Source organism: Arvicola amphibius, chromosome 4 (genome assembly GCF_903992535.2).
Source record: "Arvicola amphibius chromosome 4, mArvAmp1.2, whole genome shotgun sequence".
In the NCBI taxonomy this organism is placed as follows: Eukaryota; Metazoa; Chordata; class Mammalia; order Rodentia; family Cricetidae; genus Arvicola; species Arvicola amphibius.
The window spans coordinates 34804118-35047330 of NC_052050.1; the positions used below are offsets into that span (position 1 = coordinate 34804118).

The 243213-nt window shown below is 40.7% G+C and overlaps 2 protein-coding genes and 2 pseudogenes across 2 annotated transcripts; all 4 read left to right on the forward strand.

Annotated features, from left to right (window-relative positions):
* Positions 1 to 4147: 4147 nt before the first annotated feature.
* Positions 4148 to 4248, forward strand: LOC119813785 (annotated as a pseudogene).
* A 78484-nt stretch (positions 4249 to 82732) lies between these two features.
* Positions 82733 to 176200, forward strand: Med13 (mediator complex subunit 13). Its single transcript, XM_038325940.1, has 30 exons — positions 82733 to 82900; positions 84702 to 84936; positions 94186 to 94354; positions 110554 to 110699; positions 111382 to 111579; positions 113388 to 113582; positions 114439 to 114601; positions 115119 to 115229; positions 120900 to 121583; positions 132309 to 132522; positions 133996 to 134074; positions 136553 to 136674; positions 138269 to 138359; positions 138486 to 138700; positions 138949 to 139145; positions 140384 to 141300; positions 150256 to 150417; positions 152899 to 153122; positions 153787 to 153976; positions 155300 to 155756; positions 157072 to 157291; positions 158987 to 159178; positions 159309 to 159532; positions 162530 to 162672; positions 163212 to 163370; positions 163484 to 163669; positions 166158 to 166306; positions 167366 to 167539; positions 170459 to 170559; positions 172210 to 176200. Exons 1-30 carry the CDS (start codon positions 82835 to 82837, stop codon positions 172340 to 172342), a joined length of 6516 nt encoding a protein of 2171 aa, XP_038181868.1. The 5' UTR covers positions 82733 to 82834; the 3' UTR covers positions 172343 to 176200.
* LOC119811427 lies at positions 174820 to 183973 on the forward strand (annotated as a pseudogene).
* Positions 183974 to 188254: 4281 nt separating this feature from the next.
* On the forward strand, positions 188255 to 241094 carry Ints2 (integrator complex subunit 2). Its single transcript, XM_038328385.1, has 25 exons — positions 188255 to 188566; positions 189462 to 189767; positions 190465 to 190603; positions 192092 to 192194; positions 193576 to 193689; positions 195416 to 195546; positions 195781 to 195954; positions 199794 to 200020; positions 201995 to 202120; positions 205752 to 205823; positions 205912 to 206026; positions 207879 to 207947; positions 209821 to 209955; positions 210965 to 211141; positions 212159 to 212267; positions 218572 to 218676; positions 220871 to 221035; positions 223793 to 223994; positions 228065 to 228190; positions 233980 to 234178; positions 235753 to 236004; positions 236300 to 236407; positions 236509 to 236614; positions 238694 to 238870; positions 238980 to 241094. The coding sequence occupies exons 2-25, from the start codon at positions 189472 to 189474 to the stop codon at positions 239147 to 239149; spliced, it is 3597 nt and encodes a 1198-aa protein (XP_038184313.1). The 5' UTR covers positions 188255 to 188566; positions 189462 to 189471; the 3' UTR covers positions 239150 to 241094.
* The last annotated feature ends 2119 nt before the right edge of the window (positions 241095 to 243213 follow it).

Sequence of the window (243213 nt, forward strand, 5' to 3'; positions counted from 1 at the left end):
GACCTGGTCACTAATAATAAACGTTGCTTCTAAGAGGTTGTGGTGTAATCGCTAAGATTTCTGACAGCAGAAGGCAGAGGAGGTAGCTCAGGTGTTAAGAGTGCTTGCCCAGCAGCACGCGCTGGGTTTGATTCTGAGTGCTTAGATGAACCCAGAATAGATGAACTGGAGAGGCACCTAGAGTTTCAAGGGAAATTATATTTCTATAACAATTTGAGAATTGAATGGCTGCTTCCTCTGGCTTTCTTTTAATTTAATTTTTTAATTTAATTTATTATTATTATTATTATTATTTTTTTTTTTTTTTTGGTTTTTCGAGACAGGGTTTCTCTGCAGCTTTAGAGCCTGCCTAGAACTAGCTCTTGTAGACCAGGCTGGCCTCGAACTCACAGAGATCCGCCTGCCTCTGCCTCCCGAGTGCTGGGATTAAAGGCGTGTGCCACCACAGCCCGGCCCTTAATTTAATTTTTAATTGTGTTCATGTGTGGTGTCCACAGGAGTGCCAGTGCCTGCAGAGGCCAGAGGTGTTGAAATCCCTGGAGCAGAAGTCACAGGCAGTTGTGAGATGCATGAGGTAGATGCTGGGAACTGAGCCGGGCCTTCCAGAAGAGCAGGAAGTGCTCTTAAACACTGAGCCTGCTGCAGCCTCTCCCCCTGGCTTTTGATGCAATTGAAAAAGGGAGAACTAACGATCATTAGTCACCCAAACAAGGTGAAGCGTGTGGACTCCTTGGCAGCAAATACAGACACTCCCTCGCCTGCAGCGGGTCAGAAGGCCTAGGAGCAGGAGGACCTCATTCTCACACAGCGGATTTCCAAAGAAGGCTGCCCTCTAGCCTGTCAGCTCTGCTACACCAAGTTAGGACTCTGACCAGGAAAGAAAGGAGCCCTGAGACCTGGGCTAGGGACATCTGGATCACTGAACTCACGGTCCCCTGGGTCAATGCCCGGAGAAGAAAGCCATCTGTCTTTTCCCGAGGAGGGCTCTGCCTTGCTGGACAGCTCATACTGTCTATAAGACCATCTCTTCTTGGGCTGGAAGATCAATACCCAGGGTCAAGGCACACGCTCTCCCAGGTGGATCCACTGGACCTACTAAGGGAGAGAGGAGCTAGAACCAAAGAGGCTGGTGGACTTTCCTAGAGTGTTCCAGAACGAGCCAGTTTGAACAAACCGGGACTTCATTCCACAGTAAATGAGAGGGTGGGGCCTCACAAAACAAGTTTCACAGCTGTTTGGAGGAGTAAGAGAAGATGGAATTGAGGGTAAGAGAAGATGGGTAGGCGAAGGTTTAGGGAAGAAGGGATTCCATTTGGAAATTGTCATAGCATCCTAGAGATAGAAGAGCAAACTGATAAAATGTTTATAGTGGCAGATCTGTTCGTCTTCATATGTTTTTTTCTTCACTTTGTGTGTGTGTGTGTGTGTGTGTGTGTAGGGGTGGTGCTGGTACATAGCATGTGTGGGTATGTGTGCACAGGAGCCTATGGAAGCCAGAGGGGAACATCAACCACTCACCCTTGAGAACAAGTCTGTTTCTCATTGAACGTGAAGCTAGGCTGGCAACCAGTAAGCCAGAGGCCGGTGGACCTCTCTCTTCCCGACAGTGTTGAGTCAAAGATACACAAGCGGCTACAGTGCACTTCCCTCCCAGTGTGGAATCTGAACTCAGGCCCTCATGCTTGTACAGAAAGTGCTCTCACCCACTGAGCCCTCTCACCAAGACCTAACTTTAAAAAAGAAGAAAAAAAAAGCCAGATGATGGTGGTGCATGCTTTTAATGCCAGCACTTGGGAGGCAGAGGCAGGAGGCTCTCTGAGTTCCTTGCCAGCCTGATCTATGGAGCTAGTTCCAGGACAGCCTGGGCTACACAGAGAAACCCTGTCTCGAAAACCAAAACCAAAACAAACAAACAAAACCAAAAGAACAACAACAAAGAAGTTGTGAAGAGAGACACAAAACAAATTAGAAGCTGGCTAGGTGGCTCCATGGATAAAGCCCTTTAACTCTGAGCCCGATGAGCTCAGCTCAGTCCTCAGGACCCCTGTGATAAGAGGGGAACATTGACAGATTGTCCTCTGACCTGCACATACGAGCACAAAATGAGTAACAATAAATAAATGTAATAAAAATTGCTAGCAACACTGTAAATTTAAAAAATAAAATACTTTGCCAAAATAGTATGTTCTTTTACCTAATTTTGCCATGATTTGGTTGGACTGCAACACCCAGTGATCGATCCTCCATAGAGCCTTTATGTGTCCAAGAACAGGAAGTTGCTCACTCCCGCCGTCTGCCCCTCCCAGGGCCAACCATCCCAGACCGACCCTCTGCGAGCAGGATGGTCCTCCTCTCAGAGCCCATCCGCATAGTGGGTGAGTAGCGAGCACAATGCTGCCATAATCCTCATGCTTACTCTGCCATATACAAAGAGAATCTGCTTTGATATTACACGTGTAATTTAAAGTATCACTGGCAAAACTAAGCCCTGATGGTCACTTTACACTAACCTTTACCCTTTATCGCTTAAGCATCTTTCTGGCTGTCTTATCAGCCTATAATGGAGTGTTCGTCTCTAACTCATCTTGCATACTGTCTCAAATGTGCGTCTGAGATTACCGTGGAGACTATAGGATATTCTTCATAATATCTTTTCTTATTTTTGGTTTTTTGAGACAGGGTTTCTCTGTATAGCTTTGGAGCCTGTCCTGGAACTTCCTTTGTAGATCAGGCTGGTCTTGAACTCAGAGCTTCACCTGCCTCTGTTTCTAGAGTGCTGGGATTAAAGGCATGTGCCACCACCGCCCGGCTCTTCATCATACTTTGTTTCTGTTCTGACCTGCGTGGGGCGTTCTGCCTCAGGTGGTAGCTGCTCTCCTCCTCATGTTATTTTAAGACAGAGATTATTTTGTAGTCCAGGCTGGCCTTGAACTCACCAGCTTCCTGTCAGCCTCCCAAGTGTTGGGACTGTAAATGTCCATCACACAGAGCTTAATTTCTGCTTCCTATTCCTTCTTCCCTTCCTCACAGCTGATGGGGTAGCTAGCTTCTTCTGGTTTCACCACATAGACAGCTTCCGAGTACAGACAGACACTTGGAGCAGCGTCTGCTTACCCCAAACTCCGGTCAAGTCAACACACTGGTGATCAGTATCTGCCTTTCAGACTCAAGCCACAAAGCCCCATTTTACCAGAGACATCTCAAAACAGCCTAGCGTCTCTGGCAGAATAAATGCTATCTATAAACCAAAAGCCAATGTTTAAGCTCCAAATAGGATTTCAAAATGAAATTGTATGTTATAGCTTTAAAAATCACAATTCACTGAAAAGGGAGCAAAGGGGACAAGTTGAGGTTTAGATTTGATAAAAGGAAGAACATTAAAAAATATAGATCATGTGCTGGACAGGTTATTGGAGATTGCCTTCCTCGAAAAATCTTTAAAAATAGAATCCACAGGGCTGGGGCTGCAGCTCAGCTGCGGGAAGTGCCTGTGCAAGGACCTGGTTTGATCCCTAGTGCCGGGGGAAGAGAACGGAACACAGTCATTCATCTTGAGTGATTTTGATACAGACCAGCGTGGAAGCAATAGGAGAAGCCAGTACACTTCTGAAGCCCCTCCACTGTCCCTTGCCTCTCCCACTGCCTGCATCCCAAGGCATCAGGGCACAGCAGGGCTGTCGGAGCTGGCAGGGAGCCATGGCAGTGACATGTGGGGTTATTTTGCCCCAGGAATGGAGAGAAATGACTGCCGCGCTCTGTCAGACCAACTGAGCAGTTCATGAGAGCAGGTGGCATAAGACAACCCTTTGGTTTTTTTCTAGAATCTTGATGAATCAGTCAGCTTGTTGTTGAAAAAAACTAAGATAGTTACCCCACCCCCAAAGAGACTGTGATTCCGATCTGAGGATGATTCTGATCAGAGACAGCAAAGATGTGTCTTTCTTTTCCATCCTACGGCGTGTCCAACTCATAGTCAAAGTCTGAAACACACAGCAGTTTCCAAAAGTCAACCATGAGCCACCATTGGGGATCTATGGGAAGCACATCCTGACACAAATGTCATGGTGTATACAGTATTGCAGAAACGGACCTGGCTCCACTCCTCCCCAGTTTGATTTCTTCATAAAAAAAGTATTTATTTTAGCGCTTGCTTTGGCAGCATGTATCCTAAAATTGGAGTGGTACAGAGAAGATTAGCATGGCCCCGCACAAGGATGACATGCAAATCCTGAAACGTTCTATATTTTCATGGATGTAAGCAGCAACAATTAATGTAAGAAGAGGCTATGAGTTTGATAGAGAGCAAGGAGGGGGTATATGGGAGGGTTTGGAGGGAGGAAAGGGAGTGGGAAATGATGTAAGCAGATTTCAGTCTCAAAAAATTGAAAGACTAAAATAGACTTTTTTCTGTGTGTGTGTGTGTGTGTGTCTGTGTAGTACATGTGGGTGCAGTCACCCACTGAAGCCACAAGGGGGCACTGGATCTCTTGGAGTTGGAGTTAACAGGCATTGTGATCCTCCTAATGTAGGTGCCAGCACCTGAACTCTGGTTCTCTGATGGAGCAGTGAACACTCTTGACTGCTGAGACATCTTTACAGCCTCTCAACTTCTTTTTTAAAAATATATTTAGGGGGCTGGAGAGATGGCTCAGAGGTTAAGAGCACTGACTGCTCTTCCAGAGGTCCTGAGTTCAATTCCCAGCAACCACATGGTGGCTCACAACCATCTGTAATGAGATCTGGTGCCCTCTTCTGGCATGCAAGCATACATGGAAGGAATGTTGTTGTATACATAATAAATAAATAAATCTTTTTTTAAAAAAAAAATATTTAAAAAAGTTCCGTGTGTGTGTGTGTGTGTGTGTGTGTGTGTGTGTGTGTGTGAGTGTGTGTGTGTGCGCGTGTGTGTGCGCGCGCGCACGCGCGCGCGCGCATGTGTACTCACTTGTGTGAGTGTGGGCACATGTGTGCCACAGCACATTTCTGGAGACCAGAGACAACTCTGGGTGCTAGTTCACCATTTCCACCTTGTCTGAGACGGGATCTCTTTGCTTTCCTTCCTTCCTTCCTTCCTTCCTTCCTTCTTTCCTTCCTTTCTTCCTTTCTTTCCTTCTTCCTTCCTTCCTTCCTTCCTTCCTTCCTTCCCTTCCTTCTTTCTTTTCTTTTTTGAGACAGGGTCTCACTATGTAGCTCTGGCTGTCCTGGAACTCACTAGGAAAACAAGCTGAACTTTATTTTTTTTTAATAAGTAACTTTTATTTTTCTAAAGAATTTGAAATTAAGGCAATGAAGCAAATGGTGCCACTTGGGACAAATGTACATCTTGCACACTTAGGTCAGACTTAGTTCACATAGATTAAAGCCTCTAAACTGTATTTAGCACAGTTCATATGTTTTATGTTAAAAATAGTGAATTCTTAGCTGGGCATGGTGGCACAGGCTTTCAATTCCAGCAATCGTGAGGCAGAGGCCAGCCTGGACTAGAGAGTGAGTTCCAGGATAGCCGGGCTATATAGAGAGATCCTGTCTCCTCACCCAACCCTCATTGCCACAAAAAAAAAAAAAAAAAAAAAAAAAAAAAAAAAAAAAAGGTGAATTCTAACTCATTCTAATTCCACTTTCTATTTCTACAAATGTAACTGGCCTCCGGTTTCCACTATAGCTAAATGGGAGACCTTATTTACAGGTTATTCTGAGCGAGTTAGACTTTTTTCAAAGCATCAAAACCATCAAGAGATCTAACCCATATACCAGTTTAAAATTATAACCTCAAACAATTGCTATGTCTGAAGCCTCATGGTTCTCCCGCTGGATTTTATTTTAATTTTTTTGTGACATATTGGGACCTTTTTCTTTCCAGTTTCACATCTTCCAGTGGACGGGTGTCTTCCTCAGGGTCAGTCAGCTGTGGTTCTGTCCCTGCAAACCCTTCAGGGGGATCGGCAGAGCCACTCCTCGGCTCCTTTGCCGTTTGAGTCAAGGTCTGTTTCCTAAGTCTGGGGTGGAGGCTTTCAGTGGGAGAGCCATGGCTTCCCACTTAGCCTTAGATTGGAAAACTGGGAAGAAAACGCAGAAATAAATGAATCTCCCCTACCTTGGAAAGTAGTTCTTTCAACAGATTGTGTTAGCGCTTGGAGTCACTGCTTTAACTACTAAAATTGATTAAATTAGCAGTTCTGTGTTTTGCCAAGATTTTTTTATAGGCTCTTGCCTTCGTTCTCAACAAATTAAAACCTGGCTCACAGGGGCGTGCAGTAGACTGCAGACGTCTCCTCCTGTCGCTGGATGCTGATGGAGCAAGCTTTTGACAGTTTTTGAAAAGAGAGATTTAATTCTTGATTACCACTCCTCGTGTGTCTTGTACCAGGACTGCAGTATGGGTGTGTGGGAGGAAAACTGATATAACATGGAAGAGTTTAATAAATATTTGTAATATGGAATCTCTACATCATTGCCTCAGGGAAGCTGAGCAGAGTAAACGGAGTGCTAGATGCCTATAATGTGCTAATGAATTAAATAAACATATTTTATAAGTAGCAAACCTAGTGCAAACGGGTTTGCATTTTGCAAGAAAGAAAATGCAACTCTAAAATTAGTTTATCTATCTTGTGTGTGCGTGTGCACGCAGTTCACAGCACATGCGTGGAGGTAGATGATCACATCTCTTCTATGGAGGGTCCTGGGCATTGAACCTGAGTCGTCAGTCTTGGTGGCGAGCACCTTCATTGACTGAGCCATCTCACCAACCGCAAGGCATTATTTTCTTTGAGATAAAATCTCATTGTGCAGCCCTACTGGCCTTGAATTTAAAGCAATCCTCCTGCCTCCACATCCCGAGTGCTGGGGGTAAAGGTGTGTATACTACCACACCTGGCTCCCAAAATGTCTCAAATTCACGTTTATTTTGTCATAAAGTCTAACTGCAAGCAATCATACTCACTGCTCAAAATCTAAAATCAAAATCTCACTCTAAAATCTAGGGGAAAATGTAATATTCAACTTACTGAGGCGAAAGGAACTGGCAGAATGATGAGGCTCGGTGGAATAGCACAGCTCCAAATTGCAGCTCCGATGAGAGGCGTATTTTCACTAAACCCCGAACTCACATCAGCTCCCAAAGTATGCGCTTCTTCCTCGTGTTATAATTAGAAGTGAAAATAGGGCACAACCATATATATACTCACTATATGTATATTTTTAGAATGATCCCAGTGCTGTTAAAAATTTATAAATAAAGCCCCCACAGGAGATGCGGTGAGATATCTTTTTGGATGATGTCTGTAAACGTGATCTTTAAGATTTCTTATTTTTGACAGTTTAAAGCTTTTCTGTCACGAATGCTTATGTCTTTTTCTTAATGAGACGAATTGGAAACTCTGCCCTGAAGAGGAGGTCTGTACTGGGCCCCGCGTTTGCTAAGCATTGTCTCGAGGCTATGCTGATCGGAAGGTGGTGTGAGCAAGAACGAAGCACTCGCCACTCAATGCGCTCCACGTGGTGCGATCAGGAAGCCGGTATCAGAGCGAGGATCAAACACGCTTTGGTCTTCAAAGTAGTCCAGACCCCGAAAAGTCATAATTTCTGTTAACCTTCCTCCCTCTGTGACTAGATTGCTTTGCCTTTGAAGTGCCCACTGCAAAGGCCCAGGTGTGGGACTGCTCAGATCTTCTGAGGCTGACAAGCGCTTCCCTTCACGGAGTGACTTTACAGACTGATTTCAATACGGGACTGTCAGGGCGGATGGTGCCAGGAAAATGTAAGGTGCTAAAATAAGAGAGAACAATGGTTAAAAGGCCGTGGAGCCGCTCCTTGATTGCTGAGGTCTCCGCAAGATTTTTCTCTGTGGACAGGGTGAATCCCGCTGATGAGGAAGGAGATGGAAATCAGGGCAGAGGATGAAGAGGATCAGCGTTTGTCTGAACACAACAGTCACAGTTTCCTCGAGTACTTTGTAGGTACATCCCCAATCAGTCCTCATCTTCTGCTTTTGATGCAGCTGTTGGTGTTGGTTTCGTCAAAACTTTTTGTCCAAGAGTCTTTTTAAAAAGGCTGTGAATTTGCCTGACTTACCTTCGTATTGGAGTAAAAGAGAAAACTGTCAGGCGCAAAATCATAAATCCTGGAGGCCACTGCCAAGGCTAGCAGATTCTGGGATTAGCAACTTTAAAGTGGGTCTTTCTTGGTGTGTTTATTAACACTTTGAGCCTCCTTCTGGCTCAGCTCTGTACCGTTAGACGTACTCCAGCCAGGAGTGATGTGTGCAATTCCAGTTCAAGCTTAAGCAGGAGGGCTGGGTGTTTAAGGCCAGTCCGGCAATAGAATAAGACCCTCATCCCCAAAGAGGGAGAAGAAAGAGGAAAAAGAGAGGGTTAGGAAGATGAGGGGGAGGGGGAAGAAAAGGAGAGTGTTAGAAAGAGGAGGGGAAGAATGGGGAGGGGGAAAAGGAGGAAGGGGAGGGGGAGGAAGAGGGAACAGAGCACCCCTTTAATCAACTCACACTGGGAGCCTGAAGCTATGCTCAGTGCCTTAGCTCTAAGACTTTTAAGTTTTTTATAAACGAGTGGTTATATAAGCGAATATCCAAACATCATTTCCGTGTTTCTCTGTCAGAGAAGAGACCTTAAATAATCATTCACAATATTAAGTGAAAGAAAGCTCCGGGATCTACAGGAGGTTTAGAGCCGATCTTGAGTGCTCAGGACGAAATGAGCCTTGATGGTCACCTGTTGCACCGGACTGTCCTCTGGCACAAACAAAATGCCATCTTGGGGCCTCACATGAACATCCAGCTGCTCACTACAGCCTGTCATGCGCTACTCTGCTCTAACTGCACATGGCCTTGGGTAGGGACCAGAATATACAGGCTAGGGAGGACTAGGGGTATGTGTGGGTCCATCTGTGGGCCTGAGACAGACGCCACCCTGCTGGGTAAAGACTTTCTGGTGTGACCTTTGGCGGGGAGTACCTATACTCCTGTAGGAAACCCCTTTCCTATACTCTCTTATTAAGCCCCCAAAACTCAATGGTTCCCCAGAGCCGATTTAGGTGAAATTGTGCGTCAGTTTGTCTCAGAGGAGGGGGAGATATTGTCTCTCCCTGGGCAGGTGCTGGATAAACAACACAGCCCTACCTAAAATGGGTGAGGCAGCCCTACAACCCTCGCAAAAAGTCTCCCGAATGTGCCAGCGTTTTTGTATTGTCAGATTCTCCATGTCAAAACAAGGTGATCAGGGCAGCAAGAAGAGAGAGGCTGGATTAAATACTGGCTGAAGTAAAAACTTCCTGGGAAACATGGGACAAGGCAACAGCAGGAATGGCCTGCCCATCTGACAGGGCAGGGCTGGGCAAAGCCTACCCTGTAAACAAACACAGATAAGTCAACAGGCCCAGGCAGCAGCAGGTATGACAGGAAGCAGTAGGGGGAGAGATGGGTGAGCAAGTGAAGAATTGATGCCCCCACCCCCACCTAGAAAATGGAACATACCAATGTTTACTTGCAGGGGTTGTCGAGAGGACTAATTAACTTCTGGAGGAAGAAGTCAGGAGCAAGCGAGCAGCCATGACTACAGGGAAAGAAAGGTCACAAGTGCAGGCAGCAAGCAGGGCAGAGGCCCAGGAGCCTCAGGGTGGCTTTTCCTGTGCCCAGACGCTCCAACCAGTGTTTCTTCTCATCCTTGAACTGCAGGACCTCGGGGACTGGAGCACTGCCAGCCATCCAGGTCCATTCTGCAGAGATCAGACCTCATTGCTGCCGTGGAGGTAAGGATCCACAGGGCAAAGCCCATCCACGGTGATTGGCTCCCCGCTGTTGAACACTAACTGCCTTTGGAGAACAACCTTGCAGACAAATGGTCATCTCACACTGATCATAGACTCCCAAAGTCAAGGGAACCGTAAGAACGTAAGTTTGGGGTCCCTCTTGTTTTCATTGTGTGCTTGTGTGCACACTTCCCTCTTCAAGCATGTGATATGGGCAGATGTAGTTAGCACATTCCTGGACAGGAGGCAGAGAAGATGGCTTCGAACTCAGAGATCCTCCTGCCTCTGACTCCTGAGCGCTGGGAGTATAGGTGTGCACCACCACACCCAGCCAGAGATGAGTCTGAATTTGCATTGGGACCTCTTCCTATTGATAACTTTGGCCTAGTGCTACCACATGATTTTATTTTTTGATACAGAGTCTGACTATAGCCCAGACTCAGCTATGTCTACTGGAGGATATTCTTGCACTTCTGATCCTCCTGTCTCTACTGGGATTACAGGTGTGCAATCCATGCCATGCTCCGTTCATGCAATGCTGCACAGAACCAGGGCCTTAGGCATGGCAGACAAGAACTCTACCAACTGACTGCAAATCCATTCCAGAGCGCTGATTTGTTCCTGTATAGCCCAAGCTTCTCCTGCCTCACCCTCCTAAATGCTGCGATTACAGGAGTGTATCACCATGTCTGGCTACATCAATGATTTTACCAACCTTGCACATCCTCGAAACTCCTGGATTTCTTGCCTTCATGCTGCCATTGAACCGTGAATTCCTTATCCTGAACCCATGCGGGTGATCTTTGGATCTGTGAGGCTCTTCTCTTTATCCTTGTCAGACTCTGTCTTCTACATGACCAACATTTCAAATGATTCACACGAATGCCTCCTGCATCTTCTGAGATCACAGAACTTTTACAGCAAGCTATTGACAAGCCAGTTCCCTTGGCTCTGGAATGGCAATGATCACCATTGATATAATAACAGTTTTTCAGAAAAAAAAGAAAAAACATTACATTACCTAGATAAAGCACCCATAAGAGGCACTGTGATTTCAGAAGTACTATTATATTAAAAATATAATCAGAGTTAAGGAAATATAAATGCTGGTTGGTGACATTAGCATTCAGAAAGATTTTTACCAACCTAGAATAATTATATATATCTGAACCAGGGCCAGGAACATATCTCTACTAAAAGTAATTTTATTTATTTAGTCATTCCTTTCTTTATTCATGTGTCTATGAACATCTGCTATGCCAGAGGTGCATAAAGCAATGATGGCTGAGACACGGGCTCTGTCTTCTGGAACTTATATTTTTCATAAACCACCATGTTGACTTCACACATTATAATTTCAACATCCTGTTTAAATGCTTTCTTAAGGGTTTCTCATTTATCCTTGGTCACCTTAAATCCTGACAGAAATTCTTATCTTCTGGTGTAGGAAGTCCTTCTGTCTATGTGTTGTTTTCATTAATGAAATAAAGAAACTGCCTTGGCCTGTTGATAGGGCAGAACTTAGGTAGGAGGGGAAGACAGAGCTGAATTCTGGGAGGAAGAAAGCAGAGTCAGGAAGATGCCATGGAGCCAACAGAAACAGACACTGGGAATTTTACCTGGTAAGCCACTGCCATGTGGTGATACACAGATGAATAGAAATGGGTTAAATTAATATAAGAGTTAGCCAATAAGAATCTAGAGCTAATGGGCCAAGCAGTGTGTTAATGAATATGGTTTCTGTATGATTATTTTGGGGCTGGGCACCTGGGAACAAATGATTGGCCCCCTCCTACAATTTTCCATGCTGGTTAGGTTTGTTGTTGTTTTTTTTTTTTTTTTTTTTTTTTTTTTTTTTGGTCAGCAGATTGGCCTGTGGGCAAGTCTGTGGGAGCATTTCCTTGAGTAATGGTTGATGTGGGAGGGGCTCAGCCCACTGTGAGTGGTGCCACCCTGGGCAGGTGGTCCTGGTGTGTGTGGGCAGTTGGGGGAGGGTATATAAAAACTAACTGGACATGAGCTGGAAAGCAAGGTAGCAAGCAGAGCTCCCCCAGGGCCTCTGTTTCAGTTCCTGTCTTGAGTTCCTGCCCTGGCTTCCCTCAATGACAGACTGTAACCTGTAAGCTAAAAATAAACCCTTTCTTTTTTCTAGTTAGTTTTGGTTAGGGTTTATCACAGCAATAGAGATATCTAGGTAGGACACCTTCTATTTGATGTCCTGATTGTCAGGCGTGATTTTGAGAATATGGGCTTAACAAACTCAGTTTTCAGCCCATCTCCTTGCCAGGACTTGGCTTTCTAAATAAACCACAAAACAGAACAAAAAAAATTTACAATTGTAATACCCAAACTTCCTTCTGGTGTAAAAAGACTTAGATGGATGAATGGGTGGTTTAGTGGGTGGATGAATAGATAGATGACAGATACTATCGGTCTGAGATAAAAGAGAAATTAGTTACACATTTTCCAGAAAAAATAAAGCTATATATTGGTGCAGGACAGTAGTGGTGCATGCTTTTAATCCTAACACTTGGGAGGCAGAGGCAGGCAGATCTCTGTGAGTTCGAGGCCAACCTGGTCTACAGAGCAAGTTCCAGGACAGGCTCCAAAGCTATAGAGAAACCCTGTTTCAGAAAAAAAAGGAAAACTATATATTGGTAAGCAAAGAAAAATGCATGCTTAGGGAGGAGCCAGCATGGAGCAACAGAGAGTCTCCACAGTTTCTTAGATTGTTAAGCAGAAGGGTTGAAGTCTAATATTCCTCAATTTTCTAAACACAGGGTTTTCCTAAATTCCTGGACTTACTTATATATTTCTGTTACTGAAATATCATCCACAAACCATACAATCCTCTCATTGACAGTGTCTGACTCATGGGTGTTTAGTGTGTGTGTGTGTTTCTACACCTGGCTGTGTTAGTGTGTGTGTGTGTTTCTACACGTAGCTGTGTTAGTGTGTCTGTGTGTTTCTACACCTGGCTGTGTTAGTGTGTCTGTGTGTTTCTACACGTAGCTGTGTTAGTGTGTGTGTGTGTGTGTGTGTGTGTGTGTGCCTGTGTGTTTCTACACCTGGCTGTGTTAGTGTGTCTGTGTGTTTCTACACCTGGCTGTGTTAGTGTGTCTGTGTGTTTCTACACGTAGCTGTGTTAGTGTGTGTCTGTGTGTTTCTACACGTAGCTGTGTTAGTGTATGTCTGTGTGTTTCTACACCTGGCTGTGTTAGTGTGTGTCTGTGTGTTTCTACACCTGGCTGTGTTAGTGTGTGTCTGTGTGTTTCTACACGTAGCTGTGTTAGTGTGTGTGTGTGTGCCTGTGTGTTTCTACACCTGGCTGTGTTAGTGTGTGTGTGTGTTTCTACATGTAGCTGTGTTAGTGTGTGTGTGTGTGTGTGTGTTTCTACACCTGGCTGGGTTTCGGCCTCCATGTCACCCGAGAGAAGCAGCTCACGGGAGGATAGGAGAGGATGTCTTTCCTAGTTATTCTGCCATGAGTTAGGCGCCAGCTCCCGATAGCCCATTCAGATGAACCCATTGACAAGTTAGTGCCCTCGTGAGCCAGTTATCTCTCAATAGCGCCTCCAGCCAAGGGCCAAAGCTTCAAGATGTAAACATCTCAGGGGTGGGGGCACCCACCCTTACACTCAATTTTAGAATGCATTTACCAGTCTGAAAGGAAAATCTATGTCCATTTACCTCAGTAAGTATTCCCCCACTCCTTACCTCAGCCTCCCCGCTCCAAACAGCCCTGGGTAACCACTAATCTACTTTCTGTTTCTGCTTTGGACAGCTCATTTAACTGGAATGAAAAGCCGTTTTTAAACTATTTATTTATTTAATGAGTGGGGGAGGTCAAAGTGTGGGTACGGGTGTGCATGTGGTATGGTCCCTGTGTGGTCAGGGGACAGCTCTTGGAAATCAGTTCTCTTCGCATGTGGTATGGTCCCTGTGTGGTCAGGGGACAGCTCTTGGAAATCAGTTCTCTTCTGCTGTCTAAGTTCTGGGGGCCAAACTCAGATGGTTGGGCTGGATGGCAAACGCCTCTACCCACCCAGCCATCGCGCCGGCCCAAAAATGTGGTCTTCTCTGACTGGCTTCTCTCAGTATGAGACTTTCAAGTTTGTCCATCTCGTCGAAGATTACCATAGTACTTCATTTCTTTGGATGACTGAATTACCCCACTTACATTTCCATCAGTGATGGGCACTGGCTATTGTGAACATCCATGTGCACATTTTTGTGTGGACATGGGATTTTCATTTCCATTGGGGACACCACCAGGCTCTGTGGTAGCTTTTTTTTCGGAAGCTGCCAGACTGTTTCAAAGAGGACTCATCTTTTTACATTCCGGCCTGCAGTACAGAAGGCCTTCAGCTTCCCCATGGACCAGTGGCTGGCATTTTAACTCCGTCCTAGTGGGCATTTGATATGCACTTTTCTTAGGACTAGTGAAGATGAGGATGTTTTCATTTGCTCATTGGCCATTCTTGTGTCTCTTTCTTAGCAAATGTCTGTTTAGAGCCTTTGTTCATTTTGTTTGTTTGATTTATTCATTTGTGTATTTGTGTGTCTGTGACTTAGTGAGTATATGTGCACATGTGTGTTTGGGTGTGCACCCTTGTGTGTCTGAGGAGGCCAGAAGGGGGCATCAGAGCCATTAGAGCTGGAGTTACCTGTGTTTGCCTGGCTTGTTACTTGGTGCTGGGGCTGGAGCTCAGTCCTCACTCTTAACGGCTGAGCCATCTCCCCAGGCCTGTTTGTTTTTTAAATTGAGCTGTAAGAGTTTCTCAGTGACTCAAGAACCTAGAAGGTATGGTAGCCAAGGCTGTCCTGGTTAATAGCAAGACCCTTTCTGATGAAAATCAAACCAAACCAAAAACCTGGAATAATATCACTCCAACTCTCCCCTTGTTCGCATTTATCTGTCTGTCTGTCTATTAGTTTTTTTTTGAGACAGAGTTTCTCTATGTAGCCTTGATGGTCCTAGAACTCCCATCATAGACCAGGCTGACTTCGTACTTGGAGATCTGCCTGCCTCTACCTCCCAAGTGCTGGAATCAAAGGCATACATCAATCATGCCTGGCTCATTCTTACTTTTAATCATGATTTTTTTTTTTTTAATGCTGCCGGGGCATGCAGCTGGGCCATATGTATCTTAGGCAAGCAGTCTTGCACTGAGTAACAACCCTAGCCCCTTTCCTTGTTTCTAGTGACAATGACAGCAACTGGACTCCAGACTAGATGACAGATGTCAAAGGAAAAGCAAGAGTTGAGGGCTGTACTCAAATCCTGTGTTGCTGCTTTGAAACAGATTGGTACTTCTGGAGCAGGAGAGATGGCTCATCAGGTAGGCACCTAGAGCCAGAGTCTGATGCCCGGAACCTACAAGGCTGAAGGAGAAAACTGAGTCTAACAAGTTGTCCTCTGACCTCTACATACATGCTATGAAATGCCCCCCCCCAAATACAATGTAAAAATTAAAGAGTGACTGGCTCAGTGATTAAGAACGCTGGTTATTCTTACAGAGGAGCAGGGTTTGGTCCCAACAACCATCTGTCCCTTCATAACTGTCTATAACTCCAGTTCCAGGGGCTCAAAAGTCCTTTCTTCATCAGGCATGAACATGGCGCACACACCTGCCTACAGGCAAAGCACTCATAGACATAAACACTTTTTTAAAAAAATAGTATTTCTGGGGGCTGGAGAGATGGCTCAGTGGTTAAGAGCACTGACTGCTCTTCCAGAGGACCCAGGTTCAATTCTCAGCACCCACATGGTAGCTCACAACTGTGACATACATGCAGGCAAAACACCAGTGCATGTAAAATAAAAATTAAAACTTAAGAAAGTAGTATTTCTGACCAGAAGAGGCACCGTGGAGACAGTGCTTCGAGCGCAGACTCTGTCTTGACTGTGAAGCCCCGGACACAGGGAGCCAAGCCAAGAGTGGAAGGTCTCACCGACTTGACTCATTCACGGCTATTGCTTTCACTCAGCTGGGCACAGCAGAGGATCCGTGCCCGAGGACTGGGTTTTCAGAATGTACAAGGCGCTCCATTCTGTAAACACCGCAACTGAGCTTGGGGCCACCGTGGGCAACATCCAAGAAGGGTTTTGAAAGTGGGTGATTTGTGATTATTGCGGAACAGAGAGCTGTCTGTTAGGGGCCGTGTCGGTCATTATTCAAACTGACATCTTTTTATTAGTAATTCAGTCTTATTTGGGGCTAACAATTTCTAGTACCCACTCACCATAAATCACATTTTTAGGTTGAATAACAATATTTAAAGGGATAGAATTGTCATGCTAATTTGGAAAATTACTAATTCTTTCCCAACAATTCCTTGGTTCTTTAAATTTAGCTAAGGATTGGAAAGAGGTTTTATTGCTGTGTGTGTCCGCGGTCTCTTGCTGAACTGATTGATTTGACTTGTGTTTATGAGTATAAATATTTTAGAGCAAAACCCAATTTAATAAATGAACAAACTTATTAGATGGTAATTACTTCTCTAAGAGTCACAATCCAAGGTGGATTCCACACTGCTCTACCCCGAGTCTTCCGGAGGTCGGGTTCCTTCTGTAGTGCTATTGGGGTAAAGCTAAGCATGCGCTAACGTGAGCCATTTCATTTTGATAACGCAAAGCCCACGAAAACAGATGTAGGATGACAATGAGAAAATGAGGAAGGAAAACATTCCCAAAGGATGGGACTTCTGACTGGGGGTGGCCGTTCCCTTACAGGACCGGGGTACGACTCAGTGGTGGGTCTGGCCTCCCACGCACAGAGCCTCAGGTTCTGTCCTCAGCGCCATGAACAAAATGCCATAAAACTAAACAAAACCACATAGGCAGTAGAGATTTTTCCTACTACATAACAATGATTGTATTATTTATGAACATAAAGTCCTATGCATATAAAGTGGGAAGTGTGTGTGTGTGTGTATGTGTGTGTGTGTGTGTGTGTGTGTGTGTGAGAGAGAGAGAGAGAGAGAGAGAGAGAGAGAGAGAGAGAGAGAGAGAGACAGAAGCCAGCTTGAGGGCCAGTGGCTGTCTCCAGGAAGAGAGGGGACAGGAGAGGAGAGGCTTTCCAAGTCGTAATGTTTTCCTTCTAAGCCGAGTGAGAAAGTAGGTGGATTTCTCTTGTTATCGTCCGTGGATTTAAAATACAACATTAGCCGAAAGTTTAAAACCAAAACAGCTTAATTCTTGAATTTCTTTTTCTAACGGATCTAAACGTTTGCCTCATGTTGATGTGGAAACATGTTTAAATAAGGCTTCAAGGGCACCAAGGGAGTTTATTCTTAGATGCTTACCATATACTAGTAATACTGAAAGCCACAGTTCATTAAGAGAAAAGCACCCCCACTCCCTCAAGCTTCTGGCTGCCTTGACAGACAGCACCAATTCAGGAAAGTTGTTTCCCGTATTCCCATTTAACAGCCAGGTGAGCTGCAATTCCAGCCTGTGCCTAGTGCTAAAATATGCTAAATGAAAACTCAGACTTTCAAATGTCAGATTTAATATCTCAAAGATCATTTCTCATGTGATAGTTTTTCTTTCTCCCAAGAACCATCTCTACATTTTAATATGTTTACTTGAGGGAATCTGAAAATATGGACAGAGAAAAAGAAGATTAAAAAAAAACTACTGTAGTTCTCCTGGCGCCCAGAGCTGATTGAATGTAGCATTTTGATGGTCGCCCTTCATATGTTTCCATGCATAAATTTGTATGAACTTTCAAATGCTTTGGGAAGATTCTGTGTTAAGAATTTCTCTATTAGTGTTGCTCATGACACATGCTACAGAATAAATTACAAGCTTGTCTTCTATTTCATATTTGACTATATGTATTGTTTAAATTAAAATCTCAACTGGGAAAAAATGTCAAACCTTCAATGTAAGATGAAGAAGATAGGTTAATTTTTTTTTTTCGCTTCTGGATTTGTTTCTTTGAGACAGAGTCTCATAATATAAACCAAGTTAGGCTCAAGCACACTATCCTCCTGCCTCAGCCTCCTTTTTGTTCTGGAATTACAGTTATGCATCACCATGCTTAGCCTTAGATAGACAGTTTTAAAGTTATTTTTATTTTACTTTATGTGTAGGTGTTTGCCTGCATGCATGTCTGTGCACCATGTGTGGGCCTGGAAGCATGTACCCCCTACAGAAGCCAGAAGAGGGCATTGGGTGCCCTAGGACTGGAGTCATAAGTGATTTTGACACACACATATGGGTGCTGGGAATCGAACCCAGGTCCTCTGAACCATTTCAAACCACTGCATGTTTATTGCATTGACACTTAACATGAAGGCTAGCTGAACAGTTACTACATTCTCAAAGGAGGCTTGAGCATGGAACGTACACACATTCACAGAGGCGCTGCTAAGAATCGGACATGTCTATCAGGAGATGAGTGGACCACCATAACATGGCAAATATATACAAGTGAAGTACTAAAGGAAAAACAGCCTGACGAATGGTCCAGCCTGGAGCACTTGTTACGTTATCCACCTGATAACACCGTGTTAAGTGAAAGAAGTCAGTCACAGAGACAGCAGGCGATCCCAGAGAGATGAGTGACGGCGGGAGATCCCAGAGAGATGAGTGACTGCCAGAGTTAGTGCACAGAATCAGAAAGGAGAGTGGGTGCCAGGGCTGGGTGCAGGAGGGAGGAGTGTCAGGGTTTCCACTGGGGAAAATGAACACCGCGTCTTCTAGAGATGGACGGTGTCACTGGCTGCAGGGCAATGTGGAAAAAATGTGCATTTCACATTCACTGAAGTGGAAAGTGAACGTGGTGTTCATCAACACGCTTTTCAGTGATGAAAATATTTAGTTCTTAAAAACATAGTATTTGGTGGGGTGTGGGGGTGCAGTGCTCAGGAGGTAAAGACAGGGACCAGAAATCATCCCTGGCTACATAGGGAGTTTGAGGCCACCCTGGGCTATATGAGATCCTGTCTCAAAAAAATCAAAGCCAAAAATATTGTTTGGCTAGAACGGTCAGGATGGAGTGAGAGGACCATTTGAAAGAAGTGCCCAAGTTCCTGGCATGGTTAACTGAGTGAGTGTGGTTAATGTGTTAATGTGCTATGTGACACTAGAAGAGGAAATGGTGAGTGTGTGTGTGTGTGTGTGTGTGTGTGTGTGTGTGTGTGTGTGCAGGCTAGGTCAAACTCTCGGGCTTGAACACTCTTCTCGCCTCAGCTCCCAGGTGCTGGGCCGTAGGTGTGTACCTCCATACTTGGCTTCAGGAGAAGACTTCGTGATAGAATAATGTGGTCCATCTTGGAGCTTGGGTTGCCTATAGGCCATGCAGAAGCTAAATGGATACAGGATTTGGATCCCAGGTGAGGAGTCACTTGTCTCGATGTGGGAGATGCCCACATGCTCGGCTGATGCCTTCAACTTGGGGTCGGGGTAAGGGCATCCACAAGACACTTGGAGAAAGACAGAAGAATCGAGAAAGTGGCCAAAAGAGCATCCTGAAGACAGGAGAATTTGACGCCAAGAAACATGGGGAAGAAGGCACCTCTGGAAAGTGAAATTCTTAGAGAACAGAAAAACCTGTGAGGTAAGGACTTCAAAATTGCCCACTGCACTTATCAACTTAAATCCATGCTTGCAGAACAGAGCCCTTTGAACGGTGTGGTGTTTGTAGAATCCCGACTGTGGTCAACTGAAGCGAGAGACAAGGGAAAGGACACGCCTGCTGCAGACAGCTCCCTTAAGGAGATAGGAAAGAGGAGGAAGAGAAAATAGACTCACCTCAGCAGGACTCTCCCTGAGTGCCTTCTCTCATCTGCCATTTCACCACCTGCGAACCCAGTCTGGTCCAGAGAGAGCCACAGCTCACCTTCTCTCTGCTGCCTTCCCCAGGGAAAGGTGGAAGCGTGAGCGTAGACAGTCCTGAGTTCCCTCTGTTGCCAAGATAAAGTAGGCTGACCAAAAGCAACTTTGGGAAGAAGGAGTTTGTTTAGCATATGCCTCCAGGTCACAATCCGCCATTGAGAGGAGTCAGGGCGGGAACCACAAAGGAACACTGCTGCCTGGCTAGCTCACTCACAGACTCACGCTTAGCTAGCTTTCTCATACTACCCGGGAAAAGCTACCTAGGGATGGTGCCACCCACAGTGGGCTGGGCCCTCTGGTGTGGATTAGAAAATGAGGACAATTCCCCCAGAGCTATGCCCACAGGCCGATCTGATCTGGCCTGTCCGTCAACAGAGACTCCCTTCTCAGGTGACTCTAGGGTGCATCAAGTCCACGAGTCTAACTAGGACATGGGTAACAACTGAACGCCTGCTGGAACACAGTGTATTTAAAGTGTTTATTTGCTTGGGTGGCAGAGAAAGCAATATTTTTGTGATAGACATAAAGAGAAGGAGCCGAGGGTTGTAGCTCAGTGCTGGAGCTTGCTTAGCTTGGGTGAGACGCTGGGTTCCACTCTGGTACTGCAAAGAGAAAACAAAAGCAAAAACAAAAACAGAACAAAACTAATATATAAAGGAAGCTGACCACTCCCAGTGGCTGATGCAGGGTCCAGGTTGTTTCAAAAAGAATCTCATCTTTCTGTAATTTTTCTTCTCATTTCTATTTTCTTTGCAATTTCCTGAATCAGAGTCTTTGGGGGATATACTGAAGGATTTAAAATTTAGACTTTGCCACAGTTTAAAATTCATCCCAGGGAGAAGAACCAGCTTGGTGCCGTGCATGATTGGATTGTAGAATTTCAGTTGACTTCATCTACAGCTGCTTGTGGCAAAACCAGTCAGCACATATAGGTCAGTGCTGGAGGCTTCGTGTTGTTCAGGGTGGGAACAGCTGTGCACGTCTCCTTTCTGTCTGAGAGCATTGTCTTCTTGGCTACAAGCCAAACCAAGTAATCTTTCACTAGGAAGGTAAGGCGTTTGGTACAATGGAGCGATCTGCACATTTTTGGATTTTGTGACATCACTGATTATGTGTCCAGATTTCTTCTGTCACCTGGGTCTCACTATGGAGCTTGGCTATCCTTGAACCCACAGAGATCCTTTGGCCTGTGCCTCCAGAGTGCTTAAAGGCAGATTAAAGGCGAGCACCATCACTCCTGTTTATCAAGGTCTTACGTAGTTCTGTATGGCCTCAGACTCACTGAGGATGGCCTTATGTTCTCAATTTCTTGCTTCTACTCGGGGATACTGGGGTTATGGGTGTGCACTACCACACCTGGCTTCTTATTTCTTAACGTGCTTCTGTCCTTACCTGAACAGAACTGCAAGTTCCCTCGAGTTTTTATAACACTTACTATGATATTGTAATTGTTTTTGTCATCTATGGAATTCAACTAATCGAATTAGAGACCACCCATGGACTCTCAATAAATGAATGGTAGCCACGCATGGAGGTGCACACCTGCAGCACTCAGGAGGCCAAGACAGGAAGATGGAGAGTTGGAATCAACCTGGAATAATGTCATAGGCAAATAGGAAAGACCAATCAACATTCATGTTGCATATGGAATATCACTGAAGGAGCTGGATCTCACTGGGCAGAGTCTTCTATGTGATGGGCAGAAACTCTCAGCAGCCTTGACAAAAGTTCAAAGACAGATTAGCCGTTACATTAGACCACACTGAGTATCATTTAAAGTGGATTAAGGACAGTCCAAACATTGACCTAGTCTCTTCAGAGCTCTCTGTTTGTCTGTCTGTGTTATGTGCGTGTGTGTATGTGTGTGTGTGTGTGTGTGTGTGTGTGTGTGTGTGTACACTGTACTGGATGGTTTTATATCAACTTGAAACAAGCTAAAGTCATCTGAGAGAAGGACCCTCAATTGAGAGCACACCTCCATAAGCTCTGACTGTAAGACATTTTCTTACTTAGTGATTGCTGGGGGAAGATCAGCCCATTGTGGGTGGTGCCATTCTTGGGCTGGTGGTCCTGGGTTCTATAAGAAAGCAGACTGAGCAAGCCAGTAAGCAGCACCCCTCCATGGCCTCTGTCTGCATCAGCTTCTGCCTTTAGGGTCCCGCCCTGCTTGAGTTCCTCTCCTGGTCACCTAGTGATGTGCAGTGATGGGGAAGTGGGACTCAGACCACCTTTTGGCTCCCCAACTTGCTTTTGGTCATGGTGTTTCATTGCAGCAATGGTGACCCTAATTAAAACATACACACACCTCTCATCTAATTATCACAAGGTCCTATGAGATGGGGCTATCCCTCCCAACTTTCATAGGTTAAATAACTAAATTCAGGGAGGCCAAGTAAACGTGTGGTTCTTGAGCCAGGCAGAGACAGAACTGGACTCGGGATTCACACCTGCCCTCCTCCACCATGTCTCCTATTTTAGCCACACAGTTTGTGCTTCAGCGTGGGACCCTGCGGAACAAGGGGTGCTGGAGTGTCACCCAAATTAGATTTCAGATGCTAGCCCAGAAATCAGAGACGAATGCTCCCCAGCTTCAGAAACTGAAATACCGTGATGTTAGACATGAAAACGGACTTGATTTCCCCCCAAGGATTTCCCTCTTTTATCCACACAGTGAGCATTAACAATTAATGGAGAATGCTTTGCAAGTAGCATAGCATCACTCTTAATATTTATGACGCCCACGAAACACACAACATCTGTTCTGCAGAGTGATAGCTATTAAAGCATACTTGAGTGCCAAGCGCTCTCGCTCATGAAGAGGAGTCGATGCTTAAAGCACTCACCTCTCTGGAACCTCGAGACAGCAAGGAGTCCAAGAAGACGGGAGGAAGACAGCTCTAGACTCCGTTAAAAGAATGTTAGTTCATCTTATCATGGCTGAAAGCACATGGTAATTTTTAAAAATTTGTACTACTATTATTTTATGTGTATAGGTGGTTTTTGTTTTGTTTTGTTTTTGTTTCTCTGTAGTTTTGGAGCCTGTCCTGGAACTAGCTCTTATAGACCAGCCTGGCCTCCAACTCACAGAGATCCATCTGACTCTGCCTCCCGAGTGCTAGGGTTAAAGGCGTGCGCCACCACCTTCCGGCCTGCAGATATGTCCATGCACCGCATGCCTGCCTGTGCTCAGGGAGGCCAGGAGAGGGCACTGGATCCTCTGGAACTGAAATAACGGATGCTGTGCACTGCCATGTGTGTGCTTGGAATGGAACCCATGTCCTTTGCAAAGAGCAACAAGAGCTCTTAACCACTGAGCCGTCGCTCCAGCCCTGATAGGAATTTTAAGTTGGACAGGGCCATTTTTCAATAGTAGGCATGATTTTTTTCATAGAAGGAATGACTATACCTTAGACCTGAAGTTAAGGTTTCTGTCTGAGAAATATAATTAGAAAAGACCCAAAAGGTGATGGATGAGATAATCTACCAGCAAGAATGACAAGCCTGGGGCTGGAGACATGGCTCAGTGGTTAAGATTGCTGGCTGCTATTCCAGAGGACCTGGGTTTGAGTCCCAGCACCCACATGGCAGCTCACAACTGTCTGTAACTCTAGTTCCAGGTGATCTGAAAACTTCACACCAATGAACATAAGATAAAGTTAAATAAATTATTATTATTATTTTTTAAAAAAGAATGACAGGTCTAAGAAACCTACCACTAAAATAAGACCAATGATTTGGGTGTACCGAGAAACCATGGTGTATGTGTGTACTTTCTTTTTTGTTTGTTTTGCTTTTTTTTTTTTTTTTTTTTTTTTTTTTTTTTTTTGAGACAGGGTTTCTCTGTGATTAGTCCTGGCTCTCCTGGAACTCGCTTTGTAGACTAGGCTGACTTCGGACTCACAGAGAACCGCCTGCCTCCGCCTCCTCCCAAGTCCTGGGATTAAAGGCGTGCACCACCACTGCCCAGCAATGAAATTATTTCTAAGGAAAGAATATGTTTGATTCACTTGTGTTGACTGTGTTAATGGTCTGCTTGGGTCTGATAGCAGAGCTGACTCTCCAGACCGTCCTAGTGGACAATAAGTGTACTGTGATAAGTAACAGGTCTATAAAGGCCAGCACACCCAGTGTCAGCTGCTTCCCATGGATAGCAACAGAACTGAAGACCAGACCTGAAACGTGGCAAGCATATCAGCACTGCTACTCAGACTTCCCCAGCTGACATTTATTCAAATTGCAACAAAAATAGATTAACGACAGCCACAACAACAATAATAAAAATGGTAGCAATTGCGGAGCACTTACTAAATGTCAGATATACTCTGTATGTAAATTACCCATTGATCCTCAGGGCAATCCTTTGAGATAAGTGGAAAAATGGATACAAGTGAAGGTTATGTAATTTGCATCAGGCCATACACAGATGGGTGGTGGAGCCTAAACTCTAACCTAGAGAAGGTATCTGTGTTTTGATTTGGTTTTTATTGTTTTAGTTTTTGAGACAGAGCCTCATATGGCCAGGGCTAGTCTCAGGCTCTCTATGTAGCTGAGGCTATCCTTGAACTCCTGCTTTTCCTGCCTCTCCCTCCGAGGGCTGGGATTATAGGCTACCCTAGGGAAGCTCTCTGAATTTATTTATTTATAGTTTTAAGCATGTGTGTACAGTTGCATGTGTGTATGCATGTGCCAGTGTATATGTAGTCCAGGGCATAAATTAAAGTGACACCTTCAAAAATTCCAGCTGTCTCCTTTGAGACAGGATTTCTTACTAGCTTGAAGTGTACCAATTGGGTCAGGGTGGCTAGTCTATGGGCCCTAGGGATTTTCGTGTCTCTGTCTTCTCAGCTCTGAAATTACAAGCATGTGCACCACATCTGGCCTTTTTACGTGGGTCCTAGAGACTTGAACACAGGCTGTCGTGCTTGCTAGGTAAGCTCTTTGCTAACTGAGCCACGGCTCCAGGCCCCGCTATTTGCTTTCTTAACTACTCCCGGAGAGGAGAGAGAAAAAGAGCGAGCAATATGTACATGTAGTTTTCTTTTTCATGTGTGTGACATTCATACATGTGTCTTTGTATGTTTGCCTGTGGGTGAGCACACGCACATGTGTGGATTGAGACGAACATGTGTGTACGAATGTGTGGAGGCCCAAGATCGATACCAGGAATCACTGTTGACGGCTCTTCTGCCCTGTTTACTGAGGCAGGGTCTCTCACTCACACCCAGAGCTCACCTATACCACTTTGTCTTTTTTTTGAGACCAGGTTTCTCTGTCTAACAGTCCTGGCTGTCCTAAAACTCGCTCTGTAGATCAGGTTGGCCTGGAACTCAGTGAGATCCACCTGCCTCTGCCTTCCAAGTGCTGGGATTACAGGTGTGCACCGCCACCACCACCTGACTAATCTTTATTTTTGAACCACTAGCCTTGCTAGCCAGCTCACTCTGGGGAGCCAGTCTCCACCTTCTGAGGTTAGAATTCCAGGCGAGACGCCACACACAGCTGACATTATGTGGGTCCTCGGGATCCAAAGCCTAGCTAGCCCTCGCGTTTTCCCAGTACATGCTACGCACTGAGCCCTCTCCTCAGCCAGTGGCTATGCATTTAAACACAAAGATGCTCAAGGACAGGTTCTTCTGGTTACAAGGTACAAAACCTCACTTAAACCCCTTCAAATGATGTCGGGTGAGGTTCTCCATGAGATTCTCCTCTCCCACAACACCCTGCCCTTTGCTCTACTGGTGCACTTTTTACACTGGGTTATAATTCTCTGTCTGTCTACACATTGTAATCATCATATTTGACCCCAATAAATTCATGGCTTTTTCCCCTCTCATATTTATTATTGTATCTTCAGTGCAAAGAACAGTGTCTGACAAACAATAGATGCTGACGAATTATTCACTGAAGTCAAAAGCAGGAGGCTGGGGATGTGACTCAGTTGGCTGAGGGCTTGCTTATCATGCAGGAAGCCCTGGATTTGATCCCCAGAACTACCTAGAGCCATTAACCAGAAGAAGGGGTTTGTGCCTGTAATTCTGGTGCTTGGAGCATCAGAGTTTTAAGGTTATTGATGTGGGAGGGTCTTCTGTTTGAGTTGATTTCATTGGTTAATAAAGAAACTGCCTGGCCCATTTGATTGGCCAGCCCTTAGGTGGGCGGAGTAGACAGAACAGAATGCTGGGAAGGGAAGTTAATAAATTGTCATGCCTCTCCTCTCTGAGCCAGACGTGATGAAGCTCCAGCCCAAAATGGACGTACGCTAGAATCTTCCCGGTAAGGCACCACTTCGTGGTGCTACACAGATTATTAGATATGGGTTAATCAAGATGTGAGTAAGAGGCTGAAACTAATGGGCTAGGCAGTGTTTAAGTGAATACAGTTTGTGTGTTATTATTTTGGGGCATAAGCTAGCCAGGCGGCCGAGAGTCGGGTGGCGGAAAGCGGGCCCCGCAGTTCTCACTACAGGTTATCCCTTCCTACATAGTGAGTTCAAGATCAGCCAGGGACACATGAAACCCTGTCTATAGATAGATATATAGATGGATAGATAGATAGATAGATAGATAGATAGATAGATAGATAGATAGATAGAGATACATTCATGCAGACAGACAGATAGATGTGCAGATATACATACATATGAGGGGGTTACAGAGATGCCTTAGCAGTTAGGAGTTCTTGCTGTTCTTGCAGAGGATTGAAGTTTGGGTTCTAGGACCCACTTCAGAAGGCTCACAATCTATAACTCCAGTTCTAGGGGATTGATATGTATGTATGTATATGTTTGTGCATGCACACACACACATTACAAGCACAGGTATATAAATAAACATAAATAAATTTATTATTTTACATAAATAAAAATAAATCTTTAAGATAATCAAGTGAATAATAAAGTTGAGTTCTGGCCATGGTCAGGAGTGTTAGGTAATTAAATAATTAGTTAATTTTTGGTGCAGGATCAAACCCAGGCAAATGCTCCGCCACTGAACTAAATCCTCAGTTCTAAGATGATTAATAACTTAGAAAACTAGAAACAAAGTCAGCTAGAGTTCCCAGGGACAAAAATTCAGAGACAGAACTCGTTGCCCTAAGCTGCCCTCCAGCCTAGCCTCTTGCCTCTGCCCTTCTCTCTTTTGAGGGCGTCCTCTGCCCATTTGCACGTCTCTGCTCCCCCAAATGTTTTGCTTTTGTGAAACTTAGTCATTGATGCCAGCTTTAGCTTCACCTGGACTTGCCCTTCTGGAACCCCAGTCCCTACCTGTTCAGTGCACACCGATTCATGCTCTGTAGACAACACTCAGTGGGAGGACTGAGGTGAGAGCACTCCACTTGTCCAGTTAGCCTAGACTGAAGTGTTCAGCAAAAATGGCTGTCTGGACTTACTCTTTTGTCAGGAGAACATTTCAACAGAAGGGACTGTGTCCTGAGTATGCACCCCCAAACTGGCTTCCTACAAATGTCAGACCGATATTGCTTTTCTTTTGAATCTAGATAAGTTTTGAAAACTGTGGCGGAGTATTTTTTAAATTACATGGGAAACAGCGTCGGCCTGTATTTTAACAGAGCGCTTCTATGCACTGCCATTTTCCAGTTGCTTGCGTTTTCAATTTCGCTCTTTGATTGCTTAAGACACAGACATCTTTTCTTTTTTGCCATGCAATGAAAATGTTCTATTTTCATATGGTCTGTGTTAGTCATAGTGTTTGCATTTTCATTACAATATCAAGAAGTTGCTCTGTTCCACTCTTTTTATCCAAGATAGATAGCTAAGGGTTCTGATAGTTTCTCGTGATAATTGCATTATGATTTTCACCCTCTTACGTTTTAGACTTACATAATTTTTTGAAGCTGGAAGAGAATTGCCTGAAATTTTCCTTGCAGCTCATGATTGATGCCAATGCTGAAGAGCCCCCCATTGCCCCTAATTTACAAGTGAATTCCAGAAGCTCACTTGTAAGTCAGATGTTTGGGGCTTGAAATACATTTTCCTAGTGGTCCATGAGAGGTTATTTAACCTGTAATACATTCACTCCATTATTCCATAAAGAACCACTCTTTGCCCGACACCGCGGGAAGCAACTGTGTGTGTATATATGGAATTACTGGTTAGCAATTCAACTCAAAACACGAACAAGAGGCCAGAGAGATGGCTCAGCAGGTAAGGGCATTTGCCACCATGCCTGCTGAATTGAGTTCAATCCCTAGAAACCACGTGGTGGAAGGAGAGAACCAACTCTCTCAGTTGTCTTCTGACCTCCACATGCATACCTTAGCACATATGCATCCACATAGCACACACGCACACACACACACGCACACGCTTGTGCAATAATAATAAAAGCTGGGTACACCACTTTTATATGATATATATTTTTATATTAGATATATTATACACTTACAATATATTTTCTATAATATATTGAGGAGGTAGAATCAAGTGGATTTCTAGACTTCATTGGCCAGCCCTCCCGCCTGAATTGGTAAACACCGTGTTCAGTTTGGGACCCTGTCTCAAAGCAAGGTAGAATGATTAGGAAAGATAACAATTATTAGGCTGGGTGGTGGTGTCACACACCTTTAATCTCAGCACTCAGGAGGCAGAGGTAAGCAGATCTCTGTGAGTTTCAGGCCAGCCTGGTCTACAAAGAGATACTCAACATTGACCTCTGTCCCCTACACATATGCAGGTACAAACATGTACACACACTGCATACACATCATACACATAACATAAAATGGATAAAACAGATTAGCTGCTATCTCTACAAGGCTGAGAGTGTGGTTGAGTCATCACAAACAAAGGCATGATAGCCCGTGCCTGTGATCCTAGGAGGCTGGGGCAGGAGGATGGTGAGTCTGAGGGCAGTCTGGGCAATGACTGCATGAGCCCTGGGGGCAGTGGTGGCCCGGGTGCCTGTCGCGGTGCCTGTCGCAGCCATGTGTCCTCTAAAAGTACTCAGGAAATGCATAACTTACATTTATGATTTCAGTTTTTGTTCATTATTGAATCTTCACAATTCTTTGAGGAATTTACCTTTCGAAAGCCTATATATTTTGCCAGGCAGTGGTGGCGCACGCCTTTAATCTCAGCACTTGGGAGGCAAAGGCAGGTGGATCTCTGTGAGTTCGAAGCCAGTCTGGTCTACAGAGCGAATTCCAAGACAGTCAGGGCTGTTACACAGAGAAACCCTGTCTCAAAAAAAAAAAAAAAAAAGAAAGAAAGAAAAAGAAAAAAAAAGAAAAGAAAAGAAAAACAAAACTTATATTTTTATTTTTGTGTGTGAGTATTTTGCCTGCATGTATGTATTTGTGCCATATAATGTCTGGTGCTTCTGGTGCCCACAGAGGCTAGAGGAGAGCTGAGATCCTTCTGGAACTGGAGTTACAGATGTAGCAAGTTGCAGGGTGGGAGCTGGAAATCAAACCCTGATCTTTTGTACAGAGCTCTAAACTACTGAGCCAACTAGCCAACTCCCAGTCTCCAGGAAATCCTTTTAAAAGCTTTTATCTAGTTAGTACTTCCACATTTATAAAGATATTTAAAGCTTTTTATTGATAAACAATATATTTTCCAAAAAAGGTGTCTGCCTGAAGTGAATTGTGACTGGACTCAAGGAACTAACAAGGAGCAGACAATACGAACATTCCGGAAGCTTCCCCGGTGTCTATACAGTCAATATAGCCCCAAAGGAAAATATTTTAAAATTAAATGGAAAGGATTGTAGTCAGTGGAGGGTGTATTTGAGAGGAAGAAGGACGTTTAAATCCTAATTTGTCGATCTGGAACCCAGTAAATGTGTTACCGGCCTTGTTCATGGGTTAGGATCAGACGCAGATGTGCATAACTGAACACCAGAGACAGCAATGGTGTACATAGGTAGCTTGTTAATCTTCCACCTGAAGATTTTGCTTAGGACCGGTTTGTCCTTCAAGTCGTCCCAAATCCAGACTTCATTTACATGACAGATCAACCACTTAGTGCACAGCTGGTGACCGTCCCTCGCCTCCGAATTCCAGAGAGAAAGCAAAACAAACAAACCCAGAACGGAGAAGCCTTGCATCTCCCGGAAGCTTTAAGTTCATTTCTTAGGAATCTGCCCTCAAGTCCTTCAAAAACCCTGTTTGTTCAGGGCTATTCATCAAGGCTGTGGTTTCTAAGGGAAGCTGGTCTCTCAGCTGCTATATTGATGTCCTAATAATATGAGGGTTCTTTTTTTATTGAGGGGAGGAGGTCAGCTCTGGTTGGCATGGAATTCATTGGCATGGAGCTCGGACTGGTTTTGAACTTTCTGTAATGCTCCTGCCTCAGAGTGCTGAGATTACAGCACCGCGCGTCGCATTGTGCCTAGTTAGGGGTTCTGAAAAGCTACCGTCTGGGGAGACAGTATCTACAACAACCACATTAGTTTACATAGCCATTTCTCAGTCTGCATCACACTGCCTAAGGGGAATTTTCTTCCTAAGAAGGGAAATTCAGGAGCCATGTTTGAGAAACCGAAAGAGAAAACTTAGAAAAAAAATTCCTAAAATCACTTGCTATACAAAATGACCTTCTAGCTAGATTCCTTTATTTGCTGTAGAGCCTGGATCCAGACAGCAAAATTCTCTAAACCTGAGTGTCACAAAAGGAACGTCATAGATACATCTCCTGTGTATTTAATTGTAGAGGAGTCAAGGTTAGAAAAAGTTTCCCTAGAAAGTGTGTGTGAGTGTGTATGTGTGTGAGTGCATTTATGTGAATGAGTGTGTTTGAGTGGGAGTGGGTATGTCGTGTGTGTGTGTGCGTGCGTGTGTGTGTGTGCGTGTGTTGTCTGTCAGGCACTGGTTGACTAGAAACAATCACCGTATTTAGGTCCTCAAAGGCATAGTTTCTTTCAAGTTTTGTATTTCTGAGGTCAGCAAAAAGGTAAATATAAGTTAGAGAAGAGCCCAGCTTATCATTACATGGATTTCTATCTAGAACAAGTTAAGTCTTGCATCCGCCAAGAAAGACGACTCGCATAAAAAGGCCAGCGCGCCGTGATTACAAGGCAGGTGCCATTCTCGTCTCCCCTCTCCACCGTGTTATTAATGTTGGGCTCGGTTCCAAGATGAGCCCTCTAGGGCGGGATGAGATGCAGAAGAAGCTGAACTCCGAGGCCTTTCTGCCTGTCAGTTTTGAACAGGTGAAATCTGGTTAGTGTGAGCCTCCGGGGCAGGCTCCTGTCAGTAGAGCTAAGGACGTAAACACCCGGAAGAGCAGGAGGCGGAGGGGTCCACCAGCAGCTGCCAAAAGACGGGGTAGGAGCATTGTTTGGGCTTAATTAGGAGACCTGGTAGGGAGCAGGGCTGGCAGACAGGAACTGTAGAGGGAAAGCAAGGAGAGGGACCGAGGGAGGTTCCCAAATTAGGCAAGGGAGTTGAAATAAACACCTATAGAGCCCCGGGCTTCAGGGAACTGCTTCAGAATAAGGGCCAGGTGTTTGATTCTCGGGCGTCCCGAAGCACCTGATCTGCGCCAAGGGAACGCAGGCATCAACAGATGTGGGCCCTACCCCAGAGTACGGAAGCTCTCTAGCCTCTTCCGAGAACCATGGATGAAAGTTCAGTGTGGCCAGTGATGTCAAAGCAAGGCAAACGAAAACCCTCGCAATCCAGGGCGACAGCAGTAAACCCGCAGAATGGCCGCGGGAGGTGAAGGGGCGGGGGACTGAGGAAGGTCTGAAAACCGTGTGCCCGGTGGTTAGGGTTTGGAGGCCAAGTGAGAGGGAAAGAGGCTTTGAGGTAAGAAAACAAAGGGGTGGTCTTGAGACCCACAAACGATAGCAGGTGATACAATTCCATTGTTCTGAAAAACTAAGACCTTGTAACCCAGACTCTGCCCTGGGCCAGAATTTCCTAAGGAGCAGCCAAGGAGCAGCTGCTCTCGTCCTTGCTCTGGAGTTTTGACTTCTGCCCCGATTTTCCTGCCGCACCTGAACTCTGCCCCAGCCGCAGCCTCCACCACAGGCTCCACAGAGGCGCTCTCCGTAGAGCTTCCAGCTGAGGAGGTCACGGGCTGGAGAAGCTCCAGTGACTTAAAGCGTGGTAGAAATGGAAGGCAGGGAGAGCAGCCGGAGCTCTTTCTTAACAAACTGCTGACTTTGTTTCTTGGTTTGTACTTAATGTGCAGTTTCTTTCACGAAGCCATGGCCAGGGGTGCCTAGGCGGTGGTGGCAATGGCTAGGAGGGACAGGACGGGGATGGGTAACACAGGTGCAGGAGAACAGGCAGAGCCATGCTCCAGAACGGATCCCATCTGGTAATGTGCAGGAGGCAAAGGGACAGGGAACAAAGGAAGAAAAGGAGGTCAGTGTGGTAACACGCTTATCTCCATTACTTCTTTGTGTTTGTGGTGCTGGGAATCGAGCCTAGGAACTCACCTGTGCTACATACACACACACACACACACACACACACACACACACGTTTCTCAAGACAGGGTTTCTCTGTGTAACCACTGTGACTGTCCTGGAACTCGCTCATGAAGACCAGGCTGTCCTCGAACTCACGGAGATCCACCTGCCTCTGCCTCTGGGATTAAAGGCGTGTGCCACTACCACCCTGTCCAACATTTATCTTTAAACTTTTTTTCTTCTAAGATGTGTTCTTCTAAGATGAGCCCACCCAGCCTAGGCTCAAGGGATTCTCCCTCCACAGCCTCCACAATATCTACAACTTCCAGGAATGGCCACCAGGCCAGAGTCATCGACGCAGTCTTAATTTTTCTTTTCTTTTCTTTTCTTTTCTTTTCTCTTCTTTCCTTTCCTTTCCTTTTCTTTTTTTTAGAAATGACTTCCTCTTAGTTTTTTCTTCCCTTCCTTTAGCCTCTCCTCCATTGGATAGCTAGATGTTCTGACATTTGTTGCCTCGGGAGACAATTTAAGAGGCAAACTCAGGCCTTGATTCAGAAAAGCTGGGAAGCATAGTAGAGAGACTTCTTCCCCCACAGAGAAAAAGCACGCGGAGCCGAGAGCACAAAGCGAGGTGGCCAGTGCATGGACAGGTTGGCTACCACAGGTACTTACACACCTGGTCAAACTCCAAGGAAACGAGGGGGGTCTCAGGGACACCAGAGATGACTAGAGAATGCAGAAGGACGTGGCCTAAATGTCAGCTGTAAGACAGGGCCTGTGGGAGGACAGAACTCCAGCCCAACCCTGCACAGAGCAGCCCGGCGTGATGCTTGCTGTGGTCAGTTTCATGGACTCTAGACTCGCTTGGGGATGAGCCTCTGGGGAACACTTGTGTCAGTTGGGGAGCCAAGCCCAGTGTGGATGGTGCCATTCCCTGGGCTCCTGGGCTGTATAAACAGAGAAGGGACCTAGGCAGCAGCATGCATTCGTTTTTCTCTGCTTGCAGACTTAATGTTTCCAGCCACTCCAAGCTCCAGCTGCCAGGACAGACCGTGCCTTGAACTGTGAGCAAACCTTCCTCCAGTTGCTGTCAGAGAATTTCATCATAGCAACGGAAAGGAAACTAAGACAGCATGTGGAAGTGTGTGTCACCTCTGTGGTACCACCTACTGTGTGCCACCTCTCAGTGGTCGGTTGGAGGATAACTGGGTGCCCAAGAGTGGACAGAATGAATGTCAACTAAGTAGTAACCTTAAGGGGACCACACAGCATGGCAGGCAGATAGAAGACATACATGTCCCAGGTCAGCCAGGACTACATCGTGAAACCCTGTTTCAAAACACAATCCCACCCCCAAACATTCCCCACCCCCACCCATGCCCCACCCCTGCAACTTACTTGAATCTTGAAGAAATAGTAAGAGATGTGTTTGCTTGTTTTTCGAGATGAGTCTCATGTAGCCCAGGCTGGTCTTGAACTTATATGCAGAACATCTGATCTTCCTGACTCTGCCATTACTTCTGGGATTTCAGGCTTGTGCCACCATTGTGAGCATGCTCATTCGTTTCCCGGCTGCTCAGACCCGAATAATCACACAGAAACTGTATTAATTACAACACTGTTTGGCCAATAGCTCTTGCATATTTCTAGCTAACTCTTACATCTTAAATTAACCCATTTCTATTAATCTGTGACTCACCACAAGGCTGTGGCCTTCCAGTAAGGTTCTGGTTGGTGGCTGGCATCTTTCTCCTTTGGCAACTGCATGGCATCTCCCTGACTCTGCCTACTTTCTCTCTATATCTCTGTTCAGATTTCCAGCTTGGCTTTACTAAGCCATTGGCAAAAATAGCTTCTTTAATAACGAATGGTAATAAAACATATTCATAGCATATCCCACATCACATGCTATATCAGGAATTTAGACACATTGCTGTCTTTTTTCAGTCTCAGAGTTTATTCAATAACAATACATCCACAAACTCTGTTACTTACCTGGGCAGAAATTTGTCAAGTTGTCTTAACTTCTCGACCTCCAGCCAAGAAAAATGCAGGTGTGTGTGTGTATGAATGTACACCTGTGTGTATGCATGCACATGTGTGTATGTCTGTCTGTGTAGATAAGCATACCTGTGTGTATTTGTGTCAGAGGTCAGTAAGTTTCAGGTGTTGCCCTCAGGGGCGCCTTCTTTTGTTTTTGTTTTGGCCTGGATCTCCTTCCTTATTCAGAATGGTGCCAGTCTTTTGAAATCTCAAAGCCCGCCTCCCGTGATACACTTCCTCCTGCAAGACAACACCTCCTAATCTTTTACTCAAACAACTCCACCAATTGGGAACCAAGCATTTAAACATCTGGGTCTAGGGAGATCATTCTCATTCAAACCACTGCAGGTGTCTAGGGGAAAGAATGGGTTTTCTTTTTCTCTTTTCTTTTCTTTTCTTTCCTTTCCTTTCCTTTCCTTTCCTTCCCTTTTCTTTCTTTTCTTTTTCTTTTTCTTTCTTTTTTTTGGTTTTTGGTTTTTCAAGACAGGGTTTCTCTGTAGCTTTGGAGCCTGTCTTGAAACTCAGGTTGGCCTAGAGAGATCCTTCTGTCTCTGCCTCCCACATGCTGGGCTTAAAGGCATATGCTACCACCACCCAGAAAAAAATGGGTTTTCAATGGAAGAGAGAGTCTAGTTTGGTGGCAGAGGATACACTTAGTATATATGAAGCACCAAGCTGGATCCCCAGCAGCCACAAAATAGATGCAAAAGAAAAACTGTGAAGGGGGCTGGAGAGATGGCTCAGTGGTTAAGAGCATTGCCTGCTCTTCCGAAGGTCCTGAGTTCGATTCCCAGCAACCACATGGTGGCTCACAACCATCTGTAATGAGATCTGGTGCCTTCTTCTGGCCTGCAGACATACACACAGAATATTGTATACATAATAAATAAATAAATATTTAAAAAAAAAAGAAAAACTGTGAAGAATATGTATGATAGAGTTTTTTTTTTTTTTTTTTTTTTTAAATATTTATTTATTTAGTATACAACATTCTGTCTACATGTATGCCTGCAGGCCAGAAGAGGGCATCAGACCTCATTACAGATGGTTGTGAGCCACCATGTGGTTGCTGGGAATTGAACTCAGGACCTTTGGAAGAACATGCAATGCTCTTAACCACTGAGCCATCTCTCCAGCCCCTGTATGATAGAGTTTTAAGTATTTCTGCTAGCCTGGGGCAAGAAAAATTTACGTAGAACTGTTTTGAATATTTATTCGTTATAGGAATGGTTAAATTCGTACTTTCATTTAAAGCTCCCAAGGCATCGTGTTTTCAGAAAAGCTAACGATCACTTCCTGATAACACCAACTGACTGTGTATACTTTTCTTCTTATCTTGGTGCTGGAGAGAAGGAAGTCAGAAAGCTAAGCGTGTGGTTTCGGTATTAGTCTTCAAAGGTGCAGATTCTCCCACCGCGCACCGTGGTGGAGAGCTGGGCTCTGAAACCCTTTCACTCTCCATTCATCCCCAGTGCTCCTGCCCGGCATCCGGGGACCACCCAGTGATGAGGCTGTAGCGTTCTGTAAAGAATGCTCCTTATCTGGTGTGTTTGTTCAGCTGCAGGAGCCACGTCACATTGGTTTAGGTACCTTTCTTTAGTCAAAGGATTCCTTTCCTCCCTCCCTCCCTCCTCCCATCCCTCTTATCCTTTCTCCCCTCCCTCCCTCCCTCCCTCCCTCCCTCCCTCCCTCCCTCCCTCCCTCCCTCCCTCCCTCTGTCCTTTCTTCTGTTTGTTCTCTTATTGTGGAGATTTGGCTGGCTTAGAATTTTCTTTGTAGACCAGGCTGGTTTTGAACTCACAGAGATCCACCTGTCTGCCTCTCAAATGCACACCACCATCATCTGGTCTAACCAAAGGATTCTTCTATCCAAGTACTATCCAGGCCTGACCCTGCATGGCTTCTGAGATCAAACAGGATTGGTACATGTTCTGGGCGGTATGGCTAACTAAAGAACTGACGTCCTGACCTCAGTAAGAGGGCAACACGATGAGCTGAGAATCTCTTGGGCAAACACAATGAGTGAATGCTTATGCATCGTTAGTAGACATTTTAGGGTTCTTGATGCAGGTGGCAGAAACCAGCCTGAAGGAAATGAAAACTAATCAGGGAATTTTAAATTTATGATGAAGGGGTCTCAGAGAAGGCAGCAGCCAGGTTCAGGAAGTGACACTGAATTGAGGGGAGCGACCAAGGTGTTGGCCTTCTCCCTTCTCTCTGCATAAGTTGATCCTCCTGTCTATGTTATGGACACACACAGAGAGCACACATCTGTGTCATGGAGGACTTTTTGTTTTTGTTAAGTTTGTTAAGGGTGCCTGGACAAATGCATTGTCAATGGCACTCACCCATAAATCCACAAGCACATTTAAACTGTTAACTTACTATTTTATTTACACGCATTTATTTGTTCTATATGTACTTGCACATATATACACATGTGGGTGAACTGGCATAAATGTAGAGGTTAGGGGACAACTTGTGGGAATCAGTTCTCTTCCCACCATTTAGGTCCCAGGGATCACACTCAGCAGGCTTGGCAATGAGTACCCTCCTCACTGAGCTGTCTCGCTGGCCCCTAACGACTCTAATTTTAAAAGAAAATTGTGAAAACCAACTGGCCTGAGTTTCATCAACATTCTATAGGGAACTGGCCTCATTAGGAAGCGTATAGTCAACAGAGAAACAGTATTGAGAGTTTATCTTAATCATCTCTGGGAAAATCCTTTCCATTTTTCTAGGAATTCGTAATTTCAAATTGTATTAATCAATAAAATGAAAAACTATATGCAACTAAAAAATGATTTCTTCCAACTCATAATCAATAATACCGAATACATTCCTGATATGGCTTATTCCTATGAAAACAAATTAATTTTAATTTACAGGGCTAGACACACACACACACACACACACACACACACTAATATGAGATGCTGAGGAAGTGGTTTTTGGACAGAGTTTTCATGGGGATAAAGTTTATGGACTTGACAAGGTGAAGTGATACAAGCTTCTGTTAGGACACACCCAAGTGAACTCACTGCTATTTCCAGTTAACGCATTCATCTCAAGGACATTTAGTGGTAACCATATGCTTAACGTGTAAAAGAAATTTAAAGAATAGGAACAAGCATTTAAAATTGATCAAGTAAGCTGGGCGGTGGTGGTGCATGCCTTTAATCCCAGCACTTGGGAGGCAGAGGCAGGCGGATCTCTGTGAGTTCTAAGCTAGTCTGGTCTACAGAGCAAGCTGCACAAAGAAGCCTTGTCCTGAAACAGCAACAACAACAAAGAACCGTGTGAGTACTTGTTTCCTTTGGGAAGGAGCAGAAGAAACCTGGAGCTGAAGACCCCATGCCACTGATCAGGTTGTATTTAATATTTAGTCATATATAACATACCAATTAAAGAAAAAGAGGCCATGATTTTTCCAAGGTAGCTAGGAGGGGAAGATGGGAGGTGTTGGAGGGAAGAAAAGGAAGGAAAAAATGATGCAATTGTATTTTAACTTTAAATAATTCAGAATATTTTTAATTAAAACATTATATAGTCTTATTTATCTTATTATTTGATTTAAACAGTACAGAAGAGGACATCAGATCTCCTGGGACTAGAATTACAGATGACTGTGAGCTACCGCATGGGTGCTGGGAAGCAAGGTCCCTGCAAGAACAACAGGTGTTCTTAACCTTTGAGCCAACTCTCCTACTCTGTTTTTAATTATAAATAAATAATTTATAATTATAAATAAATAAACAAATCGATCAATCAATAAATAAACAAATCAACCAACCCAGGCCAGGGATGGCTTCCACCTCTATCTTGCAGTAGGGAGCCTTCTGAGACCCACCAGGGGACTGGTACCAATCTTTCTGGCTCATGAGTCGCTGAGACTGCCTGGTCAGCTGACAGGCCCACAGGGCAGCATGGATGCTGATAAGGATTTTCCTGAGAGAACGTTTGAAAGGATGGAGCATAGTCGGGCAGTGGTGTTGCAGGCCTTTAATCCCAGCACTTGGGAGGCAGAGGCAGGCGGATCTCTGTGAGTTCGAGACCAGCCTGGTCTATAAGAGCTAGTTCCAGGACAGGCTCTAAAGCTGCAAAGAAACCTACCTCTTACTGCTCCTATCCCTGGTGATCAAGAGCTGGCTTTTGCATCCTCAGCAGGGGTACTGCATGGTGACGAGGCAGCCACAGTCCTGGTGTTTGACCTCCTAGCTGATTCTGATTCCTGCAACCTGAGGTCAGAAGCACATCAAGGAATCTTGCTTCTCTGGTAGAGCTTTGGAGCTCAAGCCCAGTTGGCCAGAACACCCATGGGTGGCCACTGCTGCAAATACCCTTTGGTAGCCCCAGGTCACAGCACCAGCGAGCCCCTCCCTCGGCTGCCAGTGTGCAATCCTGTTCTAGCCTGCTCCTGCTCAGCAGGCCCTGACTCTACACAGGGAAGGGATGGGAAGAAAAAAAAATCAGTTAGAGTTTCTTCTGCCTGAGTGTTCTGTTACAGAACAAAGGGATGAACCAATGGGTATTTATGGAAACTTACTTTCATCTCTTTAAATACCGCTTGGTAAGTGGCCTTCAAGGTCAATGGGAGCTTCTTATACAAAGGTTCCCTTCTAGATCCCAGGGCTGCTCTGTCTGCTGTCCTCCCCTCTCCTCAGCAGAACACAGAGACTTCTGTCCCAAGAAAAGCAGAAGCCCAGCACCCAAAACTGAACGGTTTCACGAATCAACCAGAGACTCAAAGGCCTTCTATTGATCTGGGGCCAGGAGCAGCTCGCATGACCGCCTACTTCCCTGCCTGGCGTATTTCCCCATTGTGTGACGTGTTTCCCTGTTGAGACGTAGTGCCTCACCCGTGAATTTCCCATCAGCTTTTCCTTCAAAGCCATGTGCACCTGCACCTCTCTTCCAGAAGGCAAACAGCTTAGACAATGCTAATGCAGAGATGGACCGTTGTGCATTAGGAAAAACCTGGAATCCAGCCTTTGGTGGGAGCCAGGACTCTGACATAGGAGCTCTCAACAAGGAGCCCCTGCCCTTAAGCTGTAGGAGCTCAGTACATTCTCCAGTAGAAACAGGAGGCTTTGCCAGGTCAGGCCAGCTGCATGGGGAAGACCCTCAACCTTAGAAGCCAATGAAGAGGCAGGGCATTGGGGAGACCCATTCCATCGACTCTGAGCAAGCAAGCCCTGAGACATGTAAAGCTGGGAGCACAGCGGTCTGCTGTGGTTTCATACCTAGAGAATCCATGCCACCACAGAGATGGATAGACCTGAAACATTGTTGTGGCCAAGGATAGTGGGATGGCTTGGCCAGTCAAGGTGCTTACGCGAACCCAGTGACCTGGGTTTGATCCCTGGGACCCACATAAAGATGGAAGGTGAGAACTGAGTCCGAGAAGTTGTCCTCTTACCTCTGCATGCATGCTGCGGCGTGTGCAGGCCCACATGCACATACATATAATAATCAAAAAATAAAAATTAAAAAACATCCTTGGGAAACCCCTCAAGTGTGTTCTTTTTATCACCTGGAAATCCCCAACATCACATGGGCCCCTGGATGGCGTCTGTTCTTGAGAAAATTGGTGGGATAGCTGGGTGGCGTGGTCCCAATTATTAGGGGGAAAACTGCAGCCAAGGAACCCAAGAGAGATGCGTTTCCCGGAGAAACTTTAAAGAGGGGTTGTGGGTGAATACACAAACACATTGTGCAGATTCCGGGGCAGTGGAGTGAGGTCTCAAGTCTCTCAGGAATATACCGTGAGCAAAGCCAGGGTGGCCATGTGCCCTTTGCTTGGGGGCCTTGCTGGTTCTCACGTACCTCCTGCTAGGACCCATGGCTGGAGAGCCTTCTTGGAATCACTGGCTTAGCTCTCACAGTGGGTCCCTTCCACCAGCCCATCCCCCCTCAGCCAAAGCAGCTTTCCTTTCTTCTGTGTTCTCTGCCTCTTCCTTTTTGCCAGCCTCCTAGACAAGGACCAAGCCCTGACCTCAGTCAGAAGATGGCAGTGTGCCTTGACCCGTCAATAGTGTTTGCCTCTGTGAAGGTGATTTGATTTAGAATCAAATACAAGGCTTAAGAAATCAGCATGTAGTTTCTGGAGCTAGAGTATAGTCCTTTACCAGGAATCATAAGGATTAGCCAATGACTTTCAGACATGCATTGTAAATATCTAGTAAAAACATCATTCTCTTACTTTTTGAAACTAGTTTAAGGCAGATATAGTGCCTATAATCCTAGCAAGTCCACCCTGGGCTGCATAGCAAGTTCCAGGTCAGCCTGGGCTGCAAAATGAGAGCGTCTTAAAACAAGAATAATGAAAATCTGTAATTGTGTATGCCTGTATTTCTGAGCATTGTATTATTTAGTTTAGTTTGTAAAATTCTATTTATAAAAGTGTTTTCTGCCACTGTTTTTCCTCTTTTCACTTAGACTCATCATGTTTCGAGCAGGGTATGGTAGCTCGCTTACACCAGCAATTTCAGTCCCTGGGCGGTGTGGAGGGGGGGCAGTAGGATCAGGATTTTAGGCCAGCCCAGGTTACATAAGATCCTGTCTCAAAAAAGAAAAAAAAGTTTCTAAGATTCACCTGTGTTGTTATATATACCCGAAGTGGCTCTAGGACCTGCCTTTTCCATTGCGTTTACACTGTGTCCCCGTTGTCACCTATGTGGAGGACCCTGGTCTTTCCCTTCCAACCAATGTCCTTACCATAGAAGAGAAATAATATTAATTAGTACATGGGGTTGGTGGAAGCACGAATACACTATCTGAGATGATTTTTTTAAAAAAGACAGCATGGATTTGCGTGTGTGTGTGTGTGTGTGTGTGTGCATCTGCATGTGATTCATGCGTGTGCATGTTTGAGTCAAATGCACATTGTATGGAGTATTCTACACTTACACTTAGTGTACTGTTCTGTTGTTTTCTTCCCTCTTGTTTCCTTGCACCAGAGTCTTTTACTGAACCTGGAGCTAGGCTGGCAGCCCCCACGTCCCCCAGTCTGTCCACCGTGGTGCTAGAGCTACAGGCCCCAGTGCTGCCACATTCAGCTTTGATGTAGCTCTGTGGATTTGAACTCAGCTCTGCGGAGCAAATGTTCTCCCCAACTGAGCTATCCCTCAGTATCTCCTTTCTAAGAGAAAGAAAAGTCTAGTTGCTTACGGCTGGCTCTTAGGAGAGGCCCCAGTTTCCTTCGATGGGTCTTTTAAATGTCTCTTTGTTGTTTTAAAACACACTCAGAGTTATTCATTTTATTTTTATGTATTTACTATTATTATTGAGTTTTTTGTTTGTTTATTTTTCTAGACAGGGTTTTTCTGTGTAGCTTTGGAGCCTCTTCTGGAACTTGTTCTCTAGACCAGGCTGGCCTCGAACTCACAGAGATCCGCCTGCCTCTGCCTCCCAAGTGCTGGGATTAAAGGTGTGCGCCACTACTGCGAGGTTTATTATTCCTTGTTCTTGTTTGAATTCACTCTTTTTTTCCCCATCAGTTTTCTCCAGACTCCAGAAAAACCTTCACATGCATGTTAGTTGTAATTCAAACTAAGATTTGGTTGTGCTGTATCTAATGGTCCCTTCACCTAGCTTTTCAGGCTGCCAATGCTAGATGCCAAATATTAGATGTCTTCTCAGTATTTCTAGTCAAGTAGAGATTCTTAGATGGTTGTGGAAGACTTTTTTTGGATAGTGTTAAGCCTCTCCTTTCTCTAAAAAGCCTATCATCAAACTTCAGTCAACAGGAAGTCAGAGACTCCCATGCTGACGTAAAGACAACACTCACAGCTGTAGATCAGATGACTTTCAACCCTCCGAATGCAGTGCCCCTTTCAAACAGTTCCTCATGTTGTGGTGACCCCCAACCACAAAATTATTTTCATTACTACGCCATAGCTTTAATTTTGCGACTGTTATGAATGTGCTTATGTAATGTAAATGTTTTTGGAGACAGGTTTGCTGAAGGGATTGTGACCCACAGGTTGCAAACTTCTGTGTCAATGAGTGTCTTTACTATTTGCTGTGCTAAAAGTGGGTAGACAATTATGACCATGCACCCACACTTTGATTTTATGCAAAAAGGGGAACTATGCTGGAAAAAGAGAGAATACCTTGACAAATCGTAAAGTTTTAAATGGAATTTCGTGCCAGGCACAGTGGCACGAACCTGCAGCTCCAGCTACCTGGCAGGCTGAGGTGGGAGAGTTAGAAGTTTGAGTCCAGTCTCTTATGCAAAAATAGAGAGAGCCCATATGTGGTGGATAATCTTCACTATCAATTTGAGTGGTTCGCGATCTTGTGTGGATCTTGGATCAACTAAGAGACACGCCTCGGGGTGTGTCTGTGAGGGTGTTTCCTGGAAGATTTAACTAGGATAGCTGGAGGCCCTCTCTCAGAGACCCAGATAGAAGGAAAAAGCAGTGCTACTTAGGCCTGCCTACCGGGTTCCTGGCAGCTCAGTGTTGTTACCATCATGGCTGCCATCCTTCACTCCCATCGGAATGCCACTCCTGGAACGCGGCTCCTTCCGCCATCCGACCTGCACTGAAGACCAGTGGCTCTCCAGGTACTCTCCAGACTCTTCCTGTCACATGGTGACCCCTGAAGCACCCAGCTGTGTGGAGTAAGCAGCTACCATGTTCTTAGCCCCTCCATTGCTCGGCTCCCCAGCCTATATTGCGGAAGCAGACCCAGGAAACCTCCTTTGTAATATATATCTATGCTATTGGTTCTGCTCCTCTGTCACCCTAAGTAGTGTATTGCCTTGTGGGTGGGGAATGACTAGGCTTAATAGTTTGCCAAGTTTCTTATTTACCAGCACTGGCTCTTCCAGCAACTTCCACAAGATGTGTTATTATTAGTTGCGTTTGTTGTCACTATGACAGGATAAATGACAAAAGCACCCGAGGAGAAGAGGGGGTTATTCTGGCTCACACACCCATAGATAGTCTATCATAGAGACGAGGCACAGCCACAGGACCTTTCTGGGGTGATGGGTGTGTCTGTGGTGATAGGTGTGTGAGGCTGCTCCCCGTATCCCAGAGGACCAGGAAGGTGAGGCCTCCCACTGGATGCCATGGGGGTCTATAACCCCTTGTCCTAAAGCCTTTACAACTCCCCAAGTAGTGCCACCATCTGGACAAGTGTTCAAACACATGAGCCTGTGTATATGGGGGGGTGCATTTCACATTTGAACCCTAACAAGCATTAATATACTGAATGAAGTAAAGCTACAAGAAACTGAAGGGTTCCGATGGCGGTGCTAATATTTAAAGGTGTCTTGTTTTCATTATGGAACAATATCCAGTTCAGTTAGTATTATTAATATTGTTATTATTTTTTGAGACAGGGTTTCCCTGTTATACCCCTGGCTGTTCTGAAACTCACTCTGTGGACCAGGCTGGTCTCAAACTCACAGAGATCCACTTGCCTCTGCCTCTTAAGTGCTGGGATTAAAGGCGTTGTGTTACCACATCCTGGCTCAGTTCAGTGATTATGATGAAGGATGGAAGATTCTTGCAGATGAACTAAATACACCATCTCTCAACTACCTGAATGGCTTTCTTCCTGGTGAACTGAAGTATTTTACAGGGTTGTGCTCTTGCTCCCCAGTGTATCCACTATTCTGAAACCTCCACCCTGAAGAACTGATGCGTTTTAGATAAAAGCATCTTTAGCTCTGAAGACTCCACTGCAATTTGTACAGCTGTGTAATCGAAACCACTAAAAAGCAAGTTAATCTATTATTCCACTCACAGAACAGCAGTTTGATTCCTATGACTTCTTGGCACATCTGTTTGGGATATAAATCCTGAGCAGACTGAGCAGTCACTTTCTAAATCTTCAAAATGCTTTACTAAGCAAAGTCTTTAGTGTGGTTAAGGGGAGAAGGAAATTAATAGACTCCCAAGTGAGTGGAGTCATCTAGCTCACTGCAGAACGTTCAAGGCAGGTGCAGGTGGGCCTGGGGATTTGCAGAAGGCACACGATGCAGTAGAGTATGGATACATACCTCCAAGGACCAGACGTGAATTCTCTTGCCAAGCTGAGATAATCAGAGCGAGCCTTTGGGGAGTGGGTTGCCCATGTTTACAACAGGCCTCATTTTTCTGATTGGCTAGAGCTCAAATTACACTTAACTAGGTTTGGTAAGAGATACCAATTATAACTGGTCATGCCCATATCCCTTTCTGATAAAAATTCTGCCGAGCCACCTGACGAAGTGGGCAGTGAATCACATGACCACGACCACAGTTAATTGGATACTTGCCCAATGTGTGCCTATAAACCATATCCAGCAACCTTTGCCCCGTGTACTTTGGTTTTCAAAGATAAGCAGAAGTCAAGCCTTCTCTCTTGGGAGCCTGCAGTAAGAGACACAAAGGGACGCTTCAATTCAGTTTCGTGCTAAAACCAGAAGGCCATAGAGATGCAGAGGCTAGAGAGGCCAGTTTTTTGCAGTCAGGTGCAAGACTGGGTAGAGAAGGCTGGTGGGGGCGGGGAAGGGAGCCGGCTGACTTACTGGGAGGTCAAAAGGTCCCAAGAGAGAACAATGACGGTTCCCCAGCGCTCTGCGGCGGGCTTCCTGGCTCAGTTGGCCCAGGTTTTGGTATAGATAATTTTCAAGAGCCTTCTTTTTGGCTGGCCTGGAAGTAACGCGTCTCTAGTAATTTGACTATTTCTTGTAACCAACAGTTTGCATCAGATAGCTCATCAACATTCTGTCCCATGCTGCTCTAGTTATTAATGCGTCGACTCTCTTCAAAAGCACGCTGTTTGGTTGCTGTTTCGGTAGGGCCCCTGCACTGCAAGTCAAAGGAAACCACATCAAATAGATGTGAAAGGGGCGGGTACTGCAAGGACTCTCGTCTGATGCCAAAACCCAGGCTGGAAGAGAAGAGGCTCCTGGGTCTGAGGAATAACTGGAACCAAGGACTCAAGTCCTTTTAGGATTCTCTCTCTCTCTCTCTCTCTCTCTCCCCTCCTCCTCCTCCTCCTCCTCCTCCTCCTCCTCCTCCTCCTCCTCCTCCTCCTCCTCCCCTCTTCCTCTTCCATCTTCCCCTTCTCCTCTTCCTCTTACATTTAGTGAGACGGTTTCCAAATGTCATCCAAGCTGACCTCAAACTCACCGTGTAGCCCAGAGTAGCTTCAAATTCAAGATCTTCCTGTCTCTGCCTCCTAAGCCCTGGGGTTACAGTTATGGGCCACCAAACCCAGCTTAATTGACCCCCGGTCCAATGTATGGTTATAAACAAGTTGAAAATTTTAAATTTCTGCAAGCTGTCTTCTGATCTCACTCAAATCATGGCTTGTGCGTCTGCGCACACAAATAAGTAGGTGCCTATTTTGGCAGACAATGCATTTGTGTGAGAAGGAAGACAGGGTCGTCTTTGAATGTCTCTATCAGCAAACAACAGGTGGTGAATGGCTAGGGATATGACAGAAGAGAGGCTCACCCAGATCTGATAGCAGGTCCCTTTTACACTGTCACAGGAGGGCACCTGGGACAGAGCATAGGATCTAAAGCTGAAGTTAACTTGGCGCCAAGGCACACCCACCCACGGCCACCGGAGGGTGCCAGATCATGGGGCCATAGGCCAGGCCTAGGCCTTAACAGCTCTAGGAGACTGTGAGTTGAAAAAGAACTTATCCAGCAGTGCATGCCTTGCTTACTGGGAGTGTTGTCAGGGCTCTAGGGACCTGGGACAAGCCAGGAGAACTGGAACAGGACTGCAAGCAAACTCAGAGCCTCGGGAAATCCCAGCATGGGCTCTGTCTGCACCAAGGTTTCAAATTACCAAGTCTGGAGGAGAACAAGCCATTAAGAAGTCAAGATGAGAGCACTGGGGGAGATGGAGAACCAGATTGGAGTAGAAGAACCTATGCAGGAGTCAGATAAGGTCAAGAGAGCGAGAGAAAGACGTGACCTGTGGCAAATGGAGCTGAAGGCTGTCGCTTTGTGGAGCGTCTGTCCTGCGGGCTGCCCTCGGGAAGTGCCCTGCTGCCATTTATACCCGGCTGTAAAATTATTATTTCAATCTTAAAGCAAACTCTATTGATTAATGCAACCATACACCAAGATAGGAGATATATTAAAGCAGAAAGTTATAATGACATCTATAAAAGTCCCAAGGTTAGTTAATGTATAATTACCTAATATGTGCAGTATTATTTGTCAGCCATTATCTAAACTGTACCTCTCTGTGCACTGCCAGACACATACCATGGTCCGAAGCTGAAGGAAAGGGAGTAGATTCTACCAGCCGGAAGACCAGAAAAGAGTCGAGAAATTTGGGCCATGGGAATGAGGAAAATAGAGACAAGTGATAATAATAGAATCAAACCTTTCATGGTGGCACATCCCTGGAATCTCAGCACTGGGGGATGAGGTGTCAGCTTGAACTACATAGCCAGATCCTGTCTCCAAAACCTAAAGGAGGGCTGGCTGCCAAGACGGCTCAGTAGGATAAAGGCAGCTGACCTGAGTTCAATCCCCAGGACCCATATGAGAGAACGAGAAAACTGACTCCACATGTGTGCTGTCACACATATGTGCCCACTTACACAGAAACACAAACAGAATAAATATATAAAATGTAAAGAAAAACAAGCAAAAACAGTATTTGTATTTCCATCCATCTTAATTGGTCTTTGCGTCTTATTTTGAAAACATGGTTTATGAGCATGTTCAGTTTGATATTCTATCTTTTATATCTACTATCATCTCACAAATGTCTCTATAATAAAATTATTTTTCATGGCTACATATGGAAGCCATGAATTTCTTGTGGGTTTATCACAAATTACTACTTATGCTGTAATTGAATACCAACTTTCTTTTCAGCTATAATTGCACTCTGGTAAATACTTTTATGCATAAAATTTTATTCATATTTTCATCTATATCCTTTGAAGGTTTTCTCATTTTTAATTCATTTACTTATTTTTGTGTGTTTCTGCACATGTGATGTGTCTGTTTATGTCTGCATGTGAGGCTGTGCAATTGCCATGGTGTGTATGTGGAGGTCAGAGGACAACCCTGGATGACATTTTACGTTGTTTAAGGCAGGGTCTGTCTTGTTTGACATCCGGGCTGCTTGGCCCCGAGTTTCTGGGGATTCTTGTCTCTGTCTCCTTTTTCACTGTTAGAGTGTTACTCTAGCTGGCTTTTACATGGGCTCTGAGGACGTGAACCCAGATTATGAGTCTTGCACCTGAGACATCTTTCTTGTTCAGCTCATCTCCCTGGCCTTTTCTGAAGCTTTATCTTTTGTTTGTTTGTTTTGTTTTGTTTTTTGAGACAGGGTTTCTCTGTATAGCTCTGGCTGTCCTGGAACTCGCTCTGTAGACCAGGCTGGGCTTGAACTCACAGACATTCACCTGCTTCTGTTTCCTGAACACTGGGATTAAAAGCAAGTGAGCGCTACCGCCACCAAGTCAGAAGCTACTTTAAAAAAAAGTTTTGTTTTTACTATTATTTTAGTAATATGTATGTGTATTTAAGTACAGGTGCTGGCAGGGGCCAGAAGAGTGTGTCCCTGGAGCTGGAGGTACAGGCAGTTAATGAACCACCTAAGAATCAGACTCCTACACTCAGAGGAGCAGCAAGCTCTCTTAACTGCTGCGCCTTCTCTTCAGCCCCCTTAGAAGCTATCTTGAAAACAACATTATTGGCTCAAAGATCCCGGCCATTTTAAGAGTCTTTATACATTAAGGTCAAATCGCCCTCCACGTTTCTCAGAAATGTTGGATCTTGTCTATTTAAATCAATGATAGCCCCTTGAATAAATAAGACTGGTAAAATTATACCTTTCCATAATTATTGTCATCTGTGCATCATCCATTAATGAATTGTCTTCTCTGATTTTTATCTGCTTTCTGAAACTCAGATCACAGTGGTTTCTTTTTTTTTCTTTTTTTTTTTTTTTTTGGTTTTTCGAGACAGGGTTTCCCTGTAGTTTCTAGAGCCTGTCCTGGAACTAGCTCTTGTAGACCAGGCTGGCCTCGAACTCACAGAGATCCGCCTGCCTCTGCCTCCCGAGTGCTGGGATTAAAGGCGTGCGCCACCACCGCCCGGCTCACAGTGGTTTCTTATACATTTGTTCAAGTTCAGCATGGATTTTTGAATGCGTATTGTTCTGTTATCGATTATTGGCATTTATCTTTATATGACATCTTACTATAGTAAGGATACATCTTTTGTAGTGTTTAGTTATCTATTTTTTTAAAGATAAGCTCTTGATTGGGTAATAGCATACGCCTTTAATCCCAGCACCTGGGAAGCGGAGACAGGTGGATCTCTGTGAGCTTGAGGTCAGACGGGTCTTCAGAGTGATTTCCAGGACAGCCAGAGATACATCTTAAGACTAAGACTCTGTTTTGGGGAGAAAAGAAAGAAAGAAAGAAAGAAAGAAAGAAAGAAAGAAAGAAAGAAAGAAAGAAAGAAGGAAGGAAGGAAGGAAGGAAGGAAGGAAGGAAGGAAGGAAAGAAAGAAAGAAAGAAAGAAAGAAAGAAAGAAAGAAAGAAAGAAAGAAAGAAAGAAAGGACAGGAGAAAAAGATAGCCTCACTCTGAGTTTGAACCGGCCTGAGCTTGATATGTAGACCGAGCTGCCCCAGCTCACAGAGATCCGCCTGCCTTTCCTTCTCAAAAGCAGGTGTGTGCCACCACAATTGGCTTTTTTTGTTTTTCTATTTACTTTTGAGACCGGATCAATCCCAGGCTATCCTGGAACTCTTTGGGTAACTGAAGGTGACCTTGAACTTCAGCTCCTTCCTTAGGACTGGGATTACAGCAAGTACCCCCATATCTTGTTTCTATGCGATGTTGGGGTTCTAAGCCCCAGCTTTGCACAAACTCTCTACCAGCTGAGTTACATTCCCAGGCCCTAGTGTTGCAAGCTTACCTCCACCCCCCCCCCTTTTCTTGTTATTGTTTGTGTGTTTGTTCATTTGTTTGATTTTGGGTTTCTTTTTTTTTTTTTTTTTTTTTTATAGGGTCTCTTTACAATAGCCCTGGCTGTTCTAGACCACTGTGGTAGACCAGGCTGGCTTCGAACTCACTGAGATCCGTTTGCCTCTGCCTCCCAGTGCTGGGATTAAAGGCATGCGCCACCACACATGGTTGTAAATTTGCCTTATTATATTTAAAGCTTTAAGCCAGCAGAGTTTCTTTGGAGGTGTGATAGAAGTTGACAATCAGTGTGCTGTCTCAGAAAGGAAATGTACAGCCATCAGTGCCAGAGAGGGGACTCCCCAACCCCCTCCTAGTGGCTCTGGTTCCATGCTGGGTTCTTTTTCTAGGCACTGTAGACATCAAGCATTGGACTGCTTTTTTAGTTGTGACTACAGAAAGATTCCCCCACACAGATATCTCCTGGACTCCCTGGAACTTTGGAACAGGGAAACCACTTGGTTATTTCCCTGGCCAAGTTAAAGCAGACAGAAAAGATATAAACCTCTGCTGCTCCAAGTTTCAGTGGTCCAAGTATATTCCTACAGGATTCTAGGCAATGGATGTACTGGTTAGTTTTGGTCAGCTTGACAGAAGCTAGTGTTATCTGGGAAGAGGAACCTTAGTTGAGAAAATGTCTCCATCTGATTACCTGTAGCGAAGTCTAAAGGGCATTTTCTCCATTCACGACTGACATGGGAGAACCCAGCTCACTGGGGGCAATGCTATCCCTAGGCAGGTGATCCTGGACAGTATAAGAAAGCTGGCTGAACAACCCATGAGAAACAAACCAGTAGACAGCACTCCTCCACAGCCTCAGCTTCAGTTCCTGCCTCCAGGTTCCTGCCTGGGTTCCTACTCTGACGTCCCTGGATGACGCACTAAGGAGCTATGAACTAAAATAACCCCTTTCCTGCCCAAGCTGCTTTTGGTCATTGTTATTGTCACAGCAATAGAAAGCAAGCTAGGACCCTGGAAGCTCACGCTTCTGCACCTCTAAGGTGGCCGTGTCGGCACAGAGAGTTGACATCCGCAAGGTGGCCGTGTGTGTACAGGCAGCTGACATCCGCTAGGCTAGCTTCCTCCACAGCAAATGCTTGTGGACACAGCCACGACTCTTTCATCCTGGGTCAACACAATATACGGAGCTGTTAAAGGCATTGCTTTCCAGATGGAGGGCTGTTCATGTCTAGGTAAGCGTAGTTCAGAAAGAAACAAGCCTTTCAAGAGCTGGACTGTTTTATCCAGCCCCTTGTTTGAAGGAGATGTTTTTTTCCTCTAATGCTTTTGAGGGGGAGTAAGGTTAATCTTGTAAGGTCTAATTTTTGTGTAAGGTTAAGGTGGAAGTAAAAGACAGCAAGAATCCCGGGAGTAACTCAGCACTGTGAGTGAACCTGCCTGAGTACAAGGTCCAAGGCCACAGTGTAGGTGGCTGCAGGGATCTCTCACACAGTTCTTGGACTTAGCCTGGAGTGCTGCTCGCACCAGTGGCCAATGAACCTAGTTCACAAGCTCATGTCAGACGGGAACATATCCTTAGAGATGGTGTGGCTAGGGCCCGACTGCCTTAAAGTCACCCAGGAAGTTGCTCACTAAATGACGGAGAAACTGTGTGGGCAAAGGGAGTGCAGGCCAGAGCTTAGAAACCTGGAAAGCAAATTTCTCTTTTCTTTCCTTCCCATCCAGATTTGGGTGAAGTTGTAGGTTCCTTTAAAATTTCCATTTGCAAAAGATCAGAGATTAATTGGATCAAATAGTTTTGATGGATGGGAAGACTTACCCTACTGAGGCAGAGTTCCTTTTTAGTTTTTTTTGAACAAATGGCACTGGGAGTAGCATGAAGGAGGCAAAGAGACTAATTAAAAACTACCATGGAAGGTCTGTGACAACCTCTCCTTCCTGATGACCTTGCTAGTTACTGAGGGAGGGGAAGACGTGTTCTTCAGTGGCATAGCTGCTGATCAGGTGCCCATGCTCTGTCCTGTAAATAGCCCCTCACCCACACCCAAGAAAACAACCTTAATTAAACCCAGTAGGTTACCACAAAGACCTGAAAGTACAAGAGAGGCTAGTTGAGAGAAGAAAGAGGATTAGTGGGGAAGGAGACAAGAGAATGTACGTGTGTGTATGTATGTATGTGTGTGCGAATACAACCAAAACACATTGTATGCATGCATAAAGTATCATTAAATCCACCCATTTTATGTATAATTAACATATGCTAATAAAAACTTTTTTGAGACCATTTCTCACTATGCCCTGGCTGTCCTGGAACTCATCTTGTAGCCCAGGCTGGCCTTGAACTCACAGAGAGTTGCCTGCCTCTGCCTCCTGAGTTGCTGAGGTTAATGATGTATGGCACCATGTCTGGTTTAAGAAACACTTTTTTAAAGGTCTCCGACTATGACTCTGAGGCAGGGTGCGGGGAAGACCGTCACTCAGCACCAGACCCGTTGTACGAGCTCACCTGGGAGCAAGCTCTTTCTTATCTGTGTAGAAAAGCTCCTTTCATTAATGTGAGCCTTATGCTCAGATAGAAATCTTGTGGGGGGAGGCAAGATCATAGTTGAGACAGGGTTTGGTTAGGAGGGGGTTGAGGGGAGAGTTACTGTCTCTAACAATGGCGGAAATATGCTAGCAAGGAGAGGGAGTACATTTTCCAGGGCATGGTTGAGAAACAAGAAATCTAGGGGAAACATTCACACTGAATGTATCCAGGCTCTACCCATGCTCCAGCTGCCACGTGTCAAGTGGGAGAGGCCAGTTAGACCAGAGAAAACTGCCTGAGGCCCCAGAGAGCATCAGAACTTCATGTGACGTCGGGAGCCCTCATACCTGAGCTCTACCAGGAAGCAAATCATGGGCTTCTAAGTGGAAGGATGGGCTGGCCCCAGGGCTGAGAACCAGGTCGGCCTGGTGTCTGGGAAGGTGGATTGGAACTCTCTGGGTTGTGCACACCCGTGAATAGAGAAGTCTACCTTCTCAGACAAGCCCAGCCAGTCTGCTCATCACGGAGCAAACAGCAAATGCCAACGGGATGAACTGAAACATACCTCAGTGTATTTGGCCAACTGTTTGGTTTAATTAAGCAGACACACTTCCAGACACATTTGTCTCAGCTATTTTTAAATTGCCATTGAATTCTAATTCAGCCCTCTTTAATGATTACCAAGGAATGGCATTGCAGTTTTTCCATGTTCCTAAAATTCCTTCCATTAATGTAACTGAATATATTTATTTCCCTCAGCAAATGAGGCAAAACCGCTCATTACCAATGCAAAATACCATTGTATTTCTTATGTCACCAGCATAACTAGCACAGGGCAGGGTTAGAACTTGGTACCCGTCTTTCAGGGTACTATTCGTAGTAACCATTCTTCAACCCACCCAACTTTGCCCTCTCAGGCAAAAGCTGAACTTACCGCATTTTAATGAAATGCATTTTTCATTTTTGTAAGTAGGGACGGTAAGCCATAGCTATGCCCTTTGCAGATTTATAACTTGAGTTGCTTCAGGAGCAGCAAAGGGTCATATTTGCCTTGACTTACCAATCTTTTGCCAACGGTGTCTGGATTGGTGAGAGTTTCTCAGCCACACACTACAGACTATGAGTAATTTAAGTAGAAACCACGTGTTGGGCCTGGGGAGGTGGCTCAGTTGATAAAGTGTTTGCTGCATAAGCCCGGTGGCCTGAGTTCAGATGCTCAGTACTCATATAATATAGAAGCCGGGAGTGGTGGCATACACCTGCAACCCTAGTGCTGGCAAAAAAAGATGGATCCTGGGGCTTGCTGGCCAGCCACCTGAGCTGAATGGGAGAACTCCATATCCACCAAGAAACACTATCTCAAAAAGAAATATGGAGAGCAACTGAGGAAGACAATGTTGACCTCTGACATCTTCGTGTGCATACCCACACCCATGCAGATACACAAGAAGTTGCACATATACACGCATACCACAGACACACAAAGAGAAGTCTTAGGAAGGTGACATAGGGCCAACAGGACTAATGGGAAAGCTGGAGAATCTGCTCTGGGAACAGGAAGCTGGGGACAACTTCAGAGGCCTGAGGGCAGGAAGTCCTTAGTGTTCAGGAAGAGAGCGCAGGGATCATAGATGATAAGGTTTTCGGTGTCTAGGTCATAGCATCCAAGATTAAGTTCCCAGGAGAAAGCAAGACAGTTTGACTTAAGTCTCGTCTTGACTACACACTAGGGGGAAGGAATCGTCTGGGTAGGAATGTTGCCACCCCAAACAAGCCCTGGATGGTATCAGAGCTTTAAGTCCCCTCTATCCTAAATTTCTGTAGTCCTGAGCATCCCGGTGACTCATGCTCTCCTGCAGTGACTTCAGTGGCTCTGCCAGAACTGCGTGTTGAATTCTCACTACTTCTCTCCATTGCCAGGACCCACATATGTCATTGTTCCCCACTGAGTCTGGGACTCTGGATATTATAATAACAGTGTTCACAGCTAACAGGGAAGACATTTGGTCTATGGAAAAATGATAGTTCTGGTTTGGGCCCCTTCAAATGCCACAGGGATCTTGGAGCTTTCGTTTCTCCGACTAAGAGCATTTGAGTATCTGTATCCTGTGCAGGGCTATCTCTTGCTGAAGTCACTTGTGCTCTGCCTAGGACATGTTTTAAATGCCATTCCAACCAACATTAGGCTAATTCTATCTCTCCTCATTTACTTATTTCACATATATGTATGTTCCATGGCATATGTCTAGAACTCAGAGTTCAACTTGAGGGAATTTATTCTCTCCTGTCATATGGGTACCAGGGGTAGAACTTAGGACATCAGGGCTGGTGGCAAGTTCCCTTACCCACTGAGTTGTATCATAGATCAAGAAATTCTCGACTTGATCACCCTATCCCCTAGTCAAAAGTTGTCCAAGGCCTATCTCCCATTCCAGTGTTTCAGAGATTATACTAGTCTTCCGTTCCATTTCTTTAATGTTACGAGATCTCCTGGTCCACCCTTTGACATTATGTGTCAACTTGTGACTGGGTGTGCAAGGCATATTGATTATGAGGCTTTCTCCTTGTGTTTGGGGCCAAAGGCTAAACTTAGATACCAGACCAGGGTACACGGTAGGGGTTAGGGTAACCTCAGAGAAGAAGAACTACTTGAAACTCTAGCATGCATCCTGTAGCAACAGAAGCTACCAACCTGCACTCCACTGCAGAGGGAGCCGCTCTGATAAGAATCAGCAGTGTGGGAATAAGGTCAAAAGTCCAGAGGACTTGCAGGGCTGAGGAATGTGTGCTATGGGCATTAAAACTCCAAATGCACTTTCCCACAGAAACGCTGTTATAAACAGTGGTCAGGGTCCTCAGTGTTATTAGTACAGTATTTTAGGTGCATTAGGGAAATGTAATTGTTTGTGGGTTGGCATTAGGGTAGAGCTACCATTTGGAATATTGTTTCTATAGGAACACTTGTTCCTGATTCCAGACAACAGACCCACTAAGAAGCTGGCAATTGCGCATTTTGAGGCTTTCACCGGTAAATACAATAGATTCACTGGCTTAGTCGGTCAAACTCAGCTTAGAACCTTCTGGTCTAAGATGTTGGCTCTGAGCCCAGAAGCCCTCTGCCACCCCTCCGTCCTCTCTTGGCTGAGAATCTTGATTTAGGACCCTCAAACCTCCAGAGTTCATCAGCCAGGGCTGCCCTCCACCTCCAGGCCCGTTTACAGACATCCAAGATAAGTATATTTTATTCTAAACTTTCTCATCTAAACACTTCAGAATTATGACAAGAGACAAGGACACGGTGTATATGTACCTGTTCCCAGAAAGAAAATGTCACACCTAGAGCTAAAGTCCTCCAAGCCTGTCCTTGCTTTTTGTCCCGTCTCCCCTTCTATTCCAGAAGTAATCACATTCCTAAAATTGATGTCACAACTGTGTACATCCCCATCTGGTACATTCACTCTGGGCACCACCTCTGCTAGAGTCATAGATACCGAGGGAAGGACGCAGAGGCGGCTGTTCCTCCAGCCGTGTTGTGAAGATGTCATTTCATAAAAATGGAGAAAACACTCATTATGTGTCAAGCCCAGGTTCTCCGAGGATGCTGGGGAGGCAGCTCAGGAAGAATGAGGACAGGGTGGCTCTCGAGCTGGGTTTGTCTCGCCTGGCAGATGGTCTCTGTCTGGCAAGTGTGGAATTAAGGCCAGGAAATTGGTAATCATGGGAGAGGGTGGGAAAGAGAGAGAAAGTCTTACCACAGGGACCTCTTTTCCCATCTAGGTGATGGGAATGGACGAGAGCCGAGTCCATTCGTTTCCTCTTTAACGTGTTCACTGCCTAAGTTCCAGGCAATGCTCTCAGCATTGGAATGGAGAGCTATATAAATAAGGAAAAGAAATGGTCCCAGGTCTGAAGAAATCCATGGATTAGAATATGTTTGTCATGTCATAATTACAATAGACCATAAGCTTCCTGGGGCTGGATGCTAGCTTATTAAATAAAGAGTCCATAGCCGGGCGGTGGTGGCGCATGCCTTTAATCCTAGCACTCGAGAGGCAGAGGCAGGTGGATCTCTGTGAGTTCGAGACCAGTCTGGTCTACAAGAGCTAGTTCCAGGACAGGCTCCAAAGCCACAGAGAAACCCTGTCTCAAAAAACCAAAAAAAAAAAAAAAAAAAAAAAAAAAGGAGTCCAGGGTACAGCTCCTAGAGAGGTACCCAGTTTGGTGGAACAGTGGAGATGTAAGGAGATGAAAGAATTCAGAGTTCCAAATTCTTCAGGTGAAGATGAGCAGGCAGGTGTCTTCGCTGCGACAGGGATTTCTGCGCACAACAAGCTTGATGCCGCACACTTACAGGGCCTCCAATAGCTACCATTCTAGATACCACTCTCCTGATGCCACCATTTTGAACCCACAAACCGCTCTAATCCCCACGCCACTCTGCACTTCTTCCTCGTTCTACTCCACCAGACCTTCTATTTGTGTCTTTTGGGACACCTGTCCTTTGAGCAAATTCTCCTACTTCCTCAACTTCACTGAACTAGCTATAGCTGATGTCTCTTTTGGAGTATTTGTGCAGCTCGTAGCCTAGCACCCTTCCCACACACAGTGGCGGACTCAGGGCATGTTGTTCAATAAGTGCAAAATAACCCCCCCCCCACCCTGCCACCACAGCCCTCCCCCCGCACTGACCACAGGTGGCTACAATTGGTTTCTGTTAAATGCAACCAGAAACCTAGCTGATCTCCTTCATCTTCTAGCCTGAACTGAAACCCGGCCGTCCCCTGAGGTTGCCACTTCCCCTGTCATCATTTTAAGTAAAAGCTATTTATTCTCCCATGGCTCGTATTCAGGCGGCACGAGCAACGTCCTTCCAGTTCTTCACAACCCTTCTGGGCGATTTCTCCCCATTCCACTGTGAATCTCTGCTCCACCGAGGACCAATACAACCTTTTGCCCTCCTTCATTTTGGCTCTGTCACCTCCCAATCTCGCTATCCCTTCATGTTCTCTGACTATCTGGCTCACTTCTCCATCCTGGGGTACAGCAAGGGAGGGATTTTTCCAACTCTGTGGACCTTCCACTGAAGGACCCAGTTTCTTAATTCCTTCACCCTTCAAGCTCAGAATCTTCCCTTAAGGTTCACTTTACTTCCATAGCCACACCCTGTCCTTTGCCACCTCTGTCAGAGTCCCACCCTGGAAACCTTACATTGTCACTGTGATCATCCAGCTCTCTGTCACACAATCTGATGGACAGAGGCCTCTAATACAGTGCCAGAGTATCCACTGTGTGCCAGGTATTGGCAACGCAAGGGCAAAGTTTTCTCAGCGAGTAGCTCAGAGCCTTGCAAGAAGGCAGATCTAATAATCACACACAAACATAATTATAAACTGGGATAAGACATGTGTGAGAGACTGAGAGGTAAGAATGCATTTCAGGAAGAAGAAAAACTGTGAGCAAAACCCACAGGCGGAATGGAACATGGCTTGAGGAAGTGAAATAACAACAGTAAAAGACGACCGGTACAGTCGGAGACAAAGACCGGTACAGTCGGAGACAAAGCTGGGGAGTGCAGCAGGGTGAGGCCGGCTCAGAAGAGAGACAGGGAAGATACACATTTTGAAAGGGCCACTGTCAAAAGGTAACTAGATGAAACACGGGGAATTTTTCGAAGCAACGAAACTATTCTGTAGTCACTATAATGGCAGATAACGGCATATACATCTGCCAGAACCCAGGGGAGGGATGTGTGCAAGAATGAACCCGACTGTCAACACGGACTTCAGTTAATAATAAAAAAATCAAGCTAGGTATGGCGGGTCACAGTAATAATCCCACCCCTTGGGAGATACGAGGAGCAGCAGGAGGAGTTCATGGTCATCCCTGGCTACATAGCAAGTTCTAGGTCAGCCTGTGCTATATGGAAACTTAGTTCAAAAAACCAAAACAGGCACGGAGGTGCATCCCAGAACTCCAGAGGCAGAAGCAAGCGGAGCTCTGTGAGTTTCAGGACAGCCAAAACTACACAGACTACAAAACCCCCAAAGCAAAATCAGAACAAAAAAGTACCTTGCTACCATGAAATGTTAATAGTGGGGGAGACTGAGTTAAGTAGGGAAGGATACATGTAAGGAACTCTTTGTGCTGTGTTCTCGATTGTCTATAAACCCATAAAACTGCTCGCTCTAAAATAAAGATCTATTAATTGAAGAAAATAAGACAATAGAGGAGAAAAATCTCCTGTTGTTCAAAGAAAAGTGGTTTCAAAGCAGAGGAAGTGTGGGCATCCTATCCGGAGGGGCTGAAATGGCTTCAGCTCCAGAGAGCTTGCCTAGCATGGGTGAAGTCCTAGGTTGGATTCTAAGCCTCACCCCCCCAAAAAAAATAGAGGAAAAAGAGAGACAGATCCAAGCATGGTGGTGTGGCCTGCCGTTCCAGCTACTCTGGAGACAGAGGCAGAAAGATCTCTTAAGCCCAGGTATTCAAGGCCATCCTGGACAATATAGTAAAACTCCATGAGAAACAAAGAAGGAAGGGAGGGAAGGAAGGAGGGAGGGAGGGAGGGAGGGAGGGAGGGAGGGAGGGAGGGAGAAAGGGAGGGAGGGAGGGAGGGAGGGAAGGAGAAAGGGAGGGAGGGAGGGAGGGAGGGAGGGAAGGAGAGAGGGAAGGAGGGAGGGAAGTGTCCCTGAAGTACAGGCAATAAAAGATGATCACTCAGTCCTGGAAGATTATAGAGAAAAAGAAGTGGGCAGAACACAAGGTGACATTGACAAGATTTGGTGACGGACTGATTATGGGCTGGGGTTCAAGAGCCACTGGGACTTCTTGCCTAACGGGATGAAATGATGTCATCTGCCAGTTGTTACAGAGGCTCTAGGGCAGATTTATCAATTCCATTGCTACAAGCTAAGACACCTGAACACATGGATCCTTAGCAGGCATGTGGATGTGATGCTCACAAAAGGCCACTTCATCGCCTGCCTCCCCAGCTCTGGCTGTGATCATTCCCTACGTCAAATCCTAAGTCCTGTTCTTGCTTCACCGATCCTCGAGCTAGACAAAAGTAGTTGTTGTCTCGGGCCTTGGTATTTACACCAGTGTTAGAAGGAAGCTGGGTCAGATGGCCTCTAAAGGGTACCTAAAGCAGAGGTGGAGCAAGCTAGTGGAGGGTGTGTGTGTGTGTGTGTGCGCGCGTGTGAGTGTGTGTGTGTGTGTGAGAGAGAGAGAGAGAGAGAGAGAGAGAGAGAGAGATCTTTAAGAATGCCATCTACCTCCTTTGCGACAGGTCTTTCCCACTATTAGCATAGGCTAGCTGACCTGTGTGCTCAGACATCCCCCTGTCTCCTGCCCAGCACTGGAATTATAAACACATGCTACCACACTGACATTTTGACATGGGTTGTGGAGTTCGTTTGTGGGTCTGCCTGCTTGCCAGGCAATCACGTTATTGGTCGAGCCATCTCCACAGCCCTGGAGGCTGGTCGTTTCTAGAAGTCCCCCAATCCTGGAAGATTTTGTACCTCTCCAACCCCAGGGCTTCCACCATGAGCATCACTATACCCAACTTGTTGCCGGGAGTTCTCCTGTTGCGGCGGATGTAGAGCTCCTGGATTCCTGCGCTCCAGCACTCTGGCTAGGGTCTGTCTAAGCTTCCATGACCTCAAGTAACCCTGGACCACACGGAATACTCCTTTCCAAGTCACACGACCAGATGGTCCCAGGGGAAATTCAGTTCTCTGTGTGTTTTTATCTCCAAATGAAGCCTGTCTTCAGACAACAGAACAAATGTGCCAACATCCTGTTCCAAAAACCAGAAAACACAAACTCCCAGGAACCACCAGCCCTTTAGTCAGTCTGGCTCAAACAGAATGCTATTACTAATTCAAGATGCCACGGCCTTACCTCCTCGCCTGCCGCACTAGTAACACAGCACAGAACATGGAAGCAAGTGAGTCATGGCATTTGCTGTTCGCTTAACGGTTACAAGTGTGAGGGGCTGCCCTTCCGTCTGACCTTCTCTGTGTAGTAAACTATGTCTTTGGCTTCTAGAGGGGGAGGGAGGGTAAGGATGCGGGGGAGTGGCTCAAGATCATAGACCGGAGCTGTGCCATGACCGCTTCGTATGGCTTCTCTAAAATCTTTCATTGAGTACTGCCTAAATAAACATGATGACCCAAAGTCTGGCATGAAGAACCTGGGCTCTGTTGAAATCTATGCACTTGGACCCAGACCAAGGACTATCCTGTAGACTCCCGGAGAAGCAAACCTCTTGGAAGTCATCATCATTTACCCCTATCCAGGGCTAGGATTCTTTTGTACAAGGAACTTGGCACAGTTCCCAAATCCCTACTCTGCTCATCATTTAAGTGATCCACAAGGCCCTGTGATCTGCTTAAAGCCAGGTCTGTTTACTCCCTGCCCTGCACCCTGCTCTGAGTTCCTGAATCAGACAAGCAGTCTCTAGCTTTCTCTTCCATAGTGGATGGAAGGCGTCTTCTCTGAGGCATAAGGTTTATTCCCACCATAGTAAACGTGTCAATTTTATATAATATATGCCATGCACTCTAATCTCCTCCTTGTAAGGGAAGTTTATTAGGACTTAAACTGCTGGTTGCTGGCCAGCCAATGTATCAATTGTGCTTGGGCAAACGCCAATTCTTAGTTTAATCAGCTGTCTTGACTCCAGGAGATGGGGTGGGTCATGTGGTGTTAAAAGGGACAACCTGTTTCTGGTGTTCCTGAAGGCAGATAGTGCACGAAGCACTGAGCAGCTTATCCTGGAACCCCATTTGAACAAATACACTGAGCAAATCAGAATGTGCCTAAGGGACTTTTGTAATTCTTTGGTTGATGTCTTTCTCCCTCTGACTGGAAAAGAAGATGCTCGGGTGCACACAGTAGGTGTTCAACAGTTACTTTTCAATGAAAGAATCCATTCCTGAATAAAACTGGAGAGCTATGGGGGAGAGAGAAGTTGGAAACAGCACGAGAGGAGTGGAATGAATCAAAAGTTTGACTGAGTCAGGTTATGAGTAAGCCAAGTTATGAATAAGCAGGACCTACGGTGCATAAAATACCCACAGAGCAGACACACGAAAGCCAGGCAGTAGTGAGCAGAAAGCAGGGCAGGCACGAAGGAAATGACTGACTCACTCAGGAGCACATTCCTTGAGTCCACGGCATACCTCCCACTCAACCCTCCCTGACTCTCTCTCTCAGGGCTTGTCTTTCCTCAGGGGCTTGTGAATATGCATTCTTACAATAAAGCTTACTAAGGTTAACTCGAGTGCATTGACACATCTCAGCTTTGGGGGATCAATTATTGCTCAGCCCGTGAAGTCATTTGCCCTTCCTCTGAGTAGATGGGCAGTCAGCTTGTGTGGAAACTGAGCCATGTTTTAGTGCAAAGTGGAGACACTACTTAGACTCCAGTTAGAACCCCTATATAAATAAACTATATTTTAAATTTTTTTTTTTTAAGCTGGGTGTAGTGGTGCACACCTTAAATCCCAGCACTTGGGAGGCAGAGACAGGAAGTTCTCTGTGAGTTTGAAGCCAGCCTGGTCTATAGAGTGAGTTCCAGGACACCAGAGCTACATAGTGAGATCCTGTCTTGAAAAAAAAGGAAAACCAGAAAAAAATTGTTTTTGTTTTGCTTTTTGAGACAGCATCTTACTATGCACCCTGACTCGCCTAGAACTTGCTATGTAGACCAGGCTGGCCTCAAACTCACAGAGATCCTCACGTTTCTACCTCCTAAGTGCTGGCATTAAAGGTATGCTTCACTACTTCTGACCCTGACATACTATATTTTTTACTATCTCTTGTTTCAATAAAATTCTTATCTTGTTGGAGCAAGGGCAAGCAAATTTTCTTGACTATACCCTAATCTTTAAATTGAAGATTAGAAAGAAAAATTAAATATTACTTTGAATAATTTGGAGGAATTTTATGAAGATAGATCACTTTTGTTATTACCAATATTTACTACTAGATTTTTATGCATTATTAATTACTTAACTGACCAACAAAGCTGTTAGTTACCCCCACAGTCTTGGGTCCTTTTTGGCATCTAAACCTTTTAATTTACTGTTGCTATTGTAACATGTTAATACACATTGAATCACGTATGGAGTACAAATGCATTAGCTTCTAGTTAGTGGGGGAAGGGTTGGCTACAGAACTGTCGGGGTTCAAATCAAGGTATCAGTGGAGCTGCTTGCTTTTCTGGAAGTCCTAGGGAAGATTTCACACCTTTTTCAGCTTCTACGGGCATCTAGTCCCCTGCTTCATTGCCAAAGCCAGGAGCACTGAGCCTTGCTTACATCTCTGTCGCTTTTCCCTCCAACTGATGTCAGATGGAAAAGGTTCTCTGTGGGGATTCTGAAATAATCTTGCAATGTCCAGTCCCTTAACCTTAATTACATCTGTAAAATCCTCTTTGTAACATAATATATTCACAGATTACCTTGGATTAGGGCACACATCTTTTAGGGAAGCAATTATTCTGCCTGCCACACTATAATTACCAATCCTTCTGTGGTCTGATAAGAACATCTAGGATCATGGCAGCATTCGAGATGTGTCTCAAAAGCACAAATTGCTAGAAAGAAGAAACCTCACAATAAGACATAAAATATAGTCCTTTCCATTAAAGACCAGCAGAACTGGTTTATGTTGGCTCGTGCGGGTATTCTAACTCTTGTTTGGTAGAGGGAGGAGGATTTAGAATTTGAGGGTAGGCTAGCCTGTGAATACATAGTAAGACTGTCTTAAAAGGAAGGAAGGAAGGAAGGAAGGAAGGAAGGAAGGAAGGAAGGAAGGAAGGAAGGAAAAGGAAGGAAGGAAAAAAGGAAAGAAAGAAAAAAACAAAGGGAAGAGAATTGCTATTAGTTTCAGTGTACCAGTACCATGAGATTTATCTGAACTTTTACACGGATTCTTTCTAATAGATATTATCTGCATTTTATAGCCAAGGAAAGTGAAATTCTGAGTAGCTAAATAATGTGTTCAAAGTTACATAGCTGATCATTTGGAATCCCAACTAGATCTCTAAGTTACTCAGCCCCTCACACTTTGCACATGACTGCGTAATTTTCTGTGGAAATTGAGCTCACGTATATGAAACTGGCGATGCCACTGGACAGAGGGTTTCCTCAGGGACTTGAGGTCTTCTTTGACTTCTTAAAAATTTTCTTATTTTCTCTGAGGATCTTGCTGTTTATCAAGTTGGTCTTGAACCCTGGGGCTCCATCCATCCTGCTGCCTCAGCCTCCCAAGTAATAGGGACTACAATGTAAGTGACCACACACAGTTGGACTCTTTAAACCTATGCTTGTTATTAATGCTCCAAAGAAAATACAATCCCAGGACAGAGTGCTCCCTCCCTTTCCCTGCTTGTTATAGAGCCAGGAACACTGTTAGTCTTCCCCCACTTCTGTTGCTTTGTTTTTTGAGGCAGGGTTTCTCTTTGTAGCCCCGGCTGTCCTGGAACTCACAGAGATCCACCTGCCTCTCCCTCTTTTTTTTTTTTTTTTTTTTTTGGTTTTTCGAGACAGGGTTTCCCTGTAGTTTCTAGAGCCTGTCCTGGAGCTAGCTCTTGTAGACCAGGCTGGCCTCGAACTCAGAGATCCGCCTGCCTCTGCCTCCCGAGTGCTGGGATTAAAGGCGTGCACCACCACCGCCTGGCCCTGCCTCTCCCTTTTGAGTGCTGGCATCCCCCCACTTTTATTTTCCCCAGAAAAAGACCATGTATCATTCTACCTATCATTTTCTTCACTAGGAAGGCTGGGGTCTGAAGGCTACCTGGGAGGATTTGCTGATCTAATTCATGCCCTACTCTCCCCCCACTTCTCTCTCTGTGTGTGTGTGGGTGTGTGTGTGTATGCACATGTGTATATGCTCATAATGTGTACATGTGTGTACAGAGGCTAGAGGTCAACCTAGCATCATCCACCTTACTTTTTGAGACAGCTTCTTACTGGGTTCTGAGGCTTGCCAAGGAGACTAGGCTGTTTAGCTAGCAGAGAACCCCAATGATCTACCTGTCTCCACCTTTCCAGCAAGAGCCACCACACTGGGCTTTTTGTTGTCGTTGTCTCTTAGAATCTAACTCAGGTCCTTATACTTATATGGCAAATATTTTATCCACTTCGGGGGGATGGGGAGTGCGTGTCTCACTGTGTAGCCCTGGTTGGCCTGGGATTCACTCTGTAGATCAGGCTGGCCTTGAACTCACAGAGATCAGCCTGCCTCTGTTTCCTAAGTGCTGGGAGTAAAGGTGTATATTGTCAAGCTTCTTCCTCTCCTCACTCCCTATACCCATAGCTTCCTTTTTAAAATCAGTGGCACTTAGATAAACCTGGGTTCGAGAAGTGAGTGGGGAAGTCTCAGTCCTATTGCTACCCATCCAGTTTCTATCACCAACATGATTGTACACCCGGCTCACTAAGGAGCCAAGAGAGGATGTGGCTTCGGTTTGGACAGCCCTCCTCATCAGCTGGGGCTGGCTATCTATCTGTCTGCTCTCCCCTGGTCCTGCCCCTCCTTCTGCATTGCCTGCGAGTCTCTCCAGTTCTGACTATTTGATCAACAGTCCTCCTCTCTGCAGGCTGTTTGTATGTACTTTGGCCATCCCCTCTTGCTCTGCCCTCTGATATTTATTTGCCCTTGATTTCTGTTGATGAAAGGGCCTCTACTTTACCACTGCTCAAGTCCTTACATTTCTTGTTGTGGCCTTGTTCTCTTTTACCTTCAATCTGCTGCTGCCTTCAGCACCACTACCATTTATTTCTAGAATTCTGTATAGTCAGAACCAACATCTACTACTATAATCAAATCCATTTATTGAGATCAACAATAATCTAAGAGAATGACTTTAAGTTCTTATCATATTCTTATTCATGCTCATTTTATCTGTGCAAATGCATGGGGGGGAGCTGTGTGTGTACCATAGCACCTGCTAAGGTCAGAGGACAACTTGGCAAGAATGGGTTCCCCCCTTCCACCGTGTGGATCCCGGGGATCAAATTCAGGTCGTCTGGCTTGGCAGCAAGAGCCTTTATTTACTGAGCCATCTCCCTGCTCCTAGGAATATGGCTTTTTCCTTGGTTCTTTCTATTTCTTAGTATTTGTTCTTTTAGAGCATGGTGTGATATGATTGTGCTGTCTAATTTATATTCTTGAATTGCATTCTTCTGCACCTCAGAATGTGTTCTTTGCAGAGTTTATTTATGCTTCTCTTGGCTGACACTCACAGAGATTCATTTTCAAATGTATGAGCAAATCTGTTTACTTTTTCAGATCAGCTAGCACTATCCAGTAACTAGAAGGGTGGGTATAATGACCAGTCTCACAGCAGCGTTTAACCTTAGCACCCGGCTTTGATTAAATAGCCCATAAAAGTCACATGCCATAACTCACGTATTATTTAATCTTTCTGACAACTCACCACGTTTTCATCTCCGGCTTCTCGATCAGGAAACCAAGGCCTAAAAAGAGTAAGGAAGTTGCTAGCTCTCCTAGCAGTGATAGAGCCAGGGTCTTAACCTCACTGTATCAGTTCAAAACACAGGCTTCCGCCTCCCTTCACTGCTGCCATTGGTTCAGAGCTCAGTTTACAACATGAGGAAACAATATCAAATCACCAGGCAAACAGCGTAGACTGTAGATATGAAGGGAAATTTGATTACTCTCTTCTGATAGAATAAAATCGGACCACAATGGCTAAATAGGGTAGCATCCTAGAGGGAGCAGGCCAGGGCATCTCACTGTCCTGGAGGGCTGCAAAGACATTGAACCAATCCAGATGGACAAACAAGGAAGCTGAGGGCAAAAAGGGCCATGGCTGGAGGTATCCCTAGTGTGGAGAACACTACTCATCTTCCCCATGAGAGTCACAAGCCAACTCATGTGCTTTTGCCAAATCCAACAAGAGCCGAAACAGAGTGGGGTGGGGAGAGAGCATCAGAGAGTGGGTATGGGGGAATCCAGGAGCAAAGCAGTGATCATGAGCTCAGATGTAGTTGTCTTTCTAGTTGCTCTCACTCATCTTATGCAGGATCCCCACACTGGAAGTCTGATATAGAGGCATAAAGTGGATCTGTCAAGGGTTGGGGAGGGATTTTGCAGGCTACAGTGTATGTAGTACATCTCACCAAAGACAATGATGGGTACCCAACCATAGGAGCTGGAAGAACTTCTAGGCACCAAAATCTTAGAAGCTGGAAGGTGAGCTTGGAGTTGGGATGTGAGTGGAGGATACCACCAAAACAATGGATGAGAAAGAGATCATTGAATAGTAGAAAGGGTATATGCTTTTTGTTTGTTTTGTTTTATTTTCCAAGACAAGTTTTCTTTGTGTAGTCCTAGCTGTCCTGGAACCCACTCTATAGATGAGGCTGGCCCCGAATCTGCCTGCCTCTGCCCCTGGAGTTCTGGGACTAAAGGTACGCACCACCAAGCCTGACAAGTATAAGCTTTTCTCCCTTCCTGATGGCTTGGCCCTTTACCAGCTCCCTCCTAACTTACAGAGGCTAAAACATGCTCTACACTATAGAATCTGTAACAAGCAGGTGAGTCCTAATTTCCAAACCTCATTTTCTATCCAATTACTTTTTCTGTTCTGCGGATGTCTGCTTGCATCCTGATGTTTCACACCAAGGCCCCACTGCCCTGCCCGGTCAGTGTGATTAGGCATTTCACTAAGATAATCTTCTTGATTGTTTATTCTAGCTTCAACCCTTGACTTTTTTCTGTTTCTTCTGAACCCTCATCCTGCCAACTGTTTACTCATCCTAGGACATCCTGAATCCTTTTTAAAAGTAGGCCCAAGGTGACATCTTTAATTCTACCTGGAACCAAGAGGCAGAGATGTGTGTTATGTGAGCTGTGAACCATTCACTGGTCAGCGGTGTCCTCCCAACACTGTAATTTCTACTTGCAGAGCAGGGCAGGAAATGATTGGAGCGTAGGACTCAGAACTGGTTGCCTAGGCTTCTCCAAATGACAAACAGGAACACAAGAAAGTTCATTTAGGCCGGGCGGTGGTGGCGCACGCCTTTAATCCCAGCACTCGGGAAGCAGAGGCAGGCGGATCTCTGAGTTCGAGGCCAGCCTGGTCTACAAGAGCTAGTTCCAGGACAGGCTCTAGAAACTACAGGGAAACCCTGTCTCGAAAAACCAAAAAAAAAAAAAAAAAAAAAAAGAAAGTTCATTTAGCCAGCACTAAGCTCGAATGTCCTCTACTACAGTTTGAGGAGAAAGCAGGTAAGTTTCTCTCTCTGTCGTTTGCTTTTTTGTGCTTGCCATATGTAGGAAAGCACACCAACCACAGTGCTACAGCTGGAGGAATTTTCTCCAAAGTCATCACACTTTTCAGCCAGTCCCCGGATCAAGGAAGGGAATGCTGGCCAGGCGGTGGTGGCACACGTCTTTAATCCCCAGCACTTGGGAAGCAGAGGCAGGCAGATCTCTGAGTTCAAGGCCAATCTGGTCTACAAATTCAGTTCCAGGACAGCCACACAGAGAAACTCTATCTTGAGTGGGGGTGGTGTTGCTGGGGTGTGGGGAAGCAAAGAAAGAGAACACCACATGACATGAACCCAATCCTTCCATGGCCCACCTGGCTACTCCTCTTCATGTACTAACCCCTTTTCTGAGAACTAAAAGTTCATTTTTGCCTGGTTTGGAATTTCATTCAGATAACTTATATACTCTGTATTTATTTGTTTATTATTGCATTTGTAAGATTCAACCATGTTGCACATAGCAATAGTTCCCTCAACCTCGTTGTATATTTCATTGTCAGAATATGTTACTCTTTTTCCACTCAATTGTTTTTGGACGTTTGGGCTGTTTCTAGTTTTTAACTAGTTTTATGCTAACTCTTGCTGTGAACATTCTTGTGCATGTCTTTTGATGAACATATGTGTGCATTTTGGTTGGGTCTGAATCTTGGAGTAGAATTCTTGGGTAAAAAGTATATACATATGTTCAGCTTTAGTAGATACTGCCAAATGGTTTTTCAAAGTTGTAACCAAGAATCTTTCTCTTTTTTTGGACAATGCCTCATGTAGCCCAGGTTGGCCTCAAATTTACTGCGTAACTGAGGCTGCCCCTGAAATCCTGATCCTTCCTAAATTCTTCATCTTCCTGACTCTGCCTGCCAAGAGCTAGGATTTACAGGTATGCAGCACCACGCCTGGATTTTTCTTTGTTGTTTGTTTTGTTTTGTTCAGAAGAAGTAGAACAGTGTATGATATAGAACAGGCAAGCGTTGAACTCCTGAACTTGCCTCCTCCCAAGTGCTGGGATTACAGATGTCAATCACTTCAAAGTCTAGAGATTATATATAATCTCCCAGATATCCTGGAGCTAGAAGGAGAGAGTACAAGAGGCAGGCAGGGGGAAATGTGGCTGGTAGTATCTGCCAGTAAGTGGAGTTTAAAAGTAACCCTGGCCTCAGTGGTGACAATCATGGGCTACTCTTCCAGACAGCAGGGATTCGCTTCCCAGCATTCCCATGGTGGCTAACAGTCATCTTTAACTCCAGTTTCAGTGGATCCTATGCTTTCCTCTGGCTTCCATAGGACTAGACACACCTGGTCCACAGACATACATGTAGGCAAAACATCGATCCACATGAAAATATATAAATGATGTTTTTAAAAGAGTAATCCAGCTGTGGGGTGGTGGCGCACGCCTTTAATCCTAGCACTCGGGAGGCAGAGGCAGGCGGATCTCTGTGAGTTTGAGGCCAGCCTGGTCTACAAGAGCTAGTTCCAGGACAGGCTCTAAAACTACAGTGAAACCCTGTCTCAAAAAAAAAAAAAAAAAAAAAAAAAAAAAAAAAAAAGACAGCCTGGTCTACAAGAGCTAGTTCCAGGACAGGCTCTAAAAAAGCTGCAGAGAAACCCTGTCTCGAAAAACCAAAAAAAAAAAAAAAAAAAAAAAAAAAAAAAGGAAAAGAAAAAGAAAAAGAAAAAAGAAGAGAAAAGAAAAACAGAGTAATGGAGTAATTCTAGGAATGTGCCATCGTTTCTGGCTTTGCCACTCTTTTTCTAGATAATTTCTTCCCTACACACAGGGCTCAGACATTCTATGCCTCCCTGGTGGAATTCTGAATTCTGCAGTTAAAGAACTAAGGACTTATTACGACATGTCTTAGTAAAGACATAATAAGAAACCACGTAGAGGGGATAGGACACCAGAAAATGGGGCAACAGGCCAAAGACCAAAAGGCTAAAAGAAAATAAAGTAGGGACAAGGGTAGTGTTGACAGAATGAAGAGAGGCACCTGTAGCAAGTTGGCATAGGGGACTTTGAATCCGGGGAGAGGAAGAAATGCATGTACACGGACACATACAACACACAACACACAGAGCAGAATGGAAACAGGTCTGTTGCTCACGGCTGGCCTTTATGCTCCAGCATAGGTTAGGCTGGCAATGGTCAGCCAAGTTTAAAGGAATAAAAAATACAAAACAAAATAATCTCATCCTACTGACAACCAGCGCTGAGCAAGCCTTGTCTGGAAACCTCTTTTAAGCATAATTGCAAACTTCTGGGAACTTGAATGGAGAATATGGGGGTGGAACAGACAGAGTTTTCTGTCAAAGATCTCATGTTTGTGCAACACACATTTCTCCAGGCACACTTAATTTGGCGGTACACTTGGGAAACAGTGACGGTGGCAGCCCCCGCCCCCCCAGGATGCTCAGCCACCTTGGGTCCCTTCTCTATCTCCCAAGGATCATGAGGACAGGGGGCCCTCACACACACCCCGAGAAGCCTTTCACTGACTCTGTTCACCAACCACTTCTGGTGTGTAGCCACTTCTCTGCTCAAGTGTGGAGAGGGCTTCCTCCCACCTGTTCCATAGTCTAGCCACAAGAAAGACTGACTCTGGGCTCTGTTTCCTTGGGTGCCCCTAACGGCACAGGGCTTTCATTCAACTTTGTTTTTCACTTAACCTAAAAAAACAACCGAAGTGATGTGACTTCATAATGTGCCACACTTCAAAATCTCTCCTTACTTTGGGCAGGTAACGCCCTCCCCCTCCCCCTATAGTAGTAAGTAGTTACTGCGTGGCCTTGAACAATTTATTCCGCGTCTATAATGTTTACTTTTTCCATGGGTATTATGGGAAGAAAAGTACCAACCTTTCAGATATGGCCAGGGTTAAATAAGATAATAAGGTCATTGAGTGGATTTTTTTCTGCTGTCTCTCTGTCTCTGTCTCTCTCTGTATCTGCCTCTCTTTGTGTCTCTCTTCCTCTTTCTCTGCCATGACAGGCTTGGCACCTAGACCCAGGCCTGGCCTCAGGTGCGGAGTAGGCACGCTGTGGCGGCATAGCCTGATTCGGTGGGTGTCCCTTTGTTCTCTTGGAGTTCAGTCTTCTTTGTTTCCTATGTCAGTGACTCCAGTTTCTAGTTTTCCCTCAGACTTTGGCGAGAGGAGGGAGTGAGGGCAGGTGGTGAGGGAGGGGGCAAGACTGTGGTGGGACAGGCAATACCAGCGGCTTAAGGTAGAATTCTACAATTAAGGTAGAATTCTGGGATTCTTGTTTTAATATTGCCTAATATGATTTCAAACCAATGAGAATGTTTAATATTTCTAACATGAGAAGAAATTTGGTTGCCTTGCTCTACTTAATGAGAACCACTCTAAAACATAGTGGCTTAAATTTGTTTTAATTTCTCATGGTTATCTGGGTTGATCCAGGGGTCTACAATCCTGCAGGTCTCACTTGGATTTCTTTTTTTTTTTTTTTTAATATTTATTTATTTATTTATTATGTATACAATATTCTGTCTGTGTGTATGTCTGCAGGCCAGAAGAGGGCACCAGACCTCATTACAGATGGTTGTGAGCCACCATGTGGTTGCTGGGAGTTGAACTCAGGACCTTTGGAAGGGCAGGCAATGCTCTTAACCGCTGAGCCATCTCTCCAGCCCTCACTTGGATTTCTTACATGGTGGTATTCAGATGGTTTCATTCATGTTTTGGACTCTTATTAGAGATGTCTGGGAAACTAGGCAAAGCTGGCGTGACTGCCAAGGCTAGACCTCTTCCTATTGCCTTACAGTCCTAGGGCCTCTCTCTGTACTTGATTGAACTCAAAGGATGGTTGGGTCTCTTCTTTTCATTTCCATTACTCTGTGGACACGCAGCCACACAGGGACACAAACCACATTCTTTTCATTTTTGGTAGCTGCATGACATTCCACCATATTCATGTAGGTGTTGGTCCATCATTTGAGCTTCACAGAAAAAGAAAACAAACCAATACTAATCTGTATTAGTAATGTATAATACAATAGTAGTGTGTACTAACTGTCTTTAAAACTGAAAACAAACAGGATTTTCAGTACTAGGAATTAACTCACTTGCTTTGCACATGGTGTTTTATCTCAGCGGCAGAAAGGAAACTAATCCAGTGTGCGTGTGTGTGTGTGTGTGTGTGTGTGTGTGTGTGTGTGTGTGTAGGTAAGAGGATAGTTCTCTCCTTCTACCTAGTCAAGGGTATCTCTCGTTATTTCTACTGTACTGTGTACTCCAGGCTTGCTGGCCTGTGAGCCTTGAGCAATTCTCATGTTTCTGCCCTTCTGTCTTGATAGAGGATTACGGGGATTACAGATGCTCACCACATCAAGCTTTTTAAATATGGATCCTGGGATTGAACTCAGGTCGTTGGGTTTCTGCAGCATCTGAGTTTCGTTTCCTGTTGCTGTGATAAAGCACCCTGACGGCAGCAACTTAGAGGAAGAAAGTTTCATTTTAGTTCACAGTTCCAGGTTACAGTCCGTCACCTTCAAACTCAACCCCACTCTGCTTAAGAAACAGGAAGCAGGCAGCCAGATGCTTGGCCAAAAAAAATCACATGAATGTCTTTAATTCCAGTGCTTGGGAACTAGAGGCAGGCCGATTTCTGGGAGCCCGAAGCCAGCCTGATTTGCTATTGAGTTCCAGGCCAGACAAGACCACATAATGAGACCCTGTCTCAAAAAGAAAAAAAAAAGTGAATGGGCCCTAGCCCTGTTTCCAACAAAGTCCATGTTCCTTGCTCATGAACCAGACTTCAACTGTTCACATTTCTTTCAGCATTACTGTTGTTTAAGTTCCCACTAGTATGACCCATAGAGCTATACTTCCAACATTCAGTAGATTTTTCAAGCCCAGAGTTTCAAACTCTTTCCTATTCCTCCCACAAAATAGTTCCAAAGGCTCGAAAGCCATACACAATCGTAGTAACGACCCCACTCCTGGTAATCATTTTTGTCTTAGTTTCATTGCCTGTTGTTATAATCAAGTAGCCAGACAAATTTGGATTAGGGGAGAAAAGGTTTATGTTACAGTTCTAGTTTACAATATGCCTTTGAGAAGTCATGACATCAGGATGGAACAACGTGATACATTGTGTCCACCACATTCAGGAAGCAGAGGAATGAATTAACGTATCCTTGTTAGTTCTTAGCTCATTTCAAGATACCCTTCCTAAGAAATGATGCTATGAACAGTGGGAAGGTCTTCTTGCTTTAATTAATATAATCGAGATAATCTCCCGTACACATGCTCACAGGCCAACCTGATCCACACAATCCCTCACTCTCTTCCCAGGTGATCTGGATTAGAAAAGTTTGACAATTAAAACTAAGCATCACACATTGACATGTGCTCTTATCCACTGACGGAGCCATCTTGCTGGCCAACAACATACCCTAAAGTAGCACCAACTAATATGATGTTTTAAGGGTAGCAAACTTTGGTTTAACTACTCAAGATAGAACTATTTTCCAAGGAGCCTGGTTGAAAGGAATATAAGCAAAGGAACACACACACACACACACACACACACACACAAATAAAAGTCATGATGTGGTTGTGAGCTGCTGAGTTAATCTAGACCAATCCTGTCATGTGGGAGGATATTAAATCAAGGCTCACTGGAGTGACAGATTATGACAGCGTTGGACTTTTGAGGTTAGATAATAAGACCTACCGTAGGTTCTGCCAAGGCCTCTCTGTGAAAGCCAGATGCTAGGGGAGCAAGGGTCTCCTCCATATAGACCCACGTGAAGAGAGAAGAAGGCCTTCTGCTAGCTGCCAAAATCAACCTGACATCCATGTGAGCAAACCCCACGGGAAGAGGTTCTGCTAGCCAGAAATCAAGACTTCAGATGGCCAGCGTCATAGCTGAAACTCTAACTAGAGTTGTTCAGCCAAAGAAACTGTGAGATAAAATTGGTTGAGCCACAAAGTTTTGAGGTATTTTATTTTAGAGTATAGAAAACTAATATGCATGCTACTTTTCTTTTTCTTTCTTTTTTCCCCTCCTTTCCTTCCTTTCTTTCTCACTCTGTAGCTTGGGCCAACCTAGAACTATGTAGTCTGACTGGCTTCAATCTTGCTACAATCTTGCTGCTTTAGCCTTCTGAGTGCTAGGATTAAAGGCATAAGCCACTATGCTCAACTTCCCCCATGTCTCCCCCTTCCTTCTCTCTTCCTCTGCCCCTCCCTCCCTTCCTGCTAGGTATTGAACTCAGGATTTCTTGGATACTAAGTATATACTCTGCCACTGAGATACACTCCCAGCCCTTTCCTGCAATCATTTAAACATGGCTTTTCCAAAATGATGTTTGTTCTTTTTCTAATTATAATCTCATCATTACCCTGAATTGTACTTCTGTATTCCTTTTATTATCACCAATTCGGACCAAAAGAAGTCTTCTCTCTTTTAACCTATTTAACATACCCTTCTTTAGAGGGGTATGTTAAAACATTTTATTTTTCCCGAGGGTCTTCCTATTTTAAGAAATTTCTTCTACCATATTGAAAACGCAAGCCAAATACTATGGGGCTCCTGAAGTTTGGGTCTTGTTTCTTCTAACCTGTTGAACCAAATGTAAAGGTAATAAAAAACAAAAAGTTGAGAACATAATTGTCTTTTCCCTGTTTTGCGAGTTGTGCAAAGTAACCCTGGTTACAGTTGAAAAAATAAAGTGTATTGCTACAATTAAGTAATCTAGGTTAGCAATTGTAACTTTTCACCTAGCAGAGGGTAACCTTCAGTGATTCCCAAGACCTTAGGACCAGGGTCGTCAAATACATTGCCCTGTATGACTCTGTTCCTACCACTATTTTTGTTTTACACACGTGTGTGTCTGTATGAATGTACATATGTATGCGTGTACACATATGTATTATTAGTTTCCGCCACAAGTTCATTGTTCCAGGCAAACTAAACTGTGATGTCTCATGTTCATCCTTTTTCCGGCTAGCTATGATGCATGGAAAAGCAAAATACAAAGACAGGGTTTGTGTGGTGCACTCCTTTAATCCCAGCACTCGGGAGGCAGAGGCAGGCGGATCTCTGAGTTCGAGACCAGCCTGGTCTACAAGAGCTAGCTCCAGGACAGGCTCTAAAGCTGCAGAGAAACCCTGTCTCAAAAAACCAAAAAAAAAAAAAAAAAAAAAAAAAAAAAAAAAAAAAAAAAAAAAGACAGGGTTTGTGTTCAAAAGAGTTGGAAAATACAGAGTCCTCTGGGAGAGTCAGAACACACATCAGCACGTTAAAAGGTCCTGAGGAGTTCTTCAGTAAAGACGCCTGTTCAGCCCAATAAGATTTTGGATTAGTTAGGATCCAGAAGAGAAAGCAACATCTATGGCAGGGACTTCATTGTCACACACACTCACAATTCTAAATGTATTAAAAAAAAAACACAAACCTGGAGGCATTTGAACGCTATGGAGTGGAATGATGGAACACCCCAGAGATGTGGCACAAGGGAAACACCCCTCGCAGGACTGGGTGGAGGAAGGGAGGTGGAAAAGGAGGAAGATTCAGAACGTGAAAACCAAAGCCTCCAGCAGGACGATATCAGGTGTGGACATACTTTGTTTTTGGTAGGAAGAGTCTCACCCCCAATCAAACCTTGAGATAACTGTAGTCCCAAATGACATAGGAACAAAATTATTGATATATGCTAAATAACTACACATTAGAGGTTACCATGTGACATTTGAATATATGGATACATTGTGTGATTTGGCTATGTCTACTGCAATCTTGTGAGAAATTCTGATCCAGAACTCTCTGGTCAATCCAAGTCTTAGATGCCCAGGCCTTAGAAATTATACAAAATAATTCATAATTGTTATTTGAAACTTTACCAAGTTCCAAAGTCACTTTTTAGATAAAAATACGGAGCATACTGTTTTTTTTTTTTTTTTTTTTTTTTCTGCTAGTGGTCTCTTCTGTTGTAGCAAAATCTTACATCCAGACAGGAATTTGGAATTTGGACAATAGTTTTGAGGACAATATTAGATAGTACAAATCTTTTTCTTGATTTTTAATCTTTGAGGCAGGCTCTCATCTAGCCTACGCTGACCTTGCACTCTATGCAGCTGAGGCTGATCTCCTCCAGCCTTGACCTCCTGAGTGCTGGTATTACAGACGCGCACCATGGTGACCAGCCATTTCCCTACTTTGAGGGGCAGGAATGTATATGGCCATTAGTGTTGCTCTTGGTTCAGTGGCTCAGCTGTCTCCTTGTCTCACAGGTAGACAGGAACCATACTCAAAGAGTTGTCCTTAAGGAGCTGCATTCAAGGAGCCTCGGCTATGCTTGAATTTAACTTAGACGCTGAGATGCTGGACTTCAAGTTAATGCTATAATGAGATGATATTTCTGCTGACTTGGCAGGGGGAGAGTATGCATTTTACATGTGAAACAGACATGAATCACTTGGGACCAGAAGGTGGGCCTGGTAGCTAGTCTTCAAGATAGCAGTGAGTTTCTGAGACAGTTCGCTCCTAGTTATCCCAGCCTCCTGATATTCATACCCTTGGGTGGCTCCCTCCTTCATTCTATTACATTTGGTCTGTGTGACCAACAGCTCGCGGCAGAAGTGATGGTATGTCATTTCTGAAAAGAGGTTGTGAAAAGACTGTGACTTCCATATGAATCTCTCCCATCCCTGCTCCCCCCACCCCAATCTTGGGTTATTCCCTGTTGGAGAAGTAGCTTTCCTGACGTGCACAGTCCAAAGAAAATTCCACCTGGCAGAAACAGCTGGCCAGGAACCCTTGCTGCCAGTGGCTGGAGACGCGAGCTTGGAAGTGAATTCTTTAACCCTATTCCAGCTCTAACTAACATCCTGGTAACCTCATGAGAGAACGTGAGCCAGAGCCACCTGGCTAAGTCACTCACCCTTCACTACTAAATTCTCAGGAGCTATGTGAGAGAAAAGCATGCTTGTGCTACGCTGGGATGCGTCCATGTCGTTTCTATACAGCGACAAACAACTGAGAGACCCAAGTTCAGGAGCCAAGACAGCTAAGCAGGCACCATAGAAGGAGTTTTCCTGTTTTGAGAGAGTCTCATGTGGATCCGGCTGGCCTTAAACTGGCTATGAAGCAGAAGATGACAAGCTCCTGACCCTCCCTCCCACTTCCACTTTCCAGGTGGCATGATTATAAGCACGTACCACCTCACAAGGGGGATTTTCACCTGCAGATAGATGAGCCAGTGCTGGGCAAACTGCCTGAAACCCAAGGAGAAGAATCAAAAGATGTGGTCTTCCCATGGCCCTTCGTCCATCACCTTTGGTTCTAAATCAAACCACAGGGAAATTAATTAGTAAGGGAGCCTGCTATGGATTGTTTGCCAGAAACAGTCCAGAACAGAGCAAAGGAGGACGCAGATGGGAGACTAAACCGGCAGGTTATCAGCTCACCCAAGAGCCCCCTTTTCAACAAAATTCCCAACAACGTTCCTTCAGAACGTTGTCTTCAAACTCCAGCTGGAGAAACACTACCTAAAGTCTTCATCCTGAAAAACAGAGCATGCTCAAGTCTTATTAGCTAAGGAGCCCCTTAAACACAAAGTCCTCTTGTAGCTACTTCTTCCTCGGGACCTAGGGCAGCCCCCCCCTTCTTTAGGCACCATTATGCTTGATCTTCAGCCATCTAAACCATTTGGAAACACAATTACAGAGCTGTTTATTGTAGGAGACATAATAAGCATTTTAAGAGCAGGCCTGCTTCTGATTCAGGCTGCCCATTGCCTCATCACAGCACTTAGCGCAGACACCAGTAAACACCAGTCCAGGGTAAGCAAGTGACTGTCAGAAGCAGCGGCTGGAAGGGTCTATAATAGGCCTCTGCATTTATGTTTCTATTTGCTGTCATCTAGACTGCAGTGAGACCAGGAGATTGGAGAAGAGACTTTTCTTGGCTCTCGGACCTTTTGAACTTCTTTGGACTTTCCTGGAGGGAAGAGAAAAATGAAATTGCAAACTAGTTTGTATCTGGGCAGGAATAATTATCCTGTGAGACCAAAGTCTGCCCAGATTTTTTTTTTATGAGGAGTAGCTTCAAAGAATTACACTTGTCTTCTCTTTTAGCTTTGGCAACTCAGGAAAAAAAAAAAGTCACCTCAAATAAGAAAAGCGTGTTCAGCAGTTTGCCAAACTGATTTCCTTTGGTAAAAAAAACCTTCCCCAGATTCCTCGCTGATGCCTTGACAGTGGAAATAAATGGGAAACAGAAAGGGTGTTTGTAGACAAGCTCCTCTTACTTGGGTCAGGCCTCTCCACTTCCTGCCTGAATTGCCACCATGCCCCCAACAAGTCCCCCGGTATCTTGTTTCTAAAAACAAATCTTAGCTTGTCACACTCATATTTAGTCTTTCTCTTCTGGAAAAAAAATCCAAACTCTTTATGATTAGGACCTGGGATTTCTTCAGCTAAACTGCTGAGGAGGCCCCTTTTTCCTTCTTCTTCTTCTGCGAGTTTCCCCTCCCCCACCAGTCTTTTCCTGGCTCAACCCAACTCATCCTTCAAGATTTAGTTTCAACTGTCCCTCCAAGAAGTTTCTCTGGAGCCCTTGTGATATATTAGGCCTCTTAGTTTGCTTTACAGGCGGTTTGGCTGCAGGGAAGCTGTTTCTAGATCTCAACATTTCAATCTAAAAAAGTGGGATAATATATACTTCAGAAGATTGGAGCGAATATACAAGGAAACCTGTCTGGTATATATTACCTGTCACATGTTAGGTGTTAAGGGCGGTGGTACTTTAATCCAGTCTCTTCATCCCTCTGTGAGAACAGGAGATCAGAAGGCTCAGGTGACTGGTTGGAATAAAGACCTGAAAAGAGACTTCAGCTTTCCTCATAAAGGTTTGCAAGCCTAATTTCAAGTAATGGAAAGAGGAACTGATTTAAAAGTTCATGTTAAAATGACCCCACCCCCCCCAAATCCCACCTCGTACAGGGTTTCTCTGTGTAACAGCCTTGGCTGTCCTGGAACTTGCTCTGTAGACAGGCAGGCCTCAAACTCACAGAGATCCACCTGTCTCTGCCTCCTGAGTGCAGGCTGGAATCAAAGGTGGGCCACCCACTGCCTGGCAAAATGAAGCATTTGATAGAAAACTTGAGGCTAAGAGTAGATGTTACATTATCAAGAAAAGTAGCAATTTAGGTTATTTCATGCATGGAGAGACAATGTTTCCTTATTTTCTCAGCTTGCTGATTTACTTTGCTTTGCCCTACACCTTTTATACTCAGTGAAGTGAGCACGTGTGCACATTGGCTGACTAAAATGCTGTGTAACTTCTTAGTCGGCTTTTCTATTGAGTTAAGCACAACATTAAAGCATTAGCATGACCTTAAGAAAAATCAATACTGTCTCTAGGCTGAAGACCACTCACTCTATGACTTAATTGGTTCCTTCACTCTCAGCTTTTGATTCTAACCTTGTATTAACCAACACAGTAGACATTAGTCATGTTTACCCATTGGAGCCTTGACATGGGACTAGTCTGGACTGAAGTGTGCTTTAAGAAAAACAAGCAAACATATATTTTGGAAGGTTTGGAAAAAAATAAATAAAAGGAATGCCTATATGAGTAGATTTTAAATGAACTTCATATAAAATGATATAGTTTCTGATATATTGGCCAAAGTTTTTTAATATGTCTAATAAACGATAATTGAAATGAAAGGATTTAGTTGGTTCTGTTTCATTTCTATTGGTTAGTTCTGCTCTAAACTTGACTTTTTAAAATTTTTTTCCAGAATCAGGGGTAGAGGGTTAATTCTAAGGTCAGGCTTTGCTCTTTTCTGAACTTCTCTATATCATCAAGTAAGGAGTCCATAAGCCAGAGCCTCCACCATTCCATACAGAATGGAACTCCTGAGAGCCCAAAGGAGCTAAAGAATGGTTTCAAATGTAAAGATCACTGGCTGGATCAGCATTTCAAAGAGAAGAGAGCCAGTGGTTAGTGATCCAAGGCTCTCTCAAAGTCACCTGAAATTCCGCTCTGGATTACTGTCCGCCACTGTTTGCCTTGGAGCCCCGCTAATAATCATTGCAGGGACTCTCACATCTGGTGCTGGTCTGCACACCCACTCTGTAGATGAGGAAATCCAAGTCGTGAGGCTAGAAAGAATAGTTTTCACTCTGTTTGGTCCAACTGTCCAGCTGATTGTGTCTTCTCCATTTTATTCTTGCACATACGTGTACACACACACACACAAACACACACACACTATGTGCTATGTAAACTTTATAATATAAAATGTGATCTCAACCATACAGAAAAAACTATACGAAAGGATATGTATGTAAAAAGGTAATTAAATGTGGTGATGTTATAGACCTTTTTAGGTGATACACAGTTTTTTAATTATCATACTTTTCTACATTTTTTTTTTGTTTAAGATGGGGGTCTTACTATGTAGGCCAAGAAGCTTGCTCATGATTCTCCTGCCTCAATCTCGTGAATATACATGTCATTATATCTGTTTTTTAAAGCAATTGATGAACTTACATTGACACATCACTATTTCCTAAAATTTCTATTTTCGTTTCTCTTTCTTCAACTCATACAAAATGTCATCTTAACACACTGTAGGTGGTTCCCAAGATGCTCTCTGAAACTGACACTGGCCTCATTTTCTCCCTTTCTCCCCAGGTTTCCATTCCTCTCTCTGTTGGGGTCTTAGTCTTCTTCTGTGTCTCTTCATTCCCTTGCTCAGAGCCCCTCTCCTTTCACCTCTGCGCCCCCTCCCCCAGGCCTCTCTCTTCCTAGGATCCTCAGAGTGCTTTCCTTCTTGGGACTTCTTTCTTGTCGTAGATTCTCCTTTCTTTTGGAGAAGACTGACATTCAAATGAAAGTTCAATCAAAAGTGACTTCCCACGTAGTGGATTTCGGGCAGATTCTCCCTGCCACTGGATTCTTAAGGTATATTAGGGATGTGTGTGCGTATCAGAGAAGGGGAGAGGGGAGAGGCAGAATGGGGAAAACTAAGGAGGATGGATCCACTTTAGAAGAGGTATAGGAGAGGACATTTCACACTGGGGAGAGCCCCAGAACAGAGGTCTGAGGATTCTTCTCTCTCAGAGGATGTGTGTGGAGGAGCTTTCACCTCACTGGGTCTGGGGACCCGTGACTCCTGGCGCTGGCACTCAGTTGCAAAGGATGCCGACCTTAGTTGATTTGAGCTCCTGGATTGAATTAGTCCTGGTTGTATAATTGACTTTGATATGTGGCCTTTGGATCTGAATTGGGTTTAATAAGATTTAACTGCTTCAAAGAGCTTTATAAGAATTCATTTTATCCTTCCAATCTGATTTCAAATGCTGCCTACTTGATGACGCCCTCTCAGCTTGGATCCTCCTCCTCCAGTGCTCTTAGTGTGTCACAGCTGATGCGTGTCTTATTCAGGTCACCGCCTTTTATCCTGTTCTGTAGGAAATATGCCTTTTATTGCCTCCCTAGAAATCCCGAGGAACTGGCAAATACTCAAAAAATTCTTCGTCTTTTCTTTTTGTTTGAGGAGACGTCTTGTCACTACCCCAGGCTGGTCTTGAACTCTTAGCCTTCCTGTCTCAGCCTCCCAACCACAGAGATTGCAGATGTGTGCCACCACTAAGCCATGGCTTTAGAATTATATTAATGGTTAGCACTAATGTGATTAAGGATGCACTGGGACAAGCACTTATGACCAACATTACTTCATCAAGCATTTTAGAAGAAAACTACTTTTATTATCCCTGATTTATGATAAACTAATTTGATTTAAGGTCAAATTTAATCTAAGGTCAACTGGCAAGTGACAGAACATTTTCTGCAAGTTTTTGGCTTCAAGATTTCAGCTCTTAATCAGTGTAGCATAGATGGACGAATAGATGAATGAAGAATACTTTTCTTCCTCCTCCTCCTCCCCCTCCCCCTCTCCCTCCTCCTTTTGAGACAGGGTTTCTCTGTAGCTTTGGAGCCTGTCCTGGAACTCGCTCTGCAGACCAGGCTAGCCTAGACCTCACAGAGATCCTCCTGCCTCTGCCTCCCGAGTGCTGGGATTAAAGTCGTGCTCCACCACCGCCTGGTGAAAAATACTTTTCATTCTGTGGCTCAAAAAATAATCTTGAAGAATCCCCTGTTTTTCAGAGATAATTATGGCAAAATTATGGCAGCTCCTGTTGTCTCTTTTGTTCTTGAGACAGGATCTCAAAATGTAGTCTTAGAGCTTGATCTGTAGACCCGGATGGCTTCAAATTCAGATCCCCCCCTCCCCCCCTGCCTCCCCAGGGCTGGGATTAAAGGTGTGCCCCATCATGCCTTGCGTGTCATTAACTTTAAAGCAGTCTTTTCTCTTACCCTCCCTCTCTCTTTCCCCCCCTTCCGTCCTATAATCCTTTTAAAGCGCTCAAGGAAAAAAATTTCGAACTCTTACACTAAAGTGTACACCAGCCCAGAATTGCTTGGGAAGGGACTATTATATATAGTTCATGTTATCATTCATTTGTAAATTTTCAAATAGCAGCGCCTACTGTGTGCTAGGAACGTTTTAAGGTAATGGACGGCTGTAAACAAAGTTCCAAATCTCATGTTTCTCACTCTTAGAGTTCACTTGCTCCTCGAAATGACCATATAAAGTAATGATGGCAATATAGTAACATATGTCTTTACAGCGCTTGCTATCTGTGCCAGCCACGGGGTGGGAGCTCAGGTTGCATTAACGCATCATGTAGCAAATATAAAGTTTGTTTCATTTTACAGATGAGGAAACTGAGTCACAAGGAGGTAAAAGACCTGCTCTAGCTTCGAATCCCGAACAGCAGAACTTTATTCCCAGTTTATTAAGCACAAGGCTATATTGTTTCCTTTTTACCTCATTATTATAACTCTTAAAAAGAGCAGCTGAAGCTGATCTCCATCCAGCAAGAGTTTTGCTCTCTGCCCCGGCGGCCTTATGGAATAAATGAGAATGCATTGGAAATTTTTTGTTGTTGTTGTTGTTATTGCCAACTTTCTCTTCCAAAGAATTCGAACTGATTTCCAAGTAATTCTCGTCGATTTTGAAGTGAACCTTCCTGTTCTGCACATTCTCCAGCCAGGAGAAAGCTAGGGCCAAGCCCCGGTCATCTTAACCGGGGCATCCAGCAGATGGCGCCATCTTAGTAGCCACCAGCTGGCTGCCCGGTCCCCGGGGCTCGGAAAGCTTCCCTGCCCTCCCTCACTGCCTTCTCTCTCCCCCCTCCCCACGGAGCCCGGGCCCACGTGACCCCGCGGCGGCCAATGGGCGAGCAGAGAGGGCGAGCTGGTCCCTGTGGCCGCCATTAAAGCGAAGGGAAAACCCGTGAATTCGGATTAAAGGGGGAAAAACACCGCCCGCTGGGCCCACAAAATGGGGGAGACTACGGCGTCCAGGCGCTGAGGCGGCAGGAGAGCAGACGTTAGGCAGGCTTGGCCCAGGGACAACACGAGGACGTAGCCGGAGAATGGACTGAGCCCTCAGACGCCGCCACCACCTCCGCCGCCGAGGAGACTCTGGGCTTAAGGACATCGCCGCTGCCGGGCCGGGGGCCCGGGCTGCTCCGCCGCTCCTCGCCCTTCCCGCCCCTCGGCGGGCGCCCCCGGGCCGGGGAGAACCCTCCCGGGCTTCAGGGCTCGGCCCGCTCGGACTCGGGCTCTGACTATTTATCAGTGTAACTGAAATTTTGCTTTTTGTTTTTTATTTTTATTTTTTTAATCTTTTTTTTTTTTTTTTCGGGTGGAAGGGAGACATCCCTTCCCGTCCGCTCCGGAGAGGGACGCGCGTCCGCGGGCTCCGCAGTCCCGGCGGCCGGCCGAGCGCGGCGCGGCCCTCCCGCCTGCGGCCTCGGCCCCGGGCGGCTGGGTGCCTCCGGGCGGCGGGGGCCGCGGCGGCGCCGGGGGGCGGCGGGGAGGGCGGGCGGCCCGGCGGCCTCCTCCCCACCGCCCCCCGCCCTCCCCGGTGTCTGTGTTTCTCTCTCTGGTCGGAGGCGGCGGTAATGGCGGATGGTGGGTTGTGGCGCCGGCGGCGGCTGCTGTGAGGGACGATGAGTTCCTCCTTCGTGTCGAACGGGGCCAGCCTGGAAGATTGTCACTGTAACCTCTTCTGCCTGGTGAGTGCGGGGGCCGCGGGCGGTGGGGGAGGGGGCCGCGCCGGGCGCCCTTGGGCCGTGGGGGAGGGGGTCCGGGGCTCATCCAGATGCCGGTGTCCCCCGGCTAGGCCCCGCCGGAGTCGGCCTCCTGCGAGCCTCTGCGGCCGCCCCGGGAGACAGCGTCCGCTCACCTACCGGCCAGGACTCCGCTTGGAAGAGTCCTGGCTTTCCCCTTCTTGGTCTTGTCTTGGACTTTTTTTTTTTTTTTTACCACCCCCCCCATCGTAATCTTGTCCTTAACTTGGGTTTCTTATCTGGCCGGACATTAATATTTTCTTATGTGTTTCTTGCTTAACCTCCCCCCCCCCCCATCGAACAGTGTATCTCCTTTTCACACTTTCCCGTGGCTGCCCCTACTTCACTCCCTTTTATGCTTTTCCCTGCTAATTGGGCTTGTCTTTAAACAGGACCCCTCAAAACTTGGATATTAAAGCCCTCTTCGTTGTATAAGTTAAACACTAACACGGGTAGTTTCCTTCTGGGTGACTTCAGATCTTTGTGTAAAAACAGCGTTCATATGTTTTCTTTTTAAAAACTTTGAAAACATTTTGCCATTTTTTACAATTTTTAGCCGTCTTGCTTTTATTAGAACATTGTTTTTGTGAGAGTGGAGGGGCTAATGGAGGAGGTACTGTGGTTTCGCACTAAACGTTCTAAATTTGTCTGTTTTGCTTACGTTTTAAGAATGTTTTGAGCTGGCTGCTCATTTTATTGAACTGAAGAGTATGGGGACGCTGGATGTAGGAATGTTCTGTGTAGGTTGGCCCCAGTTGGGTAATATCCAATAGTTCTTAAGACTTTTCTCACAAGTACCAACTGTTGCAAATATCTAGTCCTTAATTAGCGATAGCTGAGCTTTGTCAATGATTTCAAGTTGGAGTGACTTTCATTTTTTCCCTGTGCGATGAGAAGTATTAAGTCTATCATAGGTAGGTGAATTAAGTGGGTGGAGCATAACTAGTTGGCAAGCGTAAACTGCCAGTCATGTATCAGCAGTTTCATTTTTGGCACCTTATGCTTTCTGTCATTTAAGTTAGAATAAAGAATTGCAGAATTTCCTTTGTTGAAGGGGATCTTTCCCGAACTTCTGTATACTCTGGTTTTCTGACAGTGCCCATTAGTCAGCATCTCCTCCCATGTAGTAATGTGTGCAGCAGGTTCAACGTTTCTGTCTTCCCCAACTCCATCTATTTTTGGCACTTTGGTTCTTTGAAGATAGATTAGCACAAATCTGACAGCTCCTTGGAAGTAGTTCTTTTCCTAAAGATGTGTGCTTGTGAAGAACTAACAGGCTTTTTTTTCTTTAGAAAATTGTTCAGATGTCTTCTTGTTAGAGCCGCGACTTCTTACAGACTTGGAGTGAGGGTCTTTAATTTTCAGTTCACCAAAGAACAAATGTGACTGACCAGTTAGGAGAGAACATAGGACAGACTGGAAAGATAGTCTTTAATGCGCAGTACTGAAGTACACGTTTAACGTCATCGCTTCATTTATTAAGTTCGGGGATATTGTATGTATTATAGATGTGCTATTCAGTGGTATTTTAAAACTGTTTTGTGTTCTTTTCCTTAAGCTCTTGCTGGTTGAAGTATTAGAATTATTTGTATAGTGTTTTTTGTTTGTTTTGGCCATAGTCTTTCAGCATCTTAAGAATGCTTTGAAAGTAGTGCTGTTTTAATGAAATCAGGGACTTTATAGTGAGTTTTATTTTTTACTTCAATGAATGTACAGTGATATAGACATCATGTTTTCTTTCCTTCAGGCCGACTTGACAGGGATTAAGTGGAAAAGATACGTATGGCAAGGCCCACCTTCTGCCCCTGTTCTGTTTCCGGTGACAGAAGAAGACCCCATTCTGAGTAGTTTTAGTCGATGCCTTAAGGCAGATGTACTTGGTGTTTGGCGGCGAGATCAAAGACCTGGAAGAAGAGAATTGTGGATATTTTGGTGGGGTAAAGATCCCAATTTTGCTGACCTTATTCACCATGACTTATCAGGTAAAATCAGTTTGTTATTTTTAAATGTGACTTAACAACATTGTACACTTTTCCCAAAATGTCTTTGGGATTACAGATTACGGTGTTAGTATGTGCACAGCCTTGTCAATGTGAAACTGTAAGAATAGTTTCAATGTTTTATTTCACCATGATTATTTTATTTTACGTAAATCATCCATGTGTATTATGGGAGACTTACGCTTTGAAATACTTTCTTCTTCCACCACCCAGTTCCCTTCCCTCCTTTCTCACTGGCAGTTTGTACCTAGGGAAAGCATTTTCATTAACCTGAGAAAAATGAGACCTGGAAGCCTTTTCATAGTTATGTAATACTTTTGAAGCCAAGTGAAACTTACCTTTGAGTCTGTCTTACCCTGTTCTCTTTTCTGAGACACTGGATGGTTCTCGAAACGTAACTTTATCTGGCATATTTTTCAGAAGTATATTGTTATTTGTATATTATTTATGATTATTTATTAACCCAGGGAACCATATGCCTTTTTTTTTTTGCTTGTTTGTATTTTTTAAGGGGCAAAGTGGCTCTTATTAGATACTGCTTCATCAAAGATTATATTTTTTTTTTCAAAGATTATATTAAACGAGACAAGTGCCACCTTATTTAACTTATAGGACAACGGTCATTAATCTGAAAGGTTGTACAGTGATAGTTTATTGTGAGCACATCAGTATTCTATTTTCTTGACTTTTAGGGCCAAATGTACTTTAGAAAGAAACTTTAGACCTTCATTAAATTACCGAAGTTATGTTTACTTGAAACTCAGTGAAAGCAAATTTTTGAGTGATATACTTGAGGGAACCAAGTTCTAGCTTGGTGTGATTTTTGACAGTTAAATTGAGTTTTTTTAAGTTCTTTTAAAATTTTGTGTGTGAGGAGGGCGTGTAGGTGTGATATATGTGTACCACAGTGTGTGCAGAGGTCAGAGGACAACTCTTTGGGAGTCCCTTTTCTCCTTCCACCTTGTTGAGACAGGTTGTTTCTGCTATTATGAAGCTTCTATCAAGCTAGCTGTCCCTTTAGTTCTGACCAGTTTTGTAGTCTCTGCTTCCCATCTTTCTGTAGGAGTGCTGGGGTTACACATGCACTGCCACATCTGGTTTTTTATGTGGGTGCTGGAAATCGAACTCAGACTGGCTGTGCTTTTACCCCCGGAGCCATCTCTGCTGCTCCTTAGGCAATTTGAAAAAAAGCTTTCTTGTATGAAAGTTAGTACTCTGGTTTCTGGCTTTGAACTGTAAGATCTGTTTTATTTTGCACAAAATAAAATCCAGGTGTCATGTAGTTCGGCTGGTCTTGAACTTACTACGTAGTCAAAACTGGCCTTAAACTCTTACTCTTCTGTTTCCTGCTGGGATTACAGGTGTGTGCCATCAGACCAGGCTCCAGATAGCTCTATTTTGAGCTGATACTTTTTAAGGTCAACATATATGTTCTTACATATGTGTTTTTAAATTACTTGTCTTTAATAGGTGCTTTCTTCAGTGTTGAGAGTGGTGCAGTTGTTTTATGGCAGAGCATTCTAGCTTTCCCAGGATGCTTAGTGAAGAACTGAGTCCTTAGTTCTAAGTATTATCATGTATTTGTTATTTTGTTTGTTTTGAGATAGTGTTGTACATAGTTTATTAGGGCCTCCTGCCTTCTCTTTTCAATGCTAGGATCATGCTACATCTATCTTAATATAGTTGCAGATAGTAAAAAAGATATGAGTATATATCTGTTAAGTGCATACATAATGTGGTGTCTATATATGTATCAGAATATCTCTAGTGCTTTTAACAAGATGATGCTCTTTGCTTCTGCTAAAAGCGAGGCATACCAACTTCCCTTTTTCTTTCATTGACCTAGGTGAGAGTTGTTTTAAACTTCGAAATGATGCATGCAGTCAGCTCATTAAAATGTTTGTCGGTTGTTTGTTTTTCTTTTAAGTACTGAATATTGAGTCCAGGGCCATGTGTATATGTTAGACAAGTGCTCTACTGTTGACCTTTACCCCTGGATCATTATTAAAATGTTGATGGACTGCTTAGAAACTTGTTAAATTGAAATTTTAAAGCAAGCACAATCAGTGTTGAAATTATAATGTGGCTCAGAGTGTTTGACTTTGAACCCTAGCACCACAAAAAATTATATAAATATTGTAAGTCTACTCATGGGTTTTGGTCTTCTTGATAAAGTTGGCACAGCATCTAAACATGCTTTTTTGAGATTGAGTTTTGTTGTGTTGCCTTGTATTTAGAGCAGTCCTCCCCAGTGCTGGTGTGACAAGTGTGTACTGCCCTGCACAGCCTTGAACAAACCTTTCTGTGAAATACATTTTTTTTTTGGAATCAAAGATAAGTTTAAATGCATAGTATTTAGTTTTAGCACAGTGAGACTAATGTTTTGAAAATTAAAAGCCTATTAATGTTGATTGTCAACTGTTTGAGTGTATGTTGTTAAAACACTGTAGCTATTTTTCTTTCGGATCTTAGGTTATCAGACGTGTTTTTTTCAAGTAAAACTTGGTTAGAGTTCAAATTTTTCCTCTCAACTTTTAGCATAATTTTAAAATGACAGTACCTGCACTCTAATACAGATACTGATCTGTGAATATGATGAAAGTATTTTTGAATATCAAATTTTCATTGCTGTCAGATTTTGCTAAATGTTATTGAATAACTAAACATTTTTATCAAAGTGGAAGAGATCCAAAGAGTAAGTTCAGGGCTCTGAACTCTTGGTTTACAAAGTCAGTGATATTTGTTTAATGTTTTAGCTTCTTTTTAACCTGTCATTTACTTAAGAATGTTACTTAAGTCAGACATATCTTAAAGAATAAGGTCTTTTCAGATGGAGTATATTTGTCTTGCCCTTTCTTTGCTCCAGGGACGCCGTCTGCCTCCCTTTTGGGGTAATTAGTGCGCCTCTGTGCTCTAGCTAACCCTCTTTTCATTTCTTCCCATCTGTGGCACTCGGTTCCCTTCTTTTAAGCTCCCCTGAGAAGAGAGCAGCTGGACAGTAGGATTGGCATCAGCTGCAGGAGGCAGTCCTGAGCTCCAAGTGGAGGTGTAGCTGTGAGGAGAGAGGACCAGGAAGGGCGCAGGTGGTAGCTAAGCTGCTAGTTAATTTGGCTTAGCCTGTTCTTCTCAGGCAGTGTCCTTCTGTTTGGTTCAACACCTACTACTTCTTGTTACCAAAGTGTCTGTGATTATGGTAATATTGCCCTCTTTGCTGGGGGTAGGACTAGTGGAAGGCATTTATTTTGTAAAGGTTAGAATTCTCTGAATTGTTTTTTCATTAACATGTTTAATAACAAAACCACAGAGAGTGGTCTCATTTACAACTGTTTTTAAGAATTTTATTTTGGGTAATTTTAGATTCACAAAAGTTGGCAGGATAGTGTAGAGCGTGCCTATGCATTCTCAGTTAACTTTCTTTATTCTTAATATCAGGATGTTGGATTTTTTCACAACTCACAAATCAATATTGTTAATGATCGTAAAATGTTTACTTCACTTGGTTTTTTTTTTATATTTACCTCTTTTTTTTCTGTTGTTTTTAGAATGCAGTCTAGGTTGCCACATGATATTTACTTGCCCTTTCACTTTTTGCTCTTCTAGACTGACAGTTTCTTAGGGAATCTTCTTTGCTCCCTTTTCATGATTTGACAGTTCTGAAGAATCTAGACTCTAGTCAGGCTTCGCTGTACATATGTTAAATTTCACCTTCTCTTCTGTCCCATAGCATTCAGCACATGTTCGGGCTACCATCTTAAGTTTAATTGATGAAAAGAAATAAAACATATACCAGTCTATTCCACATTTTGAATTTTTGCTTATTTTACAGCAGTAGTACTTGATACTGTTTTACAGAGTAATTTGGGAAAGACCAATTTTTGGATAAGGATTTGTGCTCATTGGTATTAGCTTAAGTATAATATTCCAGAAAGATATTTGTTCAAAAACATCCCTTGACTTTCAAAGCCAAGTATCTGAGTTTTTTTTTTAATTCTATTACTAGGACAATGGACAGTTGAATCCATACTGGTTTATTTTGATAGAAAAAGAATTGGGGAAGAACTTTTTGGTTACAGTTTTAAATGTTGTTTTGAAGTTTTGTGATAATAAGTGACAGGGATTTGAAGTTGGTGGTGGGAAAATCTTATCTCACTGGCTCCTCCTTTCAAGTCTCCAGTGGGTATGATTGATTGACTCTTTTAGAGGTAGGTAGTTTGCTCTTTTAAAAAGCAATGTTGTTTCAGTTTCATTGCTGTGTCTTTTTAATGTGTCCTCAGATTTGGATTTTATTGCAGCCATTGGTTTTTATTCTTAAAAACCAAACAATTCCCTCTCTCAAAATTGTTGTCTTAAAAAAAAACCATAAGGTAGATTATGATGAAACTTTGAGAAAAAAAACTTTGAGAGATGAAACTTTGATTCCTTGAAGTTAAAAGTATACTGAATCAAGGCTTAAAAATATTTGTTCTTTCTTGTGGTTTTTGAGGTCTCTATACTGGAGTTTAGCAACATATCCAAATAGTTTCCTTATACTAGAGTCTCATCAAAATGCATGCTGCTTAAGTGGGTCATTGTTCCAGATTTCATTTTTGGATGCTTTTATCAGAGGACGTTAATTGTAGTGGACTTTAACCTTAAGGGCAGCTTTTAGCTGAGCTGATAAACATGAAAACAGCTAAGCCTTGCTGAGGAGAGTTAATTCATTTCTGTCTTTGTTTTAAATTCTGTAAACTATCCCGTTTCTTTGTATTGGCTGGTCTTATGAGCGATGACTTCATTTGCTGTATGCTGTGTGATAGTATCCTTTTTTGGGGCGACAAAGTGTTATCTTTTTGATCGTATCAGATATAACAATCACCATGTTAAGTTGTTTTAAATAAATTTCCAAGTTTTGCTCTAAGTGACTGATGCTACAGCTTAAGGCAGTAATATTTGTTGACTTAATGAGTTATGAATGGTAAATAATTATTAAGAGAAACACTGATCTAGACATGTTGATTTTTTTTCAAGAAATCTACTATTTTCTAACATGCTAATTTTTGAGTCAATCCTTATTTATTGGCATATGCTGCATTTTAGCTGTTTCGCAAAATTAAAGGGAGAAGATGCCTTTTTAAAAAATCAGCTGATCAACATGGAGATATTTAAGGATGTCGTTTTTTTTGAGGAAAATATTGAGTACTGATTGTATCAGCTTTTTATGCTGATTTTTTCCCCCATTTATAATTATTTTGATGACCTATGATATCCTTTGGCACCACTATAATCTGTTCTCAGGGAAGCATACGTTAATCAGATTTTAGCGTTTGAACTTTTGTGTTACACTCTACAAATAATTTGTAAAATTTTTCGAGTAACACTGGTTAAGAGCTCTAATATCAATAGTAATGGAAAAGTACTAGAAACAGAATAGAAACTTTGTTTTCTCTGGGGATTAAAGATACAAGGGGAAGAAAACATTTATTTAAATGCATTAAGCAGACGTTTTTTCCATTAGGCTCTGGTTAAGTTCTAAAGTACCTGCTAAAGCTTGACCATGTATTTCCTACTCCTTTCTTTCCTGGTTACAATGTTGGTGTTGAGATTCAAGGAGTTACGATTAGTGTAAAATAAGAGACACATACTACTTTCTTAGGGGATTGGTTCTGCCCTTCACTTCTCATATCTGAGTACAGTGTGTAGAACATGCTTTTCATTTGCACAACATCAGAATATTAGAAACTTGGCTCAATATACCTTTTGTTTCTAAGTGACATTCCTCCTAAAACAACCCAAATTTTTTAGGCTTTTCATTGGGTTTTACTAGGCATTTTTATTTCTTTAGCAATGAAATAGTTACTTGGTTGATTACTGTGTAGATATTCCTTGCTCTAGGAAGGTCTGTTTGTATTAGTGAGAATTCTGAGCATTTGGGACAACAGACTCCAGAAAGCATTAAGTTCGTGTTGAGTTTCTTTAGAGAAAAGTTTCATCCGTGAGAGAAATCCTTGGAAATTAATACTGCTTTTCTCTTTTTAATATTTATGTATGTGTGTGCGTGCGTGCGTGCGTGCGTGCGTGCGTGCGTGCGTGCGTGCGTGTGTGTGTGTGTGTGTGTGTGTAGGGTACAAGTGCCATGGAGGTCAGAAAAAAACTGGAATTGTTTTTCTTTCCAGCTTTATATGAGTTCTGAGGATTGAACTCAGCAAGCCCTTTCACCCACTGCACTATCTTGCCGGCCCTGATTACTTCTAAACCACATTTTGGTATTCTTAGCTTAGGTTTAGCCAAAATTAATTTTTAAAAATAAAACCACAGTTTTATGTAAAAAATTATAAAGAGCTATAATTTTTGCTATTCTAAAGATTTTTGTTTTAAGCTTGCAGACAGTTCATAAATCTGTTTAACAGTCTTTTTTTTAAATATTTAACTTATAGCCGGGGGGTGGTGGTGGCGCACACCTTTAATCTCAGCACTTGGGAGGCAGAGGCAGGTGGGTCTCAGTGAGTTCAAGGCCAGCCTGGTCTACAGAGCAAGTTCCAGAACAGGCTCCAAAGCTACAGAAAAACCGTCCTGAAAAACAAACAAAAAAATTACATTTATTATTTTATGTATGTCTGAGGCTGTACAAGTGTCATGGCATACATGTGGAGGTCAGAGGACAGCTTGTGGGAGTCCATTCTTGCCTTATACCGCATGAGTTCTAGGGTTCAAACCCAGTTAGGCTTGGTGGCAAGTACCTTTACTTGCTGAGCCATTTTATTGGCTTTTAGTGAATTGGAACTTTGTACTTAATGCTCTTGTCGTAAACTGTAGGAAGAAGGTAAATTGTTCTTAAGCTTTAAATGAATAATTTATTTGAACTTGTAGCTTAGTTGTGTGCACAAGTAACTGTATATCTTATGTCTTCCTATTAAAACTTAGGAGTAGTTAGGGAATATGTTTTGATAATGGCTACTTACATAATGCAAATGTTACAACCTTTGTGTTGTTTAGTACTTAGGGATTTTAGGTGTCAGCTAATAAAGAACATGGAAGAGAATCGGGAGCAGTTCCTGACACATTTAATTAGGAACATGTGTATTTCTATCACTGTTGTCATATAATTTAAGGCAAAACTTATAATGAAGTTATTTGACTTTGAAATCAGGAGTCTACTGCCGGGCGGTGGTGGCGCACGCCTTTAATCCCAGCACTCGGGAGGCAGAGGCAGGCGGATCTCTGAGTTCGAGGCCAGCCTGGTCTACAAGAGCTAGTTCCAGGACAGGCTCTAGAAACTACAGGGAAACCCTGTCTCAAAAAACCAAAAAGAAAAAAAAAAAGAAATCAGGAGTCTACTTATTAAGCTAAAAGATGGATCTTTTTTTTGTCTCATCAGCTCATACATATGCTTACAATCTAGACCTTTAATAAGTAAAATCACTGTGTGCCAATTCCTTTTCTCTAAGAGAATATCTTTTTAATAAGATGAAACCCATAAGTATTTTAGCTTTAAGTGGAAGTAGATAAGTATCTCTAACATAACTGAATGTGAAGTTTTTCTACTTAAATTACTTTATTCTAACCCATAACCATAATTGCCATTTTCCTTTGTTTTTCTGTAGAGGAACAGTATTAGTTGCTTTGAAAGACATGACAATGAGTTAGGAAAGAACACTTGAAAGAAAACATAAAATCAGCATTAACCTTTGTAGTGGCAGTTTCCAGTGCAGTTAAAGTCCACTGTCATTATAGTTGTAGTTAATGTTTATTCTGTCCACTTATTGTAAGACATTCTGTATATAAACTGTGTGTCACTCTTAGTACCTCTCTGTTCTTATTCAACAGTTCATAGTAAACTTCATTTTCATTTTTTTATGGATTCAGTATGTATGTTTGTGAAGTGAGACGTGTGTGTGTGTGTGTGTGTGTGTGTGTTGAAAATTGAATGGAAGCCAGACATGGTGGCACAGGCCAGTACTTGAGAGGCTCAGGCAGGGAGATCGTGAGATCAAGGCCTGCCTTACAGAGCCAGCCCCTGTCTCAATGGGGGAAAAAAGATGATGATACATAAGTAGAAAATGTTTATAGTTGGGTGTGGCAGCTCATACATATATAATTTAAGTACCAAGTAGTGGAAGACTGAGACAGGATTGCTGAGAGTTCAAGGTCGGCTTGGTCTATGTAGTTAGCCTGGGCCAAAAAGAAAAGGAAAGGTTATATAAAGATGAAGTTTATTAGAAGATCCTTGATTAAATTTGGACTAATAATTTAAAATAAAATGTAAGCTGCTAAAGTGGTATCTATCATTTGTTACTCTTACTGAATATTTTGTGATAGATGAAAGAGTGAATTTTGTTCTTTGAACTGAGACTTACCAATGACTGATTTCTGTCTCCCACCTTACAAGTTAACTTGGAGTGACTAATAGATTTAGCGGGGAATTTGAAGCTGTGTAATCAGTTAAGAGCATTATTTCATATGACTGATATGCGATTTAAAAATCTGAGTCTTCATATTTTTCCTCCTATATTGAATAATCATGTGAGTCATTGAAATGAGATCTAGTCTGATAATTAGCACATTGCTCATTAGATGTAGTGGCAGCAACTCTCTTTGTATTTGTCACTTAGTTTTGTAGTTGAGTCATAGATTATAATGCTGATGGTCATGAAATAGTCTGAGTTTAATTATTAACTGGCTAGATTCCCCTCACCCCCTTCAGGTTAAATGATTAGAGGAATTAGGACAAAGTAACAAGTGAGCCAGTTTAGAAACAGGCATTATAGTGTTATGTTTAACATTTTCCAGGTTTTACAAGCAAATACCCTTTTTAAAATACAGAAAACAAGTTATTATGTTTATGATATAACCATATTTTATATTGTGGAAAATAATTTTTAGGCAGTTTTGTAGAGTGCCTAGGCATTTTATGTTTTGTAGAATATCTTTGAAAGCTGATATTTTGATGTTTAAAGATGTTTAACACCAAGTATAGTGGCGCGGGTTTGTTAGCCCAGCACTCAGAAAGTAGAGGCACCAGACCAGCCTGGGCTAACTAGTGAGACTCTCTCAAAAACAGTCAATCAAACAAACAAGAAAACTACCACCACTACACCCACACATATACAGATTGAGAGATAGAAAGATTGCAGCTCTGCATTCTGAGGTAAAGGAGAGGGCTCTGGACGTAGACATTGATCTGTCAAATGTTTTCGTTCTCTCTGAGTAGATGTGGTCTCACTTGTGTACTTTTTACTTCACTGTTTTCTGTAGAAGAGGAAGATGGAGTATGGGAGAATGGCCTTTCCTATGAATGCCGTACTCTGCTTTTCAAGGCAGTTCACAATCTGTTGGAGAGGTGTTTAATGAACAGAAACTTTGTACGAATCGGCAAGTGGTTTGTAAAACCGTATGAGAAAGATGAAAAACCTATAAATAAAAGGTAAGCCATCTTACTTGCCTCTTTTGATAATTGATGCTTGTTAATTAATAAAATGAGTTAATATCTTACAGAAGTGTTCTGAATTAACGTTGGCAAATACTCATAAGTATCCATTTTCTTTAATTGCTTAAGAATTTTTCTTGTGGGCCTGGTGGTGTGGCGGTGGTGGGCACTTGGGAAGTGGAGGTAGATGGCTCTCTGAGTGTGAGGCCAGTCTGGTTTACAAGAGCTAGTTCCAGGACAGGTTTCAAAGCTACAGAGAAACAGTCTCAGAAACAAACAAATAAACAAACAAAACAAAGAATTTTTCTTGCAATGGGAATAAACTATAAGTGATTTTCTTTTATTTTTCTTTCCTTCCCTTTTTTTTGGTTGTCTTTTTGAGACAGTGTATCACTCTGTGGCCCTGTCTGAGTTGGAGCTTGAGTCATAGACTAGGCTGATCTTGAACTCATGATCTCCAATTTGTTTTGTGAAGGGTTGACCCTTATCACCTCCCCATTTAATTTTAAAAGATTTATTTATTTTTATTTCATGTGTATGAATGATTGTCTACCATGTATATATAGCATGTGAGCACCTGATGCCTGAGAAGCCCAGAAGAGGGGTTTGGATCCTTTGGAATTAAAGTTAAAGATGGTTGTAAGCTGCCTTGTGGGAGGTGTGAATGGAACCTAGGTCCTCTGCAAAAGCAGCTAGTGTTCTTCTGAGCCATCTCCAGTCTCCAAATTCCCTATTCTTTTAAAATTATTATTATTATTAATTTATTTATTTGGTTTTCTCGAGACAGGGTCTCTATGTGTAGCTCCTTCTGTAGACCAGACTGGCCTCAAATTCACAGAGATCTTATCTTCTCTTGCTGTCATTTAAATTCATGGACTCTTTTTCTTTAATTATTGTTGGGGTTTGTGGATGTGTGTATGCGCATTAAAAAACGTTAATGTAGTCTTCTCAGTCTGTATGTTTCATGTATGTATGTCTTCAGGGCTGACCATTTGGTATTGGATAACTAGCTGATGTGCTCTTCCCTGGGGAAGTCTGTTTCTCCCACTCTCTGCATTCTTCAGTTTCCTGGAGTTCTTTGTCTAGGCTTTAGGAGCTGTCATTTCGTATGGATTTTTTTTTCCCAGTATATCTGAAGATTTTTCAAGTTGTTTTTTAGTAGATGGGCTCATAAACCTGGAAAAATAAAAGCTCTTTTTTTTTTAACTGTGAAAATTACCAGACTCTTTATTTTTAAACCATTTTTTTGGGTTAGTTTTGTTTTTGTAAAAAACCAGGACTCTCATAGCCCAGGCTAGCCTTGAACTTACTGTGCAGCTGAGCATATACAACATTCTTATTTCTACTTCCAAGGCCGGAATCATAGCATGTGCTACTGTACCCAGTTTTATGACGTGGTGGGGTCAAAACTCAGGTTCTTGCACAAGCTCTCTACCAACTGAATTGTATCCACAACCCTGACAAATCTTCATTGTTAACAAAATGATTGTAAAAGTTAGGGATGTATTCTTCTCTGAATTATAGGAAGATGCAATTACCAAACCATTGTAGGGACTCAGATTTTTCTGCTCTGCCACCTTTCATCCCCTCCCCAACCCTGTGGTCTCTCTTGGTATTGGCCTTCCCACTGTACAGAAGATTGCAGGCAGGAAATGGAAAGGAAATAGGAAATAAGGAGCGTTGACTGTCAGAAGATAATTCCTTTCTGGAAACTGGGTGTACATTGGTTATACTGAGAGAAGCAAGTAGCTGGTTTTTTAGACGCATTACCACTCTGAACTGACAAGAAAAAAAATGGGTTGAGAGCTTGCTGTGCAAGTGTAACTCCCTAAGTTAGAATCACTAGCACCAACATTATGGGGCAGGTGTGTGCTTTGTGGAGGCTGTGGATTCTCTGTCCCTTTTGCTTTTGCTGCAAGTACTTTAACTGCTAAGCCATCTCCCTCAAACTTCTGTTGTTATTTCTGTTCTGGTGATGGTCGTTCATCAATTTTCTTGAAAAAGGTGCATTGGAAGCAGTACTTTTGAAATCCCGAATGTCTGTATTGTATTTTATCTTATCTTACAGTTCACTTGTAATAATAGCTTACTGTAGAATCTATAGAAGATTAGTAATCTTTTTCTTGTAGATTGCTGGAAGCTGAGAGAGTTCATTTAGATAATTAATATTTGTACTTAATTTATTTTAAATAGTTCCCTTTAGCTTTGCCAATCTGTTCTGAGAGGTGGGGGGGCGGAGCTCAGTACTTGAGAACACTTACTGCTCTTGTAGAGGACCCAGGTTCAGTTCCCAATCCACCTACACAAGTGATTGAAACCCATCTGAAACTCCAGTTGGAGGGGATTTGGTGCCCTCTTCTGGCCTTCCCAGGCAGCGGGTGCTCAGTACAGCAAGTGGTGTGCATACATATATGCAGGCAAGACACCATACAAAAATAAGTACATCTTTGTTGGTTAGTTTTTGAAGCAGGGTCTCTGTAATTCAGCTGCTCTGGAACTCACTAATTAATGTAGACCAAGCTAGCCTACAGCTTACAAGAGATCTATCTGCTTCTGTCTCCTGAGTGCTAGGTTTAAAGGGCACCACCATACCTGGCTTAAATCAATCTTTTAAAAATTATTAGAAGATTATAAAATCAGTTTCTGAGTCCAACTTTTTGAATTTTCATAACTTTTGTTTTCAGTTATACATTACACTCTTGCATTCAGATACATATCACTGTTCTCAACTTCTGAGCCTTTTTTGATTTGGTTTAGTTTGCATCTTACCTTTATCTACTAAGTGAACTACAATTTTCACCATGTTAGCTCCTCAGATTCTGTTTCTATCTGCCATTCTCCGTGTCTCTACTATCTAGATGGAAGAGGTTTCATGAGTGTAGAGAGGGAAATGAATGTGCTCATACATGCAGATACTGGGAATGTCTTTATCTTTCTTAGGAAAATCTCTCTTACATGATTGCTAATAATTGGCAATACTACTTATAGTTGGAGGTTTCCATGAATCACACAGACTCTACTTGTTGTTTACACAAGAACACTAGTGGTTTTCTGTGGGATTACCTAATTGAGAAGGGAGGCTAAATTAAAACTTTTATTACTGGAAATACCGTGTGTTGTTTTGAATTACTTGTGGTCATAGTTGTATAAAATTGATTTTTAACCAGAAAAAAGTGAGTTAAATGCTGGTTTTCAAATCATAGGAAACTTAAGTTTCAGATATCAGAACATCTGATACTTTTGGATTTGGGATGCTCACCTGTATGAACATTTTATAAAAGAATAATGAAGTTGTCAGGGAGGAATGTTTATGCTGTGAACTGACTTGATCTTAACAAAAGAGAAAATAGTTCCTATCTTCTTACTTTTTAAAAACAAAACAAACAAGAAAACAAAGTCTTGCTATACAGTCCACTGTGGGCTGATATTAAATTCATAATGCTGCCTCAGCCCCATGTGCAGTGATTGCAGGCATGTGCCATTGTACTTGTCTGCCTTTTTCAGTACGAAGATTCTCTTGGGACTGGAGATAGTGTTCAGTGGCTAACAGTCCTTATTGCACCTGGGTTGAAATCCTAGCACCCATGTAAAAAACTGGGTGTGATCTGGAACAGGTCTATGACCACAGCATGGTGGGGAGGAGGAGATAGGAGGATCCCTAGCACTTCCTGGCAACCTAGCCTAGCCTAGATTCAGTGAGAGATTCTGTGTCAAGGGAGTAAGATGGAGAGAAATAAAGTATACCTGGTATCCTCTTCTAATGTCTTTGCTTGCTTATATACTGTATATGTATAACACACACCCCATGCTACTGTCTATGTCTCTGTTCATGTCTGTCTTGTATGTCTCTGTCTGTCTCTCTCTTCCCTTTGTGGATCAAACCCAGGCTGCATTCATACCTGGCAAGTGCTCTCCTCGCTGAGTTGTATCTTTAGCATTTTGTTGTATTTTTTATTTTTATGCCTTTCAAAGTTACCCAGGTTTGCTTCAAACTTGGAATCTTCTGTGTCAGCTTCTGGAGGAGTTGGAATTGTGGCATATACACCACATGGTAATCTAGGGAGATTGTCATTTTGTGATAATCTGAACATAGAAGTAGTTAGTTGTCTAGTAGTTTCTAGGAACTGAGTGACAAAAAATGGAGTCACCTGCTAGTGATGCAGCAGGGATAGGTATGAAGGACCCTTAACATTTGTAAGAGCAAATATTGAAACAAAATCATCTTCAGATGATTGGATGAAAGAATGTCTAGCATTTTATCTTAAATAGGAGGCATCATTCTGTAGTACATGGGTCTGAATTTGCTAGTAAGATTATAAGCAAATAGATGTTATAAGAACTAGCAACTTCCCACCCGTGTGATGCTTGAGCATCTGAGTAAGACTGTCTCGAGTAAGAATATTACTGAGTTTGTGCTTGGTTAAGTTTTTTGTCATGTTGAATCTATTATAACTGTATTGCTAAGTGGACAATTAAGTTTGTACATTTGGCAAAATTTTTGGCCGGAGGGAGCCAGGTCTCATTGTGTTGTCCAGAATGGCTCAACTGATCTACTTCTTACCTTCCTATTAGTTGGTATTATAGGTAGCTCCCACTGTACTGCCTTAACATTAAAAAAAAGTTCATTTATTCATTTGCCCATTTATTTATTTGTATATATGTGAGTCATGGCCTTCTTGTGCCACATAGCACACCTGTAAAGGTCAATGAACATCTTCTGGAAGTTTTACCTTTTATCGTGTGGCTCCTGGGAACAGAACTCAAACTTTCAGGTTTGATGGTAAGTAAATTTACCCACTGAGCCAATCTCCCTGGACCCTAATTTAGCAAGTTTTAAATGAGCTTCAAGTAAGGTATACAAGATAGAACAATATTGGTATGCAACTCTTGTTTGAGACAACTAATTTTACATCTTATGAAGTATATTGCCATAAGAGATTTTGCTAAGTAGCAGATGAGATTATATACAATAGTATGGAATTTGTAGCTCAGATTGTCCTGGTATAACTATGTAGTTCAGACTAATTTAGAATTTGTGGTGATCCTCATGCTTTAGGGTTCAGAATGTTGGGTTTACAGGCAGGATCCACTATATCTGATAGTATTTGATTTTAGCTAGTATTTAAATTTTTTTTTTTTTTTTTGGTTTTTCGAAACAGGGTTTCTCTGCAGCTTTAGAGCCTGTCCTGGAGCTAGCTCTTGTAGACCAGGCTGGTCTCGAACTCACAGAGACCGCCTGCCTCTGCCTCCCAAGTGTTGGGATTAAAGGCGTGCGCCACCACCGCCAGGCTCTAGTATTTAGTTTTAACATATACTATAATCTTATCCCATATCTTCAGCTGTAGATACATCAATTTTTATGAAAAAATTGCTAATTTGGGCTTTTGACATCTTTATTTTATGTACGATAGTTATCTGTAGCCCCAATTTTAAAAGGCAGCATAGAGTGATTAGTATAAGAACATATGCACGTGTGCATGCACATGAATATATACACACACACAGGTATACATGTATACATACAGGATAGAATAAATAGTTGCTAACTACAGATAAAATAAAAAGAACATAGGATCAAATCTGTGGTTCAATATGTTCTTATCTGGTGCCTTTACCTGAACCACAAAGATTAAGATTATTCTTGGTTTTGTTTTTCGGGGAAGGAGAGGACTACCTCAAGAATTTGTGGCAAATTATTATAATTAGGATATTAAAGCTGAGCATGGTGGTACATTCCTGTAATTCCAGTACTCCGGAGACTGAAGGTGGAAGTTCAGGATCAACCTAGACTATATAGTGAGACTTAATCTCATCATAACTTCCCCATATCTCCTAAAAAAGAAAGAAAAGAATATTAGGGTGCTTTTTTTTCTTTACAGATGTTTTAGGCCTACACTGTTTAATATGCTAGCCACTAACTACGTTTTGCTATTTAGATCCAGTATATTGAAATTAAATTAAAAAATTATTTCAGTTTCAGAAGCTATATTTCAAATACCTGTTCTGTATAGTGGCAGTTCAGAAGTGGGGCATTCCTATCATTGTAGAAAGTTCTTTTGGATGGTGTTGTCTTTATTATTAAAACGGTGCTTTTGTGTTTTATTTAAGCAGTTGGTCAAGTTTTTTTTTATTATTAAATCAGTAAGCAGCAGGATATGCTTTAAATTGCAGTAATGAAACTTTACTCCTTCACATGGCTTTTGCTTTATCTCCTGATCTTCAAAATTAATTAAAAAATAAGCACCATGACATGTAAATCTCTGCTGGAATGGAATTAGTAGCAGTTAATAGGTTTAGGATGTTCTTTGTTTTTTGGATAGCTTACTACCTCTGAAAAGTTGAAGAGGTATTGCTTGTGTTATCCTTGTTTGTTGAGATCTCGAGTGTCATGCTTATGTAGCTCCACCTGTACTTGAACTAAAGATCCTTCACAGCTCCTCATTGCTGGGTCTCTAGTCATGCATTGCTATATTTCTTTTACTGTTATTTCTTTGTGTCTTCTTGGGTAGCATAAGGAAATAAGATGTAAACCACATTAAATTTTCTGTTAGACTGTTAATTGAGCTTAGTAATGTGTTTGATATGCTTAGATGGATGTGTGTGCACAATAAATAAAATTTATACAAAGCCTAAATCAGGTGAAATTAATTTAGTAATATTTTTTACTTAGTTCAATGCACCTGAAATACATTTTAGAGTGTAAATCTATAAGAGATACCATTGAGATAGTTTAATGTTTTTGTGTGAGGTCTTTGAAATCTTGTGTGTTTTTTTAGGCTCAGAACATACCTTAATTTGGATTGGCCGTAGTCCAAATGATTCTAATTATATGGTGATTGTCTAACAACTAGATTTTAGGGCTTTAACTTTACTTGTTAGTGTTGGTTGGTTATTAGCTAATACCTGATGGTCTCCCAAAACTAATTGTGTTCTCAGTTGTGAGTGAGTGAATGGTAGACCCATATCAGGGTATACACTGCCAATTTGCCTTAGCTACTTCAGACTGTCCAACTTTCCCCTTCTGTAGTTGTTCTAAACTGATTTGTTCTTACAAAATCTGATTTTACACGATGATAACACTTGTACCCTGATGAATTTTGCTCTGGTACTTGAAACATTAGGATTTCTTTGTTTTAGTTTCTTGAGACAGATTTTCTGTTGCTCTGTAAAGGATTTGTTTTTTTGGTTTTTCAAGACAGGGTTTCTCTAGCTTTGGAGCCTGTCCTAGAACTAGCTCTTGTAGACCAGGCTGTCCTCACAGATCTCTGTGGAACTCACAGAGATCCACCTGCCCCTCCCTCTCGAGTGCTGGAGGATTCTCTTTTTTTTTTGTTTTTAATTTTTTTATTGATATTTATTGAGCTCTACATTTTTCTCTGCTCTCCTCCCTGCCTCCCCTCCCCCCCTTCAATCCTCCTCCAAGGTCCGCATGCTAACAATTTACTCAGGAGATCTTGTCTTTTTCTATTTTCTACTTCCCATGTAGATTAGATCTATATGTCTCTCTTAGTGTCCGCATTGTTGTCTAAGTTCTCTGGGATTGTGGTTTGTAGGCTGGCTTTCTTTGCTTTATGTTTAAAAACCACCTATGAGTACATGTGATAATTGTCTTTCTGGGCCTGGGTTACCTCACTCAAAATAATGTAAATATACCACATTTTTCTTATCCATTCTTCGGTCAAGGAACATTTAGGTTGTTTCCAGATTCTGGCTATGACAAACAATGCTGCTATGAACATAGTTGAGCACATGTCTTTGTGGCACGATTGCGCATCCTTTGGATACATATCCAAAAGTAGTATTACTGGGTTTGAGGAAGGCTGTTTCCTATTTTTCTGAGAAACCGTCACACTGACATCCAAAGGGGTTGTACCAGCTTGCATTCCCACCAGCAGTGCAGAAGTGTTCCCTTTTCCCCACAACCTCTCCAGCATAAGTTGTCATTAGTGTTTTTGATCTTGGCCATTCTTACAGGTAAAAGATAGAATCTCAGAGTTGTTTTGAACTGTATTTCTCTGGTGACTAAGGATATTGAACATTTCCTTAAGTGTCTTTCAGCCATTTTAGATTCCTCTGTTGAGAGTTCTCTGTTTAGGTCTGTACTCCATTTTTTTTTTATTGGATTATGTGATCTTTTGGTGTCAGATTTCTTGAGTTCTTTTTGTATATTTTGGAGATCAGACCTCTGTCTGATGTGGGTTAGTGAAGATCTTTTCCCATTCTTTAGGCTGTCGTTTTGTCTTGTTGACCATGTTTTTTGCTTTACAGAAACTTTTTCAGTTTCAGGAGGTCCCATTTATTAATTGTTTGTCTCAGTGTCTGTGCTGCTGGGGTTCTATTTAGGAAGTGGTTCCTTGTGCCAGTGTGTTCAAGTGTCCTTTCCACTTTCTTTTCTATAAGGTTCAGTGTGGCTGGCTTTATGTTGAGGTCTTTGATCCATTTGGACTTGAGTTTTGTGCATGGTGATAGATATGGGTCTATTTTCATTCTTCTACATGTTAATATTCAGTTATGCCAGCACCACTTGTTAAATATGCTTTCTTTTTTCCATTTGATATTTTTTGCTTCTTTATCAAAGATCAGGTGTTCGAAGATGTGTGGATTGATATCTGGGTCTTCTATTCGGTTCCATTGGTCCTCCTGTCTGTTCTTATGCCAATACCAGGCTGTTTTTAGTACTGTAGCTGTGTAGGAGAGTTTGAAGTCAGGGATTGTGATGCCTCCAGAAGTTGTTTTATTGTACAGGATTGTTTTGGCTACCCTGGGTTTTTTGCTTTATCAAATGAAGTTGAGTACTGTTCTTTTGAGGTCTTTGAAGAATTTTGCTGGAATTTTGATGGGCATTGAATCTGTCTGGAGGATTCTTTACTATATATTCAGTATTGTGTTCACTAAATGTGTAGAAATACATAGAAGATGAAGAGATATGTTCTTTGGTATTTTAGTATAGCTCCTTTGTTCATGAAGATTTATTAAGGATGTCTGATATTGCTGATTAATGTGGTTTGCAACGTTGTCTAAGTGTGGAGATGATCTGGAGAATGTCCAAAAATTACTGATAGTAGGGCTGGGACTGTAAGTTGGTAGAGTGTTTGCTTAACAGCACAAAGTTCAGTCTGTAGCACTCCTGCATTTGGGAGGTAGAGGCAGGAGGACCAGAAGTTTATGGCTGAGTAATAGTGGGTTTGAGGCAAGCTGTGTCCAATCGATCAATCAGTCAGTCAGTCAATCAATCAATAAAATGAGTGAGTGAGTGAATGAATGAATAATAAACAAACAAACATGGACATTTACTGGTATGGTGTCTTAACTTGAACCTGTGATATGAGCTAACCTTAATTTAATTATTATTTATTTTTTTTTTTGGTTTTTCGAGACAGGGTTTCTCTGTGGCTTTGGAGCCTGTCCTGGAACTAGCTCTTGTAGACCAGGCTGGTCTCGAACTCACAGAGATCCGCCTGCCTCTGCCTCCCGAGTGCTGGGATTAAAGGCGTGCGCCACCACCGCCCGGCAGCTAACCTTAATTTATAAATTTAAAAACTTAGTTGGGCATAGAAGCACACGCCTTTCCTAGCTTTGGGAGGCAGAGTTGAGTTTGAGGCTAGCCTGGTCTACATGAGTTCCAGGACAGCGAGGCCTACAGAGTGATACTCTGCCTCAAAAAAACAAAGCAAAGCAAAACCAACCAACCAAACAACAATAAAAACTATAATTAAACAAAAAGTTAAAAAAATGAAATTATTGAATTTATAGACTACAAGTATCTCTGAATTAAGATAACTTAGTTTAAAATATTATAACATATAATAATGTTGGTAATTTTTGCTGTTTTTCAGTATTTCCCCAGCATTAAGGAAATTGACATTGTGCTGCATCTGTCATTACTATCAGTCTAGAACTTACTCATCATCCTAGGCTGAAAATTTACCCATAAAATAGTAACTCCTTTTCTCCTACACCTTGGTCCCTAACAAACAACTTTTTTGTTTTCTGTGAGTGTTCCAGGCACCTCATATAAATGAAATTATATAACATTTGTTTTGTGTCTCACTTATTTCGTTTGGCATATTTTCAGATTTTATCCATGTTGTAGTATGGGAGAGATTTTTTTTAAAATACCAAATAATGATCCATGGTGTAGTAGAGCATATTTGTGTGTCCTCTTACTGACTGGCATCTCAGTCATTTCCACCTTTTGACTGCTCGTTATAAACACTGGTGTGCAAATATTTCCTTGGGTCCATGCTTTTTATTCTTGTGGTTACGTACTCAGAAGTGAAATTGTTGGATCATATGACAATTTTAAGTTTTAATTATCTGGAAAATTGCCATGCTATTTTTCATTGTGGTTGTAGTGTTTTGCATTTTCATCAGCAATATAAGAGTTTCGGTCTCATTGCATCCTTAACAATGCTTGTTATTTACTGATTGTTAATAATCATGTTTGTTGGTGTGAAGTGGTATCTTAGTTTATTTCTTATTTGTATTTCATTAATCACTACTTTTAGTGAACATGTTTATTTATTGGCTGTTTATATATTTTTTTCTGGGAAAATACCAGACTCTGCCTATTTTTAATAGGATGACTGTCTTATTTATTTATTTATTTATTTATTTACCTTTTTCCTCATTTATTTATTTATTTATTTTTTAAGTCAGTACTTTCTTTAACTAATTTTATCGTGTGCGCATGTATGTTTGTGGAGAGTGTGATTGTTTGATCAGTCTTGGAGATGGATCAGGGTTTCATATGCTATACTACTGCTGCTCTATTGAGTTACATCCCCAGCCCTAATTTTATGAATTTAAAATAGGTCATATCTTGGTGTAGTGGCTCATGCCAGCACTAAGAAGATAGAGACAGGCGGATCTCAATGAATTCAAAGCTAGCTTGGTCTACATAGTGAGTTCCCAGACAGCCAGGGCTACTTAGAGAGACACTGTCTCAAAAATAAAAACAAATAAAAAACCAAGTCATATAACCCTCTTTGATCCTCAAATTCTCTACCAGCAAAATAAAAGATTGTTTTTCTGTAACTTAAGACAAGTGAAAAAAAAAACAGGTATGTTACTTCTTAGTACTACACACACCACACACACACACACACACACACACACGCACGTATGTACTCTAATGTGGGCACATGTGCATGTACACACATGCACAAACACATATGAGTGTTTATATTAATTAAACCCATTCTAGCAAACTGGATATGGTGGCAAACACCTGTTAGCCAGTAATCTTGGTACTTTGAAAGTGGAATCAGAAGATCTCAACTTTGATGCCAGCCTACATGACTAGTTCAGCGCTAGTCTGAGAGACAGAATGAAACTGCTCAAAAACAAACAAAAACTTGTGATAAAATTCTTTGCTTTTCTAAGATAACGTCTTGCTGTATACCTAGGGTGCCTTTTTATTCTTCTGTTTTCTTTTCCCAAGTATTGGGCTTGTAGAAGATGTGCCATTTACTACAATCTAGTTCTAGAGGAGCTAACTTTGATCTTGAGTGATCATCGTTGTCTGCCCCCCCCCTTTTTTGGTGTGTGTGTGTGTGTGTGTGTGTGTGTGTTGGGGGCTCATCTTAGAAAATAATCTTTTAGAGGCCTGTGAGTTACCTTGGCAGGTAAAGGCACTTGGCCACCAAGCTTGATGGTGACCTAAGTTTGATTCCCAGAACCTATGTGGTAGAAAGAAAAAAAAAACTTAACACCCACAAGTTGACCTCTGACCTCTACAAGTGTACCATGGCATGCTCAAAGTCCACACACACAGAGAAAAATATGGAAAAACAAACAGAACCCTTTTATTTAATTTCAATATATAATCGAACATTTCTGTAACAAAATTATTGTGGTTTGATCTTTGAATTCTGCCATATTGGTAAATAGAAAACGAACACTAGTCTTCATTTTCCTTCAGAGTCACTGTCAATGTAAGCTCCTTGGTATGTCATTGTAGTAATAGACATTTGTTCATTTTCCTTCATGCTAACCATAGGCACATCATAGGATGATACTAGAGATGATAACATTTCTCTCTGAAAGAGGCCATTCTGACTAGTATGTAAGTGGTATTCTAAAATTCTTTGTCCTTTAGTGTTCTGTGACTAGAATATTGGTTTCAATATAAGAATCTTAAAAATATGAATCCTATTTTAGAGCATTTTCCCCCAACATTATACACAAACTTAGTTTATAAATCTTTCTGTATTACAGTATGATCAGTGTACACTGAGGTCATTTGCTAGCAGTGTGGGAGGGATGGTTTTCCTTGCTATAGATTGCTGGAGTTAAGAGCTGCTGGTAAACAGGGTGTTGCAGATAGACAGTATTAGTTTTCCACAGAGATTCATTGGAGGCTAATTTATTACTTTGTATTAGAAAGTCAAGTTTTCTTTTCTAACTTAAATGGGGCCAGAGAGATGGCTTAACAGGTAAAGGCACTTGCTACCTAACCTGATAACTTGATAGTTTGATCTTTAGAGGCTGATGTGGAAGAAGAGAACTGATGCCTCCCAGTTGTCCTTTGACCCTGACAAGCACGTATGCATGTGCACATACCACACATAAACTAAATAAAATGTATCTTTAAAAGGGTTAAATGGCAAAATTCTCATTGAATATAAGTTGTTGGGGAATTTGAGAGTGGTTTTCATGCTTTTTTTCTTGTTGTTTTGTCCTGAGGACAGACACTTGGTCCATGTTTTAGCACTGGATTGCACACTTAATGCCCCTTTAGTTTATTTTGAAATATGGTGTCACTAAGTTTGCTGAGGCTGACTGTGAAAAGTATTTTGTTTCCTAATTTCATATTCCTTTTTAGAAGTGAACACAGTAGAAAGTATTTCAGAGAATGTTACTGTTTAGAGGAACAATAGGTAAAGATATGTAATTCAGGTCTCTAAACCTGTCTTTTTTTTTTTTTAAGTTAAAGAACCTATGTCTATTTTAAGTTATTGCTTATGCTTGCAAATATTTTTTGAAAGCGTTTACTATATACATTGAAGATTTGCTATTCAGTGGCTTGTGAAGCCACTTGACTCAAGTCATCAAAAGAGCTTGCTGCACCTCATAAAAAGCCAGCTCTGGGGCTGGAGAGATGGCTCAGTGGTTAAGAGCACTAGCTGCTCTTCAGAGGTCCTGAGTTCAATTCCCATTAACCACATGGTGGCTGACAACCATCTGCAATGAGATCTGGCACCCTTTTTTGGCATGTGGGCATACATTGAGGCAGAATGTTGTATACATAATAAATAAAATCTTAAAAAAAAAAGCCAGCTCTGACAATGTGTGCCTGCAATCCTGGTGCTATAGAGATAGAGACAGGAAGATTGCTGGGGCTTGCTTGCCAGCCCCTCTCAACAAATCGTGAACTATAGGATTGGTGAGAGACTCTGTCTCAAATATAAAGTAGAGAGCAGTTGAAGACAACACTTAACTTTAACTTGCCTGCACACTTAGTGCATATGTACTAACTTGTACACACATGTATCCACACACACAATGTTACTGTAGAGTTACCAAGTAACAGTTTTTATAAAGGAAAGTGGATAATGAGTTGGGGCCAATAATGAAATCTTACACTGATATTAAAGTTAAAATTCTTTTTAAGGTATTTATAAATTGTCTGGGAACTGTAGAAAGAAGCGGCGGGCTGTGTCCCGCCACCTGGCTAGCTTTACCTAAAATAATTACACGGAAACTGTATTCATTTAAATACTGCCTGGCCCATAGTTTCAGCCTCTTATTGGCTAATTCTCACATCTTCCTTTAACCCATATTTAGTAATCCGTGTAGCACCACGAGGTGTGCTTACCAGGAGAGATCTTAACCTGCGTCCATCTCGGAGAGGAGAAGCATGGAGACTCCTATGGCGACTGCCTGAAGCGTCTCCCCACTCCTGCTACCCAGCATTCTGTTCTGTCTACTCCGCCTACCTAATTTTCTGTTCTCTTAAAGGGCCAAGGCAGTTTTCTTTATTAAAAATGAAAGTAACACATAGACACTCCTCCATCAGGGAACTAAAGGAATTTTGGGAGATTAGGATGTGGAGACAAGTGTGTGGCAGATAAAAGCGGTTTTGGTGGGTTAAGTTTCATGGTTTACACAGTTTGGCAAAAATCAGATTCTAAAGGGCCTAAAGTGCTATGTTAATGCTTTTGAATTTAGCCCCGAACATTTGGGGGAACCAGTGAATGATTTTAAGCTTTCCAGTTATATGATCATAATTAATTTTAGAAAGATCCCATGTAGCAGTGTGAGGCAAGGAGGCAATGTAGGAGATTCTTCTCAGACCTTAAAAGACTTAGACATGAATGTGGTGGGTGCACTGCAAGGAGGCCAAGGAAGGCAAAATGCTTCAGAATTTGAGCTGTTCTTGGTTACATTACAAATTCTAGGTTACTCTGGGATACATAGTAAAACATTATAACGAACAAAAAATATTTTATTACTTGATAATAAAAACACCCCTAAAAGACATGTGGATCTATAAATCACAAATATTATTGAGAGTTAGAAATCAGGAATTGGTAGAAGTAGGGAATGATGGAACAAAGAAAAATTTAAGATAGTTTTGTATTTGTGGTTTAGAGCACTATACAGAGAATAAATTTAAAAATAGACTTGATGGTTAGTTATAAAAAGGTGGTTCAGATATCGACTTTATCCTACAGTATGTAGCGTGTATCGATGTGCCGTATCACTTTGTGTCAGAGACTTACTGCAGATGCGATAGAGAGCAAAGGCAAATTCTTCTTTTACTAGAGGTTGCATTCTGGGCCAACTGTGAGAAGTAAAATTATAAAATGTATTTACATGATAGTGATTCTTCCTTTAGCAAAAACACCCTCTCACCCCCAAGAAAGAGGATTTGGGGGCTGGAGAGATGGCTCAGTGGTTAAGAGCATTGCCTGCTCTTCCAAAGGTCCTGAGTTCAATTCCCAGCAAACACATGGTGGCTCACAACCATCTGTAATGGGGTCTGGTGCCCTCTCTGGCCTGCAGGCATACACACAGACAGAATATTGTATACATAATAAATAAATAAATATTTTAAAAAAGAAAGGTTTTGGAAGCAGTATAGATTAATTAGTGAAATGCCTACTTAGAAATTATTTGAGCAAAGTCTTAAGGTGGCTTCAGAGGGTTTGAGAAAAAAAAAAAAAAAAAAAAAAAAAAAAAAACAACCAAAAACTGAAGGTACAAAGGCAGGCCTGCTTAAGGATCACTGGGGAAGCCAGTGTGTGAGAGAAGAGACATCTAAGACCGTCAGACCCAGAAGTGTTGAAATGGGAGAAGTGATGAAGGTAGGTTGATGGCTGTCATCATGGGATGCTCAGAACAACCTTGGCAATGAAATCCAAGTTCTGGTCTCATGAATTAAATTTTATTTTCAGTACAGAGTTCTTCATGTTAAGGCATTCTTGTAGCGTTCTGTCCTTTCAGCATTGAACGAAGTTCATGGCGTGGTGCAGTGCCATGGTGCTTAGCATAAAAGTTCCTTCTTGAGTGAAGGAATAACACTTGCTCCCTTTTAGTAGTTTCATGAAGAGTTGTTTTGTGTGTGTCTGTATGCGTGTGTCTGTGAGTGTGCACACGTGTGTGAGTGTGCATGTGTTCCCCAACTTTAAAAAAAAATTGGGATTGTATTGGTAGTTTATTTTGCATTAAACTTCCCTTGACTTATTTCTGTGGTCATTTAATAATTGGATATGTGGTGTACCTAACTTATCTTAACTGGTTTCCTAAAGCTATTTGTATTATAAACAGTGTTGTGAAGAACACTTTTTATCTTTGTTCATATCCATAATTTTCCCCTCTACACATGATAAAGATTTCTGAGCTAAAGTATGCGTTTTTGTAGTATAGCTTCTTAATAAAGCAAAGCATGTTGAGTTGGGAATGTAGCTCATTTAGTAGAGTGCTTGGCTATTATGCATGAGACCATATGTTCCCAGGATCCAGGTTCCCATAAATAAGGCATGGTGGCACATGCTTGTAATCTCAGCACTCAGGAGGTCAAGTTAGGATGATCAGAAGTTCAGTCATCCTTGACTACATAGTGAATTTGAGGCTAGCCTGAAATATGTGAATTTCTGTCTCAAAATAATTAAAACATCAAATACAAAGCAAGTTATTTTAATTTTTTGCTATTAATCATCACTAAAATATAACTTTTCCTTCTTTATTAGTGAACACTTGTCCTGCTCTTTCACCTTTTTCTTGCATGGAGACAGCAATGTTTGTACCAGTGTGGAAATTAACCAACATCAACCTGTATACCTTCTCAGTGAAGAGCATGTCACCCTTGCTCAACAGTCTAATAGCCCATTTCAAGGTAGATTATTCTCATTTCAGTATTGGAAATTAAAACTTTCATGCTAGCAATTACAGTAGTAAGACAACAAAATAAGTATCATTAGTGAAATTAAAAATTTTATTAATGGGAATATTAACATTTCTGTGTTTTCTGTTAATAGCATCTTATATTATCAATGTGTTAATCATTTCAAGGTTGTATTGCATAAGCCATGTTTAGCATAGCTACCAAGGGAAACTTTTGATTTCATTTATACCATGAATTGTTGAACTCAAGTTGTTTTATAAGGGTGTTGATTGCTTTTTAAGTCCTGGAAGTATCTACTATTTTAAATGTAGTGTGTGGGTTTTTCTAAATTTTTGTGGCAGTACTTCATAAATATTTAGACTTATTTATCCACATTTTATTCAGGTTGCCCCCCCTTTTTTAATGAGTCAGAATAAAGTGTATGATACACACATATTTCCAGTTCATTTTATTTTGAAATGTATTGTTTTCTGATTTGGGGGTAAGCATATTTTAAACAATTTTCAAAATCTTAGCATTGTTTTTATATTAAAAATTATGAAGTGTAATAAATTGACTTTCTTAGTGTAATCCCAATGGATTTCCTTGTTGTATCCTTTTTGCAACACTGTTTATTATGGTTTTTATTGGCTGTAACAGTCTTTACTTACTTGAAATCTGCTTTGGTTTCTAGTTATCTTAAGTCCATTTGGACTAAATGGCACTCTCACGGGACAGGCATTCAAGATGTCTGATTCAGCTACAAAAAAATTAATTGGTGAATGGAAACAGTTCTATCCTATTTCATGTGGTTTGAAGGAGATGTCTGAAGAGAAGCAGGAAGATATGGATTGGGAAGATGATTCTTTGGCTGCAGTAGAAGTTCTTGTTGGTATGGATTCTGATATTAGTCTGAAGGAGAATAATAAATCTTGCGTGTTTTAGTTAGATTTTGTTTAATAACAGACAACCCCATTGGCGTCCAACACCAAACATTTTATTTCTTGAACATTACATAAGGGCTACAGCTTGGCTGTGATGGCTTTATGTGTCTTCTCATTGTACAGTCTAGGTTAAAGAATACCCAGTATCTGGGACACAGTGTTCCAGAATAAAGGAATAATAGGGACCAAGCCTAACCATATAAATGTATTTAAAGCTTCTGCTGGGATGTATTTGCTCACATATAATTGGACAAGGCTAGTTACATGGTAAAGCCAGAGTTATAGTGATGGAGGAACATACTCTATTGTCTATATATGCTCAAGAAGGGGGCAAGAGTAAAGGTGTTAATATTTGGAGGCTGGAAAGATTGACAGCTTGTATAGTGTTTGAATATTAGTAAAACTTTCTCCTTCAGTAACAGAAAATATCCGTAAGTACTTTCTGGTTTTGTTGTGTTCTACCTAAATCAGTTCTTTCCAGATTAGCTTTAGTCTCTATGTCTAAACATTCAAGGATACAGGTTAGCAAGGAGATCTGTTTCTGGTCATATTAATCACATAGCAGAAATAAGATGTTAAAGAATACTGAACCAATCTCTCCTAGCATATTTAACTCTCTTAAGATGCGGCATATAGTTAAGCCTGATGGTGTGTAAAAACACGGTAGGCGTGAGCAGATAATAGGGACAAGTTTTTACTGTAGTTAATGGAATCTAATAGTAATATCACATGTAAGGATTAACACATGGGAGGGCTGGATCTATCATCTATCTATCTATCTATCTATCTATCTATCTATCCTATCATCTATCTAATCTATCTATCTATCTATCTATCTATCTATCAATCATCCATCCATCCATCCATCCATCCATCCATCCATCCATCCATCCATCCATCCATCTATCTATCTATCTATCTATCTATCTATCTATCTATCTATCTATCTATCTATCTATCTATCTATCTATCTATCTATCTATCCTATCTCTTTATTTTTGTTGAATTTGAGACTCTTTCTTGTAACCCAGGCTGTTCCTGGACTCAAGACTCTCCTGCTCAACCTCCTGAGTCCTAGGAATACAGATATATGCTTGGCTTGCTTTTTTAAAAAATTGAAGCTATTCTCATTACTTCGTTTCAGTAAATACATTGTTTGTTATTGGAATAGTTATGACAGAAACAGAATATAAATGTTTATTAGACTTTTAAAATAGACAAGAAAGCAAAATGATCTATGATCTAAGTTTCCTGATTGCCTTCATTAAATTTATAAATTAAAATTTATAATGTAATGCACCCTGGTCAGCTGTATGAAAATATTAAAAAACAAACAAATGCATCTATAGATAGAAAATGTATGGTTTATTGGCTTAAAGTACTTGTGGTACAAGTGTAAGGATATGAGTTTGGATTCCAAAACCTACATGAAGTACAGTATTGTGTTTTCCTGTAATCCCAGCCCTCCTATGGCAAGATGGAAAGTTGTGATAGAAGCAGACCTGGAAGCTCACAGGCTAGTTAGACAGCAGCCGTGAGACCTTGTCTCAAACTATGTGAAAAGTGAAGACTGGTGTCTGAGTTTATCCTCTGCCCTCCATACACTCAAACACATTGATACGATATCTTTATTTATATAAATGTGATGCTATCTTATTAGGCTTATCTTTTACTACAGTGCTTTTCAGTGAAAATAATTCCATTACTGAGAAATTGGCAGCTGATTTTGTTTTTGTTTTGTCCTTTCTGTTCTTAGCGGGTGTCCGAATGATCTACCCAGCTTGCTTTGTTCTAGTCCCTCAATCAGACATTCCTACTCCTAGCTCTGTGGGATCCTCTCATTGTTCAGCTTCTTGCTTGGGTACCCATCAAGTGCCTGCTTCCACAAGAGATCCTGCTATGTCTTCAGTTACTCTTACCCCACCCACGTCTCCTGAGGAAGTTCAAGCAGGTATTACTCTAACTGCATTATTAGCTGTGGTTACAAATCTGTTCATTTGAGTACATCTGACTTACACAGTTTTTATCTTGAAATTGTTTAAAACTTACTGGAAGATTGCAAGCATAATGCAAAGAACATATTCATCTAAATTCACACTTAAAACTTTTGCTTTTACCCTCTGTGTATGTATACATTGATTATAAATTGGTCTTTTTTCTGACCCTCTTAAGAAAGCTGTAGACTTAATTTTTTGAATCTTAGAACTCGCTCTGTAGGCCAAGCTGGCCTCGAACTTACAGAGATCTGCCTGTCTCTACCTCCTGAGTGCTGGGATTAAAGACATGCGCCACCACCGACTGGCAAATTTATTTCTTATTCCTACATATTCATTGCACTTTCAAAATTAAGACAACTCATACACATATATAATGGCAAATTTATTTCTTATTCCTACATATTCATTGCACTTTCAAAATTAAGACAACTCATACACATATATAACACGTGTGAGTGTGCACACACATGCATATACATTTTGTATGTGTGTGTGATTGCTTGTGTTGCTGGGAATTAAACCCAGGACCTTCATAATAAGGTCGTATTCTACTACTGAGCTAAACCTGGAACCTCTGTTTTTAATCCTTCAAGTCTTGAAGTCAGTATTGGCATGCTACCATCCAATTTATATACCTTACTCAAAATTTTTACTCTCTGCATTTAAATAAAATTTTTTGACCCCAGAATGTCACTAGACTTATTACCAAATAGAGAAAAGAGCAAACCATACAACAAATTAGTAAAATTCCCACGTTACTTTTCAATGTTTTCACCTTTCTATAGCCTCTTCTTCTTTGTTTGTTTCCAGTTGATCCTCAGTCTGCCCAGAAGTGGGTCAAATTTTCTTCAGTATCTGATGGCTTCAACACTGACAGTACTAGCCATCATGGTGGGAAAATACCCAGAAAATTAGCAAATCACGTGGTAGATAGAGTCTGGCAAGAATGCAACATGAACAGATTACAGAACAAGTATGTATCTTTATTTTATTTATTTGTTTGTTTATTGTTTTTGATCAAGATCTCACTGTGTATCCTTGACTAGTCTGGAACTTGGTTTGTAGACCAGGCAAGCCTCAAACTCACAGAGTTCCAGCTGCCTTTGCCTCCCAAGTGCTGAGATTAGAGGGCTGTGCCACTATGTCCAGTTGTATCTTTTATTTTGAGATTTAAAACTTGTCTGTTGGTTAAGTACGAGTATGAAATAAAAATTGTGAAAAATTAATTTAAAAAAAATTTAAAGATTAGAGCCAGGCAGTAGTGGCACACACCTTTAATCCCAGCATTTGGGAGGCAGAGGCAGGCAGATCTCTGTGAATTTGAGGCCTGTCTGTCCACAAGAGTGAGTTCCTGAACAGACTCCAAAAAACTACACAGAGAACCCCTGTCTCCAAAAAAAACCCAAGAAAACAAAAGGCAAAAATATAAAGATTAAATTGAACTCTAAAAGAAATTTTATATATTCTAAGGAATTTATAATTTACTTTAGGAGGAAGTATTCTGCTACATCCAGTGGCCTGTGTGAAGAAGAGTCAGCTGATAAAATAGCATGCTGGGACTTCGTTGAAGCCACACAAAGAACAACCTGCAGTTGTTTGAGGTAAGTTTATTTCTAGTTGGTGATGCTTACATGTATGTATTTATTATAGTTAAGATGCTAATGCTTTGTTTGGGGTATCTTTGGAAATATGGTATGGTAGGATTTTTTTTTCCCAAAAAAGAAATGTGAGAAAAGATAGATGATAATTTTTTAAAAATTTATTTTATTTTATTTTTTTTAAATTTATTTTATGTACAATGGTGTGAAGGTGTCAGATTCCCTGGAACTGAAGTTACAGACAGCTGTGAGTTGCCATGTGGGTGCTGGGAATTGAACCCAGGCCCTCTGGAAGAGCAACCAGTGTGCTTTACTGCTGAACCATCTCTCCGAACCTTGATAGCAGCTATAGGCACACTTTTTGTGCTTGTTTCTAGGCTCTCTAACTGTGCTTCCCAGGCTGGCTTTGAACTTGAGATTGTCTTGCCTTAGCATTCTAAATGCTTGAATTACACTTATGCATCACCATACTTGGCTCACACATCTCTGGAGGAACACATTTCTTAATTGTAATATGCCTGAGAAATTTTCCCAGGTGTGTTTATAGCAGAGATGGTTTTCATGATTTTTAAAATATACAGTGTTGAGTTTTGTGTAACAAGTTTTTATCCTTGGTAACTGTTGGCAAGTTACTGAAATAAGATTATGAAGTAATGGTTTTACAGGAGGCATGACCAAAATACCAGCTTTCTAGTGAGTTGCATTGTTGAAAGATTTGTAGCAGAATGGATTAGCTTGGAGTTCATTGAGCAGTTGTATTCATTTTTATATATTGAGGGCTTTTGTTGAGATTTGTTTGTTAAGCTTTATGACATTTTTGTCAAGTTTATTCTGCAGATTAAAGGTAGATGGTTTTACAGATGCTTGACATCTGTAACCTTGATTTGTGATTGAATATGTACCTACCTCTGTTTTTCCATGAAAATGATCTGAAGGAATGGAGTCCCTGCAGGTTGTGGCCAGAGTTCTTATTTTTCATTTTGCTTTTGCTTTTTTACATATTAACTGTATTTACTTGAATATATTGACAGACTCTGCAGTGTTGTGGTATGTTTTTTATGTACATTTAATGTTTCTACTTAGACTCTTTGGTCTGAATCATCTACTTTTTGAAAAGCAACATTGTTGAAACTTACCTGTATGGATAGTTTAAACTATCCATATTTTAATTAATGATATTTTAATTAATATTTTAATTAATATTTAACAGATTAAACTAGTTAAATACACATGTTCCTGAACATAATTTAAGAACAGGGGTTGGCAACCTAAATTCAGTTTGTTAAATGTAGTCCACTCCCTGTTTTGTTGTATGGCCTATGAGTTGGAAATGATAAACATTTTAAGTATTTTGTTAATATGTGTCTGGGTATTTTGTCTGCATGTATGAGAACAATGTGTATGCAGTGCCCTGAAGGTCTGAAGGGGATGTAGGATCTCCAGGTATGAGCTGCTATGTTTGTGCTGGATATTAATCGCAGATGTTCTGGAAGAGCAACACATGCTCTTACCCATTGAGTTATTGCTCTAGCTCCCTGATTTTTTTACATTTTAAAGAGTTTTAAAAATTAAAGAAGAATATTTTGTGAGACATGAAAATTATCTGAAAATCAAATTTTAGTGTATATATAAATAAAAATTGATTGGAACACACCCACATCTTATTTTTATATTGTTTGTGGTGCTTTCACTCGGCAGTGGCAGAATTGAATAATCATGTATCACTTTATGTGGGCATATATTTTGGGAAATTCTGGATCCTTAGGCTATTTTATTTTGAAGATCATAAAGCACAACCCAAGACAGTTGTACTGTCATTAAGCAGTGTATATTCTGGGACCACTGATGGATATGTGGTCCATCATTGTCTGAAGTGTTGTGCTGCCTGTGACTATACAGTGCTTACTCTAGTCCCTTAGAGAAGGTTTTTTTTTCTTTTTGACCCTATGTTAAGATTTTTATTAGGCAAATTTTGTTTGTTTCTAACATGTACTTTTGTTTTAGTCCTCTTGACATAATGAATTTCAATTACATTATGTAAAGTGATTTTAGGAGAATACACTAAGAAATACATATTGTTAGCATTTAAATTCTTGGCCTTAATCTAAAAGTTTGCTTTTATAAAGTTACTTTCTTTCATATTTTAAGGCAACATCTACAGAGATTTTGATATATTGAATTAATAAATGTACCTTTTCCATTTATTTTTCTGTAATTTTGGGTATATGTAGTTTTTTTCCCAAAGCATACATAGTATTTGATCTTTCGACTGCTTTATTTCCTTTTCTTTTTTGACATCAAATGTTCATGTATTAGCTATTTGTAGGTCTACCTCATTGCTTTAAAAACTTAATTATTATTAAATATTCTACTGAATGGTGGTACCATAATTTTTTCTAGATTAGATAGACATAGTTACTTCTGGAACTTTTTGCTTTGTGTTTCTTGTGGTTATAGATTGTTACATATTTTTTTCAATATTTAGTCTGTGACAAGAGCTTTCGTAGACTCAGAATACATGAGTGAGCAAACCTCTTGCTAAAACCCATACCCTGGAAGTGATGCAGTAATTTCCTTACAAAAAAATATTCAGGTCTCTTTTTCAATTTAAGAGTGAATGCTAGGGAGAAAGTAGACTAGGTGGGTAATCTGATAGTTGTGAGCAAAAGAACTTTTTAAACTCTTGAGACGTGAAAATGAGTATCAAGTTTACTCAGTTTCATATTCATAAATTTAAGGCATTCATATTTTTACATTTTTCTTGTGCATGCATTGATCTGAAAACTATCTTCAGAATTATTTATTATCTTAGGGGATAAAATTGTTTTGATTGAGTTTTTATATTGGTCAGGTAGATTAGTATACTTGTTAACAGGCTGTAGTCTAGTGAAGTGTTTATTTACCGAATCGTTACTTAAGAAAGCAATGTCGTATTTCAGATTTCAACTTTTTTTTTAAATTTATTTTTATTTTATGTGCACGTATGTCCAGGCGAGGGTATCAGAAACCCTGGAACTGGAGTTACATACAGCTGTGAGCTGCCATGTAGGTGCTAGGAATTGAACCCTGGTCCCCTAGAAGAGTAGCCAGTATTTTTAACTGCTGAGCCCTCTCTCTAGCATCTTAGTCAAATACTTAAGAGCCATATAGAGGACATTTTTATCATTGTAGTAGAAACTTACTTTAGAGCTTTAATTATATTCAGCATATTTAGCATGAGTACTTCATAGAAAATTGCTTTCCAATATGTCACACCAGAAGAGACACAGGGTCTGGTTATCTGTCTTCTAAGAATGTTTAAGTGTAGTCAGTTTGAGTGGCCCATGCTTTTAATCCCAGTACTCAGAACGTGGAGGCTACCCTGTTAGCTCATAGACAGTTTCAGGACAGCCAGTATTGCATAGAGAGTTTCCATCTTCCCCCAAAACAGTTTGACTACAAGTTGATACTTTGACTTTTGCACTGAAGTTTCTAACTATAAATCGCAAATAAAGATAGTTTTCTTCTTTTGAGATCTTTGATTTTTTTTCTTCCCTTGTACTAGATACATTTTTAGTTAAGTATTAAGTAGTAATGATTGGAGTTAGTATTGTTCCTTTGTTTTCTCACTTACTCTCTTAATTTAATGAATACTGTAGATTTATTTCTTTTTAAATCTCATACCTAAAATTTTAACTAGGATAAACTCCATTTGATTGTATTGATTGTTTTAAATTTTACTGAGCTGAATTGTTGCTAATTTGTTAATTTGCTCCTGTTAATGATGTACACTTGTGTTCTTGAAGAATATTGGTGTATGATTTTCATATACTGTTTTTGATTCTAACATTTGTTTGGGTAATGGGGATTTGGTTTCTTTCTATCCTTTGATTATAGGTCATGTTTTTTCCTATGATATCCCAGACTCTATAGGAATGAATGTTGCAGAATGTTCCATTATCAGAAATTTCTTTGAGCCGGCCATGGTGGCTCATGCCTTTAATCTCAGCACTTGGGAGGCGGAGGCAGGCAGATCTCTGTGAGTTCAAGGCCAGCCTGGTCTAGAGAGTTCCAGGACAGCCAAAGATACACAGAGAAACCCTGTCTCAAAAAAATCAAGGGGGGGAAAAGAAATTTCTTTGAAAAAAAAATGCTTGTCAGTTTTTTTTTTGTTTGTTTGTTTTGTTTTGTTTTTCGAGACAGGGTTTCCCTGTAGTTTCTAGAGCCTGTCCTGGATCTAGCTCTTGTAGACCAGGCTGGCCTCGAACTCAGAGATCCGCCTGCCTCTGCCTCCCGAGTGCTGGGATTAAAGGCGTGCGCCACCACTGCCCGGCTTGTCAGTTTTTTAGAATTCTGGTTTGTTACATTTGTGTATTTATTGGGTCAGGCATGCACATGCAGCAGTGAGCATGTGGAGATCCAGGCAGCATGTGTGGATCTCCAGGGTTGACTGAGGTAAGCAGGCTCTCAGGCCTGTGCTACTGCTGTTTTGTTCTTTCTGGGTATCTCTGATTTAACTAACAAATAAGGTCCCCAGAATTAAAACTTAATAAATATTGAATTTAAGATTCCATACTCAATTGCCTTGTGAGATAATTTCTTAGTGTAAAAAGAAATAGAATAGAAAACGTGTCTGTCAGTATCGTGAAATGGAAGCCTCATTTTGAAAGAGATATTAGATCCAACAAAATTACTAGATTTTAAGGGATAATTTAAGTCCAGGACTTAAAATTTTTTAAAAGGTGGGTTTTATGTGCCTAAGTGTTTTGCCTGTATGTGTGCCTGGTCCTGGTAGAGATCAGTAAAAGGCATTAGATTGTTTGGAATTGGAGTTAAACTGGTTGGGAACCACCAACGGCTGTTGTGACTTGAACCCAAGTCTTCTGTTTTCGGTTCAGAACTGCTTCATGCATAAAGAAAAGGTTGTTTTAAGCATTTCTTTTTTTTCTAATCTAGTTAGTGATCCCTTTCTTCTGTATCCAAATCTTGAGAGAACATAAGTAGATCCATCTTTCAAGTCAGTTCTAGCCCTTTCTAGTCTAATCAGTTACTGCTGTATTATAGTTAATGGCTAAGTTTTGGGCAAGCCATTCTTAACATTTACTAACTCTAAAATACCAGGTATATTTACAAATGAAGAAATTGCAAACTTTATACTTTTTATTTTAACTAGATTTTTGTGTTTATTGAGATGCTAAGATAATAAGATGATATAGACTAATAATTAGTTATTTGATCAGAGAGCTATTAAGTGAATATAAGTGAGTTGACTTAAAAAAATTTTTAGAAGTTGTATTTTATGTACACGAGTGCTTTGATTACAAATACGGATGTGTCCCATATATATGTGCCTGGTGTCAGTGGAGGCTAGGAAAAAGGCATTGGATTCCTTGGAACTGGAGAGAAATATGGTTGTGAGCCACCATGTAGGTGTTGTGAATTGAACCTGAGGCTTCTGCAAGAGTTAGTGCTCTTAACCACTGTGTCATCTCTCCAGTCTGGCAAATTAGCTTTTATGAATAATTGTTCTATATGTTTTTATGCTTAAGATCACTGAACAACTTTCTTAAATTCAAATAATTCTATTAGAATTGTGTATGAAAAACATGATCTCAAGTATTTCACAGTCTTGCATACTTTGTATAATAGTTGTACTTTTAAGTAAATAACTAAACCTATCTTTTAACTTTTCAGGCATAAAAGTCTCAAAACAAGAAATACTGGGCAACAAGGACAGGCCCCATCTTTAGGGCAGCAACAACAAGTACTTCCTAAGCACAAGACCAATGAGAAGCAAGAAAAGAGTGAAAAGCCACAAAAACGCCCCTTGACTCCTTTTCACCATCGTGTATCTATTAGTGATGCTATTGGCATGGACACAGACTCAGCCAGCCAAAGACTTGTGGTCTCTGCTGCAGACAGTCAAGTGAGATTCTCAAACATCCGTACTAATGACATAGCAAAGACCCCGCAGATGCACGGGACTGAACTGGCAAATTCTCCTCAGCCTCCCCCACTTAGCCCTCATCCGTGTGATGTGGTTGATGAAGGAGTGACTAAAACACCTTCAACTCCCCAGAGTCAACATTTTTATCAAATGCCAACACCGGATCCCTTGGTTCCTACCAAACCAATGGAAGATAGAATAGACAGTTTGTCCCAGTCTTTTCCACCTCCATTTCAGGAAGCTGTAGAACCTACTGTGTATGTTGGTACAGCAGTAAACTTGGAAGAAGATGAAGCTAATGTAGCCTGGAAGTATTACAAAGTCCCAAAGAAAAAAGATGTAGAGTTTTTACCACCTCAGCTTCCAAATGATAAATTCAAGGACGATCCAGTTGGACCTTTTGGACAGGAAAGTGTAACATCAGTTACAGAGTATGTATATTTCTCAATAGTCACTACTATAAGTTAAGAGTAAAAGGTGTTGTAACTTCTTAATGCTATGACTCTACGATTTTACAGGGTTAAGATTTATAAAAATAGATATTCCGAGTACTAAATTTGAATAATTTCTGTAGTATGTTTATCTCTGAAGGAAGCTCTCTATTATGAAGCCGTTTAGCCACAAATATCTGGAGAAAGTAATGTGTAAAAACTTCAGTATCTTACCCAACTAAAGGATTTTGCCTGTGCTCTCCTATTACTCCTTCCATGCTCCTGAGCTTGGCACTTTCTGTGTCTACGCATGCCTTATGGTTCAGTTAATTCGTATCATTGCTTTGAGATTGTGTGTTACTTGTGGATATGCTGTAGTTTGTCTCCTCTCTTTTAGGTAGACATCATCTTGTCTGTTTTTTATAGCAGTAGAGTAGGTAGCAGCAAATTGAGGAGGTGGCTGCATACTTCCTTGTATGTGGATTTCTTTAGTAAACATATCTGAAGAGGAATTGCCAGACCTTCAGATGATTCCATTTTCAGTGAAAAGGTTAGAGCCAGATTGCTCTTCAAACAGCTGGCCTACGGTTTATACCATTAGGAGCCAATAGACCATGAAAACCATGTTGATTTTCATTTTCATCCCCTTGGCAAGATAAGACTATTTTGACTGCATGAAGAATGACGAGGCTTTATCTTAACACATGTTTATAATTTTCTGGTGAGATTAAACATTTAAAATGTTCATTAAATAGTTAATGTTCCTCTGTGAATAACCTTTCTAAATTTTAAGGGTCTCCTTTCCTTTTGTATTTATTCTTTCCATATATTTGGTACTAATCCCGTACTATTAAATACACTATAGATATCTTTCTACATCTAGTTTGCCCTTTTGTTCACTTTATATATGGCATATTTTGGGCAGAACATAGCTGGCTTTCTTTTGGGGCTTTCTTTACTTTGTATATTGCTTGGAATATGTTCCTAGCCTTTCCAACAATTTTAATGTGTATTTTTTTTTTTTTATTTTTTATTTTTTTTTTTTGGTTCTTCGAGACAGGGTTTCTCTGCAGCTTTTTTGGAGCCTGTCCTGGAACTAGCTCTTGTAGACCAGGCTGGCCTTGAACTCAGAGATCCACCTGCCTCTGCCCTCTGAGTGCTGGGATTAAAGGCGTGCGCCACCACCGCCCGGCTTTTAATGTGTAATTTTTTAATGCTATGAATCAACCACCAAAACACCTTTATATTCCTTTGTTAAATTTATTTTTATGCGTATTGTTGTTTTGTCCACATGTATGTCTGTGCACCATGTGTGTGCCTGATGATCTTAGAACACAGAATAGGGTGTTGCATTCCCTGGGACTGAAGTTATCGACAGTTGTGAACTGCCATGTGATGTGGGTGCTAGGACTTGAACCCCGGTTCTTTGGAAAAGCAGTTAGTGCTCTTCATTGGCTATCTCCCTAACTATTATATTCTCTCTCTCTCTCTCTCTCTCTCTCTCTCTCTCTCTCTCTCTCTCTCTCTCTCTCTCTCTCTCTCTCTCCCTCTCTCTCCCTCCCTCCCTCCCTCCCTCCCCCTCTCCCCCCTTTTTTAAAAATTTTTTTTTTCATGTCAGTTTCTCTATAGCTTTGGAGCCTGTCCTAGAACTAGCTCTTGTAGTCCAGGCTGGCCTCAAACTCACAGAGATCCGCCTGCCTCTCCCTCCTAAATGTTGGGATTAAAGGTGTGCGCTACCATCTCCCGGTTTATATGATGTGTTAGAATTTTGTTTTTTTGTTTTTGTTTGCCTGCAGTGCTTGACATCAAATCCAGTGCTGTGTGAATGCTAGGCAAGCTGTCTGTCACTGAGCACTAGCCCCAGTCTTTGGTTTTTGTTTTTGTTTTTTTTTTTTTTTTTATAAAGTTTGTTTTGCTTTATGTGCATGGGACATTTTAACCTCCAGCACATGCATTCCTAGTGCCCTTTACTAGCCATTGGGTCCTAAGGTTATGAACCTCCATGTGGGTACTGGCAATTGAACACAGTTCCTCTGTAACAGTAGCAGGGTTGGGGAAGTGGGGGAGTGTAGCAACACCTAGAGCCATCTTCATGTTTGAGAGAGAATGCTCTGTTTCTTTCTCGTGATTTTGGGTGCCGTACACAGTTGGAGAAACTTCTTTAACAATCAGCTATGGGCATGATGCCTGAAAGTATAGTCTTTTTAAAAAGTTAAATACGAAGGAATGGGTTTCATTATGCCATCTTCATCAAATACGTCATTATATTTTGTTGTTTGTTCCTCTCTCCACTGTCCTTTTCTGTGCCCACTCTTCTCTGTGACTGGCTCTGTTTCTTTGGATAATATCCTGTTTTTGCTTTCAAGATAGGGTTTTTCTGTGTTACCCTGGCTCTCCTCACTGGTCCTGAACTCAGAGAGATCTATGTGCCTCTGTGAGCCTCTGCCTCCCAAGTGCTGAGATTAAAGATGGGTACCACCATGCCCAGCTATGTACCATACTTTATCCATTGATGGACATGTAAGCTGTTGTGTAGCAATGATCCAGTATACTTAAGTATCTTTGGATCATGTGGTCACTTTAGTTTTTGTTTGTCTTTTTGAGGAACTTCTATACTGATTTTTATCATAGGAGCCTCTATGCTGATGTACAGTATATATGTATATATACTGTATATGTATATAGATATACATGGTTGTACCGGAATTTAATAAGCCTTCATTTCCTCCTATCATTGCCTGCATTTGTTGCATTTGTTATTTTTTTTAAGGTAGCAATTTTGATTAGAGTGAGATAAGAGTCTCAAGTTTGCATTTCCTTGATTGCTAAGGAAAGTTTACCCTGCCATCTATTTGCTTTCTGATTTAGCCACATCTTCCTTAAAAAAAAAAAAAAAAAAAAGTCAAACTTATGCTTTGTGTGGTCATTCATACTATGTCAGAGGGAGCAGAGGGCCATTTACTCATCATCATATGGTGTTTCTTGAAAGTTGAAGGGAATTTTTCTGATTATTTTATCCAAATTATGGCTTGTTTTTACTCTTCCAAATAACTGCCTCTCCTATATTTTTTTAATTTGTTACTTGTACATTTCCATATTTGAAATTATGTATTAATGGAGTCTTTTTTTTTGCTAGAATGTAAGCTCTACAAGGGCAAGGACTTTTTGCTGCTGTGCCTCTCTTAACACAAGCACAAGGTGTACAGGTAGATGCACACCTGGAGTAATCCTGTGCACATTGTAGAATGTACATGTTTGGATGAATCAAATGACAGTGTGTCTAGAGTACCTTGTTCTTTCCGGGTTGGATTTTCTTACATATTGTAGAAATGTGGCTATGAGTATTTTTTATATTAGAAAATTTAGGAATGTGTTTTTATGGATACATTATATTCATAAGATCTAAGAATTCTAGCCATAGCTTTAAATATATGTCTTGACTGCTTAAGCTTATAACATTTAACCTCAAAATCTGTTACAATTACTTGACATTTTTCTCATTGAATACAAATGAGAAGAAGCATAATGTAGAAAAACAGCATGCAGAGTAGAATGGTGCTTGGTCATGATTATATAAGTTAAGGACATGACTTGTTTCTACTTCTACCTATTCCTGGTCTCCCTTTCCCCTCATCCATAGATAAGGGGGGGAAACTTGAATAAATGTTTACTCTTGGTTTTATTTAAACAAATTTAAATTTTTATTTTGTGGAATTGTATGTCATCCTTTTTGTTGTTACACCAGATACTAAAGTTTGTATTCTATAAGAATTCCTCTTTAGTTCTGAGCCTTGTTTTTGTAGCATATTGGTAGATATCACCTAAGGTTAACTAAGGCTCTGTTTCTATGTTAAATCAGAATCATTTATGGGATATATAATAGTTCTGCGTCTGATAGGTTGGAAGTAAGAGCAAGAGATTAATGTTTGTCGCCCTGTAGTTCTTTCCTTTTACCTGGAATTATTGGAATGGCAGTCATTCTAGTTCCATCCTCAGGTGACATTTGCCAGTGTTCACTTTTAGTTGTTATAGCTAAAGGAGTGTTTTTGACATCTGGTAGCTGAGACCAGAGATACTGCTAAGGGACTTTTTAAGTGTACATGGTAGTATCACACAACAAAAAAAATAATATAGCACAACCTGTCATGTTGTTTTAATGTGCCTTAAAAAATCTTTTATTATAAAAATCTTGCATATAAACAAACATCATATATCAACATTAAACAAGCTTAAAGTCTATACAATTTAATGAATGTATATCCAGTTATAATTGGCATAAGCTATATTGATAATATAGCTTTGAACAAACGTTTGACCTCTCTGTCACTAACTTAAATGGGCCAAATGATTCATCATTAGTTCCTTTAGAATTGTGGATATCTGACTTGATAGCTGGTATTGCTCTGAAACATAGTCCTAAAGACTTGGTAATTCGGTACCTGGTATTTATACTTTTAAGAAGAGCATTATCTCATTGTAGAAAGTGCTAAGACTAGTTAGAGACAGATGGTTTATGATTCACTATGTTTTTTGATGGCATCTCAACAATCTTTTCTCTCTCTCTCTCTCTCTCTCTCTCTCTCTCTCTCTCTCTCTCTCTCTCTCTCTCTCTCTCTCTCTCTCTCTGAATGATGTTGAGACAGATTCTCTACTATGTTGCTCTGACTGGCTGGCCTGGAGCTCACTATGTAGACCAGGTTTGTTCTGAACTCACAGGCATCTGCCTGCCTCTGAGAGTGCTGGGACTAACAGCTTAGGTTACATGCCTTGCCCTTTAACAATGTCTTTTTGTAGGAACATCAGAAATCCCTTTTCCCCCCCTAAACTTATGTATTTATTTGGTTTCTTGAGACAGGGTTTCTCTTTATAGTTTTAGCTGTCCTGGAATTCGTTCTGTAGACCAGACTTAACCTTGGGCTCAGAGAGATCCTTCTGCCTCTGCCTCCCAAGTGCTAGGATTAAAGGTGTGTGCCAACATGCCTATTTAGAAATTTTTTATAGGGTATATATAGGGAGTTGGCTCAGTGAATAAGAACACTTACGTCACAAGCAGGTCTTAATTTTAAGTTCCCAGCACTGATATTAGAAAGCCAGGGTTTGTGGCTATGTGCACACATATAACCCCATAGCTTTTAGAGGCAGAGATAGGAAGATTGCTGGGGCTTGCTGGCTAGCAGCCTAGCTCCAGGTTGAGTGGGAGATTCTTTTTCAAGGGAACAAGGTAGAGAGAGTGATAAAGCAGATACTTGGCATCCTCACATGAACTTGCCAGCCAACAAGCTGCCCCCCCCCCCTTCCTTTTTTGGTTGTTTTATTTGGAAAGTAGATCATTTTAAACGATTACATTCTTTCTCCTTTTCTGTTTTTGAGACAGGGTTTGTCTGTGTATCCCTGGCTGTACTGGAACTTGCTCTGTAGATCAGGCTGGCCTTGAACTTAGTGATCCCTCTGTCTCCCAAGTGCTGGGCATAAAGGTATGCAGTTTGGACATGTTTTAAACAGCTCAGACTGCAAATTATTTGTATTTGTTAGGAAATTAGAAACAGCAAGAATAGGAAGAAATATGGATGTTATAAAGTGATTTTTCAAAATAGAAGTGCCTTGAAATAACAACTGATAAACTTAAGAAGTAAGGTCTTGGTAAACTGTTAGGGTATGGCTAAAAAATAACAGCATGTCCTTGTAAAGGAAAGGGAGTCTGTATACGGTCATAGAGAATCTCTAAATATAAACTTTAGATCTGAGGTATATGGTTGATGCATACATACAGGATCTTATGCATTGTGGTTTGGTCACTAATTAGATGATATGAACAGTACCTGTTTCCCTGAAGGAGAGGGATTGCCATACTGTTCATTTTCCCTTCTAACCCTGATAACTTAGTTATGCATATAAGACATGGACACTACAGAAATATGATTTCAGTTTGAAATGCCAGCAATTTGTACATGTGTCTTAAGTTCTTAGTAAATCAGTGAGGTATAGGTGGCACAGGGCAGGAATGCATCTGAAGAATTTTTTTTGTGTGTGTGTGTTGCCTTTTATAGGTCTTTGCCTTCGTGGATAATTATCAGTTAGAGGAGAAGCTTAGAACTTTTGTTTTCCATTCGGTATAAAGAAATGTTTTACACTGTTGGTGCTTCAAGTATGGTACTGTGCCGCATGAGTGGATAAATGACGTCTGTAGATTAGCTCAGTTGGTACTTGCTTAGCATGCATGAAGCTGGGCTCAATCCCCAGTACTGTACTGAAAAAGTCAATTGTAGTGGTGCATAATTTTTCTTTTTTGCAACAGGGTTTTTCTGTAGCTCTGGAGCCTGTCCTGGAACTCATTCTGTAGACCAGGCTGGCCTTGAGCTCACAGAGATCCACCTGTCTCTGCCTCCTGAATGCTGAGATTAAAGGCGAGTGCCACCACAGCCTGGTTTATATGTATAATCTTAACACTTAGGAAGGAGGTGGTTGTTGGTCAACCTCAAGTACATAGGCAATTAGAGCCTAATCTTGGTTCCATGAGATGCCATCCCCCCCCCCCCCCCCCCCCCAAATAAAGAAAAATGAATAAGTGAGAGAAGCATTTCTCTTTATATACTATGGTGTTGTTTTGTTTTAATTGGGTATCATTTGTTTCTGGTACTGGAGTTGCAGATGATTGAGAGATGTCTTGTGGGGATTAAATCTGTGTCCTCTGGGAGGAGAGAGCCAGTGCTCTTACTTAACACGTTGCTCAAGCCTGGATATTCTACAGTTTTAATAGTACTGCCTAACTAGTACAGAGGAATATAGTTCATTATTGCTCAGTAAAACTATTCCTAGACTTTTATGTGTAATAGTTTATGAAAACTTTTTCATGAGCTGTATAAAATATGATTCCTTCTCTAGTTGTTAGAATTTGCTAGGAAGAAGGGACAGTTGGGGATGCAGTATAGCATATCCCATATGCAAAGTACATATTTCTGTGGCAAATAATCTGTCGTCTTCGTTATTTTTATTTTGTTAGTTATGGTGGAATCTGTTTTAGGATAGAGGCCAACAATCTTTTAAATTGTGTGGGTAGTTTAGTTTTTTTGAGACTAGGAGAGTTTGTTGTTTTTGACCCTGCTTGCCTTTTGTCTCCTAAGTGCTAGTAGTTCACATGTACTCTACCACATCTGCCTCAGGATTGAAAAAGTAAAATTATGGTGCACACCTTAATCCTAGCACTCTAGTTGTAGAGGCAGGTGGATCTCTTAAATTTGAGGTCAACCCTGTCTACATGGAAGTTCCAGGACAGCCAGAGCTACATAGAAAGACTCTGTCTTAAAACAGACTAACAAAAAAGATTTATTTTTTGTGTTTGTTGTTTCAAGACAGGGTTCCTCTGCGTTGTTCTGGCTGTCCTGGAACTAACTCACTCTGTAGACCTGACTTGTCTACAAACCCTGAGATCTGCCTGTCTCTATCTCCCAGTGCAGGGATTAAAGGCGTGCATGACCACTCCCCCCAGCCCCTCCGCCTCTAACAAAAAAGTTTTAAAAATAGGAAAATTCCTGCTAAGAAACATGGTTGTTTTAAAATTCTTTCAAGGGTTAGCATGTTTTAATGGAATTTGTGGATGCTTTAAACAACCTGCTTTTTATTTAGATGCTGTTTCTGAACACTGAGGAAAGAAAACCACTTGAACCTAGCTCTTCACATTTTGTTCTATAGTTAGGATACATTAGAATGTCTTAGTTATTTTCATCATTAGAACTCCTATGTTATATTAGAACCACCAGATATTTACTGTATGTATATAGTTACAAAATTCATTATTTGATCTCTGAAAGGTAGTTTTGAATGTTTTTGTTTCATAGAAAGAAGCCTCTGATAAAATAAACTTGTTTTGATTTGACTGTACTCAAATTCTTTAAGAATTCTGTTTGCTTGTTTTTTAATGCAATAAAGTCATACTTTTGACAGTTCGAGGATTGCTTCTGAATATGGAGATGATACTAGGGATAGTATCAGTTAAAGAAAGTGGGAGGATTTTGAGATAATTCAGTTTTTCTGTTTTTAACATTTCCTTCTATAGCTTTTCTCCTATAATTGTCAATGCATATTGTCAAACCTTGTCTGGATGAGTTCTTTTGAATAAAGCATAAAAGTATATGCTAGGTTTTATGTGAGTACATATCAAAAGAGTGTGCTGTTTTCTTAGTGAAAGGAAGGAGTTGCAGTTAATGAAAAATACAAAGGCAATCTATTTTGTAGTTTGGGCTTTTCAATGGTGCCTGTTATTACTGTAGATACCTGATCTTCCAGCTTGTGTTTAGCTATATGTGAAAGTTAGGAAAGGAGAGGTGTTATTTATTTTCATAAAAGCTTCTGTATACTATGTATTTGGATAGAGACATGATAATTTGTTTGAATCTGGTCCTTTACAAGTTATACTTTTATTAAGATTTTAATGTAGACTAATGTACAGTGTCATTTTATATTAACCTTATTATGACTTGATATTAATGACTACATTTAACATCTTTGCATATGCCAGTGTCCCCAAGATCACTTCAATAAAAGAACAAAAGTTATCTTTTGACAGTACACTTGGTTTACTCTTTTTTTATTTTTTAGTAGAACTCTGTGCAGTAGGTTCATCCTTTTAATAATGTTTAACTGCACACTAGTTTTATGCTTCTGCCAGAAGATGGCTTAATATGAAAGAGATGATTTGTTCACCTTCAGAGATTGTAGTGTCACTTTGTCTAGATGTTGGGGAGTTTAATACTTTACCATTTAAGTAGGTGTTGGAAGATGAATGATTTAGTGTTTTTCATCTCTATTTTTGCCAGTAAGTGACCTTGGCAAACTATTTGTTGCCACATAATTCTAATCACTTAGAGACTGCCCCCATATCCTTTCATAGAAGGTTATTTTTAGTTAAAAAAGCATAATACAGAAAATTACTGTATTACAAATATTCATATTAGTGTATTGTTTTCAGCCCAAGTTATTCAAGATTTGATGTGATAAGGTGGAGTTATTTTTTTAGAAAAAAATTCATCTGTTTATTGAAAGAACTATTCTAATGAGTAATTAATACATCCACTGACACTTGTGACTAGTTTGTTTCTAGGAAGCTTGGAATGTTAGCTTTGGGGATTAGTCTAGTGTATGTTTAGTATATGCTTTAGTATATACTTGAGCATCTGCTAAAACATTTGGGAAATGTTGGATTTTAGTCTGATGGCCTCTGTTTCACTCTGTAAGGAACCAAGTAGAGCTAGTGTTGGGCATTAATATATTGAGGTTTGATGTTATTCATAGAGCTTATAGTCTGGGTAATAACTTACTGCTCGTTCAGAACAGGGAACCAGTGGCATCCGCACTTGTTTCTCCTTTTGTGTGTGTTGAGGTGCATATTGAGATGGGATCTCATTTTGTAGCTTAGCTGCACCTGAGTGCTAGGATTTCCTGCGTAATCATGCCTGGGTCAGTGCTTTCTGATGTATAAAGAATGGCTTATTTCACAGTGCAGGATATTCTATTTTAGGATTATTAATGCCAGCTAGTTTTGTCTGTTTAACTACCTGTCTTGTTTCTTGACACTCATTATTAGAGATGATTTAGTGAGCAAAAAAAGATCACTGATGTGGTGGGGCTTTTATTTCAATGAGAATGATAATTAGGAAGGTGTTATGAATTATATAATATGGTGGGAGATAAGTGCCACCGGAGGGACAGGGTACAGAGCAGGGCTAGAAGCATTAGTAGCATAATACAATTTTAAATACGGTGGTCATTATGAGGTTCAGAGAAGGTGACATTTCAGCACAGAATTGAAGGAAGTCAAGGAAACAAACTGACAAATGTTGCAGACAAGGGAGCAGTCAGGACTGTGTCTGTCCCATGTAAGGGGCATTAAGGATGACCCTGGAAACAGGGAGGAAGGGTGGATGAGAGGAGACGTGGAGTAGAAGCAGATGAAGCTTAGAATTTGGTGTACTCAGAGTGAAGTAGTTTTGCAGAAATGGATGCCATTTTTCTGACAGCTTGAGGACTTGAGGTTTGTAAACCTGAGAGAACAGGAAATTGGAAGTGTTAAAGTGCCTTATTTTCATATTAGTGATTTTGTATTCACATACACTGGTCTGGAATATATACTTTAAAGAGTTTGTACTGTGCCCTGCATCTTGTAGCTGCACTCTTTTAACCGTAAAATCTAAGGCTTAGATTACTTTGATTTGTTAGTTTCTGCTTCTTTGTCTTTTGAGTTTCTCTGCTGTCTTTTCTTATTTTGTGTGCTTTTATTGTTTTCCTAGAGTGGTAGTGGAAGCATGCATTCTTTGTAGTCACAGCGTTGAACCAGGAGACTAATCATATACAGATTATTTGGCCTAGTGCTTTTATTTTCTTGTTGACTTCATTATTAATGAACAAGGCCTTTAAATCTTCAAGTTTAAGATATATTTATTCATGGCAATAAAAAAAGGATAATTACTTGTACAAATTATATGAAAGTATCTTGGCCTTTTTATATTACGATTCCTTCACAGTATCGGGCTTTGGACAAATCACTTGGAGTTTAGTTCCATTGCTCTGTTGTTAAAATTGAAATTATAATTACATTTATAAAATTAGAAATTGTAGAGTAAATGCAAATAATTCTAAAAGCTTCATAATAGTTGTTTTAGAATTTTCAAATGCTGTTTTGGATAGCAAATATTGATTTTCTAATTTTCTAATTTTTCTAATTTTGTGCAGGTTAATGGTGCAGTGTAAGAAACCTTTAAAAGTTTCTGATGAAATAGTACAGCAATATCAAATTAAAAATCAGTATCTTTCAGCAATAGCATCTGATGTAGAACAAGAACCTAAAATTGATCCATATGCATTTGTTGAAGGAGATGAAGAATTCATTTTTACTGATAAAAAAGATAGACAAAATAGTGAGAGAGAAACTGGGAAGAAACACAAGGTAAGTAGGAGAGATCCTATCCTACCATGTGCATACTGCCGGGCACTTATGGACACTTGGTGCTACATTCATTTATTCCTTTCTTTGTTTTTGGTGGTGCTGGTTACTGAACCTAGGGCTTCATGCATGCTAGGCAAGCACTCTTATCACTGAGCTGTATCCCTGTCCTCACTCACTTTTCTTTTAGAATAGAAAGATGAATCATCTTTATGTAGATATGTGTGCACCAACTACCATAGGTAAATCAGGGATATGATACAATTTTGGTTAGTTTCTGATGATGAAAAGATTTGTTGTTACATTTTCAAATTGGCTACAGAGTATATTAAACTTTGATCAAAATTAGAATTAGAATATTTAGGGACACTATTTTGATACTAGGTTAAATAAATGCAGGGTATTTTTGAGTATGTGATTTAGGAAAATTACCTTCTCCTTAAAAGCAAAAACTTTATAAAGTATAGGTGATGAAAATTCTTAACTGTGGCTGGAGAGATGGCTCAGTAGGTCAAGATGCCTATTATCTAGCCTGAGAATCTGAATTTAGTCCCTGGGTCCTACATGAGGGAAATAGACATCTTCATGTTGTTCTTTGAGCCTCACACTTATGGTGTGGCATACACACATGTTGCACACACATACAAATAAAATGTAACTAAAATATGCATATGATTAAAGTTTTAGATTACATACTAAATGATCTGTTAGGTAAAAAATAACCATCAGATAGGATTTTGTAGTTAATATTAAATATAAACATTGAGAATTAAAATTTTTAAATGACGCAATAATGTTTACTATAAAACAGTTAATCTCACAGAGTTTTACTTAGCTGTACTATGTGCCAGATACTAAGTTTTGTCCTTTTGTAAATATGACTTGGAAAATGTATAGTGTGTCTAAGTTCCTGCTGCCTCTCTCAGGCATGATTCTTGGGACAGATTCTGTAGCATCCCTGTGAATTAAATATATCTGTAAGATGAACACACTGATTGTTTACTGTAGTATTATTCATAGTTGAGTTTCTTGGCATACACTTTTAGTCTTAATATATTGTCAAGAGACTGAGGCAGAAGGATCTCTCCAAGTCTGAGACCATCCTGGTCTACATGGCAAGTTCCTGGCCAGCCAGGGCTGCATAGTGAGATCCTGTCTCAAAACAAATGAGAAACCCAAACCAAACTAAACAGTAAAAAGAGTGACAAGCCAAGTGCAGTGATGTATGCTTTCTAGTCTAGTACATGGGAAACTGAGGCAGGAAGATGGCAAATATGAGGCCAACCTGATATACATCAATGAAAGACATTGTTTCAGAAGTAACTCCCTGACTCCAAAGCAACAAAAGAATTAGTGGTAAAGTATATAGTATGTTTAAGAGAATGCTTGACACATAGCTACTTTAAAAATTGTTAGATTTTTTTTGTTGGTAAAATATATAGTATAGCCTAATATATTAATATGTATTATTTTCAGGTGGAAGATGGGACATCTACTGTTACAGTGTTATCACATGAAGAAGATGCTATGTCATTATTTAGTCCCTCTAAGCAAGGTAAAACTTTTTTTCTAATCATGACTTTTGCATTCACTCCAGTGCTGATTTGAAATATAGGTAATGAAAATATCACCTGGGCCTGGCGAGATGCTCAGTGGGTAAAGACACCTACTACCTAGACTGCTTTGGCTCTGTTGGATTATTTGGGATGGTTAGATTTATAGTCTTTTGTTTTGTTTCTCTGTGTTTCTCTGTGTAACAGCCCTGGCTGTCCTGGAAATCACTCTGTAGACCAGACTGGCCTAGAACTCAGGCTCAATATATGCTTGCTTTTGACTCTTAAAGGCTAGGATTAAAGACATGTATTACCACCTCCTGGCAGTTCCATATATTTTTATGCTGTAGATAATAGAGATACAGTAGTCAAGAGTTCTTTGAAAGTATGTGACCTGCATGTATTAAACAGTTTGACATAGCACTCTAAAATGTCAGAAAGCAACAAACTGTACATCATTCACACATATATCTATACACAAATACACAAAATTACATCTACATATATGTTTAATAAGTATCACTTCTGCAATTACTTTTTTCTTTTGGTAATGAAATTGGTTTTTTTTTTTAGTAATTACAAAGTTTTAAATATACTATTAACCTTAATCTGAATAATATACATTAAACTTTTGAGTAGCCACAATTTATCTTTTGGTATTTCTTTTTTGAAGGCAATTTTAAGAAAAGTATTTTGAGAATAACAAATATGAGAATAAGGATTAAGTCCATGTAAAGGAGGAGCAGGTTGTCTGATAAGGCAACTTAGTGGCTGACAGCTCTAAGTGTTGGTAGTAACTTTTTTTTTTTTTTTTTTTTGGTGAAAGAGTCCTTATCAAATTCTAACCTGTAGCCTGTTGCATAGAGATAGTCTTGGAATTCATATTGAGGCTCAGAAGAACTTGAGTAGCCTGTGTAATAGTGAGCAAAAAGACCAAGGTGCTAAATCAGGTTTTGTAATATATGACTGTAGTCCCAACACTCAGGAGGTTGACACAGGAGGTTCATGAGTTTGTAAGTAGTGTACATAACAGGTTTCTTATTTCCCTCTCCTCAATAAAAAAGTCATTTATTAGTTGGGCAGTGGTGGCCCATGCCTTTAATGCCAGCATTCCAGAGACAGAGACACATGGATCTCTTGTGTTTGAGGCCAACCTGATCTGCATAGTGAGTCCTGGGACAGCTAGAGCCACACAGAGAAACCCCGTCTCAAAAAAAATTGTTTGTTATATTGCCTGACTTCAAAATATAGTATACAGATAATAGTAGTATTTTATTGGCATTAAGAAAAAAAAGACATATTAGACGAGTAGAACAGAGTAGAGAGTCTAGAAGTAAATCCATGTATTTCTGGTCAAGATGTCCATGCTCTTAAAAAACAAAACGTGATTATTTTGTGTGTGTGTGGTACAGTATGTTTCCCTACATGTATACCATATGCACCATTCAAATCAGGATACTTTGTGTTTCCATTTCTTTATTTAGTGTGTTAGAAGCCTCAAAGCTTTTCTTACCTAGGTTCTCATAAAATGTATGATTATAGGTTAGCCTAGTTGATGGTAAAGTGTCATCATTGCTCTGCCAAAAGCACTAGAACCTATTCTTCTGTCCAGTTCTATTTTGTTATCCTTCTATTTTCTCTCTTCTATTCTTCCCAGCCTCTAATTATTATATACACAAGAAATAATAATAAATGAAAAAATATGGTATCAAGCCTCTAGACAAATAATAATCCTACATTGTTAGGTGTAAATATTATGTCTTACATCAGATATCTATAATTTATCATACATAATTAGATATTCGATAATTGTATCATCTTTATTCACATGCTTATATACAAACTTACTTCAAATCAATATCTATTTCAAAGTGAAAAGATAAGTGTTGGGTAGATGTAAATTGCTTGATATGCAAGCATAAAAACCAGAGTTGGGATCCTCAGTAGCCACATAAATGTTGGGCAGGTGTGACAGGGTCTGACTATATTCCTAGCATGAGAGGAGATAGTGAATTCCCAGAGAAAGTTAGATAGCTAAACTCACTGAATCAGTGAGCTCTTGGTTCAGGGGAGAGACCTTACTTAAAAATATAAGTTAGGAGGCAACTAAGGCAGATACTGAGTGTCCAACCTCTGGCCTCTACATGTGTGTGTGCACAGGTACCTGTGGATTCGTGTATAGTCAATCACATCACACATAATACTATAAAAATAGCAAATATATTTTTATGATTTATGTACAGAGCTTAACAATGACATAGATTATGCAACTTTTGGAGCTTCCTGGGGGAAAATACTGTTGTTTATTTAAAACTTTATTTCTAAGAAAAATTGCTCAGATTTTAAAATAAGAGACTGAACAGTTTGTTACATAGTTGTCTTGATAACATATTAAGTTTTCTATGTAGCTTAGATAAGTAGAGTGTGCTTGGCTAGTAGTTGAGTTTTCAGTTTATATTTTTTCTGATTGTCATATGTAGATGCTCCACGTCCTACTAATCATGCCCGTCCTCCATCAACCAGTTTGATTTATGACTCAGATCTAGCTGTCTCTTATACTGACCTTGATAACCTCTTCAATTCTGATGAAGATGAATTAACAGTGAGTAGACTATTAATGATTAGTGTTAAATTAGCTTTCATTGACTTTATATGGGCTCAAGTTCTGGAAGTGATTTGTCACTTGAGTGCTATGCTTTACCTCTGAACAGTAGGAAATATTTTATAACAAAACACAGTTGGTTTATTTTATTCTCATGGTAGAGTCATTTGAACATGGTTTTCTCTGGACATTGATGTGGATTTTTTACTTTTGTATGTTTGAAAGATAGATAATGGAGTTTCATTGAGCTCTGCCATATGAGATGTTTTTTGTTTTTTTGTTTTCCCTTTCAGTCCTCAGAATGATTTTTCTGTTCTTTGATCCTGTAGTTTGAGAAGTGACTCTGGAATTGAATCAGAGAATGTTTAAATAATTAAAATTAGAATTTTATACCTTACTGATTTAGTAAGGAATACCAGTTCTTCTGAAATTACCTCTCTTAGTACAAGACATACACTTAAAAACAGTTAAGGAGAAAACAGACGGTACTGTTTAATGTTTCACACCTGTTTTCAGAGAAAGTTAAAGATAAAAACAAAAACTTTAAAATGGGATTTCCTGGAATGTCAGTCGTTTAGCAGTTAATGAAGTGAGTGTTATTTTACCATAAAAGGAACTCCTTTAGTCTACTTAAAAGTACCTTAGGAGCTGACTAGCACATTTATCTTTGCTGTCGATCCTGCCAGGTTATATAAAATGTACTGCAGATATGGGTAATGGCAGATGTGGCAATACCTTTACTCTGTATCCTCCAGTGTAGTGTGTACTAGGGCACTGTTCACTGGGAAAAGAGCTTTGAATATTTTGGTCTATGTGGACAGAGGTTCTCTCTGCCAATATTCAGACATCAGCTGTGGCTTCTCTGAGGTTAAAAAAAAGTTGTCATATATATGGGCTTTACTCACAAAGTGTTTAACGTAAAACATGGAACAAATGTTAATTCTAAAAACATTGGTAAGGTCTGGATGTGGAGCACATGCCTTTAATCCTTGGGATGTGGAGGCAAGAAAATCAGGATTTTGAATTTAGCTTTGTTTACATAAGGATGAGAAGCCAGTTTAGGTTACATAAGCCCCACCTATCTTTAAAAACAAAACAAAAATCCAAAAAACATCGGTGATGTTGGAAGACCTAAACCTTGGTTTGTTAGGAATTTTATAGCTTTGTTAGGAAGTCTTCCTGAGGGTCCTCAGTTTTACATGTAAAAATATTTCTTACAGGAATAACTTTATTAAAACAAGGTGAAAATATAAAGAAGAATTAAGAGGAGTTACTATTTATATAGGAATTATATAATATAGTTAATTTTAAATTTCTTATCTTTCATTCAGTCTTAAGTTATTGGTTGGATTTACTTTTTTATGTGTTTTTTGAGTATACCTTTTTTTCTGTTAATCGAGAGACTTAGCTAATCTTCAGTGATGGATCTGTCTGTAAACTATGTAGTATATGGTATTTGGCTTTGTCATAAATTCAGAAGACCACTTTTGATGACTAGTATTTATCTTTTAAGTTACATATGAATGATAGTACTGTGTGATTACATTGGCTTTCAGATTAATACTTTTTTTTTTTTTTTTTTTTTTTTTGATAGCCTGGATCTAAAAAATCAGCAAGTGGTTTGGATGATAAAGCCAGCTCCAAAGAATCCAAGACAGGAAGTCTGGATCCATTATCTTGCATAAGTAAGCTTCACAGAGCTGAGCTGTAGTTCAATTTGAAGACTTACTCCCCTAGAAAATTCCCTTTGCTTTCAACACAGATTCAGCTTTTTTTAATCTGTGTTAAAATGTGTGTTTTATTAAATGTAGGCACTGCAGATCTTCACAAGATGTATCCTACACCACCATCATTGGAACAACACATTATGGGATTTTCTCCAATGAATATGAATAATAAAGAATATGGTAGTATGGATACAGCCCCTGGAGGAACTGTTCTAGAAGGAAATAGTTCCAGTATAGGAACACAGTTCAGAATTGAGGTTGAGGAGGGATTCTGTAGCCCCAAACCTTCTGAAATTAAAGTAAGTATTTTCCAAAAAGAGTAATGTACTTCCTTGTTGTCTTATAGGATTAATTGCTGTGTTCAAGAAGCTTTTCACAGTCGTTACTAGTTTTATGACTAATGTGAGGACTGAATTATGGGAGTACTATGTAAAATACATTAAAGAATAAAACAAAATATTTATGCTTTTGTCCATTTAAAGAACAGAGTATAGAAGATAGTCCTTTGAAAATAAGGCACTGAAAGTCCACATTCTTTATATTGTAGGATTTTTCTTATGTCTATAAGCCCGAAAATTGTCAAGTTCTAGTAGGATGTTCCATGTTTGCACCTTTAAAAACTCTACCAAGCCATTGTCTGCCTCCTATCAAATTACCAGAAGAGTGTATTTACCGGCAGAGCTGGACTGTTGGGAAATTGGACTTGCTTCCTTCAGGCTCTTCAATGTCATTCGTCAAAGAGGGGTATGATGTTGTTATTATAATACTGAATGCTTGTATAGGTGTGTGTGTGTGTGTGTGTGTGTGTGTGTGTGTGTGTGTCTATCTGTCTGTTAAGAGGGATGGCACTGGAAGGTGTGCATGCCTATGACCCACATGGAAAGGCCAGAGGGAAATAAACATTGTGTTTCTTCATCTAGTTCTCCTTTACTCATTTGAGACTAGGTTTCTCACTAGAGACTTGAGCTGTTCTGTGTAGGCTGACTGCCCAGCAACCTTCTGGAATCTGCCTTTCTTTGTCAGCTTGTACAGTACTCACTGTTACCCACTGAGCTATTTTACTAATCCAGGTTTTATTCATTTTTTGTTGAAGTACCTGGTATGCTGGAAAAAGAACACGGATTTCTGAAAGCCAATAAACAAACAAATAAGCAAATAAATAGAGATGAATAAACAATTTGACCAGTTTTTTTGACTTAGAAGTACCTTTTCTTTTAGTCTGCAGGACTGAGTTGTTCCATTTGTATACTACCATTTTACATTTATTTCACATTTTAACAGATAAAGTTTTGCATTTCATTATTAGTTACATCTTAAAATTACCACTTTTATACAACTCAAAGGTCAGAATTTATTTTTTTGCAATCATTAGCAACTAGAGTCAATGAAATACAAATATTTGTAGCATCAGAAATTAGTAAATATGGTTGTCTAGATGTGGATAACTGTATACAAACTTCATTTGTAATTTTTTTAAGACTTAATTTTTTTTTTTTTTTTTTTTTTTTTTTTTTTTTGAGACAGGGTTTCTCTGTAGCTTTGGAGCCTGTCCTGGAACTAGCTCTTGTAGACCAGGCTGGTCTCGAACTCACAGAGATCTGCCTGCCTCTGCCTCCCAAGTGCTGGGATTAAAGGTGTGCGCCACCACTGCCCGGCCTTTAAGACTTAAAATTTTATACATGTGTTCTTACATGACTTTATGTACACAATATGTATGCTGGAATTATAGGCAGCTGTGAGCTGCGTGATGTGGGTGCTAGGGACAGAAATTCTGAACCGGAAATTTAGTTAGCTTACAAGAATCTCCATAGTGGACACAATAAACCTGAAATAAGTCTTCATTATACCTGTTATCTTGTACTGATTGCCATATGGAAATTTTCAGTGTTGCTGAAAAGTGTTTGGAGAATTTTTATTTGTATTTCACATTGCTAATGTGTTCCTTTATGTATGTGTTCCTCTTTATGCCCTGGTGTCAGCAGTGATGGAAGTAATATGGATCAAGACTATGGCCCTGCGTACACACCTCAAACCCATGCTTCTTTTGGGATGCCTCCGAGCAGTGCACCTCCTAGTAATGGCGGTGCGGGAATTCTTCCTTCTCCATCCACCCCTAGATTTCCAACTCCAAGGACTCCAAGGACTCCAAGGACTCCTCGTGGAGCTGGTGGACCTGCTAGTGCTCAAGGGTCAGTCAAGTATGAGAATTCAGATTTGTATTCACCAGCTTCCACCCCATCTACATGCAGACCTCTCAATTCTGTTGAACCTGCAACTGTCCCTTCAATCCCTGAAGCACACAGTCTTTATGTAAACCTCATCCTTTCAGAATCGGTTATGAATTTGTTTAAAGACTGTAATTTTGACAGTTGCTGTATTTGTGTTTGCAACATGAATATCAAGGGTGCCGATGTTGGAGTTTACATTCCAGATCCAACGCAGGAAGCACAGTATCGGTGTACCTGCGGCTTCAGTGCTGTCATGAACCGAAAATTTGGAAATAATTCAGGATTATTTCTTGAAGATGAGCTTGATATCATAGGACGCAACACAGACTGTGGCAAAGAAGCAGAAAAACGTTTTGAAGCTCTCAGGGCTACCTCTGCTGAAAATGTTAATGGAGGCCTGAAGGAGTCTGAAAAGGTGCCTGATGAGTTGATATTACTGCTACAAGACCAATGCACTAATTTATTTTCACCCTTTGGAGCAGCAGACCAAGATCCTTTTCCCAAAATGGGTATAATTAGCAATTGGGTACGTGTTGAAGAGCGGGACTGTTGCAATGACTGCTATCTTGCATTAGAACATGGACGTCAGTTCATGGATAATATGTCAGGAGGAAAGGTTGATGAAGCACTTGTCAAAAGCTCATGCTTGCATCCGTGGGCAAAACAAAATGGTAAGTTTGGGAATGAAATCAGTTTTTTTGCTTTGTTTTGTTATTTAGGTATTTGACTTTGCTTCTTTTTTATTTTGGGTAAAATATCAAAAGCAGTTAGACCTAATAGGATGACGAAATTTGGATTTAACCCTCTTTAAAGACAGTAACATGCTGAGTGTGGTGGTGCATACCTTTAATCCCAGCAGAGGCTGGTGGATCTCTTGAGTTGGAGACTAGCATCGTCTACATATGGGGTTTCAGGATAGACAAGACTACATAAGAGGCCTGGTCTCAGAAAAGTAAACTAACATAAAAGACAGTAACAAGAAGAGAGATTTCTTAACTATTTAGTTGACTTTCAGCAATAAAAACAAGTTATTGTACACCTGTTATTGCATACTCAGAAATTTAAAAGGCATGCTGCTTGTTTGTCAACAGAAAAACTAATGATTTTCTTTCAGCTGTCTAATTTTGCCATTTGAGGTGCATTCACTCCATTACTGAGCTATGCCTTGACTCTTTATTTATTATATTTACCAAGCATTTTCTTTGTGCTCAGTACTGTTTTATGGTAACTGTTGAACAGTCACAGCAGTCTCTGGTTTGGAATTTTCTTTGTTGGTTTGGTTTTGCTCGTGTGTTTGTGGTGCATTATTGGATGTATTTGGGTTTATGTGCACGGAGGCCAGAGGATAGCCTTCAGTGTCATGCCTCAGAGGCCATCTACCTTGTGGGCCCCACCAACATTTGGATTGGGCTTCTCATTCACAAGACGTGAACTGATTATGTTAGAATCCCCTTTCTTTTTAAGCCTATGATTTTGTGGAGGAGACAAGCACTAAACAACAACAACATGCTTGCATTACATACCAGTTATAAGTACATAGAAGATAAAACAGGGCAGAATGTTTGTGTGGGAGAAACCTTTTATGCTATTTCAGAAATATGGTCAGAGATGTTAGTGAGGGGGAAGAACCTTTATGGAAAGTACTACTTGAAGAGGGAAAAGTAGACAGTATAGTTAACTGGAGGAACAATGTTAGACAATGCAGTTCAAAGTCCTTGAGGACTTAGTTCTCTTGATAGAGAAACAGGCAGTGTTAATAATGTTGAGTGATTCTCAGACTGATACATGATGGAGTCTAAGAGATCTGAAACATGAAAATAATACAAATTTATTTACTTAATTTGTGTGTGAGTGTGCATGTATTTGGATGCATGTGTGTGGCATGGAGTACGCTTGGAGGTCAGAGGACAGCAAGAAGGAGTTGGTTCTCTTCTTACAACAAGTCGATCGGGGGATTAAACTCAGGTTGTTAGACTTGGCAGCAGGCCCTTTTTTAGAATTTATTTATTTAGAATTTATTTAAAATGCTGTGGGAGCTTTTTAATAGAGAAGTAACACCACACTGTCTTTTTTTGGATAAAAAAAGTCACTGGCTATTGCATAAAAGTTATCCTGGGATTGGAAGTGATGGAAGGTAAGAGTAGAAGCAGAAAAACTAGATAGAAATCAGTGAAGATGACAGTGTGGGAAGAACCAAAAGCAGTAGAATTAGTGGCTTCCAGTTTAGACTGAGCTATGGACCTACAGAATTGTGCTGATCCATGTAAGAAGAGATGAAGCATTAAGCATGATTTGTGTGAATGTTGGTGCTGAGTACAGAGGAGAAAAATAGGAGGAGGTCAAGTACATATTTGAAGATAGGAGTTTTAAATTCCAAAGACTGACGAGTCTGGAGGTGAAACATGTTTTATATGTGGGTTGTCAGTATTAAACACAATGGGTTGCCAGGTGTGGGGCACATCTGTAATACCAGCACTGGGAAAGTGGAGGACTGAATCAGAAATTCAAGGTCATCTTTGTCTACATGGTAAGTTCAAGGCTGCCCTGAGATATTCGGGGCCCCTTTAAAAGCCTGAAGCTTGACGGGAAGCTTTGAGGAAGAGAGGATAGAAAGGAATCTGAGAAGGAACCAGGAAATAGGGTACTCATGTATGGGAATATTTGAAAGAGTGTGATTGTATGTACAAACAATGTCTTTGTAAAGGTACAGCATAACAAGACCACTGGATGTGGCCTCCTGGAGGTAGCTAAAGAACTTGATATTCAGTTCTGTCATCCTGATTAGAGTGGGTATGAGGGAATGAGAAACAAAGTTAAAATTTAGGGAGATATTTGGTATAAATAGAAATTTTATGTTCAGGTTAATAATTACAGTATTAATATATATACACACATGTACATGGAGAGTTCATCTATCTAGATGAAAATTTTAAATTGGCAATGATTGTGACAATAATTAGATATATTTGTGCAGTGTATTCATATGTATTTCATGAGTTGAGTACACCGTGGTATTTTGCTGTATGGATACACTATAGAAATAATAAACCAAGCTAATTAGCTTATCATTTAAAATCTTTTAGCAGTTTTAAAATACAGAATACAACATTACTAGCTGTGTTCATCCTGTCACTTAAATGGACCTCTAAAACTTATTCTCCCTACCTATCTGGAGCCTCACTTCCTCTTTCCAGTCCAACCTTCCTCCATGGGAAGAAAGGCCACAGAACAAAAGGTATCATGGTAGGATCAAAGTCACTGAATAAGTGAGAAGTGAGGGGTAATAGAATCACTCCATTTCAAGAAGAGGTATATGTAGACCTTTATATAGGAACATGTTCATTGCAACAAGAAGAGAAGTTATTTCTTTGGACAGTAGAGGGAAAGTTTGTAGAGATTGCTTTTGTAGTTATAGATGAGAGCAATTGGAGACAGTGACAGAGTCATTTGATACTGCTGCCTAATTTCCCACACTAGCAGCTTCAGACATCACTTCATTAGAGATGTGCATTTTCACACTGCACATGATCTTCTAAGTCAAATTCTAGAGACAGGAATCCGTTGTCTCATTCATTACTAATGATGTCTTTGAAAAAGTAATTTTTTATCTATATTAACAGAGAGAGAGAGAGAGAGAGAGAGAGAGAGAGAGAGAGAGAGAGAGAGAGAGAGAGAGAGAGAGAGAGAGAAAATGTATGTTTGGGGGAGTGGTTTGAACCCAGGAACTTCTGTATATTAAGCAGGTGCTTTATAACTGAACTATATCCTCGACTCACTTCATTTGTACTAATGAAATAAAACTAATATTTGACTTGGAAAGCTTTGTAAAGATTTATTGAGCTCATTCATGTAAACATACTAGATTTTATGTGGTTCTTACATAACTTAATTCAGCTGCTTTCAGACATACATAGAACAGTGGGCTTGGTATTTGCAACATTGATGAAGATAGTCTACATTTTAATTGTTTTTCAGCTACTAAGATAACTAAAATTATAATCAGATAATACAAATTTCTATTGATAGAAGGATAAAAAATTACAGTGGTACAGATACAGTATTAACAAGCCCTGAAATTGAAGACAGTTATATGTAACAGATAAGTGAATTATAACAATAGTAGTTTGGGGTTATGTCAGAATAATTCGGAAGTCACAGGCATTTTTTTTATTGCATATTGTTTGTGTGTGCGTGTGGAAATCAGAGGACCTTTGCAGAAGTTGGTTATTTTTCTTCTGCCCAGGTCTGCAGGCTTAGGTGAAAGTATCTTTCCTCACTGAAACAACTCACTGCCTAAGTTAAACAACTCACTTCCCTTTCAGTTCAGTTCTGAAGCAAGCAGAAGGAAGTGTGGCGTTGGTGTGCACATAAACCTCTGGGTGCTGATTAACTCTTGAGATTTACACATGTATGAAAATGATCAGAGAATAGAAGAGGAGGAGGAGGCATTTAATAGAACCGTTTGAGGAGGTATAATAGTTGTTGAGCAGGCTGGGCATCATGGCATACATGTTTAATCCTAGTACTCAAGAGGCAAAAGCAGGCGGATGACTGAGTTTCGGACAGCCATTACTACATAGTGAGATTCTGTCTAAATAAAACAAAACAAAAATAGTTCTTGGACAGTATGATCATAACTCATAATTATTTTCATCGTGGTATTAAAAGTAATTTGTGAAATAAAGCAGGAAGACCGCACACATGTTCTCATTCTTATACATGACAATATCATGATTCATCTAATTCATTATACTGTAGGGAAGTGCCAAATAGAACAAAAACTGAGTCAGTGAGTACCTAGCACATAGGATCTACGGATTAACTCCAATGCCAGCAGTCGCTTCAGTGGTGCTCTTTATTAGTAGTTTATTGGGAACAACCTGTTTGCCAAATAAATACTGGATTTTACCTGGTGCTTATTTATACTCTGATTAAAGTATAACATCCTTGAGATGTTATACAGCAGAATTAGGCCCTATAGGTTAGGGCCAATGATTGTGCCTTCTGCCTTGGATACCTTTCTCCCACATTCTTACATGGGATCTTTCTTGTTTCTTTTAAGTATTGTTAGATGTTATTTATACAAAATTGGAAATCCTTCATCGTGTTCTGCATTTTCCATAGTGTGTTTATTTCTCATGCAATACAATTTATTAATTGATCTCTTATCCCATAAGTACATGCCGTGCAATTTCTATGTAAGGATAGTCATATTTCCAATACTGAGAATAGTGCTTGGCATTCATGATCCGAATAATGGATATTTGTTCAAATTAATTTAAAAGTCTAAAAGAGGTTGAGAATATAGCTCTGTGGCAGAACAGTTTGACTGACATATGTTGTTCTGGGTTTAATCCTTATTACTACAAAGAGGGGGGAATCTACAAAATACAGTTTCTATTTCAATGGCAACTTTTGTTTTGTTCAAAATATAATAATTTTGAGAGCTTTTAAGAAATGAGACAATAAACCAGGCAGTTGTGGTGCACACCTTTAATCCCAGCACTCGGGAGGCAGAGGCAGCTGGATCTCTGAGTTCAAGGCAAGCCTGGTCTACAAGAGCTAGTTCCAGGACAGGCTCCAAAAGCTACAGAGAAACTCAGTCTTAAAAAACCAAAAAATAAATAAAAAAAAAGAATTGAGACAATAAGTAAAAGGTGCTGTTAGAGCATGGCTGTGGTGGTGCACACTTTTAATCCCAGCACTGGGGGAAGAGGCAAGTGGATCTCTGAGTTCAAGGCCAACCAGGTCTGCAGTGTAAGTTTCAGTACAGCCAAGGCTTCAACAACAATAACAACAAAAAGTTGCTTTTAGTTTTCTCATGCTTACTATTATAGCACTTCCTATCACTTAGTACTTTTATAACCATACCTATATAAGACATATAATTATTTAGTATTTACAGTTGTAACTATCAGTACAAACAATTTTGAAACATTTTAGTAATTATTCCCTATTTCTGTCTGTCCCTTTCTTGAAACTGTAAGCAATAATGATGCTTGATTAGTCTAGTTAGGGTTCTGTCTGTATATTTGTGCATTTAGGGTTATTGTATGTAAATAGAACAGTGCAGTGTATGGTCATCTGTGACTTGGTTTTTATTTCATGTTCATTGGTATTTTGCTGCATATATGTGTGTGAGGGTGTTGAGTACCCTACAGACAGTTTTGAGCTGCCATTTGGGAACAGGGAATAATAGAACCTGGTTCCTCTGGAAAAGCGGCCAGTGCTCTTAACCACTGAGCTACCTCTCCAGCCCCTGACTTTTTCCCACCTTATACTCAGATTGTTTTCAGAGTTCTTAAAAGCACATATTAGTACTTTAATGACACAATATTCTATTGTAATATAAATACACCTTTTTAAAAAGCCTACAAATTGGACATTTTCTAGTAGTATGCTCTTTTGGCTGTTACAGATAATGCTTCTGTAGACATTTGTATACAGTTTTATATGATGTATGCTTGTGTTTGCATTATACTTAAATTGATTTCCTGGGTCATCTAACTGATATTTTTCAAAGCATCTGCATTATTTTAAATTTTCGCATTAGATGGTTCTACTTTCTCCAAAACCACGCCAATACTTGCAGTCTACTTCTGTTTTATTGAAGACATCTAGTGGTTATGAAGTGGTGTCTTGTGGTTTGCCTTGGAATTTCCCTAGTGATGAATGATGCTCAGTGTCTTTTCTTAGACTTAACATACATTTGTGTATATTTAGAGAAATGCTTCTTAAGATCTTTTGCTTTATTGAGGGGTGAGAAGGGATGAGTGTGCAGGTGACATATCTGATCCTGCAGCCCTGGCTGCCCTCAGATTTGTAATCCTTCAGCTTCACCAGCTTTTAAAATTTGATCTTGCTTTTTAAAATTTTTTACCTATTTTTGCATTTTTATTACTGATTTGAGTGAACTCTTGGACTGTGGATGAAAATCTTTTATTGGTATATGGCTTGAAAATACTTTCTCTTTTTAAAAATGCGTGTGTGCGTGTGTGTGTGTGTGTGTGTGTGTGTGTGTGTGTGTGTGAGTAGTAGTAGTAGTAGTAGTAGTAGTAGTAGTAGTAGTAGTAGTAGTTTTCTGGGGATTAAACTCAGGTCATTAGGTGTGGAGACAAACACCCTTACCTCTAACTCATCTTCAATTTCTTGATAATACCCTTTGAAGAATGTTTTTGATAAAATTATTAATTAATTTGCCCCTTGTTCCTGTGACTTGGTGTTATATCTAAAAAGGTTTTTCTGGCCCAAGGTGTTTTTTTTTTTTCCCTAAGAACTTTATAGTTTTAATTCCTAAATTTGTATCGTCCTTTTTGAAGTAGATGTTTAGTGATTTTAATAAGAATTAGAATATCAGGGCTAATTATAGCTAATGTTCATTAGTTAAGAATAATAAGTTGAGAGTATCTGTGAGGGTCCTTATTAATTAGAATAAAAAATATAAATTACTGTGTCTTGATCTCAGAACTGAATGCTGAGTTTGTATTTTAACAGCTCTGATCTGTCTGTACCTTGAATGCTGGTGCATATGCTAGAGTGCACCGTGGAGCCCATTCTCCTTCATGTGGGTTCTGAGGATCAAATTCAGCTTCTTTTACTTGCTAAGCCTCCTTACCAATGTTTTTGGGTTTGTTTGTTTGCTTGCTTATTTGTTTGTTTATTTATGTATTTATGTATTTATTTATTTATTTAAATTAAAATTTCCACCTCCTTCCCGCCTCCCATTTACCCCACTCCCCCCTCCACCCCCTCCTCCCTCTCCTGTCCAAAGAGCAGGAACCCTTCCTGCTCTTTGGACAGGAGAGGACAATGAGGGCTGCTGAGAAGTGTTTGTTTATTTTTGAGGCCATTTCTTTTGTAACTCTGTCTTGGAAATTGCTCTGTAGATCAGGCTGACCTTGAACTCATAGATCTATCTGCCTCTGTCACCTTGTGATTTTTAGAAGCTCTCATGTAATTACAATTAACAGCTTTAGCTGTTAGCTTTTTCTAATCACATGTGAATATTTATACTATTTTCATTGCATAAAATATACTCTATAGTTTTATATTTGTCTTTTTTTACTAATATTTAATAGTATGTCATATTCTAGCTTTTGTTTTAGTTATTTAAGATTTATTTACATTTTTAGTTATGTATCTGTATGTATGTGCATAGGGGTGCGGATTCCTACAGAGACCAGATCTTGTGAAGCTGGAGTTACAGCTGGTTGTAAGCTGCCTGATATAGGGGCTTGAACTTGGATCCTCTGTAAGAGCAGTCATCTGTAGGAGGAGGGCCCACTTGTTTGTCCTGGCCACCCAGCTAGCTTATACCTGAAATAATCATGCAGAAACTGTGTTAAATAAATCACTGCCTGGCCCATTAGCTCTAGCTTCTTATTGGCTAACTCTTACATCTTAATTTAACCCGTCTCCATTAATCTGTGTATCACCACGTGACAGTGGCTTACTGGCAAAGTTTTGGTATGTCTTACTCCTGCAGTGGGTTCATGGTGTTTCCCTGACTTGGCCCTTCTTTCTCACAGCATTCAGTCTAGTCCTCCCTGTGTACTCCTAAGTTCTGCCCTACCAACAGGCCAAGGCAGTTTTCTTTATTCATTAATGGTAATCACAGCACACAGAGGGGACTCCCACATCAGTAATTACTCTTAACCACTGAGCACTTTCCTAGTGTCCCCTCTCTGTTATTACTATTTTATTATATTAGCCAGTATTCTTTGTCAGGTAGTTTTTTATCACTTAATAGTGACTAATTAGTATTCTACTATGTATATAACAGGATATATAATTTTTTTGTTTTGTGTTTTGAACCAGGCTGATCTGGTACTTGCATCGGTTCTTTTTCATTAGCTTCTTCAAGGCTGAAATTACTGCCATGTGCCCACCATGCTTGGCTCAAAATTGTTATTAAGCATATATTTAGAACTAAATTACTTCATAAGTTACAAAAAATTAAAGCCACCAATAATAAGATAGGCAAAGATAATTAAAGCTGAGTGATTTAATGTAATAGTATGATCAGGCAAAATTATTATCCAGATTAGTATCAGGAACATTTAGTAGTACTTTTCTCTAGCCTCTTAACATTTAGGGGCCACATGGTTGATACATAGTTTGAAATTTGCTTAAAAATGCAATTTAAACAATTTGATACTGTTATATCCAAGATTACAAAATATTTGTCGATAACAGTCTTTAGCAGTGTGAACAGGTTTTCTGTTACGTGCCTTTGCTTTTGCTGCGCTGCAGCTTGAAACCAGTGCTAGTGCTGCTGGGCAGTCTCGGCCCTCCACTGTTCTATTCCAGCCCTGTGTTGTTGTTATAGTCTGTGATTTCTCAGATTAAGTCATCATTGTAACTAGTTTGCCTCATCATTATACCTTAGTAGTAGGATAAAGAGAAATGATCTATAACTCATTTCAGTGCAATATAGAATCTTATGTACTAGGAACAGCCAAAATAAATACAAATTGATTGATTGGATAAAAATGTTTTTATGAAGAGGAGTTACTTTTCAGTGGTTTTGGCTCTCTGAAAGAGTCTCTGCTTTATGTGTTTGGGTTTGGCTCTGAATTTTGAGTCACCAATAGCAATTACTACTTACTTTTTTTTTGTGATTGTAGACATGAGTATGCAGTGTTCACAGGATATACTTCGAATGCTCCTCTCTCTCCAGCCAGTTCTTCAAGATGCTATTCAGAAAAAAAGAACAGTGAGGCCTTGGGGGGTTCAGGGTCCTCTTACTTGGCAACAGTTTCACAAAATGGCTGGCCGAGGCTCTTATGGTAAGTTATATGTTGTAATAGATAATAATTGATTTTATATCTGTTCTCAGATATTCCAAACTAGAATAAGCACTTAGTTTTCAGGTATTTTTGTATTAAACATCTAAGGTCATCGTGGTCCATTTCTAATTCTAGACTGCCTTTCTACATTTGTAACATTTCGTTTTCTTTGGTTCTTTACACTCAAATCAGTATGAGTAGCTGCACTGTTTGTACATGCTTGAAATCCAGTGTGAGTTTATGTGAAGAAAGGGTCATATTGCTACGATGATTTCTGTAAATCCCCAGATGACTTGAGCTCTAAAGTGAATGAAATGGACAGGTTGGGGCTAGATAGTAGAGACTGATACTATTGATTTTTTTTTTTTTAAAGACACAAGGTGTCTCTCATAAAAAGTTTTAACACAAATGGAAACTTGCATTAACGGTAACAGTAGTGACTGAATACTCCACGTAGGTATACAGTTGTTTATGGCCTGGGTGATATAGGAGACTATTTAAATGTTTAAATATTGGTTGTTTCTGAAATAACATTAGAAAGTATGTTTGGAATCATAGCTGGTTGTTATGTGTAGTGTTGGGTTTAAACCTAGAGCCACACACAATAGGCAAATACCAAACCATATTACCAGCATTGTTTACAGTAGTTGACTTCTTGTATTTTTCTTTTTTATTAATGGCTGGATGGTTTAAAAGTCATATAAATTGATACTCCTTGAAAACTTCAGGTTAGTGATACTTTGTAGTAGAAACTTTGCTTTCTTTCCAAAAACAGTATATTTTTTAAAACTCTTTATAGGCCTGCCACCCAGCTTCCAAATAGATATACACAGAGTCTTGTTCTTACTTTTAATGTCTGGCCTTAGCTTGGCTTGTTTCTTGCCAGCTTTCCTTAATTTAAATTATCTCATCTACCTTTTTCCTCTATGCTTTTTCCTTATTTCTGTACATCTTACTTTTACTCTTATTCTGTGGCTGGCTGGGTGGCTGTGTACCTGGGTGGCTGGCCTCTGACGTACCCCTCTCCTTTTTTCCTCTTGTTCTTTTCCCTCTTCTATTTATTTTCTCTGCCAGCCCCACCTAAATTCTTTTTCCTGCCTTGTTATTGGCTGTTCAGCTCTTTATTATACCAATCAGGTGTTTTAGGCAGGCACAATAATGCAGTTTCAAGGAGTTAAATAAATGAAGCATTAAAAGAATGCAAGACATCTTTGCATCATTAAACAAATGTTCCACAGCAATAAACAAATGTAACACATCTTAAAATCACATTCTACAACACAGTATAGAGATTTATTTCTGTACCTGATTTTGGAGATTTCTGTTAACATAGCCATAATTAACTTCCTTTTCTTTTTAGATGATGGCCTATAGCATACTTACATACATACATACATACATACATACATACATACATACATACATACATACGTATGTAGTTTGTATATGTATTTTATCAATATACTATTGTTTACATATAGATTATTTGTACCATTATCATTCCAGTTATTTTCAGTAATTCATGTATAGCTTGATTTAAAGCATATGTGTAGTTTAAAATGTATATTTTCTAAATTATACTCAAAAATATCAATTTAGACTCCGTCAGATAAAATATCTATCTCAAACTTGCCAGTAGAGTGTCTGGTGGTTGAACACTATAATTTGAGAGGGTGAAGTTATGTTTCCTGCGTCCAGATTCCTGAAATGACTTGGACAAATTGCTTACCTTCTTCACTCCTGTTTCTGTGTTTAAAATGAGTTTAATAAAATTGTCTGTCAATGTACGGTGTTCGTGAGAATTGGTTAATATAGAAATGTAAAGAGCTTTGCACACTACCTAGAATGTAGTGCTGCAATTATTTCCTAGTATTCATTTTAGTACTTTCTTTAAGAGATCCATCATTTTTCAATATCTAAGAGGTATTTTAATTTTTTGTCTTTGTTCATGTCCTTTATTCATTTTAAAATAAGGTAATTTGCCATTTTCTTTGTAAAAATATTCTGTGATAAGAACATTTAACTTGGGATCTACTGTTTTAACCAAGTTTAAGTAAGAAAAATCAGTATTGTTGATTTCTGTGCAATGTTATATAGTATATCTTATGGTTTTCTCACAAGTCCCCTTTTTATGGCAACCAAATTAACTATTCATATTAATTATAAATTTGTTTACTTTTAATTAATTAATGCCAGGTGTGATGACTTGTTCCTGTATTTCCCAGCATTTAACAGGCTGAGGGAAGGAAGCTTGCTACAGATTTGACCTGACGGGGCTATAGAAAAAAAGACTGTCTTAAACAAAATAGCAGTAAATATTTTAAAATGACCTCTTCAGGATATTTTTATTCTGAAAATATTTTATTACTAGCTTTATATGTTTCTGTCTTCAATATATTCCTAATACTTTATTAATTAGCTTTGGAAATAAGAAAGATGACATGAATTGACCTTTCCCTAACTTCCTTCTTTATCACTTAGGAACTGATGAATCCCCGGAACCACTGCCAATTCCCACGTTTTTGTTGGGTTATGATTATGATTTTCTGGTGCTTTCTCCATTTGCTCTCCCTTACTGGGAGAAACTTATGCTGGAACCTTATGGATCTCAAAGAGATATAGCCTATGTTGTACTCTGTCCAGAGAATGAAGCTTTGTTAAATGGAGCCAAAAGCTTTTTTAGAGATCTTACTGCAATATACGAGGTAGATGTTTTATAATTTATAATTTCGTGTTCAAAATGTACTGGGCAATATACCGGTTGATGAAGAATGCTGATTTTGCCAGTTGTCTTACTCGTGAACTATACTCTGCCACATTTTTACTAGACTTTGTTAGGTATGTGTGCCATGGGTCACAGTGGAAAACATAGCATTGGAGGAACTATCAAGGACATACTTGTTTCATTTAAAATAACCCTTGGTATCTGGAGTGTGGTGATGCATACCTATAACTCATGTACTTGGGTAGTTGAGACAAGGAGAGAGTCTCCAGGCTAATCTAGGCTACACAGTGAGACCATATCTTGGGGGAAGAAGTGCATTTTTTGGAATGATAGTATAGCTTGTAATTTCAGCATTTGGGAAATGAAGACAGGAAGATCAGAAATTCATGGTCATCCTTAGCTACATAGCAAGTTTGAAGCCATCCTAGGCTACCTGAGACCCTGTGTCAAAAACAAAACAAAAACAAAACAAAACAAAGCAACTTGAAATTCAATGTCTCCATACTTACCCATGATATTTTGACTCAGTGATTATTTATAAGTAATGAAAACTTGTTTTAAAGAGCTTAAGTGCTTTAAATTATTACCTGTACCCTATAGTATAGTAAATTCCCTAATTCTGTCTTTTGTGCATGCATTTATAGTCCTGTCGATTGGGCCAACACAGACCTATTTCTCGGCTGTTGACGGATGGGATCATGAAAGTGGGAGCTACTGCATCAAAGAAGCTTTCAGAAAAGTCTGTAACAGAATGGTTTTCTCAGGTGGCTGATGGTAACAATGAAGCATTTTCTAAACTCAAGCTTTATGCGCAAGTCTGCAGATACGATTTAGGTATTACATTTGTGTTCATTCTACAAGAGCAGTGTGAACATTGTGACTTGGTTCATCACCTATTTTTGTATATAGTATCCTAGTGTCATGTAGCCATCTCCATTTTTTTCAAACACGCGCTGTCTCTGCCTGCTTTTGTCCTGTAAAATCAGAACTGAGTAGATGTGGCAAAGACTGTGGTTTCAAAGTTAAACATGTACTGTCTGACTGTCCACATAGAAATTCTGCTAGCTTCGTATGTGGGCGTCCTATCAAGTAGACATGAATTCCAAAATACTTTCTGCTACTTCTGTGGGGTCTGATGTTTTATGCACTTCAAGATCTGTGATTTGTTCAGACGCACGTAATTTCTAAGTAAACTATGCAACTCCAGGAAAAGTCTTATTGTAGCTAAGAGAATGAGTGTTGTTTAAAACCTTTTTTTAATGTAGTACTTTTAAATTAAATATCAGTGAAGTTCCTTTACACTAAAGAAATGCAATACCAAATTCCTGAACCTAATTAGACATTTTTGTAAATTGAGCCTCATGGTACTATTTCTCCACTTTATATTTTAGTTAGCTATCAAGCAATCTGGATGATGTTTCTTCAACTTGTTCATTTAACAAAACTTGCAGTGGTTTGATGAAAAATTGCTACGTACTGTTGTCACATTTGTTGATGTATTCTGATTTTTTATTAGCATTAACTACTTGAGTATGGTGGGGTATATATGTGTCCCTGAATCAATGGAAGTCAGAGGACTGCTTGCAAGATTGCTTCTCTCTCTCCACCATAATGTTCCTGGTGATTAACTTAATCACTGAGCCATCTTGTCAGCCTTTGTTTACATTTACTTTTGCCCAGGAAATAGAATTTCTCACAATTTTATACTGATTATCTTAAATTTGAATAAAAATGCAGGTTTACTTTTTTTTTTTTTTTGGTTTTTCGAGACAGGGTTTCCCTGTAGTTTCTAGAGCCTGTCCTGGAGCTAGCTCTTGTAGACCAGGCTGGCCTCGAACTCAGAGATCCGCCTGCCTCTGCCTCCCGAGTGCTGGGATTAAAGGCGTGCGCCACCACCGCCCGTTTTATAGTTCCATTTTAAACTTGTTTTTTTTTGTTTTTTTTTTTTTTTTTTTTTTTTTTTTTTTTTTTTTTTTTTTTTTTTTTTTTTTATTTAAGTTTCTCAGAGAAATTAGAAAGCTAGAACATGCAGCACTGTTAGTAAAACAGTTAAGGAAAGACAATTGCCATCAAAGTATCAGATAAATTGTTATTTCTTTAGTAGAATAAAAATAAGTCAGTGAAATCAAGAATTAAATACCCGTTTTTGTTCTTTAGGTCCATATCTTGCTTCTCAGCCGTTGGACAGCTCTCTGCTCTCCCAGCCAAATTTAGTTGCCCCTACAAATCAGTCTTTGCTTACCACACCTCAGATGACAAATACTGGAAACGCTAATACTACATCTGCCACCTTAGCATCTGCGGCAAGTAGCACTGTGACAATGACTTCAGGTGTTGCCATATCTACTTCAGTTGCCACAGCTAATTCAACTTTGACCACAACTTCATCTTCATCATCTTCCAATATGAGTAGTGGAGTGTCATCAAATAAACTGCCTTCGTTTCCACCCTTTGGCAGTATGAACACTAGTGGTTCAGGATCCATGTCTGCACAAGCAAGTACAGTTCAGAGTGGCCAGCTAGGAGGACAACAGTCATCATCTCTGCAGGCAGCAGGAATGTCAGGGGAGTCGGCTTCGCTTCCCACTCAGCCACATCTTGATGTGTCAGAAAGGTACCTTTAAAAATATTGATAATGGGGTTGAGAGATAGCTGAGCAGTAAGTAGCATGTGTTTAGCCCGCTTTGAAGCCTGTGTACAATGAATGAATGAATAAAAAAAAAATTTAAGTTTGTGGAAATTCAGAATCTATAGTCCCCTCTTTTTATCTAAGTTAGATAGTCGTAAATATGTATAAAGTGCTTCTTGATCTTATCTTGGAATTTAGTTTAGTCATGTTAAGGATTATAGGTACAAAATTATCATGATTGTTTAAAAATTATTATAGAATCGCAGGGTTAGTATTATGATCTTTAAAAACATTCAATTCCACTTATCCCTATGATTATGTCTGGCCTGTGACATAAGCAAATGTAATTGCTTATATATGCTGCATAAATGTTTGAACAATCATACCCCCCACCCTCCCCGTGTGTGTGTGCGCGTCTGCGTGTGCGTGTGTGTGTAACTCCACCCTGGGCCTTACATATGCTTGGCATGCAGTCTACCACTGTGTTGTACCTCAGCCCTGGCATGGAGGATTTAGATTCTTAAGAATTTTGAATTTCAGCTCTGTCATTTACGCACTTTGTGATTAGGGGAAGGTCTAACCTCTTTGAGCATGTATCCTTGTCTATAGTATGAAAGCAATATGGTATAATGCACGGTAAGTACTTTAACAGCAATAGATCTCACTGTTTTTATAATGAAAATGCTGTGAAAATTCTCATGTTTTCTGGGTTCAGCTATCCTGAGCCTAGTTATTTTTCAGCTACCTAGAATGCAGTTTTTCCAAAAGTCACACTCTTTAAATATGGGCAAAAATAAACTTATCTGAATTGATTTGCCCATCTTGAATATCTACATAGATCGGAAAGTTAAAGAAAATAAAAATTACCTATCAATGAAAGGTGCTTATTCACCACTAAATTTAGGAAATTAATGTGTCCATTCTGGAAACCAGAACATTGAACAGATAACCCTGGCTTCCTTCTGGGTTAACTCTGTTTCTGGCAGGACCTGTTTCTGAGATGACTGTCAGAATGACTTTGGTCATCTCAGTTTAATCTCTGCTGTTAAACTGTTTAAGAAGTCTTTTTCTTTGTTTCTTTTAAAAGCACAAAGCCTCTTATTTCAAGGGATTTCGTAAAGGTGTGAAGTGTGAAAGGGTATATACAGAGCTGTTCTCTTTGGATGGGAAGGAGTATTCTGATTTCCAGAGAAGTTTTCTGATAACTTGCCAGTAAATGAGAGGATCTAAGGAGTTGCTTTGGTGCTGTCCCCGGCAAATGAAATACAGCCTTCTGTTTTGTTTCTACTTCAATTTTCAGCACAATGGATCGTGATAAAGTGGGAATTCCCACAGATGGTGATTCACATGCAATTACCTACCCACCTGCAATTGTTGTTTATATAATTGATCCTTTTACATATGAAAATAAAGATGAGAGCACTAACTCGTCTAATGTATGGACGTTGGGGCTACTTAGATGCTTCCTGGAAATGGCCCAGACTCTTCCTCCTCATATCAAGAGTACTGTTTCTGTACAGGTAAGACTGTGAGGCTTTAGAACTTTCAGAGGTACTTTTCTGTATGCAAAATAATATTGTTAAAATACAGGTTGTAATGTGGGCATGGTGGTGCAAACCTTTAATCCTCATATTTTGGAGGCAGATGTGGGTGGGTCTCTGTGAGTTTGAGGCCATCCTGGTTTACAGTGTGTTCCAGGACAGCCAGTGCTACGTAGAGAAACCCTTTCTTGACAAACCAACAAACAAATAAAAGCCAGATTGTACTGATTTTACTTAAATATTATAATAAAAATTTTAAGAGAGTTTATAAAAGATAAATTTTATAGTCATGGAGGCTGATGAGATGGCTTAGCAGTTAAGAGTGCTCGTTATCCTAACAGAGAACCCACGTTCAGTTGCCTCATCTCACATCCAGTGCTCAGAACTGTGACTCCAGCAGCAGGAGACCTGCTCTAGGTGCTGCATCCACATGGTGTACACACATAGACAGACAGACAGACTTCACTCACTCCAGCAGCAGGAGACCTGCTCTAGGTGCTGCATCCACATGGTGTACACACATAGACAGACAGACAGACTTCACTCACTCCAGCAGCAGGAGACCTGCTCTGTTGATGCTGTCATACAAATGGTATAAACAGACAGACAGCTGCATAAATCTTTAATAAACTTGATTGTCATTCTGTTATCATGAGAAATAAAAAATTATGTTGACTGTGTATGGTGGTGTGTGCTTTTAATCCCAGGAAGCTGAGGTAGGAGGATCATAAATTTGAAGACAGCATCTGTACATAGTTCCAGCCTAGCTTGGGCTACATAATAATACATTGTTTGTTTGTTAGCACCCCCATAGAAAGATTGTATTGAGAATACTGTTTTTTCTGTGTTACTTTTGTAGGTCAGAGTTACAAAGTAGGGCCTAAAAAGGGAAATAGTGCCTACATTCTATGTAAGTTAGTTTTAATTGAGATAAGTTGCAAGTAAAACTAGAAAAAAAAGAAATTTTGATCAATAGGTCTCATGAGGGTCTTAATAAATCTAATTTCTGTGCATAGAAAATATAAAAGATTTCTAGGTGGTTCAGGGTCTATGTAAATTGCCTGTCTATTTAATTCTAAATAATAGTGGTGCAAGAGGTGGCTCAGTGTTAGGGTACTGACCACTCTTCAGAAGACCAGTTTTCAGTTTTTTTTAAATGTTTTTTTAAAGATTTATTTATTTTTATTTTTTATTATTTGACAGTTTGCTTCTGTGTATGTCTTATACTATCATATGCCTGGTGCCACAGAGGCCAGAAGAGGGCTTTGGATCCTCTGGAACTGAAGTTACGTATGTTTGTGAGCCATCATGTGGTACTGGAAATTGGATCCAGGTCCTTGTCAAGAGCAGCCAGTGTTCTTAGCCCCTGAGCCATCTCTCCAATCCCAGTATTTTATTTCAAACACCCATATATCAGCTAACAGACATCCATAACTCCAGTCTTGTGGATCCAATGCTCTTGTCTGGTTTCTGCTCATAATAAGGTATAAGGTATATATACACATATATGCAGGCAGAACACATGCACGTACCATAAAAGTTAGAAACTCTGTATGATAGAAACCGAAGTTTTTTATAGTCACTTATATGCTGCTGAAGTTTTGTCTGAAGGGATTTCTTTTACTATGTTGCAAGTTACTCTGTTAATGTTTGTAATACTCACTTTATCTGTAGATTGTTCCTTGTCAGTACCTATTACAACCTGTGAAACATGAAGACAGACAAATCTACACCCAGCATTTAAAATCTCTGGCTTTTTCGGCCTTTACTCAGTGCCGGAGACCACTTCCAACATCAACCAATGTAAAAACACTGACTGGGTTTGGTCCAGGCTTAGCTATGGAAACTGCTCTTAAAAGTCCTGATGTAAGTATTATGTTTTCCATGAATGAAGTTATTAAGATGATTTAGATTTTAAGATCTTATATAAAACTAAATAATAATGCTTTTATTCTCATTTCTAGTTGTAAGATGGCTTTTTTTTTTTTTTAAACAGAGACCAGAATGTATTCGACTTTATACACCACCTTTTATTCTGGCTCCTGTGAAGGACAAACAGACAGAGCTAGGAGAGACATTTGGAGAAGCTGGACAGAAATACAATGTTCTTTTTGTGGGCTACTGTTTATCACATGATCAAAGGTGGATTCTTGCATCTTGCACAGATCTATATGGAGAACTTCTAGAAACATGTATTATTAACATCGATGTTCCAAATAGGTACTTATAGTTCCTAAAATATGATTATCCCAATTTGAATTGTTAGTATATGTACAACACACAGTGTCTCATACTCAGTAGATAACCATTTGAAGTTTATATAAATTTTGATAGTAATTGTTGAGATTCTGGGTATATTTTTATAGTTAGTACTTTTATTGTATAATTAAGATAATTAAAAACGATTCTGGCCTGTTGTCACATATCTTTAATCCCAGGATTGGGAGATAGTCAGGTGAATCTCTGAGTTTGAGGCCAGGCAGGGCTACTTAGTAAGATTATATCTCATAAACAAATGCTCTCTCCCCTTAATTAATTTGTTACACTGATTTTTTTTATCTAATTTTTATGTCCTAAATCCCTAACTTTTATGTTATAAAGCTTATGACAGTGATTTTGGATGAAGAATTTGAAATTTATAGGGACTGAGAGATGGTATAACAGTTAAGAGTGTTTGCTACTTTCCCCAGAGGGCTAGAGTTAGTTCTAAGCATCCACATATGGGTGGCTCATAATACCTGTTAACTCTGGCTTCCGCAGGCCCCTGTGCTCATGTGCACATACCCCCTAATGCATATAATTTAAAGCTATTTTTAAAATTTTTATTTTATGTGCACTGGTTTTTAAACTGCATGTGTGTCTGTGCAAAGGTGTTAGAAGCCCTGGAACGGGAGTTTCAGACATTTGCTAGCTGCCATGTAGGTTCTGGGAATTGAACCCAGGACCTCTGGAAGAGCCGCCAGTTCTCTTAACCTCTGAGCCATCTCTCCAGCTCCCTTAAAATACTTTAAAATATTATTGAAAGCCCTCCTACTCATAAAAGTGGATCTGGGTGGTGGTGGCACACACCTTTAATTCCAGCACTTCGAAGGCAGAGGCAGGCGGATCTCTTGAGTCTAAGTCCATCATGGTCTACAGAGGTAATTCCAGGACAGCCAGGTTTACACAGAGAAAATACGTCTCAAAACCCCAATAAACAAATACTGCTTGTAGCATAAGCTGTACACCGTTTGTTTTTGGTGATATATTTGCATTAGTCATGCTAATTTAGAAAGAATGTTTTGTCTGAAGGAAGAGAATAGATACCAACACACTCAGGCTTTGGTTGCCATTTTACTTCTTTGATCAAAAGGTAGAAATAAGCTCAGACAAAAAAAGTACTAGCTGCTTTTGTATAGGACTGGGTTCCATTCCTGGCACCAACATGGTGGTTCACAATCATCTATAATTCTAGTTCTGAGGAATCTAATCTTCCATTCTGGTCTCTGAGGACCAGGCCTACATGTGGTGCACATGCATATGTGTAAGCAAAACAATCATATGCATAAAATAAAATAAATCTTTGAAAAAAGTAGAAATGGAACAATGATTAAGATTTGTAGGGGTAGGCAAGATGGCTCAGTGGGTAAAGATGCTTGCCTCCAAACCTGACACTATGAATTTGACCCCTGGGACTCAAATGATAGAGAGAGCCAACTCCCAAAAGTTGTCCTTTGATCTTTATGCCTGGGTTGTGGAATATGCTTCCTCCTACACAAATTAAAATTCTAATAAGCTATAATGAGACCTGTCTTGAAGTGTAACTCCTTCCTGGTTTCTTGTTGGTCTATGGTATTGTGAAAATTAGGCAGCTGAGCTATGGCTTATTTATTTATAATATCTGTCGAGTAGTTTATCTGCCTCATCAGATTGTTCGGATGAAGTGAGTATTGCTTGCACAGTAGCTCTGCCATATATTTGTAACATAGTAAGTGCTAAATAAATGTTAGCTGCTATTGCTCATTTGCAAAGTGCTTGTGTTACATGCTTGCCTACCTAGTAAAGGACATGTATCAGAAAATATACAAAATGTTATTTGGGCAGAGAAATGTATTTTGTGTTGGGTATTCTTTACTTTTTTTTTTTTTTCCTTGGATTTTCGAGATAGGGTTTCTCTGTAGCTTTTGGTGCCTGTCCAGGAACTAGCTCTTGTAGACCAGGCTGGCCTCAAACTCACAGAGATCCTCCTGGCTTGAGTATTCTTTACTTTTTAAGGTATGGAAATTGGTTTAGTACAAATTGTTGGCCAAAATTGAACAACTCATCATTTTTTCCAGTTCTTGTTCATGGCGTTGTTCATGTGTGTGAAGGTGTCAGATTCCCTGGAACTGGAGTTATAGACAGTTGTGAGCTGCCATGTGGATGCTAGGAATTGAACCCTAGTCCTCTGGAAGAACAGCTAATACTCTTAACTGCTGAGCCATCTCTCCAGCCCTTCAAATATATTTTGAGAATTTATTTATGTGTGTTTGTGGAGGTCAGAGGACAACCTTAGCTGCCATTCCTCAGGTGCTCTCCATCCAACCTTCCCTTTCTTTGAGACTGGCTAGACAGTCTCTAGCCCGAACTTTGCCAAGTAGACTAGACTGACTGGCTAGTGTGCTCATAGGATTCACCTTTCTGCTTTCTCAGCTCTGAGATTAGCACTGCACATTTATTTCCTTAGGTTTAGGGAATTGAATTCAATTCCTGATGCTTGTCAGGAAAGCATGTTATATCAAATTAGCTATCTCTTCAGGCCCCTAATGTGTATTGTAAAACAGTAAGAATAACAAAATAATCCATAAATTTGAAGGTGCATATGATACCATATACCTGTGTTTCCTCCAACTCAGGGAGCTAAGCTAGGAGGATGGATTATTTGAATTTAGGAAACCATCTTGGGCAACCTAAAGAGATCCCCTATCAAAAACTTAGGAACTTGAATGGCAAATATGTGTGTATCAGGACTTGGTTTTTATAAAGGTTTGAAGCATTAAAATTAAGTAAAGGACCAGGAAGTGGGGATATAACTCTGTAATGGAAGTATAGGCATATCATATACAATATGATACCTGGTACCAGTCAATAAAACAGGATAAAATGAAATTGATGAACCAGTTTTTCACATACTTGAACCCTCTTGTAAAATTTCATTATGTGAATTTTAGAAATATTTACAAACATTTCATTCAATAGGGCTCGTCGGAAAAAGGGTTCTGCCAGAAGGTTTGGTCTACAAAAACTTTGGGAGTGGTGCTTAGGACTTGTTCAGATGAGTTCCTTACCATGGAGAGTGGTAATTGGTCGCCTTGGTAGGATTGGACATGGAGAATTGAAAGGTAAATTGTGTTTTTATCTAGTTTTTTTAATCTTTGTTTTATGGTGATGTATATTTGGTACAGAACGTATTATGTAATATATTGAATAAAATGCTAAAGTTCTCAACAGTTAAGAGCTCTTCCAGTAGACCTAAGTTAGATTCTCAGCACTCGACCTGGTGGCTCACAATATCTGCACTTGAGGGGTCTGACGTCCTTTTCTAGCACTGCGGGCACTGCACACATGTAGTGTACAGGCAAAACTCAGACATAAAATAAAAGCATCTTCTTTGAAAATGCTAAAAGTTATTAGTAAAACATTGCTTTTAAGAAGCATAAAGTCATATAAATACATAATGACTTGTGTGTGATACTTACTGGAGGTAAAGGGATAAGGAATGTCAGGAAACACTATAAGAGTTTTAGCTTTGATAATTTCTTTATTAGAAATACGCTAATTTATATGTTGCTATGCATTTCTTTCATTGTACTCTTGGGTAAATAGTATAACAGCACTTGCTTCTAGCACTGTTTCCTTTTGCCCCTATTGATACCCGCAGATTGGAGTTGTTTGCTGAGTCGTCGAAACTTGCAGTCTCTTAGCAAAAGGCTCAAAGACATGTGTAGGATGTGTGGCATATCTGCTGCAGACTCTCCGAGCATCCTTAGTGCTTGTTTGGTTGCAATGGAACCCCAAGGTTCTTTTGTTATCATGCCAGGTTAGTTCACTTCAGTATATACCAGATTTCATTATTCATTGTACTCTTTAAGTTTTTAAGTATTACATAAAATTCTTCACTTACGAAAAAAGGAAAAATGCATCTCTCTTCAGATTCTGTGTCAACTGGTTCTGTTTTTGGAAGAAGCACCACTCTAAATATGCAGACACCTCAGCTAAATACCCCACAAGATACATCATGTACTCATATACTTGTGTTTCCCACTTCTGCTTCTGTGCAAGTAGCTTCAGCTACTTACACCACTGAAAATTTGGATTTAGCTTTCAATCCCAACAATGGTAAGTTAATGGAGCCTTAGAAATTCTATTTTATTTGTTTTGAAATATCTTATGTATCCCTGTCTGGCCTGCTGCTTGCTATTTAGCCCAGGTTTGGTCTTGAGCTCTCAGCAATCCTCCTGATTCAGTCTGAAAGTGCTGGACTTATAGGCATGTACGACTCTGGCTGTTTTATTGTTGTTTTTTTTTTATATTTGTGAGACAAGGTTGCTGTGTTGCTCGGGTTGGTGTAGCACTCCCACGCTCAAGCCACCCTCCTGTTTCAGTCTCCCAAGCAGCTAGGACAACAGGCACACATCTTTATGCCTGGACTCCGAGTTGTTGTTGTTTTTTTTTTTTTTTTTAAATATTGACAATTTAAGTAGGATGAATAGCATGCCCTGACATTTACCTTAGTAAGAAAAAAGTCTTAAAGATTTGTTAAGACCATTGAGATGGAAAGTTTTATTGTAAGCTATGCAGATGGGACTTAAAAAGCAATAAAACATATAACAACGTAGCAAAGAGAAAGCTTTATATATACACAAGAGGAAAAAGCTATTTGATGGAAGAAAAGGATGCAAATTCAGAGAGAAAGCTGCGAGCCAGTGCATAGGTTCAAGTCCCCTGAAAAGACAAGGAAAGAGATCACTAAGAATTTTGACTCCCAAACATAAATGAAAATTTCTTTTTGTTTTATTCTAATAAGTCCATGGTAATTTGTAAGTGGCTCCAGGAAATGACCTCACCATTTTATATTATTGTATCAGAATTGGTCATTGATATGAATTCTGTAAATTTTATTTTGAGGGGCTATCATTGATCTTAAAATTTTTGTATATTTATGCTGTTATTTCGAGCTACTTGTATATATTATATATATATATATATAACAATCTCTCTTCTCTCCATACACACATATCCACAATGTTTTCCCTCCTCCTTTCCCTCCCTCCCTCCCTCCCTCCCTCAAAACAATACTGGAGATTGATTTAGGGCTTTCTGCATGTTAGGCAAGCTGTTTCTACACTGAGCCTTATTCATAGTCCTTTATATGTCAGTTTGCGGGAACAATGCTTTGTATAAACTGCTAGAATAGAGATGGAACTTGGTGAACCTTTTAGGCTGTATTTAATAGAAGAGACAAATATAGTGTTTATTGTTACTCTGAATTACTTTCGAAAATGGTAGATCTTCAAAAATACACATACTGTTTTGTTTTGTTTTGCTTTTATTTTTCTTTTTTGAGACAGGGTTTCTTGTGTATCCCTGGCTGTCTTTTACTCACTCAGAAGACTAGGCTGGCCTCAAATTCACTGAGATCCACCAGCCTCTGCTTTCCAAATGCTGGGATTAAAGGTGTGCATTACCACTGCCCAGCAATACACAGACAGTTTATTTGCTCTATCTGTTTTTCTTTCCTTGAGATAGGTTTTCTCCTTGTAGTCCTGGGTGCCCAGAAGGCCAGCATAGCTAGCCCCAAACTCACAGAGATTCACCTGCCTCTGCCTCCTGAGTGGTGGGATTAAAGGCATGTGCCACCTCTGCCTGGCATATTTTATCACTTTATTATTTTATTATGTAATAACGTGAATATTTTGCTTGGTAATGAATAGTACCATTTAAAACACATTTATATTTCTTGATGTTATGTTGGTTTTATTACCTGTTGTTTTGTAACATTATTATATTAGTGTCTTAAAAGAACATGAGTTTGTTAAAAAGCTCAGTCATTCTCCATGGGTTAATATCAAGGTGTCTTAAGGTTGATTCCTTCTAGAGTCTTAGGTAAATCTGTTTCCTTGCCTTTGCCAGCTTCTAGCAGATAGCTTGTATGAAGATTACAAAGCCTATGCTCTTTAGCTTCTACCCTTTCTCTCCATTTTGAACGGAGAGTGGTAGTGTCAGCAGTAGTACCTTCCCTGTCTCCCCCTCTACTCTGTACCACACACAGTGGTACAGTGCTTGCCTGTTATTTGTATGACCCTATGATCACAGGGACCATTAGATTAATCTCTTCATAGGTCTATTTAGATTGATCAATACTGCAAAATCCTTTATAAGACTTAGCACAATACGTGGCACACAACTAATTGATGCTTAGTAAATGTTGGTTATATTAACCCATTTTACTTTAAGATGGGGTTTTTTGGGGGGGGGGTTGTTTGTTTGTTTTGGTTTGGGTTTTTTTGAGACAGGGTCTTACTATGTAGCGCTGGCTAGGCTGGAGCTCACAGAAATCCTCTTGCCACTGCCTCTGTGTGTTGAGACTAAAAGTGTGCGTTAGCATGCCCCAGTTGTTGTTTTGAAACTGGTTCTCCCTGCTTGTATAGCCTAGGCTGGCTGTCCAAACCATCGCAATCCTTATCACTCAGCCTTCTAAGTGGTGGGATTATAGGCATGTGCTGTCATGCCTTGCTAGTCCCATTTTGGTTAAAATTTATTATATTTTACTATGAATGATCATGGTATACAGAAAATAAAATATTAATTTCTTTTCTCTGTACAGATGGAGCAGATGGAATGGGTATCTTTGATTTATTAGACACAGGAGATGATCTTGATCCTGATATCATTAATATCCTTCCTGCATCTCCAACTGCATCTCCTGTACATTCTCCAGGTTCTCATTACCCCCATGGAGGTGATGCTGGCAAGGTAATTATTCTAAAAAAGTTTCAGTGTATGTAAATGCCATAAATCCATCCATCCATCTGCCCATCCATACATCCGTTATTATATGAACTAGAACACCATTTTTCCCTTTAAAATTAGCAAAGAGATGAGATCAACTGAGCTCATGCACTTTTGTTTAGCTATTAATATTTTTTGTGGGGGGCTATGATTTCTCCACTTCTTTCTCAAAGGCATATGCTGCCCATGGCCTCTTTTGTTTTGTTTTTGTGGTTTGAGCCTCCACTGTGTAGGCATTATACCAATATGTTTGTTTCTCTTTTTTCCCCCCTAACAATAAAAGTAATGTAATCCTATGATCAAAATATATAATAGGAAATTTTCAAAGAAATATTAAAAGGGGGGGTGCGATTTCTGGTGCTTAAAAAGTACTGATATAATGAATAGTTTTATTATGAATTAATTTTTTTGTCTGTTTTCTTAAAATAATGCTGAGAAATTTGTTGACCAATTCAAACGGAATGAACAGTAGTCTATATTGCCATAATGCCTTCCAAAACACTATTGAATGAAATTAATGACATTTTATAGATGATGCTATGGGAGCAAAGCAAGTCGAATTTGTCTTTTGCATTGGGGTTGAGGAATTAGTTGAACTATTAGGAAATAGCAGTTACAGTGAGTGATTTGTGTTTTGTACTCACTTTGACCTTAGACATACTCACTTTGTTTTGCTGTTTCATAATGTACTGTTTTTATGGTATTACTAATTTAACTATTGGGCCTAAATTTGACTTCACACGTGAGCTGCTATGGACTCACATCCTCAGTCCTCAAATTTTGAGATGATCTAGATGAGTTGTTCGGGTTAGCCTTAAACTTACTTTGTAGTCCAAGTCTTGAACTTGAACTTTGATCCTCCTGCTTCAACCTCTCAACACTGGACATTATTGGCCTATCACCATTTAAGTTTTAGTGTTTTATGTGGTTTGTTGCAATAATTATATTAATGTTCTAAGTCGTTTTGTATTTATGTTCGTTATCTGGATATACTGAATGAACTAATACGCTTGTCTTTCTAAGGGTCAGGGTACTGATCGGCTACTTTCAACAGAATCGCATGATGAAGTAACTAATATTCTTCAGCAACCATTGGCCCTTGGATACTTTGTATCAACTGCCAAAGCGGGTCCACTACCTGACTGGTTCTGGTCAGCATGTCCTCAAGCACAATATCAATGTCCCCTTTTTCTTAAGGTATTACTATTTCTGTGGCAATTCCTAACTAATCCTTATTGATAGTTTTAGTCCTGAGAACTATTGAAGTGACATTTTAAAGTTTTATAGCTCATCTGAATTCCAAGTTCTTAAATACATTGTTGTATGTATTTCTTTAGATGATCTCATAAAAAAGAATTATCTAATATGAAACAAGTAATTATAAAAATTTATATTAAGTTTAAACATTATTCTTAAGTCAGACTTCTGGAACTCTTGGTTTGAAGTTATATTTTCAGTTGCAATGTAGAAAGAAGTTCAGAGCTGAGAAGCATTACAGTGTCTTTTCCTAGTCTTATTCTCCAGCTGAACACACTTTAATTCAGGAAACTCACTTGTCTAAGTCATACATTTATAGTAGACGTCTAGAGTAAAACCTGGATCTTTTAATGATAATTATGTTATTTGACTAGGATAATACTGCATTTCTATTACATTTCATTATTTTGAGAATTAAAAAATTTAGCAATTTTTGTTATACATTAATTTACCTATTCTAAAAAGTTTTCCTTGTATAAATTACTATTGAGTAGAATGGGTGTGATAACACATGCCTTTAATCTCAGCATCCAGTAGCCAGAGGCAGGAGGATGTCCTTAAGCACAAGGCTGGTATACACAGGGAGTTCCATACCAGCCAAGGCTACATAGTGAGTTCCCTATCCCAGAAACAAGCATACAACTAGTGAGCATTGTGACTTTTAATCTTACGACTTGGGAGGCGGAGGCAAGAAGACTCCCTAGGAATTGGAGGTCAGCCTGGTTTATACGTTCCAGGTGAGCCAGTGGTACAAAATGTAAATGAAAAACTGGGCCGGATGTTGGTGGCGCACGCCTTTAATCCCAGCACTCGGGAGGCAGAGGCAGGCAGATCTCTGTAAGTTCGAGACCAGCCTGGTCTACAGAGCTAGTTCCAGGACAGGCTCCAAAGCCACAGAGAAACCCTGTCTCGGGGGGGGGGGGAATGAAAAACTGGTGAGGAGTTTTTAAGAAGTGATACTCTTAGACCTATTGATACTTACTTTCCCAGTGTCCATCTTATGTGTTATAAGATGGTGAAGGAAAATGAGATATGAAAGCTCTCTGTGGCTGATTGTTACCATTGCTATTACTGCTCAAAAAGAGTATATGAAGATCTGCCTCACACAGTGTAAAATCACTGTGGGCTCTTCACATTTCAGGTCTTGAGAAAATATTTTAGTAGTTCCTGAGCATAGAAATTTTTTGGGTTGTTTATGCCAGTCAAATCTTGTTACCCTAGGCCCATATACCATTGTGTCAAAGCATTTGAGATTAAACAATGGATTTATGTAGCGCATTCATAAAGATTACAATAATTGAATCTGTAGCTCCCCTTCCCCTGCCCAGACAGTGAATGCCAGGCAAGTATTCTGACCTATCCTTGCCTTTAATTGACTATTAATAAAATGTTGGTTTATTCTGTGACTTTTATTCCTCTTCCAGATGTTTATTGCTCTATCCTGTCTCATTACATGAACATCTTCCGGGGGTTTTCTGCAGTGTAGTAGTGTTTGGAGCCTCCTTGGTCCTTTGGGAAGTGCTGCACTTGCTGTCTCCTCCCACATGTAGTCACAGAGCCTTTGTACACATTAAAAGTTATCAAAATAGCAGTAAATGACCCTGCTTATTTCCAAATTTAGTATAATACCTATTTGTAGTTTATGACCTAAGAGATTCAGGGCACACTTTTGTTTAGTAAACACTTTTTATGAAAAGTCCAAGGGACTATCCAGATTCTTTTCTACTCAATATTTATTTGCAGAGAGGATAGTGTAAAGTGAGCATTCACCCTCAGATACAGTGTAACAAGATTAGGACTTCTGGTTCTGAATCACAGGTAAGGCATAACTTAAACATAATTTCATTATGCTTTTCATATATCACATTTTAATTCTGTACTGTAATCAGTAAAACCACTTGATATATTTCTCTGTACTTGAGAAGTCAGTGGGTTCTGTCGATGCTTAAGTAGTTTTATTACAAGAATTGTCAGCATCCATTACTCTGTAGTGATCTGCCGAGTGAGACTTACTAATAATTTATAAATCAAGAATTTATAGACAGTTCAAACATACTTATTTCGATTACATTCCTGAATATACTGTATATGAGCTTTTATACATGTATGCTGTTGTGATGGAGAAAACAGATCAATATAAAGAAGTATCTTTATAGCATGAAGAAAGCTTGTGAAGGATTGCGGTGAACACCACAACTTTGTCATGGTGTTAATACTGCATACGACGTACACACTAGATGACTGATTTCACTACATGAATGTGAAGAATAGTAGCACATTCCTTCTGCCCACTACTCACTGCTGTACCTAAATGTGTGTGCAATTGTTAGAAGCCTCTGCTAAGAAATGCATTGGGCAAGCAAGCATGTATACATTGTTTTGATTGTAAAGTGTTCATCCAGTGGAAGCTTTGTTAAAATCACAACTTCCTAAGGAAAATATTGTGCAGGGTTACTCCCTTGGCTTCTTTTTAGTGCTCAGTGTCCAAGTATAGCTGCATAGTCTAAAGTCTGTGAAATTAAAAGATAACTGGAAAGCTCATTCCTTCCTTCCTTCCTTCCTTCCTTCCTTCCTTCCTTCCTTCCTTCCTTCCTTCCTTCCTTCCTTCCTTCCTTCCTTCCTTATCTGTCTTTAAGGATTGCTATATGGTACTAAAAGAAGTTAAAGCAAAAATTGTAGAGAGACCCAATATAAGTTTCGCACCTTAAAGTTTCTATCAAAGCCCTGAATTTTCATAGAAGCTCTTAATGCTAACATTGTCATAAAATCAGTTTCATCAAGGACAATACAGTGGGTAGAGCACATTGAAACTAAATAACTGATTTCCCACACGGCTGACTGATTACCTTACCTTTTTAGGCCTCTTTGCACCTCCACGTGCCTTCAGTGCAATCTGACGAACTGCTTCACAGTAAACACTCCCACCCACTTGACTCAAATCAGACTTCAGATGTCCTCAGGTACAGCTCTTGGAACATTGCCTGCTCTCTGTTTTAGTTTGGGTAAAATAAGAATGTTTATTATTAAATATCTTTATTCTGTTGGGTAAAAGTTGGCAGCTTTTTAGTTTTGAATCTCTGAATGAATTTTCTTTTAGATGGTTTTGTGTTTGGGACTTAAGTTTTTTTTCTCTCCACTCATGATCTACCTCTGAGCTAAAACCTCATTGCATTATTACTTCTTAAAAACTATTTTATTCTTTTTATTTTGGGTAGTTTGCCTGCTTGCATGTCTGTGCATCTTATACATGCAGTGCCAATAGAGGCCAGGAGAGGGCACCAGATTCCCAGGAACTGGAGTTACAGACCTGTTAGCAGCCATGTGGTCACTAGGAATTGAATGATGGTCCTCTGGAAACACTTATCCCGGCTGCATTACTCTTATGTTGGGGCTGGTAGTCCCAAACCTTATTACATTACTGGGAATGAGTGCTGTGCTTTGTTTGTTTGTTAATTTGCATTTTGCCATGGGTGTTGGTCCCCTGGAACTGGAGTTACAGACGGTTGTGAACTGCCTTGTGGGTGTTGGGAATTGAACCCCGGTCCTCTGGAAGAACAGCCAGTCCTTTGAACTACTGAGCTATATCTCCAGCTCCCAGAATAAGGTCATTTTCTAACATGAATACATTTCTCCCCTTAATTTTTGAAAAAGGGTTTTATGTATCTTAGGCTAGTTTCAAACTTACTATGTGATAAAGTTAATTATGTCATTCCTTATTATTTTTATTGTTTTTTTGTTTGTTTTATTTTTTGAGACAAGGGTTTCTCTATGTAGCTTTGGAGCCTGTCCTAGAACTCTCTGTAGACCAGGCTGGCCTTAAACTCACAGAGATCCACCTGCCTCTGCCTCTGTCTCTGCCTCCTGAGTGCTGGGATTAAAGGCTTTTTTTTTTGGAGACAGGGTTTCACTGTGTTGTTTCTGGGCTTCCAGGAACCAGGCTGTTCTTGAATTTACAGAACTCTACCTGCTTCTCCCACTGCACTGCACTCAGTCCCGCGCCCCCCCCCCCCCCCCTTTTTTTTAAGCCGTTTCTGATTGGCCTGGAGCTCATAGAGAATAGGCTGGCCTTGGACAGAGATTCATCAGCCTTGTGTCTTGGGTGCCAGGATTAAAGGCATGTGCTGCTAAATCGAACTTTACTATTCCTCTTTAAAAGATATCTTTATCTGTATTTGGTGATTCATACCTATATCAGGATTTGGGAGGATTAGAAAAGAGAATTACTACAAGTTTGAGACTAGCCCAGCTTAAAAAACAAACAAGCAAAAAACCGCAAAAGAAATGGAAGAAAACAACAAATACAGTGTCTTTAGCCAGGTGTGATGCCCTCAGGAAGCCAGAGCAGAAGGCTAGCCTGGGTCACAGTGTGAAATTCTTAGCAAAGAAAGTTTCTGTGGTTGTGGTACTGATGTAGTCATAGTACTTACTTGGCAGAGGCAGGAGGACCATGAGTTTTAAAGCTAGCCTTGGCCTCATGATGAGTTAGAAGCCGGAGTGGCATGCATAGCAATATCTTGTCATATGTGCGCAACCACCAGCACTTTGAATCATAAGAGTTTTGCCAACGTGTTTGTTGAAATAGATGGATTTACTGCTTATTTGCTTTTCAGGTTTGTTTTGGAACAGTACAATGCACTCTCATGGCTAACCTGTGACCCTGCAATCCAGGACAGACGCTCGTGTCTCCCAATTCATTTTGTGGTGCTGAATCAGTTATATAACTTTATCATGAATATGCTGTGATCTTCGTTTGATGGAATTGCGCAAGGAAAGAACAGGAAGAAAGGATATTTTGCTGCAGGATTAAGTTACAGTTCTCAGTGGAAGTCATTTGTGATGGGGTCTAATTCTTATTACTTCAACAAATATTGTTTTGACTTTGGGGGCGGGGCTATAACCCTATTTTTCATTGACTATACTGAGCTCTTTAGGGTGATGACTGATTATTCAAAACGTATTATAACATTTTCGTAGCAAAAATTAACCTTTTCTTTTCCAGTCACAGTATTTGTGAAAAGTAATGAGCCATAGTACCCATTCATGTTAAAGAATATTAAAAGCATGGAGAGGAAACATGAGGAACAATGAATTTCAACATATGGCTTTAGAACATCAAGATGTTCTTGTATTGGATATAGTATCTAGTATTCAAAAATGCCTGCATCTCTTATTTATTGTAAGTTTTTAAATGTATAAATTGTCTTATATTTCTTAACCTCTTTTATAAAAATTTTCCTAGAAGGTTTATACTGCCTTCTTGCTTTAAAGCAATTGGTCTAAAATATATGTAATCGTCTTAATTAAAAAGTTGCAGTAGGGTTGCTTTTAGAGTATTATTTTTTTGTAAGGGGGTGGGTCGGACAATAAATTTGTATTGTCTCAATGTACAGTTTAACAGGGATAGAGGGATAATGTCCATACCATTGTGTGTGGAAGATTTACAGCTAAGCTGTAGTTGCAGAGTACATGTACAGTAATGAAGTTCACTGTGTTTATAAATTGAAAAGGTACCGGTCTTACAGCATTTTATATATCACACATTTGCAGAATAACATGATGGCAATACACATACGTGATATTGTTAGGTGGATTAACTTAGGATAAAATGAGAAGTCTTCAGTTATATTTTGTACTATGGTTTAGGGCTATGACTAATATTTCAGGCCATTTCCAGTGAAAGAAACTTAGTTTTACAAAAAAGAAAAAAATTTGCTACTGAATGCTTAAACTAATTTTGGTGTTTAATGTTACATGCTTAAATTTTTTTCAGTTTTCACAGTGGCACATTTAGGCATGGGGATATTACTAATTATGAAATTTATCTGCAGGATCTGTTATAAGGTTGAAATTTAGCCCAGCTCTAGGCATTTTACAAATTATTTTAAGGGCAGTCACTCTTGATTGTTTTACTTTTTTTTTTTTTAAATTAAAGATTGGGAATGTGTGTGAGAGTATGCATATGTATGGGTGTGAAAGTGTGAGTGTGTGTGTGCAATCAAACTGTGGTGTAAATAGATCCTCAGTGAATTCTGGTATTCAGACTCTGTTCCACTAGTGAAAGAACCATTTTCTAAACTGTTTCCCTTTGACTTTTTTATTTATTGAATTTTCTTGGTTTGGAGATGGGAGTCCCAAACACCAGAGTCTGTACTTTTCTATGACACAGCTCAAATTATGGTAGGGCATATGCCAAGGAGGTTCTCACCTCCCTAAAGAAGGGACTTGAATTTTAGGGACTTTAATTCACCCCTTCCTTCAATACAACGTTCCCCCTTCTTGTTTGCACATGCCAAGATAACTGCTTTTATGCAGGCTTTACCCCTGAAATAATCCTTCTACAGTGCTGCTCACAAGAGCCCAGTTAGTCTCCTGCCTGCATCACTGACTTGAATTCACAGTCGCCAAGTCTACCTATCGTTCTTGGAAGCAGTCTTTCAAAATTCCTACTTGTATATTCATTAATTTTCAACAAGGACAAAATCAGTTGTATTTACAAAACTCAATAATTCAGTATGTTTTTTTAAACTGAAACCTGTTTTGTAAATAGTATGCATTTAATATTATTTAGTATAAAAACATTTTCTTACGGTATATTTTCTTTAAATTGGGTAAATGAAAACATTAGCAACTCTTGTTTTTCTATAAAGAAACACAATTAGTAACAAGTTTTCAAATTATTCCTTCAACCTTAATAGAGCGATCCAAATGTTGAGCATATTTTGATATTAAATTTAAAGATCATGTCTTTTTAAATTCTGCTAACACCACCACAAATTGTGTTGACATATTTTGTTCTGTATTTTCTTGGTGGGAAGAACTTGGTTTGAGATAAAAGATGCTTATTTGGAATTTCTATTTACAAACTATCTTTGTTATTTTCTTAGCTCAATAATGATTCAAGAAAATAGAAGACTATAATCCCAATTTAAAATTACTAACCTATAATAACCACACCTCAGTTTGAAAACAGACTTAACAAGAGTATTCCCTAGCAGTTTCTTTCATGTAGCCATAAGCAGGAATCCCGCACACAATTCTTCCTACCTGGCAATCAGGATCTAATCCCAGATATACAGAATTTATTCATAAGTTTTTTTCCTCCCCTTCACACATCAGTTCTTGCTCAAATAGGAAGTTACTAAATAGCCATTAGAAGAAGAAATGAAGCCTTTTGTGCAAGATGATAGATTTAACTTACTAATGTACTGTCACAGACAAGCATGGGTAATCGTTTTGAGTAGGTAAGCAAAATTGTTACACTTTCTCCCAGTGAGTTCCCAAACCTTGATTTCCTCATTTCAATGCTAATGCCTGTTTTGTGTGCAGTTATTCATTATGAAGCAGGTGAAGTTCCGTATGTTAGCATTTTAAAAGATTAGTTATATAATGTCTGCTTCCAGCCAGTCTGAAACATCTAGCCATACCTTTCTTATGCAAGCCATTCAGTTATCAGGACTGTGAATTAACACTGTATGAATACATTTCTGTACACCTTATTGTTTGGCCAGAAGGCCACCAAGTGTACTTATATGTAATCCTTAAATTTTAAAATAGCTTGTAATTTTTAAATATTTCTAAACTTTTCTTAAACCACTAAAATTAAGCTCTTACTACTTAGCCAACTATCCTCAGCTGTATTCGTTCTCAATTGTCAGTATGGCACAGATTACTGTATTCAAATATTCTCTTTCGTCTTCATATTTACCTTCTGAGGTAATTTTTTTTAACTTAATGTGTTACTACAAAGATTTGCAGATCTTTAATCAAGCACTATGTTATTACTGTAATATCAAAATATTATGTCGCATTATTTCAAATGTTCAGATTGAATAGGTTAAAAGAAAGTCTTTAAATGCTTTTGCATCATAGAATCTGCTCCTACCCACTGTGGCATTGCATATTAGTCTGTTGAGACATTCAGTGTTGCTTGACTGACATTTGGTCTGGGTTTCCTCTTAATATTTTAGTTTAATTAAAATTAAGAAAAAAATGTGTTTAACAAACATTTTAATTTTATCCCATTGTCACCAAATCAGCGGGAAAATCTTACCTTTTGGTATTTCTTAGTGTATTAATGGGCCCAGAACTGTGGTTTAAATTTTTATATATGTATTCACTCATAATCTATCTCTCTCTCTATCTCTATCTCTCTCTCTCTCTCTCTTTTGTGGAGTATAAATTTAAAAACTGGATTTGGGACCTAAAATACTCCTCAGGTTGAGATATTCTTGAAGTTTTAAAATAGCTTTAGTTTTTAAAGTAAACTGGATTTGTGGACCTAAAGTTACTGAGTTTAAACTACAGATTGTGACATCGTTACTGGACATGTCAGCATCAACCCTCAGAATAGCGTGGTCACTTTATGAAGGGGCGTTTTTAAGTTGTTGTTTAGCAGTGACATTTAATATGGTCCAATTGCTTTTCTTTTTAACGTGACAAAAAAATTTTAAAAAGAATAAGGAACAAACACTATTGCTGCCGAATGCCATAACACTGAGTTGTACAAATTGTGATTGAGGAAATGAAAAAGTTTATACTTTTTAAAAAAAAAAAACAAAAAAACAAAACTTCAAATGGAATAAATTATTCATGAAGCCTTCATTGTGGTGTCTCATTGTGTTGAAAATATTTTCATCTTAAAATTTTTCCATCATTAGAAGATTATTTTTGAATCACTTTTATCAAGAGTAGGAGCTCACTTAAACATTAAGTAGGCTGTTTTTGGAGGGTGGGTTCAAGGCAGGGTAATGCTGTTTAAACCAGGTTGGTTTTGAACTCACAGAGATTCCTTGCCTGTGCTTTCCAAATGCTGGGATTAAAGAAGTAATTTTTTTTCTTGTTGTTGTTGTTTCTGTTTTTTGAGAAAGGTTTTCTCTTTAGCTTTGGAGCCTGTCCTGGAACTAGTTCTTGTAGACCAGGCTGGCCTCGAACTCACAGAGATCCGCCTGCCTCTGCCTCCCTAGTGCTGGGAAAGGCGTGCACCACCACTGCCCGGCTCAGGAGTAATATTTTTTTTTAAGAGAATGTTAATTCTTCAAATGTCCAGTGTTTATGATAAATGTGTGCATGTACACAAAGCAGCTCCTTTTTTGCTGATTAATTTGGTGTTAACTATTTAACAGAAGAGTTATCTTGAAATTGTAATACGTTATCCTGTGTGTGTGTGGCCTAAGAGTGATTAGTGTGTGTGTGCCTAAGAGTGATCACATTAGTGTGTGTCAGAATGATCACAGAGTGTGTGTGTGCGCCTAACAGTGATCATATTAACATGCCTGAAACATGAGGAAAAACATTAATATATGAATAATGTATCAAAAACATCTGTGCCTGAGTCCTGTAAGCAGTTGTATAAAATGCTTTGTTCAGAGTTAAGCTAAAGATATACCTCAATTATTGTGGTCACTTGAAAGGTTTCTGCCAACAATTTCAAAAACTTCTATAAATGAAGGCATATGGCATTGAAACTTTGTACCTCAAATATTCTGTTTTGTTTTTTTGTTTTTCGAGACAGGGTTTCTCTGCAGCTTTAGAGCCTGTCCTGGAACTAGCTCTTGTAGACCAGGCTGGTCTCGAACTCACAGAGATCCGCCTGCCTCTGCCTCCCGAGTGCTGGGATTAAAGGCGTGCGCCACCACCGCCCAGCTCAAATATTCTGTCTTATACTTTTCCTCTGAAACATTTTTCAGTCTTTTTGTTTGTTTGTTTTTTTTCGAGACAAGGTTTTTCTGTGTGATATTCCTGACTGACCTGGAAGTCACTCTGTAGACCAGACTGGCCTCAAACTCACCTTGAGCTGCCTCTGCCTCCTCAGTGCTGGGATTAAAGGCGTGCACCACCACTGCCTGGCCTTTTGAAAATTAAGCATTCTTCTAAGTGAAGGGTAGTCATTGTTTCGACAGCTGCACACATCTTTTCTGTTCTTTTCTATTGTGGTTCAAAACCAGTGTTTGGGGACTGTAAATAATACCTCATTGGTACATTGCCTAATGTATGCAAGACCCAGGGCTTAATCTACAGCAATGCAAACAGTGCCTCAGCATAACTATTGGGCAGTTTGCTTTTTTACTTTCATTTGCTGTATGCATAAGGTGTTGATACTTAACAAGTAATCCTAGTTGTTTAGTGATACCTCTGTTGATCACCCCTACAAAGAGTTCTATATTGGACCTGTGTGATTCATGATTCTGTTATAAGCCAAGAGTGAAATTGAAGAATGGTATTTGGTTCCTTTCCTGAAAATTTTCTTTTGAAAAATTTCCTGTCAGAGTTCTCCATGTTAGTTTCTTTGAAGGAATGAGGACAGAAGTGTGGGGGGGGGGATGGTGAGCATTTTCAAAGAGCAGATAATTTACTTGTGGACGTGTCTAGTCCCTTGGTATCAGTAGCACACTGTAACATGTAGTAGCACACATAGACCAAATAGTCACAAATGTATTTGTTTGATTGGTGAGGTAAACTGAAATACATTTTCTATTTGGAGTATTAATGCATTCATTCACTGCTAGAGTAAATGTTCTGAGATTCTGGCAGCTTTTTCCATTCAGTATTTTATTTGTCTTTGTTTCAGATTTTTATTTTGGGTCTCACGTAGCCCAAGGGTCATCTTGAACTTTTGTTATGTATTTAAGGGTCATCCTGAACTTTTGACCTTCCTGCCTCCCTCCAAAATACTGGGACTACAAATATAGGTTAACAAACCAGGCTTACCAAGGGCAATGGTGGCACATACTTTGAATCCCAGCACTCAGGAGGCAGAGGCAGCCTGGTCTACAGAGTGAGTTTCAGGACAGCCAGCTCTATAAGAGAAACTCTGCCAGGAAAAACAAACAAAAAGATTCCAAAAGGTTTGGTTTGTTTTTTTCAAGACAAGGTTTCTTTGTGTAGCCTTGGCTGCCCTAGAATTTATTCTGTAGACCAGGCTGGTCTCTCCTCGAACTCACAGAGATCCGATTGCCTCTGCTTCCCAAGTGCTGGGATTAAAGGCGTGTGCTGCCACCACCTGCCTTGTTTTTAACTACGTAAGAAAATTTTGTGAAAGCTTTTTTTTATTTTTTAAGGATTTATTTATTATGTATACAATATTCTGCCTGCATGTATGCCTGCACACCAGGAGGCACCAAATTTTATTATAGATGAGCCATCTCTTCAGCCCCGAAAGTTATTATTGTCATCATTGTCAACATTATTGTTTTAAGACTATCTCAACTGTGTGCATTACTGGGGCACTATTCTATTACTCTTATAGTGTTCAGTATGTTCCTGTGTATAATGTAGGATGCTGCCAATCCTGGACCAAAGATTAAAGACCTCTTGCCTATAGGTATTAAACAAATTTGGTATGAGAAAAAAGGAAATGGATTAGTTGTTGTTACGGGTGTGTTCAAGTTAATACATGTGTGTGGAGTCCATAGTACTCTCTTGCTTGTTTCTAAGGTCCTGTCTGTCCACAGTTTTGTTGGAGGCAAATTCTCCTGTGACCTGGTGCTCACAGCACTGCAGTTTTGATAAAGTGTTCAGTGTCACACCTAAGCCTGTGATTCTTCTGTCTCTGCCTCTCAGTGCTGGTAAACTGGTCAGCATCACACCTGGCTTTTTGTTTGGTTTTGTTTTTATCCTGTTACCCAGAGTTTCTCTGGTCTTGGCTGTTCTGGAACTTGATCTGCAGACCAGGCTGGCCTCAAACTCAAGAAATCTGCCTGCCTCTGCCTCCTGAGTGCTGGGATTAAAGGCGTGCGCCACCACTGCCCGACCACACCTGGCTTTTTGTTTGGTTTTGTTTTTATCCTGTTAACCAGAGTTTCTCTGGCCTTGGCTGTTCTGGAACTTGCTCTGCAGACCAGGCTGGCCTCAAACTCAAGAAATCTGCCTGCCTCTCCTCCCTAGTGCTCGGATTAAAGGCGTGTGCAACCACCTCCCAGCTACACCCAGCTTTTAAACATGAGCTCTAGGGTCCATCTCAGGTCTTAGTGCTTATATGGCAAGCACTTTCCTGACTTGAGTACTCTCTTCAGCCCAGGAGGTTAGTGTTTTTTGGTTCTCTTTGCAAGACTGGCCCAATTGTATTACATTAAAGAATGGCCTTTTATATAGGTAAAAACTCAAGATTTTCTTATTTTGCTCCTACCTACTAAACAGGAAGGCAAGAAAAAGTTAATTTAAAAAGCTCTCAAAGCATGTATTGTTTGTAGACTTGTGCTCAGTAATGCCTAAATATAGTATAGGCTTTGGCTCTTTCATTCTTTTTGTTCTGAGAAAGTATAGCATGAATTTTCCACAAAAATCCATCTGGTTCTCATTGTGTTTTTTGTCACTGAATGAGTGCCATCTGTCTGGTCGTATAGACCATAAAAATCTCTTGTAGCCAATTACTGGTTGGTTACAAGAACATGGTGATGCAGGTCTGTAATCTCAGCATTTGGAAAGTGACGGCAAGAGGATGGGCCATGTAGCAAGAGTGTCTCAGAAAAGAAAAGAAGGGGAAGAAAGGAAAGATAGCAGGAGATTGTGAATACTTAGGAAACTAAGCAGGGCATTGGTTTGAGGCCTGACTATGGTTTGAGGCCTGATTGAGCTAAATGGCAAGACCTTGTGTGGAAAACTAAATCACAAATAATAGTAATGATAATGGTGGTAATCGTTGGCCTATCAAATTGATTATCAAATGTTTATATATGTTGGACTGACTTTAGTCTCAATCAGCCCTTTCCAATGCTATGTCAAGAACTAAGTAAAACTACTTTATCTGGGTTGGCCCCTAAAATACACTTATTTTGAGGCATAGTCTCAATCTCTCGTAACCCACACTGACCTTGAGAACACCATACCCTTTCCTTGGCCTAGTAAGTAGAATTACAAGCATGCACTACCACAACTAGCCTGAAATGTATGCTTTTGGGTTTTAAAGGCAAGGTTTCTCTATGTAGCCTTAGCTGTCCTTGGCTGTTTTGGAACTCAATAGATCAGGCCGACTTCAAACTCCGAGAGATCTGCCTGCATCTGCCTCCTGAGTTCTGAAATTCAAGTTGAGCACCACCACCACCTGGCTTGCAATATACTCTTAACTTGGTCCTTCTGCTCTTGGAGTGGTTTTGGTGACCAAAAACCCTTTATTGGCGCCTTGCTTTAAGGAAGAATACCAATACCAAGGCCATTTTGCTTTTGTGGCCTCACAAAGAGAATCCTCAGTGTTCCCTCCTATTTCCACATAACCTCAGATCAAGTTCCCTTGAAACACAGTCTTAATTATAACAACCCGAGTGCAGCCTTTATACTGCTTCCTGGTTTGTACTTACATGAGTATTTGTCTCCGCCAAAACCTCCATGAGGGTAAGAAATTGGGTTTACTTTGTTTAACTATTATTATGGTTGGAATCTAGCACACTTAACATTGTTGAAGGGCATTTACCTATTCTTGAATACTTCGAACCTTTTATGATAATACTTAGTGAAAATGTGAATTTTGCCTATAAATGAATGAAGTTATAACAGTTACTTAGAATTCTTACTTTGAATGTTCAAAGGTTGTAAGAAATAGATGTTAAAGGTGTTAGGTTTAGATAGTTCCTGATAAACATGGACAACTTTCCTCCTTTATTCCTCTGCCCACTCCAGCAACAAAGGTTGGCATGAAGGATTCTAGCTTATAAAGTGTAAACACACAATGGAAATCAACCCTGAGACAGCTGATTTACTTGAATCACTTCTTGAGTGGTTTGCAGACATGGTCAAGGAAATCTGTGGAAAAATGCAAAGGAACAAAAGGGTTGAAATGGGTACTTTCCTTGTTTTTAGGATTTTAAGCAAATCACATAAATCACATACACATAAATCAATCTAAACAGTTTTTAAAGATTTTACAAAGTAGGGCCCAGAAATGAGTAGCAAGTGAACTGTTGGACATTGATAAACGGACAGCTTATACGAATGAACGCACACAGAAGGCAGGGATTTTCATTGGTTTTGAGACGTTCTTGTTTCCGAGCCCCAGCTGGCCTTGAGCTCTCTCCTCCAGTCTTTGCTTCCTGAGTGCTGAGATTACTACTGCCCATTGAGAAAAATGTCCTCTTAAGATCCTTGTCTTTCTGGAACTTTATTTCCCAAGAGTACTGACCCTTCTTACTAGTTTAACCTTTAATTTCTTGAAGCTCTCTTATGCATAGAAGCACCTGCTCTACCTGAAATAAATGTGGAAGTTTTTGTTGTTTATTCCTCCTGGGGTAGGGAGAATGACCCACTCAGAAGAATGCTCACTTGCTCTGGGAAAGACTTCTCTTGATTTAACACAATGTAAGAACTAGCAGTGTTTCACCTAATCCAAGCCATCAATAATTATGGCACCGTTGTGTACCACCGAGTTAAAACATTATTAAGTAATTGTCACTGCTGGTTATAATGCAGCCCAGCTCAGGGGTGTTAACATTGGAAATAAATGTTGCTACAGAATTGATGACAACGAGCTTTGTGTTACATTCGTTGCTGAAAAATGGTGTCATTGAACATTTGAGATTGTCCTGTGATAAACAAAAGTGTAATTTAGCTGGGCAGTGGTGGCGCACACCTTTAATCCCAGCATTTGGGGCGGAGGCAGAGGCAGAGGCAGGCAGAGCTCTGTGAGATTGAGGCCAGCCTGGTCTACAGAGTGAGCTTCAGGACGGGTTCCAAAGCTACACAGAGAGATCCTGTCTTCAAATCACACCCCACCCCCTAAAAAATAAGTGCGATTTAGAGGCAACTAAACTTAGTACTACTTTGAAGGGTTATTTACTATTGGTGAAGATAATCTGCCTAACTAAACATTTGAGCTACAAGATATTTGTAAAAGCAGTCATAAGTTTAGTTAAGGAGTTAAAATGTGTGGAAACAGGATTAAAACTCCAAAGTTCCTAGCACTCAGGAGGCAGAGGCAGAGGCAGGTGGATCTCTGTGAGTTCAAGGCCAGCTTGGTCTACAGAGTCAGTTCCAGGACAGGCTCCAAAGCTACAGAGAAAACCTGTCTCAAAAACCTCAAGTTAGTGGCTAAATAATTTTTCAGTCGGGTGGCCAAATTCTGTATGATCATCCAATTAGTTTGATTGGCAAGCATTATGTCTCTGATTTGAAGGACTTTTACCAAGCAGATAAGGAGTGAGAGAGAGTGCAGGGTTCCATATTCCTGGCTTAAGAAATCCAGCTGTGGTTTTACATGGGCACCAGTGCCGCAGGAGGCGCGAAGGGACAAAGACATTCAGATGGCAGAAAACAGTTTCAGATGGAAGCCCCGCAGATTCTATTTAAGTGCTAGAAATGCCAGTGGTACAGAAAAGCTCACAGACCAGGTGATGCAGAACCCACAAGTGCTGGCAGTTTTGCAGGAACGTCTCGACAACTCTCACACTGCTAGCTACATAGAAACTTTACCCAAAGCCATCAAAAAGAGTTAATGCTCTGAAGCAGCTCCAGGTGAGGTGTGCACATAGAAGCCAAGTTCTATGAGGAAGTTCATGTCCTGGAGAGGAAGAATGCAGTCTTGTACCAACCTCTCTTTGACAAGAGAATTCATCATTGGTGACGTGGAGCCCATGGATGCAGAGTCAGTGTGGCACAGTGAGAACGAGGAAGAAGACAAGTTGGCTGGAGATACAAAGAATAAAGTAGTTATGCCTGACAAAGAAGTAGAAATGGCAGAAGAGCTGACCCCCAAAGGCATCCCTGAGTTCTGGTTCCCCATCTTCAGAAACGTAGATATGCTTAGTGAGCTGGTGCAGGAAGATGATGAACCAATCTTAAAACACCTGCAAGATATTAAAGTCAAGTTTTCAGACCCTGGACAGCCTATGTCTTGTGCTAGAGTTTCACTTTGAACCCAACGACTACTCCACTAATCTTGTCTTTATGAAAACACACAAGATGAAATCAGAAATAGACAAGGCTGAGCCGTTTTCTTTTGAAGGTCCTGAAACTGTGGCCTGTGATGGGTGTACAATTGACTGGAAGAAGGGAAAAATGTCAACAGTCAAAACCAACAAGAAAAAGCAGAAGCACAGGGGCTGGGGCACCGTGTGAACCATCACCAAGCAAGTGCCCAAAGAGTCTGTCTTCAACTTCTTCAGTCCCCTGAAAGCCTCTGGAGATGGAGAATCTCTGGATGAAGATTCTGAGTTCACCTTAGCCTCTGACTTTGAAATTGGGAGCTTTTTACCGTGAGTGAATCATGCCGCAGGCTGCCCTCTACTTCACTGGGGAAGCCATAGAGGGTGATGACTATTTTGAAGAAGGCGAGGAGGGAGAAGAGGAGGAATTGGAAGGAGAGATGAGGAGGGAGAAAAAGAGGATGATGCCGATATTAACCCCAAGAAAAAACCCAGCCAGCCAGCAGAGTGCAAGCAGCGACCCTGAGGGGCCATCTTGTGGACGGATGTCAGGACCCCAGGTCACAGCCAGGGTCCTCAGTCCCTGCCAAAGCAGAATTTTGTTGACAGTTCTGTGACATCTAACCATTTCCAAATGCATGATTCCTCATCCCCTTCCCTTCTTACTTTTAACTTACACAATGGAGACTAGGCTGCAGTTCAGAATAGGAGATTTAGTTGTAGCACCTGCAGCCTTGGTGCCTGAAGACCATGTAGGGTGGGCTGGGGTTGTGCCTGGAATTGGCAGAGCCTGGTGATTCTGTGTATGCTACTGAAGAGGCTCATGGTTTCAAGCCACTAAACTTCGTGGGAAGCTGCTCCAGCTGCTGTATCTAATCATCTCCCAAGCGCTGCAGAAGTGGCTGTGCTCGCCTTAGAGCGTGTGGGTTCAAAAAAATAAATATATTTAAAAAAAAAAAAGGCCGGGCAGTGGTGGCACACGCCTTTAATCCCAGTACTCGGGAGGCAGACGCAGGTGGATCTCTGTGAGTTCCAGGACAGTCTCCAAAGCCACAGAGAAACCCTATCTGGGGGAAAAAAGTGTGTGGGTTGGTTTTGTATTTTTTTTTCCCCTCCCCACTCTCCTCCCTTGAGTTTTGGTTTCAGGGCTGGGTGGCTTGTGGCACACGCCTCTAACACCAGAACTGTCTGGTTCATCCTTGTACTTATTCACTTGTACTTAGGGGGCTTTGAACTTCACTGTCCTCCTCCTCCCGCTTAAGAGACCATGTTGCTGACTTGAGCAGGAGGATGTGGCTTCAAATGGAGTGAGGCGCCTCCTGCCACTAGCTGTTCTGTGCCGTGCAGACCACGTGTTGTCTCCTCCTGAGTGTGCGAGGCTGTAGCCAGGGGCTAAAGTCCTCCCTCACTAGGGATGGCTGGCCTGTGGGGTTTCCGTGTGTGTGGTTGCGGTCTTCAGCAGCCAGGACAGCCATGTCCACAGTGACCAGTATGTAGAGCATGCTCAGCCTTACCTGATAACACATTTGTAACTGAATATGGTGTTCTCAATTTGTACAGAATAGTTAGAATAGTCTATTAAAGTTGTGAAACATGAAAAAAAAGAATTCCAGCTGTACTCATAGCTACTGGACGGAAAGTGGAGCAGGGGGACCTTGAGACAGGCAAGTTTAGGAACTTGTCTCTGAGTCATTTATGCTGGTTTAATTTTATGTTCTGTAGCTTGAGGTGGAGATGTTAGATCGGCATGCCGCCTATCTGTTAGTGACCCTTAGCTCCTAGACAATTTAAAAAATTAAAATTAGACAATTGGATCACATAGTTCCTGGCTAGCTTCCTCATAGTCCCTCAAACCTTTTTTGTAACAACTACCCAGGAAAGTTAAATTGCTTCATCTCCCAGTCTGTTTTCTTTTTTGAGGTAGTCACTACGTAGCTTGGGCAGGCCTGTAATTTGTAATCTTTTTTTTTTTAAATATTTATTTATTTATTATGTATACAATATTCTCTCTGCATGTATGCCTGGAGGCCAGAAGAGGGCACCAGACCTCATTACAGATGGTTGTGAGCCACCATGTGGTTGCTGGGAATTGAACTCAGGACCTTTGGAGGAGCAGGCAATGCTCTTAACCGCTGAGCCATCTCTCCAGCCCCTGTAATTTGTAATCTTTTGCTTAAGCTTCACATGTGCTGAGATTCCAAATAGTGTTCTCCCTTTACCCCCTCCTCTTCTCCAGTCTCTCTCCCCTCTCCCCCCGCCCTTTGTTTTGGTTTGTTTTTCAGGGCATCGTTTCTGTGTAGCTTTTGGAGCCTGTCCTGCCTGGAACTTGCTCTGTAGACTAGGCTGGTCTCAAACTCAAGAAATCTTCCTGCCTCTGCCTCCTGAGCACTGGGATTAAAGGCGTGCGCCACTACTGCCTGGTTCTCACAGAAGTCTCTTATGAGCCTGATACCAAACTCAGAGTTTGCCTCCTGAATGTCGGGATTAAAGGCATATGCTACCATGTTAGCCCAGTAATTGTATACTTTGTGACCCATTAATACTTGTGAAAATTGCTTTTAATTATATAGTGACTGGTCAATTTTTTTTTAAAAGTATGTAAAATTGGACCTTATGATGTACATCTGTAATTCCCAAAACTGGGAAGCTGAGGTAGGAGGATTCCGAGTGCTAAGGCTTCATATATAGATAGATGCTGTCTCAGTACCACCCTCCACGGAATAGGTCATATAGCCAGTACTATTTTTATTTGATAAGACAGTTGTTACCATCTGAATGTAAGCATGTTGTGTCTTTATGGCATATAAGTGTATATGATATATAAATTTATATGTTACAGATACATGTGTGTTTTGGTTCACAGTACTAAAGGCATTCTGAAGAAAGTGGAAAAATTTGAGACACACTACATTACAACTTAGTTCTTTTATTCCTTTGCTGATTTTTTTACCCTGAAAGTTCAGTTTATTTTTTCAGAGATTATCCTTCTATCTGAGCCTTAAAAATACTTTAATTTTTTTAAAAGAAATGATCAACTGAGTGATGCTCTATTCTTTTTGGCTTTTAAGATTCACTTATTTTATGTGTATGGGTCTTTTTGCCTGAATGTTGTCTGTGTACATTTTGTTAGTGTCCAGTGAGGCCAGAAGAGGACACTGGATCTTCTGGAAATAGAGTTACAGACTGCTGTCAATTCGTCAACTGCCCTGTGGACTATGGAACCAAGCCCAGGTCCTCTGGAATATCAGCCAGGGCTCTTAACTCCTTAACTATCTCTCTAGCCCCAGAAATACTCCCCCTCCCCAAGACAGTGTATCTCTATAGCTTTGGAGGCTGTTTTAGAGCTAACTCTTGTAGTCCAGGCTGGCCTCGAACTCACAGGGATCTGCCTGCCTCTGCCTCCCGAGTACTGGGAATAAAGGCTTGTGCCACCACCACCTGGCTCAGAAGTACTTTTAAATAATGTTATTTGCGTGTGCACCCTGTAGAGGCCAGAAGAGGGTGTCAGACCCCTTGGACCTGGAATTATAGGTGGCTGTGAAACACCAGGTGTAGGTACTGGGAACTGAAGTCAGGTCCTCTGAAGAGCAGCAATGTTTATAAAATACTTTAGGGGCATGAAAGATGGCTCATTGTCATGTGCTGGTTGCTGAGCCTTATGTCCTGAATTCAAGCCTCAGGACACACATGGTGAAAGGAAAAATCCAACTTCCATAAACTGTTTTCTGACCTTCACATGCAAACACATATACTACAAATGCCACTACATGTATCTATGTGTATGAATACAATGTTCTAAAAAGAGAAACCCTGTCTCGAAAAACCAAATAAATAAAAATAATAATAAAGTTTTTGTTTCTTAACCCTAGCACATTACTTGAAAAATTACACCTTGGCTGAACCAGGAACAAGAAACATGAGCTGGTCAAGGTGGCATAATTCTGTAATCTCAAAATGCAGGAGTTTCTGACCAGCCTGAGCTCACAGTTAGGTTCCATCACCCAGAAACATTTAATATGAGATATATAGACTTGAGGTTTTCAAGACGGTGAGACTTAATTTTTTAGAAGTTGATGAAAGTTTTTGATTCTCTTTCGCGAATTACCAACTATAATTTTAAGACGATTTCAGTGAAAAGGATTTTTCTAGTCTGAAGAATCGAGAAAGCCATGGCGACTCAGACACATCATTTGGGAGACAGGGACTGCGACAAGTTCCAGGCCAGCCTTGCCTACAGAATGGTCTTCAGGCCAACCAGGACTACATAAATCATGTCTGGAAAACTAATTAAATCCCGAAAGCAATCCGGGAGTGGTGGCACGCGCTAGTAATTTGAGGTATAAAACACAAAACTAAACAATGCAAACCCCCAAAGCAAGATATTACACTTGGCCATTAGTGTGTCGGCTAGCGTCACATTACTTTTAAAACTCTCCTATACCCAGGTCCTGAGATTCTAGAACTTTGGTGCGAAGATGTCACCGACAGGGCTTTAAAGGAGGCTACCGCCGAGTTCCATTAGGCAAGTTTCGGTGAAGGAACGAAAGGGACAACCTTTACCAATTATTTTTACATACATTATTGTTATTTAAATGTCGCGATAATCCCACTGGGGGACTTAGTTCTGACGGTTAGCGACTCATCTCACAGGTCCCAAGGGGAAAGCGCCGGGTGAAGTAACAGCTACACTCCAAATTTTCGGAAGCGAAGAGCACCGCGGAGGAAGGGGCGGGGCCGCGCACGCGCCAAGCGGCCCCACGCCTCAGGCTGGTTTCGCTCTCGCTGCTGACGTCGTCTCAGTGCCGTACGGTGGCCGGCGCAGGCCAGATGCTGGCGATGAATGGAGGTGCATGGTGCAGGTTGAAATAAGTCTTCTCTGCTTTCCCCTTTTTCCCAGCTGTTTCTGCCCCCCAGCCTTTGCAGTGTCCAAATTCTACAACCTGGTTGGTCCCAGCGTCTGAGTTCTTAGTGCCCGAGTCGACCCCGGGCACAGCCGGGGTTTGGTGATCCGGATAATCGCCTAGGCCCAACTTCGGACCGCGCTCTCGATTTCTGTCTCGTCCGGCGCTCGGACGCGGAATCCGAGTGGGTCCCTTGAGGCTGGAGGGTAGATCTTAAGGTATGAAGCGTCGGCTTCTCGGGCTCAAGTGCCGCTTTGTCTGAAGTCTGCCTGACTCTTGTTAGCCCGGAGCACTCGGTTCTCTCATTGCTACTCAAGAGCACACAGGTCTTGTCACCGGAGCTCACTCCTGTTAAAAGACCCGCTCTTCCCATGGAAAATAGAGCAACATTTCTGTCCAGGACTCATTACCCACAGCTCTGTTAGTGAGTGGGTCTTCAGACGGGCTGGCTTCTGCTATCTGTTCAGTGTCATCTCTCGTTTGCTGCCCTTAAAATTATTCAAGACCCACAAGTGTCCAATTGGGATTCTTTCTTTTCATCCCTCAGCTGATTGTGCCTATACATCTGCTCAATACACCCACTATAACAGAGGATACAGGATAGCGTTGTGGCTTTCAGAACCTTGAACCTGACATTACTTTTGGTCTGTGAGATGATTTTCCAGCGTTGGGAGGCGGAAAGAGAAGTTCAAATAATTTATATTCTAAGCTTGTGAAACTAATCTGCCTGCGTTCATTTTCTCTCCCTATTTCATAGAGCTCACTGAAACGGCATAAAGAGAAAAGTCTTGGACTGGTGTGTAGTATAGGAGGGTTCAGCTTGGAATTTTTCCAAGTAGTATTACTGTTACTTTATTCTCTGGGGCTCATGCAGTATTTATAAAACAAAGAGTATTAGGGCAAGGATCCCCAAGTTTGGGAGAGACCTAATTTTCAGTTTTTCTTCTCATATTCTAGATGTCAGTAGAAACAGGAAGACAGAGAAACCTGGTCTTTAATCGTGCCAGCAGCATTGCCAACACAGGGACCTACTAAATATCCAGCACACCTTTTCAGATTTTTAAGAAGGGTTTTCATATGCCTGCTTTCATTTCGCTGTCTTTAACTTGTTAGGATCAAGGCGATGATGACTGAGTGTGCCAGCCTTCAGTTTGTCAGCCCTTTTGCTTTTGAAGCCATGCAGAAGGTGGATGTTGTTCGCTTGGCATCTCTAAGTGACCCGGAACTAAGGCTTCTCTTGCCCTGCTTGGTGAGGATGGCGCTTTGTGCCCCTGCTGACCAAAGTCAAAGCTGGGCTCAGGATAAGAAGCTTATTCTTCGCCTCCTGTCTGGAGTGGAAGCCGTCAACTCCATTGTTGCTCTCCTGTCTGTGGACTTCCATGCGCTGGAACAAGACGCCAGCAAAGAGCAGCAGCTCAGGTAGAGTCGTCCTCAGTGCTTCTTGGGATGTCCGTGATGTTCCCAAGGAGGGAATTACATCTTGCTCCGAGCTGTCAGAGCTCCAGAAAAGAGAGAGTGAAAACTTAAATTTGGAGAACATTTTACTGAGGTCTTTTCTGTTCATAGTTAAAGAGCTTTCTGTGTTATAAAATGTTAGGATGTTATGTAGTGAGGACTAGCTACCTAGGAGGCCAGTTTACTCTTAGTGGGAAGTGGGAAGGAAAACTTGTAGTGTGGAAGGTTTTTTTTTTTTTTTCTTTTTTCTTTTAAGACGGGGTTTCTCTGTGTAACAGTCCTGGCTAAACTTACTTTGGAGCCCAGGCTGGCCTCAAATTCATAGAGATCAGCCTGCCTATGCCTTCCAGGTGCTGGGATTAAAGGTGTGTGCTACCACTGTCTGGCTAGGGTGAAAGGTTTTATTGGAATCACTAAGTTTTTTAACATTACAGTTTATTCTCTGAGACTCTCGCCTGGTCTTAAATCCTTCCCGGACCATCGTGTATCTGTTATTAAGCCATTGATACAGAATTCAGTAGCCTTTGCTAGTTTACTGTTTGTGAGCTCTTGGAATACATAGAAAAACCAAGCATTTCAGAGGAAGTGGAGAACATTATTGCAGTAACAGGTATGACTGCCTGGCCAGGGTGTAACTTGTTCTCTGTTTGGACTTTACTAGGCATAAGCTTGGCGGAGGCACTGGAGAGAGCATCCTGGTATCGCAGCTTCAGCATGGACTGACACTAGAATTTGAACACAGTGATTCACCTCGTCGATTACGGCTTGTGCTTAGCGAACTGTTGGCCATTATGAATAAGGTGCTTAAGAAAACCCCAGCCCAAAGTATTCATGATTTGATACTAGATCTAGAAATTTTTTTTAAAAAAAATATTTATTTATTTATTATGTATACAATATTCTGTCTGTATGTATGACTGCAGGCCAGAAGAGTGCACCAGACCTCATTACAGATGGTTGTGAGCCACCATGTGGTTGCTGGGAATTGAACTCAGGACCTTTGGAAGAGCAGGCAATGCTCCCAACCTCTGAACCATCTCTCCAGCCCAGATCTAGAATATCTTAAAAATATATATATAAGCAAGAAGGCACATAGGTTATGTGTTCCACTAGTTTTTCTGTTTGCTTTGTGTTCTTTCAAAGACTAAAATGATGTCTTTTTTTTTCCCTCCAAGACAAGGTTTCTCTGTGTAGTCTTGGCTGTCCTGGAACTTGCTCTGTAGACCAGGCTGGTCTCAAATTCACAGAGATCCACTTGCTTCTGCCTCCCAAGTTTAGAGATTAAAGGTGTGTGCCACCACCACCAGGCTTCAGTTTTGGGTTTTTTTTAATCAACGGTTTATATGGATAACGTTACTACATTGTTTCTTGGCTTGCCTTATCCTTTAATTTCAAGTACCTCTAAAAATGTAGATTGGAATAACTATTTCTGCCCACTCTTCCTTCTTTTTTTGTGGGAGACAGAGTTGCACTAGGTGCCAAGGTGGCTTTGTGACTTGAGATTCTTTTACCTCAGCTTCTCAAATGGCGGGATTATAAAATGCAGCCACTATGCAGTTCCTGAGACTAGTGCTTCCATGGCTGAGTAATAAACATGGTTAAACTGGTTAATTGACAGGGTCCCACATTCTTTGTTGCAGTATATTAATCACGTTAAAAGTGATTATTTGGGGGCTGGAGAGATGGCTCAGAGGTTAAGAAGGCTTCCTGTTCTTCCAGAGGTCCTGAGTTCAATTCCCACACCCACATGGTGGGTGGCTCACAACCAATCTATAATGAGATCTGCTACCCTCTTCTGGCCTGCAGGCAGAACACTGTATATATAAAAAATAAATAAACCTTAAAAAAAAAGTGATGAGCCGGGCGGTGGTGGCGCACGCCTTTAATCCCAGCACTCGGGAGGCAGAGGCAGGCGGATCTCTGTGTGTTCGAGGCCAGCCTGGTCTACAAGAGCTAGTTCCAGGACAGGCTCTAGAAACTACAGGGAAACCCTGTCTCGAAAAACAACAAACAAACAAACAAACAAACAAACAAAAAAAGTGATGACATTCACACCTTCAGTCCCAGCACTAGAGAGGCAGAGTCAAGATCAGGAGTTTTATACCATCCTAGGCCAATAGATTAACGGCCAGCCTGGTCTATCTGCTGAGTTCAGGGTACATGGTAAGACCCTACGCCAAACAATCACAGCATAAACTCATGATTTGTGAGCTCAAAAAAACAATAAAAATTATTAAAAATTACTTTAAATTAATAGTTCTTGCCTTCTTTTTTTCTTTTTCTCTAAGGTATCGGAGTCCAATGGAGAGTTTTTCTTTAAGTCGTCTGAGCTCTTTGAGAGTCCAGTGTACTTGGAGGAAGCTGCAGATGTTCTTTGTATTTTACAAGCAGGTACTTTGCTGACCTGGTGCCAAGATACATTTCAGATATAGTGTCATGTGAAGTGTTACTGTGTGACTCCGCAGCCTGCAGTGCTGGGTGCATGTCTGTGGTTGTGCAGTGCTGGATGCGTGTCTGTGGCTGTGCAGTGCTGGGTTCGTGTCTGTGGCTGTGCAGTACTGGATGTGTGTCTGTGGCTGTGCAGTGCTGGGTGCGTGTCTGTGGCTGTGCAGTGCTGGGTGTGTGTCTGTGGCTGTGCAGTACTGGATGCGTGTCTGTGGCTGTGCCTCGGGGATCCTGAGACTGGAGGCGTGGGCAGTGGTGAGCTGCTGGATGTGGGTGCTGGGGCTCAGGTCCTTGCCAAGGACAGTATCTTTTTTTCAGCCCCAAGTTTGGTATTTGAGGATTATCAAAACTTGGAGGGGGGGGGGGTCCAGCATGTGGGAGGCCGAGACAAGGGTATTGTGACAAAATCCTGGCCAGTTTGGGGAATGGAGTGTGATCATGTCTCAAACAACAGCCTCCCCTCAACAAAAACCTTAAAAATGTAAAAATTATTTACTAAAAATATGTCTTAAAATTTTAAGCTCAAGGGCTGGAGAAATGACTGTAGTAGTTAAGAGCACTTGACGCTCTAACAGAGTATCTTAGTTTGGTTCAGGTGACTCCGAGCTGCCTGTAACTCCAGCTCCTTGGCATCTCGCAGCCTCACATAGACACACCCACGTGCTCATAAATTTATCCTTAAAAAAAGTTTAAATTAAAAATGACTAATTAGAACAAAGATTCAATGACTTAAGACTGTTTATATAGTATTCCATATTATGTAAATATTAGCATGTATGTCTGATTTAATGATTCATAATTTTAGTGATTTTATAAATGTTCCTAATGTGTTAGATCAGAAAGCAAAGGGCAGAGGAGGTAAATATAATCTCAGTTTTACTTAATGTTAAAATTACAAATGAGAGGATTAAAACTAGAAACTAAATATATTATTGTAAATATATATTAAATGCATGTATATATATATTTACGATTAGAGCTAACATACATTTTTTTCCTTTGTACTTTTTTTTTGCCTTTCCAGATTCTTTTTCATAGATATATGATAAAATAAGAATAAGAAGCTATAGAAATGTAAAAATTTTATGAAAATAACTTCTTAGAGGAGTGCTATTTAGGGAAACTTCTGACATATTCTCTTAGTTGTCCAGTTAGTAGCCCCGCGCCTTGCGTCATGTGGCTGTAGATTAGCTGAGTGTAGCTAGTATGACTGAGAACTAGTATTCTAAGTGAGTTGCATTCTGGTGACATCTTTGAAATGCCAGCTGTTGAAGATAACACTTTAGGGGTCATGCCTCAGTAGTGACAGTGGCTTTTTTTCTTCCAGAGCTCCCTTCCTTGCTTCCTATAGTTGATGTAGCCGAAGCCTTGCTACATGTTAGAAATGGTGCCTGGTTCTTATGTCTCTTGGTAGCCAATGTTCCCGATAGTTTTAACGAAGGTAAATATAATTTAAAAACAAAATATTGGAATATTGGAGAACTTTGGTTTGACTTGTTTAGTTTGTTTTTGTTTTTGTTTTTTTAGACAGTCTTGCTCTGTATTCTGGGCTGTCTTTGAAGTTATGATTCTTTTGTCTCTACCTTCTGAGTGGTGCTGGCACTGCAGGTGCAAAGCACCATTCTTACTGCTGTGTCTCCTTCCTTCTGTGCTGAGCTGGAATCCAGTGACTGACATGCTAGCCAAGTACTCTGCCTCTGAGCTACACCCTAGACCAGTCTGGCTTTTAACTGAAGAATTTATACAATTTATATAAGCCATTTAATTATTGTGGTAGTTAGATCTCTTTCTTCCTTTGTATTAATTTTTAACCATACATTTAATTTCCGGGTATTATGAGTCCCAGAGTGTATTCTTGCTGCTTTTATTTTAAGTAGTTAATTCTTTTTTCTTCTGATTTATTTATTTTGTGTGTGTGTGTGTGTATGTGTGTGCGTGTGTGTGTATATGCGCTCCTGTGCACATGCATGCACATGTGGAGGTCCAAGGACAACTTCCACAAGTAGGCACTGCCCTAACTTGTTGGTCCCAGGCGTTGAACTCAGTAGTAAGTCTTGGTGATGAGCACCTTGACTTGCTGAGCCACTTCATCAGCCCACTTCTGATTTTTTTGACAGTGTCTCACTGTATAGCCTAGGTGGCCTTGAATGTTAAGTAATCTGCCTGCCTCGTCCTTCCCAATGCTGGCATTACAGGTATGGGCTGCCATGCCCAGCTGATTTTTAAAACGCGGGGAAAAGGCTTTATCTACATAGTTATTACTTTTGGTGTTCTTCATTGAATTGCCTTCATTTCATGTAGTGTAGATTATTTAAACTTATTTTTATTTTGTTTTTATTTATGTGTGTTTGGGATTGAACCCAGAGCTACTTGCTTTGTCAGTGGGTTATCCCTTTAACTTTGAAGGGTAGATTATTGGCAATAGTTTTCCCCATTGAACTTTAATTGTTGGTCCTGGGGACTGGACATAGTGCTTAGCAGGCACTCGGCTGCTGTTGTACATCCCTTTCTTTTTAACTTTTTCATTTTGAGACAGGGTCTCACTAAGGTGTCCATGCTGGACTTGAACTCACTTTGTTGCTGAAGCAGGCCTTGAACTTGTGTACCCTCTGCCTTAGACACCAGGGTAGCATTACAGGCCTGTGCTACTAGGCTGAATTAGTTGTTTTTCTTTTTCAGGAATTGAATGCATAGCCATATGGGTCATGGTCTGGTGCTCTTCCACTGACTTAGCCCTAGCTTTTTTTTTTTTTTTTTTTTTTTTTTTTGGTCTTGTGGCACCGAATTACTATTTAGTGCCAGTTGGCCTTGATCTTGTGTGTGTAGCCCAGGCTGGCTTCCAATTAGAGATACCCCTCTATCTCCGTGGTGCTGTGGTTACAGGTTGTGTACCACCATATCCAGTTTGATTATATTTAGTTGTTTGCTACCTTGTCCTTCTGGGTTTGTAGTTGCTGGTGTGGCTATGTGTTGTCTTCCATGTTGTTATTGCTTAGGTCTTTTTTGTTCCTTTGTTCCTTTTGTCTTTGTTTCTGATGCTGTACTATCAAGTTCCCCAATGTTTTCCTCCTACACTGTTTAAACTGCATAAATGATTAATTTTCAGCAGTGAAGAAATGGCTTATAACACCTTACTTATAAAAGCTTAACAAAGCTTAAAATAATAGTTTGTAGGGGCCTGATCAAAAATGGAGAACGACAAGATGAAGAAAGTCTTGGAGGGAGGCGCAGGACAGATGCCTTGCGATTCTTATGCAGAATGAACCCTTCTCAGGCCCTGAAGGTTCGGGGCGTGGTGGTAAGAGATGCTTTTGTCTCCGTGGGACTGCATTTTTCCTAAGAGGTTTTTCCTTGAGGCTGTTTGAGGATTTTACAGAAATTGGGAGTTCTAGTGCTCAGTGTGCTGCCTTCCCTTTGCGGCCTTATGTTTTGTGAGATCTCCTCCTCAGAACTTGAGCTGCATTCAATTTTGAAATGTCCTGGCTTTTTATCTTATTGTGTTGAGTTTAATTTGTTTTCTCTGCTGTGTTAGGTGGAAGAATGTCACTTGCCAGGCCTTGGAGTAGCTTTGACATTGGATCATACTAAAACTGAAACTTGTGAAGATGGAGTGAGTGACTTGGTTTGCTTTGTTAGTGGCTTGCTTCTTGGAACAAATGCAAAAGTCAGGACTTGGTTTGGAACCTTTATTCGAAATGGACAACAGGTGAGAGTCAAGTGTATGGGTAGAGTAGGATCATTGCTTAGGAGCAGTTACTAAGAGTGAAGAAACTGCTTTAGAAGGATGGCTTTAGCTAGGCCTGGTGGCTCATACCTGCAGTCCCTATATTTGGAAGACTGAGGCAGGAGGATTGCTATGATTTCAAGGCTAAAAGCTATGGGAATCAGATGTGGTAGCACACACCTTTAGCCCAGCACCCTAGAGTCAGAGGCAGGTAGACCTCTATAAATTTTAGACCAGCCTGGTCTATAGTTTCAGGCCAACTTGGTCTATAGTTTCAGGCCAACCTGGTCTATAGTTTCAGGCCAGCCAACGCTACATAGAGAGACTATGTCTCAAACAAACAAAAAGCCATGGGGGAAAAATAAAAGAAAGAAAGATACCTTTAACTTAGTGGTTGTGAGATTTAGTTTTAGAAACCTCTTTACATTAATAAGAATCATGAAGGACATGAAAAGTTTTGTTCATATGACTTTTCTTTTTTGATATTTCCAATATTAGAAATTAAAAATTTTGAAATATGGAGTTTATTAAAAATGAAATAACCTCATTTAAATATAAACATGAAGAGACAGAGACAGAGAAAGAGAGAGTGTGTGTGTGCGTATGTATTCTTTTTTATTTTTGAGCTTGGTCTTGGTATTTACTAGATTTAGTCAAGGCTGGCCCCGAATTCCTCCTGATCTCTGTGCCTAAGCCTCTTGATTACAAAGATCCTAGGAATGCCCACCATGCTTAGTAAGCATTACATTTTTAAAAATATAAATAATACTCCCACCAAAGGGGGGAAAGCCTGTGAGAATAGCAGTACTGTTCCCAGGCTTCCTGCCTCTCAGTATCTAGTTTAGTGGAGCCTCTGAGAATGCACTGGACACGAGCGAGAACGGGAGGGTCAAGGGCGCCATCTCAATTTTATGAAGCAATCCGGGGACTCTCTAAGGTCCTGTTACATAAGAACTTCAAAGTAATTTATATTTTATAATTTAATCTGTATGTTAGGCATTTGTGTGTGTGGTGGTAAAATATATATAACAAAATTTGCATTTAGTCATTTTTAGGAACACAATTCAGTGGTATTAGGAACATTCACCTTGTGGGGCTAGAGACTCAGTAGTAAATGTTTGCTAGGCAAACATAAGGACTTGAGTTTAGAACCCTAGTAACCATGTAAAGGCGGGAGTGACAGCGTTTGTGTCCCGGGGTTGTGGGGCAGGTGCAGATGACCTGGACAGCCAGTGTAGCGGAGATGTCGAGTTCCAGGTTCCCTGTAAAGACATAAGGTGGGGCAGCTGAAAAGATGGCCTGGTGCTTAGGAGCCCTTCCTGCTCTTCTGGAGGACTTGGGTCCTATGCTTAGCACCCACAGTGGGCAGCTCACAACTGTCTGCAATGCCACTTCCAGGGGATCTGATGCTCTCTGCAGCCTGTGTTTCCGACATGTACATATATACACAAAGACACATGCAGCTTGTGTGCTTACACATGCACACACACATACACACACAAAGGGAAAGAAAAGGACCATTGGTAATATTATGCATGCATAACCACCATCTGTTTTTAGGATTTTCTTTATTTTGTGGTCTGGCCTTTACACTTGTTAGGTCAGCATTCTGTCACTGAGTTCTATATCCTGTGCTCTATAGACGCTGAACCTTAAACTGCCTAGTCCTCTTTCCTGTAAACTGGTAATCGTGGCTCTCTTTATTCTCGGTGAATTCTGGATACCATTCTAGGTACCTCCTATGGGTCAAATCATAGGATACTTGTCATTTTCTGTATGTTCTTTCCTTAATATATTGATTTCAAGGTTCATTCTGTAGCATGTATCAGACTTGCCTTGGCCAGATGTGGTGACATACACCTTTAATAGCTAGAAGCAGGGTTGTGGAATAGATACAGTTCACATTCACTGCCAGCTGGGCTACATGAAAACCTTCTCCCGGGGCTGGAGAGATGGCTCAGTGGTTAAGAGCATTGCCTGCTCTTCCAAGGGTCCTGAGTTCAATTCCCAGCAACCACATGGTGGCTCACAACCATCTGTAATAAGGTTTGGTGCCCTCTTCTGGCCTGCAGACATACACACAGACAGAATATTGTATGCAGAATAATAATAAAAAAAAATATTAAAAAAATACCAAAACCTTCTCCTATGTAGAAAGCACCCTTGCAAAGGAATTTCCTTCTTTTTCAAAATTGCCTAGACTGATTTTGGCGTCCTCTGCCTCTACCTTTGAATAGATGAGATTATAGGTTTATGTTAGCATGCCTGGTCTGTATGTTACATTTTACAACAAGTTTGTTTGTTTGTTTTCTGTGTTCTTGAAATAGGTTCTTCCTTTGTTGCCTAGGCTGCCCTGCAACATAGTAGCCCAGGCTGACCTCAAATTTAAGTTTGAGGAAATCCTCTTGAGTATTGGGTTTGATTATAGGCATGACTTCTGTGTTGAACGGTCTTTTCCCCCCGCAACAGTTTTTAACTTAGAGAATACTTTAGTTTTTGTGAAACACTTATTTAGTGCTTCTGAGTAGAATTGCTCGTGCAGACTGACTTTCAACACGTTTCACTGTAGTGGACAGCATGCGTGTGTTATACAATGAAATCACATTATTTTATATCCAGGACTCTCTTCTTTACAGTCCATTAAAGACTGCTCTTCAGCTTTGCTTTTTAAAAGGAAAGGAAACATATGTCCACTGTGTGACTGTTGTGTACGGCTGTGCTGAGCAGTCACTCTGCCCGTTCATTGTGCACAACACACTTTTCCTCTTGGAATTTAATGTTTTTGTTCAGGCAGGTTTATTATACTTTACTTGACATCAGTCTTAAGTATAACAAGTACTGCTGGGCGGTGGGTGACACACACCTTTGATCTTAGTACTTGGAGGCAGAGACCAGTGGATCTCTGTGAGTTCGAGGCCAGTCTGGTCTACAGAGTAACTTCCAGTATCACTAAGTCTGTTATTCAGAGTAACCCTGTGTTGAAAAACAAAGGCCAAAAACCAAACAAAATAATAACAAGCAATGATTGAAGGTATATGCCACCATTCCTGGCTAAGGAAACACCTCTCCTTTTATAGTTTAGAATTGCTTCCATAAGTGTGTTCTTTGTGTGTTCATTTCTTAGTAGGCACTGAGTGCTTGCTACGTGTCCAGTCCAGTGTTAGACTTGAAGAGTGAGTGAAGACTGGAATAGCCCTGCCTCAAGAGCTGGGGTTGGGGTGCTGCTTATAGATTTATAAGCTCTTAATTATGGTGTCTTTAAAGGTACACAGTACTGATATTTACATCCTTGTTAGGAAGGAACTTGGGCTTCAGAGCAGTTCACTAAAACAGCGTCTCTCAGGTCTCCAGATACCAAGTACTGCTGCTGCACTGCCTCATGTGGTGGAGCTCCCTGTGTGGAGGGGGGAGTGAACCTAGGTCCTCTGCAAGAGCAGCAGGTGCTCTTCACACTTGAGCCATCTCTCCAGCCCCCCCCCCCTTGTGTTTTTTAAACAAGTTTTTGTTCTATAGCCCTGGCTGTACTGGAGTTTGCCATGTAGACTGGCCTGGGTGCAGCCTTCAGAATGGACCGCGTACTCAGATGAAAGTACTATTTAAACTCAGTTTGCATTAGTTTAGTTTTTTTCCCTGCAGTCGTGCAGCATGGGATGAGTGGATTTGTGGATTTTGCATTTTCTTGTTTAAATGGAACTGCAGTGTGACAGGCTCCTCATGTGAGTTCAACTGTAAGTGCTCGCGTGATGAACTCTCTTCAGCTTCCTTTTAACTTGATAAATGCTCCATGCTCTCCCTCTTCTTCTCTCAATTCACACTTACAGAGAAAAAGGGAGCCCAGCGGTTCTGTCCTTTGGCAGATGAGGAGACAGCTTCTCCTGGAGTTGATGGGCATTCTTCCTACAGTCAGGAGCACCCGCATTGTAGAAGAAGCCGAGGTGGAAATGGAGCCCACTGTGTCTGTGTACTCGGGGCTGAAGGAAGAGCATGTTGTGAAAGCCAGCGCGCTCTTACGTCTGTACTGTGCCCTGATGGGGATTGCTGGACTCAAGTACTCAATCCGATACTTTACCCTTTTATCTTTTTCTTCTTGTTTCTAATCGCTGAGAAGTAAGCAAAGGCCTTTTATTAAGAGGCTCCGGCTTTGAATTTTACTAGCTTATGTCAAAATTGAAGGTGCTAAGGCCATCTGTCCCTAAGGAGTATTTGATCTAATTTCTGATTACAAATAGAATTATGCAGATACTGGAGGGGAGGGATGAGAGTATTTTATCAGATTTTAATCACAGTGTAAAGGACCCTGTGTTTTACCAGTTTGAGAAGACACCTCTGAGAGATCTGTGAGTGACCCACGACCACTCCGGGTCAGGTGAAGACCTCTCTGTTTCAGAATAGACAGGACGTGGTTCTTTTTCTTTTCTTTTTTTTTTTTTTTTTTAAGAGGAGGGTGCACCTCATGACCTTGACTCAGCCTGTGCATGCTTTCTCTCATAATTCTTCTTTTGATTTTATTTATTTCATGTGCATTGGTGTCTTCCCTGCATGTGTGTCTGTGTGAAGGTGTCAGATCCCCTGGAACTGGAGTTACAGACAGTTGTGAGCCGTCATATGGGTGCTGGGAATTGAACCCAGGTCCTCTGAAAGAGCAGCTAGTGTTTTGTTTTGTTTGTTTGTTTTTTTTTTTTTTTTTTTTTTTTTTTTTTGGTTTTTCGAGACAGGGTTTCTCTGCAGCTTTAGAGCCTGTCCTGGAGCTAGCTCTTGTAGACCAGGCTGGTCTCGAACTCACAGAGATCCGCCTGCCTCTGCCTCCCAAGTGCTGGGATTAAAGGCGTGCGCCACCACCGCCCGGCGCAGCTAGTGTTCTTAACCTCTGGGCCATCTGTCCAGCCCCCAGGACGTGGTTCTTTAGCACGAGTTTCCAAGTCCCTGCACTAAATCTTTTCCGAATAGTGTCCTCAGCTGGTGTGGGAACATTCCTGTGTGGGTCTCCAGCTCATGTGCCTTTCAGTTCTGATGGCTGAGTTAAGCAAATGCTAGCCCATCAGTTTGGCTCAAATCTAAGTTGATACAATCCATTAACCCCATGATTCTATAACGTATAAACTGCTGTGAGCTCTGTAGGACACATGACCACACATGAGTAACATGTGCTTGTTATGTCTGTGACCTCTGCTATTGCTCCCTTGAAACTCTATTGGTCATTGAACCTAGTTTATTCGTTATTTGGTTTTTGCAGAGTCAACAGAGTAATACTACTTTCCATTTCTCAGTGATAAATCCATATGCCATTAAAAAAGCACATAATTGAAAAGAGAATTTAGCAATAATGATGAAGTATAGGGTGGTGTCTCAGGGTTCAAGAACGCATCCTCTGGAACTTTGATGGCTTGTTTTGAATTTCCAGCACTCACCTAAAACACTGGGCATGGCTGTACAAGCCTGTAACCTCACTGTTGTGAGGTAGAGATATGAATGTCCCAGGAACTTCCTGGTCATCAAGCCTGGTGGGAACACCTAGTTTCTGTTTCGGTGATCCACCTTGCCTCAAGGCAATTATACAGATTACCCTCCTTCATGTGTTCACAGACATGAACATGCTCACACATGTGCACTATCATACACCACACATACACACTCCATATACATACAACACAATAGATGCGTATTCTGCACTCACCATACTATACACTTGCACACACACACACACACTAAGTAACTGAATGTTTTTGTTTTGTTTTGTTTTTGTGAGACAGAGTTTTTCTGTAGCTTTGGAGCCTGTCCTGGAACTCACTCTGTAGACCAGGCCGGCTTTGAACTCACAGGGATCCACCTGCCTCTGCCTCCTGAGTGCTGGGATTAAAGGTGTGAGCCAACTCTGCCTGGATGAATGTATTTTTTTTTTAAAAGTGATGTTAAAAAGTTTGTACTTGAAGGATTAAAATGTTGGAAAACTCACTTCCTTCATGAACTAAAAGTAGATAAGCAAATAAATAAGTGTAAACTCTCACTGTGTTTCTCCTTGCAGACCAACTGAAGAAGAAGCTGAGCAGTTGCTGCAGTTGATGACCAGCCGCCCACCTGCCACACCGGCTGGGGTTCGATTTGTCTCCCTTTCCTTCTGTATGCTGCTGGCCTTTTCTACACTTGTCAGGTACCTTACCGTGTAGTCGCTCTTCTCATTCAAGATGTGCTTTTATTTACTTATCAAAATGTATGTATGGGGCGAGTGTGCAGTGTAGGTAGTGTGTTTGCCTAGCATGTATGCTGCCACCAGAAAGGGTGTAGAGCATGTTATTAAAAGTTTGCCACAGAGACTGGCTTAGGCATGGACAGTCATGGTCCCCTTCAGTGGAAGGACAGCAGCATCTCCTGAATACTACCGTTTTACTAGTCTTTGTCAGAGTCTCTGCTGAACATTGTTTAAAAAGTCAGTGTTCTTCAAGAGTTTTTTTTAAAGGCTTATAACTTTCCTTCCTACTTTTTCTTCTTTGGAGATAATATCTTTTAGTTCTTGAGTAGTTTTGGGTCTTACTAGTACATTGTTTAAAAACTTTTTACAAACTTCAGTACCTGTTTATTTTGTGTTTCGCTCCTTGGGGTGTGTGTGTGTGTGTGTGTGTGTGTGTGTGTGTGTGTTTGATTTCTACACCAGTGCTATGATGTATGTGTGGAGGTCGGAGGACAACTCGCAGGAGTCATTTCTCTCCTTCTGCCATGTGGGCTTCAAAGATGGAACTGTGGTTGTCAGGTTTGGTGACAAATGCCTTTACCTCTTGAGTGATCTCACTGGCCCCACTACTTCATTGGTAATGACCCTTCTAGGTATTAGCTAATTGAATTCCCATTCTCAAAGATGAACAATTACTATTTTTTTCTCTCTCTGGAAATACTACATATCTCCCTTTTCTTCTTTTCCTTCTGTTATCTTAGTACAGTTAGAATAATTTTAATTTGAACAACATATAGTTGTTTATATTTGTATTCTGAATATGTAAACATTGAGAGCTCAATTATGACTAAGTAATTACTTATCTCTCTTTTAAAATAGTTTTGTTTTAAATTTCCTGGTGGTCTATGTAATAACAATTAACTAGATCTCTCTCTCTCTCTCTCTCTCTCTCTCTCTCTTTCTCTCTTTTCCCTTTTTTCTTTTTTGAGGCAGGGTTTCTCTGGGTAGCCCTGGCTGCCCTGGAACTCACTCTGTAGACCAGGCCGGCCTCGAACTCAGAGATCCACCTTACCCCTCCCTCTCGAGTGCTGGAATTAAAGGTGTACATCACCACCGCCTGAGAAACTAAATTTTGCTAGTTGTGGTAATTCATGCTTCTAATCCCAGCCCATAGGAGACCAAGACTGGAAGATTACCATGAGTTTGAGACTAGCCTAAGCTACATAGTGAGATCCTGTCTCAAAAAATCAATAACAACAAAACAAAACAAAGTAAAGAAACACAGACACACAAAACCGAACAACAGAGAAACAAAATGTAGCGAAATCTCTGGACCTAGTCGGACTTGTCAGACAGTTTAATCTTTCTCAGAAATCTTGCCCAGGGCAGTGTTGTCTGCTCCAGTCTTGTCTAGTTCCCTCTGTATCTAGTGTTCTGCATCTGTACACAGAAATTGTTCTTCATTGAGCATCTTTAGAAAGCAGACATGTGGGAAGTAAATTCTTCAGAGCAGGGGTGGATTTCTGAAAAGGCCTCCATTCTGACATTTGGCTAATGGTTTGGTGGCAAGTAGAATTTTAAGCAGGAAGTAATTTCTTTTGAGGATTTTGAAAATGTGTGTTCCATTGTCTTCTAACTTCCCATGTTGTTATGGTTCCCTAACATCATCCCAGTTCCTGCTCCCTGTAGGTGTCCTCTTTCACTGTGCAAACATGTAGGGTTAGATCTTTCTCAGATAATATTTCTCAGGATAATATTTGTTCTCAGTGTTTTTGTTGTTGTTGTTGTCTGTTTTGTTTTGATTTTGTTTATCTGGGACAGCCATTCTGGGAGGCCTGGCCTTCACTGCAGAGCTCTTGTTCAGCCCCCCGCTTCTGGGATTGCACATGCTCTTTCACATCCTGTCCCAGTTTGTATCACCCTCAGCACCCAGTCGGTCCTTGCTAATACAGACAGATGTCCCTTAGTTCTAGGAAATATTCCTGAGTTAATTTGATGACAGTTTTCTTCCCTTGGGGTTTCTTTGTCTAACACCTCTTCTTTTATTTTTATTTTTTATATATATATTTATTTTATGTGCATTGGTGTTTTGCCTGCATGCATGTCTGTAAGGGTGTTAGAATCCCTGGAGTTACAGATAGTTGTGAGCTGCCATGTGGGTGCTGGGAATTGAACTTGGGTCCTCTGGAAGAACAGTCAGTGCTCTTAACCCCTGAGCTATTTCTCCAGCCTCCTCTGGTTTTTCGAGACAGGCTTTCTCTGTGTCGCTTTGGAGCCTGTCCTGGAACTCACTCTGTAGACCAAGCTGGCCTTGAACTCACAGAGATCTGTAGTGAGGAGCTGCAGGTTGCGTTCCTGCGGCCCAGTTCCAGGCCTCCTGACTAGCTTATGCCCTGAAATAACATCACACAAATTGTTTTCTTTTAAACACTGCCTGGCCCATTATTTTCAGCCTCTTACTCACATCTTGATTAACCCATAGCTAATAATCTGTGTAGCACCACGAAGTGGTGTCTTACCGGGAAGTTTCTAGCTTACGTCCATCTTGGGCTGGAGCTTCATCGCGTCTGGCTTCTCTCTCTGAGGAGAGGCACTGCGGTCTGACTAACTTAGGAGAGGCGTAGCATCTGACTGAGCCATCTACCTCACTTCCTTCTTCCTGTTCTGTCTACTCCACCCACCTAAGGGCTGGCCAATCAAATGGGCCAGGCAGTTTCTTTATTAGCCAATGGGAATCCTCCATCAGAGATCCACCTGTCTCTGCCTCCCGAATGCTGGAATTAGAGGCATGTGCCACCACTGCCTGGCTCTAACACCTCTTCTTGAGTGACTTCTTTCAGAGATGGTCATTGAATTTTCCCATCCCATAGTCTTCTGCATGTTGCTTATTCTTTTTGGGGAAAAAAAAAAAGCATATCAGAAAATTTACATAATTGTACACTTTGAACTCACAGAGATCTGCCTGCTTCTGTCTCCCGAGTACTGGGATTAAAGTCATTAAATCTGGCCCAGGTGTTGCATGCGTTTTAACATCAGATTTTTATTTTCCTATGTGGAGTAAGTGATCAGTCCTTAATACAGTTCTTTTAACATTTTAACCTCAGAGACCTTTGTTTTTCAAAGGAATATGAGGTGATGTCACTCTCTCCACCTTGCAAATATACTAAGATTTGAGATTTTGACAGTTTAGATTCATGAAGCCAAATCCTTCATCTGTGAGTTCTAGAACTGTCTCATGTTTCAATTATAATTAATGGTCCAGTTTAGCAAACCATTAATTTGAGTTGCTATTTCAAAATAAAGGAGAAAAATAACTCCTAGGAAAAATAACTTGAGGACTAGAGAGATTGCTCAGTGGTTAATAACACTTGGTGCTCTTGCAGAAGACTGGGTTCAGTTCTTAGCATCTACATAGTGGTCAGGACCACTGCAATTCTAGTTCCAGGGACTCCAGGGACACCGGGCATGACATAGTACAAATGTACACAAGTAGGCATATTCCTCATACGTGTAAAGTAAGAACAAATAAATCTTTAAAAATAAGGGGGAAATGTTGTCAGACTGCTTTCTTCTTGCTGTCTGGCTCACGGCTGCTGCTGCATTGTCTCCACAGCACACCGGAGCAGGAGCAGCTGATGGTGGTGTGGCTCAGCTGGATGATCAAAGAGGAGGCGTACTTTGAGAGGTGAGGAAGCAGTGTGTGTCCCCTCAGTTCAGAAAGCTCTTATTCATCTCCTCCTTGGAAATTCACAGTTTCTCTTCTGTTTTGACAGTACATCAGGTGTCTCTGCTTCTTTTGGGGAGATGCTGTTATTGGTGGCCATGTATTTCCATAGCAACCAGCTTAGTGCTATCATTGACTTAGTCTGTTCCACTCTGGGCATGAAGGTAATTTTTAATGATCTTTTTTTCTGAAAGAAAATGTGTCTAAACTGAACATTCTGTCATATTATAAAATAAATACATTGTGTTCTTTTAAGTAGTTTTAAATGTTTGCTAGTTTGAAGTTTTATTAAAGAATTCCTAGAAAAATGGGAATTTTTAGAACACTTACTCAAACTTTATGTATGTGTGTGTGTCTGTATGTGCATATGTGTACATGTATACAACTGCTGATAGAAGCCAGAGGAGGAACGGGAACCTGTGGCACTGGAGTCCCAAGCTGCTGGGAGCCACCTGACATGGGTGTTAGGCACCAAACTTGAGTCCTTTGCAGGTGCAGTCCATTGCTGAGTCATCTTCCAGTCCTCTTTGTTGTTGATTGAGACAGGTTGGCTTGGAACTCCTGCTAGTCTCAATGGTTTTTTTATTTTCTACGTAGATTTTCTAATTTATTATAAAGCTTAAATGAATAAACTCATTTATGTAAATATACACATAGGCAGTCATACATCTGTATCATATATTTCTCAAACTGTTTAAGATAAAACTGTGGAAAGCAGTTACTAAATAAAAATGTGAGTCTGCTAAATACTGTCAGGCTATTTTTCATAGAGATTTTTCCAGTATCATTGTTCACATTAATGCATGAGGGCCCTTGATTTCCTGATACGTTACCATGCCTAGACAGCCCCGTTCTTTTTATCTTTTTCTTTTAAATATATTTATATGTTTATTTATTGAGATGAGGTCTCTCTATATAACCCGGACTGTCCTGGAACTTGGTAAATAGACCTTGCTGACCTCAAACCTATAGAGACTGGCCTGCTTCTGCCTCCTGAGTGCTGGGATTAATGGCGTGCATCACTATGCCTGGCCTACAAATTTGATTGGTGAAGAATGGTCCCACTTGTTTTATATTTTGTTGATTATTAGTAAAGCTAGTTCTTTCATTCTTTTTGATTTTTTTGAGAGAAGGACTTACTTTGTAGCTCAGACTGGCTCAACCTGTCATGTGATTCCCCTGCCTTTTCCACAGGGGTGCTGGTTTATAGGTGTGAGTCGCCACACTCAGCTTACTAAACTTTCTTCTAGTTTACCTGTGGCTTTATGCTCTGCATTTAAATCTTTTTTCTCAGTTCTAGTGAACAAACACAGGACTTCACTTATACTAGGCAAGCACTGAGTTATATATACTTCAATTCTGCATTGATTTTAAATGTTAGTCCATTTGAAGTATATGGTGTGTAGTGTCACGTGTATGACAAAGTGTATATGTATATGAAATATGTGTGTTTTTTGTCTCCATTTCTTGGATAAACCTCTTCTCTTCCCTGGTAGTTAGTGGTAGTAGCTATTAGCTAGTGCCAATAGTTAGTACTATTTATTAAGTAATTTAAAAATATGTTTTATCGAGCCGGGCGGTGGTGGCGCATGCCTTTAATCCCAGCACTTGGGAGGCAGAGGCAGGCGGATCTCTGAGTTTGAGGCCAGCCTGGTCTACAAGAGCTAGTTCCAGGACAGGCTCTAGAAACTACAGGGAAACCCTGTCTCGAAAAACCAAAAAAAAAAAAAAAATATGTTTTATCTTTATTTTTGACAGACATTCTCTATATTGCCCAGGTTGCTTCTGATCTCCAGGGTTCTAGTTCTTTCTGCCTCATCCTCCCAGGTGCCTGAGACTACAGGCACACATATGAGTGCATCTCTTATGTCAGGCTTGAGAAGCCATTTGTGAAAGAAAAGTTTAACTTTTGAACATTAATATTGTACATCATACCCATTTTGGATAATAAATTCATGAGAGTAAATGTGTTTCATACAGTTTTACAAGCTGTTGGAATTCTTTTTCCTCTTCTAGATTGTGATTAAGCCAAGCTCCTTGAGCAGGATGAAGACCGTCTTCACACAGGAAATCTTTACCGAGCAGGTGCTTCCTTTTGTGTAGCTACTGACTAAACTACTTACAAGAATAAAGTGGTCTTTTTTTTTTGCCATCTTCAATTTTTAATGATAATTTATTTCATCTTTAAACTCTGTGAATAATTCACTTAATGTAACTCATTATAAAACAGTTGTAGCACAAATTCTAATTGCTCTTACTAAATAAAACCTGGAGTCAGATGTCAGGGGCTGAAAGCTGAGAGATCAGAGAAGCAGTGCAGCCAGACACTAGAGACCTTTTAGTTCTACTGAATCCTCAGACCAAAGGGGGCGATCCCATCCTCAGACTGCCTCCTCAGACTGCACTGAGCTCTTGTCTCCTCCTGCCTTATATTCCTCTCTCTGCCCAGCCATATCCCTTCCCATTTCCACCTCCTTAGTGCTGGGATAAAAGGCTTGGAACTCTCAAATTCTGTGATTAAAGGTGTGGGTCACTACTGCCTAGCCCCTAGTGGCTTAGCTCTGCAGTCTGATGTTCAGGCAAACTTTATTTGTTAAAACACAAATAAAATACCACTACAGTGTATGTTGAGTTTATATATTCTTGAAAACTTTAAATGGTTACTTAAGGGTGTGGTTTTAGATATTGGTGATGTATTCACATGGGCTAACCATTTGGATTTCTCTGAGAAAACAGCTTAAGTCTTTACTTTGGTTCCTTAGTCTTTTACTTATATTTATTTGGCTTTATCACCCTTGTCTGTGGGTAAATCCAAGAATAATTTTCTTTTCAGTAAGTTACTTCTAAAAGTAAAAATTAGTTTTCACATTCATTTGTCAATTCATTCATACATATATATATGTCTCAGGAGGAAATTATATAATATAAAATAATAATATAAATATTAAATATAAAATATAATAATTTTATATTATATAATTTCCTCCTGAGACAGACTCTTACTCTAAAGTCCCGGCTGGACTGGAACTTATTATATAGGCCAAGCTTGTTGTAAACTCTGAGCTTTCTGCAGTCTTCCTGCCCAGCCTCCTGAGTGCTGAGATTTCAGGAGTGTGCCAGCAGGTGCAGCTCATATAACTACTAGAAAAGAAATTTGCCCTCACAGCAACCCTTCAAAAGAGAAGTAACATGGTAGTCTTGTATTTTATTCATGTGAAAGGTAAAGGGGCTTCCGTAGAGTAAATTAACCCAGCTACTAAGCTATGTTTTTAACATTATCACGTGTGCATTTGTGAACTTATTTCTTTTTATTGCAGTTTTTTTTTGGTGGTGGAAATGGAACCATTGGCCTTTGTATGCTATGCTACTGCTGTACCACTGAGTTACTCCTTAAGCCCTTTAGATGAGTTTGTGTAAAAATAAATAGAAAATTAGAGATTTGTACTTAGAATTGTACTGGGGATTGTACTCAGGAATTTGCACATGCTAGATAAACATCCTAACACTGAGATGTTTTCCTAGCCTTAGTGCGATAAAAATCTCAGTAAGTTGTTCAGGATGGCCTTGAACTTGTGAACCTTGTGCTTCAGCCCTTCTTGTGGCTGAGATTACAGATGAATGTCTACACCTAATTTACTTTTTTGTCACTTGGAAACCATGAAAACATTCGGACACATGCCTGTAATCTAGCACTCAGGACAAAGAAATGGGAGGATTAAGAGTTCAGGGTCATTATCCTTATTGATATAGAGAGTTAGGGCCAGCCTGATCTCCATGAGACCCTGTCTTAAAATAAAACAAAAAAATTAAAACTTATACCAGTTGATTTTCATCATTCATTCTCATGGATGATAGTCTATACACTATACCTTTTCTTAAACTAATTTTGAGTTTGTTATTTTATGTGTTATTATTTTATTATCTTAAATATAAAAAAAATGCTGTTTTTCCCTTTTAGGTTGTCACAGCTCATGCAGTTCGAGTCCCTGTTACCAGCAACCTGAGTGCCAACATTACTGGGTTTCTGCCCATTCATTGTATTTACCAACTTCTCAGGAGTCGATCATTTACTAAGCACAAAGTGTCAATAAAAGTAGGACTTTACATTTAAATTTTCAACTGTAACTGTAGTCCTTTCCTGTGGGGTGTGTGTGTGTGTGTGTGTGTGTGTGTGTGTGTGTGTGTGTATATATATATATATAAAATGTTTGGTAGTTAGATAAATTGCTAGTTTATGTAGTTAATTAATTAATATTATTATTAAGTTAATAATGTAGTTTATTATTAAGAACCAAATTTTAGATTTTAAAACAATATCATAACCTATTTACAAAATGTACAGTATTATTTTTTTCTCTCTCTTTTTTTAATTTTTATTTTATTTTTTTATTTTTCAAAACAAGGTTCCTCTGTGTAGCTTGGGAGCCTGTCCTGGTACTTGCTGTGTAGACCAGGCTGGCCTTGAACTCACAGAGATCCTTCTGCCTCTGCCTCCTGAATGCTGGAATTAAAGGTGTGCACCACTACAACCACCTCACCTAAGTTACTTCCTTTTTTTAAGATTTATTTTATTATTATATATACAATACTCTGTCTGCGTGTTTGCCTGAATGCTAGGAAGAGGGCACCAGATCCCATTGTAGATGGTTGTGAGCCACCATGTGGTTGCTGGGAAGTGAACTCAGGACCTCTGGAAGAGCAGCCGGTGCTCTTAACCTCTGAGCCATCTTTCCAGCTCCTAAGCTTCTTTCTTAATCAGGGTGTTTCTCAGAGGAAATAAGCCTCTTCCACAATCTTGTTCTGATGGGAAGTCTTCCATGATACATACAGATCTCTAAATGTAGACAGAGTAGGGACTATTCAAAAACTTCGTACACCCAGAGCCAGGCTTCTCACTGTCTTTCGTTTATCTTTCACTGTCTTTCCGAGTCAATGATAAGGACTTTTAAGGCAACTATAAAAGAGATAGTATAGTATATTTTAGCTCCCCAAATTAATGGTGAGTATACTGATATGAAAACAGTTTAAAGCTTTACATAGTTCTATAGTTGTGATCTTTTTTTCTTTTTTCTTTGCCTTGATCCAATGCTATTTTCTTCTAGGACTGGATTTACAGACAGCTGTGTGAAACCTCCACTCCACTCCACCCTCAGCTACTTCCTCTGATTGATGTGTACATAAACTCTATACTTACTCCAGCATCTAAATCAAATCCTGAAGCCACAAATCAGCCAGTCACAGAACAGGAGATACTTAACATTTTCCAGGAAGTCATTGGGGTAAATAAAATAATGTTTCTGTTACATCTGTTACATCTCTGGCTTAGTCCTTATTTTTTTGTCCTTAGAAGTCTTATAGGTGATTCTGATTTCAAAATCAGATTAATGCATAAGTATGAACCCTTGCACACACAGTTGCAAACTCGTACATACTATGCACACACAAATGAGATTAAATTTTATTAGCTTACTAATAAGAAAACATATAGTAGTGTTAATTACCAATAGTTTGTCAAATAGCACTATTGAAGAGTTCTTTTCTATATATCATTTTAAAAATTATTATTCCTCTTTTGTATGTATTCCTGAATGAATAGTTTTTGAGAAAGTGTCTCACTTTGTAGTCTGGGTGGTCTCAAACTCATAATCTTGCTTCCTCAGTTTCTGGAATACTGGAATAACAGGCTTACTCCACTGTGCACAGCTCAAGGGGTTGTGTTGAAGCCTCTTGTTAAAGTGTAATGGGTACCTTGAAAATTAGGTACTGCTAAAGGGCTTGGAGCATTTCAGCATACCCAACATGGTGTTGTTTAGCTTCCTGGGAATCAAAGATAACACTTGGATTTAGTTTTGGACAGTTGGGTGAAAATCTTTTTCCTTATTTTGCCAAGAAAAAGTTGCAGTTTGTGCAGACACAGTTAAATATACAGTATCTATTTTATGAATTGTTTTCTTTATGGTAATTTCATATAGTGCTTCCATTCTTTCAAGTCTCTGAGAAACAGCCTGGTGGGAGTACTGTGGAGAAGCAGTAGCTGAAGCCTTGTGACATTTCCCCCAACTTAAAGACCAGGAACCGATGTTTCCTTTCGTGGTCTCAACCTTCCTCTCAGTGAAACAGAAAGTCCTCTCCCAGTCCTGCTGTGCTTGGTGCAGCAGCACTGGATAATCTAGTTCCAGGACAGGCTCCAAAGCTACAGAGAAACCCTGTCTCGAAAAAAACCAAAAAAAAAAAAAAAAAAAAAAAAAGAAAGCAGCTCTTGCGGTTTACTATGATAAAGTTTTGTATCCCCTCAGGGTGACAGCGTCCGCCTTAATCAGCGCTTCAGTATCACGGCGCAGCTTTTGGTGCTCTATTATATCCTTTCTTACGAGGAAGCACTCCTGGCAAACACAAAGACTTTGGGTAAGTCCAGCAGAGCCGTGTGGTTCCGGTAGTTTGCTCACAGTCAGTGTGATAGCCCAGGGAAATCTAATGAGTAGGTAGTAAAGAGATACTAGGAGTTCTTTTAGGCTAGATTCCAGACCGTTGGTATCATATTGTGGGACTAAGATACTGCATTATTTTTGATTTTAATGAATCTGATTTGAGAGAGGAAGGTCAGGTTAGAGGCTTTGGGCCATGGTGTAAGGGGTAGAATGGTTGTCATTTGAAATGAAAGAACCTGTAGGACCTAGGTTAAGTTTGCGGGGGATCAGGAGCTCAGCTTTAGATACGTAGAGATGTCTGTTCTTCTTTGAAGTGAGGACAGTGAGTAGGTAGCTGTGTCCTAGTAGATACAGGACTGAATATCTTCTGCATATATATGGTATTTAAAATTGTGATATTACGATAGGTTCTCAGCAGTGGAGTGTAGAGGAAATCCAGGACGATATGTTGTCCTAGATGCCGAAAGGAGGAGGCTGGGAGTTAGTGATGACTGCTGTCTGAGCTCTGTCAGGTGATCTCAAATGAGGGAGTGAGATGAGGGTCAGCTGATGTCTGCACATAGAACGGTAGAGATCACTTTGCCTGTAGAATGGTAGGATGAGGACCTAATTATAAGGCTAGGCATGGTGGCACACGCCTTTAATCCCAGCACTCAGGGGGCAGAGGAAGGCGGATCTCTGTTGAGTGTGAGACCGGCCTGGACTACAGAGTGAGTTCGGGAACAGCCAGGGCTACACAGAGAAACTTAGTCTTGGGAAAAAAAAAGAGGAAGAAAAGGGAAAGAAAAGCTAATTGTAATGAATTCAGAAGAGGGCTAGAGGACTCAGTACTATGGACCATGAGTAGAGAATGCACTTTGGGGAATTGTTAAAGGGAAAGAGAGAAGCAATATGGTAACTGTGATGGGAATAAGGTCAGGAAGGGTTTATAAAAGTTTTTTATTTTGTGTGTGTGTGTGTGTGTGTGTGTGTGTATACACCACATGTGTGGGTTCCCATTTGTCCCTGGAGTTAAGAGTACAGGCAGTTTATGAGTAACCTGATGTGGGTGCCTGTGCTTTCAGCCGCTGAGCTGTCTGTCTAGCCCTAGTTTTCTAAGATGACAAGGGTACGCGTCACTATTGTTGAGAGTGATGTCATGCTGAGAGGGGCTGTTGGAGCCAGTCAGTCTCTGGAGTCTGCCCTCCGATGAGTGAAAAGGTGGGTGGGAAGATGCTGTCCTTCACAAAGTTTTCCCCAGTTAGGGGCTTTGCTCTGCTCTAGTTTCTTGTCTTCCAGGGGTGTGAAGAACTTCAGAGCATGTCACAGTGTTAAGACAGTTTTGTCTGCAGGCAAGAGACTATTTGCCTCAAATATATTCCTCCCTGTGAATTGTGCTGCAGTTTAGCACTTTGCTAATTGTCCTTTGGTTTAATCTTTATAATGAACACTAGCAACCACCCGGTAGGTACAGAAGTTCAGAGGTAGAATCTAGGTGGAATCCCATATTGGAGTGTTATAGCTGTTAAAACACACATGCATGCATTTATTGTTTGTTCAAAAATACACACATGAGTATATTAATGTACATAGATATGTATATGAATTCTAGTTAAATGTTCACTTAAAAAATTTTTAGACAGAAGATAAAAATTGTGCACATTTATAGGATACCATTGATTTAAATATCCATCCAAAAGAAGATGTGTAACAATAAAGAATGATTTCCTTTGTACTTATTACTTAGTTAAAATGTGAATATTCCTTTCGTATTTCAAGTGTTCTTAAAACACTGTGCTATAAACTGGGCATAGTACTGCATAGTTGTATCAAAATTATCTCAAAACATACTGCTTTACCTAGTAAGAAAAACATCAGATATACAATTATTTGTTTGTTTGTTTAAGACAGGGTTTCTCTGTTCAGTAGCCCTAGCTGTCCTGGAAGTTACTTTATAGTAACTGGCCTCGAACTCACAGAGATCGCCTGCCTCTGCCTCCTGAGTGCTGGGATTAAAGGCGTGCACCACCACCACCGCCCGCCTCAGATATATAATTTATTTTGCTTTTTGTTTTTGAGACAGAGTCTCTTAGAGACCAGGCTGGTCTTGAACTCTCTGTGTAACCGAGTTTTGCCCGACCCTCTTGCCTGCACTTCACAAGCGAGTCTTGAATTACAAGTGTGAACCACTGTGCCTGGCTGCGGTCTCACTCCTCAGTGGCTCCCGTGTGGCTTGTTTAACTCCCCCTCCAGCTTCATGTCACCCGAAGAGGAATTCCTGCCTTCTTCTACTCTGTCCTCCCACTGTATGTAAAATTTCCTCCTGGTCACCAGCAGAACAAGACTCATTGTTCATTGTCTGGTACTTAGTAAGCTGGTACATAGGAACCACCATGTCCAGCTAGGAAATTGGAAGTTTTACAGCTGTCAATCCTAGAGTTAGACCAAGCATTCACAAAGGAAATGTTCTAATGTTACATGTCTGTAGAGCCATAATATCTTCAAATTATTCATGTAATGTCCTGGGCGTGGTGTGCATGTCTGTAGCACTAGCGCTCAGACAGAAGCAGGAGGGTGAGCGGTACTCGCATCTATGTTTGTTCATTTTTTTTTCTTAAAAGAACAGCAATAACCACCCCAAAACAACAGAACTGTGGGGCTTGGCAACACATACCTCTAATCCCAGGAGGCAGAGACAGGTAGATCTCTGAATTCAAGGCTAGCTTGGTTTACATAGCAAGTCCAGACCAACCAAGATACATAGTGAGACCAGATAAAATTTATAAATAGTAAAATTTTACAAAATTTAAAATTTTAATTTTATGGAAAAAAAACCTAAACTATATTTTTATTGTTTAGAGGTAAAACTGCTATTAGAATTTTGCTAGAAAAAATTTTTTTCTTTTTGTATATATGATGCATTTGTAATGTTAAAATTTTAATATATTTTATTATTGATTTCATTTATGTTCTGTGTGTTTGCTTGCATGAGTTTACGTAGATCATATGTATATTTGTGCATGTTTGCAAGTGTCTAGAAATGAGCAGTTGGTGCCAAGAGCCTTGCTCTATCTTCTGGGTCCTCCTGTCTGTGCCTCCTGGCTTTGCAATATAGGCTTCTCCAGCCAAGCCTGAATCTATTGGAGTTCTGGGTAGCATCTAAGTTCAGGTACACATGCCTGCACAGGGAGCACTTTATCCACTAAGTTATCTTCCTCTTTTTTTTTAAATTACTGTGCGGGTATGTGTTATGTGTGTATTGGCATACACATATCATAGTATGGGGGAGGTGTCAGAGAAAAGCTTTGTGAATTTGATTTTCCTCTTTTACCTTTATGTAGGTTTTTAAATTGACCTTAGGTTCTCAGGCTTGTGTGGCAGCCACTTAACCTGCTGAGCCAGCTTTTGTCTTTTGAGACCGTATCTAATGTGTTTCAGCTGGTCTCAAACTCACTGTGCTGCAGTGGATGGCCTTGAACTTCTGGTTCTCTTGCCTCTACCTTGCAAATACTGTGAGTACACGTGTTTGCTGCTATGCCACATTCATGACTCAACCCCAGGGTATTGTGCATGCTAAGCAAGTATTCTCTCAACCAAGCTTTGTGTACATCACAAGCTTGAATGGTCTGAATATGGATGGAGGTCAGAGGACAACTTTTCAAGAGTTGTTTCTCTCCTTCCATCTTGTGTTTGAGGCCATGTCTTGAACTTCTGACTGGTTGCCCCGTTTCCTACTTCCATCTCCTTCTAGACTAGTGCTGGGACTGCAGACATGAGTCACTGCTGGTTTCTAACATGGGTTCTGGGGATTGCACTTAAGCCCTTGAGCACACTGAGCCATCTTACCAGCCAACCCCTATCCTAACAAGTCCCTAGCTCTCAAGAAACTTAGACACTGATATTTCACACTAAGTTGATCTTGAAAACTTAGAGTAAAAAAGTTTTCATCTTTTAAAAAAATAATTTAAAATATTTGTTGTTTTATTTTATGTGTTTGAGTGTTTTGCCTGCATGTATGTGTGTGTACTGCATACATGTCTGGTGCCTGAGAAGGTCAGAAAAGGACATCAGACCTTCTGGAACTGGAGTGAGAGCTACCATGTGGTTGCCAGGAACCAAACCCAGGTCCTCAGGAAGAGCAAGTGTTCTTAATCACCGAGTTATCCCCCCACCCCCAATCTTTTTTAAGTATAAAGTTTTTTAGGAGGTTTTGAGGTTTGAGGCCAAGGACTTGTGCATGCTAAACCACATGAGAGGTTGAAACAAGAAAACCAAAACATATTTCAGACCATTCTGGACCACAGAGAGAATCTGTTTCAAAGGGCAAAAAGGTGATGGTGGGGGAGCAAGATATCTCAGCAGGTAGACACTACATACCCCACACAAACCTTGAAGTGGGGGAGCAAGATACCTCAGCAGGTAGACACCATATGCCCCACACAAGCCTTGAGGCAAAGACCTTTAGCGCTATCCTTAGTCTTAATAAACAAATTAACGCTTGAGTCCTTGTTGTGAGGCAGGCAGTTGACATCCTTGTGCTCATGTACCCTTCCCAGTGGTGCTGAGATAGCTGCTGAGTCTGTGGGAGGCACTGGGAAGCTGAGTGTTGGAACCAGGACACTGGAACCTATAACCGTTATTTGAGCTGTTTTCTGATAAATTCTTACTCAGTTTGTAAAAGATTTTTAGCAAACTAGGGTGATAATTTACTAACTTATGTGGTTAACTATATTAAGAGGTATTTGGTCTAAACAGACAGTATTTCATCTCTTTCTTTATCTTGCACTGGTGTGTGTTTATCTGTGCCATGACACAAGTGTAGAAAGGGACTCAGTAGGTCAACTTAAGAGTTAGTTTTCTTTTTCCCTCTTGTGGGTACTAGGAGTGGGTTTGTGTCTTCAGGGTTGACGGCAAGTGTCCTTACCCATAGAGTCATTTTGCAGCCCCGAATAACACTGATATACATCTTATTCTTAAAAAAAAAAAAAAGGATTTACATCTTGCCATTTGAAAAAGAATAAATAATTATATTGGATATTTGGATATCCTTTTGTACAGTATAGGTAACCTGAAAATTTCATATATTCACATGGTTTACTGCAAAATACCTAGATTTGAATTAGAATGCAAGGTATACAGAAGAATGAGCTAGAGGTGAGACGGCGATTGGCTGGCAGAGACCATGACTGTATGTGGCCACAGCATTCCACAAAGGTTTGAGAGTGGAGTTAGAGGTACAGGATTTGGTGAATGGTGTGGCTGCAGGATGAAGGTTGTATTAAGGAGATGAAAACTTAGAGGCAGGAAAGTCAGACCATAGCATACAAAGGAATTAAGTTGGACTTGTTAAAAAGGAAAAAGAGTAAATGTTGCTAACAGGAGGTAGGATATAGACAAGAAAGAAGTCAAGGGGCTGGAGAGATGGCTCAGAGGTTAAGAGCACTGGCTGCTCTTCCAGAGGTCCCGAGTTCAATTCCCAACAACCACATGGTGGCTCACAACCATCCATAATGAGATCTGGCCTACAGGCATAGGTGTAGATAAAATACTATATACATAAGAAAGAAGTCAAATTCACATTGCTTAACATCCTTTATATAGATAGTCACCAGGTATCATAAATAATGTATTCAAAGCTCTTTTTGTTTTTTAAAGACAATGTCTTAGGTAGCCCAGGCTGGCTATAAATTTACTATTTAGCTGAAGATGCCTTGAACTTCTGATCCTGCCTCCACCTCCCACGTGCTAGGATTACAGATGTGTGCCTGTATTGCCTGGTGTTTTATATATTGATTTATTTTTATTTTATGTGCCTTGGTGTTTTGTCTGCATATGTGTCTGTGTGGGAGTGTTGAATCCACTGGAGCTGGAGTTACAGACAGTTGTGAGCTGCCATGTGGGTACTGGGAATTGGGCCCGGATCCTCTGGAAGAACAGCCAGTGCTCTTAACTCCTGAGCCATCTCTCCAGCCCTTTTTTCTCACCCACCTGGTATTTTATAATTTGTATTGGAATTGTCAGGCTCTAAGTCTGTGTTCATGCCTGCGTTGGGCTTTCCTAATAGACGTGGGGAAGTCTTGACTGAGTTCTGTCAGTGCAGTACATTTCAATTCAGGGCACTTTCTAAATCTTGCCCTTGTTTTTCCCTAATAGCCACTATTTTCATAGCTATTTTCATCTTTAAAGCATTCATATAGTAAGTGAATTAAAAGTAATTTCAAATTGTCTTGTTCCTGTTTGTTTTGAAAGTAAGGGTTTCTTTGATACTCTCTTACTTCATACTTTTTGTCTTTTCCTGGCAGCTTCCATGCAAAGGAAACCCAAATCATATTCTTCTTCTTTAATGGACCAGATTCCCATCAAGTTCCTTATTCGACAGGCTCAAGGACTGCAGCAGGAGTTGGGAGGTATTTGTTTTATTTATTTTTCTTTGCTAAAGTTTGTTGTTATGATATATAATAAGTTGTAGTCAGTGTTAAAAATGTAAATTTGCCGGGCAGTTGTGGCAGCACACGCCTTTAATCCCAGCACTCAGGAAGCAGAGGCAGGCGGATCTCTGTGAGTTCGAGGCCAGCCTGGTCTTCAAGAGCTAGTTCCAGGACAGGCTCCAAAGCTACAGAGAAACCCTGTCTCAAAAAACTCAAAAAAACTCAAACAGACAATTAAGGAATGAAAATGCTTTCTGCTTCTCTCACTAAATCCATTACTTTACCCCTGGAGATCACCTCCCTCCTAGAGAACTGCAGCTGTTTCCTTATAGGGTGACCTAGATACAATTGCTGATATTTGGGCATTGGGGTACACACACACCTGCGATGTATGGATGCCCACGACTTTTAATTTCCTTCATCTTATGATGAGGTTATTTGGACATACCCCTGTTGTAAGCTGCAATTATGTCAAATCCAAAATGCATTTGTGGCCAGGTGTAGTGACTCAACCTTTAATCAGGGCGCTTGGGAGTCCCAGGCAGTGAGATCTCTGTAAATTTGTGCTCCCTCTAAGCTACAGGGCACTGGGCTCAGCAGTCCAGTGCACCTTGGAGTAGCACCTGTTTTCCCCCATGATTGTAAGTCTAACTGAGCTTCCCGCTGCTGCTGCCTGACTGTAGCCGGAGAGTTTGTCTCATATTGCTACCTTGTAATGATTTCAGAGTATAGTCTTTACTATGTGTGTATCACTTCCACGACACTATAAGAACTCATTAATCCATTTATCCTAAAGGTGCAGGCTGTCTTTGGCCTAGAGAACATCAATTTCATGTGCTTGAATCTAATAGATATTCACATAATAATGTATTAAAAATGTGAATGATATTATATACTGCCTCCTTTTTTCATGCTTCTTTTTTCATTATTTGAAATTTGCACCGAGGGCCTTACATTAAGCTGGTACTCTATCACTGACCTACATCTTCAACTTCTGCCTCTTCTGAGGTCATTTTTCTTGGAGTCTTGGATAAGTATCATATCAATTCATGTAGATTTACTTTATTTTTTGAAACTGTTCCATAATAGTCCATGAAATATTAATATAGATGTAATAGTTCAATTGTAAATATTATTAAATAGATGTGCAATAATTTTAGAAAGTTGATGTTTTTTTAATAAACCACCTTTCATGTTTCAATGTGGTTTTCCTCTGTCTTTGAAGTTATGATTTTTCTTCTTTTTTATTGTTGTTGTTGGTTTGGAAGGGGAGCATGAGCCTTCGTTGGACATGGCTAGCCAGATGGCTATGTTTATTATAGCTCTACATAGTCTGTTTCTAAAAAGTTGGGACAGCATTCGGCAGCACTGGCCAATTAGCATGTTTTACTTAAGAGAGTACAACATGTAGATGGTTTGCATGTCTCTGACTGTTGGGAGTAGTTTTAGTCATCCATGTGTTTAGAGATTTAAAGTTCAGCGCTCTTGGGTTGTTATAATGCCTTTTTGAGTGTAGAGTCCTGAGGGTCAGCCATGGTGGCACATGATAATCTTAGCCTTTGAGAAGCTTTTTGTTTTGTTTTTTTCTCTTCTGAACTCCTGAAACAAGCTATGTGAAACAGCTTTCCTGATGGGAGTCACACAGTGGGGTAAAGTCAAGAAAGCTGGGGAAGGTTTGCTGCAAGGGGTCATCCTTAACTTACTGTGAATTAGTTTTCTTGGACTTTTATTTAAAATGCTACACAGATTTGCTTTCTTAAATTAAAAAAAGAAACCTTTTCAGCTGTTAGCATTGAACTTAGACCCTCACACATGTGAGGCAAGTCCTCTGTCATTTTTCTACACTTCAGTCTTTGTTTTGAGGTAATGTCTCACTAAGTTGCCAGGCTGGCCTTGGGCTCGGTGTGTATCTGAGGCAAGACCTTGAATTTAGGCTCTTACCGCCTCCACTTCTGAACAGCTAGGATTCCAGCCCCAAGCCTACCTAGAACTTCCTGAAACTTGGTATGTACCTGCAGAAGTGCTCTGGACTGTTGTTTCTGCCCTAGTTCCCAGCATGGTGTCTTCACTCTGCATGTGCGGAAGGTTTCTTAAGTTCTGATGCTGGAGAGCTCAAAGAGTGAGTCCAGTTAACTTTTTGTTTTTTGTTTTTTGTTTTTTGTTTTTTTGAAAGGGCTGCACTCAGCTTTACTGCGTCTTCTAGCAACTAATTACCCACATTTGTGTATTGTGGATGACTGGATCTGTGAAGAAGAAATCACAGGGACTGATGCACTGCTACGGCGAATGCTCCTGACTAGTAATGCCAAAAACCACTCTCCGAAACAACTGCAGGAAGGTGCAGTGACTGCTCATCTTACCTCTGATTACTACTGTAAAGAAGTGCTATGTAGCTGGGATTTTCTTTGCTCTGTCAACCAGCTCCCTAAATAAAGAAACCTATTATTGATTATAAGCGATTAGCCTCAGCGTAGGCTTGTCCCACTATCTCTTTTAACCTATTTTTTTAAAATTAATTTAACCTATTTTTATTCATCTACGTTTTACCTAGTGACTTACTACCTTTCATTCTGTATGTCCTACTCTCCTGCTTCCTCTATCTTGCTGGCTGGCCCCTGGCATCTCCCTGTCAACTCCTCTTCTTTTTTCCTTGAGCCTAAATTTCTCCTCCTACTTACTCTCTCTGCCTGAAAGTCTCACCTACACCTCCTCCTATGCTATTGGCTGGCTGGTCAGCTTTTTATTAGACTAATCAGGTGCCTTAGGCAGGCAAAGTAAAACAGCAACATATCTTTACATAATTAAACAAATGTAACACATCTCTACATAGTTAAACAAATGCAGCATATCTTTACATAGTTAAATAAAAATTCTGTAATAGTCCTAGGCTAATTAAAATCTTACATTGTAAGCAATTTGGGGTAAGGATTTTGAACCAATTCTTTGCTATGCTGGGTATTTAGTTGACGTGTTTGTATTGTTTCCATATTTTGTGTTCTATCACAAAAGATTTAGAAAAATCCAAAAATTCTAATCCCAAATTAGAAATAAATGCGGTAGAACATGGCAGTCTACTTGCTGTTATGGGTAATGTTCCAGATTAGTATCCCTGTAGACAAATAGTGTGAGCCACACATGAAAATTTCATTAGCTGCATTAAAAAGTTTCTGTTCGTAAGCCTTCTGAAAACAGTTGCGCCACCACTGTAAAGACTGTCCGTGCGCAATCATCACTCCTCCTCAAGGTGACGCCGTTGGCCTTAGCACCCCACCCAAATCCACTTCGAATTTTTGTTGTTATTCTTGATTTCTTTTTGCTGTTATTTCTAAATCCTTTTATATTTTCCCTTTGGAGCTGCAGATTGATCTGGGCCAGTGCTCCATCAGCTCACTCCCCAGCTCTTGAGGTCCCTGTCTTTTCATTTTCTGTACACAATTGAAGGAGCTGTAAATTGTCCAATACCAATTGTCCTTGACACATGGATTTTGAACTCAAACGCAGAGATGACATGTGGTGTGTTCTTAACAGCTTTCCATAGTTTCTTCTATGTTTCTTTTAGGTACTTTTGGTTTTCCGTGGTGAAGGATATGCGTGACTGTGATCATGATGGCAACAAAAATAAATTTAAAGAATATTTTTGTTTAATTTCATAGTTACAATATACTATTTCATATGAAATCAGAGTGTTAATGGGATTGTTCTTTTTTCATACATGCTGTTTTCACTTCGTGTTTTTTTTATGCTTGCTAGCCAGATGTAGTTAGTGGCCACTCTAGTGGAGAGATAATTCCAGATATTTAATAACAGCAATCTGCTGGATGCTTATCTCCTTCAGTGGGACTCCTGGAGGAAAGTATTAAGGAGTTTGAAACTTTCAAGTTAGTAAGTCACAGAAGCAACACTCAGGCCCACTTTCCTGCTTCAGTGCTGTTTTTAAAGAATAGCCTGAGTTATCCAAAAAATGAGGTTCACCAACGTGTCACTCATATGATTTTTTTAACATATAATTCACCATTTATTAAAGACAAAAGTGAATTTGAATGGCATTTAGATAGATCTTTATTTTTTCATGAAGAATTAAAATGTATTTTTAGTTTTACATAATTCTTTATTGATTCATTGGGAATTTCGCATCATGTACCTCAATCATGTTCACCTCTTAGTCCCTTTATATCCACCCCCAGCTCTGCAGCATGCCCCCCAAAGAACCACCCAAAATCGTAACAACAAAACAATACAAAACAACCACCTCGCTCCTCCGTCTTTCCAATACCTCTTCTCATTCATCCTAGTGGCATTAGGAGCTGTGGTGTCATGCAGTCTACCCTTTGTCCAATCAGCTCCTCCCACAAAAGGTTTGCTGCAATGAATCATTGGTCTGGTTGAAGGTCTCTGATTCACCATCATCACGGGACCTTCACTGAAACTCCTCAGATCTCCTGTTGGTGCCCCAGTCATAGAGATCCTGCAGTTACTGTTGTGTAGGGCCAGTCCCTTCACATGTTTCCAGCGGTCATAGATCGGGTAGATGTTAGGGTGGGCCTGTGGGTCTGGGTGCTAGCTGAACTTGTCAGTCTGGGCCACTGGGACTGCCCCACTCAGATGGGCGGTAGAACCAGCTCATATAGGCTCATGTCATCCAGGCCAGCTCTCCCATGCCTGTAGTGAGAACATCCTTCCGTGGAGGTGGGGCCTGAATTTTATGAGATAATATCTACACTTTTATGGATTTTCATTTATTTTTATTACATTTTAATTTATTTATTTCACATGTGTTTGTGTGGGGCCTTGCACATGACACACTGCACATGTGGAAGTCAGGACAGCTTTTGGGAGCTGGTTCTATTCTTCACATGGGTATAGGGGTGGAACTCAGGTATCAGGATTCACTTGCCCTAAGCCTCTGAGCCATCTCACCTGCCATCCAAAAGTTTTCTAATAACTATATTAGCTTTAGTGAAAATTGATGGAAAGTTTTACTTTTAACACCATTGCTCTCTTGATTTGTTTGGCCCCTTCTCTAAGAAAGCAGTGTCTACTTCTGCCTGGTAAACATTATAGAATTTAGGTAATGATAGTAACATTCTCTTTTTAGCATTTTCAGCTGTGCCAGTAAGTCACACACAAGTGATGCAGATTATGGAGCACTTGACTCTACTTTCTGCCAGTGAACTTATACCATATGCGGAAGTATTAACATCCAATATGAACCAGCTGCTGAATTCAGGGGTTCCACGGAGAATTCTTCAAACTGTCAATAAGTTATGGATGGTTCTTAATACTGTGATGCCAAGAAGGTAAGTTCTGTGTACTGCTGTGTGCGCTGGAGAAGTTGTTGGGAAAATTTGCATGGCCACTTCCATCAGTGTTTTTGAGTATGTAATAATAAAATTCCTTTCTGAAGGTAAATATTTAAAGATACATACATTAGCCAGGTGCAGTAGTGTTAATCTTTAATCCCAGCATGCATCTGGATGGAGAATAGGCAGATCTCTCTGAAGTTTGAGGACAGCTTCATAGTAAGATTTGTCTCACAGACACAAAAAGATTTGTTACATGTTAAAGAATACTTTAAGAAATAAAAGCTATTAGCCGTTTGAGAAAGTTCTTTTAAAGTATTTTTCTCTGTGTAGTTACGTGAGGCTGACTGTTTCAGGTCACCGTGTCTCACATCATGGTGTGGTTCCAGCGTCTGCTGCCCCTTGAATCATGTGCACTGCTTTGAATCTTGATCCCCAGGCTGTAATCCATGCAGTTAGACCTGTGTCTGCAGCAGGAGTGAGGCATCAGGATGTCTAAAAAGCAGAGCCGCAGATGATGCATTTTGCAGCAGAGATTGGAGAACAGGGGTGCACTTCCTTTGTGTTCTTTGGTTGGTGGGTGCTGGTTCATAGATTGCATCATAACACCTGGCCAGTTGGACAATAGTAACAGTGGTTTGATTTAGCTGAGAGCTTGGTTCAGTAGTTCTGGGAATTGGGAATAGTTATGCTTTTAAATTCAAATTTTATTTAACATCAAATTAATAAATACCCATCATATAATGTCTGTTTCACACTTTTCTATTTTAGACCCTGACTACTCAGAGGAAACCATTTTCAGTTTAAAAAAAAATTCTAGCCTGGTGGTGGTGGTGCATAGCTTTAATCCCAGCACTTGGGTGGCAGAGGCAGATGGATCTCTGTGAGTTCAAGGCCAGTCTGGTCTACAAAGTGAGTTCCAGGACAGTTTACATGGAGAAACCCTGTTTTAAAAAACAAAACAACAGCAACAACAATAAATCTAACATTTACATTTCTTCATTAGCTCAGTAATAGGCTTATAACAAATATGACTTTTTGCTTATCTAACTTACTTTCTGTGAATCCTCCTCCTCTTCCCTTCCCTTTCTTTCCTTTTTTTTTTTTTTTTTTTTTTTTTTTTTTGAGACAGGGTTTTTCTGTGTAGTAGTCCTGAACTTACTTTGTACTTTGTAGACCAGGCTGGCATCAAACTCACAGAGATCCTCAGGTGTGCTGGGATCAAAGACATGTGCTACCATGCCCAGCTCATTTTTTTAAATACAGTTACATTATTTTGTTTAGCTAAAGCAATATTTAGTGTTCATTTTATGATTATGTGTTTACAGTTGTACTGTGTAGTATACTGCAATATTCTTTGATTACTCCTTCCTTCCTTCCTTCCTTCCTTCCTTCCTTCCTTCCTTCCTTCCTTCCTTCCTTTCCTTTCCTTTCCTTTCCTTTCCTTTGTTGCTGGGGAACACTCAGTCTGTGAGCATGCTAGTCACGTGTGCTGCCCCTGAACCACACTTCCATAATGGTTTCTTTCTTACACATGAGTGCCATTCCCCATTCTTGCATTGTCATAATACTTGCCTTATTTCCATTTGTGATGCTATCAGTAAGAAATAGTTCATCCTATACTCTTTATTAAGATGAGGCTCACTTATAGTAATTACAGCATAACCAATCAGTAAGATGATTTTCATGGGACATGTCTCTTTCTATCGTCAGTGTCCCTGGAGCAGGCACAGCTGTCCTTCAGCTGCTGCTGTCTGTGCTCTGCTGGGACCCTGTTTATTCCCTGGCTTCTGTGCACATAGAGCACATTCTGCAGTGCTTCCTGAGAAAGGCTGAGTGCGGGTGAGGGGGAGGGTTTTTTTTTGTGATATTTTTGGAGGTTTCATTCCTTTCACATGTGATTGCTATTTTGCCTAAGTGTAGTTCATAAATTCGAGTGCACTGTTTTTCTAACTTGGAATTTCTACTGTGTAGCACAAGTTCTAATTGTTCTTAGGGGTTGAATGCTGAGAGATTAGAGAAGCAGAGTGGCAGCCCTTTTACCTCTACCAATGTTCAGACCAAAGGGGCGATCCTGTCCTCAGACTGCGACTTCAGACTGTGTCCTCTGACTGACTGCTTCAGACTACACCTCAGACTGAATCTTCAGACTGCATCTGAGTTCTTGTCTTGCCTTATATTCCTCTCTCTACCCAGGCATATCCTTTCTGTCTCCACCTCTCTAGTGCTGGCATTAAAGGCGTGGGACTCCCAAGTCCTGGGATTAAAGGTGTGAGCCACCACTACCTGGCCTCTAGAGGCTTAGCTCTGCGCTCTGCTCTTCATGCAAGCTTTATTTGTTAAAACATAAATAAAATATCACCACGCCACTGGCTATTAGTGATCTGGTGTTTACTGTTTTCCAGGCCTTTGTATATGACCATTATTTTTTCATTAATAACAGGCGTTACCTCCCTTTGTGTTCTGGAATTTAATAATGAAGTATTTTGATGTGTATCTTTTTTCCTCTTCATAGTATTGGGTACTTGGTTGCTTTTTTGTTCTGGTGAGCAGTGTCTTAATTTTTAGGACTTTACTTCTTGAATAAATTGAATTGTGTGTCTTTGTGTTGCTATGTGCATGTGAGTGCAGGTGCCTGAGGAGGCCAGTGGATGCCTGGGAGCTGGAGGTACAGGTGGGTGGGGTTGAGCCACCTTACTTGGGTTCTGGGACCTGAATTCCAATCCTCTGCAGGAGCAATAAATGCTCTTAACTTCTGAGCCATCTCTCTAGCCCTAGTAATAAAGCCCTGTTTTAAAGCCTGGATGTGGTGGAACATACCTGTAACAGGAGTACTCAGAAGGCAAGGTATGAAGATCAGGAATTCCAGGATATCCTGGCATACACAGGGAGAATTTATCTCATCTGTATAACTCTGCTGTTCTAGAACTCACACTGTAGGCCAGGCTGACCTTGAACTCAGAGATTGCCTCCTGCTGGGAATAAAGGCTTGTGCTACTACTACCAAGCCCCCTTTTCCCTTGCTAATATTGTTCCTATATTTTCCATTGTTTTGGAGTTTTTTTCTTTCTTTAGTGTATTTTAATCTCTTTCTAAATAAAACTTCTTGTGAGTGTCTGGTCCTTGGATCCGTTTCATACTTAAGTGGCAAGTTCTGTGTGAGGTCCTGTAAGAGATCCATCCACGGCGTGTTTTCCTCAGCAGTTCTCCTATATGGTCAGCTTAGCCGCCATATCTGTAATCTGCCGGATTTCAAAGTGACATTCTACAGTGAGATATATTTATGGGGATGGTACAGTTTCAAAATTGTGGTAATTTTGATTTTTTTATTTTTACTAAACTTTTCCTCTTAATATGCTAAGTGTGTTAGGACTGAGTTTTAATTTATTTTCTTCCCAATTGTTATGGTCATTCCACCTCTACTGCAAAGACTAGCGTCTGCTGTGTTCGTTGTTTAACTTACGTTTGCTTTAGAGACATAATGATATATCAGAGATGTCTAGTTTTTCTTTTTGTTTGTTTGTATGTTTTTGTTTTTTCGAGACAGGGTTTCTCTGTGTAACAGCCCCTAGCTGTCCTGGAACTAGCTCTTGTAGACCAGGCTGGCCTCAAACTCACAGGGATTCACCTGCCTCTGCCTCTGCCTCTGCCTCCCAAGTGCTGGGATTAAAGGTGTCTAGTTTCTAATCCTTCAGAGTTTATTTATTCACAGGGCAGGGGATGTAGCTCTGTCGGTAGTGTGCTTGCCTAGCATGCATGAACCAGTCATGGTGGCACATTCCTGTGGTCTCAGTTCTCGGGAGGAGCTGCAGGAGAATCATAAGTTCAGGTCTCCTCAGCTATATAGTGAGTCTAGGGCCAGCATGAACTACATGAGAGCCTTTCTCAGAAACAAACAACATCATCCACTTGTTTTTCCTTTTTTTTTTGGTTTACTTGGAAATATTTTCCTTCCTTCCTTTCTTCTTCTTTCTTTATTTTTATTTTTTAACAAAGGATTAAATGACCATAGATGTGAGTTGAAACATAGCTGTTATGAACATGTGACTGTTTTTTTTTTTTATCAGGTTGTGGGTAATGACGGTTAATGCACTCCAACCTTCCATAAAGTTTATACGACAACAAAAATATACCCAGAATGATTTGATGATAGATCCTCTCATTGTCTTGAGGTGTGACCGGAGGGTTCACAGGTAAGTTATTTGAATTTCATTTTTTTTTTAAAATAGAGCTGTACTTTGTAGAATCAAAAGAAATGGAAAAAAATAATTTAATATTTTATTTCTGTTATAAAAAATATGTAATATAATTTGTATAGATTTTTGGTTTTCTATAGGCATATATTCATAATTTATAGTCAATGTAATATTTAGTCTGTGTACAATAAAATCTCGTCATTCTTGGCTTTGGTAGTCATGAGTAGGGCTTTTCTGTCTCTTGAAAGGCAGCCCTGTGAAGAACACCACCATGGCTAGCTCACTGAAATGACTTTGCTTTTCGTGTTTTATTTTGAAACAAGGTCTGTGAGTACCGTGAGGGTGACCTTGAACTCCTGGTTTGACTCCTGACTTTCCCGCCTCGGTTGTCTTGGTGCTGGGGTTAGAGGCATTGTCACCCTGATTTTAAAGCACTGGCACATTTCCATGTCACCCCATGCTTTAAAACTGCCACCTGTTGGACATCAGTTGTGATGTTAGCTTCACCAATTCCATATTTGTCTCTTATTTTCTGGCTAATTGTTTTGAAATGGCTTCATTTCAAAAAGGCAGAAGTTAATGAACAGAATTTAATATTTGAATTTCAAGCTGTCATTATAAGTAATCGTAAAGGTAAATAAATTGTGCGGCCTACCTTTAATGATCACCATCTACATGGGGAAAGAAGGTAGATGTATGGAACTTTAACTAGCGTGGTCCTCTGCCGCTGAGTGATGTACTGAATGAATTGCTGCTGTTTTTGTTTTTGTTTTTTTGAGTCAGGATCTCACTGTGTAGCCCTGGCTGACCTGCAACTCGCTCTGTCAACAGGGCTGACCTTGAACTCACAGAGCTCCACCTGAGTACTACCATTAAAAACATGCACCACTGCATTTGATCAAAATGAATTGTTTTCTTTTTTTTCGATACAGGGTTTCTCTGTGTAACAGTTCTGGCTGTCCTGGAACTCCCTTTGTAGACCAGACAGGCCCCAAACTCACAGAAATCCACCTGCCTCTCTCCTGAGAGCTAGGCTTAAAGACATACGCCACCACTGCCCAGCTGAATCTTTTTTTTTTTTTTTAATGTTAAGAAATACTGTGTTGGAAGTGGAGGGAGAACACTGACTGCTCTTCCAGAACACCTGAGTTCGATTCCCAGCACACACGGCAGCTTACACCTGTCTGTAACTCCATTTCTAGGCTCTCACACTTTCACACAGACATGCATGCAGGCAAAACACTAATAAACAGAAAATAAAAATAAGTTAGTAAAAAAAAAAAAACAAAGAAAAATACTGAACGCCTTTAATCCCAGCACATGGGAAGCAGAGGCAGGTGGATCTTTGAGTTTGAGGTCAGCCTGGTCTACAGAGTGAGTTTCAGGACAGCCAGAGGTATACAGAGAAACCCTGTCTGAGGAAAATAAAATTAAAACTGACCAATAATCCAACGAACCAACCAACCAAAAACAAAAAAGAAAGAAAGAAAATGAAAAGAAATACTGGGCTTGGGAGATTGCTGTTCTACTGCTTTTCCCTGGGATTGGAGTTCTCTTTCCAACACTCCTGCACTCTCAGGCTGCTTACAGTTGCCTATAACTCTAGCATCAGGGGATCAAACGCCCTCTTCTGGCCAGAAGAGGCACTGTACTCTGTGTACATACACATACCCATCTATAAACACATTAAATAAACCATAAAAAAGTGATTTCAAAAGAACTTTCTATAATTTAAAGCATAAAATCTTTCTTTAAAAAAGTTAGGAAATATGTGGAGGAGATGGGACCTGAATAGCATTTTAAAGGATGGACACAGGGCAACTTCAACTAAAACAGGTAGCATTGCATAATGGTACATGCATGTAATTCCAGCATTTTGTGGGTCCAAGCACTGTGATCAGGAGTTCAGGGTCATTGTCCTCAACTATGTGAGTTTGAAGACGGTCTGGGCTAGAATCAGACTCTGTCTATATAAACGAAAGTGGGCGGGTGAGATGGCGGAGGAGGAAGAGGTACTTACTGCCAAGACTACTGGCCTAAGTTTGACCCTTGTGATACAGTGCTAAAACTGACCCAAATGCACATGCACACAAAATACATGAACAAATAAAAATGTAAACAAGAACAACCCCAGCAGCCAAAGAACCTCCACAGAACCACCACAACCACCAGAGTGGACAGCATGGCGATGGTGTTGTAGGCGATCAAGGAAAGCTGCCCCGCTTGGTCTTGGCTCTTTTGAGACACGCTCACTATCCAGTCCAGGTGGCCCTGGACTCATGCTGCTCTTCCTGTGTCTCTGGAGGGCTAGGATTACAGATGTGCATCTGCATGCCCTATTTTCATGGAAAATATTTTGAGAAGAATATTTGAAGCAGAGGGTTAAATCTTGAGAAATGTGTGCTTTCCGACTGAGAAAATAAGTTGAGGTTAGACTATTGAGAGGGCTGTGACTTTTAGGCAAAATAGACAAAAGTGCCTGCTGTGAGGACCAGAGTTGAGATCCCAGAGCCAACGTGGGAGACTGGGATGAGGTAAGTTAGCCAGCCAGCGTAGCCAAATTCATGAACTGAAGGTTCAGTGAGACATTGTCTCAAAAAATAAAGACACTTTACATTAACCTTTGGCCTCCACATGTGTGAGCATGTGTCTACATCTACATTAACAAATACATACAACACACACACACACAAATTTAAAAAATCTATCTTGCATATATTTATTTGGTATCTCCCAGTAGATGACATTTTCAAAGTGATAAAACTTTTTTAAAAAATCACCTAAATACAGTTTGCTGAGGTCAAGATTTTGTAGAAAATAAGAATCAGTAGAATAAGCTTGTGGCTAATGTATTTAAACTGACAGTGTAGTCTAGAAAACAGACATTTCTTTTACTCAGACATTACTTTTACTTTATTCATTATTGTGTGGGGGAATAGTATGCATACTCTGACATGTATGTGAAGGTCAGATGACAACTTCATCAAGTTCCTTCTCTCATGCTACATTTATGTGGGTTCCAGGTCACAGGGCTTTCATGGCAAGAGCCTTTATCTGCTGATTGTAAAACAAATAACCCATGTTAAGAATCTGCCCACGTAGATGACTTCGCCTCAGTTCTCTGTGTCGAAGTTTGCTTTAGAATGTATGTGGTGTTTTTGTAGCTTGAACCTTTTGCTTGAGAACCTTTACTTATATTAGTAGGTATGTATTCTTTTTTGTTGTTGTTTGTTTGTTTGTTTTTTGAGACAGGGTTTTTCTGTATGATTTTGGAGCCTGTCAGGATACTTGCTCTGTAGACCAGGCTGGCCTCGTACTCACAAAGATCTGCTTGCCTCTGTTTCCTGAGTGCTGGGATAAAAGGCGTGCACCACCACCACTGGTCAACATACTCATTTTTCAGAATTTGATTCATGTTGCCATCCACAAGGACTCAGCCAGTTTACATTCCATTGTAGTGTTTTATATTGTATACCTTCTTGTTCATTTCTATTTTATATTTTATAGGAAAATGAAAATTGGATTTCTTTCTTATTTTAATATGTTGTCAGCTATTGTTATTTATCTTTCAGAAAACCTTTTTCTTTTTTTTTTTGGTTTTTCGAGACAGGGTTTCTCTGTAGCTTTTGGGGCCTGTCCTGGAACTAGCTCTTGTAGACTAGGCTGGTCTCGAACTCACAGAGATCCGCCTGCCTCTGCCTCCCGAGTGCTGGGATTAAAGGCGTGCGCCACCGCCGCCCGGCAACCTTTTTCTTTTTTAATTATTTTTATTTTATGTGCATTGATGTTCTGCTTGCATGTATGTCTGTATGAGAGTGTTGGATCTTGGAGTTACAGACAGTTGTGAGCTGCCATTTGGGTACTGGGAATTGAACCCAGGTGTTCTGGAAGAGCAGTCATTGCTCTTAACCACTGAGCAATCTCTCCAGCCCTTAGAAAAGCAGATGGGCCGGAAGGTGGTGGTAGCGCACTTCTTTCATTCCAGCACTTTGGAGGCAGAGGCAGGTGGATCTCTGTGAGTTCGAGGCCAACCTGGTCTAAAGAGTGAGTTCCAGGACAGGTTCCAAAGCTAAGGAAAACTGTGTCTCAAAAAAAAAAAAAAAAAAAAAAAAAGAAAAGAAAGAAAAGAAAAGGAAGTCTCACTCTTGGCAACTGGCAGCTGTCATTCTGACATTGGTGAAGCCAAATTCCTTGTTGGCTTCTTTTGACCAATTCCATGTCTATCTCCAGAGGAAACTTTATTATTATTATTTTTTTTTTATGTAGCCTCATTCCTCATTGTGCTCTAAAACTTATGGCTCTTGTTGTGGGTGGTTCTGAAAAGGAATGCAAGTAGTGGCCAGAGATGTAATTCAGTACCAGAGCACTTGCTCAGCATGTTCAGCCTTAAACACCATGTGTGCATGCATGCATGCATATGTGTGTGTATGTGCGCGCGCGCGCGCGCACACACACACACACACACACACACAGAAGGGGGAGTAAAAAATGAAAATGTGTATTGGAGACTGAGACAGGAGGACCATGAATCCAAAGTCAGCCAACAACCAGAAGGAAAGCATTCCATAGTACTACTACAGGGATGACTCTGTTCCTAGAAACACTTCATGCGGCCTCAGTGTTCCCTCCGTGCTGGCGTCACAGTCCTGCCTCATCTCTCTTGACTATTGGCTGGTTTCACATGGGAATTAGCAAGGTTATTTCCTAGAAGCTCTGATTCACAATGTCTAATTTGACATTTAAATTTTAAAAAAATATTTCAAGTCATTTTGTCTTTTTGGAAGAATCATTAGTTTATTTAATCATGCATAGGTAGAGGCCATTCTTTTTGTTTCCACTGTGTGTTTGTTTTTAGGGCTAGATGTTAAATCCAGGGCCTGTGCATGCTAGGCAAGCGCTTTGCTGCTTGCTGTTTTCCCAGTCTCCTTTAGAGTCTTTATTTTCAGATAGACTTTTGCCAAGTTGCCCAAGATGGTCTCGAATTTATGATTTTCTTGCCTTAGCCCTGCTCCAGCAGTCCTGATGTGTACCCAGTTTATAGACGAGGAAACTGAAGCTCAGCAAATAATTTGTCTAGATTAAATGGATGTTCATTCACTTTTAGAGTACAGAAGTGTCTTGCTTTCTTGCACCAAAGAAGAGGAGTAGAAAGAAGAAATAGTCGGTTTTATTTCTATCTTTGTCAATAATGGAATGTGTATTTTTGAAGGCTCTGTCTAAGAGATTTACTGCTTTGTCATTTTCTATAAAAAGCTTATATCTTTCACTACATTAATTACATTTTATTTTAGCTGGTAAGATGAAGAATGGTGTTTATGAATCTTGAAATGCAAAAAGTAAGAAATAGAATTTATTTACTGTTTTGGAGGGCAGTGGTCCTGCTCTGTGGCCCTGGCTGGCTTGTATTCACCACCCTTGTGATTCAGCTTCCTCAGTGCTGGGATTATAGGCGAGCACCAGCACACTCCGTTTAGGCCTTTAAGAATGAGTATTTTATTGGGAAAAGTTGTTAAACTGTGTTTTTCAAAGGATGTAAATTGAATTGGTTAAGTTCTAACTAAGGTGTGGGGGTAGGTGGGTGGGGTTTCAAGACAGGGTTTCTCTGTAGCTTTAGATCCTGTCCTGGAACTAGCTCTTGTAGACCAGGCTTACTTCGAACTCACAGAGATCCGCCTGCCTCTGCTTTGCGAGTGCTGGGATTAAAGGTGTGTGCCACCACCGCCAGTCTAAATTCTAACTAAGTTTTAAATTGACATTCTTCCTGATACATTGTCTTCTTTGTTTAGGTGCCCCCCACTGATGGATATTACTCTACACATGCTGAACGGGTATCTTCTCGCATCTAAAGCTTACCTTAGTGCCCATCTGAAGGAGACAGCAGAGCAAGATCGGCCTTCCCAGAACAATACAATAGGTTTGCTTGGACAGGCTGATGCTCCGGAAGTCACCAGAGAAGAGCTGAAAAATGCATTACTAGCTGCTCAGGTAAAATTTGCTAAAGTTAAATAAAGTCAAATGGCATGTTTATTTGTTTGTCTGTTTTGTTTTGTTCTGTTTTTTTTTTGGGTGGGTTTTGAGACAGGGTTTCTCTGTATAACATCTCTGGCTGTCCTATAATTTACTCTGTAGAGTAGGCTGGCCTTGGACTTACTGAGATCCACCTGCCTCTGCCTCCCGAGTGAGGGATTAAAAGGCGTGTGCCACCACCACCATCTGGCAATGTTTGTTTTAACTAAATAAATAGATCACACATTGTGCCCTGTATACACACTGTTGACATTGTGAGTTCCTTTTATTTTAGAATCTAAAATATGATCATCTTTGCTTCTGAGTATCAAATTTTCACTATGAAAATTTAATACATATTTTAATAAGATTTATAGTTAACAAATTTAAGCCTTTAATCAGTTTTAAGTTATATCTTCACTTGATCAACACATTTATTGGACACCTGTGTGTCAGATAGTATTCAAGCACCAGGGACATGGTGGTAAAGGAGGTATAATCTTTGGTTACCTGATTTTTTTTTTTTGGTTTTTCGAGACAGGGTTTCTCTGTGGCTTTGGAGCCTGTCCTGGAACTAGCTCTTGTAGACCAGGCTGGTCTCGAACTCACAGAGATCCACCTGCCTCTGCCTCCCGAGTGCTGGGATTAAAGGCGTGCGCAGCTTGGTTACCTGATTTTAAAGATGAGATGGTAGAAAAGGAAATCAGATGTTGGAGACAGACTATAAACAGAAAAGTAAGTGAAGACATAGTATTGTAAAATGTCAGGCTGTCTTTTCCATATGCTACCCTCAAACAGGTCACTTCTCAAGCACTGCTCTCCGGTGTGACAGAGGAAAATGGGGACACAAAGTGAGAAGAAGGAAGGGAATTAGGCTTGGGTTGGCTTTGGAGGCCTTTGGTTTAGGTTACCTGTCTGGTAGATGTTCATGAAATCTTCCTAGCAGTTGATGCCAGGTGCTTCTTTATATGCTTATTTTTATTTTATGTGTGTGGTTGTTTGCCTGCAATTTATGTTTGTGTATCATGTCAGGAGAGGGTGCTGGATCCGCTGGGGCTGTAGTTACAGACTGTAGTGAGCTGCCATGTGGATGTTTTGGAGTTGAACCCGGGTCTTCTGAAAGAGCAGCCAGTGCTCTTAACCACGTCATCTCTAGCCTCTGGCATGTGTTTATTTTTATGAGAAAAGTGTATTTTTTTCAGACTCTTCAGGAGTGTGTAACCCAAAAAGTGTGAGACTCTCTGCACTGTAAATTGCTCAGTTCTTCTCTAAGAATTACCACTTTTGTGGGGTTTGTGTGTTTCAAAAGATCTATGCACCATTTCTGTTCATATGAAAAAAGAGATTTCTTTTTCAGATCAACTTCTCAGACTTATAGAGTAGACTTTTATTCTCTTTCATTGTTGTTTAGACATTGGTTTGTTCTAGGCTGATGACTTTATTATTTTTTAAAGTTTATTTTACATCCTGCCTGCAGTTTTCTCCCTCCTCTCCTCCCATTTGCTCCCCTCTACTTCTCCGATGTCTTAAACCCACTTTCTATCATCTTGTAGGATAGTGCGGCTGTCCAGATTCTCTTGGAGATTTGTTTGCCTACTGAAGAGGAAAAGGCGAAAGGTGCCAGTCCAGACATGTCCCTCAGGAATACTCAGAGTGTCATTACCAGCAGCACAGCACATAAAGAAACGGAGGAGGGAGAAGACAGTCTGCTCTGTAGCCTTCGTGAAGTCCAGTGCCTTATCTGTTGCTTGCTGCACCAGATGTACATCGCAGATCCCAACATTGCCAAACTTGTTCACTTTCAGGTGCGTGCTCAAAGAATGATGTGGAATTTTTGAATTTTATTTGTTCTCTAGGGTTTTATATATTAAATTAATATAGAAAATTTGAAAATGAGAAAGGATCATGATCCCATGCAATATATTGAAAAATCCAAATTCTGACTATTGATAGATACTCTCATACTTTCTGTTCTCTGTTCTAATGTATGGGGAAAGTGCTGTTCCTGAACAGTCACAGACATTGGTGCTCAGAACAGATGCCTCAGAAGGGAAGTGAAGCTGGCTCTCTGTAGTGACTTCTCCCTTCTTCCCGAGACAGGGCTATCCATGCGAACTTCTGCCTCTGACAGTTGCGGGGATCCCTTCTATGCACATCTGTCTGGATTTTATACCGGAGCTCATTGCTCAACCTGAACTTGAAAAACAGGTAGTGACCATTTTAGAACTTGATGAAAAATTTGAAGACATTTTATAATTTTTAGTAGTCTTTTCTAAAGAAATATATAACATTTGGATTTTGTATTCCAGATATTTGCTATACAGCTGCTTTCTCATTTGTGTATCCAGTACGCATTACCAAAGTCACTTAGTGTGGCTCGCTTAGCTGTCAATGTCATGGGAACTTTGCTAACAGGTGTGTAGCCAATCAGCATCAACAAAAGCATCGAGTAACGCTTACTACATATATTTTCTGAACTTTACAACTTGGCAGTTTGTGTGTGTGTGTGTGTGTGCGTGTGTGTGCATGTGTGCATGCTTGGCATGCTTGGTGTGTATTTTGTTTTTTTCGAGAAAGGGGCTCACTATGTATATTCCAGACACCTCTGTCTGTCCTAGAACTCACTCTGTACACCAGTCTGGCCTTGAACTCTAGACTCTAGAGAACTTCCTGTCTGCCTCCCAAGTGCTGGGATTAAAGGCCTGTGTCCCTATGTTCTGCTTTTTGGTGGTTTTGTTTGTTGTTGTTTTTTTTTTTTTGAAACAGGGTTTCTCTTTGTAGCTTTGAAGACTGTCTTGGCACTAGCTCTTGTAGACCAGGCTGGCCTCGAACTTACAGAGATCTGCCTGCCTCTGCCTCTTGAGTGATAGGATTAAAGGCAACCACCGCCTGGCTCTTTTCTTTTCTTTTCTTTTCTTTTCTTTTCTTTTCTTTTCTTTTCTTTTCTTTTCTTTTCTTTTCTTTCTTTTCTTTTTGAGACAAGGTTTCTCTGTAGCTTTGGTGCCTGTCCTGGAACTAGCTCTTGTAGACCAGGCTGGCCTCAAACTCACAGAGATCTGTCTGCTTCTGTCTCCCGAGTGCTGGGATTAAAGGCATGCGCCACCACCACCCAGCTCTCTTTGGTGTTTTTATGAGTCAGTGTGACACAGTATATGTTGCTCTTATTTTAACTTGTGCCATCCTTTGAATTACTATTCTTTTAAAAATTTTATACTTACAAATATGATTTATAGTGTAGAAGTATAGGTAGACACATTTGTGTATATATATGTATATAAATGTTATAGTACATTTTTAATTAATTAAAATAAAATATGTAGAATTAAAACAAATTACTAAGTGTGCTCAATTCCAGAAGAAAAATATTTGAAAATGTTATAAATAACCAGGCAGTGATGGCTTACCCCTTTAATCCCAGCACTCAGGAAGCAGAGGTTTATATAGGGAATTCCAGGACAGCCAGGGCTACATAGAGAAACCCCGTCTCAAAATAAAACAAAAAAGTCATAAATATAGTAGCTATTTCCTTAAATTCCACAACTTACTATTTATATAAAATGAATGTGAAATTTTATTTTATATTTTTTGGTTTTTCAAGACAGGGTTTCTCTGTGTAATAACTTTGGCTGTCCTGGAATTCACTTTGTAAACTAGGCTAGCCTCAAACTCACAGAGATTCATTCCCCTGCTTCTGCCTCCTGAGTGCTGGGATTAAAGGTGTACATTGCTACCACCTGACTTCCCCAACCCTTTTTATTATTTTCATCTCATGTTATAATAATTTATAGTGGTTAAGAGTTCAGCCGGGCAGTGGTGGCACACGCCTTTAATCCCAGCTCTCGGGAGGCAGAGGCAGGCGGATTTCTTTGAGGTCGAAACCAGCCTAGTCTACAAGAGCTAGTTCCAAGATAGGCTCCAAAGCTATAGCAAATCCCTGTCTCAAAAAACAAAACAAAACAAAAAAAAAAAAGAATTTATACTGCACTTAGTCCCAGATTTGCCACTAACTGTTGTGTGACTTGGGACAGCATTATTTATTTATTTCCCCAGGACTGGAGATTGAGCACAGGGCCTTTGCATGTGTGAGGCAAGAACTTAACACTGAGCTACCCCACTATCAGCCTTGGAATACTTTTTTTTTGAGATAGGGTCTCACTGCCACCTGCCTGCCCTTGCCTCGCAAGGGCTGGGGTCTTTGAAAAGCAGGCCCCTAAACTGGGCCTTACACAACCTTTATAACTTCTCTGGAGTTTGCTGACCGTTCTCCTATCTGCACTGCTGTTGTGATCTGAGCACTGAGTGAAGTCATGAAAGCAGTGTCCTTAGCGCAGCGCTGGGACATGAGATTAGCAGAGTAGGGTTGTTACAGCCAGGGTGCGCGGCGTCCTAGACGGAGTTTCCCAGCACAGAAACAGTATTGATTTGTTCTGTAGGGTGTCTGTGTTGTTTAGATTTGTGTAAAACAAACAATTCTGTTTCATTTCTTCCCAACAGTCCTAACACAGGCTAAGCGGTATGCTTTCTTCATGCCGACTCTTCCCAGTCTGGTCTCCTTTTGTCGAGCATTCCCTCCACTGTATGAGGATATTATGTCTTTGCTGATTCAAATAGGCCAAGTGTGTGCCTCTGATGTTGCCACTCAGACTAGAGACATTGATCCCATCATCACACGTAAGTGGTACCTCATTTTCATTTTTTTCACTTTGTAATGTTTCAAACAAGACTATATTCATTTCAGAATATCTTGCTTTAATTATCTCCCCTTCCCCTTATTTTGTAGGTCTTCAACAAATAAAGGAGAAACCAAGTGGATGGTCTCCAATCTGTAAAGATCCATCTTACAAAAATGGATCCAGGGACACTGGAAGCATGGATCCTGATGTCCAGCTCTGTCACTGTATTGAAAGCACAATAATTGAAATAATAAACATGAGCGTTAGTGGAATTTGAAAAAAAAATTAAATGAAGCTGTTTGCTGCGTATCCCCAACAGGAACCTGGACTTTATGACAGCTCTAAACGGGCTGGAAACAGTGAGGTCTTGGAAACTGCAGAGTGGTTCCATTCCACACGAGTATAATTTAGAACCCTGAGGATTATACTTGCTTATGTTTGATGGGCATATCTGTGGATCTGCTCTGATGGTATGTTTATATTATAGCAGCTGAACTTTTCCATTGGGTATACTTTAAGAAACCCGTTTCTAGATAGGGATTGGGCCATGCACTTAGCTTGTGAAGAAAGATTGCCAGACCTTTAATTTCTTACAAAAATGAGCCTGTGGATATCCCTCGTATCTGTGAATTTTTAACAGTTCTCCACAAAGCAGGAATGAGAGGACGGAGAAAGAGGGATGTGGGGAAGGAGTAATTCAGGAAAAATTACCAGTTAACTACACAAAAATCTTAGATTTGTAATGCAAGAAACAGTAATGCAGGTGGGAATTCTAGTTTGTTAGAAACAATAGTAAGAAGGCTTTAAAAAAGGCAGGTTACCACTTGCCTTAGATCCTAGCCCTAGGGAGAAAGGCAGAGGCAGGTGAATCTCTGTTTTTGAGGCCAGCCTGGTCTGTATAGTGAGTTCTAGGACAGCCAGAGCTACATAAAGAAAACCTGTCAAAAACAAACAAACAAAAAAACAAACAAAAAAAACGACTGCCTTGGAGTTATAGATGAAGATAAAAAGATTTTACATGTCTGCTTCAATTTTTCCTAATATATGAAGCCATATGTTTAAATAGATACTTGAATAATTTGAAATTTTAAGATACTGATTGTAAAGTAGTTACAGAAAACATCTTTGTGCAAAGAATAACCTGAAAGTGAATTTCATTTATTCTTTTTTAAATTTATTTTTGTAATGCTGTATTATCTAATTCTCAGAGGAGCAAAGATATAGCAAATGAATTTTAGAGCAATAAACCCCAATAGAGCTCTTGGTTCATGATCAAGATTATAACTCATATTTTACTTTGAGGAGATCTTTGAGTAAGAAAATACAGTGTTTGAACCTCAGGAAAAATTATAATGTGGAAAATACTGTGTTGCTGATATTTGCGGTCCTCTGTTGGGAACTTCATGATTAAGTAGAAGCATTCAGATAACCATAATCATTTTTTAAAATTAAGTAGCCAGTGTAGAAGGTACTTCTTTGCTCTCTAAGAAATACCTCAACCATTTGCCACCCCACTCAAAACAGACTTCTCATTAAAGAAGGTAGAAAGCTAAAAGGAAAGTTTGCGTCTTTACAATGAACAGTTTCTCTCACCCTCTCCACCAGCACATAGCCACATCTCACTTTCCCTCTGCTACTCCTACCCTACCTCATGAAGGTGTTCTATAAAAACTGGTTCATAGCCATTTCCAATCATGAAGTGCATAGTATCATGCATGATGGCATATATATAATTTTTTATTAGATGCTTAATGTTCAATTAAGTAATTTTGATGTGAAGAGTAAAAGAATATGCTTTAATGATATACCATAAAAATTTTCATATTTTTTAATGAGGCAGTTTTGTAGTCTCTTAAGATTAAATACAACTGCTCCTATTTTGTTTTTTAAATGAGGCCTTTCTGGAATGTTTTGTGTGAACAGTAGAATCCTTTAGGAATTCAAAAAGGTTCGAAGTATGTTTTGTAATGAAATGCAGTGGATCAATTTTCAAAGACTGGTCATAACCTACTGTGTTAAAGTAATAACATAGGCTCTTTTTCATCCAGTTTGTTGATGATGTAAATAAAGTGTGTAAATAATATTAGTAAATGTTAATATTCATGTATCTTAAGTTAAAGTTATAAACTTTGTCACAATGTGATTTTTTTAATTGAAGTCAAAACAGATGTATGCAACTATTTTGAATATTGATTTATAAATATTCATTCTTTATCTACAAACTAGTTTTTGTGTTTTATTCCACAAATGTAAAAGTGGATCAGGGGAGACTTAGGCGCTAGGACTGCCTGTGTCCAGGGCTTTAATGTATCTCTTTCTAAGGCCATGCATGCCATAGGACAGGACAGGAAGTGCTGGGAGTCAGTTAAGTCTCAGGAGTTCACTTGAGGAAAGTGAGTCCTTAACATCTGGGAAGGTCAGGCTAAGTGGTGCACACCTTTAATCTCAGCACCTGGGAGGCAGGAATACATAATCTCCAGAGAGAGAAGGGGGTGTGAGGGAGGACAAGCAGAAGGAGAGAGAAAGGAAGAAGTAAGGACAGAAAGAGAAATAAAAAGAAAAGAAAGCCCTTTTAGCTGGGCACGGTACCAAGTGCTTTTAATCCCAGCACTTGGGAGGCAGAGGCAAGGAGGACCTCTGTGAGTTCAAGGTAAGCCTGGTCTACATTGGGATTTCTAGGCCAGCTAGGGCTACAAAGAAAGGACCCTGTTTCAGAAAAAGAAGAAAAAATGAGAAGGATTGGGGATATAGATCATTGCTCAAACATTTTCTGAGCATGTGTAAGCCCTGTGTTCGATGCTCAGCAGCACCAACAAAAACCAAGGAGAGGAAATTAGCAATCTGGAGGTATTTGAAGGATTTGATAAATGATTCTTCATTACTGTAAGAGTGAATCACTCCGTCTTTGACATACGTACCATCATACTACTTAATTCCTAACACAATTTGACATGCGCACTATCATACTACTTAATTCCTAACACAATTTGGAATCTGCTTTTTTTGTTTTAGTTTATTTTTTGAGGTTTCCTTTTATGTGTATGTATGTACAATGCCAGTGGAGGCCAGAAGTGGTCTGTGGAACCCTAAGACCTGGAGTTAGAGACGGTTGTCAGCCACCATATGGGTGCTAGGAATTAAACCTGGGTCCTTGATCTACCTCTTCAGCTCCGGAAGTCTGCTTTTTTAAAACAATTTCACAGTGCATTTTTTTCTTGGAAGCAATTTTATTTTTTATCATTTTATTGATATGATTTATTCATCTATTGAACTGATAAATCAGAACTCTACTAGACTAAGGACTATATAATTTTTTAGTGTTATAAAGAGACACTTGTCAACAGGAATTATCACTTTTAGATTATACTTTTAGGATAAATTTTGGGCACTGAGCTACTAGGTCAAAGGTACATTTATATTTTACAATCACAAATTCCATCATTTTAGGAAGATGGAAAACTAAAAACAAGACTAACGACCAGTTTTCTCTTGCTCCTCGAGAACAACCTCACGGCTTTGCTTTTTGGGGGACACTAGTACCTGAATCAAGTTTAGGCTACAAATAACAACAATATGTAATAATATGTATAATAAAAATATAATAGTAAAACATCTAATGGCCAAAAAATTAACTTGTCAAGGGCATGATTTCAAGAAATTGTACCTCTTGGCAAGGAATAAAATGGTATGTTAGGCCCCTAAGCCTTAGTGTTAGGTCGATGTGATCTGAAAAGATTATCCACCTCAGACTCTAATAACCGAGAAAGCCTTGAATATCACGGAATACTGTACCAGATGCCATGTGTGGCAATTCTCGCACAGTTTGCTTCCCCTTCCGCCCGCCCCCGTCTTTAGATGCTGTAACCTTGGGGAATTTACTCGCGTGCTAAGACAACTGAGGAAAAAAATGTTTCCTTTTCGTTGGTCGCCGACCCTTGCAAATTAGTCTTCCAGTCATCAGAGAACTGACGGTCTAGGTCAAATCAAAAGTGGTACAAGTTTTTCCTTCAAGCAAACCTGCATGATCTGCTCCAGTATTTCTCGTAGAGATGATCGCCTTCCGGTGCCGCCAAGAACTTTAGGGCTCTTCTTATTTCGCAGGCTCCCATTGGGCGTTACAGAGTCAACTTCGTATGATGATTGGCTGTTTACTTGCTGGTCTCGACAGGCGATTGGCTGGCGCGGTCGGCGATTGGGCCCCGGGAGCCGAGGGGCGGGAGGCGCGAATTCGTTCTTGTGGAGCGGCTGAGCTGCTGAGGGAGGAGTGGCCGTGCCGGGCACCTGGCAGCACCTTAGCCGCCTGGGGAGACTTCCTGCTCGCGGACTTTCCTCGAACGCCAA

Excerpts from the sequence above, each read along its gene's own strand:
- Med13 (XM_038325940.1), top strand. The coding sequence starts at position 82,835 with ATGAGTTCCTCCTTCGTGTCGAACGGGGCCAGCCTGGAAGATTGTCAC. Across the intron at positions 94,355-110,553 it reads GAAAAACCTATAAATAAAAG|TGAACACTTGTCCTGCTCTT; the intron begins GTAAGCCATCTT and ends CTTCTTTATTAG. Across the intron at positions 159,533-162,529 it reads AACATCGATGTTCCAAATAG|GGCTCGTCGGAAAAAGGGTT; the intron begins GTACTTATAGTT and ends TTCATTCAATAG.
- Ints2 (XM_038328385.1), top strand. The coding sequence starts at position 189,472 with ATGATGACTGAGTGTGCCAGCCTTCAGTTTGTCAGCCCTTTTGCTTTT. Across the intron at positions 205,824-205,911 it reads GAGGAGGCGTACTTTGAGAG|TACATCAGGTGTCTCTGCTT; the intron begins GTGAGGAAGCAG and ends CTGTTTTGACAG. Across the intron at positions 236,615-238,693 it reads CATGGGAACTTTGCTAACAG|TCCTAACACAGGCTAAGCGG; the intron begins GTGTGTAGCCAA and ends TCTTCCCAACAG.